This window comes from Cygnus olor, chromosome 15 (assembly GCF_009769625.2).
Source record: "Cygnus olor isolate bCygOlo1 chromosome 15, bCygOlo1.pri.v2, whole genome shotgun sequence".
Lineage (NCBI taxonomy): Eukaryota > Metazoa > Chordata > Aves > Anseriformes > Anatidae > Cygnus > Cygnus olor.
In genome coordinates this window covers 3,435,975-3,724,332 of record NC_049183.1, presented here as the reverse complement: position 1 = coordinate 3,724,332, position 288,358 = coordinate 3,435,975, and the positions used below count along the sequence as shown (strand labels likewise).

The following is a 288,358-nucleotide window of genomic DNA, read 5'->3' as shown; positions in this document are numbered from 1 at the left end:
GCTTTCATGCCTCTAATATTATAATTTTATCTTTTTGGACTACTGAATGATTATTACTTTGTTTGGCAGTATGCTAGACTTTTGCAAGTCTTTAACAAAATAACCTCCCTGAATACGAAGCACTGAGTGTTAAATTCAACTGGCCTAGAAATGTATGGCATCTGCTTCAGTTTTGATTTTTGGCTTGCAGGGTTTCCATCACTGCCCACATCAAATATTGCATTCTATCTTTCCATTTCATTTTTACTAATGCCAGTATCAAAATAATTACTATATATATATATATATATATATTTAATACTACAGGGGGAAATTTCAAAAGGATCTCTTTTTTTCTTTAAATCAGTTCTGCAGACCCAGTGCAAAGTAGTAGGCTTACTTAGATTCCTAGATACTTGAAATTGCCTGATGCATTATGCCATATATGCCATCTTCAATTGTTCTTGATCCAGCCATGGAATAAATCTTCTTCCCACCCCCCAAGAAGTGCACACCATCTGAAAAAGAAATTTTACAGATAACTGTAAAGATCTCTGTAGGAACTGCACAAAATCCCCATATGTCAATAAGAGAAAGCGTTTCTTCAAGATGATGGTTTCTAAAGTAGAAGAAAAAAAAAGCTATTTTGCTGTTTGAATTGACTGAGCGTGTTGGCAGGACACAATGACCTAGACTGAGCCTGGCCCTAGATGAAAATTAGACTTGACACAAAACAGCAGACCACATTAATAAAAGTGTTTATCAACATTATTTGTACAAGGGTGATGAACCAGCATGAATTTCCATAGGGTCTGAGATCTCTCTGATTTCTGATCTTTTTTTCTTTCCTGAGAAAAAAGCTTACTGGCAAATCTGCATACCTTTAAAAAAAAAAAAAAGGTGGAGGAAAGGCTCTTTATTGCTCTCTCTCATGCGATCAAACCTAATTTCCTTCTCAATTTGCTGAGCCACTATCTCCGGTAATTGCAATTGGAGTGTCAAAACTGTTGGCATCTTGAAATAATGGGATACTACCCAGTATCAATCTCATTTCACATTTCTGACAGAAAGCATGATTTTCCTTTGTCTGTCTCATTTGCAGTAACAAACTGCATGATTTCCATTTTCACTAATAATTTCGATACAGTTGGATGACCAACATTTCAGATCTATTCCTTCATTCTTATATTGACATAAATGTTCTTTTGTATCTGAAAAAGTATTTAAGGCCTCCACTCCAACACTTTAATTTTACTTGTAAAGCAGAAGAACAGAAAAGAGTTTATTTCTTTAACCTGGATCAATATACAAAATAATTGCTGAAAGCTAGTGGAGTCATCTTATGTTGGATAAAATGCTAATGAGAGTACAGTTGAAAAGAACAATTTATCTTATTTTCCTCGTAATACTTGTCTCTTGTAGCTGATGAATCCTACCATGACTCTAGATATCTCAGATTTTTATTCTTTGTGCTTAAAATGAAATGTCTTTTTCATCTTTTTACACAACTTTGGATATCCATTTTGGAGATATTTCCCTATTTTCCACACGCGAAATGTTTGGCCTCCTCTTCAAAAACATGCCACAATATTTGGCGTTTCCTATTTAAATCTCTATCTTTAAAAAAGGAAAGTTTTGAGTAGAAAACATTAGGTCATGTCAATCAATGTAACTTTCAGAAGGAATATTCTTTGAAGTAAGTTATGACTGATTTATCCAAGAAGAAAATTCCAGAGAAAGGCTTTGCCTTTAAATTTAACGCCACCTTTAGTTTTTCTCTGTAAAGCCAGGCCCCTTCCTCATGGCTGTGCTCCCTTCCAGGCCCCTGACTATCTTGAGGACCCTCCCATGGGCTTCAAGTTTATCAATATTTTGTACTGGGTTCCAAAAGTGAACTCAGTACTGCAAATGTGGGTTAAAAGGTGCCAAGTAAGGGGAAATATTTGCATTCCATGGTCTACGGCTTTCCTGACTATGTGATCTAGACTATTTTTGTCTGTCAGAGAACACTATCTCCTTTCATTTAGCGGAGACCTTTATCCTGTTTCCACACTTTGTCTTCAGAGTAATCTATATATTTCAAGTAGGTCAACGTTGCTATTCATCCCAATTTCACCAAAGGGAAAACAAACAAAGAAACAACCCCCCACAGAACAACAACAAAATCTCGTGCTTTCAGCCATGTGCATAACGCACACCTCAGTGTGAGGTGAGGCTATCTGGGCTGCAGGTATGAGCAGTAATTTATGCTGATAGACTCAGCCACCGTTTGAAGCTGTTTTTTTCCACAGATATCTGCGTGTTTGCCTCTGACTAATGACAGATAGTTTATAACCTAAAGAAGCAGATCACTGATACATGCAATTTTTAAAACGTGAGTGGAATTTCAGATTCCTTTTCACCCACTTTTTGTGCAAAGTATGGGGAATGTGGCATTAATTAAGAATACATTTCGCTATTTCCATTTGCATAAAATGCAATGAGATATTCATATTTGATGGCAATTTCTATTTTGACAGAGCAAGTTTCAGTGAGCATAACATTGTCTACAATTGGGAAAAAAAAAAAAAAAAGCTCGAATGACCTATGAGATCCTTTTGTTAAGAAGATGACTTTCTTCCAAATATAAATCTGTTCCTACTATACCATGTTATTCCACTCTACTACAGTAACTGTCACAATATTCTCTTAAAATTACCTTTTGGAAGATTTACAGACGACCATCCCCCAGCATCTTACTGAGACAAAATATGTGTGTGTGTGAATTAGAACCACCTAATCAGGTTGTAACTATGACTTAGATGACCCCTGCCTGCTCTTCTTACCGATGCCGTGGCTCCTGTAGCATGGTACACAGAAAAGGTTCAGAAAAACTCAGACCCAGATGCACTCTTTGAATATTCATGTAGTAGTTTATACACTGGAGTTCAATCTGATACACCTTGCAAGTGGAAAATGCTCAGCAATGTTTAGAGAAATTTAGAGAAGTCCCCACATTTGTAAATAAAGCAAGCGCAGACTACCCCACTAGTTTTGATTTGAAGGACTGCCTAAGTCCTTCCTGAGTAAAGTTTTGGCACGTTCTCTTCCCTCTCTGAGCAGAAAATACTGCTGAAGAGGAATAACTGTGCAGTATTTCCCATTACCACCAATAAATAATAAAAAAAGCACAAACAAAAAACAACCAATCAAAAAAAAAATAAAACCTTTCCCCAAATGCTGGGTGTCAGAGAATTTAATGAGACTTGCATACATCCAGTTTTCCTTTTTCTATCTTGCCAAAAAATTTCTACAGCCTACAATCCACTACCTCTAGTAAACACAGCTAGCATGCTATGAACATGGAACAGTACTGGTAGGGAGAAAAACTACACAATATTTAGGTATACTGAGCTGTTCCTGAAGAGCCACTGCACAAGTTCATGGTCTTTCTCAGTCCTTACTAAGGAAATAGAAGCTTTCCCATACTGCTTACAGTACAGGATAGGTTATGTCCAGCTTAGTAACAAATCAATACAGAGATAGGTAAAAACAAGCAACTGCAGCAACTGCTTTGTATATCAGTATCTATCTATCTATATATACAGAATCATAGAATAGAATCCCGAGTTGGAAGGGACCCATAAGGATCATCAAGTCCAACTCCTGGCACCGCACAGGTCTACCCAAAATTTTAGACCATGTCACAAAGTGCACAGTCCAATCGCTTCTTAAATTCAGACAGGCTTGGTGCAGTGACTACTTCACTGGGGAGCCTGTTCCAGTGTGCAGCCACACTCTCGGTGAAGAACCTCTTCCTGATGTCCAGCCTAAACTTCCCTGCCTCAGCTTAACACCGTTCCCATGGGTCCTATCACTGGTGATTACGGAGAATAGGTCACCTGCCTCTCCACTCCCCCTCGCGAGGAAGTTGTAGACTGCGATGAGGTCCCCCCTCAGCCTCCTCTTCTCCAGGCTGAACAGGCCCAGTGACCTCAGCCGCTCATCATATGTCTTCCCCTCTAGGCCCTTCATCATCTTCGTCGCCCTCTTCTGGACACTCTCCAACAGTTTAATGTCCTTTTTGTACTGTGGTGCCCAGAACTGCACACAGTGCTTAAGGTGAGGCCTCACCAGCGCATAATATCTATCTATAGATAAAGAGTAGTCTATATCAACATATGTCAATAGTATCCATAGATGGTTAAAGGGCAGTGACCACACAGAATCATGGAACAACGGAGGTTGGAAGGCACCTCTGAAGGTCATCAAGTCCAACACTGTGCTCAGAACAAGAATAGCTTGCTAAGTGCCATGTTCAGACTGGTTTTGAGTATCTTCAAGGATGGGGACACTATGCTCTCCCAGGGCTTTCCTTCTCGTGTTTGACCACTGTCCTGGGGAAAAATAATAAATACCCTAATATCTAATCACAATTGTCCTTAAGTGTAATATGTGACCACTGCAATAGAATGTGCCACTGGTCCTTTTGCTGCATGGCTCCAAGAAAAGTCAGGCTTCATCTACTCTGCAGCCTCCAATTAGGCAGTTGTAGGCAGCAGTAAGACCTCTCTTGCCCTTCTCTCCAGGCTGAACAAACCCAGCTTTCTCAGCCTCTCCTCATATGTCCTGCAGAATTAAGATTGCTATGGTGTTCCTTGGGTCAGAGACCTTGCATTAAAAAGCGTTCATGTACACAATCAACTGTAGTACACCTCTGATTTGGTTCTTCCTCCCCCTATACACGCAGAGATTTCGCTGCACATGTAGAGCAGCAGGATGAAATTACAGGAGAGACCTAGAACCAAACACTGAAGATGTACAAATCTTCCAAGTCTCATTGCTTCTGCAACATAGGGACCTCAGGGAAAATACTCTTTCTCTGTGCTCAGGTCTCCATCTGTAGAATTATGGTATCAGTATCTCCTCTCATAGATTTCAATTATGAAATTCACTGTCTTGAAATTATTTCTAGTCTGTGGTTTTACAATGCCTATTAGAACACAGTAACTAGAATAATAATTACTTAAGGCAAACAATGCAAAGAAGAGAATTAGACCCACACTGCCAGTGATTCTGTAAAGTTTTAACTAGACACTACAGTGTGCTGGTAACTGTTTTGATTGGATGGCATGCTTATGTTCCTTTTGATAAATCTTTGCTGTAAGAAACATTTTTTTTTCCCTACATATCCACTGCCATTTATGCATTTTTTATGGAATGTCTTTTCTCAAAAAGCACAGATTTATCTGCCATTCTATGTGGCAAATTTTTCTGTGTGCAAAATAAAACTGTGTAACTTTGAAATTCCCCTTGCAAGATAACTTGTATTCTTAACTTAACGGAATAAGACACAATTAGGAAAGCAAATCCCACAGCATAGCAACTTCTGTGTTGCTTCAAAACATCTAGATATTTAAAAAATACTTTTTGTGAGAATTTTTTATCTTCTATGGAACATTTTCAAGTGTATCTTTTCTGATGGCACCAGTTGCGTTTTGATGACCAATCTTGTAAATAAATTAAAAAAGCATCTTTTTAAAAATTACTCACCTTTTTAATTGGGGAAAGGGAGAACTCTACCCCCAAAAAATGAACATTTAAAATTCCAAAATAGATGTTCAACAACAGTATCAGGTAAGTGTGGTCATATTTATCTGCCATCATCCCAAATCAATAGTCTTGCAAAGACATCAGAGGACAACAGACCTACCTACTAAATCACGTGTGTTTTCAGTCCAAGGATGAGAGTATTTGGAGTTCTTCAGCCCCGCTGTAATGTGTGTGGCTCTTGACAGTTCACCTGATCTTTGCATTCCTTAGTTTCCTCACCTATAAAAGAAACACACAAAAAAATTTGCTCAGTTAAACTAGTACAATTAAACTAGTTAAACCAGAAAACAGTTAAACTACTACAGTTCAGCAGAACAATGCAAGAGCAACAGTTACACAAAAGCAACACGTAAACAATGTGCTTATGATTCTATTCATTTAGGTTTATCATTGAGGAAAGAAACGAGGGAAGAATTTATCTGAAAATATATACAGCTAGCTTTCAAAATGGTTATTAACTGTAAATTTAATAATTATCATAGCAGTTATACTACACAGAACTAGATCTCCATGTCTTAAAATGAAAATGATTATTTTTTGTCGTTGAGTGTCTTTTTTTTCATCTGAAGAATTTTTCCCCTCACTGTAGAGGAAGATGACTTATGAGGACTTACTACGTAAAGAGTGTTTCACAACAGAATTAATCTTAGGAGCATGAGAAATTCATCAATATATTCTCTTGCATCCTCAAACTCTAAGTGATGCCTGATTTGAGGGGAGAAAACAAACCTACAGAATTAGGGGAAAACATTCTACTGAGCTTCTGGAGTAACAACTGCTTAATGTCCAGCAGCGTGCCAAGTGCATCTGCTGCTGTTGTACTCAAACTTCATTGTCTGAGCACAACACCCTATGCTAGAAATACAATTTTAGTATGTCTATATAAAATAAAACCTATTTTAATTATGCATGCAAATGTGCAACTATTAAAAATGATGTATAACCCCAACTTTAGGGCTGAGTGGTAACTAACATGAAAATACATTTCAAAGAGCTCTGTGGATAACTGGCCAAAAAAGGATTATCTCACTGTTCATCAGCTGCAGGATAGAGAAGTCAATGGACTTAGAGCCAACGTGCTTAATGAGAGAGTTATGCCTTCACAGGGTCTTTGTCTTGAATCTCATTGAATGAATGGTGGGGATGCATTTTGTACTGTAACAGACTGAAATGTTCTCTTCTGCTTTCCCTTCTTTCTTGCATGACAGCACCATCTGTTTACAAATACATCACTGGAATGACAGTGCTCTGATGATGTACTAATATAATACATCATCAAAGTGCCATCAGTGATGATCTAATGATGTATTAGAATGCTGTTTATCAAAACCCTGTTGCTTTGATGATGTATAGGTGCAATACATCACAGAAATGTCTTGCACTGGTGGCACTGTACTGATAGAGACCTTGTGGGGAAAAATGGGTCCTGTTAAGATGCAGCAAGAGAATGAAATGCAGACAGGTTAAAAGAAAAAAATGAAAATGAAGGAAATAAACAGTCAAATGCTTAAATGAATTATATTAAGAGGAAGTTTCAAAGGTGAGGAGAAAAGGACACTGATTTCAGAAAACCAAGTTTCTAATGAAATTGGATTCATCATGGAGAGACAGAAATTTGATCACATTATGAGTGCAACAGAATGAAAAAGAACACCAAAAAAGACCTAGTTTGTACGTAATAACTGCTTCACAGATCTAAATTCCCTATTCTCTTTCATCCTTTCCTCTAATTTATTTCTGCAAGTAGGCTCTAAAAATAAACAAGTGGTTTAAGGCTATGAAGTAGAATAACAGTAATTTATCAAGAATGCCCCATACGATTCCCCAAAGCTAGTTTTGGGATACCTCATTTAAAAGACTGTACTTTTTTTTTTCCAGCTGGTCCTGTGCTTTTAACTGCTACACATTTCTTTGTTCACATGACCCGCAGGCATTACCCCAGACTTTTGCACTCAGCAAAAACAAGCTGAGATTACAAGTCTGTGATATATGTATATACTGGTTGGGATGGAGTTAATTTTCTTTATAGTGCTTTGTTTTTCATTTGTGACCAAAACAGTGCTGATAACACAGCAACCAATAAAACAAGAGTTGAAGATGGTATCATAAACTTTTGGTCAAAGCTAACTTGCCCTTCCCATCAGCTTATGTGTCATGGAATCTCTCTGTGGTCAGTTTGGGTCAGCTTTCCTGGCTGTGTCCCCTTCCATCCTCTTGTTCACACCTATCCTGCTCACTGGGGGACAGGCAGAGTGAGAAACAGAGAAAACCTTGGCACTGTTTAAGCACCATTCAGCAATGGCTAAAATACTGGTGTATTACTAACACTGCTTTGGTCACCATACTGGCTGCCATCCCAGACGGACCCAGTACATATATTTCCATAATAGCATTCAGCATGCATGAGATGCTGCAACACCAAACAGATGTATTAACACTATACAGAGAAATCTAAGAGTCAATAAAATAATCTTCCTAAAAGGCAACAGATTATCCCAACTTTATTTTGTTGGTTTAACTCTGAAGCAAACTGATCTTTGCCATTTCTAGAGCACTTTGACAGAAGTTTCATTTGAAGTCACAGGAAATAGGTTAAGGACATGGCAGTCTACCTGCAAAACTGGTGCAGTGTGAGCAAAGCAGAATTCTTAAAGAAAAATACAACAAAAATACTTCCATAATAATTTGGGACTTGGACTTACTGTGGTAAGTGCCCACCCAATGGAGTTGATAAACTAAATGATGAAACTAATATTTGGCATTGCATACGTGAATGGAACTGAGTAAACGTTGACACAGAAATTAGGCTTTTCACTAAAAAAGTGCATCTTAAGAAGACTACATAACCCTGTGACAAAGGCATTGACTAGTAATCAGCCTACAGCTCCCAGCTCTAGCACAAATTCCTGCTGTGACCTTAAGTTAAAGCTGTTTGATTTCTGTATGCTTCCCATGATCACCCTTTCCCTCCCACTCCTCTATGCATTCAGCACAGGGACTGCAGTAATAGGAGTTTATGTGTGTCTGAGCACAGGGAGGCCCAAACTTCCACAAGATTCCTGTGCTGAATATAAATAATCACAGAATAAATGATCATGGAATAACAGGTTTGGGATTTTATCAATCAATCTATATAACAAAATTTTTCCTTTTTTTTTTTTTTTTTCCCTTAAAAGAGTGAATGGATTCTGCTTGATTTTGAACAGGCTTCCTTAAAAAAAACAACCCAGAAAGAGCTCTTTAATGCTGCCTGAGAAAAAAGGAAGGCTGAAGCATGAAGAATCTAACAGCTGTTCCAGCTGAGAGTTCCCACACCTTTGCTCTTAAACAATAAGATTCCTTGATTTTTTATTTTTATTTTTTTTAATAAAGGATATTTTTCTTGCAGATAGGCAGAAGGCTACTGAGTTTGTTTTGCTGACACAAAGCAAGTGTCATAAATTTTCAAGAGCCATCATAGTAACAAGCTCATTTCATTTCTGTCGACCTCATTGCTATTCATTTCAGAGGCTCTTTACAGATTCACAAAGTGTTTTTCAAACAAGGCAAAAAAGGCTCCCTAAGTGACCTCCGGTGGAAAAATGACCAAGAAATGCCAACTCAGCAGCCCCTTTTGGTAAATCCGGACCACATGACCCCAATGACAAGGCTCGTTGGTACAGAAAACAAGCACACTACTTCTACAGAAGAGTCAGCTGCCATTCCTGCTCCAGTGCTGGGATGCTCCAAAGCTTAAGACCAACTCCAATGAGCAAACGGAATTATTTTGGTAAGTCTAGGCTTCCAACTGAATTATACTCATATTTGTGTACAAATATACAAACTATGTACACAAATCCCACAGAGCGTTATATTTTCAGTATGTTCCTAGAAAAAAAGCACATGGTAAAAATTAAAAAGCCAGTCTAAATTTTGAAAGTGATTAACTACTTTATTGGCTCTAGTTATTACTATTCCTGATCAAGAGGTCACCAGACTTGCAAGTCTTCAAGGGACACACTAAAGGTACACAACTGTCAGAAATAAGTTTGGTAAGCATGCTAACGCCCTTTTGTATTTTCAGAAAACAACCTTATTCCATATTAAAAGTCAAAGAAAATCTGCAACATATCTTGTCATTTTCTGTTCATAAACTGTCTTGCAAAAGAGCCTTTCCTGACTTTGTAACTCAAAATTACCTGTTCTTTCTTTCAGCATATTATTCTCTCTCCATAGACTGTTCAGTTACAAAGTGCAAGTAAATTACACAATCCCCTCTTCAATTTATTTGAGTAGAATATACTGCTTAGCATGTGCATATTTAAAGTTCCTTGCATGACAGCAAGGTGCATAGATCATTCAGTCAGGAAAAGGAAGAACAAAAATGTCATGTCTTACTATCCAACATACATTTTATGTCTGAGTACACAATGCTAACTTACTCACAGGTCATTCTGTATTGGTGAAGATTTATTGCTTCAGGCTCAAGTTTCCAACAGTGACTACTTTTAGGCACTTAAAAGAGCCTGATTTTCAGAGACAAAGTCAGTTCCCTTCCAGACCTTGGGACCTGATGATTTTGACATCAAAACCAAAACGTTGAATATGAAAGCTGAGGTCTTGCTGCTCACAGGCAATGAATACAAAGAGATCTTGAACTCTAGAAAGCTGAAAGGTAAGTATTCACACTCATATGTAGAAATTCAGCCACCAAAATACTTAACACGTTGAATCTAGTCTACTTCCAACAAACAGATGCGTCACTGACAGACTAACCCTTCATGATCAAGACACTAGGCAGACATATCTTCTATTAATGCAGATGATTAAATGGAAAATAGCAGGCAAACTTTGAAGCTCAGCTTCCTCATAAAGTTTGAAGTTTATTACATAGATACCATCTGAAATGTAAATTCTGCCATTGTACAGGTTGCAGTGTTGTACTTGCTAGCCCAGCTGCAATACTAGAAGTTAGTTGGACAGTCCAGTACTAGTGGAGTTTAATGGGAGAAAGAATTTTATTTATTCTTCCCTTTTCATTATGCCCATGAAAAAAAAAATTCCAAAGACGGACAGTACCATTTGTTTGTTTCACTTAAAAGTGGCAGTTGCAGATTTTGGGGCCATCACCATTCATACAAGTACTCTCACTTCTTTGACTGCTGACCCTAAAGAACTCTTTAAATGTCACGAAGGCTGGAGTTGTAGAGAACCGTCATGCCTTTACTGTAACAGCAGAAAAAGAGTAAGTACCTGGATGGAATGATTTATGTGTGATTGGTTGGAGGCCACTGAGCAGCTCCGAGCTAAAGTGGAATATAGAAAACTAAGCCAGGTGCAATAACAGCCTTGCTAGGACTCGCATGTTTCTCACAAAGATTTTCGCCTAGGGCCTCTACCAATATGAAGGGAATGACCACTTTTCATGGAAGAAGTAGGGGTTTCTTGGTTTAATTTCTTGGTGTTTGACAGAATGTTTGATTTGACAGATGTCTTGAACAGATTCCAGCAAGACACACAGATTTGAAGCTTGAAGGGTAGATACCAAAGATTTACAGCACCTTGCCTGGAGAAAACATTGGTTGCTCAAAGAAATGGCATACAGCTTTTTCCTGTCAGTGTCACCCACTGTAAGACCATCCAGTACATCATCTTTTAAGTGCTGAAACTGAATAGAGTATTGGCATAATGCTTGGTATTTGCATGAATATGAGAAAATTCTACATTCAAATGGCAGAGCAGTCCAGAGGTGAAGACCTTACAGTTTTAAAATGTTTTACTTCCATCAGAGGTGAAATAGATTGTCAATTATTCAGTGTAGACTTCAAGATGTTTTTGTAGCCTAGCCAGAAATTCTGAATATTGTGCAGCCTAAAGGCTTCAGTGGGTTGATGATGGTCAGAATTGCATGAAGTTTCCATCTTAGTGCTCCCTCTGAATATTCACAGCACGAGCAAGGCCTCAGACTTGGCTTGGAATCCAACCCATGAGACTATGCCCTTATGTCCTTAATAATTCAGCATTATAGCTATCGAATGTGCAACCAGCATACAGGAAGGGCCTAATAATGGCCTACTCCAAAGTGACAGCATGAGAACGAGCCCTGCAGGTGGATGACCAGTCCTTGAGTTCCTGCAACCAGGAAGCCAGCTAACCATGCTTCACATCAGGCAAAACCGAGTGTCAACATGGATTTTTGCAAGTGTGGCAACACACTGATTGCATCATTACGTGTAAAGATCTGCTTAATATTGTAAGATCCAACTCCTGACTGTTCTAGAGCAACCAGAATCCCTGGAAGAGTGAGAACCATTATGTGGTGATATAGAAGAGATTTCTGGAATACCAGGGGCTGCTATTACTTAACAAAATAATGAGATATCCAATGCTCCAATGGTCTGACATACCTGATCATTAAACCAGGTCATACTTTGTTAGAGTGCCAAACTTTTTGTTGTTGATTTCCGAGACCAGAATTTAAAGAAGGAATGAAGTTTTAGTTAAATGGAAGGAAAATGGCCCAGCTGAAGGCAACACTTGTAGAACAGATTTGCAAACAGATTTTTCTTTCAGAAAAATCCAGAGGCATACAACTTCACATACAACCAAATCAATGATTTACCACCTCATTTCATTGTTAATTTAATGGTTCTGTTCATTCATAAAATAGAAATACTACAAGGTGAAACATGAACTGAAATTTAAACACCTCATTAGAGTTACATATTATTTTGTCTCCTAAATATATTGCTTTGTCAATGACACATGGTGGTTTATGTGAGATCTCTACCAGACTGTTGCTTTACAGTTATTTGTTTGAGTTTGATTTTACTGTGCATTTCCCTGATCTACATGTACCTAATTTGGTTTACATGCAACTCACTCAATGATATTATAATGATTTCTAAGGTATTTGTTTTGATTTCACTTTACAAAAAAAGTCAAAATGAAATTAATCGTAACAAAAAGAGACCAAACTCAATCTATGGAGTTTTCTCCATAGAAAAACTTATTGAAGAGAGATGATCCAGAAAAGCACTTCAATTTTCACATTTAAGTTGTATTTGAAAAAACTTGATTGCTGAAAATATTTGATCAATACTTGTCATTTCTCATTTGTCATTTCTCAATAGTTGCAGGAATTCATTATAACACAGAACTGAAGACTACCAAGATAATTAAGTGGATGCATCTAATCCATAAATGTACTATAAGAAAAATGAATTCTGGGGTTTCTAACCCTTTGAAAATAGAAATGACATTACTAAAGCAAATCTGAATCTAATGAATGCAGAAAAACGGTTGACTTCTATCAAATTAGTCTTCACATTCAAACTACTTTTTCCTCAAAATTTCACAGCAACTTCCCATTTAACCGAAATGCCTGGCTGAATTGGAAAGATCACGCCAACCTGGAATTTACACAAGGGAGAAATTATGATGCAATGTGTCATTAAACCTTCATTAAATAATAAACAAACTTTCTAGTAACTCTGCTAACCAATAATCTGTTTTACATAGCTTTATATACCAGCAAAACAACCAGAGTAGGGGGCAGAAGAAGCTAGCGGACACAACAGAAAGTCAGAAAGGATCGGATCGCTACACCTCAGCAAAAGCTCCTCTTGCAGAAAAAGAAAATGGTGTAAATCAACACCAAGCGTTCAGGTGTTGCCCTTCTGTTTAACAAAGCAGTGTGGAGGAGTTCACTCAGACTTTAATGTAGCCCTATCAAATTACGCCCATTGCCTCTCTAGCCAATTATTTCTCCGATAATGGAAGCTTTTGTCATATCGTTTATTTTTCTGTTAAACCGAATTTGCAAAGACGGCAGAGGAGAAACTTGCCACCACATTAACACATTCTGTGAGAGAGTACAACTAAGTAAGGCAAGGCTTTTGCTACCAAGAGATGACAGATTAGATTTTAACAAGAATAATATTGGACAGTGACCACTGATCCCTGCCCTGCCCCCCCCCATACAAAATCCATTAAAAAAAAAAAAAAAACATGAAGTGGAACGGAAGACAGGAGGAGACTATTTTCCCAGGATTTGTATTGCTATGATTCAAGTACAAAACTAAGGCAAATGACTCAATTGAAATAGCTGCTTACAAGATCAAGGAAGTTTCAAGTCATATCAGAGAATACAGCAGAAAGTCCTCTGCTTTCAGGTGGCGCTCACAGAATTCTCCAAGACCTTCCCTCGGGTGGCAGTGGTATCTCAGACCACACAGAGGACTCCCTCTCCTACAGCAAGTTTATAAATGAGAGTCAGCATCGAGTACAGGTGCTGCATTCCTTTGTCATTGTTCTTTCCTTGTCCTCCACCTATATGCTTGCCCTGCCCTAATGGGAAACATTGAAGGACTTCAAGAATGGCAAGAGCTTGGACCCGCACCATCAGGGAAGAAAAAAAAAATCACAATAGGTATTATAACGCCTTTTAGAACACAGCCCCATGATCCCCATAAAGATAGTGAACAAGACAACACATAACTGAACAAGAATTATAAATATTAAAAAAATGTGTTGAATACATTTCCAATGCTCATTTTTTCTTCTTTTTCTTTAATAGAGATTTGTTAACTTTTTCTACAGCTTTTTCTAGGTCACCAGGAAGCTGGATTATCTGTACTTGAGACCTCAAAATATGTTTAGCTGGTTAGCATTGTGCAGTAGCAAGGTCATGTTAAATTTGATTCGTTAGCTACATTTATTCTACTGAAGAATAATATGAAAACTATATTTGCAACTATAATAAAAGCAGTAATAATGCTGACAAGTTCCTCCTGTTTCACTTTTCATAAATTGGAATTTGTGATAGCCGATCAGAATATGATTGCATTTTATTCTGAGACTTTTTCATAAAAGCAATACAATTAGCTGGTAAATCAATAAATAAGAGATGATGAAAATCTTTTTACTACAAAAAAATAATGTAAACCAGTATTACTGGCATATGCTATGGAACAATACGTTTTGGTACATAAAAAGCAACACAAATCTAAGGCTTCCAAGTGCACTACAAATTAATCCATATATTTATGCAGAATAAGTAATTTTCACTGAAAATATAGTTAGCAGAAACCAATACCCCTCTCTGACATAACAGTATATTACACCTGTAAATCAATGTACCTTCTATACTGTATAATCTAATAACATAAATGAGATTTTTATGCAGATTCACATATTTTACCCTTATGTTCTATTACAAACAACCGTTGATCCACCCAGAACAATGTGGGGCATACGTGTTTAAAATCTGCTTTGCAAAAAACAGAAATTCAGCCCTGCACACAGTGTACATACATCCTATTCAACACTAGTGTTCTACTGCAACCTTACTCATTATTTTGGGATTCAGATGTCCTTTGTGCCAGTCATCTGCTGAACTTCTTTGCTAATTGACTTTCCATACTGGTGGAAATGTTACAGCTAAAAAGATGCTATAGTTAAAGCCACTGCACAAGACATAAACAAAAGAAAACATGACTCATTTCTCACAAATAAAAAAATGAAGCCTAGAACAAATCTGAGACTTCTGATGCATCGATGAACTTAATTCTATAACAATAAAATAGATGCAAGAACTACAGAAGTACAAAAGTCAAACTTTCCTCTCAAAGGTTAAGGTCATTCATTAGCAGTGAATTTCTTCTCTATTCCTGCTTAATCTCCACCCACTTTAACACTTCAAAAGTATACAGTAAACTAATTAAATGTGCAGCGGTAGTGGACATGCTTGGCAATCTACAGTCATGTTAATTTAATAAAAGTTGCTCCCTGGAAAATTAACCTTTACAATTAATTTAAACAACTTGTAGGAGATAGTGGGATCTAATCTCAATTAGACGTATCTGATGACACTTCTGTATCATTTGGAACTAAATTTTAATGAGACATATTTACAGGGTGAAGGAGATTAGTGTTACCTTATCTGTGGCCCTAGATTTTAATGTCTACAAGCCTACTATGTCTGTATCTAACATTTCAGTTAGCTTGGCAGCTATCCATGCTGTAAGAGGCTTTCAAAGAAAGGTTTTCTTGCCTTTTACCCAACAAAAGGGGCTATAATGACAGTTCAGAGTGATCTTGCTGTGAGTTCAAGAGTCCTCTGTGATAGGCTTCAAGCTAGCTATCAAGCAACTAAGAATGTCTACCGGACTGAAATTCAGGTTAGAAGTCATACTTTTATATGCAGAGAACACACAGGTCCAAAACATACTGTTTTTTTTTTCTCTGTCAAAATGCCTTTATATTAACAACATATCTCAATATTTCTTGATGTTTGCCATACTTTCCTGTATTAAAATTTTAATTTAATGTTACAAAAGTATTAGCAGAATATTTACATTGCTTATTGATAAATATATAAATAATAAATAGATTCTTATTCAGTAATCGAGCCACCCAGAGCACGTGCTACTTCCTTAACACGTAGTCAAAGTACCTTCCACAGACAGTCACTCAGATATGCCATTTTCACATGTATAAATCCGGGCACGGAGAACTGCAGTGACCTGCCCGAGGTCTTGACCAGCCAATACTGGTTCCCCACTGACACCAGACAAGGTACTGAATCAGTACAAAACTAACCCGAATTTCAAGCACTCCGTGTTGCTGTTGTTCCAGGCAGGGTGCAGAGTGGCACCGAGGCCCAGCTGAGTGAGAGGCCAGGGGCCTGGCTAGCTCAGGAGCCCTTAGCGCGGTGCGTGCTGTTGGCCAAACAGAGCATTCTCCTGCCTTCACGTTTTCTAGTCAGAGCATCCTACCAAGGCCTGCACAGTCCAAGCCAGCAGCTGGAGCTAATGCAAACAGTTTAGTCAGTTCTGTCTGCATCTGATGGCATCCAAAGGGGCTGAACAGGTACTGCTACACCCGCCAGTTCAATCTCCCAGGTGAGATGACCGACTTGTTCACACCCAAACCTAATCATAGAATCAAAGAATATCCTGAGTTGGAAGGGACCCATAAGGATCATCGAGTCCAACTCCTGGCACTGCACAGGTCTGCCCAAAAGTTTAGACCATGTGACTAAGTGCACAGTCCAATCGCTTCTTAAATTCAGACAGGCTTGGTGCAGTGACTGCTTCACTGGGGAGCCTGTTCCAGTGTGCAACCACACTCTCGGTGAAGAACCTCTTCCTGATGTCCAGCCTAAACTTCCCTGCCTCAGCTTAACACCGTTCCCATGGGTCCTATCACTGGTGATTACGGAGAATAGGTCACCTGCCTCTCCATTCCCCCTCGCGAGGAAGTTGTAGACTGCGATGAGGTCCCCCCTCAGCCTCCTCTTCTCCAGGCTGAACAGGCCCAGTGACTTCAGCCACTCCTCATACGTCTTCCCCTCTAGGCCCTTCATCATCTTCGTCACCCTCCTCTGGACACTCTCCAACAGTTTAATGTCCTTTTTGTACTGTGGTGCCCAGAACTGCACACAGTGCTTGAGGTCAGGCTGCACTGGCGCAGAGTAGAGCCGGACAATCACTTCCCTCAACCCACTAGCAATGCCGTGCTTGATGCACCCCAGGATACGGTTGGCCCTCCTGGCTGCCAGGACACTGCTGGCTCATATTCAACTTGCTGTCAACCACAACCCCCAGATCCCTCTCTGCGGGGCTGCTCTCCAGAGTCTCCTCGCCCAGTCTGTACATATAGCCAGGGTTGCACCGTCCCAGGTGCAGGACCAGGCACTTGCTCTTGTTAAACTTCATGTGGTTGGTGATTACCCAGCTCTCCAATCTGTCCAGGTCTCTCTGCAAGGCCTTTCCACCCTCATCCGAGTCCACAACTCCTCCAAGTTTGGTGTCGTCGGCAAATTTGCTCAAAACACCTTCTAGTCCTACATCCAAATCATTTATAAAAACATTGAAGAGGACTGGCCCTAAAATGGAGCCTTGAGGGACCCCACTAGTGACCATCCGCCAGCCAGATGTGGCCCCATTTACCACAACCCTTTGAGCCCTGCCCGTCAGCCAATTGCTCACCCATCGCATGATGTTTTTGTTAAGTTGTATGTTGGACATTCTGTCCAGTAGGATCCTATGGGAAACCGTGTCAAAAGCTTTACTGAAGCCCAAAAAGATCACATCAGCTGGTTTCCCTTGATCGACTAGATCGGTGATCTTATCATAAAAGGAAATCAAATTTGTTAGGCAGGACCTACCCCTCATGAACCCATGTTGGCTGGGACCAATGACTGCATTGTCCCCCAGGTGCGCTTCAATAACTTCAAGGATCAAGGGGAGAGGTGCTGCACAGCAGTCTAAGCAAACCTCGAACCTCTGCTTCTGCATCTGCAAGGAGATGCTGTTGGTCACTAAGGGCAAGGGGCCCTTTGAGGGCTCCCTTTCATGCACCTTGGTTAGGTGTATGCAAATGCTGGTCAGAGACCAAAAAACGTAGAGTGATGGTATGAGCCCTGTCCTCTCCCCTGCAAAAATTTTCAACGTGAATATAGGACCTCTTCCTCTTGCACGTCTCGAATTATCCTTACTGTTTTCTGAACCAGTTCTCAGACTTCATCCTTTCATTCTTGATTTATGGCTTCAAAATTGCTAACCTAAGTAATGAAGCAGTGTAATAATAATAAATAAGTTATTCTTGCCAGAGCAAACATCTAAGCCTAATTATTGATATTAGCTTTTAGTGACATCAAAATGAAATTCTGATTTCTAGCTGCAATCTAGTGTGTTAGTGGTGAGGACAATTTATCATGGAAGAAGGAAAAATGGTACATGCTGTCACATCATGTATCATATAAGTATCAAAATTGCTATGGAAACTGTGCACTTTTTATAGAGTAGGCACATAAAATTCACATAATATGTCAGAGAATAAGTTACAACTGTCCTGAGGCTGTAATAAGATCTACACCCTTATTAGTGAAAAGATTTGACAGATTTTGTTTATAATGAATACTTGTAGCCAATGAGTTTGAGTCAAAGTCACCCTATTTTGACCCATCCACTTGCTTTTAGGTTTCTGTCCCCCTTAGATACAGGGAGAGTGGGGAGTAATATAATTTCCAATGGTTATTAGATTCCATTATAGTCACTTGTGATACGACAGGGAAATTGGCTGTATCCAGGCACTATATTCAAAATTATTGGGAGAAAATACCTTGTTAGCCTTGGATTTTTTCTCTTGTATTATACAAACCTATCCTTAGCGTTTATGTGCTTTATTTACAATTTGTTGGAAGACAGAACAGATTAAGACTTAGTATTCATTTGGTAAGAGTGCAAATTGAAAAATCTAGGTTTTAAAACGCCTTAAAGTATTTCCTGTGAATAGCCTAAACACTGCAGCCTTTGCCACCCTGATCTGTGTGTGACATGTTTGTCATTGATTGACAGCATCTCTGATGGGTTAGGCTGGAGAAAAATGAGCTTCTTTAGGAGAGCAGAAGATAGTACAATTAGGTTTTGCAGTCCAGTGATACAGTGACTGGTAAAAGAAAGCAAAGTGGAGAAAAAATGGTTGTACACACAACACCCTAGGGTGCAAGGGTACATTTATCACCTTGTTTTATATGACACAGTGGATGAATGTTGATGAAGATTGTCAGCATCAATGTCAGTGAAAGCAATTCCGCAAATAAAAGAGTTTGTATTAAAAGACTCTCCACCAGGAGGAAATTCACGGTTACTTTATAGATAAACAGCCTACAAAAGTGGAGCAGAGACAACTGTTGATTAAAGGTCATTTTTTTACTTAGTTCTAAATGTGGGCTCCTGTTGACAGAAGGCAGCATACCTGCAGTAAGCACACAGCAATCAGACTGAAACCTTTGAAAATAGAGGCATTAAAAAAGCCAGTGTAAAACGAGAATGCTATTAAGCAACAACCAACTATTATCTCAGAGGCATGCAGTGGGAAGAGTAGGATTGCACAATGTGTAAAAACATTACATATTACAATGTTTTCCATTTGTCCATTGCTGTTAAACCACATCATATCAACTAGCAAATGTCTGAGTCGATATATAGCATCTTCAGCTGAAACAGGAAACAACTAGAAAAGAAAATGTTAGAAATTGATACTAACCCCTACAAATAAGCCTTCATTGTGTCTCTTTAAATGACAAAAGAAAAAGTGACACTCTGAAATTAAAAATCAAGTACTGCAGAATTAGGATTTCAAACCTCTTCACCAGAAAAACAAAACAAACAACAACAACAACAACAACAACAGAAGTATAAAATCCAAGTTTTTGAAGATCACTAGCCATACAAGATCACTGGAGAATGAAGGTGGACCCATACAACCCCAACCACCCATTCCTCTAGCAATGTGCTCCATTATACAGACTTGAATTTTACCTGGACTGAACCAGAACTATACGGTAGTGTTTTCCCGGCTCCACACATCAAGCACCTTCACATTCCTCCGTATAATGCCATGAAACACTACGTCGTTACGCTTTCTTCATGAAAACCACAACCGACAGTCATCTCCCCTCTTCCTCCTTCTGACAGCCTCTAGGACACAAAGAGTTCTGCCTTTTGGCTGAAAGAACCTCCACAACATGACAGTGAAATGAAACATGAAAATGCTGTTCCTTCCAATGTTGTATTGTCATTATAAGGGCTGAATCTATCCTCCAAGCAGTCTCTCAGAGTGCTTCATGCCAGAACCAGCCTTTGCTGCAGTGCTGCAGTCGATCCCCCCACCTTTCAACAAAGGTATATCCAACACAATATTTGTAGGTGTTTCCTATGGGCTACTGCAAGAGTGAGGGAAACTGGGAGGTGATGTGTGTGATTTCATGTGTATCCACATCCCTTGTTTCCAGAATGTGGAGTTTTTCTAACATCTACATCTGCACACTTGAAGAAACAACCGCTCAAGAAGAACAACTTTGCATCAGTGAGGTTGGGTTGATTTGTTTTACCACACAAACTTTCAAATTTGGGTAAGGATATCACCTGTGTCAGTATAAAGGAAAAAAACAACAACATAGATTTCATTTTCAACAAACTCTTACTGGTAAATTCTGAAAACTTATACTATTTTCCACTAGCTAAGGAAAACAAACTTTTGAAAAAAATTGCTTCACTGAAATTTCATTTTAAGGATTTTAATTTTTATGAATGTCATACTTCCATTTGTCTGTACTCTCTATTAAGTGCACAGCATTCACTTTTCAACATATTTAAAGAAATTTAATGAGTTTAATAAACTTAAAGGGATGTTATGTCTGTTCACTCCGTAAAGATTTTTTATTTCAGGAAATAAACCATTTTGAATTGAGTAATATGACTTTTAGAGTTATGACTATCTCATTCAATTAGTTTCTGTAATTATTGTCATTCCACACAGTATATGCAGTACTAAAGGAGAAAATACATTTTCAGGAATTACAGTGTAGGTGTACAACTGTTATTGTTAATGAGCCATAAACTTTAGTCTCCTGCTCTGTTAATTCATGCCAGTATAATGTAAATTGGCAAAATAAGTTGACAGTTACAGTTGGACAAATAATGTTGTATTTCATTATTTTCTATGAGATTGTTATCTTCTAGCTCATTTTGTAGAATTTATTTTTCCTCTTTATTTTAGAACATCATCCTACTTAAAAAATAATGTTACAATTGACTCAAGTGAATTCTGAACAATACTGAATCCTCAATGCTCAGGTAAATGTTACCTGAAGTATAGACAAGGAATTTGTAGGACATTTTCACCTCTATTTAGTTTTACTTTATCTCAGTTACAAAGAGATACTAAAGAATAAATTGAACGCAATCCTAGATCTTTGCAACTCTTGGTCTTAGTCTTTCTTTATATTAGCAAGTAGCTCAGATCAGCAGGAGCAGATCTATGGAGTAAAACAGCTGATACTGAGGTTGCTGTGTGCCCTTCAGGGGAGAGTAGGGGATGGGAGCATAAGAAAAACCTTAAAACTAGCGTAGCCTAATCTTGTGGACTAGTGGAGAATACCTTCCAGTAAAGTTTCATCTGACCAGTTTCATCTGAAAGGTATCCAACTCACATGTTCCATCACTCCTCCAAACGAAAGCTAACCAAAGGTAGAATCAGATTTCCTTCATGACTACACCTCCATCTGAACTGAAACAGTGCAGTAGATGTGCTCTGTGTGGCCCAAGTCAAAATGCTTTGAGGCCAATGAATGAAATGAAAAGATTTTTGATCATACTCTTAAAGCATCTCAGAAAAATCAATAGGCTTTGGTGCCACAGGCTCCCCCCTCTCAAGTATGAGAGCCCCCATGCACAGAATGCAAGTACAGGAAAATGAACAAACAAACGAAAAACCACTGAATAAACAAAACAGATTTAGTAAGATTTGAGCGATTACATGTACAGGCACCCCAAAACCACAGGAAACTTCATAATTCTGATGAATGATTTTCATTCAGAGTTTTTGTTATCCAGTGCCTTGCAATTTGGGAATGTCCATCACTTCAGACATTAAAGTTAATTGCGTATTCCTCATACGCCCTCTTAGATGGGCAATATGCATGCCTGCCAGATTGTGGATTGGGAAAACCTTAAAAAGCAAGAGGCCAAAAAAGATTGCAAGTTTTATCTTTTGCATTATGCTTGTAAAGTAGGCAAAGAATATTAAACAATGTTCTTTATACAGCAAAAATTTGGAATTCTCTGGCATCTCCAGAAGCTGGCACTGAACAGCCAGACTGGATGTGCTGATAAACGTGCGTCTGCTGCATTGTGGATAGGTGCTGTTCTGTTATGCACACATCATGATAAAATATTCATTATCTAAAAAAAAAATGACAAGAATCACGCTGCTGTGATATCACTCAAAGGAAAAACTTTGATCAGTAGTTTCTTTGCTTGAAGTTCAGGAAATCCTTGTTGACATTTTAAAATTAGTAAAGAGCAACAGCTGTAATCCGTATTTGATATACAAAATCAAGTTACCTTTTCCACTTCTATATACACCTTTGTGTACAGCATATCCAGAGCTTAAATTCATTAGAAGACAATTTTTGCTGGATCTTTTAGCCTGTGAATATTACAACATCAAGAAACATCGTTAGTGCTGTAATCACCACATTCTGGCTACATTCAAGCTCCTCTGAAAAGCCCACTGCTTCTCACAGTCAGTTGGTTCCTCACCATAAATGATTTTTGCCTGTTTCTCCCTCCCGAGGCTGTGACAAAGCAGAATAAAAGCCATTCTTCTCCAACATACAAAACGCACTCTGCATCTAAAGAAATGTCATCACACTTCCTAGGAGCAATATTACAGAGCAGTGTAGAGCTGGCAAGCTACTTTTTTTTTTTTTTTACAAAAGTAATCAACTATTTTAGAATGACTCATCTTTTGTGTTTGTTATGTAGATCACATCCTGAAGTAGACTCAGGTTCTGAAAACAGATATTAAGCTAAATAATAATAATTTAAAAATTAAACAACAACAACAAAAAAAAAAAAAAAACAAACAGGATACTGAAAAGAAAATAAACCAACAAAATCGTCTGACACTTTTGAAAAGCTTACTCATAATGTGCATATTTCTGTATTTATATGAAAAGTTCACTTAACTGAATCCACTTGTTCACCTGGCTTTTACAAGTATCGTTACATGGGTCTCAAAAGCTACCAGATTAGTTGGGATAAGGCAAAGGTACTGCAATGTCAAACAATTTCAGAAGTTTTATGTGGCTACACTTTTTGTGTCTCTGCAGGGTTTAAGAATCTTAGAGTTTGAGCTTTGCTTAAATTGAATGATTGACAGAGTAAGATTAAATTTCTATGCTTTAAGAATTTATTATCTGGTGGAGGGAAAACACAGCAGGATATAAGCAATCCAGGAGGTTCCTGGGGTGTGTTAATGATAACTTCCTTCTCCAAGTGACAGAGGAGCCAAAAAGGAGAGGTGCTACTCTGGACCTTGTTCTCACCATTAAGGAGGGGCTGGTGGGCAATGTGAAGCTCAAGGGCAACCTGGGCTGCAGTGACCATGAAGTACAAGAGTACAAGAGATCCTTTAAGGCAGTGAGCAAGGGATCTCTTCAGGGATCTGCGTGGTAGAGTACCATGGGACAAAGGACCGCTTGGATGAGGAATTGGCTGGATGGTTGCACTCATAGGTGCAGTCAACAGCTCCATGTCCAGGTGGACACCAGTAACAAATGGTGTCCCTCAGGGGTTGGTACTGAGACCAGTACTGGTCAATATCTTTGTTAGGGACATGGACATTGGGATCGAGTGCTGCGTGGTGTGGTCAACACACTGGAGAAAAAGGATGCCATCCAGAGGGACCTAGATGGGCTTAAGAGGTGGGCCTCATGAAGTTCAACAAGGCTGCAAGGTCCTGCACATGGGTTGGGGCAATCCCAAGCGCAAATACAGGCTGAGCAGAGAGTGGATTGAGAGCAGCCCTGAGGAGAATGTCTTGAGGGTATTGGTGGATGAAAAGCTCCACATGAGCCTGCCATGTATACTTGCAGCCCAGTCAGTTGCCATTAAAAAGTTCAGTATCGTATCAGAGCTAGCATCAAAGAACACCAGAGATCACACCAAGAAAGACAGAAAACAGAAAAAGATTCAATAGATCATCATTGTGATGATTTTAATTATTTTAATATCTTAATATTTGCAGAGCTAGCATACACAGAAGTAATATTGCAAGCAGCACATGGTATTCGTTTTTTCCTTATGCATCATTCAAACTAACACAACGGAGCCTATCACAGAAGTCACAGCATTACTATTTTTTGCTTTTCCACTTGTTTCAACCCTAAAAAGCATGCAGTAAGCACCCAGCCAACAATTTCCAAACTAGTCCAGGTTACATTGCTCCATCCATACCATTGTTTTCCACTGAGATGCATTTACTGCCTCTCCTGGAATATAATCCAAGTATGTTCCATTAGAATTTCCACCACATCGGGCTACATTAAATTTTGCTTTCCTGGAAAGCAATTGCTATGCCATAAACTACACAGAAATTATCTCAACTTTCTCCTAACTTAAATAAAATGAAATCAAGAAGCAAACTGTTCAACATTTTCTGGATGCTTATGAACCCCATGCACTCTGTCTTGAAGTCCTTCCATTTACTGCAAGCTATCAGAGATAACAAACGACACATTTAGGGAATGACTGAACACTCCACAAATGTTAGGAATGGAGGAGCATGAAGCTTCTCAGCACAGCTGGCATTGCAATTGAGATGCATTGGAAAGCTTCTTGGTATTCGGCAACATTTGTACTTCCACAGGAGGACTGCATTCAGCAAATGCAGTTGAACCAAACATACATATGGAGCACAGGAGCAAAAGACTTTTGTTCAGGACTTTTACCCCTTAACTATGCATGACCCTAATACCATAGAGCAGGACTGGTCTCTCCTGCCCTGTGGTTAATCATGCTGCAGTAAGGTCCCACTGATACCGCAGAAAGACCAGTCGAAGACCTGTTGTCTGCCAGGCGGTCCCATTTCCCCTCCTCCCCACCAGTTCCACAAGGGCCATAAGGCAGATGAATTTTTTCCCAATGTACCAAGAGGTGCCAAGAAAAGTTTGTTCAACCTGTCAGAAGAGCAGCCAGTTGGGATCTTACTTAGAAACTCTTACACTCCCCTCCTCCATCCGTTTCTTTTCAGATATCTTCAAATTTTACAAAATACTGCTTGTGGCACTGGCAGGCATAACATCTGCCCCTGCTTTCCACACATCCCACTTAAGGTCCACTGCAGGCCAAAGCAGACAAAGTAGGACCCAGCAGGAAGAAAGTGGGAGGAAAAGGGTTTTGGGATCCTTACTTATGCCAGCCTTGTACGCCCAACATACCACACATGATGGAGGAGGGAAGAATGGCAGATGTTTTTCCGCACCACAGGCTGAAAGCGGCAGATGCAGAGGGGCTCTGCTGCACCCTGGGACCAAAGGCTTTTCTCCAAGCCTCTTCCCTGCTTTGCTTTCACACTCTACTCTAAAAAAAAATGTGAGCAGCAATGGGAAGCAAGCACTGGTAGCTTGTGAGAAAGCAGAAGAAACACGGACTTGACACACTGTACCTGTACCCCAGGCACACTGTCAGGGTAAAAATTCCCATTTCTCATTTGTCCATCCACTGAAAAACAATCCAGTAAATAGTGTAACTGCTTTTCAACACATGGCTGCTATTCTGAATGGGTTCAAATCTGAAGCTCTGAAATTTGTATTAAACAGTGCAAAAATTTGCATTATCCTCTCCAAAATGTCACAAATCTTCATACATAATCTTTTTTTTTTGATTTTTACTGAAGATGAGTCCACTCTGGCAGTAGGTAAACCGTTCTGAGGGCAGTGAATTAGTATAAATGAATGGATCACATTTTGTGTGCCTGAAATACTGAGCTCCAAATACAAGTCCAGTTCCATCTAACAAAGCTTGCATGACTTTTTTTTTCCATATGATCATCCCCTCATCTCCACCACTTTATGCTTTGTCTATTCATATCATATGAGTTCTCTTACAAGTTTTACACTAAATTTCTAGTGCTCCTTCATACAGAATGAGTACACTGTGTTAAATTCAAGTGCCTCAACAAACAGAAGCTTTTTTCAGCTAAAGCTGCATCAATGTGTAAATATAGCCACAAAGGAATTCTGTAGCACCGGGGAACCTAAACTAAATTAATTTTATTTTATATATTTTTTAAATTGGCCCCATTGAAGCATAAAGGAGACTGAAAATGCACTTGAGTCCTACTTCAGACATAGCTGGCTTTTGAGAGAGTTAAGAGTGAACCTAGGCACAATTTTAGAACAGAGACATGGTCTGGTTTAGGTTTTTGTGCATACCCAGGGAGTTCCAGGCAGCAGCATGCCAATACACAGAATTATCAGCACATCAAAGGCATTATATTTATCAAACCCTGCCACAGCACATTTACTAGCTGTATGATGGATGTTGTTGTAGCAAGCAAGGAACACTTTGATGTACATGGCCTTCTTTGATTAATGAGGGCTCTTGCTGAGAAGCTGCATATGGAGTAAATTACTCTTTTCAAAAATGGCTGATTTGCACTATTGTACTAATTATGTCACCAGCTCAGAGTCAGTTCCAGATTCAGTCACACAAAATAAAGAAATAAAAATTCCCAAATACAGTTCATGCTTTTGTCACACACACACATCAGCTCAAAATCCTAATTAAATTTAATTTATTTATTTATTTATTTTTTTACCTCCTACAAAGGGAGCACTGATAAATACTTTCCAACCAGGAAAATTTCTAAAATCCAGTCCCTAATTTCTCTGAAATGAATGCAAACTTATTGTTAACTCTGCTGCATTTTAAAGAACAATATAAGGACTCTGGAAGCATTTTAATTGATCAACAAAAAAAAGAAAAAGAATCAAAACCCCAAAAGGCAGAAGGAACCACAATGCACAAAGTCTGCCTCTTACAAGCATTTCCTAGATTAATTTTACCAGCTAGTGAAACCCCACAAAACTGAAGTTATTCCATTAGCCTCAATTCTCTGAGCACGTGGTGCCTTCAGCGATTTATCCACTTAGTTGTAACAAGAATAAAGTTTTTAGAGCATTAACGGTGTGTTACTTGTGAACAGTAAATATTTCATTGTGTTAAGGATGTTTGCAGACTCCAATTTGTTATTACAGATGGCAGAACCAGTACTTTGCTTAGGATCACACAGAGTACAGATCAAATGCTGATTTTTATCATTGGACATATCAGCGAGATGAAAAAGAGCAAAAACAGCGTGCCTGCGTGTGGGGTGACACTCCGCTGAGGAGGAAATGATTTCTTAAGTGCATTTTCTGCTAAGAAGTTCAGATTTAATCCAGCTTTGGTTTCATAATTCAGCATGTTTACACAACGCTCTTTTCTATAGTTGTGTGATAGCATATTAACTCGAAAAAAAAATAGAGAGAAAAAGCAGTAACCCACATTAACCCTGTCTTAGGCAATAAAATATCAACAGATAACATATCATGTCACACATCAAGCTGGAGTTTAGCCTTCTCAAATATGCATGTGAAACGTTCCGGTGATTGAATGTTTCATATTAATCGAGCAAAGATATTTACATCTGACACATATTTGGTTTCACCTTTCAACAGGACTAGTAGCTTTCTGTGGACAGCTCACAGATCTGATTTATAGTTGAGGGTAGCAAAGTGTTTAAATAGAAACAGATTCCTGTGCCAAGTCAAATGTTTAGGAAATGACAGATCACAAGTGTATTGTGCACATAATCTGCACATCTATCCTGGGAGAAGTCAACCAAATTCCCACTCTTCTCCAGAGATTTCCAGTGGATTGCTACAGGGAAGAGAAAGAAAATGGATTCTGTGAAAGCAGAACAGTAGCACTGCCTTCAGTGTTTTTTCCATGCAAGACTTTCATTGCAAGCAAGTTCTTCACATATATAAAAAGCTATTAAATTTCCTGAAAACATCATCCAGAATTCCTGCACCATCAATAAAGCATCCGACATTAGATGCTTCCAAATTGCTTAGGAGATAGCAAGTTGCAACTCACAAAGCTTCTCTGAAAAGGCATTTCTCGTGCCATAGAACAAGCTGGAAAGGTTTTTTTTTTTTTTTTTCCCCCCTCTTTTTTTCCCAAAGTCATGTTGGATTTTATAGTTATATCCACAAGGGGAAATTATGAGGGAAAGAAGTTGAGGAAGAAGGACATTCAGTTCTTTGACAGGTCTCCCTGGACATGTTTCTGAAAGGTTAGGAGCTCGCTCTGGGAAATTGGCACTCACAGTGAAATAGTGCTGTCACTGGACAGCCCATAAGGAGTTCCATATGAACTTACTCTAAATTTCTGTAAAATGTCACATATCAGCACCAAAATAATTCTAGACCTACTTCCAAACATATCAAGCAAGTGGAGACATGCAACATGTCACACAGGCTAGAACAGAACTGACAGAACAGTTCTGTCAGAGCACAGAAAACAAACACAAAACACAGAACCAACAACATTAAACATTAAAAACAATGACTACATATTTAGCAAGACTGTTCTTGACTGTGTTATTGGTGCAGTTATGCTATCTTCTTCCAGACCTCTTGAATCTGATATCAGAATGCATTATTTTTTTTTAAATGTAGTTACACTATTAGCAATTAACTAACACATATAGGACACATTTAATATTATCCACCAATGTAAAAGCAAAATACTAAATCTGAATAAACTGAAATTTTTCAAGCTTTTTTGGAAGCTGATGATCCCCTGAGGCTAGCTCAGTTTCTCCTCCGTGTGCCAGCACAGCTCCGGTGACTCCAGCTCTTTCTTACCTTTAGGTCAGGACAGAGCCTGCCAGTGCAGGTCCCCAGCACTGAGAACAGCTAGCTGAATGAAGGACAGACATATTATAATGTGGTTTTAGGTCTGCTTTAGAGAACAATTGGAATGTTTAGAGGTTACAGTGCAGAAACTGAGCTAGAAGTAACGCAGGTACTGCATTATCAACCTGCCACAATTACAAGAATTTTATTGCTGGTCAGTCATACAGAGAATTTCTGAACAGAGTTAATGTAAGCTAACTAACCAGCCATCAAACAAAACCAAAAACAGATTAAAAGGTTATATAAAAATCTTACTTAAATTTCAAATGAAGATGAGAATGATTCTCATTCACTGTTACTGATATCTTCATGTCCAGTTTTCTCTGAGTTTCTTCCAGCCAAGTTGACTGTGTCATGTGTCCTGGACTACAATTGTTTCCCCAAGAATTTTCCAGACAAAATGCTTTCATTCAGAATTCTGCCAAAGTCAAAGCTCAACATTTCATCTGGTTCTAGCTCCTGATCCTAAAACATCTGCCCATGAAAACTTTCCTATTATTTTACATAATGAAACTACATGGCACAAATCCTTTTGTTCTTTCCCAAGAATTTCTGCCATTAATTTCCTACATTAGGTACTGAACTAGTAAATCTGTTATCCAAAGCAAAACTGGAAATAATATAGAGGTATGTTCTCAGACTACAACGTTCTCCATAGAGAAATGTCTAAATTCCACCTTATTTTTTAATTAAAAACTTTTTAAAATAAGATAAATGGAACCATGAAGAACACAAGTTATGTTTGAAGACAGCTATCACTTGCGCTGAGCTCACAAAAACTAAGAAATATAAAATGCAATAGACAAAATGAAATGATTCAATGCTGACCTCACATCAGTTGTAAACTGCTAGATCTGCCTGTTCCTTCCAAAATCACTCATTTGGCTTCAGGGCATTTTAAATAATCCTTTGATGTTGGAATTGCTACTGTACAGCTGGAGAATAGCAAATGTTGAATTTAAAAAGCAGAAAATAAAAGCAAGTTAGGTAACTGCAAGACAGTAAGTCTAACAATGAAACAAGTTTTGAAGGGAGAAAAATTAAGGATAACAGTTTAGAGAATGCCCTCTAAAGATACTGGGACAAGAAAGTTGTAAATACTGAGGAAGAAGAAATTTAAACCCGAAGGCAGTTACAGCGGAAGGACAAGTAGGTATAAATTAACTGCAAGTTTAGGCCATAGATTAAAGAGGGTTTTCACCTATGAGAATTACAAGGCTCTAAAACAGTTTTAAAATTAAAACAACCCCCCCCCCCCAAAAAAAAACAAAACAAAACAAAACAAACAAAAAAACACACAACCACTAATAAAATCCATTAATTTCCTGTTGAGATGGTGTATAGTCAAGAAGAACAACTTCCGGTTTGCACAAGCTACGACTGCAGAGGAACAGACTCAAGAACTTGGGAGGCATCTTCTGGTCCCACCTGCCCGATTATCGTCTGTAGTTTAGCTCATAAACTTGATTCGTGGTTGTGGCTGCCTACCTTGGCAGCTCAGAAAAAAAATCCTGTTCTCATAAGAAGTGAAATTATTTTTGAGGACACAGTTATTTTGTAGTTGTCGTACATATTCATACAGGTTCTGCTGAGGAACAAGTCAGATGTTGACATTATGGTTAATAATACAATTTTTTGTGGTCGTAATCAGGATTTATGGGTAACTGGTCTGATGAAAAAATAAGGGGAAGATAGGTGGGAACTACTGGGAGGTGGGAAAATAACCATCCTACCCAATGGTCCTTTGACATACCAGACCTATCTCCAAGGTGGGAGTTGGAAGATGACAGCTACATCTTCAGAGAGGAAACATGAGAACGTGAGAAAAAACAAAGGTACCAGAATAAGTCCCAGTACTTGACCCTGAAAGGATTCTGAACAATACTTTTTTCCTTCTTTTCCACCTGGTTTTACCACAAAAAAAAAAAAAAGGAAATTGCCTGGCTTTGACCATGATGAATGAATAAGCAAGATCTCGAAACCCCGAGTAATTAACATCTTTTCCAAATATTCCCTTCTTCCATCACATTCTTCTGTCAGGAGAGTCTCAGCAGTGCCACACATCACCCACACAGCTTGATTTGCTATCGTGAGGAGGGTAAGGGGGTTCCTGCTGCAGCGCCCGAGACTTGGCCTAGCAAAGCCTGGGCTTCATTCCAGCACTGCAAGGAAGTTAATAAGGCCATTTACAGTTTACAAACTACTTCCACTTGCACTGACCATTGTAAGCCTCAAGCAAAGCTGTCATGAGGCTTTTGTAGGGGAAACCTTAAGGGCTTTGGTTAAGGCTTGCTGTCAGAAAGCTGCTTGAAATGAATTCAAATCACCAGGCTCCCTTACTGAAGGTCAAACGCAACATTTGCAGCTGGAATTGCTGACACAATAGCAACATGAGGGGAAACATAAAGACCCATTGGAGAGGAAGACACTGGCCGCTGTGTTAGTGCTTCACCCACAGCTGGGGAAGAGGGGGAGTAAGGCAGGCAGGCTGTGGATGGAGGTATGTAGAGATGCAAGCTGCCTGTCAGAGGGTGAAACTGTGAAACCTACCTTCAGTACAGCACTTAGGCCCAGTGTCTGAATGTACTCTAAAAGCCACAGGGAGGGCCTGCCCTTGCCAGTGCTGCTGGAGGAAGTGGGTCTGAACATCTCCTCCCTGCTTTTCCATGCTCAGCAGCAGACAAGTGGTCTCCTGGTGAAGGGAGAGCAGCCTGTCCAGCTAGCAGTGTGAAGTGCGGACCCGACAGCTCCCGGCAGGCCCCCGCTGGGCACCCCTGTAGCCACAAGCTAACTGCTCCCACTGTGCCTTGCACAGCAGCAGCAGTGAGATCTCCATGTTGCTCCCTTGCCCCACGAGCTCTCCTGCCCCACAGCAGACAGCTGTGGATGCCCTGTGGCTTCCTGACGAGCCAGGAGGCTGTTCTAGATGAAGTACCGTGCTTTATGACATGAATGCCTGTCTTCATCACTGAACCTGAGATTCCTTTATATCCTCCCTCCTGGCGTATCCCGCAACATGCTGCTGGCGCACTGTAGCAACTTCCAGAGGACTCCAGCTCACTTCCTATGTCATTCCTCAACTTCATTGTGCTCTTGGCAGAGGCAAGAGTGCTTCAGCACTTGGGAGAAGTTTGTAAAAGCAAACTTCAGCTGGCAGAGGTGATGTCAGGCCACGGGGAGCCAAGGTTACCCCAGTGCTGGCCGTGCCCTCTCTGATGGGGTGCAGCCCCATGGGCTCTGACCTGTGGTGGTCCCAGCAGGGACCATCAACAGCCCCAGACAAGGTGGAGAACTCATCCAGAATCCATCTGCAGAGCCCTGGCAGAAACAGCAGGCGGGCACGAGAGGAGCCGCAGTGCAGATCTGGCGGCAGTGCTGCCACCAGGTCCCCACACCATGGTTCAGGGCAGGCTGAGGCATTTCAGGGCCATTTGGAGCCATTAGTGCCCTCAGGCCAGGCAGCTCATAGCTCTGACAGCATTCAATTTCAGTATGATAGGTCATAAAAAATAATCTACCACAATCATTTACTGGAATGTATCATCTCACTTTGTTTCTTAAGTAATTCATCTTTTGGGCTCGGCTCTGGCCACAGGCCCTAATTCAGGAGTTTTCTCCCTTTTCCAACTCCAAGTAATACAGTTGTAAAGAAGAGCATGAGGAAAGATGTGGCCAGTTTTGTCTGCTCAGAAATTCAGCCCTGCTGAATACATTTTGGACACCTTCTAGAAGAGATATACTTTGAACGTTTGTCTGAATTTGTACTAAAATATAAGATTCTCATTCACAGTGACCCAAGCTTCAATTCTTACTGAAAACTAAATGTTTTGAAAGAAGAGCAGAAAATCCTAGTGCCTGTACATGCCTGGAGCATGCTGACTCAGCCAGCTGCTCACAGCTCCCCTCGGAGTGAACAAGAATAATAAGGTTGGCCACTGGGACCAGAATCAATCTATTAACCAATATGATCTGGAGACCTTGGGTCTTCTCTTATATTTTCTACAAATTGTATTGTGTCTTAGCGAAAGCAAAATCCTCATGGGATGACTATCTCAGGGCCACATCAGCATTTTCCATGTTTTATTGGTGCATAAGAAACTAAAAATATCAAAACAAAGCCAGACACCAGCTCAGAGGGGGAAAAAAAAGAAAAAGGAAAAGAAGGAAAACAATTGATCAGTCAAAAATAAGAAGAAACATTTTGATGGAAAATATTCTGGTAGTAGAAAAGACAGAATCTTGTTAGATCATATTAAAGAGAGGCAAGGAAATGTTGTATAGGCATTAATAGTTATATTGAAGATTCCATGTGCAGGAGAGAAGTTATAGGGTAACATTTGAAATATACACATGGAAGGATGAAAGCTAACAAAGACAGCTCATAACTTAGCTCCTAAGTACTGCACACTTCAGCTGGCAAACTTATGTACACGAGACAAGGTAAGTTGCTAGCTACTCCACAAGACAAAAAGCTTCTGTTCAGAATGCAAAATTTAAAGTGACTAGAAAGATGGGGAGAAGAGTTAATTTCAACAGGCCAAAAGTCAAATTTACAGATTTGAACTTGAAAAACCTATAGCAAAATCCCAGAAAAGTCTTACACGAATGATAACAGCTTCTTTATTTACAGTGAACAATGCCAGTTGATTGTGATCTCCAACATAAACAGTTAGGATACTCAGAATAATGGTAGGTGCCACAAAGAATGCACAGAGCAAACACTTCTGACAAAACACTATAGCCTTTTAATATAAGAAAACTGCTTAGAAACGCCCATGATAACCAACTAAATCTCTCATGCTTGTTCAGGAACCTCCCAGAACAACATCACTAAGAAAACAATACATTTGCCTGATGATGTGTCATCCCATCTGATGTGTTTTGGGAGCAGAATACTGAATGTTTGAGGCAATGCACATAATCCCCTTTAGGTGCTTTTCAAATGCATATCACTATCAGCAATATCGTGATACTAGTAGAACACTAAAAAGGTAAGATAAACACTTCATTCTTCCATAACTGTTTCAATTCCTTGTTATTGTACTGCATTTTATCTTTATTTCTTCAGTTAATATGACTACATTCATTCCCTTAAAACAATGATGTGAATATCTTCTCTGTGATAGAAAGGTAAGAAATAAGAATCAAAAACATGGAATTGACTCATGAATGGGTTGGATTAAGGAAACCAACAAAAAGAGTGTTAGGGGACTGGACCTCAAGTCCATGGAAGCCATGGCACATGGGAATCTTGAAGGACTACAGTTCAGCCAGATGGAAAGCCTACCCCATTGCCGAGACAGTACGCATGCATACAGCTTCAAAGAGATGTTCCAAATCTATTACAGCACTAACAAGAAGAGAATTAGTTATCACTATTCCTAGGAATAAAAAGGGTTGCTTCAATGCCACTAGAAGACAAACCCAGGACTTTGAAAAAAAGATAACTGTTTGAACTTGGCAGCCACTTCACTGGTCAGCAATCATTGGCTTTTCTTGCCGATATTCAGTGACCTCAAGATTATCCAAGAAAACATTTACTTTTGGCTTTTTTCTCTGCAGTTCCTGCCTAGTATCTTCATGCATAAAATCTAAGAACGAGCAAAGAACCTTTACTTTACTTGTAAGAATAGCCATAGGTTGCCTTGAAACAAGGGAGACTTCACGTCACACAGTACTTGTTTTCTTTTAATAGGAACCAGAGCCTAAATATCACATTTGTCTATGTTGCCCTTTTGCAAATAAACCCTGAAAGAATATGAGGAACAGATACTGTAGTAAAGGGCTCTACGATGCCTGCAGTAACACCAATCTATGCATCTTACTCAACTGTGCCATTTAGCAAAGGGCAGATAGAGGAATAGGCAAGAAAAAAAAAAAAAAGATGCTACATCTAAACCATTTCAAAACAAAGCTTTTTTTTCATATTTATTTCTTGCTGCTTGCTTTTTAGCAGCCTCGTAGCCATTACAGTCTCTGTAGCTTAGTTGTTCAACTCAATTTTTAAATCTCATTAATAATATACAAATCATGTTTAAGGAATATTTTATGAAATGAAGAGTAGACTTTATAATGGAGTGACTTCAGAAGACAGCCTAAAAGTTTATATATTTATTTATGAGCACACAAGGAGATGCTAATTTTTTCCTTAAGAAATCTGGAACTAAAAGCTGGTGTTTGTAGGACAGCATGATCATGTTTAGTAAGGCCTCTGAGTGCCTGTTGGCCATGAATTATTGTGGTTCTGAGAAATAACTGGAGTGTTTGGCTGTTTCTGCTGGACTTTAGCATGAAAAAATGGGTTGAACAAAATAATTCCAATGAAAAGTAGACCATTGAAAAAACCTTGACATAAGCCAGCAGAAGGCCCAGAAGGCCAACTGCATGCCGGGCTGCATCAACAGAGGGGTGGCTGGCAGGTCGAGGGAGGTGATTGTGCCCCTCTGCTCTGCCCTTGTGAGGCCTCACCCGGAGTGCTGCATCCAGGGCTGGGGCCCCCAGCACAAGAAGGATGTGGGGCTGTTGGAGCAGTCCCAGAGGAGGCCATGAAGTTGATAAGAGGGCTGGAGCACCTCTCCTATGAAGAAAGGGTGAGAGAGCTGGGGATGTTCAGCCTGGAGAAGGCTCCAGAGTGACCTCACTGCAGTTTTTAAATATGTAAAAGATGGAGAGTGACTTTTTGCTCAGGCAGATAATGACAAGACAAGGGGAAATAGTTTTAAACTAAAAGAGGGAAAATTTAGATTAGAGGCTAGGAGGAAATTCTTCACTCAGAGGGTGGTGAGGCACTGGATCAGGTTGCCCAGAGAGGTTGTGGATGCCCCATCCCTGGAGGTGTTCAAGGCCAGGTTGGACAAGGCCCTGGGCAACCTGACCTAGTGAGTGGCATCCCTGACCATGGCAGGGGTTTGGAACTGGATGAGCTTTAAGGTTCCTTCCAACCCAAGCTGTTCTATGATTTATCTATTAAAATCTGTAATCTTTTTCACCTCACAAGTGGTCTTCAGCTTGAAACAAATCTTCTTATCTTGCCAGGCCCACCCCTCTTCAGAGTTCTGACAAGCATGTGGTGGGTCCCACCAGGAAGCATTACAGGCCTGGCTGAAACCTCCTTTGCTGTAGAGAGCCCATTATCCTAGCAGTATCACTAATGAAGAAAATGAGACTACCAATAAATTAGAAAGGACTAGAAAGACCTATGAAGATTCAAACTAGATGATGTGAAGAGCAGCTCAGCTCGAGCACAGTGCTGAGCTGCGTCCCTGTGCATAAAAGATCTTAGCAAATGTTTTTTCTGTAATTTTAGGAGCACAGACTTATAATAAAGCAAAGCCCAAGGGTCAGACAAATTGTATTGTTTTGTTCTTCACATAATACCCAGAACCCAAATTTTATGATAAAGAAAATACTTTTAAAAGTTTCTGAGAAAATAAAACAGTAACTATTAAAATTATTTTAATACCATATATATATATATAATACTGGGTTTGGAATTGGAGTCTGATACCAGAAGCCTCATACCTCCCTGTAACGAGATTGTCTTAAGCAAATCCCAGCCATTAAAAGCCACATACTAAGCCCAACCACCAAGTCTGTCATTTGAGGTCACACTTCCCAGGGAGCTCTGTTTGGCTTTATCCAATCATATGAAACAGTTTGAATTTGGGATATCATTTTCCTCTCAGAATTTGCAGAACTCCAGTATCTTTGATTTGATTTATGCCAAACTGCCATTTTCAGGGGGAAAAATGCATTAATTGGCATGGGGTATCTGTCTGTTATCCCTCTCGGAGCTTCAGCTGATCTATGCTGCAGGATTTTAAAGATGCAGTCCCTCTCACTGCAGTGGCACAACTCCCATCTTTACACCTGGGTAAATCAGGTCAGCCAGCTCCTATAATCCAATTCTAATTAATCTGGCCTTTCTCATCTAATGCAGGAAACTAAAATGCCTGGACAACAGGCACCTCGTTTTTAGCTGTGTACCCCTTGTCTCTAAAAACACTGCAGACGGAAGGGAGGTCATCATGTCCCTTTTGCAGAGGCCGTTGCAAAGCAGCGTGTTCCTGGCCTTGGAAGTTAACGTGACTGTTGGGGGAAACAAACAGCCCAAGCATATGCTGTCCTGTAAAAAATCCATCCATGTCTCATCCCGTGAGACAGGCACTTTTTGAAAAGACATTTTTGCATTATTTTCTCTGACCGCAGATGGGTCAGTGTAGTGAAAATAAAATGATTACACTGTGTAATCATATGCTTTTTCCCAACTAAAACTTCTGTCATCTATTTTAGGAGGTCTCACATGTCTCCTAAGCTGTCACTTCCGATAAGCGTACAAGTGTTCTGAGGACATTGTACTACTGTATCTGCCTCCATCAGATCTGGCTCTGCCGTTCTTCTCCCTCCTCCTTTGCACAAGTTACCTTAGGTGCTATGAGAGTTCCCTTGCAGAATTTATTGTAGCAATCTTAATTAAATTAATATTCCTGCATGCAAGGCTACTGGGATCCGAGGCTGGTATGAGGTTCATCGACTTTCACTTAGAGGGTAAAGTTCCCAGTTTTCACTCTCACGAGGCAATATGAAAAATTTATGACAGAAGCAGGAGAACTCTTGCTAGAGGCAATGACATCCCTGTGCAATTAAAACACTTTCAAGTGTCTTTTTTACCTCCCTTCTCTTTCCACTCATCTTAGAAAACAATATACAGAGCAACTTTATTTTGCACTGTACATTTTTAACTTAGAGATCTGTAAGCAGTTGACAAATTATAATGTGATCATAAAAAAAATTTTACAGTTTGAAATGTAACATATTGTACAAGGTTATGGCCAGATGGTTAAGGAGCTTTTTTCTTTTCTTTTTCTTAAAAAAAAAAAAAAAAAGAAAAAAAAAGTGGTTCTAAAGCTTTCAAGCAGCAAAAGAAATTCCCTCCACAAAAGGGAACAAATGGAGACCCTGTCTTGCACTCTTAGGAGATCATAGCAGTTGTACTGAACCCCTTAATGGGCACAAGTCGGAAAGGGCAAGGCTTAGTATGAGGGCTCCTGAGCTTTATTTATGCTTTGTAGTTCTGGTGGGAGATGACTCCTGCCACAATCCTAAGAGCTAGGCTGCGGTATTTAACCACACCATGTAGCGTTACCCTGCTGTAATTTGTGCACAAGAAATACTCCTTTTAAAGAACCAAGCACCCAAAAGCAGCACAGAGACCCCATGTCTGTCTTGAATGCCCTGTGCTCTTGGACAAGCCACACAGATTTTTGGAGAGCTATGCTTCTGGCTCTGAGAAGCTCTGGGATGGGATGTCTTTGAAGAAGACATCTATTTTTTCGCATTCTACACAGTTGTGTAAGTGAGGGCTTCAGGACAGTTGGTTTCTTTGTAAAATAACACTCAACAATTGCTGTGGCTGCAAACTATGGGGAATAAAGAAACAATAAATACTTAATAACCAACTTAATGCAATGATCCTTTCTTACCTCAACAGAGTACGTAATTTTTTGCAAAGTGCATTGCAGAGCACTCTGCAGTAACCAGGGCTAACGAAGTAACGTGGAAACAACAGAGACCATTCTTTCAATGACTGTGTATAATTCCCCTTAACAGCATGTGCCCCGAGAGAAAAATTTACTATAATATCCCATGCTTAATTCTCAACACGCTAGTCTTTGTTATCTATGGATAGTTAACATTACTGCAATGCAGTAGTCTTTAAAATAAAGTATTATTTATTAGTCTTGAAATTGGTAAATATTAAAAAAAAAAAAAGCTGTAATTTCTTAAACTCACTCCAGAATTTAGATCTCAGTAGACTGAAGAATATAAATATTATAGATGCCCACCAGCAGATCTAAGCAGCTGAGCTATATCCTGTTAAATTGTCTTACTTTGATCATACGGGCAGTAATATAAATAGGCCTTGAAATATAGTTGCAGCATGTTGCACGTGGTGAAAGATTATGAGCTTAAATTAACTTTCATACTAAGGTAAGTCTATTGACTTGTTTTTGGAAAGCTTTAAATAAACCCTCCTCTATTCTCACATTCACTCTGCTCATCTCTGCCCTTCCACGATTCCTCTCCTCCTCACCCCGCACATGCCACAGGATATTAGTTTAAACAAATCCACAAAATGTAATGTTTGATATATTTATCTGATCATACATGGCAAGCATATATAACAGTATTTACATTGCTGGGTGTATAACTGTGCTAAACAATGCAAAGAATGCAAAAGTCCTATGCAATGTACAATTTCTAGAATTCTGTAAAGGTAAAATATCCTGTATGGGTAAAGAAGTGGGGGGAGAGACTGCATTTATGATCATCAGTGTTACAAGCAAGCTGAAATGAGAGTTCACTGAAGAAAGACAACTAGGATATTGCCTTTTACATGGTAGGTTTAATACTTTCGTGCATTCAAAAAATAACCTTGATACACTTTTAACCACACTGCCAACGGACCCCTAAGACAAAGACGCACAAAGACAAACAGACACACCAGTTCAAAGGCGAGTTTGAAGGAGAAGATAACTAATGAATAGAGAAACTCTTTAAAGAGTATAGATGGAGATGACAGCATAAAGGACCAAAAAGCAGGAACTCTTTTGCTACCTTCAAAACATTCCTGCTAACGCTTCATGTTTCTGTGTAGTGGGAGATGGTTTGCTTATCACAAATTCAGGAAGATTTTGTCAATTTCCAACCCTCCCCAGTAAGACAGAATTCATATAATGAACTCTGAATATTACATCATCTCTTCTCATGTAAAGATAACGGTAGGTTTGTAAAATGCATGCAACATACACAAGACCTCCTCTCATTCCCATGGCTTAAGGCAGTTGCCTTCAGCAGCTGGGTAAATTAAGCTCTATTCCACAAGCTCTGCGTTAACCTCAGTTTAACACACAGATACAAAGCAGGAATGCCTTGAATCATTTCAGTTGCTTTCAAAGTGAATGCATACTTGTGTCCCAAATTAGGAAAACCTGAGGTTAGAGCAACAGGCTGGTTAAAAACTCTGGATTCACGTGCTTATGTCAGGGAGGCCATGGCTATATGGCAAGTCATACAGTTTCACCTTGCTTCAAGGTTTCTATGTGAGAGGAATACAGTACTACCTTACATCATGACGGACTTGTGAGGATAACGGCTTTAAAGCACACAGGTACCTCAGACAGCACCGCAGTCAGGAACTATACCAAATAAAGAAAGATAATTTGGATGAAACCTGAGACACACACCTTCAATTTTTCTGACATTCTTTCCTCAGTCAGTGGACAGATTAACTTCAACAGTTGCTGCAGCCTAGTTAACAAAGGCAGGAATTTGGGGCACTGAGGGCAATTGATACTGCATTATATATTTCACCAATTTAGCCTCACTGAAAAAAATCTATATTCCCCATCTGCACAGTGTTTTGCTAACACAGCATAAGACAAATAGTAACCACCAGCTGTAATAAGTGAACCGAGGGATGAAGGAATTCATGAAGTTCAGGATAGTTTCCCAAAGGTCAGAAGCTCACATCACCAAAACAACACTGGGGGAGACCTGGGACTTCACTCTGAGAGCAAACACAAGCCTGAACAGAAAAATCTTATGCGAGACAGTGTATCGTAATTGGTGTCTTGGAGAAAAAAAACACACACAAAACAAACAAACCAAAAACCAAACCAAACCAACCAACCAAACAAACAAAAACCAAAAAACACAACACAACCAAAAAAAAAACCAACCAACACTTCTTAAGGCAGAAGAAATAGACAGGATGATGGAGGTCATAAAAGGCATCTTGCACTGTAACTGACCTTGAAACCTTCCTTTTCTCTCAGCCTGATTAAGGGAAAAATACTTAGTTAGATGCTCCCTTTGTCCTCCACATGGATAAGCACAAGAAAAAAAAGGAGGAGGGGAAGGGGAAGAAAAAAATCAATACAAGCTGTCTACAGTTTAGCCGGTATGTTACAGTGAATAGGTTTATGAAACCTCCAATAAGGAAGAGCACAATTGCTCCAACAATAGTAGAAGTTGCTGAATTTTAGTGTAGTGCTACTTTCTTAGGTGTCATACAACAAGAAGAAAATGCAGAAGGTGTTCTTACTGTCCAGGGACAGTACTTGTTTTAGACTGTAAGAATTACTAACATGGAATAAACTCATCTGGCGTAGTACAGTGGTTGTAACAGCAATCACTACTATATACTATACAAGAAAGCGTGAAAACTGCCATGCACACAGAGGAACAAGAATAAATATAGATAATAGGAAGCATCTCTTCCTACCTCCTCTGGCAAAATGATTTATGCTCTGAAAGAAGACTTAACATACCTTTAACCCTGCCTGGTTAAAGCGTATGGATTTAAAACTACAGAAAATTGTGGATGTGTACATTTTCATGATAAATAGCCCAGCCAGCTTAACGAGTACTGTTGAATTCCTGTCCTTGCTGGTATCTTGTAGCAATGAGTTCCATGAGAAAATTCCACGTTGTAAGAAAACACGGTCCAGCCCTTGATCTCTCCCGCTCACCCTTCTCTCCCTTACACAGACACATCCATATTCTTGTAGAAACTGATGCATGATCCTGTCTGACAAAAATGAGATGGATACCAAGATACGGAAATAGGGGAGTAGGGAAAATAAGCAGATGGTCTTGCTTTACTATGCAGGTGCTGTTCAGCAATTTTTCCCACCAGTGAAGCTGCTGTATTTTGCACAATGTTTTCCCAATTCACTAGACAATCAGGAACAGAACAACATGAATGCTCTGTTCTGCTACAATGTGCTGAGACAGCAGGTTATCGTTGGTGACTCTGAAGCTTGCTGACATCTGACATGAATTCCTGGCACGCTGACTTTTTAAAAATCGATGGGGACAGACCTCAGAGTAACAGAAATAGCTGTGAAGTTTAACACTGCTGAAACTGTTCAGGCTTGATTGGCCGGCGAACATGGAAGGTCAGAAAGAGGAGCACTAGATCCTCATCAGTAGGAACAGAAGCAGATTATTATAGCAAAAATCACTCTGAAGTTTCATAGCTTACTGTTCCTGTGAAACAGTCGAGATCAGGAGATGCATAATGTGCAGCAGACCTCTTCTTTATTAATACAACCTTAAGCTAAAGATGAAAAATGTATATTGGCATATAGAGGGCTCAATGGAGTGTTATAAAGCCATTGCTTGACCTCCATTTTTGATGATTTTAGAGCACTTCCTAAAAACTTTTGTTAAAGGAAACACTTTAGCCAGATTGGTGGCGCTAATTAGATTTCACTCTTCAAGTTGAAGTGGAGAGGGAGCTCCAGCATATAAGCACCTAAAAATTCAAGTTTTACTTTAAACATGAACGTAGCCTTACTACTAGGCTTCCTACAAGCCCTTGTCACAAAGAAATTAATGATACAAATATATTTTTTAACCTAGACAAAATTACACAGTAAAAAACCTGCAAAACATCTTACTAGCAAAAATGATTAAGCTCAACTTCTCATTCATCCTGATTTTTATATATGTTAAGAAGGTCTGTGTAGAGGGAAATGATGAGTCAATGGAAATTTAAAGGTAGGTCAACAAGCCTGTTTGAAAAGCTTTGAGAAAATACTGAAAAAATACATTATAACTTTCCTTTCAAAATACAAATGGGAATAAATTATAACAATATAAAGAAATATAAAACTTTTATGTAATTGTAAAAAGTACCTAAAAGCACGCTTGTTAAATGAACAATTATGTCTTCATAAACCAGTATCTCCTTAGTTTCTTCGATCCACATGATCTGAAAGCACTTTAAAAGCTTTAAAGCTATTCACTTGATACACATATATTGATAACTAAGGTTTTGTTGCCTGAAAGTAAATCAAAGTAGCTGAAAACCAGCATCTTAACTGTGAGAATGTTTAACATGATAAGACCCCACTGTTGATGAAGGCTTCTATGGTGGTACTAGATGCAGTGGTCTTAGTGCTGTGAATCTATATTGGTTTCACCTTATCACTGTATTCTTTTTTGAATATGCAAAAATATGCATTGCTGAAAATGCTTAGGCACTAGAGGCAAAGCAGGTAGTTGCCCAGCACAGCCTCAGCCTCTCCTTCTCACCTATCCTGCCCAGTGCTGTAAGATCCAGATGTGTGGATGGGTCCCCCGGCAGCATCCTTTCCAACAGCAACACAGCTGCAAGCCTTTCTGCTGGGGTACTCGGGAGCCCTACAGAGCTTTGTGTCCTGGCCCTATACTTTTCGTCTTCTCAAGGCAGACATAAACCAGATGAGGCACTGGACCCCTCTCAGCAGTCATTCACAGAAGAGCAAAAAGGTGGATAAAGCCTGGCGTAGAGAGCTTTTTGCTGGAATGTGAGGGGAGACCACATGACACTGCAAAGAGAGTGAGGACTGGCAGAGAAAATGCTACAGAGAAAGGCATCTAGGTGCGCTCACATATCTGTGTTGGAGGAAGGTTGCAAGGTCCAAGATGGAGACAGAGATTTAATGCTCTGGCAGACAGGGAGGACAGAAGAGAACAAAGCTACTCCTAGTCCCCAGCTACAGCTCACCGACTCTGCCTTCCCAAATCAACCAAGAACCACTGACCCCTTCTAGCCCACATCCGTCTTCTTTTCCTTTCTTCCAGTCCCTAGGGAGCACCGTGACCCAGGAGTGCTGCAAACAGGACGTGCTAACGGGACTGGCTTAGGCAGTTAGCGCAGGCATTTCAGGCAGGGCAGGGAGGAGTGCAAGGAGGATCCTCTCCCCCCTTTCCCACCTCCCTTTCTCTTCCTCTCCTCTCCTCGGGGAACTCTGCCTCGTTGCACCTAGAATTCATCATGGTGGGCACCCTTCGCAGCGGCCGGTCCGAGGCGACAACCCAAACAGAGGAGATGCTGCCTCTCTGGACTCATGTGGGCACTCAGGTGGATCCCCTGAGGGGGGAAGTGGCAGTCCAGGCAGGTGACTGCGGGGAGCTCCGGAATCTGGAGACCCACCTGGGTCCTGAGGGAAGAGAGGGCTGTCATGGGTGCAGATGTGCCCTGCTTAAGGAACTCCTCGAGCAGGTGGCTGAGCTGCAGCGAGAAATCGGTAGCATGAGGGGCTCCTGGGAGTCTCTGAGGGTGACAGATAGGAGGTGTCAACCTTCCCCTGCTGATGCCCAGCAGCCCCCTCCTAAGTCCCTGCAAGGGGTAGTAGCTGACCCAGCTGATCACATGCAGGACAGAGGGCTTGACCGCTCACAAGAGAAAAGGGGCTGGACCCTCATCACAGCTCGAAGCAGAAAGAGATGTTTGCCCCCTACATCCATGGTGCCCCTGGGTAATAGATTTGAGGCTCTCAGGCAGGAAAAGGAAGAGGTTGAGGGTCTGGACAGTACTCTGAACCTGGGAAGCAACCCTGAGAAGCGTGTCAAGATTGGGGGAAGTACTGAGAATAGGGATCGGGGCCGGACGGGGCACTGCATCACAACCAGTGCCACAAAAAAAGAATGGAGTGTCTTAGTGATAGCAGACTCCTTGCTGAGGGGCACTGAGGCTCCCATTTGTTGCCCAGATAATCTATCCAGAGAGGTGTGCTGTCTTCCTGGGGCACGTGTCAGAGACATTAGGAAGGCTCTGCCACAGCTCATTAAACCGGAGGACTACTATCCTCTTGTTGTCATTCAGGTTGGATCCCAGGAAGCTGCAACTAGAAAAATGAGGAATATTAAAAAGGACTTTGCATCCCTGGGAAGGTTGTTGAAGGGATTGGGGGTGCAGGTAGTGTTCTCCTCCGTCCTCCTGCTGAGTGACCGGGACCCAGAAAGAAGGAGGAGAATGGGACAGGTAAATGACTGGCTGAGGGAGTGGTGTTTGGACCAAGGATTTGGGTATTTCGATCCTGGGCAGTCCTTTGAGAAGCTGGGTATGTGGGCTGCTGACCGACTCCAACTCAGCAAGTGGGGCACAAGTGTGTTGGGGAGCAAGCTCTCTGGGCTGATTACCAGGGCTTTAAACTAGGTTTGACGGGGTAAGGGAGGGGAGCTAAAAGTGACAGAGAAGGGCTGGGGGAAGTTGTCACTGCTGTCACTGTTGAAGACAGTAGTGAAAAACCTCTGAGTTGTCCCATAGGATTGTCTGAAGACTCCTCAGAGAAGGTAATGATACCAATACCCCATCCGGAATCTTCTTGCATCCCTCCAGGGGTAACTGTGCCTGCTGCTTCCCTAAAGTGCCTGTATACCAATGCGCAGAGCATGCGAAATAAACAGGATGAGCTTGAGATCTGTGTTCGGTCGCAGCACCATGATCTCGTTGCAATCACAGAGACGTGGTGGGACAGCTTGCATGATTGGAACGCTGTCATGGAGGGCTATGTCCTTTTTAGGAAAGACAGGCTAGGGAAGCCAGGGGGTGGGCTTGCCCTTTATGTGAAGGAGCAATTAGAGTGTACCCAACTACACCTGGGGGAGGGTGAAGGACAAGTGGAGAGCTTGTGGGTGAGAATTAAGGGGTGGGCTGGTATGGGGAACACTGTTGTGGGGGTGTACTACAGGTCACCAGATCAGGAGGAGGAGGTCGATGAGGCCTTCTACAAGCAGCTGGTAGTAGCCTCACGATCACGGGTGCTGGTTCTCATGGGGGTCTTCAATTATCCAGACATCTGGTGGGTAAGCAACTCGGCCAGGCACGCACAGTCCGAATGGTTCCTACAATGCGTTGAAGACAATTTTCTGACGCAGGTGGTGGAGGAGCCGACGAGGCGGGGGGTGCTTCTGGACCTTGTCCTTACCAACAGGGATGGGCTTGTTAGGGATGTGAGGGTTGAGGGCAGCTTGGGATGGAGCAACCATGAGATGGTGGAGTTCAAGATGGAACTTGGTGGAAGAAGTAAGGCTAGTAGCAGGATTGCTACCCTGGACTTTCAAAGAGCGAACTTCAACCTCTTCCGGGAACTGCTTGGGAGTATCTCATGGGCTAGGTTGCTAGAAGGCAAGAGTGCTTGTGAGAGCTGGGCTGCATTTAAACAGCACTTCTTCCAAGCTCAGGATCGGTGCATCCCTAATTGTAGGAAATCAGGGAAGGGAGGCAGGAAACCTGCATGGATGAGCAAGGAGCTCATTGATAAGATCAAAAGGAAGAGGAAGGTCTATGAAATGTGAAAAAAGGGCCTATCCTCTTGGGAGGAGTATAGAAGTGTTGTCAGGGCCTGCAGGGACGCGACGAGGAAGGCTAAAGCCCACCTAGAGATGAGGCTTGCAAAAGAGATAAAAGATAGTAAGAAGGGTTTTTTTAAGTATGTAAACAGTAAAAGGAAGACTAGGGATAATGTGGGTCCCTTGCTGAACGAGGCGGGGTGTCCTGGTAACGGGAGACGCCGAGAAGGCGGAGATACTGAATGCTTTCTTTGCTTCAGTCTTTGCTTGAAGGACTCTCCCCCAGGACTCCTCAACGCTGGAGGGAGGAGAAAGGGGCTGTGAAATGGAGGGCTCCCCCCTGGTTGACGAGAGAGTGGTTTGGGAGCGTCTGGGTGGGCTCAGCACACACAAATCCATGGGTCCCGATGGGATGCATCCACGTGTGCTAAGGAAGTTGGCAGAGGTGATCGCCAAACCACTCTCTATCATCTTTGAAAGGTCCTGGAGAACAGGAGAGGTGCCTGAAGATTGGAGGATAGCCAATGTCACTCCGGTATTCAAGAAGGGCAAGAAGGAGGATCCGGGAAACTACAGGCCAGTCAGTCTCACCTCTGTCCCTGGAAAGGTGTTGGAACAGCTTGTTCTGGATGCCATCTCCAAGCAACTGGAAGAGAAGAATGTTATGAGGAGTAGTCAGGATGGATTCACCAAGGGGAAATCATGCTCGACCAACCTCGTTGCCTTCTATGATGGCATCACCAGCTGGGTAGATGGGGGGAGAGCAGTAGATGTCATCTACCTTGACTTTAGCAAGACTTTTGATACTGTCTCCCACGACATCCTGTTAGCAAAGCTGAGAAAGTGTGGGATAGAGGAGTGGACAGTAAGGTGCATTGAGAACTGGCTGACTGGCCGAGCTCAGAGGGTGGTGATCGGTGGCACAGAGTCCAGCTGGAGACCTGTGACTAGCGGTGTTCCCCAGGGGTCGGTGCTGGGTCTGGTCTTGTTCAACATCTTCATCGATGACCTTGATGAGGGAATAGTGTCTGCCCTCAGCAAGTACGCCGATGACACAAAGCTGGGAGGAGTGGCTGACACACCAGAAGGCTGTGCTGCTCTTCAGTGAGACCTGGACCGGCTGGAGAGATGGGCAGGAAGAAACCAAATGAGGTTTAATAAGAGCAAGTGTAGAGTCCTGCACCTGGGAAGGAACAAGCAGACGTACCAGTACAAGCTGGGGGATGACCTGCTGGAGAGGAGCTCTGAGGAGAAGGACCTGGGGGTCCTGGTGGTCGACAGGTTGACCATGAGCCAGCAGTGTGCCCTCATGGTCAAGAGGGCCAATGGGATCCTGGCGTGCATTAAAAGGAGCGTGGCCAGCAGGTGAGGTGAGGTGATCCTCCCCCTCTACTCTGCCCTGGTCAGGCCTCACCTGGAGTACTGTGTCCAGTTCTGGGCTCCCCGGTACAAAAAAGACAGGGATCTCCTGGAAAGAGTCCAGCGGAGGGCCACAAAGATGATAGAGGGCCTGGAGCATCTTCCCTATGAAGAACGGCTGAGGGACCTGGGTCTGTTCAGCCTGGAAAAAAGACGATTGAGAGGGGATCTCATCAATGTGTATAAATACCTGAGGTGTGGGAGACAGAGGGATTTGGCCAACCTCTTTTCAGTGGTTTGTGGGGACAGGACAAGGGGTAATGGCCACAAGATGGAGCACAGGAAGTTCCGCACCAACATGAGAAAGAACTTCTTCACAGTGAGGGTGACAGAGCACTGGAACAGGCTGCCCAGGGAGGTTGTGGAGTCTCCTTCTCTGGAGATGTTCAAGTCCCGTCTGGACACCTACCTGGGCAGCCTGCTCTAAGGAACCTGCTTTGGCAGAGGGGTTGGACCTGATGGTCTTTTGAGGTCCCTTCCAACCCCTTCAATTCTGTGATTCTGTGATAAAGCTTCTTCAGACTTTGCTTCTGGACCTCTCATTGACACAAGTCCTAGTTCCCTACTCAAAGTCCTGCAACATCTCTCACCCTTCAGTGAAGGTCCTAGTCGCAGTCCCATCTCCAAAATCTGCTCATCACCGTAGGATTCTGTGCTCCCAACCCAACAGCGAAGGCAAATCAGCTTATTTTTGTCTTCATCTGTGGGGCAACAAAATTCAATTTTGCCTACGTAGCTGAGATGATTTGACTTGCTTCTGCTGCTGACTGTTCTGAGTAAGGGATAGTCAATAAGGAGTTACGAATTGCTCTGCCATATTTCATAAAACACCTGTGTGCCAGTAGCATGGCCAGATACAAAATAATGTCTGTGTCCCACAAAGGTTTTCATATTTGCTGAGACAGATGAAAACTGATTGGCAGAAACCAGCACTACAGAAGAAGGATGAGAGCTTTTCCATCTATTTTTCAGCAAGATTTTCCTCTTACAGATTAAATAATGGCATCATGCTTTAGAATGCAAGTAGTGTAGTAGTCATATTAACAGGTTTTACTGAAACTATGTAAAAGGATGTTGTTAAGTACTTTATATGGTTTCTAAAGTAGGCATTTCACTCCGCCTTGACTGTATAATAACCTCTCAGCAGTTTGAAAATAACCTACCTTTCTGCACCACTTCCTTTTCACACTAGTTGGTAAACATGTTTCCTGCACAATCATGAACCACAAGCCAAGACAGTAAAGGACTTGCGAATCCAGTAGCAGCCAAAAGTTTTGTCAATAATACCAACCAATGTCACAAGTCACGAGCTCAAATTCCTTCAACTGCTGCCTCTGAATTTATACAAGCTCGGGGTTGTGCACTAACAATATCTATTTTTCTCCTCCACTCAGTTGTGTTTTTATTTTTTCTGAAAGGGAAAATTAAAAATAATTTTAAAAAATTGCATACGAAGCATAATGTTCCAAGTACGCAAGCCAAATCCTACATTGATTTCTGGTAGCATAGCATGGGTGGTTCCAACTCTAGCAGGATGGTGTGGGTTCAAAATTCAATGATCAGCTTTTCCTTGGGTACGAGTAGCCAAGAAGAGGGAAGAGCCTCCAGCAGGTGAGTGCTTAGCAGAGCTTTCTACCTGTTCTTTCATAAGAGCAGACCTTTTGCAAGATGACAGGAACTCATTTTGCTTCCCACGTAAGAAGGGGATTCTCTTTTTTTATAGACTCCCATCCACATATTTCACTGCTTCTTCCAACTCCTGAAGGGTTCTGTTTTTCAGAAGCTGAACTGTATGAGAACATACCGCTGCATTTTCTTAAAGTATATCAGAAAATAAGGCACCACATATGTCCCAGAGAGAGAAGCAGCATTCTGGAGGGAACTTACTGATGTCTTTGTAAAGTCAGGCACTTCATTATGCATGGTCAAAGAGACAAATGCGCTGCTCAGATGTTGAACATAATCTCTGTAAACTTGCCCTGTAACACTGTGAAAAGCAGCAATGAAATACCTGCACAATACATCTGCCAGGTGCATCAGAAGTGGCTTTTGACTCTCCTAGCAAATTCTCTTCTTCCACTCAATGTATTTTCTATGTAAATAACTAATTACTGGAGATTTGATGTGGTGAATATTCCTAGTAGGGAAGCACCTCATTTATTTATTCTTAGATAATTTACTTGATGAACATTATTTTCTTTGGTACTACTAAGCAAAAGCACGTCCAATGGAACCAACATAATCATACAAAACCAGATAATAATTTACAACATGGATGATAGGTCTCTGCGTGATTCCCAAACTAAACAAAAAGCAACTTTTCCCTTAAAAGAGAAAGCTTTAATTCTCAGGTTAGTCTGTCCTATTGAGGTTTGCACAAAGCAAATCCTACTGCAGTATACCTCTTAGTCATCTATGTTCTGGTCTTACTTCTGTACTCTCCCCAGAGCTGTGGGAGGAAAGCTTTCTGCAGATTCTAAAATTACAGGTTGCAAAAGGCTGAAGCTCTTCAATGGGTGCAGTATTAATTTTAAAAAGCTTTATTACTGAGTGGTCACCTGAAGACATCTGTGCATGAATGTCTTAATTCAGAATTTGTTTTAAGACTATCAGATGTTACACAGTTCGCAATACAATATATCAAGAATATGAAATCAACCCCAGACATAAGAAAAAAATTATAATGTTCCCAAGCAAATCTGACTGGTTAACCCCAACAATAATAACAAGACGTAGGCATTATCTTTCTTCCCCCCCCCCCCCCCCCCCCCCCCCCCCCCCCGCTTGACCAGCCAGTCTTCTCAAATAATAAATTCAATACATCCACTGCAACCTTTGTGGAATATGAACACATCCTGCAACACTAGGGTCCTTGCAAGACCTCATGATTCCTCCTTAGCTATTTTATATGGTTGAATTCCTAGGGCCAGACACTTCAAGTAATCAGAACGTTTCTTCCTGGCATGGCTATTTCTGGAAACTGGAACAATTCATTGCCTCTGAAAATATCAAGCTCCTCTCACAGATGATATACCTCCTACTAAAACAAAAAGAGAGATTTATGGTGGATATGTCATTGAAATATAGCAGAAAAGAAAGTGATCTACACATGATTGAAAAATAAAATCAATATTGGGAAGATAAAACCACACAGAGTAAGCAGCCTATTCTTATTCCTACTTTGGTAAGACAGTGGATGCCGTACTTAATCCAGGCTTACACAAATCCCAAGACACCAAGAAACTCTTTAAGATTTGAAATTCTAGAGAATCCACCAGATAGACTGCCTTAGTGAGAGAGAGAGAAAGGATGTGACTATAAATGTCAGAATTTGAGGCTTTACTTCAAATTGAAAGTTCAGAAGCACTTGAATTCATCTGTTTTTTCATTCACCTCTGCCTATGCTTCTAAGAAATAAATGAAAAGGACCTTATCAGTCCCCATGATTTCAACGGTGGTGAGTTGCTTTGAGTGGCAAATTCTGGATGCTTAGAGGCATAAACACTTTTACTGTCAGGTGATGATTTATAACACATGGGCAACGAATAAACCCAGTGAAAATCTGGATTGAGCAAGAACAGAACCACATGTAAGACGAAGACCTGTGTTCACTAAAAGCGTGAAACAGTGATGAGGTTTCCCAGCTGCAGATAATGAATTTGAAAGTAAAAAAACTGCAGCAGCAGTCACAAGTCTGGAGACACGTGCGTAATTTTGTCCCCATGTAGCCTCAGAGCCTTTGGATGCCATCCCAAAAGCGTACCTTACAAAGTACCCAGTATTCCCAGCTCTGCCAAAGGTGCCATTCTTGGAATCTTCAGATCCACTTCTAGAAGATTTCCTAAAAGAGGCACAGCCAAAGCAACTGATGCACAAGTTTCAGGGTAGGTACGACATAGAGTAGCTTCCCACGTACTACATGGATCACCAGGGAAAGCTAACATGCCTCAAACAGGACTTCATGAACATCCAGGATAGTGCTCGAGGCCTTCTCAGTCCCCAGAGCACTTTGCAATCCAGAGTGAAACAAGATGGCTTAAAGATGCATAGTAGTCTCTTCCACTAGGCTCTAAGTTCTTACAGCACATTCCAGAATTAGCCCTTTATTCTCACAATTCAGTGTTTAATTTATATCTCCCTCCAGACCAACAGCAGCTTCAGCCAGTCACGTCTGCAAGTTTCTAAGCAGATTGAGATGAACCTAGACCAGAAAGGCTTAAAATGAATAACTGAGTTCAGGGGAAATTGCTCTTTTAGTAGTTAAACCTGAAGGAGGTAAAATTAAATATCTATTCATGCGTATCTATCTATTATTTTAAAATTTCATTAGCGTGTTATATTGGACTAGATGATCTTAGAGGTCTTTTCTAACCTGAATGTTTTTATGATTGAAATATATGTTTTCCTTCATTTGGTTACTTAATAATCATTCCACTAGTACCTAAACAAGATAGGTTATGAGTGCATCTTTTTAATCCAAGTCCTTTCTGCAGAATATTCTGTAAAATACAGTGATGCAGCAGTTCAGGGCACAATAAGACCCTTTCTTTCGTTTCCACAAAGTGAAACCTTTGAATTTAACACAAATCCATATATTTATATTTAATAATTTTTAATTATTGCAGATAGCATTCTGAGAAATTGCAGAGTTCTGAGTAGCCATTTAACAATTACAAACGTATTTACTTTAATATATAAGAAAAATAAATTACCCAGAAAATGACCACAGAGATGGCTGTTACACAGCTCTTAATCTCAGCATCTAGCATGGAGCTGTTACAACACATGCACCACCTCGGCCAACACAGGTCCCACCACTCCGGCAGCACTGGAGGGGATCACGGCCCGAGACTCAGCTCCTGCACGCTGTTTTGGCAAGGCTCCCTGTAACATCAGGTGCTCTGCACGCCACTTCCCTGTCTCTCAAATAGGGACAATACAGTGGAGAAACCTGGGGAGCTCAGTTACCGTAGAAATGTGAGAAGAGAAACATCTTTGACACAGAAGACAACTTCTGACCTCTGAAGGCCAGGAACCTGCTGCCCACGAACAGTGAACATCGCTACGAGAAACTACTCTCTAAAAGAAAGTGAGAAAGGATTGTCCTTTAGTGGCCCCTTTGATTTTATCACCTGTCACAGGATCAAGTGGTCCTTTCAAAGCGTGAGAAGTGAAATATTATGGCCCCACAACAGTAGACAAGAAAAAAATACACTTTTTTTTTTTTTTTTTTGCAAGCTAAGCAGGAGACAAGGAGGAAAAAATACCACATTTGTAAAATGCTTATCAAAATTAATTCTGAGGACAGAGCTACTACAGGTGGAAAGTATTTGTCAGCTTTGTGACACTGACTCATTCTCTTTGAAGCTGGCTTTAGGTATTAAGAGCATCAAATGTCAACCTGCTATCTTTCCAGGACTCTAATTCTGCTAGTGACTCAGAAAAGAAAATATCCTGATAATGTAGTCACCAGTACTTTCTATTAAGAGTCCCAACTGGAAGGAACAAATACTGAGAATTAAAGCAATGATAATATTAGGTTTTGCTTTGTGCTTTTTCACTTATAAGCACTAGGATTTCCATGCGACTGTTCAAGGGTAAGAGCAATCTTTTCTTTTTCGGTCTGTCTAATGCATTATCTACCTACACAGAATTGTAATGCGAATTATGTGAAAATGTTACTAAAAGTGGGGTTGTACAATCAGCCTTCAGGATTTGTGAAAAGCAGTGACGTTCCTTTATAGAATCCTTTTTAAGACCACTCGCTTTTATTATTCTGTTGCAAAGAGAACCTGCTCGTGGCTCAGGACTCTGTGGTGCCAGGCACCCAGATCAAAAGGCAGTCACCGTTCTGCCACCCAAAAGACAAGCTGTGTGCACCTTGGGCTTGAACTGTTTGTGCTGCATCACCTATTTAAAATATTCAGAACTGCACGAACAGATAACAGAAGCCACAGATGAAGTGAGAAAAAGCAAGGGAGAAGGCCCAGACACAGACGAAGACTTTGTTCTGAGAACATGAAAGAAAGGTACATGACAGGTTTGGGACAAATCACTGTCTTGAAAGGGGCTCAGCTCCCAACTTTGCCAAGAAACCTTGAACAGTTTTCATCAACAAACAGGTTAGATACGCCCTGCCTCTTTTCCAGTTTTTCTACCTACTGAGAAGAACTCAAAAGACTTAAAACTGATTTTATCTTAAACCTGAGGACAAAAAAGGTAAAGAAATGTATGTATTTGTTGACTGTAATACATTTTTGTGAAGTGTTTCTCTCCCCAACCCTAACTTTTCCTGTCAGGGCCCCAGTGAGCTCAGCTGACTCCCTCCCTGCATCCCTTCCCCCATAGAAGAAAATCGTTTTTAAATCAAAAGCTCAAAATGTTACAGCCCTGCAAACAAGGTGCTTGTTTTAGGGTAACAACACCACAGAACAAATCACACCAGAACAAAACCACACTTCCTCAATCTCAAGAGCTGCCATACAAGTGTTGTCTTCTAAGAAGCTCTTTTGCATTTTCTATAATACACCAGCAATATGTATGCTGGGAAAAGAAAGACTGCAATCCAAGTTAAACTACTAGCATTCCACAAGTTTGTGATTTCAATCGCAGATTTTCAATTTTATTTTATTTTTTTTTCCTCCAGTCTTTGTGGGCAGTGGCTGGGTTATTCTGGAAGGCAGAAGTCTGGAGTATGCCTCTTCCAAGGGGCTGCTCTGCACAAATACAATGCCAGGAGACCTTATTTTATTAACATTTTGAAGATTTAAAGGCATATCACAAAACTATAGACTCACATTAGAAAGATACTTCTGTTTTTAGTTTAAAATTGAATGATTCACCTGATAAAATCTCTAAGCCTTTTACAGCACTGGAACCCAGCTCTCTTAATGAGAACCAGTAATCGTAGATTCAAAGACTGCCCAAATCAGTCAGCAGGAGATAATATGTAATATGTAACCACAGGAAAAGCATACTGGAAAACGAAAGACCACTGGCTTTCATAAATCATTTTTTGACAGGAAGGTTATTTATCATGGGAAATAAGCTTAATCAATAATAGAGTGAAACAACCTTAATAAAAAAGGGAATCAAGCTCTGTTCTGCAAGAGCATTACAATTAATGTGGGTAGGGGGAGCAAGAAGAGGCAGAAAGAATTGTTACAGAGAATTGTTATTATCCTGACAAATGGATTCCGTATTGTTTCTAAAAGTTCATTTACATCTAGCAACTTTGAATGAGAAAGTACCAAGAACTATACTTTGTTTTCTTAAAAAAATGAGAATTTTGAGGGAGGTGACCAATTAAAGAAGAATTTCTCATGAGATCAATACATTTTTATTTGATCTGAAGTAAATGACATAACAATCATGACTGTATCAAAAATCGGTTTCCTCAAAAGACATGGAGAGACCAAATTTTGTATTCATTTTATTGCTATGTATAAATCAAGTGTTAACTTTTCCAAAAGTCATAATTTTTATAATTTTTATCTCAGATTGATTAATTTTACAAATAGGAGAGGAAGGGAAAAGCATCCAAGAGAAACTTTGGGAACTCAATGAAAAGAAATGTTTTTGTCTTTCTTTATGATACAAATTGTTGTGCATTAATATTTATAGTTTGATACAGTAAACTTTCATTTATCTTTCCATCAATTTTAAAAAGTAAATGATAATTACATTAGATTTTGAAAACATTTACCAAATTCTGAAAAACATTGCACAACTGCATCTTCAGAAGCAAAAACCTACATCTACCTATTATGGGAGAACGTATCCAGATCATGTAACTTTATTCCCAATCCAGTTGGCCACAATATCAGCATGCAATATAAACATTAACAATTGCATTCCTTCAATCAAAAATTCTAAGACAAAACTCCTAGCTCAAGCAAAATTACAAAATGAAGAAATACCTACACTTAAAGACAGTTCACAAATGATTTTATTTAAATTGTACGTGGAGGACAGAGTGACAGTAATTCCAAAATGCATTCATAGAAAGAAAGAAAAAGTATGTAAAGGTAAGAATGATGAAAATGAGAATGCAAAAAGAATAATAATACTAATACTGACAGACTCAGATATTCTGTATTTTAGTTAAGAAGTCAAAAATTAATGAAACTCAATGTTTATCCTAAACCGTAAAGACAGTTCTCTGCAAGAAAAACACCTCAGAGTGTAAGACTGCTCATTCTGTTAGTAAAAATGTGAAAAATTGTTCATCTAAATCACAACTCCCCATATTTGCCCCTCTCTTTACTAGTTGTTAATCATTTTTCTCCCAAGGAACAACATTGCTGGATATCCCAAACAGAATATTTTATATATTGGTCTCAAGTTTTGCAATCCTCATAAAGGTTACTTTCTTCACATCTTCTCCACCAGCAGCTGAGCTTTTGAGGATTTTTGATAAGATGCTAAACAGCCTCAAAGCAAGAGTGAGGTGCCCTCACTCAGCAAGAGGGAAGGAGAATGGCTCGGACACTGTTGTGGGCTGCAGGAGAAGGCTGGGACTCCTTTCTGCCCTGCCACTTCCCACACTGCTCCATCCACCTGTCCCCAGCTGGCCTGAAAAATTCCTAGATCCTGATATTTCTCCTACCCAGCTGGGGGAGGATGCTGGCTGCTCCCCTGGGCACGTGAAGCATTTACCTGAGAGCATTATGTTGGCTAATGGGCCCTGTATTTGGAAAAATAACAACAACAAAAAAAAACACCACACCATAAACCAACCAACCCACCTACAGCCAAAAAAATAATAAATCTATTTATGGGATAGCTTTCAATTGATGTGATATCTATTGATTTAAAATCCAAAACACAGCACCGCTGTACAACCGTGGATGTGGTGTCTCCGTCGCATAGTAAGTGACTCACTCACAAATGGTTCCCTGACCACCGGGCTCCTGGAGGGGAGGCCAACCCCTCTGACAAAATGTCAGTGTCACCGTGCCCAGCCCAGGGTCCCACCACCACCGCCTGTCATCGTCACCAGTTGCAAACACTCGCAGCAGCCAGCCGTCGTCCATAGGAACAAGGGCACGTGGAGCCATGCCACGTGCTGCTAAAATTCCATACTATTAAACCAAACTATCACTGCTAATTCACACTGACTGGTGTTTTTTAAACCAGTGATGGTCAGAAATTAATGGCATTTAGCCATGTTAGAATTAGCATCTCTAGCTTAGACTTCTGAATTTCAGAAGACTGGTTTATGCCTCCAAGCCTCTCCTCCACAGCAGGTACTTTTTCCTGTTCTCAAAGCCTTTCTGATCTCCACTCAGCACTTGCACATATCAGACAAGAAGCAGCAGAGAGGTAAAATAATTTTTATGCAGGAGATCATCTGAAAGCCTCTTAAAGTGCTCCAAAACAATTTGTGAAGGGGAGCAAAAAGATGATTATGTCTTCCCTGTTACAAACTAAAATCAATAGCTATTATAGATCTTTGAGCAGTTGAATTGAGGGGTGTTGAACAGATTTTTTGATACTTTAATGTAAAATTATTAACTTATTTTATCTCAAGGTCAAAAAAAAAAGTGTTCTGGGGTAACTCTTTGTACAAGCCATACGATATACTAATTTCAACTTCTATTCTGTTTGATCCTGCAAGGACTAAACTGACAACATTCCTGCTGGTTTCAGAGAAGCAGGATTGGGACACCTAGTCTCTGGGAATTAGTTACTTTTCTCCATGCCCAATTTATATTAATACATTGTCTTGAAATCACACAAAGTGGCAAGAGAATAGTATAAATATTAGGCTTTCAATGTGTTGTATCTTAGGCCAAATTCTTCTTCAGGTTCCACTGGGAATAATTTCAACAACCTAATGTATAAAACAACCCCAGAACTTGGGCTGCTTGTATTTCTTCATCAACAAGCATTGCTACCTAGCTGTAGCTTCTCGCTTGGAATGAAATGCTCAGCACTTCATTCTTCATATTCTGTTTTACTGCACAACATCTATGATGTAAAGTTGGGCTACTGCTAATTTAATTACATGGTAGGATGGAGAACAGAACACATTATTCCAGTGTTATTGATAGTTGGTAGCAGCACCTACTGGTACCTTCATATATTCCCCCTGGAGAATGTACCACTTTAATCAGGCATGCTGCAGCAGTGCAAATGTGCTTTCCACTCTTTTACAGGATTGTATTTAGATATTTTCTATTTATCTCTTCTAGAAATGCATGGACTGTGCTACCTATTGTAAATGCGTGGGAGTCAGAAGTGGAGCCCATTTCTATATTAGTGGGTACTTTTTTGCAGAAGCCATACGTTTTTGCAGAAGCCACAGCTGCACAAGAAGAATCTTTAATCTACAGGGAAAGACGTGGCAATAAGGACTGACCACTTCTGTTACTGGCTTGCTTGCAATAAAACATTTATTCATAATACATGTTTAGTGCTGCAGGTGGCATTGTTACTGTTCAAAGAACCCTACTCAGCATATAATGTGTTCAGCACTTCATCTTCCTGAAAATGAATCTTGAAAACTCCTTGAATTATATATCTCCTCCTGCTTTTCAGTGGATCATAATTTTCTTCAGAAGATGAATTGCGGACAGCAGCACTGATGAGAATTAAACTAGCAAGGTTCATGTTAAGAACATAGTCTGTAAATCAAAAGCTGAGAGTAATGCCTGACATTCAAAATCATAGCCTGACCATATCATGAGATGCTAGGTGTGATGGAGCCTGGTAATGAAGTCACAAAGTTAGACACAGCCTGTCACAGACACCCGTGCGCAGCCGCAGCATAAAACCACACTCCTCCTAGGAGGAAGGGAACCGTCCTCAGGACCTGGGCAGAGGAGAAGGAGGCTCGGATAACTAATTCTAAATGGGAAAGTCTATCTGTATTAAAAAATAGAGAGCTAAGCTCTTCAAATGCTGATAAGCAATGCTGGTAACCACAAAGAGCTTTGTGAAGTTACCACAGAGGTGACATTCCCCAGCACAGCCATCAGAAAGCTACATGCACAACAGCAACTGAAAGAAAACACCTTAGCTTTAGAAAAGCATTCTTCTTAAAAAGAAAAGAAAAAAGAAAAAAAAGAGATTTTCCTAAAACATAATTAAACCCTCCTATTCTAAAGTCAACTTAGTCACATTTTGGAGCAATCCCATTGACCCCGTTACTCTGATACCATCCCCTAGCAATACCTGCTACATATATCAACCTATTGTACAAGAGATCTACTAATACCCATCCTGCTCCTGGTGAATAACCCTGTCAAAATAATTTCTATACTGATCCCATTAGCTATGTGAAACAGATATTCAGCTGTAGTGAGTGTTTATCACATCTGTAGAATAATGAAGACCCCCACGAGAGGTAGAAAAGAGGATTCACATCCTATACGTTTTATATTTCTGCCTTCAATTACACACGTATTCTTCTCCTTATGCCATAAACATTTTTACTTCTGTGTTGACAAATAATTTGCTGAAGAGAAACACAATTAGGGACAAGTACTTAGCATGATGTGCAGGGATGTAGCTGTGTGAGTATGTTAAAGTTAACAGGAGTCCTGCAGTGAAGTCTGTGCGTGCATGCACCCCTCATGTCTGTACAGTGTGTTAGGCTTTTAGGAGTGGCAGACTCAAAGAAAATGACGGGCTCTATTGCCATCTCAGTGCATCTTTCTGTATGGGATTTATGTGCAGAAACCCACATGTAGCGAGGCAGTACTGTTAGTTTATCAAGGTAACGACTTTAAACCATGAAAATGCTTAACATGAAAAAAACTACACCTATACGCAGGAAGCAATTTTCTTCTTTTCAAATGGAATCTTTGAATTTGAGCATGAATTTGGTGCTTGGGGAAAGGAATAGGCTCCCTGCTCCGAACACTACACTACCATTTATCTGCAGAACTGATACAGGACAATGGGAGCACCATGAATGTCCTCGCCACAGTTCACCAAAACATCTCAACCTTGGTCAGGATAATCAAATTTCGTGTCAACAAAATCCTCCTATCTTTTTTGGTGAAGCTTCCCAGTGCAACGGTGAATTCTACGGCATGTCAAATAAGGGCTAAATGAGATCCAACAACTTACACTGCTCTGATACACGCTTCCAAAGAAGGAAGAATTTAACAAACCAGAGCTTCAGTTGATATTAATCAGGACAGTTCTGCTGAAACTAACATAGCTTCATTGATTCATAGCCACTGAAGACTTGGATGCTGGTCTCACAAATAAGATAGAAATTTCCATTTGCTAATGTAAACATACATTAATGGTTTATCGCATAAATTCATTCAGCAAAATGCATGAATCAGTATTGCTTTTTTCCCATAATAGACTGCAATAACAGGTAGAAGTAAGGCGTGGGTTTTTTTTCCACTTGTATTTAAAAGTTGCTTTTCTGCAACGCCTCTAAATACATTACTCAACCAAGGACTGAACTTCTAAAAACCCAGTGACACATGCACTTCTGTCACACTGTAATCCTGCAAACGCACCGTTGCTTTTAAAACTCTTTTTCTTAAGGCCCCTCTCCTGATGCAAGACCAGAAATCGTACAACCACTCCTATGACTGTAGATGGCAAATTTAAAATACCCTTAATTGGAAGCTGAAAAAACTAAGCGTGCTGCACAATGGCTGAGACACAAGACTTATGGTTGTTTACTGTAACACTAAGACAGTCCCATTAAGAAGAATGATGGGAAACTGCATCCTGGCATTATTCTTAGCAAAAGACTTGACAAATATGTTTTGTAAATGAAGGAGCTACAACAGAGAAAACATATAATACGCTTTTCCCTTTTTTTCCCAGTGAAATGGTTGCATGTTTAATGCTTTATACATTATTCAAGGCTCCATTTTCCAGGTTTCATCAATACCCTAGTCCACAGCAGCTAGAAGCTTGTAACAACTGACAAATGTAGACAAAACATGCTGCTTAACCCAAGAACAGTGGGTCAGAGAACAAACAGGAAAATTTATTGTCTTCACTATATTACTGTTGGAATGGAGAAGTAAATGAATACCATACGTTATAGCTTATCACTTACAGTATGAGTGTATCATGAACAGCCCAGCATGTCCTACTTAAATAATCCTGATGGATAGCATGAAAGCAGCTTTTGTTCACTGCTGCGGTTTTGTCTTGTCTACATGTTGTTTATACTTACTTAGGGTGAGAGGAAGAGACAAAAGAAAAGCAAGAGTCATGCCAGGGGCTCACACAATCCCCTTCTTCTGCGTATCCATAATGAATCTAGACCGTGCCTACCATGGAAGTTATTGCAAAGAAATAAAAAAGTCTTCTGGGATAAAAAGTGGATTCCACAATATATTTTTAGATCAGATGTTATATTATTTCCCAGCTGTACTTGTAAGCAGATCTGCAGAGGACAGGAAAAAAAAAAAAGGGGTGGGGTGGGGGAGGAATAGCAACCAGAATTTTATTGCCTCTGTCTGCTTGAGAACTGTATGGAGATTAGCAATAATTTTTATATTCAGTACAGTACCTCTGAAGGTGACTCGGGAACTTGTGTTAACTGGAGTTCTAGCAGAGCATAAGCAAACCCCCACACCTACGGTGCTCTCTTGCTATTGCGTTCAGTATATTGTACAAGCGCACCATTACACCTATGCAAAGTATGCCAGCATGCACCTCTCAGTTGCAATGGTGTGACATTAACATCTTCAGCACCATTTCCCAGGTTTCTGGGATGAGATCAGATTGCCTGAGGATCTCATCCCACGCTGCCCTCACGCTATTTCAGCCTTCCTGCCACTGCTGTACAAATGGAAATTGGTAGGACAAGACACCACATTCTTAAAAATGAATTTCGGAGCCATTTTACATACACCCTGCCAGCGTACCTCAAAAACTGAAAGGCGATGTAGAAGCAAACCCCATGTAAAGGAAATAACTGAACAATATGAGGGTTTCTTTTAAATGATTAAGCTTTTTGCTATTGAATCAGAAAACAAGAAAACAACAACAACAACAAAAAAACAACAAAACAAACCAATCTACAATAAGAACAACAAAAATGTTCCCCTACATAATAAAACACAGTTGAGATTGGAGGTCACATTTATCATTTTGGTTAATTTAACTGTCACTAATATCGACTACAGGAATTGAATTGATCTGACATCTTTAAAAATTTTGTTTTGTTTTTTAATAGAAAGAAGATATTCCCACCCCAACGTGGATTACTTGTCTACTTGTCTACTCACAAAAGTGTAGCATTTTAATTAAGATTTTACAGCCACCACTTATTATTTAAATCTGACCTATATCTCAGTAAGGGAATCTAAACTAACAAGTGGATAGTGCCTTACACAAATCAAAGTGGTTTTAATGAAACAGCTCGATATTCCAGCTGTATTTACTCTAGCATGATTTTGTGATGTACGGCAAGCCTCCAAAGAAAACTATTTCAAAAAGGAACTCAGAATCAGAATGGAATCAAGACAACATAAGCTCAAAATGGGGCTCAGGTGTGTCCAGTTCTTAGGGGTCCAAATCCCATATTGGTCAAGATGACCATATTCAGCACAACTGCAAGAGGTTCATTCCCAAGTATCAGAAAGAGGTAAATCAGAAAGGAGGCCAAACATACACTTCTCTGCAGAGAACCCCGTCAACCCTTCAGCTAGAAGTCAGACATCTAAGATATCACAAAGGTCCATTATGGCAATGGTGATGCAAAAGCAGAAGAGCAGAACCTTGCATGTTATTTTACAAAGTATCACATGGCAGTGACTTTTTCACATGCATAAAATGAGTTCATTTGATATATACTACTCATTACTACTGTAGCATTGTAGAGCTTCCTTACTGATTAAAGAGCTTTTTTGTCCCATAGCTGCTTCTCAGCACTCATTTCCTTCCCAGTGTCCCATGGATCTGTAGCTCCTGAAGGCTGCTGGTTGCTTATGCCGATCACAGTAGTACTCAGAAGCCCTTGCGGGATGTAGTCAATTTGCCATAATTGCAGCAACTACATACACATTTTCCTTTCTAATACATGAACCAAATCAGCAAGGCCGACCAATACATACACATGATGAAACCCAGGCTATTGGGTGACCAACATGGAGAACTTGTACCAATGCTGTTTGAAAACATTCCCAAGCCGTTGTCTTCTACTTGTACTAGAGTATCAAACATCTGCTGCCCCAAATCAGAGAGGTGTTAAGAAATCTACCATTAAAACTAAACACTTCCAGCCCACAAGCCACCTGCTGATGTCAAAGAAGATTTAGAAAAATAAACATGAGAGAAAGAATATCTGTATGGGGCTTTGATGTGATCTGGAAAATCTTACTCCTGTTACAATGTACTTTTATTTTAAAGCCTAAAAATCTCTAGGTTTTGTTATCTACACACAGCTGAGAATTACTAAATAAAGCTCTCTAAAATATACTTGACAGAAGAAAAGAAGACTTATTCAGGGACAAAAATATAGCCAGCTCTGCCACAGCTGGGCTCTGCTGTGACACAGCAAAAGCTGGACAACATCACATAAAAATTCTTACACTACAATGGTTTGTTTCTCTTGAAAAACTCCTTCCATTCTTCTACAAACTGATAGCACAAAGCACCAAAACTGTCTCTTAATCTCAGGCCAATGATTCCACTACTCTGGCGGTGAACCTGCAGGAGAAGTCACTCAGCCCAAAAACGTATTTCCCAAGCAATGGCAGATCTGTCTGTGTATCCTAACTGTACTTGAGATACCTGCATTTGGTCCCTTAGGTTGCATTTGTTTGCCTTCATCTCACAGCATCCTTCACTATGGCACACATCATTAAGCTGACTATGAAAAAACCCTAACAAATTCACATTCCAGGAAGTCATCAGATGGAAACGCTGGGATATTACTGCTAATAAAGCGGTCGATGACATCCGTAGCAGAGCAGGTGGTGACTTTCCACAGGTCATGCTGCAGGGGCTGCCAGTTATCACGGCTGTTTTAGTAAGTTTGGGGACTTTGGTCTGTAAGCTTTGTCCCACTCTAGCACTCAAGCAGATCACACAGAAAGCTTAGCACAAATAAGGACCTCCAAGCACTAAGGCCTGAATTAACCCTGCCGAAATAACGAAGTGATAAGCCCTCCCACCCAGTCTGGACTACATGCCATACTACACGGCCACTTCCCATCTGTCTGCCAGCACTGTTGCTACAGGAGTTGGGCTCTGCGATGTTTGTAGCTCCCTTCAGCCAGAGGCAGATTTATTCTCCTATTTGGTGGAATTAGCATGCACTGGGCCCCCGACCTCCAAACACGAGCCGTGTGCCCTCCTGAGCAGGGCTGGTTTCAGCCGGTCAGCTCCTGGCCTGGTAGCTTGTACAAGGGCTTGTTTTGCCCCAAGCTGCAGAGAGGAAGCCAGGTGTGAAGCTCCTGGTGGCAGGATAAGGTCTTACAGCTCTACATGCATGTATTTGCATCATGTATTAAATAATGTTCATTTTCTTTCCCCATGATGTGCAGATGGTATGTCTCAGAGCACCTTATTTATTGGCAAGTTCCATCTAACACAACACTACAAATACCAAAACAGTAACTTCAGAACAAACACTCACCACTCTAACCAAAAGAACCGGGAAGCTTGACAGCAGCCCAAATACGTTCCTTTCCATCCTTTATGGCACTCTGATACTGTCTCTAGCTTCTACGATTTCATTTGCCTCCTGCTCTGAAACAGTTACTGAGAAACAACCTTGAACTCGACTTGTCACAGACCCCTAGGCAAATTATTCTTCTTCTTCAGCTTCCTTCACCCTACAGTACTTAAAATTTTGGTTTCTCATCTGCATTCATTCAGAACTTCAAAGTGCAAAACAAAACCCCAAAGAAATATGCAAGTATTTCAATATTTTTTCAAATATCTTCTTTGCAGAACATAATTAGAATAAGGGTAAAGGAGAGAAAATTCTTAGTGCCAAAAATGACAATGCTAAATGCAAAAATATATTAAAGCATACCACTTTGCTTTATACAATCATTTCTGGCCATTAACATCACTGCTAGCTGCAAAACACGATTAGTGTACAGAGTTGAACATATTTAACTACGGAAATCCTGAGGATCAGAAATATCTGCAACACACAACCCTGCACAATGAAAACACCAGGAGACTGAAGGCACAGTGTAGTTCTGCTTCCTCGCTGAAACTTCTTTCTAAAAGAAAGGTATCTGATAAGGGATGGAAGGCTGTCCTACACGTTTTTTGCGGTAGACGAGACATTCCTTTGTCCACTAGATATTCAAACCAGAGACAGCAAATCTTTTCACTGTATCACACACAACTGCACAGAAGGAAATCTCAAGTAATTTTCATTAAAAGTATCACTATCTGAATGACAGGGAAAAAAAAAAAAAAAGCTACAAAACCCCCACTCAATAGATACTTTCCAGCCAATGACAAAGCTATAGCCAGGCTCCTGCAGAACCACAACCTTTCATTTACTACCATTTAGGAAGGGCTCATATCAGACAATGGATATAGGAGGAAAAACACTCCTTGAAAAGAAACTGCTTATTGGCTGAAAAAAATAGCCATGGATTGAGGAAGTCGCTGCTATAGAAATATTTAATACAAGACTTATTTTGCATTAATTGCTATGTCAGCCTGCCGTTTTAAAGTAATTTTTTTTTTTACTAATTAATTTTCAATGAACTAAATTTGAGCAGATTCAGAAATGAGGAAAAAAAAAGGAAGAATAACCTGGAAGTTATGAGTCAGTATTTTTGCTTCACCTTTTTGCTGCATGTAAACGTGGCTTTAGTGTTGCCTATAAGCAGATGTGATTGTATCCCTATCATCATACAACTCTGCATGAGGAAAAAACAGAACCCTTGCAACAAAAACCCTTGCTACACAATGGTGTTTAGCCTACCTCATTCAAACTGAGTAAATTAAAGGTATGTTGTGAATAAAGGTAAAAGCATTGACTTTTGCTTCACAGAATACTCTACCATGTTAACAACTGGATCTGTGTTCATTTTTCCCTCCACATATAAATACGCATTAACAGAAGTGCCACATACTGGTTTAAAAAGCAACAATAATGTCCTCCCCCAGTTATTTTATAGGATCTGAAAGCCTGCCAGAATGCACGTTTTGCCTGTTTCATCTAACTCTCAAATACAAGAAATCTGTCAACTCTTTAATGTTTTACAGCCCCTAAAATATGCTCCTAATGACATTCAGCTTGTTTCCTCATCTATTTTTTTAAATTCTGAATCTTAATCTCTAAGTACCCATAACTATGTTGCATTGGGATGGCGTATGTGCTTAAGTTAAGCCCAGCACCTAAAACCTTGCCATACTTCTTTCCCAGAGTAGTAGATACTCTCACATATGATGACTAAATACAAGCCTTGTGACCTGCCTGTAGTCAAACTTCAAGTTAAAAAAAAAGAAAAAGAATGCAAAGTGATTTATTTTTCAGTAAAAGACATTCATTCTCCTGTGTCTTCAAATCAGATGAAATTGATAGAAATACAAAACTACAGCCTAAATTTACCGAGCTTAGCTACACTGTACACGCCTCTTCAGACAGCAGCAGTTGGATGGATGGGTGCAACACCAACATATTGCAGTTGCTGTCTTTTGTTTTCTCCATCACAAGCTTTTGGCTGCATGCTGTCTTTAGTCCTTACACAGAGCTCAAATGGCAGTCAATAGGAGATCGGTTCGGATCAATGGCATTGTGTGGCCATCTATAAGGAGAGGTCTGCATGTTGAAAAATAGTCATTATCCTTCTGGCCATGAAACTTGATTTGATATCTGAACTAATTTTTCTGGAACCTAATCATACCTTTTACAGAGCTCTAGATGACGTTTTGCAGCAGTTAAAATGAATTTACCTCACCTTGTTCTGTGGCCATTAGAGACAATACAGTGGTTTTGGCTGTACATACAGATGGTTGGCGTTAAAAGAGCAAATAGGTGAGGAACTTAAACCACCCGACCTTGCCTCACTTTTCTGGTCCTAAAGCAGCATTCCTCATTTCTGAATACCCAGGGTTGTGTGTGGGCACACACACAGGAATGGTTTAGCAAATACTAAAAGATGCCATTAAAAAAAAGAGGAAAGTTTATATTAGGTAATTTTATATAGAAAATGAACAGAGCTAGTTATGGGAGCTAGCACTGTATACATATGGAATATATAAGCTGTTTACCTTCATTAAAAAGAATGCTATGCCCAGCTTTGGTTAGTTTCCCTATTCTCTGAATGAAACATTCATTTTCTGAATTAATCTTGTTGGGAGAGAAGGGGGATTATTGGTCTGTGAGCTCCACTGAAGGGTATATGAAGGAACAATCTGATGAATATTTTATTAGAAAAAATAGTATATGAAAATAAAATTGAATCTGAAAAAAAATGAAAAAACAAAATCACAAGATAAACTCCTTATATCAAAAGTTAAAATTCTCCACTTGCTTTTGACGGCTGCTGTTTTTATTATTAAAGGTTTTGCTGAGAGTCTGCATTTGATGTTAACATATGAAAATACGTTGACTGGCACAGAAAAACAAACTCATAAATTTCAACTTTAAGTATCTGCTTTAATGTATTATTGTACTTTATTGGCAATATTCCACCAGCAAATGTCTTTTTATTATTGTATCCCCTCTTTGCAATAAAGAGGAATGCTGTTGACTGGCTTCCACTTTGGGAAATATGAAATCATTGTTTCTTGCTAGCTGTGGGCAAGAAATAGTTTTCAAGCCTTGCTGAAGTTACAAAAGTGTGCTCAGAAAAAAAAAAAATATATATATATAGCAAGAAATATGCTAGTACTTTTCATAAATTTTCGATACATGGATACAGCAAGATAATTTCCAAGCATAAACAGACCCAGCAGAGAAAATATATTATCTTAAATTCCACTGTGTGACAAAAGATGGGATGTTTAATACTGTAAAACAAGTACACTTCAGTCTAGTACGGCATGACACTCACAGCAGAAAGAGCAACTTCACTATTTTACATAAGGAGTCTCACATCTTTGGCTGTACCCCTAACCGAGGCAAATCTCCCATCAGCTTCAGAGAAATCTTTGCCTGACTACAGATGTACTGCTGAATTAATTCAAAGCTTTAAGGTGTTTGAGTAGCTGGAAAACAAGTAGAAAGGAGACTTGAGGCATTTATCCTAAACTCCACTAATAGGAAAAAGTTGTGAAACCTATAGTCTTTACGAGAGAAAAAAAACCCAAAGCCATAGCTATTACCCCAAATGCTTGTATCAGCTAATCCTACAGCACACAAGTAGAGCTCTACCATCAGACAAGGACAACGCTATGCCCTTCCTTTAATTTTGTGTCTTTTCTCCAGTTAATAAAGCACAACAAAACCTTGTCTTTCATCAAGTGAAACATAATTACACGAAAAAGCTCTTAAGAGATTTTTATTTTTATTTTTTTTTAAAGCTGGGTAATAACATCATTACCACAAATTAGTGCACTCCCTTTCACTGGGCAAACCCTACTGCCACACTTAGTTATACCTCAGTTCTCTGCACACTAACATACTCACACACTGCTTTGCCCAGTCTGCATATAGGCCCATGAACCTAGATATCTTCCATGCAAACTGAGTAACACATCAGCCTGCAGTCCACCAGTTAGCAAACCTATTGTTACAGTTATTCTGTAAACAGAGGGCTGACAAACTGATTTCAGAAGGTTTTGCTGAAAGTTATTTATGATCAGCTAGTAAGGTTCATTATAGAACGACTCGTATTAACATTAGGTAACACAGGTCTAAGTTAAACCTACAATCTTTTATGGGCAGTATTTGCATTGTTTTTAGGGCAGTCTTTCAGCATTTTTAATTTTTTCATATGTAGTGGTTGGTACGAATATTTTAACTACATCCAAGGATCCACTACAGACCCCAATGATTTATTGACATATAGAAAGTTGGTTGTAGGAGGAGGCAGTGTCCTGCTCTAAACAACAATTGATGGTTTCAGTCCAGTTCCCAGTGGACATGGGTCAATTGTGCTGTAAAAATCCTTGACACTAATTGGTGATCCTCCAGGTTAGCTTACTGGCAGAGACCTACAGGGAAATTTCTTTTGCTTTTCCTTCTGTTACACTTGTTCTGTGGACAGATAAAAAAGGCATTTTGGAACCTTGTGAATCTGACATGTTTCACAAGCACTAAGTGCAGTGAAATGTGATGGTTGGAGGCTACCTTGGGCACAGTGACCCTAAAATGATAGCTTTGGTGAATTAAGGAGGCAATTAGTAGAACTGCTACTGTGGATTCCCAGAGGGCAGGCTTTGGCCCACTTAGAGGCCTGGCTGGCAGAGTCCCTTGGGAGGTAGGTCAGAAAGGTGAAGGACTCCAGGATGGACCTTCTTCAAGAACAAAAAGGCGCAGGAGCAGGCTGTCCCAACGTGCCTACAGTTTTGGTGGGGGGGGGAGAAGACCTGTCCGGCTAACAGAGCTTTTTGCAGGGGCTTGGGAGGAAAAAGAGAGTTTATGAAGTCTGGAAGAAGGGGAAGGCAACTCAGCAGGGCTATAGATCTGCTGTCTAACTGGGCGCAGAGAAAATTAGAAGGGCCAAAACCCAATTGGATCTCAATTTGGCTTATGCAGTAAAAGACGATTAAAAATGCTTTTATAAATACATTGACAACTAAAGGAGGTTTAATCTGGGAAGATATGCTAAGTGCTCCACTCCATTTGTCCTTCTCCACACAGCGCAAGTAGAGTGTAAGTTCCCAACCCATGTTATGATCCTGAAAAAAACAACACAGTAACTTCCAGTCTATGAGTTCTCCCCTCTCCTCACTCCAGTATCTGAAACACAGAAGGTAAAAACAAACCCACACAATGTTTGTATGCAGCTCCTTTTCTTAGTGCTGAATTTTCTTACTGACTTACTGAGGAGTCTACCTTTGGTCTGTTAGTACTGTGCGTTATTCATTACCAAGAAATTCTAAGGCATTTGTTGTTTGCCTGGAAAAATGTTATTCTTCTATTTGCATTCAGTGCGAACATTAGTATTATTCCTCAGAACCATCAAAAATTGGATTAGTCTAGCCTGAAATAAAATATTAATTATACTATTACCATGCAAACAAAAAAATAATCTTGTGTGGTTTGGCTCCCCAAAACCTCACAGCCTAAATACATGAATATAAAGAACCGTAAGTAGTCAACTATTGATCAAAATCAGTTCTGAACTACAGCTTCAGGGGGAACACACAGTAATGCACACATTGGAAGTACCACAAGAAAATTTACATCTCCACCAAATATTAGCATAAAATTCTGAATCCACTTAAAAATGCACCACTGACTGTTTCTATTTGCAGCAGATACATTTAGCTTTTCAATTATGATCCTGGGTACTAGGATTCAAATGTAAAAGATAAATAATATGCGGTCAACTTGAAAGAGGTCTACATTCCACATTCCAGCACAGCTTCCAATACCGTCCTGAGTTACACCTACTGCCATGTCAAATGATGCTGCTGCATCACCTAGATGCAGATTTTATCTCCCACTGTATCTCTGAGAGGTTCATTAAAATGCAGATTTTGCAATATATCTTTGTGCAATGTTGTCTCTTCCAAGTCTTTCCAGGTATCTCTAAATCCGAGAGCCCAAAGAAATCTGTCTTTCCTAAGCAGTATCTGGCCCCCTTTCATTTTATCCTTTCAATGCACATGAAGTTGCCAAGTGCTAATATTGTACTTCACTCCCAATGAACTCTTGAGAAATTTAGGAACAGGTGAAATGACATGGCCAAACTCATAACAAGTTTTTGTATTTGTGGTTTAGGTTAGAGTTTTTTATTTGTAAATCTGGAAATTAAAAAATAAAATCAGATTTGCCGTGATTTCTGAAGCATTCTTCCTTTCTAAATGGAAGACAACATCAGCTAACAACATATGCCAAAGATGTCAAAATTCCTGTTTCCCAGTCTCTTCCAGTTACTCTCATTATTCCCATCAAACTTGAAAGTCATCATATCTCCTTATGTGACTTTAAATCTTGCTCTAGCTCTATGCACGCACTTCCTGTTCCTGTGCTTGCACCAGAATTTGTCTGCCATTGTCACCATTGTTGCAAGACCCAGTAACATGCTATGATTGTTTCACAGCTACAGACCCAATGCATTGAAAAGCAACCAAGACCAAGATTTGAAATCCAACACGAGATTCTGTTTACAGATGCAATGCCAACATGTCCATCTCAACCTCTCAGCATTCTTTAAGAAATTTTTGCAAATGAAATTCATAAGAAAACAATGTAGTTGTGCAAAGAATCTCACTTAAATTCTCTAGACTAAGACCAGATGTTAGGAATCATTTCTATGAAAATTTGGAAACAGAAGAAAAGACGTATCAATTTAAGATGTTATTTAGAATTAAATTAATTTTAGTTTCTTTATAAACTACTTTAATCTTATCATACAGTGCTTTTCAAAATTCTGTTTTCCCAGACTCAATCCTGATAACTTCAGGTCAATCATGTCATTCACTGTCATTCCTTTTCCCACTATTTCCAACACTCACTAGTCACCATAGTATTCAGGAACCATGAACACATCTGTTTTACTTGCTTCACTGAACAGATTGAAGGCAATCTTAGCACACAGCCATGACCTTAAGGCTGCCAGCCAAGTTCAATATGGCAAATGATCCAACACAGATGTGCACAGAAAGAACACTTCACCTAAGATACAGTAGAATACAGTTTATAGGGAGATAATAATGCTCCTCCTACCTGTTACTGATAAAGGTGGTGAAAGGTGCTGCCAGCCAACAGCAAGAATCCTTGAAATTCACTAACATGGAGAGCTGTATATCCTTTCTAGAAAGACCTGTGTCCTTTAGAAGTGGACATCCTGGATTCACTCTTCTAATAAAAGATGGCAAGTAAATAGTTAAGGTCCAGGCTCCCAAGCTATACAGCTTCCTTCCAGTGAGCGTCAGGAAAAAAAGAAGCTGCTTAACAAGCAGCAGCTAGACTTCTTCCAGAGGAGCTTGTACAGATATGCACATCACCAGTACGCAGGTTGTGTTCTTCTGAGCTCAGATCTTGCCTGGCAGTGCCTGCAGTGGTGTGTGCTGCAGTTCTCCATGCTTTGCATCAAGGCAATCAGTTTTTCTACTTTTTTCATTTCTTTTCAACTGTAAAGTTTCAGATGTGCCAGATATCAAGAAAGGTGGTGGAAGGTGATATATGATACATTCTTCACGTGACTCATGTAATTTTCTTCTCCCATTTACAAATATTCCATATCCATATTCCAGTGTAGGCACCTCAAAAGCAAGATTTAGTTCAATGCAAAGGTAGATACAAGAATCCTGGACAAACAGCAATAGAAGCATGACTTTGATGAATGCAGAGTCTGCTTAGGGGGCTCCAAATAGGTCTTGTGAACAAACATACAAGTAGTCTAAAAACAGCAGCCAGAATTCGCATCTCTGATGGACACGTATTTCAGGATGCCACTTATACTCTGCAGAGTATAGTCTAATAAGTGCGGGGAATCCATTCTGGCTACCTCATCATGCCTTTTATAGATCCATTTGGAAATGGAGTTCTGTTTAATAGTCAGATGGAATCCACTCCTTACAGCTGGGAAGTGCGGTCAGGCAAGCTTGTCTGGCTTCTGCTTTTATTGGCATTAACGAGGAAGTCCTCCAGGCAATGCTCTTCTGTTCACAAACGAAGCAAAATACTCTGTCCTTCTTGGCTAGAATTCAGTATTTTCTGTATGTGAGGGCTGAATGCACAATGGCCAGTGTATCTGGAAAAAAAACAAAACAAAACAAAAAAACTTTATATAAGTTTGCTCAAGTCTGTCAGTCAAAGACAGAGAGCTTCACCTTGAACTGAGATGGTTCACAGGACTAAGGATTAGATAAACCCATTTCCCTTTTATGCTCTTGTTCCAAAGGGGGAAGACAAGGTCCCATTATAACAAGGTCACATAAATAAGCAAAGCAACAAACAAAACTTCATTTGATTAGTAAAAAGTCACAGCTGCAGGTGGAAAGCTGTTCAAAAGACAAACTCTGTTTATCCCTTGGAAACTTTCCTTTCATTAAGATTATTTTAACAACAAGGATTGAGGCGGAGAAGCAAATATCTAAAAGCTGAAAAAAATATGAACTGCTTGCTTCCTGATCTGTCCCATTCTAGGGACAGACAGATAGACAGACAGACAAACAGATAAATGGCATTTTTAACGCAACTTTGAGTATAGTTAGATTCTGTGTGTGTCTTTATTTTCTCCAATATTTTTGTTCTTAACAGACGGATGGATGGGATGACTTTACTTGATTCATTGGCACTGCTAAAGCACTGACTTCTTTAACAGCGATCATAAATGGTTTCAAGATATGAAACAAGTGTTCCAGCATGGTCCATTGAGCAGAATGGAGAACAATGCCTTTCCCACTGTCACCACACAAGATATATTTAATGATTGCTACCGTACATTCTGATCAAAAGTCGGTTTAGTCATGTACTACATGGAATTCCATCTTGTTTATATACTCTGAAAAAGCTGCACAGACAATAGCAGTTGCCTTTCTGGATTCAGAACTTTGAACTGTTCAGAGAAGCATCTTTTACAGACTAAATCTTCCTAGCTCCTTTTAATTCCTTTTGTTATTACCATATATTTATACAAATACCTCAAAGTACAACACCTCAGTGTTAGAAAATGTTAATTATTGGCTGGAAAAGATCATTCAGTCTGGAACAATTTAAGTTTACTACAGCTATAAATATATTACACCAGCACTCCGCTTGCAGCTGTTCATGAAAGCCACAATACACAACTATCATTGTCAACATCTTGAAACATTTTTCGGCAAATAGCATTTAGAGCTTATAGAGAGGAATGAACTTTTATCAGAACATTTCAAAATTTTTATTTTTATTTGTTTGCAGATGAAAACTAGTATTTGGAAAATTCCTAGAAAACAGTTTTAATTAATTTTGATCCCACTCAAGTACTGTATTTGACTATGTGATAACATATTTTAAAGAAAACGATCAATTTAAACAATGTTAAACACATCATGATACCATATGAAATAAATGTTTATGTAAATTGAGAAGTTGATTTGTGAAGAAAATATGTTATGACATAATATTTTTATTGAGCAATTTATTAGATGTCTTCTCTTTCCTAATATCTCTATTGGGCTAATATAGCTGATCAAAGAAAAAAGTCAAATTTCAAACAGGAGTGAAGGTGACTTTAAATATAATGGGAAGAAATATACCTTAAGAAATATGATTCTAATTTCCCATTTGCAGGAAACAGAAGTTTCTCCGGTATTTAGCAGCTAAAGGTTTCTCCATGTTACACGTTTCTCTTCATTTATTTTTATTTTTATTTTTATACACAGTTTCCAGTGTATATACCTGTTTACTTAGAAGTTTTATAATAGAAGAGCTCCCATGGCATTACTTGTCTGTCTTGTAAAGAATATTAACTACTGGCAAAGTTTGAGAAGACAGCTTGAGATCATGTTATTTCAGCAAGAAATTCAATAGGTAATTGAAAACTGACCCCCAGGCAACCGAGTGGAGAGAGACACCCCAGTGACCACGAGTGACTGACCTACAGGCACTCCCTGGGCAGGCCATCCCCTGAAATCCTGTCCCCAAGGCTGGACGTGTATCGTCTGCTCGCTTCTCTTTCAGATTCGAAGCGCAACCACCAAGTGTGCTCCAAAGCCTCTCCCTTGGCAGTCTGCATGCCCCTGGCCTTCCTTGCAGGAAGAAGCCAGGACAATCAGAGTCACGTGCGGGTTAGCCACTAGCCAGCTCAGACTCCAGAGCCTGAATACAACCCTCATCAGCCTCACCACTGGCACACACAAGATGCCTTTGTACCTGTGTCGAGATATTAAAACTGGATGGACTTGCAAATTGCTCGCAAAAACAAGGAAAAACATAACACAACCACTTCTATGGAGGAGACAATGCACATTCTGACTCAGGCATCTTTCTCCAAGGCCTGTGTAAAACCATACATAATCTAAAGTGTTATTCTTTTGAAACATATAACAATCCAGTTTATAACCACTCCTCCACTCCTCTGAGCAGCCATTTTTGCACACAATTCCATGAATTTTAGAAAAACACGTCTCTACTCCGGGTAAAGTAGATCGCTTATTTCTGAATGACAGATTCTGTTCTCAGATTATGTACTGTACCCTTAATTGTGCAGTTTGGAAAAGGTAGTTGATATCCTCAGGACTTCTCTAACCTTTATGTTAGCACACTTCAGGATAGTAACACTGTAATCAATTAAAGCATGCTGATGGCACATGGGGAGCCCTAAATCTCCTATTGACAGCTCATCAGTTAAGTCAGCACTTTTTTTTGGGTAATTTTCCATTTAAATGATTCCTTGGTACAAAGCAATCTCAAAGACTCTTAAACTGTTTGCTCACTGTGCCATGATGCTGTAATGGACTTTACAAAATTTATGCATTTTTATTTATCTTTTATATATTTTTAGCTTTCTTGGTTTGGAGTTTTTGTGGACTTTACAAAGATAGGTAGATTTACCTCCAGACAACAAAAAGTATTTGACAAAAAATTAAGATGAGTAAAACTTCAATTTTTTAAAAATTCAGTTCTTATTTTTGTGCTATATTCTCAATGTCAGGGAACTAATAGAAAACACAACTCTGTTCTTTAAAAGAATTTCATTTCATGGGATCCAGCCTATAGTGGTAATTTATACACTGATATATTACATAAATTCAGCCACTAATCCATTTCAGCAACTAAATTCATTAAATTTAAGTTTTCTAAATTGCTAGATAATACCTGTGAAACTAGTTATATATTACTTTTTCTATTAATACCACATGAATTCCTCTTGATCAATAAGCTATAGCAAATGTCAAACACATTCATTAAAAAAAACAAACCAACTCAGCAAAATTTAAATGATCAAAACCACAAGCAAGGCACATTAAGAAAAACAGCTGTGAAAATTCTTTTCAAATGTATAACAATGTGTAGAGCACACACTTTCCACTATGAAGAAATCTCATCACTATGTGGCAGAAACACTTGGAAATAAGAAGTGTTGTTTTATTCGATATTTATTACAAAGTACAGTACAGAGAAGGAAACAAAAGGTGAAGCCTTTTGTTAGCTAAGACTCACTTTCCATGCAACTGCAGTGCTGTGACATTTGCAACAAAGCACAAGAACACAATAAATGTGATATACTGAGCAAGCTTTCTGACATACCTTTTCTATCCTTGGGCTCTAAACAAAGACTCCTCCCTCCCCCTCCACCATTATAAACACACTTGAAGTATTAAAATAGAGTAACTTTGGATAGACTTGAATGGTTGTGCAACAAGGAATTGCTCTTCTTTGGAACAGCTGTTTCAAAGTGAGGAATAGGAACTATCAATCTGGAGCATTTGCTGAGCCTTATGTAAAGGTCAGTTGGTTTCTGCTGTAAATGCAAACATTCTACATGGTGCCTCCATTTCATTTTCTCTATTGAAAATAACACTTTGGGCAGATGAAGAGATTTAACTGCGTAATTAAAGGAAGAAACTATTACTAACACAAGTGGTGGTGTAGTAAGATGCCTAACGAAGTCATTAAATATCTCAAAGAATCAAAACAGTTTTGTTAACTCAAAATGGTAGCTTCTTACTCAAAATTGCTCCTGCATGTTTGGCTTTTTGTGTAGAGAGACGTGCAGAGAGTAAGACCTTGAACATAGTATACCCCACAACTATGAATTAAAAAAAGGTTAGATTGTACTTTGCACACTGCAAAGGAAAGGAACTGATAGACTCTGACTGAAGAAGTCACTGAAGTTCAATAATAGAAGAAGTTCAGACTCAGACATATCCTCATTCTGTTTGGATATATGCAAATTGTTTAGTACACTTGGAGGTGCATGACAATATAGCAGATGAAGGACTCCATCAGGAGTTTCAATCTGCAGGTGGATTTGAAAGGGTAGAGGGAAAAAATAAGAATCTGAGTATTAACTGAAGAAATGTTATTCCAATATAGAACCCAAGAATTCATTTTAGGGTTACATAAGTGACATTATATATATCAGGGCAAGAAAGGCTGTGAGAACGTCAATGCTGGAATCTTTGAGCCATTCGAGTAAGGGCCTGGGGCATCCCACACAATGCTGAAATCTTTGAGCCATTCGAGTAAGGGTCTGGGGCATCCCACAGAAAGACGTGCTGCAGATAGTGCCCAACCAGCCTTGCAGCTCCATCAGCCCAGCACCAGTCAACAAAAGGAGGTGCAGCATTTCCCCAGACAGACAGAGAGCTTAAGAAATTGCAGGAGCACCAAAAAAAAACAACAAAAAAACCCCAACCAAACAAAAAAAAACAAAACACAAGAACCGCAAAGTCCAGGGATAACATTTAAGAAAGGTTATGGAGTTTTGATGGCTGCTCTCTGAAATATGCTGAAGGACAAATCCTGAAGAGGAGACATACTTGCCCCCTCTGCTGTGCACGTCCCACCCCAGTATATTTAGGAGCATGCTCTGTTCCAGGCTGACATAATCACAGGCCTGCTTGCAAGTTGGTATAACAAACAACAGAAGCACAAACAATAAGCATGCAGACCTTGCCAATATTTTTTGCTTCACCAGTGACGATTTTGTATTCTTCCTTTGAGCATCACACTGTTTCACTTCTACAGTCATCAAATCCCTTTCTGTTTTGTAGTGATTTCAGTAAAGGAGTTGTTCAAACAGTTAGGCAGGAGATTGGCAATTCAAACAATCCTTGTCTAAAGAACAACCATTTTCTTTTCCACTGTAGCATCTGCATGCATCTAAATCATAACATAGTATTTTAAGACTAAAGATATACCTTAAACCCAAATGGTAATTTCTTAGGAAATGGATTTCTTCTCTGAGGTCTGAGAATATAAGGGGCTCAGGAACCTGTACCCATCATGTTATAGATACCTGCTACTAATTTCAATTATTGCATCTCTCTGAATCAGTATTAAACAAAGCATCAACATCCTTAGAAATACATTTGCTTTTTCTTTGAAATTCCTGAACAACAACGTGCCAGATGGCATTCTTCTGAGGATCCATTCAGAAATAGGATGGTAACAATCAAACAGCAATGGCATGGACTTCTAGCTTTCTCTTCTTATTTGTACATTTCAGTATGACAGTTCATAAATACCGAAGTTTAAGGCACATTAGCCAAATTCACTACTAAGGAAGATGAAGAAAGTTTGGTAAGTGGTAGGGGAATAAATAAGTCAGTCACATTACAGATAAAAATGAAATGCATCAAATGCAGAGTCATTTCACATTTGGCAACACTATGAATTAATAACGTTCTAAAGCATTTCTAAAGCATTAATACCTTTCTAAAGTATTTTTTGTTTCTGGTGGTTTTACTTGGGTGGGCAGCCAAGCTCCACCACAGCCGCTCTCTCACTCCCCCTCCTCAAAGGGAAAGGGGAGAAAATACAATGCAAAGGGCTCAAGTTTTTGTCCTGATAAGGACAGGGAGATCGCTCAACAATTATCGTGACAGGCAAAACAGACTCAGCATAGGGAGAAAGTAAGATTTATTGCCTATTACTAACAAGCTAGAGAAGTGAGAAACAAAGGAAAGAAACCAAAAATACCTTCCCCCCATCTGCCCTCTTCCACCTCCTTCCCCTGAGTAACGCAGGGGAATGGGGAAATGGGGGTTGAGGTCAGTCCGTAGCACTTCATCTCTGCCGCTCCTTCTTGGTCACTCTCTTCCCCTGCTCCACGTGGGGTCCCTCCCATGGGATGCTGTCCTTCCTGAACTGATCCTGCATGGGCTTCCCACAGGCAGCAGCTCTTCAAGAACTGCTCCAGATATGGGTCCATACCACAGGGTCCATCCATCAGGAGCACACTGCTCCAAAATGGGTCCCCCATGGGCATCACCTCCTGCCAGGTCACCTGCTCCTGCGTGGGCTCCTCTACACAGGCTACAGGTCTGGCCTGGGACCTGCTCCTGTGGGGGTCCTCCACAGGCCGCAGCCTCCGTCAGGGCAGGTCCACCTGCTGCACCATGGTCTCCTCCACAGGCTGCAGCGTGAAACCCTGCTCCACCATGGTCCTCACCACAGGCCGCAGGGGACTTCTGCTCCGGCGCCTGGAGCACCTCTCCCCCTCCTTCTTCTCTGACCTTGGCGCCTGCAAGGCTGTTTCTCACTCCTCTCTCTCTCCCAGCTGCTGTTGTAGCAGCGTTTCTTTCCCCGTACTTAAATATGCTCTCACAGAGGCGCAAACATTGCTTACTGGCTCGGCTCTGGTCAGCAGCAGGGCCCTTATCTAGCATGGGGCAGCTTCTAGATTCTTCTCACAGAAGCCACCCCTACGGCCCCCTGCTACCAAAACCTTGCCATGTAAACCCGCTACACTTGGAGAATCCATGCTGTCTACTCCCAATGATTTCCTTGTCCTTCCTGCACCTGGAAATGGTTTTCAGGATGAGGGCTTCCAGCACCTTCCCAGGGAAGGAGGTGAGTGTGACTGGCCTGGGGTTCCCCAGGTCCTCCTTCATGCCTGGCTTGTGGATGGCAGTGATGTTTGCTTCCCTGCACTCTTGGGGCACTTCTCGCAGTTGCCAGGAACAAGCAACAATTCCTGAGAGTGGCCTTCAATGGCATCAGCCAGCTCCCTCCGCACTCATGGGGGAATCCCACCAGGGTTCCTGGACTTCTCTCTCTTGGTTTTCTCAAGGCTTGCCCGACCCCACGCATGGGGTTTCCGTGGCAAGGTTGAGGTAGCGGGCTGGGGGGATGCAGAGGTGGGCCCTGTGAGAAGAGACCGGGGGCTGCCTCTTCTCACGGCGAGCCCCCATCAGCTGCCTGGGCCTCCTACTGCAGACCCCTGAGCCCGAGGCCTCAGCTGTCGTGTGATGGGCTGGTGCAACAGCCCCGAGGCAGCCGGGCTCTCTCCGCTCCTCTCCCTGAGGGCAGCGTGCAGCAGAGATGCCCCCTGCGCAGTCTCCAGGACTGCATGGGGGTGCAGTGAGGGATGGGGAAGGAGGACTCAAACACCACTTCAAAGTTCACTGTTCTTTATTGGCAGCCGAGAGACGAATGCAGGCCGGCTGCACTATGCCGTCTCCACTTCCTCCACCTGCGGGACACCCATCTTGGCGGCTCCGGCGTCTGCTTGCTGTTGGGGTGCTGAGCCATAGGCAAGGAGCTGGGCCCAGCCTGAGGCTTTGTGTCATGCCAGGGCCTCCAGGAACGGCGTGAACCGTGATTCCTTGCACGCTTCCTCTTCCTCCCCAGCTGCACGCGTTCCTCCATTCTAGAACGTTTGGCAGGGGGTTGCCATGGGAGGTCCTTCCTTTCTACGCTGTGTTTCCTCTTCTTTGCATGACGCACCACTCCTCTCATCCTTCAGGCTTAGCAGGACAGCACCCAAAGGCTAGCAATCCCTGCCTGAAGCTTCCCGGCACCTGGGCTGCTCCAAGTCTCCTCGGTGCTCCAGGAGCGAGTGGTGGCCAGCTGCAGGGCTGTCCTTTTTATTGGGCCGGGGACAATGGGCACCAAGGGCAACAGTGACATCAGGAGGCCGCTGTGGTGGCAGCTCAGGCACCATCACAGTGACCTTCTGACATCACCAGCCTCTGGGTGCAGCCGCTCAGAGGCTCAGTTATCAGTGCACCCTACCATCTGCTCATCCAGTCCAGCCTTCAGCAGCTTCTCTTGGAGGAGCTAACAGGAGGCAGTGTTGCCAGTCTTCCTCGAGAGCAGGTAGACAACATCTACCCAGCTCTCCACTGGTGGCTAGAGACAGAAGTGCTGAGGGTAATAACCGGCCTCACAACTGCTGCCATCAGAGTGGCTCCTAAGACTGTTTATCAATATGGCAATAGGCTCTTTATACATAGAAATACACAGAAAACAAAGGGCCTGTTGTTTCATCATGAATGTTTCATGCGTTGGTCAAGCACCCCTTCCCCTCAGCGTGGTGGTTTTACTCAGGTGGGCGGCCGAGCTCCACCTCAGCTGCTCTCTCACTCCCCCTCTTCAAAGGGAAAGGGAGAGAAAATAAGATGCAAAGGGTTCAAGGGTTAAGGTAAGGACAGGGAGATTGCTCTTTCTCTCCCAGCTGCTGTTGAGCAGCAGTTCTTTTTTCCCTTTCTTAAATGTGCTCTCACAGATCGCTTACTGGCTTGGCTCTGGCCAGCAGCGGGGCCTTACCTAACATGGAGCAGCTTCTGGATTCTTCTTGGTGAAGCCACACCTAGGGCCTCCTGCTACCAAAACCTTGCCACGTAAACCCACTACAGATACCCATCCTCAGTTTGCATAGACCAGAAGCAGAAGCACTGAAGTATTAATGCAAACTACTTTACAGAAACACACCTTTAACTTGGAAAAAACAACAACAACAAAAACAAACAAACAAAAACCAAAACAAAACAAACAAACAAAAAAAAAAAAACAGAAGAAATGTCAGTTCTTTTGTGTGAGACTTCAGAAATCTTGTTTCCAAATTTCTGAAACCAAAGATTAGAACATGTCATAGAATCATAGAATATCCCGAGTTGGAAGGGACCCATAAGGATCATCCAGGGAATCATGTCCAGATCATGTCCAGGGAAGGGCAACAAATTTGGTGAAAGGACTCGAGGCAAGACTTCGGAGGACCTGCTTTGCTCAGCCCAGAGCAGAGCAGGCTGAGGGGAGGCCTCATGGCGGCCTGCAGCTCCCTCACGAGGGGAGCAGAGGGGCAGGCGCTGAGCTCTGCTCTCTGGGGACAGCGACAGGACAGGAGGGAACAGCATGGAGCTGGGACAGGGGAGGGTCAGGATGGGTGTTAGGGAAAGGTTCTTTACCTGAGAGGATGGCACAGCTCCCCAGGCCCTGAGCCTGCTGGTCAAGGAGTGTTTGCCCTTAGATAAATGGTTTAATTCTTAGGTTGCCCTGTGCGGAGTAAGGAGTTGGACTTGATCCTAGCAGATCCCTTCCAACTCAGGACATTCTATGATTCTATTAAAGTAAGAACAGTTTTCTAACTTTTTGAACAACAGCAGTACAAGTTACTACCACCAAAAATCAAGCCAACACAGTTTAAATTTTCTCAGGGTCAGACATCCTTACATATCAGTTCTCATCACACCTTCACTGCATGAATTTGGACAGATTTGCACTTAGATGCACAACCCTGCCAGAGTAATAACAGAAAACTTAGCTTTACCAGCTGCCTCCAGTAATCCAAAACAAATGAAATATTTGACTAACAAGAATTGATTTTATCATTGTTTCATCAGCAAATGAATGGGAAAACTGGAAGTATATTTCAAGAGGGTTTAGGCTCTTATTGCTACCCAGAAAAGGCTTTTATTTATATGTAAATAAATTTTATAGGGATGAACCTTGGAAGCTTCTTTCATTATACATTCCACAGCTAAGCTCTCCCTCTAAGACAACATTAACAGAAGCCAGCAATAGGTGGACTGTGCAAAGAAGCAGCACAGCCTATTTGTTGTGATATTTAGTGTTTGGCATAAAATACATGAGAAGTTATGCCAAGTTATTGTTTTTCCTTTTTAAAATTTTCTTCCATGTCTTTTCTGGCGTTCAACCCCTTGGTTTTGCTATGTATGTTTTATCCTGAACTTTCCTGTGTCTATGCAAAGATCAGGAATACCTTTACTAAATTTAAGGAATATTTTATAGATGTCAGTTTTGAGTTATCTGAACAACAGGTACAGCATATAATATAGAAAGGCTGCTATTCTCATCAGCAGTTATAGCGATCTTTAAATCCTAAACCACATGTATCAGTCCCTGGGTAAAAGCAGATATAGCGTGAAACATCCTGTGCATACAGATTTATGTTTCAAGTTAGGGTCCAGGGGAAAACAATGGTCCATCTGAAACTTATCTGCTGTGGCCTCTGGAAGCCAAGAAATCTCTTGATTATTTTTTTAAGCATCACAAACCATTTTTTTTAAATGATGTTAACAGGAACTGTTCAGGAAAAGTATATATTCAAAGATTTCCACTTTCATGGTGTAATGATTCAGCAGCCTCCAAACAAACTCCAAACTCAGGTGAGTTGAACAAGCTGCAATTTTTCTGAATAAAACGTTACTTCCGTACAATATACTTCCAACAGTGTGCCTTGTGTTTGTATCTTACATGGACATAAACAGTTGCAATTGAACCCCACATAAGTACAATGCAAAATTCTCCAGCATTAAACAAACAAAAAAAAAGGGAGGGGGGGAAGGCAAAGGATTGTTGTAATAAAAGTTACATTTGATCATTTTCTCAGAATATGTGAGAACATATCTGTTGCTGCAAAAATGCTGAGAGTTTCCTGCTTTCAGTGAGTGTGTTGTACTATGGCTAAAACAAGAGTCAAGGTACATCACCAAATATCTAGTAAAATTACAATTAAAACCGGTAATTTAAACTCTTCTGAGACAGTAAAATCTCAGACTGAAGACTCAAATAACAGTTTTGCTATACAATGAAGGCATTTTATCCCAAAATTCAGATACAATTTCCTTACATAAACAAACCTTACAGGCACCACCAAGACTTTGTAATCTCTTATCATTCTTCTTTGAAACCACAGAATTTATGGAAAAATTTAAGACCAGACACAGAATTCCTAATTACTGTAGACTATTTTACTGTATTCAAGAACACAAACAACACACTGTTGCCTAAAAAATGGGTTACACTTTCAAACTGCTCAAAGCTGGAGTCACAAGATTTGGCGCTGTATCCAGATTTTTTTCCGTTCAGTTTGCTTTACAATTTTTTCCCTGGTAGAGTGTTTTTTTTTTTTTTTTTTTTTTTTTTTTTTTTTTTTTGTGGTGTCACCTTGCTTTACAGCAATTTTACTGAATAAGAGATCGATTTCATAAAGATGAGGTAACCATAGCAAAGCATGAGGATATACTGACAGCCTCAAAAGGAAATAAGATATCTAATTCAAACTTTAAATGTAACTCCCAAATAAAAGCTTCCTCAGACTGGAAAGAACACATCCAGCAAAATTCTGGTCTGTAGCTTCCCGTCTGACTTCAGCCACAATCCATGACTGCTGAACAGTTCCGTCTTTTCAGAGATATGTTACAGAGATAAGAAAAACCCAGAGATGATAGAGTATCAATAAGCTGAACTAACTTTATTGCTTCTGATAGGAAACTCTCTCAGGGTTTAACAGAAGCTTAATAACTATGACCAATGCAATATTCATGGTGCAACACGACGCATATGACCGTATTGGAAGATTTCCCAGAGCACAACTCCTCCGTGAATTATCAGGGAAGTAATTAAGCAGTTAAACTTTGGTGCTTTTGATGAAACAGTCTCACAAGGATACTATGATGACCAGCAAATAGGAAGAAACATGTCCTGCTTCTCTTCCTACTTTCACTGTTGTATTTGTAGTGCTTTTAACTGCTTCTGATGTAGAAAAAGGTAAAAGCAATAATCATATTGACATTTACTGATTGTGGCTAGCTCACTGAGCACATCTAATGCATTCACTCTTGTCCATACTTTCATTAATGAGGAAGCTTTAATTCTGGACAGTATTAGTCACATCAGCCTTATTGTTACGCCTATCTGAACTTCTTAGTTAATGACTCTCTGCTATTACTATAGGTAACACAGTTAGTTTGAAAAACATCAATAGGTCCCAAAGATCCTATACAATCAGGATGTAAAGCCCGTGTATGCAGAGCTACCACATTAACATAGCTGCAGCAAAGATAATCAGTGCCAACATTAGTCCACAAACTTTATTTTAAATTTTTGAAATATTCCAAAAATGTTCCAAACATCCTTGCTACCCAGCTATCAACTGATACCTTTTCTAAGAGTGCTGAACATTACTTTAGGAGTTCGCCCAACTCCTGCTCTTAAGCAAGGTCTTGTCTTAATTGTCATGTAATATTTTCTACTTCTAAATATCTTATTTAGCTCTATGTCAAATCTCTCCACCAAAACACACAAACTATTACTAAGTTCTTTGATATCAGGAATTTATGTTTTACTTGAACATCATTACCTACAATTATTTACACAGCACTGTCTGACACAAACAAGATGTTTTCTGTGAAGCATACATTTTACCACATGGAAATCCATAAAAGCAATTTCTCAGGGAACAGTTTAAATATACTGTTCCCAAGGTAAAATTCTTTGCTATAACATAAATATGAATTTGTAAAAGCTTCTAAGTAATAATTTACTACCTTGCAAGGTTGGTTTGGTAAGCAGCTGTGCAGCAGCTGTAGCTGAAACACATTTAATTCCACACCTAAAAGGTGGCATTCTCAGTAAACTTTGTTCTTAACACTTATTCTCAAGACGAGCTTGCCAAATTTCTACTACACATTCATACACATATTAATGACACCTAGTTTTAGGACTTTCAGACCAATGCATAACCAAAATAACTTAGGTGATCTTACTTATTCAAACCATGGTTACCTGGAGCACAGCTTTTACTAAATCTTTGAAACCTCACCTTGCTCTACATAAATAGATGGAGTTTTAATGCTGCTTCTCAAGGTCATGCTTCGTGCCTGTGACCTAATGGACTTTGATGTCAATCAGTATAAAGGAGAAATTCCCCTCCAGGGCACGATCACTTCCTGCAATTAGAACCAAGATTTATTTGTACACTAGCAGAATTCTATGCGGGAGCCTGCTGGTAGGTCATGCTGCGGTTAGAAAGATCAACAAGATATTCTCCACCTCAGCAAACACTCTGCACAGGGCTGCAGCCGACCTGTTCCCTACACAAATTAGGGCACAAGAAGGGCGTAGGCATACTTCTGTCTCTGCAAACAATGGAGCAACCACAGAATTATTCAACTGCCAGATTGTCTGCGCTGGCCCATTTTCTTTGGGCAGGATCACACTTGCCTTTTAATCCCTCTTTCCATGGTTTCACACCCCAGCATCCACCCCCAAGTGGGTATTCTCCAAAGTTCTCCACTGAAAACCATCAGCCCTCAACAATGACAGATCTCAACAAGCTTTTATAACTGTTGTCTGTTTACTGATGACCCTGAAAGTCCCCATCAGCTTTCGATAACACTTTGGAAAGCAATAGGGAGGCAAGGAACATAAGAAAGTGAATGTTCAGAAGCAGGACAGCAAGTAGAGATCACAGTCATTTTCAAATGCTATGGAATTGAACTCACAACTGCTGAACTGAGGCTGCTTTGCTGGGGGAGGAAAAGGGAACACAACAAATCTCTGTGAGCGCCATGTCACGTGCTGGCACGCTGGGCAACCTACCCAAGTACACAGCTACCCAGCTCAGACAACAGCATCATCTGCTGCTTGACTTTTCTGCCCAGCCTCTTTCCTGAATTACGCCACTGGTCTCTTTGCAGTTCTCAGTAGTAGCTGTGTCCTGCTTTGCAATAACAAAGTCCATTTCACCATATTGAGTTTAGCAAAAGAAGAATAGGTATCTGTTGCAGATTATGGCAATAAATGAGAATAAAAGCTTGTTCCTTTTCTTTTTTTTTTTTTTTTTCCTAGTCCGTGGGAAGCTGAACTGATAGAATATGTTTGGTGGATTTCTCTGCAGAAATCATTACACGAGCAAATGACCCAGTTCTTTGAAAACTACAATCACCTTTGACGATGGAAACAGTAAATAACAAAGAATTCCCAGTCTTCTAATTAACATGAGAAATGTTTGCAGCTCTTTAGATATGCCAGTGCAATGTGACTAGCAAAATCAGGAGAGGAAGACTGAATAGCTGAATATTCTGACAGTTTAATAGGAATTTATTAGGAGAAAGTACTGCTGCATCATCCAGAGAATTAATCACAGACTGAAAACATAAAAGTGCCCAAGTTCCAAGTGTATTCTGAGAGTCAGTTCATTTCTTTCTTTTCTTTCGCCCTGAAAATAAGTGTAATGCTTATAGTATCTACTATAAACACAGGTTAACCTGTATATTTGTCTATCAACGTTAAAGCACTATGTTCATACAGAAAATAATACCACTTGTGTAGCCGATGGTTCCTTGTCATCTTCATCTGGTAAGTACTAGCACAACATTTTCATGTGAACACACACTGTTAGAGGAAGACTAAAGACAGGCCAATGTAAGTGACTAAAAAAAATTCTATATAATCTATTTAGTACCATAAGCACATCAAAATAGAGAAATTTTACCTTGAGTCTAAAACACTTTTTTTTTTAAGTTATAAGAAACCCTTTTCTAAGACAGATTCAGAGATAAAAATGTTCCATCTGTTTGATCACTGGAAACAGCAAATTTAACTAACACATCTCCATGTAGAAGGAACTACCACGTGGCAGGGTAACACGACTGAAAATGGCTTACAAAGTAGGGAGCCACCTACCACATCCCCAGCCTCTTCCCTACCATGCTTGTGCCTCCTGGTCAAAGACAAATTTCAGGCATATCCACATTTGAGCTGCAAAGGGCAACTCACTTCAGCTCCTGTGGAGCAGCTGGAGCTCTGCGGGGCAGCTGCCCTCAGCAGCAGCTCCTCTTCACTGTCGCAGCCCAAGCAGTCTCAGCCCTGCTGTCCGCTGCAGGGCTCCCAGCCCTGGAGGTAAGCGATGGCCACTGTAATGGCCCTGCCTTTGGGTGGTGAATCTGGCCTCCAAACCCAAACTAAGCACCAGAGATCAGGTCATGACTCAGTATGGATTAGGCTATGTCTTTCAAGCCCTACCCTTCCGCACACAGACAAAAAGGCCAAAAAACAACCAAAGCTGCTCTCTTCAGCACTAAAGATATGCCTTGATCCTGTATGTGTTTCTTCTCATCTGCCAGTTGTGGGTATTTTTTTTTTCCCCTTTTGGGTGGGGGGCAGTGGGTAGGAAGGGGAGACCTTCCCCTTTCATGAATTAAGCATAATAATCATTCCCACAGACTGAACTGAGAGTGAAACACAGCTCTCGTCTTTGAATAATATTAGGGATGCCCAAACAGGGTCATTTGAATCACTGGCCACGCAGTACAGAGAACATGTATTTGTCAGTGTTAGCAAGCAGTGTGTTCTGTTAATTTTGTTATGGAGCCAGAGCTGCAGGATACAAAATTCACAATATTGAGCCACTGGCACTGAAGTGATAAAAGATTTAAGGGCTAGAATGGTGGAAAGAGAGAATGCAAAGCTTTTAAACCTCATATAAAGGATAAAAGAAAACCATCTTTAACATTCTAGTTGGCTTTGCTTTATTACGCTGATTACAAAAGACAAGATTTTGACTTGAGATCTCTAGTGATATAAATAAATGCTGAGCTCTCAAAGTATTTCCAGGAAAAAGCTTCCATGAGAGAGAGAAATGGAATATCCTGAATTTGACTGTACTTTTGTAATTAGGTAAAAGTTAATTAAAACTCTTGTGTGAAGAGAGGTGGATTGAAAACTGGCTGGATGGCCACAGCCAGAAGGTGGTAGCACAAAGTCTGGCTGGAGGCCAGAAACCAGCGGTGTACCCAGGGATCAATCATAGAAACACAAGGTTGGAAAGGACCTACAAGATCGTCTAGTCCAACTGTCCTCCTATCACCAGTACTACCCACTAAGCTACTAAATCATATCTCAAATTGGCTTGAAGGTTGCACCCAGAGAGTGGTGGTCAATGGCTCTATGTCCAAGTGGAGGCTGGTGACAAGTGGTGTCCCTCAGGGGTCTGTCCTGGGACCTATGGTTCTATGATATCCCTTCAGTCAGTTGGCCTCAGCTGTCCCGCCTGTGCTCCCTCCCTGTTTCTTGTGCGCCTCCAGCCTCCTCACTAGAAGGGCAGTGCAACAAACAGAAGTCCTTGATGTCCTGTAAGCACTGTTCAGCAACAACTAAAACATTGATATGTTATCAACAGTGTTGTCATCACAAATCCAAAACATAGCAGCATAGAAGCTACTATGATGAAAATTAACTCTATCCCAGGAAAACCTCTGAAGTTCATCAGCCTAACAGAGGCATGGACATACAGGACAGAGTCCAACATAAGGCCACAAGGATGAGGAAGGGGCAGGAGCCCCTCTCCTGTGAGGAGAGGCTGCGAGAGCTGGGCCTGCCTGGCCTGGAGAAGAGGAGGCTCAGGGGGATCTTACCGATGTCTACAAATTGGAGATCTCCCAAAGCCACCTGGACATGGGCCGGAGCCCACTGCTCGGGGTGGCCCTGCTGGGGCAGGGGGAGCAGATGGGCCCAGGGGGGCTCTGGCCTCAGCCACGCTGTGATGCTATGAATAGACTGCTCCCTTGTTTTAGCAACCAATTTGCTATAAGGATTAAATGCCAAGATATCCTCCAATGAAGTTGTAAAAGATTTTTTTTTTTTTTTTTTAAAACGAGCATTCTTTGAATTAGATATCCCCCTCCACATTTTTTTTTTCAAACTTCATGAAGATTATAAACTTAATTTGCAAACAAATAGCAGTTATAGCTTTCTCTTTCACAGTGCAATTTACAGGATCACTGCTAGCACATCACTTACTTTGTATGTACAATTTATAATGCTATTACATCTTCATGTAGTATTTACTTTAAATTCTTTTGTCATATTTTGACACACACACACTCACATCCCATTAAAATAAACGGAGTTAGGAAGCTCAGCCACTGAAGTCAGAGCCATCAAGCTTCAGTGGGGGCATGATTTCACCCAGTGTGCTTGTTAAGTGAATTTCTGAACTTAGAAAATTTGAGTTAAATGCATATATAAGTATTTTGCTGAAGAGGAACCATTAAACAGGAAAGGAAAGAGGACACAGTACAGTAAACTTTCAAAATTATATAGTCTACTGAGGTTTCAAATCCTAATTATATGCATAAAAACATATGAAAGAAAAAGATAAAAAGTAAAGCTTTGTCCACCCTCAGATACACCTCAGAGGAAATATGTATCATATTCAACTAAATTCTTCAATGCAGATGAGAGAAACGGAGTGATTTACAGAAGAAAGGACCTCTGCACATCAGCACTGCTCCACAGTTCCCCAAAGTTCTCCACCCGAGAAGAGCTGATGAGCAATGCAAGCTGGAAGGGCCATCTCAAGCAGACAACCTGTGCGCTGACAGAAGAATGGGGCTGAAGGACAGAAATCCATCCAGACTGTCCTTGAACGCGAATGTGACAAAGCAACCCTAGAGGAGGTATTAAGGGAAACATTTTTTTGTCTGGATGTCCTGAGCCCCTTGCATTACTAAGAAAATACTACTTTGAGGAAGAACTACCGTATTTCTGGAAAGGAACCAGTATTTATCCAATTAGAATCATAGATCATAGAATATCCCGAGTTGGAAGGGACCCATAAGGATCATCAAGTCCAACTCCTGGCACCACACAGGTCTGCCCAAAAGTTTAGACCATGTGACTAAGTGCACAGTCCAATCGCTTCTTAAATTCAGACAGGCTTGGTGCAGTGACTACTTCACTGGGGAGCCTGTTCCAGTGTGCAACCACCCTCTCGGTGAAGAACCTCTTCCTGATGTCCAGCCTAAACTTCCCGTGCCTCAGCTTGACACCGTTCCCACGGGTCCTATCACTGGTGATAACGGAGAATAGGTCACCTGCCTCTCCACTCCCCCTCGCGAGGAAGTTGTAGACTGCGATGAGGTCCCCCCTCAGCCTCCTGTTCTCCAGGCTGAACAGGCCCAGTGACCTCAGCCACTCCTCATACGTCTTCCCCTCTAGGCCCTTCACCATCTTCGTTGCCCTCAGACGAACAGAGAGAGAACAGAAAAGAGCACCTATCTAGATGTCTCAATAAAATCAAAACCATTTGTTGCTGTGTCCTCCACCCACCAGGATTTCAGCTCAGAAGTCTTTTAGCAGTATGAACATAAGTAGATTTGCAGAGCACTTGAAACGTGAGTGCATCTGTACTGTGGGAAAACAGGTCATGGTTACGAGTACAGCTACCAACAGATCCTTGAATATATAATGGTATAAGATATTTAAGGATGAGTTTGCTAGTCCCTGTTAAGGTTTACATGCTTCTTATTGATGACTTACTACGTTTAAACCATTCACAATTGCATTTAAGAATGGAAGATTCAAAATAAGCTACATGTATCTTCCCTTAAAAACTTGCACATCAAACTTGGCTGTTACTTAACGAACAAGTTTTTAACTAGGTATGTTCCTGTTTCAAAATATAGAACATAATTTTTCCTGTTCAGAAAAGTAAGGTATTCTTACTCCAAGTTTGCCTTGCTAAATTTCCACACCAGGAGAACATTGCATAGCAATAAAAGGAAATGTTCAGATTGCTTAAAGGCTTTGAACTTAGTACACTTTCCTTCCTCTCTAGTTACAAATAAATACATACCAGGATAGCAGCTGCTAAAGGAGGCGCCAGGTACATAAATCAAACAGACAGAGCCTTGAGGGGAGAAGCCCTCAAATGATAAATAATTACCAATTCTACTGAGGTTGATTACTGTAGAAGTAATGGCTGATTAAAACAAGATCTGGATTAAGGCACAGACCTGAGAAGATTTAAAAAAAACAAAACAACAACAACAAAAAAAAACAGAAAGATTTAGCTGCAGTGCCGGAGCAGAGTCCCAGTGCAAGCCTTCCTGTGCTACCCTGGGAACCCTTTGCTAATAAGGCCTCATTTTAGCCACTTGCATGTTGGGTTGTTTAATATCCTGCAGAGCTCTGGAAAGTTCCAGTTTCCGGGTGTCTGTAATTTCATAGTTTTTATTTATTTATCCCACATTTATTGCTCTAGTACCCAAATATCCTCCACTAAAGCACTGAAAGGCCTAACATCTAACATATCTTGTGGTTCAGTCTCTTTTTGGAGTAAAAGAACTCTTTTAAGTTGCTTTTCTGCAGTTACCAGTTACTTTTTTTTTAGTTTTTTTCCCTCCCTCTTTTTATTCCCTTTTAAAGAAATAACTTCACAATAAATATTGATACAGTTAAAATTGTTTACTCTTCCTTGATTTAATGGGAACACATTTTCTAACAAGTTCTTTAGCATTTTAGACTTATGCCAGTGATAATTTATTGTAATTGCTCTGAGTTAAATCAGAGCACGTCTTTTCAAATGCAACATTTTTACATACTGTCAGAAGCTTAATATTTTAGTTTTAAAGGAATGAATCTGAAGCACCAGACTTCACTTGACTTTTCCAATACTGAACCAATAAAGTGAAATTATGACACTATGAAATTTTTAGTCAGACAGGGCTCTGAATAATCCAAATGTGTCTTAGGACACCAAATAGTTAGCTAAAAGGATGAATGGAATAGCTTATATTAAAAAGAAAGGCAGATACCAGAATCTAAAAATATGACTCCTAAACTTTGTTTACTAAACACACAACATGATTTTCAAAACCAATTAATACTAAAGCAATTAATCAGAAGTGTGATAGCACTTTTAACTTCAGACCACTTATTCAGACTCTTTAACCCAATCTTTAGGTATTATGATCTTGACCAAAATTCCAGGGAAACGTGGCATGGGGAGCTGATAAAGCTAGAAATAACAATTCACATAAGGATGTATACTTAGCCTAAATGAGCAGTAATGCAGATAGATAATCATGCATTCATTGAATCGTGAACTTTATGCCAAAGTTTGGAAAAACTCACACACTGATTCCTATGCAGGATACCATGATACCATAGTTGAAGCAGCAGGCCAGGATCACATCGTTTGAACTTGAAAAAGCAATTCAATACCTCCCAAGCCCACAGATAAATCTGAACTGTGCTTGATCACAAGAGTAATTAAAGCTCGGTAATATATTTCTGTCACAGAAAGGGGGAAAAATACCCCCAAGTAGGGAGTCATAGAAGGGCCTGGAATCTGCCAAGAGAAAAAGAACGGATTGCTAGAATGGGAGCCATGGCCAAGACTGATGCTCAAAATGTGTAGGCCTCAATTTTCTCTTATGAAAGGCAAGGTGATTCTGCAGAAGGAAAAGAAAAATCCATAAAGACAAAGCGTTATTTAATGACACTAGCTACTTCGCCATTCCAAAATTCTTGCCACATTTATTCATAGAGCTCCCCAGCCTTTAGTAGGTTTAGGACCAAGGTTATCAAGGAAGGCCACTAATCAGGCCTGGTGAAAATACTCCGCTCCCTTACTGGTGATGGAATAAATGCATTTGCTGAAACATCCTGGTTACATCTCACTACTAGTAAATCTATGCCTAATACCAATACAGGGAGATTACAAACATCCTAGCAGCCCTTTTGGCGTAAAGTTGTAAATGTAGATTTTTTTTTTTAACCAGTGTCTTTATAGATATTTGAGTACCCAACATAAAATATTCCAGTACAAAGGGGAGAGCTAATAAGAAGCTATAACACAGCACAGCAAGGGCAATGATCACACAAATGGGGAGAATTACAAAAGATATATAAATAAATTTGGTTTTTCACTCTGAAAGGTTACAGCACATACACGCACATAATCGGTAATTCTGCCATTTGCAGCACTGCCATTTGCTGATCTGTGCTACTAGTGCACTCCTTTTAGGAAAGATGAACTAAGTCATACCTATTACAAATAAAGCATGGACTGTGTGATGAAGAACAAGAGACTTGTCATACATTTTGACACTGTTTTCTTAATGCTGGAGTGGCAGAGTTTTAACTTCAAAGAAGTGGGTGCCAGTAAAGATACTTCCTGTGATGCTTTGCCTGGAGTCTCAGCAGAATGGAAAGCTTTATAATAACATGAGGGTTTTATGACAGATGCCTAGAGGAATATGCACACATGCACAGTCAAAGGAGAGTTAAAGCAAAGTAGCCTCATGGCACTGCCAAATTCCAATGGGTTTTAAAGTCCTATTATGTTAACAAGACAGATAGAAAAAAAATATCTACCGGAATTAGCCAACACATTTCTAAACTTAAAAAAAATAAATAAAAAAATATACATCTTTGTAAATCTCCATGGGAGTTGAAAAAAAAAAAGCCACAAACAAACAACCAAACAGCACTGATATCATGCATATTGGCAGTAATTTAGAGCTCTACAGTGCAGAAGCCCTAGTATAACACGCCTTGTGGAACGGACCTTCCAATCCCTGGGTTCATCATGCTCCCTTTTGCTAGAATTTGCAAAGGAAACATTATAGGATTCATGATGCTAACTCCAGTTTAGTATGGTACTATGAGAAATTTGCCTCCAGCTCCTCTGTATGTTTTTATCCCAAATGCCCCCAAACTGATTTGCATACAAGAACATGTTGAGACAAAACTACTTCTATACTTTACTGAACTGAACAGCTGCAATGGCACCATACAACAAAATGGTGGAACAGGGAAAAAAGCACAAGAAGCACCAAATTTTCAAGAGGAACAAAAGTCTGAATTCCTCCAGAGTCAGAGTTACACCCAAAACTAATTTGGTCCAAATCAGCATGTCAAAGTTCAATAGTAATTTCTTCTATATTTTCAGTCAAAAGGAAACAGAAGCAAGCACACTCCGTGAATGTGAAGTAAAACAAATGTATTAATTTACAGCACAACTAAACTGAGTCGCCGCATTATCCTGAAGGCAGCCTGCTGCCTCACAAAGAGTCGGAAGCAAATAAATCATATATGACTGTGATAAATGATCAGTGGAGGATGTGTCAGAGTGCAGGCCTGATCAGCCATCATACTGAAATGCATGAACTACCATGGGAGGTTTGGGAGCCTGCAAATATGAAAGACCCTTGTTAGTGTCAGAACTAGGCAAATGATTTGCCATGAATTAGTACAGAAGCAGAACTCAGTCCACTTAGCATTTCTGAATGTTCAAAAAGTGGGTAGTAGGGTTTTTTCTTTTTTTTTTTTTTTCCCCTTCCTGTCTCTAATATGCTAGCTAGCATTGTCCCATTCTTCCCCCAGCATTGTATATTCCAGTATTTTTTCCTATAGTTACTTATTAACAATATAACGAATGATTTAACTCAAGAAATAATTTACTTTATCCTCAAAGTCCTAGTGCTTCATGCCAGTGTTAACATAAATTCATTCTGAGAACACTTCCAACCCTAAATAAAACATCGCTAATATAGCCTATATGTCAGAAAGAGCTACTTAACTAAGGGAATGGATCCCACCCCTTTTACATTCCTCAATAATGTTTGTGTTGCATTTTGGATCTTTGTATATCCTTGACAGGTGCAGAGACATATGACTTGCAGTTCCATGCTTCAGGGCACATGGAGAAGAAAAGTTTTTTTTTTTTTCTTTCTTTTTTATTAAAGAGATTAACAAGAAAAACTGTCAAAACAAACAAAAAAAGCCATATCGTCAATATGAACACTGAAAAAAACACCAGGTGACATTTCACAAAATTCACAAAAACATCAATAACGAAAGTAGATTATAAACAGCATTTACCTCAGTAAATCACAGGACAGATTAGCACAGTGGCAGCTCTACCACACTTGGGCTGGGGCAGCACTCCCCACACTGAGGGCTACGTGCAATTGCAGTGCAGATCCTTTGCCAGTGCATACTGCAGATTCTAGTCCGCACTACCAGTTCAGTACTGAGTGGGACACTGCCATCATGTATCAGAGCATGCAGGAGTAACGTGATTCAGAAAGCCAGAGGGGGCTACGTTTCTGGTGAGGCTGGACTCCCAGTCCTCAGTCCTCAATATAAGATTCACCAAAGTTGCCAAACATACTAGGCAAAGACTAAGGCTGTGGGATCCTGATTGCTCAGGGGATAACTCCAGTAGCAGGCCTCAGCAGACATTTGCAGTCTCTCCTCAGCCCCATGCCTGCTATTGGTGTCCTGCGTATTCTCCTTGGAACTCTAACCCTAACTGCAAGCTGAGACTAACGGCACAGGATGGTATCTCTAAGGCTGAGGACTGCAAGGAGAATGTATGTAGAAACAGCCCTCATCCGACCTTGGCAAAGTCAGCCTCACCGTATCACATTTCTCCTTCTTTGAACCCTAAGCACAGGCCATGACAAATGCCAGTCCCAGAGATACAGGCCTACAGAGGTAACAACTGTAATGCCTCCCAAGGGGCTTATACTGCTCCTTTTCAGAAGCCTGACTCTGAGAATAGCATCGTGGGATGCTGTTATCTCCCAGGCTAAGACTGTACAGAGGACATGCAGGTGTAATCCATTCATGACTATCTGAAATATCTCCTCTCCTTTAGGCCTTTAAATAGGCCTAACTGTAGGCTGAGGCTAAAGCCCACAGGACACTCCAGTGCTCTTGGTGAAGAAACACACAGGCAGCACTTTTACTACTTGCATACAGCCACTTCTCAGACACACTGTTCCTCTGTAACTTGGCTTTCTCCTTCTTCATCACTGAATGTCACTCTAGGCTGAGACAAGAGCCATGGGCCTCCCCAGTCTCTGAACTTTATTGTTTCAAACACTGGCCTAATTTCACTCCTTGCTTTGCTGCAGCAACATCTTCTGTTCCCTGCTCTTGCTATGTATCTGAGATTTATTGTTCTCAGAAGCCTCACTCCGATCTCATCCCCAAGCACAGCCCGAGCCCCAGGCCAGCAACTCAACCTGTTTAATCAGTGCAGAGAGCACAGTTCCTCTAGCAGCTGTCAAATTACCTTGGCAGCCCTTCTAAGCCCCACCGTTACTGTGTGTTCTGAATCTGTATTTTTCAGTACCTTACTGCACTGGCTTCTGTTGTGCTTTTCGTCTGATGGGGATTTTGAAAGGGAGGTGCTAAATCCTTCCTCTTCTACGTGTTGTGATGTTGGGTGGGTTATTGACACATATACTATGGCTGCCTGCCTCTGGCATCCTTGCTGAGTGCAAGAGACAAGTAATTCAGGAAGACTTCATTGTTGCTACCCTCAATAAAATTCTCATGGCGGGACACCCCCACACCCCCTTGGTACCTTGAAGGAACCAACTCTTGTTCAGCATTTAAATGTGCCTGTAATATCTTACTTTAAGATAACAGTTGAATGATGTATTTTTATTTTTAGTGATGTGAAAATAAATACACGTGAAGTCTGTCAAATATCCACCTTCAATCAACCTTTTTCAGCCAGACAAAGAAGCACAAATAAATCCATTGATCTTTCAGGGTATCTTCTTGATTGGTAATGCTTTAGACTAAATTGTCTTTACAGTTTACCATAGAACCAGAGAATGGTTTGGGTTGGAAGAGACCTTAAAGACCATCCAGTTCCATCCCCTGCCATGGGCAAGGACAACTCCCACCAGCTGAGGCTACCCAAAGTCCCATCAAGACTGGGCTTGGACATTGCCAGGGATGGGGCAATCACAGCTCCTCTGGGCAGCCTGGGCCAGAGCCTCACCACCCTTAAAGTAAAGAATTTCTTCCTAATATCTAATCTGAATCTACCCTTTTTTAGTTTAAAGCCAGTACCCCTTGCCCTCTGTACCCCCATCAAAGAGTCCCTCCCCGGCTTTCCTGTAGGCCCCCTTTAGGCACTGGAAGGCCGCCAAGAGGCCTCCATGGGGCCTTCTCTTCTCCAGGCTGAGCAGCCCCAGCTCCCTCAGCCTCTCTTCACAGCAGAGGAGCTCCAGCCCCCTGACCATCCTCGTGGCCTCCTCTGGACCTGCTCCAACAGGTCCCTGCCTTTTGTGCTGGGCCCAGAGCTGAACGCAGGCTCCAGGTGGGGTCTCATGAGAGCGGAGCAGAGGGGCAGAATCCCCTCACTGCCCTGCTGGGCACGCTGCTGCTGGTGCAGCCCAGGGTACAGGTGGCATTCTGGCTGCCAACGCACATTGCTGGCTCATGTTGAACTTCTCATCAACCAACAACCCCAGGTCCTTCTCCTCAGGGCTAGTTTCAATCCATCTGACTTACTATGATACTACAGTTATCACACTTACTATTATCATTCTACTGTAAATTTCTCCCTTCACTTTGATATTATTGGCAAAATAAGAAAGTTAGGGCCATAAAATTAATTAAAATCTTAATTACAAAGATTCTTCCTTGCATTCTGCAATTAGAAAAAGCAGTAAGTTATCATAATTCCCTTTAAAAGAAAGACTTGGAGGAAGAGAGTAACCTAGCAAGTGATGGGAGAAGATAAAGGATTTGATTTTTATATTAGATATGTGGGCACAAAGAGCTGTATATCTTGTAGAATCAGCTAATGTGAATGCATTACCAAGTTGACAAGACATGGTACAGAACAAAGGTATGAATCTATTTGTCTTAGATGCCATCACTGATACTGAGCTTGGTTTATATTCCACATATCTCTGAAGTTTGAAATTATTTAGACCTAGGGTATTGAAATGTATGAAATTTATCAGAGAAAACAAGCCCAAACCTTTCCTTCTAAGTTAATATGAAGGAGTTTTTGTCCTTCTGGGAACAGAGCGGACAGTCAAAACCCATCAGAATATTTTTTCTAGTATTTCTCACCTGGGAAAAAAAATGGAAATGTTACAACAAATAGTTTTGCCATCTCTTGTGACCAAACTGAAAGTCTCATTACTCTTAGTGCTGGCTAAAGCTATCATTTTCAGATGCTAGCAATAACTTGAGACTCTCAGTTTTCATTATTAGAAAATAAAAAAGTTTCTAAGCTGTCATATCGAGTACAGAAACATGATAAAATGATCAATGGCTCAAAAAAAATCGTAAAAATCATTATTTAAAATAAAATTGTGACTTTGATGAAGGGTATTAATATTAAATAGATATTAAATATAACTTAGGAACACCGGACTGTATCCTCAAATGCTGTATCCAATACTCAACAAACAATAACAGTTAAGACTGCACAGTAAAAGCTAGCAGCAGCAATAATAAAATGTCACAGACTGAGTGGACATAGGAGCAAAGACATCACCATGGTATTAGGTTCCTGAAGTAGCAGGGGATTAGGTAGACACATTTTTCAGATGACATTAAATGGCTGACTACACCACGCACCCACATTGCCCCCCCTTTTCTGTAGAATTGAAAAACCTGCAACAGGTATGGCTACTCTATGCTAGGGTAAAATTTCTATACATCCCCCCCCAGGAATTAGTTTAAGCTTTAGCTCATCATCAATACAAAGCAGAAAAGTATTGTAATAGCACAGGGCACAAACAACACACATTATCATATATTTGATCCTAATTTGTCAGTGTTCAGTGTTTCTGAATTAAAGCAGGCAAAAATGTCAACTCAAAAACTGCATTATGTATCAAGAGAAAAATACTGGCTTATTCAAGTATGTACTGCAAGCCTCTAAAACTTAATGCAGTATAATGTGGTGTAGACTAACAGTATTTTCATCTCTTTTTAAATAACAGTGGTGACACCAATTTGCTGAGTGCCCAAGGATTTATGCCCCACACTCAATTTTCTCCTTCTAAAAGCATACCTTTTGTGTTATATAAGCCTTTCTATACACTTGCCAAGATGCTGGCAAGATGAAACATCATTGCACTTTCCTAAGATGATGGTTAAGTGAAATACTGCTTGTAAGTCGTGTTTTTCTGTTACAGCAAATTAACAAGGAGAAAAAAAAAAGAAAAATGAATGATAAAATTTGAAGCAATTTGCTCAGAATTAGCAAGATGTGGTCAAAATAGTTGTAATTTTGAACAGCATTCAGTACACAAAGACGGGTCTCTGTGACTGAAAGGAAGCGCTAAATTCATAGAACCAATAACCCCCTAACAATTCAACCAGCTCCAAACCTTTTCAGGTTCACAGGCCACTAACTAATATTCAGCTAAGAGGCTTTAGAAATGTAGATTAATGTTTTATGCTCTAGGGAAGAAACTCATCACCAACTGCGTTGAGAAACTCTTTTTTTCCCCTCTAGGGAATAGAATTACATAATCAGTTAAGTATATTATAGTTTCTCAGCTCTTTCTAAGCCCTTGGTAGAGGCAATAACTTTTATTGAGGTAGGTGAACGAGTGGTCTTTGCTACAATGCCCGTTATGCAGGAGTATGGTACAAAATAAATACATTAGCAGCATTCCATCCATGCTACTCTTATTCCATTTAATTTCATCCATTAAAAAGTAGCACCACTTTTCTATATGTGCTTCTTGACAATTGTCAAACAACCGTGAAAAGGACCATGCTTGCAATCACACGCCCCAGTGTTCCCCTGAACGACCAACAAACCCAAGAGCAAAAGTGTATTTTGGGATTCCTACCAGTGCCTTCCCTTTGTCATACAGAGATCGAAAACAGAAAAAGAATTAAGTTCCAAAGCTACACTCATTATTATTGCCATATCTTATGGGAGATACGGCTACTGCAACCAATTCGTGTTGCAACTTGAAATGAACATGCAGCCATGTGATGAGAGATATAATGAGATTTTTAACAGAGGGTTGCATCTGAGTGTTTGACAAAAAAAGATTCAGCTGGGGTACTATGAACTGTTATTTATTTCCATTTGAGTTTAGCAAAGGTTGTCCTATACAACTGTGAAACAATTTTACACTTTTTAAATGTATTAGCTTTGAACTGGAACAGTAAATAAACTATTTTATTTTTTTAAAATCTCAAAATGGATTAACAAGGCTGTGTAGAGAGTTTACCACCACAGAGAACAATTTTTGATAGCATACTAATGGGATTGCAAAAGGTTATTTTGCCGGAGAGAAGATTTTCAGATACTTTCTCTCTAATGAAGGTTTTGTTCCTCACTTATGAAGTGCTTTTTGCCTTTCCTTTTCACCTCATTTTTTGCCTCCTTTTAAACAAGTCAGGGAAAGGTGAATTGCCTTGGAGAACCATGTTGTCATTGGACTAAATTAAGCCTTAAAAGATCAAAGCTTTCAAAATCATGCTGAGATCAAACTGGGATCTTTGGAAGACTTAGAGGGAAGGAAAAACACTGATCTTTACGATTTGTCCACAAACATGTTGCTCTTCAGCTGCTGAAAATATGCAGGAGGAGTATAGTGTGTGAAAAAAACAATCTTCAGTGATAGCACAGTAGCTTTTAGAGAAATCGATCTTTCCTGAATATGGGTAAAATTCACCTCTGTCTGAGAGTCGCAGGTCTTGTTCTGGCCATGTATGCTATTCATTTAATTCTCTAATAGTTCAGTGGTTGTGCTATAAATTTTATCCCATGTGATCTCCTAAATCTACACCCCACCAGATTGCCATACATAGAGAAATGTTAAAATAAACAAAGAAAACTTCCACAGCAGTGGAGAAAACTATCATTAAGCCACATACATACCCGTTATCTTAAGCTACTCAAAAGCTCTAGTGATTAGAATAGACTTTTAATGGTCCATGGAGGCTAAAATTATTTTTCTGAAGTCTGTAACCGTCTAGCAATACCCGCAAACTGCCCTAGCAGTGGTGCATCTCCATGCCAGTTAAGACAGTCTCCTACCTTCCTAACTAATCAGAAAGGCCAGGTGCACTCTTAGTCAGGTTTTAATTCAATGACTTTAGCAAGGTCAAGCCATGCTAGTTTTAAAATGTACGAGCGTGTTTTACTACATGAAATATTTAGTTGTGCAAAAACAGAAGCTGCCTGGAAAGATGAAAGAAGGCTTATAAGGAATATTTATTATTACTATTATCATAGCTGAAAACTCATGGCCCAAAACTAAAGAGGGTTATATTCTTGGACAGACACAGGAGACCTTTTATGTCTCTTACTTCCAGCCTTTCTTATCAGAGCTTGCTCGTAGCATCTATTGCACAAAATTATGCTTATGCATTACAGCAAGTGCAGCAGCAATCTCACATGCCATTCTCTGTAGCAGCATTATCTGTGAATCTCCTTTAATGTGGTCCTGCTCATTGCAGATATAAGTTTTTAGGTCACCCAAGTCACAGAACTCAAAAACTAGGAGGTAAGGAATGGCTTCCACATGTTGCCCCATACACTGGAAAACATTTGGATGCTGAAGAATGTAGTACAGTTCTCCCTTTCTTAAAAACTTTTCGGGCTCCTGGAGACCCGCACTTGCCTTCAACTCTTTCACTATTACTCTTGCCACACTAGTGCCTGTATAGATCTCTCCAAGCAGAACCTTTCCAAACCAGCCGTTTCCAATATCCTGGATGTAGTTTAGACTCTGATGCGCAACTTGAGACTTTGATCCATCTGCATGAGATGGAAACTGGGAGGGAGTTGGTAATGCAATACTGGGAACTGAAAGAGTAAAAACCTTCTGCTGGAGACTGAACTGATGCAGTATCTTCTACTGGAGGTGTAAAATCTATTTCACCATCAAAGTTATCTTCAAATTCCTTGAAATCTATCTCAGGGTCATTGCAGCAGAAGACAGAGTTTGCAAGCAGCATTACCAGTACTACTAGAGTACATAGACACAGAATCACAAAAGATGAGGAAACTTCAGCTGCAGCTCCTTGTCCTGCCCCTGCTGGCGGAAACGAAGCCACCCTGTGAGCCGGAGGGCAGCCGGGAGGCCAGGCCCGAGGGGCTGCGGGCCAGCCCCGCCGCCCGGCCCTGCCGCCATCCCCTCCCCGCGCTGTCACTCGGCACCGAGCCCGGGGCTCTCGGCGGCTCTCAGCGGCCCCCCGCCTGGCGGCGCGGCCGCTCGCGGCATCGGCCCCGCTCCCCTCACGTAGCCCAGCCCCCGTACAAAAAAAGACTGGGGTCTCCTGGAAAGAGTCCAGCGGAGGGCCACAAAGATGATAGAGGGTCTGGAGCATCCCCGCTGTGAGGAAAGGCTGACAGACTGGGTCTGTTCAGCCTGGAGAAAATAAGACTGAGGGGGGATCTTATCAATGTTTATAAATCCTTTAAGTGCGGGAGACAGAGGGATTTGGCCAACCTCTTTTCAGTGGTTTGTGGGGACAGGACAAGTGGCAATGGCCACACAAAATGGAGCACGGGAGTTCTGCACCAACATGCAAAAGAACTTCTTCACGGTGAGGGTGATGGAGCACTGGCACAGGCTGCCCAGGGAGGTTGTGGAGTCACCTTCTCTGGATATACTCAAGACCCATCTGGACGCCTACATGGGCAACCTGCTGTAGAGAACCTGCTTTAGCAGGGGGGTTGGACCCGATGATCTCTGGGGGTCCCTTCCAATCCCTACAATTCTGATTCTGTGATCTATTGTATAAAACTGCTTCTTGACCTGATGGACACGGCCTTGTGCATCTGTCAACAGCCACACCGTAGGTCGTGCTGTTGAACTCCTAACTAAGCATCAGATGAAGTCCCACCAGGCCACCAGCCCTTCCATGTATCAAATTTCTGATAATAACACTGGGTACCAGATGCAAAGACAGCATCACTGCAAGACCCTTTCACAGTCCAGGTTATCCTGGACTATATTCAGAGATCTTATTAGGAAATACCCTCTTAGGAGGGTATTTCCCCCCCTGGAAGGGACAGGGCTCTCCCCCTGTGACAGTCCAGCCTTTGCCTGGCCACAGGCTGCTCTGACATGCCCTGCTGCTGGGGCCAGGCAGGCCGGGCCTGCCCGCTCGTGGCCGTACTTGAGGCCACCCTGAAGACAGCGGCCACCTTTGGCCTGTGAGAGCTGAGGAGAACCCTGAGCACAAGCAGCCTGCCCAGCCCCAGCAGAGCAGGCGGAGGGGTCCAGCCTTGGGGTGGAGCAGCCAGCACGGGCCCAGAGCTGCCAGGCCCTGAGGTGACTGAGTGTGCCAAGCGGCAGCCTGACTTCCTGCCCGTGACTGACAGGGCCAGAGCAAGGCAGGAGGCCCCTCCTCTTCCTCTGGGTGATATGTAAAATAGTGGCTCTGCTTGTGGGTGCTCAGGCTAGGCCTGCGCACCTGTTCGAGCTTAAATTGCGACACGGTTCTAAACCGTGCGCACACACCCCTCCCCAGCATGGAAAAAAATCCGCTTCTATCCTTTTAGTTTTAGTTTAATTTATTAATTTCAGTTCTGCTGAGGAAACTTTACTTCCAGAACGGCATCCTGCCTCATGAAGGTTTCCCAACAACAAGAATGCCCAGCTTGCCTCTGAAATCAGCTGCAAATGTCTGTCGTTCCCCCCCCCGCCATTTACAACAAGTGATCGGACAGCAATTCCATGCCAAGAGGATGGCTTTCACAAACAACTATGCATCTTGCTTTGCCTCATCTGTTTTTGCATTAAACAAATTATCCATCCACCTTTTTTCCTTCAATCTTTTTGACCTCTGTACCTTTTTGTACCACAAGACACATGAGGTGATAGGCAGGGGCATAAAAAAGGACAAGGCAACAATGAAGGTCATGTATTTCTTTCTTGTTTGCCCTCCCTCCTCCCCCCCCATCCCCCCCACCCCCCCGGGGCATTTTGGGTTTATATTCCCTTTTCACTAGTGTCAGAGGAGAGCACTGACACTGTGTTAGAAAGCTGGTCTGCCTGCACTAAGATGGGATTTCACCCAGAGAAATTTCTTCCATGCTTCACAGGCTAAGTAGAACTGTTCTGTCCATTTTAAGGCAGTAGCTCTGATGATTAAACCTTCCTTATAAAGCTCATTGCCTCCCAGCCAGGTGCCAAGGATTGTACCTGTCATGTTTTTTCTATTTGCAGACCAAGTAGAAAAATCCAAACAACCATAATAAAACAAAAACTAAAACAAAAAATGACCTAGCATTTATTCATACTCTGAATGGTGAGCAGCAATAGTTGCACTTCAGCAGCCCCTTGGTTGGAAACCTATGATGACACTGATCATAATCATTGCTCTTTAGACAACTTCATATATTTTTGCATATATTTTGAGAAAATTTGTAAGAAAACTGTTGCAAATGTAAAGCCATTGTAGAATCATAGAATCATTTAGGTTGGAAAAGACCTCCAAGATCATTAAGTCCAACCTAGCACTGCCAAGTCTACCACTAAAGTATGTCCCTAAGCAAGACATCTACACGTCTTTTGAATATCTCCAGGGATGGTGACTCAACCACTTCCCTGGGCAGAGGGTTCCAATGCTCCACAACCCTTTCAGATCTATATAAGGGGAAAGATTTGGCTTTTCAAATGACAAAGAGCCAAATTAATCTGATTTCAATATCGTAAAGAAGCATGAAAAGTATCAAGTCAAACTTAAATCTGTCTTCACTATATCCACAAGCCTTTAGCTTTCTTTTCCATCAAAACCATTATTCTTAGAATTTGTTTTCCAGTGTGAATATTTAAACAATAGCTGCATAGTCTACTCAGGGATTTTCCTTAAAGAAATTATGGTTGCAAACCTTCCTGAACTAAGTTAATTCTTTAGAATATTGAGAGAAAAGGAGTGCAAGGTGAAAGGCATTCATTAAAGTCCTCAACTTTTGATTATCTAGTACTCACAATCAATTTAAACTAGTTACAAATAATTATTTAGTCTTTAAGATAAAAAAAAAAAAATCAATCTGACAACTTGTATTGGGAAAAAAGAATATTATGTTCATCATATTAGTTCAGCAGTATTCTCAGTGGATGTAAATTACCATGAAATTCAATACATATACGGAATGATCACATTTTACAACACCGAATCGTATGTTCTAAAAGGAATTCAGAGTTCTAGCAATGTCAATAAAGAATTAAAATATATACTCTATTTTACAAAGCAATTCACTTATCTTTAAAATAGGACAGCAGTTACAAAATCATTATTTCACAAAACTGTGAGCTGTAATATTGACCAGATTTAATCATAATTTAATTCAGAATAATTATGTCACATTAAATTTGTTTCATTTCTTGAACATTTTCATGTCCCCTTAAGAAAAGCATCCTAATGCTCCAAAGGCTAAATGGAAATCCACATTTTTTGTAGCAGAATACTGGGGGGGGGGGGGAGGGGGTTGCGGAGTTGGGGCAGCTAGATCAGCTCAGTATTTCTGAGACTTCGATAGCTATGTTTTTTGCATCCAAAGGTATCAAAGATGTATTATGTTTTGTTACAATGAATTTTTGTGGACTCACAAATGAGTCCCTCCCCCAAAAAAAGATAAATCCAAGTATCATTCATGCATGAATACTACTGCAAATCAGGATGAGAAATTATTTGACATACAAAATACAATAGATGGAGTATATAAAAAAGAGTAAAAGGAAGGCTTAGTCTGGGATTTTCTCACAGTCCACCTGAACTATGGTGCATATAGCAAGACAAAAAGGAATAATAATAATAATATATATATATACATATATATATATATAACCTAGAAGCTGCTAGAAATTAGAAATCCTGGGCATGTTCTTATGTGTTCAGTTTCACATGAAAGCACTACTGTTAAAAGCAGAGAAAACAGCTTACACTCCCAAACGTTGATTTACAAAACCAGAAAAGTAAAAGAGAACATTGTCATCATTCTGATTTTCAAGGAAGAGTTGCTGTGCTTCAGACCACACACCTTATTCAGTGTTTCTATCAAAACTTGTGAAGTATCAAACAGATCCTGTTTTCCTTCCACCACTTTTTACATATTAGCATGATTTTTGCAACAAGACACGTAACAGTATTCTCAGTTGCAGAACTACCTCCAAACGTGGATAAATAGCATTTCTAGACATATCAAAATCACACACACAAAAAAACCCCACACACTGTATTTTACCCAAAGTTTGTGAATTTCCTGAGAAAGAATAGTGTTACTTAAAATGCACAGCACTTCAACAGCCCTTTGAGACAAATCAAACTGAGCCTTTAAACACATGCATAGCAAATTGTGTGGGCAGGAACATCTCCACCAATGTCATCAATTCTTCAGCAGCCTTAAAATTAAAAATGGGCTTAAAGCGTTTTCTAGATTAGGCCCTCTTTCCTTTCTTTTATTAAAATGGGACAGTGGCTATAAGCCAGCAGAAACTCTAGTGATAAAGTAGAAGACATAAAGTTGGTGAGAGATGCGATAAAATTCACTTCTATACAAGAGGGAATGACTTCCATAACTCATTCCGGGTTCTACTTCTTGTAAATAGCATAGAACTGTTAAAAAAAAGCATACTCTGTATCATTTCTAGATGCACACACTACATTGATTGCTTACTTGCTTACTAGTTTTAATTTGACAAAGCATGGAGCATTCTGAACATTCTTCCCTTTTGTTTAATTATTGAAAAATATAGGAAAAAAACAACAATAAATTAGTTTCAGAAGTGAGACAGATCTACTGAAGGGGCAAAATTCACATTGCAATTTTTCTGCTGTTCAGTGGGCTGAATGGGTGATCTACCTTTCTTTCAGCTTGCCTTTGCTGAAGGCAAGAAGAGTGACAGCATGGTATAGAACTAGCTGAAGTGCACAGCAGCCAGATTCCTCAGACTTTTGTAAAAAGCCCAACAGGATGAATTTTGTTAAGATCTTACACTATCAATTACCTTTACATAGCTCTTGCAACATCGACTACTGAGATATATAATCTGGAGAAAGTTCTACTGGCCAAATACACATTCTCCATTTTACTGTATCGTGTAGCTGTCAAAGAGGTATCTGTCCAAATCTTGGAACACATTGCTGTGAACAGACTTTTATGGGATGCACAAAATCCCAAGGCCACTGTGACTTTGTGTTACTTGGGGGTCATTACTTATTTGTCATCCCCTTGTACTAGGTACCATTAAATCAGAGAAAAAAGACTCCCACCTTCATGGATCAAGTCTTCAGTGGCAATAAAGGCACAGAAGACAACTTGAACAAATGTATTTTTGCTACAAAATGAATTTGGAACCTTATTCACATTAGAAAGTAAAGTGGGGTGCTCTTAAAATAAAGCTTTACAATATATATAAATAAAAATGAGGTGTATATAGGTATATTGTAGTTATAGATATCTGTTAAACCAGAAGAGAGAATCACTCAAAATTATTTTAAGCTATCTTGAATCCTCATAATTTGAATCCTCTGCATGCATATTTTCAATTTACACTTTAGATAGCTCTTACACAGGAAACCATATTTGAACAACAGAGAGAGACAGAAATTATTATCTAGAACTCTGGGACTGACATCTATCATCTTTTACACATCTGCACTGCAGTGCAGTTTCATGAAGCTGTTCGGGTTAGGCCCCGTTCAACTTCACCAGGACTTTATCAAAACAGCCTTAGACTGGATTTAGAACACGACTGGATTTACAACAAATTGGGTATAGATTTGTTGCCAGTTTAATTTCAATACAGGACTGTAGATGTAAAGTACCTCAATTTGTTGTTGGTGGGTTTTTTTGACCTTTAAGATGAGCAGGCCCAACCTTTACGTGGCAGGCCACTCTTTCATTTAGTAGAATGCTGGTAGATCTGTTGAGTTTAACATATGCTTCTCTCATCCTGCTTGGGAATACAAATAAATGCATGTTCCAGAAGGGTATTTAGTACCAGAACTACTATGCTTCAGAATAAGCAGAAATTAACAGGCTTGATTCAGAAGAGTGCTAACACTTGGCTGTCTCCTGGAATCATTTGTGGTTTCAAATGGTTGTACCATAGCTGCCGCTGAGCTTTGTTCATCATGGTCTGCAGTTATGAAAGGAGATGACGGAACTGTCTATTGCCTTGACAAAGATAAAAGGGAAAAAAAAAAGAAAAAAGTGAATGGTCAAGTTTGATGTATAAATGCAAAGGAAGGTTTTGTTAACTAGAAATGCAAATCCCAATGAGAAATAAGATCCTGCAGTAAAGTTTTCCTAGCAGAAAACTGAGATATTCTGAAGATGTGCTATATTATGACAAGTAAATACTTCTCTTTCCAATTAGGAATCTTAGTACATGGCATTCTGGACCATTTAGCCCTCTCTATATCACTTGCTATATAACTTTCCCTCTGAGGTTTTGCTGCCTGAGTGTCAGGGATTCAAGGCTCAGCTCTAATGCAGTCAAGCTACACAACATTGGCTCAGATTTCTAATAAAGTTGTGAGAAAGGGATTCATGGAAGTTTGTAGAAAGGTAAAATTACAAGCAGAGTTAGGACTGGGGAGACCAGGGATCATTAGTAGCTCAAGGATTTGGAAGTAATAATACCAGTATGAAAAGGTACAAACTCCTGAAGGAGGAAAACCAGGAAAACCAAGAAAACGGTTGGGTAATCAGGTCACGTTGTCAGCGTTACCATTTTGATGGACCTGGAGACAGAATGCAACTCAGTCATGCTGAAGGTTCATCCCAGGAGGCTCAGCCTTCCTCTCGCAATGGATGCCTCCTGTGAGGGCATGTACTCCTAGGGCACCACATCAGGGCCAGCGAGCGTGCTGGAATTTTGCTTGTTAAGTCCTAGCTGTCTTCTGCGTGTGATAGCCACTAAGTTATTACTTTAAACATATTAGTTGTATGTATTATGCTCGTAGTCTCTTCTTGTTCCTAGCTAACGATGCCCAAACAAAGTGACCCAGAAGAGGGACGGTAACAGCCACTGATTCCAGCTACCGTCTGTTGAGAAATAGTAAAGTAGAAATTCACTTTACAGAGAGAGAGCAAAACTGTTCTTTGATAGCTGAATTTTACCTTGAAATAGATGGACCTAATCCATGCTCTCTACCAATGAGCAGCACTTTACCAGATAGCTGAAGTCGTTGCCTCATTGAGTGGCTGTACCTATATCTCTGCAGTAATGTAAAAAGATCAAAGATAATGTAAAATTTATGGGAGGAGAAAGTAGAGGATTCTGCTGTATGTACCTTGCAGTACTAACAGTAGTGGGGGAGCAATTTCTGCACCAACCTCTAGTGTAGGACAGCCTCTTAGGCAATGACACCACAGAGACAAACCTAAACCTTTTTCTGCTCCAGACCAAAACACAACCAGAGAGGAGACAACAGCATTAGCTACCATCCGTCATGTGCCTAGCCAATAACAAAAAAGGGAAGAGAAGCTCCTTCATGGATGCACAACAAATCCCCAAAAGCACCATAACGAAAATAAAACATGCTATTTTCTATTACTAGAAAATTCAAGTATAATTGCATGTTCAAAATCACATTAGTTTTAGTGTGAGCCTCTGAATATGAAAGTGTCCTCTGATCACCTTCAGGGTACGCATACATGTATATATATATAAAAATATACATGCTACCAGAATTTCATTGTGGGAATAAAAACAATGGTCAATGCATGTTGAATTTGTTTTCCTTTTGGTTGGCTATCAGGTAGTGATAATATTATTGTAACCTATATGACACTTCCTAAAAACTGTGTTAATTAACAGCATTTTAGGACAAGATGGAATGGCCTCAAGTTATGTCAGGGAAGGTTCAGATTGGGAATTAGGAAAAAAATTCTTCTCAGGAAGAGTGGTTAGGCCTTGGAAAGGGTTGCCCAGGGAGGTGGTGGTGTCACCGTCCCTGGGGGTGTTTAAGGAAAGGTTGGATGTGGTACTTGGGGACATGGTTTAGTGGGTGACATTGGCAGTAGGGCGATGGTTGGACCAGATGATCTTGAGGGTCTTTTCCAACCTTAATGATTCTATGATTCAATCACAGTTATCTGTATTTATATGATACTTCATTAATAAAACAATCTTCAGAACGCACAGTATATGTTCACCTGTGGTGAAATGGTATCTTCCCCCCTGTATCCCATTAATTTATTTGTCTGCCATCCCGGGATTCTCCTCACTGCTGTCTTCCAGGGAGTGGAGCTGAGGTGACCTGCTGGTTCTCTACAGCAGGGAAGTATCTTCAGAACTGGTCCTCGCAACCCAGGCTTGGCTCTCTAGCAGCACAGAGAAGAGCCAGAATGAGTAACTACTTTATTAATGCTTCTTGCAGTTATGACTTGACCTGTTTCTTATAAGTATAGCTTTGTCAGTTATGGAAGAGGACTGGCCTAAATAATTAGATAAAAGACTGCCAAGTAATGATAATGCGTAATGATTTTTCTGTTTAAATTATAGGGACAGTGAATAAGGGAAAAATTGTGGCTTCTCTTTAAATCCCAGCAGGCAATGAATGAAGCCCTCAACTTATATCTACAGGATACGAAGGAAGTCAGAAATTGCTTTTATGCCAATAAATATCTGAATTGCCTTGTAGTTCTAGTGAGTTATTATTGTTTTTTGGTCAGATCTTATCTGTACTTAAAGCAGTCTGAATCTGAGTCAATTTACATACTCCCTATATATCCAAGATACGCATAATCTCATGAAAAACATAAGAGTGACAGCCCTCAATCTTCTGGCATTCTCATTTATTCCACAACTATTCTATTCTCCACAAGCATGATGTGTAATCTAAATTTTAATAAAATTGTAGAGGTTCATTTAGCAGACTCTGAAGGGTTCTTATTTGGAGTTTTCTGTTTGTTTTTAATAGAAATTCATTAAGATAAGTAATAATTAAGGAGAAGATGAGTTTTGTTTTTTAAACAATAAATATACTGAAAGTTTAAGCTGTGACAAACACTTGGATGTTTTTTCAGGCTCAAAGGATACTCCAAAATTTTAAGTACCTCAATAAAATGAGATTGTTAGCCTTACTCAAACAAATAACATCACTAGCATGTAAATCCACCCTTTGTATTACTGTCCTATCATAATGCTACCATCCAAATATGGAGTTAAGTCCTGAAAATTCTTAAATCCTGATATAGCAGGTGTTTTCAGGCCAATGGGTCTGCAAAAAGGAGACCATAATCAGTGCCAAACATGACTTGACTTACATGTGTAAAATAGCTTTCAGAGACTTAACAAGGTGTCGTCATAGACCTTAAGAGCCAAGTGCTGGGAATGCACAAAATGCCACCCTAACCATGTCATGACTGTTACCTACTTCGGAAAGGTACCTAACAATCATCCATAGTGAAGGCAGAAGCTAATGCCAATGACTTCTGAGGGCCTGCCGATATCTTCTGCTGATACGTGATTACACACTGTCACCTTTCCTTTTGGGAGTGCAGTGCCTTCCGTTCCTTTCAGGAATTGAGTCAGATAGGCAACAAATCATCTGGATGATCAGAAGATACCTGAAACAAGTCCCAGGACACCAGTTATCAATAACCTGAGGCTATCAGAGCCTCATTAACACATTAATGACAAATTAGGAGCAGCAGACTGAAAGTCATCTGGCTGTCTGCCTATTGATTGCTAGAGTGGACTTAGCTGATCTGGCTGCCAGGGTGAATTTTTCATCTCTCCTCACAGCATCTTTACACAAACCTCACAAAGCTGCATCCTGAGATGAAGAGCGAGTGTGATGGTCTCTGTCAGGCACAAAAGTATCTCCTTCTAAACCCTCCAAACAAGATTAAAGTTCAACTGCAGAATACAGACCCACCAAGCCTCCAAGTCTTGAGATATCGAAATGAAAATTTATATACAGCAATGTGCTTTTCACTACTGGAATCATTTGGTTCCTCAGCTTGTCCTGTCTCCCCCTTTTTAGAGAGCTCTAAAGTTTGTTTGGATGGGCAAACCCTGTGGAGCAGACAAGTCTCCAGGTGAGCTCAAGGCTAAACAAGCATCTCTGTAACCGTGACAAAATACCCTAAGGTCCGAAGGCTGATACTAGCAGATACTTCATTATGGAAGAGCGTGTATCGCCTGCAGCAAGTGTAACAGAAGTGTTTTCTCGTCACCATCCCAACACACCTATTTGTCTATAACATGCCTTCTGATTGCTATCATGTCTTCTTAGCGACACAAAGTAACAGCTTATCCTTTCCAAATAATTTTGCCACATGGCTGACTACACCTTGGCATGCTGAGAACTTCAGGGTGCCAACGCCTGCGATGGACAAATGTTCTCATACTCCTGTGCTCTTACCTAACTTCTTATTGCCCAAAAGACAATTTGTAAAGCATGGCAAAAAACTCTGGTGGAGCTTTTCAACTCCCATGCTGGTAGGTTTTTTTCCCCTCTTTTTATGATTAATAATTAAATGTATCTAATAACATGACAAAATCCAAAATATGTGGTAGACTGGATAATTAGCAGAATCACACAAGAGCTCTGCAGCATGAGAACCCTGTACACATTTTGGTAACAAACTAAGAGTTTTCTATCTGAAAGACTGATGCAATTTTCAGCCAAAATCCACATAAAACATCAAGTGGTGCTTACAAAATTAAGATTGGAGTTTAAGATTTTATTTTAAGAGCCTGGAAACCTGGCAAATGTTTGTGCAGCATACTTTAATAAAGAAAACATACTTCAATAAGAAAAACTACTACTTCCATGTTTGCCTTTTTGCTGATAATTCAGAATACTCAAAAACTAACAACCAACTTTGGACCATACGGTAGATTCACAGATAATTCAATGAGAAGTGCTGTTAATCCAAAAAGAAAGCTTGACAGTTCTGTAGATCTGGCATTCATTATTAGTTTATTAATATTCAATTAATCTCATACAAGGAAATGATTAGTGCAGGAGCAAATGTCTAGAGCAGTGCAGACAATTCAATTTCAGCAACGTTTGAGCTGGTTTTTGTTGTTGTTGTTTGCTTTTTTCAGAAAACCAGAAAAATTGTAATTTATGACAGACCTTGCATGGTTTATATATGCCAGTACCTTAGCAGAAGAAAAAGATACTAACTAAACTCAGAGAATCTGAGATAAATTTTAGCATTCACTAGCATGTGACAATGTGTGTACCCTTATCACATCAGATATCTATGCAATTTTGACAGCTATTCTAGGACTGACTTTTTGACTTTTTCAAAGACTAACTCAGTCCTCGCTTTTCTGATTATCAGCATTATAACCTAAATGAAATGCAAAAACTGAAATACCAAACAAAAAGAATAGTTTATGACTTCAAACTACCCCACAAACATAAAATGTCATGCTAGATTTCTTGATTATTTATTTGGATTTGCATCCAAGTTTAATAGGTCCAGGCCTTCCTTTTAAGCCTTAGAGAAGTACCCTACAATGAGATACTTAGCTGCCTAAGCGAAGCTCCACACAACTTTCTGGGACTGGCAAATCACTAACAGTAACATCACAAGTGTTCCAGAAGCATGCACAAAGCCTAATGCCTAACCTACACAACAGGCTGAATGTTTACTACAATGTTTTATTACAAAGGCTTATATTGCATTACAAGGAAGGAAAAAGATTAAAAACAAAAATACCATAGACTATTAATTAAAAAAAAAAAAAAGAAAAACAGCAGCAACAACAAAAAAAGTAGTTCAAATTGGCAACAAATTAATGCTGTGCCTGAAACTATCAACACAAGAAGTCAGATTGGCATCTGTTACAGCAGCAGGGGTTGGACAAAAACACGGAAAAAAATAGGAGTATATGACTGAGAAGAAAAAGCTTCTCTCTAAAGGACTGCCTCTCCAATTTATCGTGAAAGATACAAGGGGAAAGGAGAGCCTTTTAGGAGGAATTTCCCAAGCTATCTTGGAAATTACACATTCATAGATTTCAAGGCAGGCAGAGGCCTCCATGCCCATAACTGCCTGTGCAGCAAGCCAAAATACACTCCACATTCACACATCCCAGTACTTTTGGCATTCCTGGAAATCCTTTTCCAGATTTCTGATGCTTTTCTTTGCCCTGCTCTAATCTCTCTATAGGAAGTCAATTCTTCTCTTCCCTTGCCCTTCCGTGCCAGGAAAGCCTTGTGAAGTTCAAGGCATACATAAGCTCTCTTTAACACTAGATCACTAGTGTGTTATGTTGATCTTTTACAGAATTACAGAATCATCTAGGTTGGAAGAGACCTCCAAGATCACCCAGTCCAACCTCTGACCTTACACTAACAAGTCCTCCACTAAACCATATCACTAAGCTCTACATCTAGATGTCTCTTAAAGACCTCCAGGGATGGTGACTCAACCACTTCCCTGGGCAGCCCATTCCAATGCCTAACAACCCTTTCAGTAAAGAAGTTCTTCACAATATCCAACCTAAAACTCCCCTGGCGCAACTTTAGCCCATTCCCCTTCGTCCTGTCACCAGGCACGTGGGAGAATAGACCAACCCCCACCTCGCTACAGCCTCCTTTAAGGTACCTATAGAGAGCGATAAGGTCGCCCCTGAGCCTCCTCTTCTCCAGGCTGAACAAGCCCAGCTCCCTCAGCCGCTCCTCGCAAGACTTGTTCTCCAGACCCCTCACCAGCTTCGTCGCCCTTCTCTGGGCTCTCTCGAGCACCTCAACGTCCTTCTTGTAGCGAGGGGCCCAAAACTGAACACAGTACTCGAGGTGCGGCCTCACCAGAGCCGAGTACAGGGGGACAATCACTTCCCTAGACCTGCTGGCCACACTGCTTCGTATGCAAGCCAGGATGCTGTTGGCCTTCTTGGCCACCTGAGCACACTGCTGGCTCATATTCAGCTGACTATCAACCAATACTCCCAGGTCCTTCTCTGCCAGGCAGCTTTCCAACCACTCATCTCCCAGCCTGTAGCTCTGCTTGGGGTTGTTACGCCCCAGGTGCAGGACCCGGCACTTGGCCTTGTTGAACCTCATACAGTTGGCCTCAGCCCATTGGTCCAGCCTATCCAGATCCTCCTGCAGAGCCTTCCTACCCTCAAGCAGATCGACACACGCACCTAACTTGGTGTCGTCTGCAAACTTACTGAGGGTGCACGCGATCCCCTCATCCAGATCATTGATAAAGATATTAAAGAGGACTGGCCCCAGTACTGAGCCCCCGGGGGACTCCACTAGTGACCAGCCTCCACCTGGATTTGACTCCATTCACCACGACTCTTTGGGCCTGGCTATCCAGCCAGTTTCTAACCCAACGAAACGTACGCCAGTCCAAGCCACGAGCAGCCAGTTTCTGGAGGAGAATGCTGTGGGAAACGGTGTCAAAAGCCTTACTGAAATCAAGGTAGACCACATCCACAGCCTTTCCCTCATCCTCTAAGCGTGTCACTTGGTCATAGAAGGAGATCAGGTTTGTCAAGCAGGACCTGCCTTTCATAAACCCATGCTGACTGGGCCTGATCGCCTGGTTGCCCTGCAAGTGCCACATGATGACACTCAAGATAATCTGCTCCATGAGCTTCCCTGGCACTGAGGTCAAACTAACAGGCCTATAGTTTCCCGGGTCTACCTTCCGGCCCTTCTTGTAGATAGGCATCACATTTGCTAGCCGCCAGTTGACTGGGACCTCCCCTGATAGCCAGGACTGCTGATAAATGATGGAAAGCCTTTTATCAATGCTATTACTGCATCACCAAAATCAAACCCATAGATAGAACTTACATCAGTGACATTTATAATTTCTTGAAAAGCTCATCACATGAGTCTGACATGATCTATTTCTCAGAAAGCTGCACCAACCTGCATTGCTACCTTCAATTCCACATTTAACAGTTGTCCCACAATTCATACTGTTATCAGCTATGCAGCCAGTGTTACAGAGAACAGTTTGTTTCTTCACAGACCATAATCTGGCAGTAAAGTCCTCCTGATATCAAAAAAAGAAAAAAAAAGAAGCTGCCCCTTTTGAATCAGGAATAGTATAGCCTGTAGGACCACAGAGATGATCGTACCCCTGTACTCTGCTCTGGTGAGGCCACACCTCGAGTACTATGTGCCCCTTACTACAAGAAAGAAAACAAGGCCATGCAGTGTGTTCAGAGAAGGGCCTGGAACACAAGTCCTGTGAGGAGCAGCTGAGGGAACTGGGGGTGTTTGGTCTGGAGCAGAGGAGGCTCAGGGGAGACCTCATTGCTCTCTGCAACTACCTGAAAGGAAGGTATGGGGAGCTGGGGTTCAGCCTCATCTTACAGATAACTAGCGATAGGATTAGAGGGAGTGGCCTCAAGTTGCACCAGGGGAGGTTCAGGTTGGAAATGAGGAGACATTTCTTCTCAGAAAGAGTAGTCAGGCATTGGGACAGGTTGCCCAGGGAGATGGGGGAGTCACCGTCCCTGGGGCTGTTTAAGGAAAGGTTGGAGGTGGTGCTTCGGGAGATGGTTTAGTGGGTGATATTGGTGGTAGGGGAATGGTTGGACCAGATGATCTTGAAAGTTTTTTCCAAGCTTAGTGATTCTATGATTCTGGTAAAGCCCAGGAAAGACCAGTTCCAATGCAGTGATGTTCATTGCAGCTGAGCGAAGGGACACAGTGACATGCCCAGTGGCAAACCCAGGGCTTGATCTGAAACACCCCAGAGCAAGAAGCAGGCAACAGTCAGGGAGGCCGCTTCACTTGCGCTGTGTTCTTCGAGCATTCAGCCAGGCAAAGTTTCCAGAAAGAACTGCATGAAAAACAGTGGCCTCTGAATTAATTGCCTCATATGAGATCTTGAACAGCATCTCATAAGTCCTTAAACCAGCAATTTATTTTGCTATGCTGATCATAGGTGGTTCCCAGATAAATTTTGATATAGATTTTGATGTAATTCAGTCCACTGAAATGCTAGCTTTCTCCTTTCAAAAACATGATTAAAACTGTCTGAAGCTGCCTCTGGCTTCTGCAGCAATTTTCTAACATGCAGATGCAAACTTTCCAAGAAACATAGCATGTTGACCTGTTCTCTATTATTTTGTCAATGGGCATGGCTCGATTCCCTACAAAATCCTCTCATAGCCAACTAGTCTGCCTTTTCATGCAGCAATAAAACGAGAAAGTTCATAAAGCTGGACATGCAAGAAGCTTTCTGTAAGTTTTGCAATCTATGTTACAATTCAGAATTCCTAGTAGGCTGTGGCTGTTTTTTGTGGTTATGTTTTTTTCTTTTTTTTTCCCCAGATACTGTACTCTAAGATACAACACTAAATTACACTGATTCATTATTCCTATTAAAACAAACAATAACCTCAAATTGCTTAGCAAACCAAACAATTGCAAACAGTAAATTTAAACAGTAAAACAGGGAGCACGTTGGGTAAATGTTATTTCCCCGAACAAGGAAAGCTTTCGGCAAAGTGCTTAACTCGAATACAACAAAAGGCAATTTAATTTAGTAATACAGCTGGATGAAAAATGGAGACCTCAGGTTTAATAAGAAGGGGAAAAAAGACAAGCATATATCATCCAAAAGGATAATTATGAGAAACTATTTTGTATGATCCAGCTAAATCAAAGCTTTTAATGCTTTCTTACTCCTGTCAAAGGATGGAGATTTAGTACTTTAAAAATGGGGATTTTGCAGACTCCACTGCCAAGAAAAAATGATTTGTCTCTTGATAAATTACTATTGGGCTTTCTACTTGAAAAAAAATACACTTACATTGAAATAAATGCCAAGGAATGGCTAGAGAATTTATATTATTCACTTGTATCTGCCACCGGATTGGTTGAAAAGCGACAGTGCTATTAAAAATGTCTTCTTGCTTCTAGATATAATGGCACAAAGGGGCCATGTGAGCCTTTCGTGAATGGGAAGGATATGTATACAAAAATAAGAGTAAGCAAATCTTTATTCCCTTCTACCCTCCTGACATGGGGGGGGGGCGGGGGGGTGTTAGGAGGAGAGAGAGAATTTTGTATTTAGAAGCTGCCAATTCCATGCAAATTGTGAGCACTGGGAGAGAAAACGTCCATTCATTTTTCCTAAGGATTTTCTATTGTTCTTAAATAAATCCTAGAAAAGTTTTCCGTTCTCTGAAGGAGAGGAAAAACATACAAATATATCTCTCACATCTATAGTCATGTTAGCTTGAGAGCTGAGTTGCAGTAAGAGCAATTTTTACCCTAAAGGAACCCCTCTCAGGGTCTGTTCTATGCTTTTTCGCTAGCTCACTCTGCTTTCTTTTATCCCAGACCTTGCGGGTCATCAAGGGGCGGAAAAACTAGACAGCCACAGACTGGGAACAGCAAGTGACACTTGCTGGGGAGTCGTCCTCTCTAGTAGCAACTTGAGCAGGGCTTGTGGGGGGACCATTGAGACGTCACTGCCCACAGCCAGCTCCTTTCAGGCCTGCAGGCAGTGATGCCCAGAAGCCCCTCGGGTAGCCACGGAGAAGTCTGTGTGTGCTGCAACTGGCTGGAGACATGGAGGTTGCAGCAGGCTGCAGCCCGGCACCCCGTGTTTGAGTTGCTGCTGACAAGCTGCTCCCCATGGGTGCTGAAAGCCACCCCGGCTCTCATCTGTCAAGTGTCAGTCTCTTTAAATCTAAGGTACTGGTTGGCAAGAGGTTGGCCTCCTGTCCACAGCCAAAGTGAGAGCAGAATTTACGGAATACATGCAGACGGCAAGCAAACAAACAGAAAAGGCCATTAATGAAGCTGGACACCAGCATGCAGGGTTAATAGATCCACGCAGGCTTGCAGGAGTGGGATATGAAGATTACATAGTGCTTAACCTCTACCTGAATTAGAGCTTACTTTAAGCGTGCTTATCATTAGAGCCTGAGAGGATACCTGAAATTTCCTCACCCATTTCTGTTGCTGAGGTCATCTTGATACATAGTTTTTTCATTCTGTTCCATCTGAAAGACTTCCTCTTTCTGATTAATTGTAACATCAACTTTCTACCAACCTACAAGGGATTTCTTGCTTTTTTTAAATCACTGATTGCTATAGACATTTATCTATCTACTGAGAATAGCATCAGCTACAAATTTTCATAGAAGTCCAGAAAATGTTTCTTTGGGCCCTGAACAATTTAGTGCCTGCTCATGAAATCTGTATCAGCGAGACAGTTCCAAATGCACAACAATCCAAAAGCAAGAATAAGAGCTTTTTTTTTTTATAGATGCACAAAGTTATATTTCATTACAATCATCCAACATATGACATTCAGAGCATAGAACTAGTCTATAAAACCTTTGCAAGAGCAACAAACTTCTTTATCCTCTATGCACAGGAACCTGCCATCATGGGACCTGATGCATGAGGTGAACATTTGGAAACTGCCACAGTATCAGGACAATATCAAGAAATAAAGTCTACCATTAAAACATTAAATTTCACTTGAAAAAGGAATTCAATATTTAGAAACCATGATTACAGATAAGGTGAAGTTAGAGGTATTTCTGCAGTAATTTCAAAACCACCTGGCTTACAGAGTTGTAAAGTGCCTCCCATTAACACCAGGTGGGCAATGCCACCAAACCTGACCTACAGATCCCTAGGCATAATTTTACATAGTTGTGCGTGATTATGCCAGGTACTAAGTACTAGAAATTTCATATTTATTCTTCTTTCCATCAAAACGCAAAGATGATTTCACTGCAAAGTCACTATTTGCTCCAGTGGCTGTCTCACTTTTAAATGTAGGAAATTATATTTAATTTTACTGCAGCCCAGAAAATGCAACATTTGCATGAACCTAGTGAGCTGCAAACAGCAGCCAAGCCTGTCTTGGTCAAAGCCCTCCAGCCACCCCCAGTAGATCCCGATCTATTCTTTTATTCATATGGATAATGCTAAAAACAAACAGACAAAAACATTGAAAAAAATATCACAATTTCAATCTCTATCTTGCGACAAGGGCTTCTCATAGAATTCATAATTATATCATTTCTGGCCATTTAACTTAAATCAGTAATCCCATGGCCATTCTGAAACAGGCATTTTGCAAATATGCTACAGAAGCTACTTGAGGCAGTAATTTATTTTTCAAATAACATCTTTAAGTTATCCTTTAACGTGTAGGCTTAAGTGGATTGTTTATTTATGAAAAATCAATCCAGTAGGAAGTTTACTTCCCAAAATAAGTTTTGTTAGAAAAACAAATTTCTTCCTAGAAAATTCAGTTCTAATCACTAATTAGCATGCAAATACTAATATTACATGGAGAAACAAAGAATAAGTAGGGATTAGAGCAGAATAATCCTAACAGAGTTTCTTCTAATATATTGTTTTCATGTTACATATCTTTGAAGAATTAAAAAATGAAGTTTTGTTTCTCTGTGTTCACTCACGGTAGATATTTCTTCAAACTACTTCCAAAGAAAGCTCTATCACTACTACAGCCAACGGTTCCTTTCAAGATAGCAGTTATCGTTTTGGTAGAAAGCACTTTACCAGGACACATCATAATGGAAATCAATTTTTGGAAGTTGATGAGGAATAAATAAATTCTTGTTTAGTTGCTAGGATAATTAACTTCTAGAAACATTCTAAGATGAGGTAGACTCTCAATCCCTCAGTGTCTTTAAACAACTGAAAATAAAAGAGCAGGGAATGTGGCCTTACTAAAAATATGAGAAACGGTCCTTCAGTCTGTGCTCCTGCAGGTCAGCACGGCGCATCCACAGACCCTCCTGACTGCAGCCACAAGCCTACTACCAGTTCCTTGCCCCGCCCCCCCCGCCCCTTCTCTAACTGAGCAGTGGTGAAATTAGTATTACAACAGTCCTCTGCCATTACAACAGCTCTGTATCAGCTACCAACTGAGCTTGAGCTACCAACTACCAGCTACCAACTGAATGGACACCCTGTCAGGTCAGCCTTGGTCATGCAGAAGACAGAGAGCAGGCCAGCCTCCTTTAGGCACGGGCTGAGCCTCAGTGAGGCTGTTCCCACCAGGTCATGGAGGCCTGATGCTACCCGTGATCAAAGAGCTCCCTTGCACGAGATCCCTGACATTGCAACTTCGTAATTGCTTTGAGTGTATGTACAGAGCTCACAGCACCTCTGAGGCAGCTTTCGATCTCTGCATCATTAAAACAAATCAGCTGATGATTGCACACTCGATTTAGTGATCTCTGCTGGAATTTATGAGGCTGCAGGACATTTTCAGTTCAAAGGCATTTAATCTTCAAATCTCTTCCCCTTTGATCTTGAAGTGCTATGTCTGCAGACAGTCAAGACAAAGGATAAATCCACAAAATCAAAATGGTTTTCTAAAGCTATCTTTGTCAAAGGAGTTCAGAACAGAGGACACCGGTAGAGTTTCTCTTACATTCTAAGATCAATTCTGTGGGCCAAATCCACAGCCAACATAAATCTGCGCAACTTCATTTCCGATAAAGATGACAGGGTTTTATACAGTGTGTGGGACTGGTCTTACCTGTTTGCTGTTCCATGATTTTGTGAGACTTGAATGTCTGCAAAGGCTCTTAATGAAAAATAGACTTTAACAAATAAAATGCACCTCCTCATAAATCTTTCTTTAAAAAATGCTAATAATCTAGCCTTATACACTTGCAAACAAAGTAATCAATTAAACCAGGCTAGAGAGATAATTTTACATGAAACAGCAAGCTCAAGAAAAGGTAGAAGACAATACATTCACAGGGCTACTATTTACTTTATTTTTTTTTAAAAATGACAGCCCTGTAAATTTTTCTGGACTGTTTATACAACATGCAAAAAAGGCAGTCTATGCATGAAGTAGCCATTGTGAATTTCCTCATTTCTCTACCCATTAGCTGAAAGTATACAGCCAATTCTCAGCCTTGTATTTTAGGTCATAAATCTGCTCCCTCTGTTCCTTGGGCAAATTAAAAGCTATATATCTTTTGTCAAAGTCTTTCTGACACAGAGCTCCTACCTTCACAGCCTAAGGCTAGCTGTGTGTCTAGGAAAATTATATACAATAGGCAGTGACAGCCATGGAGTCTAGCATTTAAGTACTAGTCAACATATTTTTATACATGTAAAAATCATTCTACCTCATAACTTGAGCACAGTTTATACATATTTAAAAGGATTACAGGAGTATGAAATAAGAAAACACTTTGGAAACGATAGGAAGGTGGTCCAAATTTGACATCCTAGCAATCTTTAAAACTGTGCTGCATTAAGCTTATGCATTAACTTTTGCATTACACTAATACAGACTATGCTATCAGAACCACAACCTATTTTCTTGTGCATTAACAGTTGCCATGCTTCAGATGAATATGTGGGTACCACTTTTGATTTCAGCTGAATGTGCAAACTGTATATGTGCTTTAATTAAATGCATACAAAATTACGTTGTTTGTGAATGCCAGCTTTGTCATGTATCACAGCAATGGCTTGTCTACTTATATTGGAGTTTTATGGCCTTGAAATGAGGCATTGCAAAATGGCAGTATTTAAGATGCCCCACATGAATTGCTGCATTGTGGAAGATTTCCTAAGCAATGCGCTCCTGAACTTCTTTTAAAAGCTTCAAGAAGCTTGCAAAGTCATTTTAATTCTTAAAACTTACAGAAATATTTCTAAAAAATTGATGTTTTACTCTATTTGCTCAGAAACTATGCCAGGCTGCCCAAGGCTGTAGCTTTTAACAGTATATGCTTCTCTTTCCCCTTATGCTCAAGTAACCCTTGTTTCATACTGCTATCTGATGCACCCTTTGCCCTCCTCAGACCTCTTTGGTTTATAGCTGCCATTTTCACTGTGTCATATCTCTTACACTGTGATTAGAGGTGTTCATCTTTTTCCTTTCCAAAGTGATATTGTTGTCATGTAATTTACTTTCTCAGTTATTCTGACAGGAAAAGCTGGAAGGCCTGTCTTGGTTACACTTAACACATGCCCATGATCTCAATAGAGCTTGTATATTTGATCTGCAATTTCCATTTACTGTCCATCTTGAAATAAATACACAGTGGTGCTACTATCTGAAAATACTTCTTGTTCCTATTTTTGAACACATGGCTTATATTCCTTAGGAAAGTGGTTTACTTTCCGTCATCTCTCACCCTGTCTCAGCAGCTTTAGGATCCTTTTATGGGCCATTCAATTTATCAATGCTGATAATGGCAGTCAAATCTGGGGATGTGTCATCTCCCTTAAAGCAGCGCTACAATGAGGAATGCCATATCTCATGTAAAATAAGAGTTATTTATGGAATACAATTTGACAGAAAACATCATTAGAACTGTTCGCAGATAGTCCTGTAGTGGGACATGGTCACAAAACAGGAACGCAAATTCAGGCGGTAAAATCCAGGACTTGCCTGTCTTAAACTGCTTACAGTTTCTTATTGTGCATTTCACACCAATTCAATTTCAAATCCCCAAGTCTGATTTAATTAGAAAGGCAGCACAATCCGGGAAAGCAACCAGGCATCTAGAACAGCTACACTGTGTAGTTGAAGTAGATGATGTTTATTGGGCTCCCAGAACATATAAAATGCTAAGTATCGCTAGCACTTCTAAACTGAAGGCAGCTTCCCCAATGAATTAAATAGCACACTTAATAATGTAAGTCTCAAATAAATGAGGCTTCAGTGGGCCCAATCCACAGCTGGCACAGCTGTACCAAAGTCATTACCACACCTGCAGGGATGTGCACTCCTGCAAACACTCACACCAGCAAAACAGTTCTTAAGCACATGTATACATACAGCATGAGTGTGCAAGTCTGCAGCCTCCAAAATACCCATATTGCCAAGAATTCATAGCAAAACCCATCATTTGTTTCTGAACACCTCTGCATATGCAGATGGAAAACTTAATTTAGTTTATCAAAAATGTAATTTTATATTGTTGCCTCTTATGCTATACAGGTAGAATTTTATGTATTTCTTGTGGAGGCAGCATTTTGCAACACATACATTTCTGTTTGCATTGCTTACATTGCTAATAAGCCTTCACTACCTGTTACCATACCAGCAACTTTGCTCATCTGACGCAGTCTTCAGTAAACTTACTGATCTTAGTAGGTGCATTTAAGTAATAAAGTATTGCTTCATGTGACAAGGACTATCAAATTATGATCCCAAGCACACAGAAATTATTCTCTTTTTAACTTCCTTGAAATGAAAACCACCACAATACTTGCATATCTGCTTGCATGGTTATTTTAAATTACGTACACACAGTATCTTAATAGAAGAAATTATTTGCTCCCTAGCTGACACATTTCACAGAAACAGATTTTAAAACTGTTTTCAACTAACAAAATTGACAATCTTACTCCTGCCTTCCATGTGGGCACACTCCTTAAAAGCACAACCAGAAGGGGGAGTACAAATTTGATTTACTCTAATCCACTGTTTACAGAATTTGCAATCAAGTTTTTTTAATCACACAATGGAAATAAATACTTTTTCCAATTTCCTTTTAAACTTCTGCTAGAGGTCACCAAAATGAAGATAGGAAGCTAGAGCAAAGGCACAGAAAACATGTATGCATTTTAACTGCATTAAAAAAAAAAAGTGCTTCTGAATAGCATTCCAATTTGTAAACTGTCCATATTTTTTTTCTAAAATAACTTGCTGCCCACATTCACAAAGAGAAGACTTGTGTGTCTGCAGTATAAATTTACTAACTTTAAAATTTCCAAAGTAGAAAGACTGTCAGATGCAGTAGTAAAAGAAAACACAAGTGTAGTAGCTAGCTGTGGAACTACTTCAGCTTGAGACTACTGGAAAAGGAGTAAACAAAGTTTAGAAGAAACACAAGACAAGTCTCTTGTACACTGAGGTGAAGAGGCTGTGGATACTTGCAGTTATAAAACTTCTCTTTCACTGTGGTTTGGTGGTCCAAAACTGTACTGGACTTCCACTATGGTAGATACAAAACAAATGTGGTAATAGTCGTTTCTGAACTACCATAGTCTAGAACTGAAATTTGGAAACTGTAGCTTAAAGTATTAGCATAGCCATCAACAACTCCTCTGAATTGGGCATCCAATATTTTATGATTCCTGTGCAAGTGGGATGTTCTTCTTTCTCTTGCAAGAATGGAAAGTCTCCTGTGTGAGTTTGTGCTCTTAAGTGTTTTGCCTTTGTCACTTGTGTTCTCCTTTTTTTTTTTTTTTTTCCTACCTAAAAGCAATTTTTTTCCCCCCATAAACCTTGAAAATACAGTGTCTGTATCCTCCCTGGAATGGTGAAGAACCTGAAAGCATGGAGGATAAGGAATACGGCCAAACACTCAGGTCATTTACTTGGCAGCAGGGTTTTCAAGAATGCAACACTTTTTCGTAAAGAAAAACAACAACCTGTGCACTTTCCTTGAATTTAGAGAGAACTGTCAAAAATAGATCTCAAATATTTAGATATGGCAAAACAGCAGTGGTGTCTCTTGGGATTAACATCATTTTATAGCTCCTGCTGAGATCTGTCTAAACATTCTCTTCTATGAATTTAGAACTAACAAAATAGAGTCTCTTTCCCATGATGCACTACCCTGAATTGCTCCCATGACACAGAAGTATTTGTGCCCCAGAGACTTTGGAGCATCATGAGACTTACAGTCTGACCAGGGAGCCTGCTCCATACAGCAGAATATCAGCAGGAAGCAAATAAACAGGGACATAAAACAGTTTTGACATGCTAGAAACTATCTTTTGGAAATGTATTCAGAAATGAGATATTCCACACTGGTTGGTATTTCTGATTAAGATCTCCAGAAGGGGTCATGATTTTAGCCAGTGCTACTACTGACATCCTCTTCCGTGCTATTTTACAGACAAGCAGCACCAACAGGATTCATTTCTCAGAAGCTGGAGCACACAAGTGCAGTGCTACAGCCAGTAAGCACATCAAATTAATTTATTAGGTGGATTGAACACCAAAGAGACAGTCATTTTCTCAGAGAAGCTAGAAATGGGAGTAAAGAGATAGTACAACCTCAATCCTGGAGATGAATGAAACAAGGAATACGGGAAAAAAAAGTTATTTTCACCCACAGTAGCACAGGAAACTTTTGCAGAGCAAAAGTTAAGTATGGACTTCACCCATCACCACCTCACAACTAACCACGACTACTATCTTTTTTTTTTTTTTATTATTGAGTAGAAACAGTTTCCCTGAATATCATGCTATTATCAGTTAGGAAAAGGCTAATTATGATAAGAAAAAAAATAAAAAAAGATCATAGTCTCCAAGCCCTGCTTTCCTTCCATATTTTAACTTGAATGGAATGAGCTTAAACAAAGCAGGAAAATCAAACCTTCCCATAATCAACAAATGAAGAACTGGCAAATTATACTTCATTAAGTACTCCAAAATTAATAGAGTACAATTAAAAGGAAAGGCAGAAATTGTCTTAAGCTCTGCAGCAGATTCTTAAGATACGTTCTTGTCTTCCTTGCAGCTGAAAATGAAATACAATATTTCTGATAAATTAAGGTGATAACATTATTAATGAAGTCAATCACCACTACCAATGGAATTCTCTGTCAATACTTACAGATCCTACTAAGTGAACTCAGAAGAGGCATCTTCACATTTTTCTCAGAACTAAGCCTGGTCAAAATTTTTTCAACATTAATTTTGCTATGGAAATATACCAACTTTAATTTCTAACTTTACATATACAATTAACTGTAGTTTGAGATTTATCTTCAAAAAAATCAAATAATTAGATTTAACTGAAGCAATCTTGGGAGACAGATTGCTGGCCACCCAGCTGCCCTCTCCTCAGCAGGACAGAGAGAAGAAATAAAATGAAAGAGCTTGTAAGTCAAGTTAGTTTAATGGGAAAATAAAAAAGAAAAAAAAAGCCACGTATTAGGAAGAAATGTTTCACTCAGAGGGCAGTGAGGCCTTGACTCAGGCTGCCCAGAGGATCTGTGGGTGCCCCATCCCTGGCAGTGCCCAAGGCCAGGCTGGATGGGGTTTTAGAAGCCTGGGCTGGGGAACATGTCCCTGCCCATGCCAGGGGGTTGGAACTGAATAGTCTTTAAGGTCCCTTCCAACCCAAACCATTCCATGATTCTACAGTTCTATGCGGAAACAAAACAAATAATGGGAAGTGGAAAATAAATCTTTTGACAGGCCACTCCAGCCACTTCCAAGGAAGCTAGGCCTCAGGATGCATGCTGGTTGCTTCTGAAGACAAACACCTTAATAACAAATGCCCCCTCCTCCTCTTTCCTTCTCTGAGCTTCTGTGGCTGAGTGGGACACCACATGTGGCGTACGCCTTCGCTTGGTTTGGGCCAAGTGCCTCAGCCACATGAGCCTGGCCTCTGCCTGGGCCCTGGCCTCCTTCCTGTGGCGGCGGGCATGGGCGAGCAGACAGGCGGCCCCGGCACTGTGCAACCACAGAATCAAAGAATCGTCTAGGTTTGAAGAGACCTCCAAGATCACCCAGTCCAACCTCTGACCTTACACTAACAAGTCCTCCACTAAACCATATCACTAAGCTCTACATCTAGATGTCTCTTAAAGACCTCCAGGGATGGTGACTCAACCACTTCCCTGGGCAGCCCATTCCAATGCCTAACAACCCTTTCAGTAAAGAAGTTCTTCACAATATCCAACCTAAAACTCCCCTGGCGCAACTTTAGCCCATTCCCCTTCGTCCTGTCACCAGGCACGTGGGAGAATAGACCAACCCCCACCTCGCTACAGCCTCCTTTAAGGTACCTATAGAGAGCGATAAGGTCGCCCCTGAGCCTCCTCTTCTCCAGGCTGAACAAGCCCAGCTCCCTCAGCCGCTCCTCGCAAGACTTGTTCTCCAGACCCCTCACCAGCTTCGTCGCCCTTCTCTGGGCTCTCTCGAGCACCTCAACGTCCTTCTTGTAGCGAGGGGCCCAAAACTGAACACAGTACTCGAGGTGCGGCCTCACCAGAGCCGAGTACAGGGGGACAATCACTTCCCTAGACCTGCTGGCCACACTGCTTCGTATGCAAGCCAGGATGCTGTTGGCCTTCTTGGCCACCTGAGCACACTGCTGGCTCATATTCAGCCGACTATCAACCAATACTCCCAGGTCCTTCTCTGCCAGGCAGCTTTCCAACCACTCATCTCCCAGCCTGTAGCTCTGCTTGGGGTTGTTACGCCCCAGGTGCAGGACCCGGCACTTGGCCTTGTTGAACCTCATACAGTTGGCCTCAGCCCATTGGTCCAGCCTATCCAGATCCTCCTGCAGAGCCTTCCTACCCTCAAGCAGATCGACACACGCACCTAACTTGGTGTCGTCTGCAAACTTACTGAGGGTGCACTCGATCCCCTCATCCAGATCATCGATAAAGATATTAAAGAGGACTGGCCCCAGTACTGAGCCCCGGGGGACTCCACTAGTGACCAGCCTCCAACTGGATTTGGCTCCATTCACCACAACTCTTTGGGCCCGGCTATCCAACCAGTTTTTAACTCAACAAAGCGTATGCCAGTCCAAGCCACGAGCAGCCAGTTTTTTGAGGAGAATGTTGTGGGAAATGGTGTCAAAAGCCTTACTGAAGTCAAGGTAGATCACATCCACAGCCTTCCCCTCATCCACTAAGCGTGTCACTTTGTCATAGAAGGAGATCAGGTTTGTCAAGCAGGACCTGCCCTTCATAAACCCATGCTGACTGGGCCTGATCGCCCGCTTGCCCTGCAAGTGCCACGTGATGACACTCAAGATAATCTGCTCCATGAGCTTCCCTGGCATTGAGGTCAAACTAACAGGCCTATAGTTCCCCGGGTCTACCCTCTGACCCTTCTTGTAGATGGGTGTCACATTTGCTAGCCGCCAGTCAACTGGGATCTCCCCTGATATCCAGGACTGCCGATAAATGATGGAAAGTGGCTTGGCCAGCTCCTCCGCCAGTTCTCTCAGTACCCTCGGGTGGATCCCATCCGGCCCCATCGACTTGCGTATATCCAAGTGCTGTAGCAGGTCGCCAAACATTTCCTCATGGATAGTGAGGGCCACATCCTGTTCCCCATCCCCTTCCACCAACTCAGGGTACCAGGTATCCAGAGAACAACTGGTTTTGTCGCTAAAGACTGAGGCAAAGAAGGCATTAAGCACCTCAATTTTTTCCTCATCCCTCGTAACTAAGTTTCCCCCCACATCCAGTAAAGGATGGAGATTCTCCTTAGTCCTCCTTTTGGTGTTGATGTATTTGTAAAAACATTTTTTGTTATCTTTAACGACAGTAGCCAGATTCAGCTCCAGATGAGCTTTGGCCCTTCTAATTTTGTCCCTGCACAGCCTCGCAACAGTCTTATAATCCTCCTGAGTGGCCCGCCCTCTTTTCCAAAGATTGTAAACCCTCCTTTTTCTCCTAAGCTCGAACCACAACTCTCTGTTCAGCCAGGCCGGTCTTCTTCCGCGCCGGCTCGTCTTTGGGCACGTGGGGACAGACCGCTCCTGAGCCATTAAGTTTTCCTTCTTGAAGAGTGCCCAGCCTTCCTGGACTCCTCTGCCCTTCAGAACCACCTCCCAAGGGACTCTGCCAACCAGTGTCCTAAACAGCTCAAAGTCAGCCCTCCGGAAGTCCAAGACAGCGGTTTTACTGGTCCCCTTCCTGGCTTCGCCAAGAATAGAGAACTGAATCATTTCGTGGTCACTCTGCCCAAGACAGCTCTCGACCACCACATCTCCCACCAGTCCGTCACTGTTTGTGAACAGAAGGTCTAGCGGGGCACCTCCCCTGGTAGGCTCTCTAACCAGCTGCGTCAGGAAGCTATCTTCCACGCTCTCCAGAAACCTCCTAGACTGCTTTCTCTGGGCTGTGTTGTGCTTCTAGGGTATGTCTGGGAAGTTGAAGTCCCCCACAAGAACAAGAGCTGACGATTTTGCAAATTCTGCCAGCTGCCTGTAGAACTCCTCATCCATCTCATCCTGGTTTGGCGGTCTATAACAGACCCCACCAGGATGCTTGCCTTGTTGGCCTTCCCACTGATCCTAACCCACAGAGACTCAACCTTATCATTCCCAGCCTCAAGTTCCTCAACATCAAAATACTCTCTAATACAGAGAGCCACACCACCACCCCTTCTGTGCTGCCTGTCCCTTCTGAAGAGCCTATAGCCAGACATTGCAGCAATAGCCAGACATTGCAGCAATATTGCAGCCAGATATTGCAGCAACCACTCCAATATCAGCCCTGCGCTGGCCCCAGCAAAGCACCACGTTGGCCACTGTGGGGCAAGTCAGCTTCAGGCCAGCTGGACCCAGTACACTTCCACAGACTGAGACCACTCAGTTTTCATCAGGGACACTCTGGGTCTCTAAGGCTCCTGCTGTAAAAGCAGAGCTCTCCAGGACATCCTGGTGGTAGCGTTGCACACAGCTTACTCATGTATGTAACAGACAGACAAACGTAGGTGTGAATAAACTGCAACTAAAGGTAAACAGAAAAATTTTGTCCTTATAACAAAGCACTACATACTCAAACATACTCACAAACATCACGCAAGCTCCTCGTTGCCTGCTTACAATTACACTCGCATGGGAAAAAGCTGTCTCCAGAGTAAAACTAGACTAAAAGTAACAATCCCTTTTGTAACAGGGCAGGAATTCCCTATTTTCTGGCAACAATTTACATGAAGACCCTGATAAGATACAGTACCTTCAATATTTTTGTTCATATTTAAGAGCTATCAAAATGCTTCAGCCCATGAGTAGCTCCTTGTTTGGATAAAAATCTGCTAGCCACTGACTAGAGCAGTCAGAATCTATCATATAGCTGATTTAAAATGAAGAGCTTTGTTAAAAGAACATTGATGTTCACTTCTCTGTGCCTAAAGATGAACTTGGATTGAAATACCAAATACTTATAATTAATCAGCAAGGAAAAAATAGATTCAGGTTCCATACTGTTTGTGATAGTAACGCAGTGCACTTCCAGATGAACTCAGAGGCATGATCTGTGACTCCTGTTACTTGTATTTATACTTAATACAATAACACATACTGGATTATAAAATTGTTTCTTCTGTAAAATCTACACATAAATACTTCATAATGAAAGAAACAATGCACAAGGAAGGAAGGAAGCTAAATGTGTGCGCCTCCTCTTGTTTCCAGACTGAGGAGCTCAGACCCATTCTAATAACAAATAGTTTAAGTTTCTATCTTGCAGAGCCCAGAAAAGAACACCAGAGAAGGCAATTAGTTTAGGGAGCAATTATCTTCCCTGAATGTCTTTACAGGAGGGAACTGTGAGACAAGACTTGGAAAAAATCAGACTTTGATAAAGGTCAGTGACATATAACCTATTTTGGCAATTACTTGTCAAATATATGAATGGTTTAAAATACATTTAAGCAACTCAGCAAATGTAGTGACAGGACTGTTTTAAACAACTGGCTCACTTGTTCTTCAAAGGTAGCTGTGAACTCAGCACTGCTAATACTGAGATAAAGTTCGGGGAGGGAGGACAAAGAAAGAAGCAACATGCCCTCCCCCTGAGTTTAAGAGGTTAATGTCATAGATTTGATCTGTAATCTATATGCTATTGGAGTGGCTGTTTGCACAGCAACTGAAAGCTCCACTCCCGATTCCTCTCTAGCCTTAATGCAGATACAATGCATCAGCGACCTAGCTGTACATGAAGAGGACCGGTTCCCTGGGAGCACCACGGCAGCTGGAATGCTTTCCAGTGGAATTCTGTAGCACATCGAACTGCTCGCAATCAAGCATCCTTATTTTGTTCTGTGTTGAATTACAGTATTTCTCCCTGGAGAATCTCCCTTCTAGCTCCCCATGTAAAGATATGTGCTGTTTGGGGTCAGATTTGAAATGTTTGACCCACCTGCTGTTCAAAAGCTACACAGGCTACATTCCCCCTACCAGTTCTGCTGTTGTATGATTTTATCTGTGCCAGTGGTGGAAGCTGATTGAACATCAGGAGGGAGAGAGAACATTCTATAAAACTGCAGGCGGAAAAGGTTTGCCAATTATTTTTCTTCTTGTGACTTTTAGGATGCACAGATTCCTTTTGGCAGTTCCCCTTGTTTTGTGCCCATAAAATAAGTTTAATGGCTGAATTTTCTTTAGGATAATCAGAGGCAGTATAATTTATGCATCCGAATAGCATTGTAGCCAGATGTAATTTTGCTTGAAGTTTCAGCATTACAGTTAGTAATGACTCTGCTGGCTGTGTTTTGTAGAATTTGCAATTTATTTAACAGTTGACTGAGCACTGACCCCATATAATATCACCATAATCAAAGTGTGGTAAAAATTAAAATGAAAGAGAAATCTGTGCCTTCTGGGAAACACACAGACTTTAAGTGGACAGGGTATAGAAACTATCTCTGAAGATGACAGGTAAGTAACATGGTCTTTAAAGTTTATAGCACAGACAGGCTATCCAATCAAACATTTATCTGAATTAAGGTCTGAAACACTTTCTCAGTAATAGCTATGACTTGAGGCATTTGTTTTGACAGTCTTTGCTGCCATTCAACTCCAGTCCCTTTCCCTGATTTGCAAGAGTTGATTATTCTCTGAAAAGACAAGAGAAATATCAGAGGGTATTCAGCACTTCCAAAGAGCAGAGGGACCTTAGGGGGAGACAAGTTAAATTTAAATTACCATCTATTTCTGCCGTGGCTTCAGGACGAGTAGCAGAGCGATGCTGACTAGAACCCCGCATCATGACGAGGCATGCCGTGACACCGCGGTGAAGACACGCTGTGGCGCTTCCAGAGAGCAGCTCCCTCCCCGCAACACCACACTGCTGACCTCTGCCAGGCTGCCGTGGCCTTCCCTGGCTCTCGAGCACTCAGCAGAGCTGTTCCCTGTTCCTCCCATCTCTGCTCAAGTCCTGTTTGCCTCTCCTGCTGCCCCTCATGCCAGATCCACAAGTCTGGTGCTTTATTTTGGTCCTGTTTGATCTGCAGTTAATCCACCTTTTTAGCCCACCTACTAGGTGATGTTTAATAAATTGTATTCTTCATTAACATTTCTGTCCCAAGCATTACAGATGATTAATGGTGATAGAGAAATACAGTGTCATCAGCATAAAACAATGATTTATGGTGATAAAGAAAACAGCATCATCAGCATAAAAATTACGAAGTTATTTGAAGAACTAAAGTTAACGGAGAAGGAACAGATCCATAATTTCCTGCAAATTCAGTTCACCTCTGTTGCATTCACGTATGTCCCTGGTTTGTCCAGTTGAAGTACCCGTGTGCCTGGGATTTAGAGATGTCTGTGTCCCCAACAGGTATGACAAAACCTATTTGAGACGCTGCACTGCAACAACAGCATTACACACTAAGAATGTTTTTCCTCTTGAACTCCTTTACACTGTTAGTGAATCCTAACTGTATTCTTAAGCCAATTTAGATCAGAGGCTATTATTACGTACAACTTGCAGCAGACTACGCTGCCATTTATGTGCCTTGTGGGATACAAAGAGCCCTGAAAGATTTCCTTTCAAAGCACTCAAAAGGCTGAAATGATTTCTCAGCTGGCTGCCATTTAAACTACCAATCCAATTGGAGCAAGAGTGTTTCTAACTAAGTTACAAAACAGCAAGACAATTTAAGATAGTGTCCTAAGACAGCAACTCAGCATTTTAAAAATGTAAAAAAATCTGTGAAAATGTTTTGCATCATGGCACACGGTCAGAGAGCGCTTGACGCAGCGTGGAACACGCAATCGAGTTTTTAAAGCTGTAAGATCTATGCAACTTCCCAAAGCTTTTCAGATCAGTGAAATTTTTTTCCCAAAGCAAAAAAAAATAATCTTAAAACGATGACAAGGACAAAATGAACTGAAAAAATCCAATTAATACAATAGTCCATTAAAAATGGGACATCTGACTCTCTTAGGATTCTCTGAAACAGCAATGGGCTACAAAGCATGATAGCTGTTTTATCTCTAGGCCACAAAGGAAAACTAAACAACACCAGTTTCACAGAAAAACCTCCATAAGTCTGTTTTCTTCTCTAAGCAAAAGTCACTCATTCATCACAACAACAATAAAAAGTTCATGAAGGCTTATCATATAGAGCTAGGTGTTGGCATTAAGGCCGCTTCTTCTCTCTCAATAAAGAATTGTAAAGACTAAGTTGTTCAGTGATTTGCAGGAGGATTTCAGCCATTCATAATATTTTTCTTGGTTTGCAGAGGAATAATGTCTAGGGGGTTTAAATAGTTTCATCCAAGACCTCACTTTAAGCAATTAAAATAAGGGATAAAAGATATTAGATAAATATTACTATGCTAAGGTAATGTCATGTGTTCATTCTGAAATGACAACAGCAATAACTGGGTAAAGATCATGTGGAGGTCTAGCAGGTCAGTAACTGAGAATTGCCTTTTTTGAGAGGGCAAAATTCAGGAAGAGGCTCAAACCCAAAGGCAGAGAGCTAAGTGATCCGATTTTCAGCTGTTGTAACTTCATGCTAGTGGCAAAGTACAGGAATCACTGGAACTGCAACAGCATAAACCAGCCGTGGATCTGGCTGCTTGATTCTACAGCTTCTCTCTACAGAGAATTTGTACTTGGAGCTTCACTTTTAGGAATAATAATGACATCTTTTATTTCTCAACTGCACTAAAATAAATTATTGTCTATACTACTCCTAAGAAAATATCACCATGCCACTCAAATCGCTTTGGGAGGACTAAGTACCACCTGACCTATGCTTTAGATTCTGTAGGTGTTTAGATTTAGATTCTGTAGGCTTTAGATTCTGTGAGTGTTTGTTCCCCCCCCCCCCCCCCCCCATTTTTATTTACTTTGGGGGTGGGGGAAGTAAACGTAATCTACTCTTATTTTCATTCTATACAAATATTCACTGCAGTTATGGGATTGGGTATTCCAGTAGTCAAAGCAGAGTACTTACCTACTTCATGGCATCGTTCCTAATTATTTGCTGTTCCTTCTCATTAATTTTCAAACTTGAGTATCTTGATTTTAATACTACTAAAAGAGTCATTTAGAGAAATAATGGGGAAGAATGGTCCCAGTGCCAATTCGCACTGTCCTCATCCATAAATCTCTCTCCAACTTTAAACACTTTCATTTACAGCTACAATATTTTTGACCTTTATGTTGTTTCTAAGCCTTTTTCAACCATCAGCAGTAGACTGACTAGCATGAGATTTTCTTCTTGCATATTCCAAGTGTCTAGATACAATCGCCACTTTAAGGAGAAGGATAAATCTGAAACAAATTCTCCCCCTCTTACACAGTAAAAACATAATTATTTCTTGAGAATTAACAGCGCACATTTAAAGCTACAGACTAAAGGTGCAGTACATTACTCTTATGCAAAAGAGTGCAAAAGGGAGGACAAAGAAAAAGGGATCCTTTTTTTCCCCTCTCTGCTCAGGTACTAACCTATAGACTTCTAAAAAAGGGAGAAGGACTCAAATTCCAAGCAAAGAATGGAAGACTACCGAGGAGCAAACATATCAATTCCATACATGCAGATGCATGTTTCTCTGTAATGTCAGCAAACAGTTTTTAAATCCAAAACTCTCCTAGGTTTTTATGTATATAGTCTGATGTTTCACACACATACCAAGTATGTGATTTGCTAGACACACACTTCAAAACTGTCTTTTCGAGTGAAGCAGAAGCCAGGGTCTTCCTACCAGGATGAAGAAATGCTCCCTGGGTGTACTAGGTGAGTTTAAGATATCCATCAACCATGTAAGGGGAGGAGTGGGATTTTCTATATTTTTTTTTATATTTTCTATATATATCTATAGTATTTTCTAATCTATAGTATTTTCTATAAACTTGGATTTAAATACTTGAAACAACTTACTTTGACTACGTTCATACCAATGCGTTTAAACCGGAGTATTAATGAGAACAGAGGATTTAAAATGAGTAATGGAAAATGTGCGCACACAAAAATCATTAATTCACTCCAAGTGTACATGAATACTTAGCATACACAGGCTCAGGGAAAAGCAAGACATCAGATTGCTTTTGCATACAACAAATGAACCGAGTTTACAGACTAAAACTGATTCAGGGTGATCACTTTGTGAATTGCTTTAAACAACAAATTAAACTCCATTCTCTGCCCCACTGTTTTATGGTTTGTCTAGGGTGATCCAGTGTTTTAAAACTATTTTTTTTCAAGTTAAATACATTCTGACTTGAAAATACTGCTTTTATAGGTGAAGTGGAAAGGAAAAAGACTAGAAGCTTAATCTACTTATTTCTTATTCAGCTGGGAAAGGTAGAATTGTTTTTCTCTGCCTACCGCACTTGCTGACAGTTTTATTTTCAATTCTGAAAGCAGTCTGTGTAACAGCAATTCAGTTCTTGCTCCTCAGACTACGCAGAGATCTATTCAGGCTTAGATAAAGGCCCAAAAGATACTCCTGACTACCCCAGGTCTATGGAGTGTCTGAAAAGGAGCTACAGCATATCTTTTCAGAATTTAGGTCTTGTTATTTTAGTCTCACATGAAAGCGCACAAAGCTAAACAAGGAGTAACTGAGGAAAGTGATCTGAACTTACACAGAGATAAAGAATGGCTCCTTTAGAGCTTGGCTGGAGTTCTGGATGAATGACCATCTTAACTTTTGCCTTATTCCAACGATTCTTACAACAAGATATGGGTAATCAAAGTTCTGATTTTTCCAAGTAAAAGTGGAAGCTATATTGATGTGTGGGACCTATGTTTAAATAAAGCAGAGGTGTATGCAAAGTGCTGTTACTTTTGCACTATAAGACAACGGCAACATAGTACCAACACAGTCAACTTGCTCTTTAAAATAAGACATTTATTAACTTACTCCTTTTCAAAATCTTTGTTAATGAATGGCTTGGTTTTGTTGCTTCTGGCTTATTTTAGCTCTTAAAAAACAACTTTAAGTATTAGCTACATTAAGAGATGGGAGTACTGTCACATCAAATAGAAAGCTTTTCACCTTAAATTTGGGTTTAGATACCATAATGCATAGATACTGTAAACAATAAAAAACATAATTCAAACATGCTTTTTATAAGAAATACAGCATCTCAATCACTTGTGTTCTAACCCAGAATTTTTCCTTCACGAGGTACTTCTTGTTGATGTTGTTGTGTAGATGACCTGGCTATTCCCATTTCTAATCTCTGTGTGAATGCAAGGCAATATCACGTGAGTCAGCAGCAAGCTGGCAAGTACAGCAGTCTGTCATGATCACAACTGATCACCCCAATATCAATCATTCTTTGAATGTGAAAAAAACATTAGCTTGTTTTACTATTAAATTCCCTCCTTATTGCCTAAAAATGGCTTTACATGAGACCCTGATTGCTGTTTAGGTTAGTAGGCATGTCCCATTTCACAAAAAAAGAGAAGTCTGCATTATGATTACTTACATTTACAACAGCTGAACAGCAGAAGAGACCAGGCTTCTAGGAGCATTCAGTCATTGTTAATGTTCATTCATGCTTAATAAAAGTTCAGTTCATTCTTGTACACCACTCAGGTTCTCTTTTTACAAAATATTAGAATGGTCATGTTTCCATCTTTTAAATTATCTACCGCTGTGCAAGAAGCTAATAAAATCCCTACTCTTCATTTACATACCTCTACAATAGTGCTCAAAAGGAGAAGAGCCCTGTCTCCCCAGGATACCTGGTCAAGCACTTTTAATAGGAATAGAAGAAAATACTCTGCTATGGCAGAGGCTGGGATTAAAAATGCCTCTTAATAACTTCCTCTTGAAGAAATTGAAGTGAGCCAGGTATAGGTTCCACTGCATCTTTTTCAGGAAATAGCAACTCAGACAAAATTTGAAGTCCTGTACTACAGGACTTTGATACTACAAATCAGCAAATTTGCGTTATGTACCTTATTCACAGTCCAAAAATTACAGGAGGGAGTGAAAAGTGTGAAAGCTCTGGCAAGAAATTTCTGAGCAAGTCAGTTCTACATCTGCCTCCACACTGTGCAGCTATGTTGTGCAGAACCACTATAGGTGGGATCCTATTCAATTATGGAGAGAGTTTGCTTCCCTTTGCCTCAGGTTATGCTTATGCCACAGCATAAAGTGGCCTGGGAATGCATTTGAGCACTAGCCTGCAATAGTCCACTCTACCCAACCGTTAGTTCTCTCATTTTGGACAGCCCTGGACTGCTTTCTCCAGCCATCACCTCTGCAGCCAAAACCCACCTGTCCCAGCTCAGGCATCCTCAGGTGTTTTGGCTGGGCCCAGGTAACACTGATGTAGGTGCAAAGATGCCAGCAAGGCAGCCCAGACACAGAAAGCAGTATAACCTCACAGCTCAGTGCTGCCTTGGGTATGTTTCAGCTTGGGACACCTTAAGCTGGGGGTTCTGCGTGATCTGCAGTCAGTTCTGGCACATGCCTTTCTCTGCTTGATCCCCCTCCCATGGCATGCTCTTTAACAATAGCACTGATAGGGTTTGGATTAGCAGTGCCGTTTGCTTTCTACAGAGACCTCCGTACCTTCAGCTAATACAACTGAGAGTCGTCTCAGCTTGATTTGTAGGGAATCTCAGTACAAAACAGTCAAACCACCAAGCAAACAGGAGAAAAGAAACAGTTTAGCTCTAGCGGTTTTTGCATTTCTAATAGCTGGTAAATTGAAATGTAAAACAATCCTCTGGTTGGCATTCCGCAAGTTAAATTTTACAAGAATATGCATTCAGAAAGGGGTATTTTTGAGCTTAACTGCTGACTGTGAAACCTTCCAAGATGCCAAAGACTAACCAGACTGCAGGAAGGCCACATAACCTTTGTTTCCAGCGAACAGTACTGTGGGCACAGTACAAGTCTCTGAACATGAGCCAAGAAGAGTGATGCCTGCAGGCAGAGTGACAGGAAATCCCAACAGCGTTAGGTATTTGATTTTGAAAACTAGATCATTAAAAATGCAGGTGGTTAGAAGGATTTAAGTACAAAAAGAGAGCAAGACGTGAAATGGAACACAAAGCCAGAGCAATGAAAGATACAGGAAAGAAGCAAGGAAAAGCAGATGCAGAAGTTCAGTCACACAAAAAGAGAAACAAGGACAGAAGAAGGATTTCAGTAAAGAATATAAAAAAAACTGTTTATTTTAGTCTGAAGCTAATGGAAGTAAGAAGTCCTAAAGGCATTGGAATAGTTTAATTTTCATAGCTGGTCTGGTTGACGTTTTCTTTTGAACACCAGATTAAATAACACAACTCAGCTAACAGCATCTTTGCTATAAATGCTACGGGGCTAAAGACCAGATAAGCAGCAGCATTTAAAGCCTTTTTCCCTATGCAAATAAGTGCTGGTAAATAGTATCAACACATACATGTTTTGAGCAAGATGAAAATACAAAATTTGTTGACTGCTCAAGTCTGTTTTTCAACTTCAAAATCCTTATGCCAACACCTGACATGCATCAGCCTGAGGTTTACGTATGAGATGATAATTACAAAGTTGTCTTAAAAGAAAGAAATAGAAGACAGTAAATATATTTAACTAAGTATGTGTATTTAACTAAGCCTATTATTTTTACTATTGTATCACTTGGATTTCTCAGCAGTCCAGATCCCTTAACATGAAACATGAACAGATTAACACGAGTGCTGTGATACTAGATACTTTTTCACCTGAAGCTCCCATTCTCAAAGGCAACAGATTCATGAAAATATCAGCTCCTATGCTGAGGACAGACTATGGGCCTCAAAGTTATTAAATAAAAATGGAAAGCATTTGTGAGAAAAATCTCACTAGTTCAAGGACCATCAAATCTTCACGAGTTAGCAACAAATATTCAAAATGCCATTTTTATGTTACAACATAAAACTTCAGTATTTTGAACTTTTGAGGTGTGTAGCAAATATCATAAAAATGCAGAGTGAGCAGTATTTTTTGACTTGAAAAATAAATTCTAGAGAAATAAGGCAACACCAGAGAAGGAGGCAACATGGGAGATGCAGCGATTTTGGGAATGTCAAGCAAAGTGTCACAGCAGTGCTGAAAATCACACCTTTGGGTACACCAGTGCTGTACATGTGCAGGCTGGGCTCAGAACCAGCACGTGCATGCCCCATACAGACCTGGACACTTGTGAAACCCTGAAGAATTTGGTGGATCTTCCCTTGGAAAGATAGCTCTACAAAGAGCCAGTTCCAGGGAAAAGGACCTAAATTTTATTACCAATTTTGAATGCAGATAAGTTTTATATTGTAATTTAACTGCTGTAATGTCTGATATATCTGACTTAAAGGACAGAATTGTAATAAAGTTAGAAGCGTACAAAATTGCAGGAAGGACAATTTAAAGAGAAGCTCTCAACATTAACATCCAGGTTTTGAGTATTCAAAAGTGAGCTATGAAACATCAGAAAAATACATGTAACTTGAGGCCTTTGGTAAATGTCAACCAGGGAAAATATGACTTAGATTATTAGAGATACTCAAAGAATATAATCCACAGTAGATCACTTCAGCTCTGGCTAATTACTAAAGGCACTAGTGTATTACACTGCTGTAACTGTATCTAATTTAGTTTGCTCTGCAGTTCATCTATTATGTATTTTTTTTTTTTTAAATGTATTACTGTACTGGCTGTTGTAGGATAGAATCTGCTCCAAAAGTGCTTCTCAACCCTTCTGCTTTCTACTAAGCAAGTCCAGAAACTGTAATTGAGGTGTTCTCACTTTTAAGCTGACTACTGATTAACAAAAACAAAGGAAAACAAACAAAACAACAAAAAACACACTCCTCCCCCAGTAGGGATAAAAGCTTGCATTTAAAAACCAAGACCATCCTTCAGACATTTTCTATAATAAGAGCCAAGCAACTGGAATTGTTAATAAGAAACCAAGGTCAGATGCAAATTTGAAATTCAGAAAAGCAAGGCTATTTATATATTATTAACATGGTTTGATCATGGGATATTTCATTTTAAAGAAGTATTTATGGTTTATTCCCATGAGATTCTGTTGTTGTTGAAGTTTTACATGATACAAGACAAGCATATTCATATGTTATTGGGAGGGGTTAGAAGTAGCTCATCTGTAAAGGTCCCTTCCAACCCAAACTATTCTATGATTCAGAGGAAAAAAAATATTAAAAATCTGAATCTCATTCAGGGTTACTCCAAGAATCCAAAATTACTAAGTTACAGATCATTGAGGAAGTATCCTGAGAGTTTTGGTTTTTATTTGTCTTTTTCTTCTTCTCTTCCATGGGCACCTTTTATTGACTACTGCTAAATTGCTAAACCTTTGATCTGGCCTAATATTATTGCTCAGGCATCCCACTAGCCCCTGATTCATTGGTAAATGTTCTCAACGCAACAGAGGACTATTTGCATGATTTGTATCTTTCCACAGAGTAAGCATAAGGTAGATATAGCTACATACATCTCACAAACCTATGCAGCAATTAAAGATACCTCAAGCACTTCATAAGTAGAAGCAAAACACTTGTTAACAGGAACAAATATTTTAAGTTCTGTGGTACGAAATGTCAGTTCAGGAAAATCCATACTATATATCAAAGAATATTTACTATTCACATCTGACTTTCCAGTAGTTAATAATAATGAAAAACAATTTTTTAAGTGGCCGTAACAAATTTATTTTACATGGTGCATGCCATTCTTGTCACATTTATGGCTTGGAAATACAGCAATGTAACAGATATTAAAACTGGCATAGTCTCACATTTTAAATAGTTGTAGCCTGCTTGTATTTTTTGTTTAACATATTTCTCAAAAGTCATTCACAACTAATTGGTATGAGTTTTAATTGAGCTTTGTCTAAGTATTAGAAGGAAAACTGAAAAAAAAAAAGTTTGCAGCATTTTGCAGTGAATCAAAAACTGCAGTACCTTTGAAGATATGAGAAACTTGTTTCTGTATGAATTTAAAATGACTGAAAGGCATGGGAACCTGTTAGAATACTCAATATTAAGACAAATGTTATCTCTAAGTGAAATAGGTCCCATTTTCTTCTGTTTGTATAGTGCACAGAGAGTCCAATTATCTCAAGCATAGGTGAATGAGATAATAAAGTATCTTAAACCCTTCCTTGCAATAAAAAAATTAAGTCCAGACTGTACTGGAGTCACACTGGGCAGGTATCCTTGAAGAAAGCAGTCACTGATGTCACTTTTGGAAAATTGCCTAAAATGTAAGCTACCTGCAGATGTATGTTCGTTTTTTTTGGCCCTCCACTACTTTCAGCATTCAACTGCTAAAAGAGAACATTTCCTAAATTTGCCAATTTCTGTAGTACCTGATAATATAGTGAATTCTAAAAGTGTTAGTGTGTAAGAAAATATGGACAGAAGAAAGTGCATTCAGCCTAAGAGAAACAGCACAAAATTTTGAGATGGGCGAGTGCTGGACCTCTACCCTGTCTACACCTTGAAATATGGCTGTCTACAGATGAATGTTACATAGATGGGACAGCTTGCTAGCCAGCAGCACCCTCATCACACCAGTTGCAAACATGTCGACACTTAACACTTTTTAAAAAAGCTATGAGTTGAGGGCATCAGTCAGAGCCCCTTATCTAGACGAACCCTGAACAGAACCTTCCTTCTAAAGCCAGCTCTGCTTTCTGGTTTTGATTTCACAAGAAGAACTGCTGAGGCATGTTTCCAAGGGGACAACACATATCTACTTACAGGATCTGGTCTAAGAAGTCATGATCACTCCTTGACTCTGCACACAGATGTGCATGTTGTCTATTGTCTATGACTGAGTTCAGATAGCAGTTTCAGGAACATGATGGTGAAATCGTCAGATACATCTGAGCAAAGTTTAACTTATACAGCAAAGGCTTTAACAGATTCCCCAAGCTGATTGCAAGCTGTAAGAATTTAGGCAGCTGATGATCATGCTATTGGGTTTTCCCTGCTTTTTAACCTTTATCAGCTAAAGGAGGGCAAGTTGTAATACATCTACTCATCCTTCAATTGCTCCTTTATCAAAGACAGCATAGACTGCCTTTATACTGCAGCAAATACATCAACTTTTCTTGTGCCTCAGAGACTCTTAACACAATGAAAAGATATAAAACTGAAAAACCAACTGCATCATACAGAGCAATCCAATGGGGTACTTAGTGGGTGTTATCACCTCCTTGCTCTTAAGAGCTCACTTTCATGTCTCTTTTCCTCCTTTTAAGCCCAAACCTTCACAACAGAGAAGGTAAGGGACCAAGTAACATAAAGAAAATTATTTTGTAACGTTATTCTAGACATAACAGCACTGCTAGAAAGTTGAACACAAGCACTCCTACCTGTGGCTGGGAACTGACCCCAACACCACCTGGGAGCGACCTCTCTTCCTGCCCCAGCAGAGCTGTGTCCTGCAGTTGCACCCACGTGGCTGCAATCAGCAAACCGGGGGCAGGCCTCAAACAGGCCTTGTTTATGTCCCCCATTCAGCCTAAAGTCCCCACAAGGATAATTAGCCTGCAAATAACCTCATCATCTGAAGTCTGGAAAAGAGCTGTATGGTTGCATTTGTACCCCTCTGCAATTAATTCTACAGGTGCTTATCTTCATTACTACTCTCCTACTACATTACACAAAAATGACGAGGACCTAATCACACTTTGGGGTTTGTTTTTCCATTTACCTCAACAGGGTTTCCATGGGTGAAGCAAATCTGCTAGTAACAACTGGTGGTATTGACTGCTGTATATTAAACCAAGCAGAATCATTTGTCCTCTAGGTTCTCCCTTCAACACAGTAGGCAAAGTTCTGTTTTCTAAGGATAAAACAGTTCTGATGATGAAATAAAGGCTTTTTCTTAAGACAAGATGCAGAAAAAAAAACACTGACAGCTGACGGCTATTTTACAAAAATAGAAAAAGTTCAAACCCAGGTAGGTGTTTTATCGGCCCTTTTGCCTATGATCACAGTTCAGATAGCATGATAGCATACGTTAGGGAAAGGAGTTTATTGGAACAATTTCTGCTAAAATATTAAAAGGCCTATCCATCACCATGTAACAAAAAATCCACAACATTCAGAGAACAGAAACTACCTTGCAAATGTATTGAAACAAAAACAAGAAAAAAGAACCTTTCGAGGGCATATTGGCAAGGGAAGTAAAAAGCTTAATAAAGTGAGACTAACATAATTTGTCAGGAATGTTGTACAGTACAACATCAGCAATGCTTGGCGACTGAGGATTCATTAAGGTGATGGTGAAATATTTGGTGGTGGGAGGTTTGACATGTTTTTCATTTTCCAGCAAGATGTTATACTTCACACAGCTAGTAAGGCTACCAGCAGGTCTAAACATAGCTTATATTTAAAGTGTACATTCTTCTGATTTGAACCCTTATAGTGAATAGAAATGACTTTGCTATCTTTGTTCCAACATATTTTTTCTGTTTCTAATTACACGTGCCAAAGTGTTTATCTTATCTATTTTTCTACCATATCACAGTTGCAGTCTGCTCCCACTGGTCTTAGATAAAATGGAACATTTGCACTCCTATAATAATTACAATCTCAAAAAGAGATTTTAGATTAACTTTCTGAATTAGAAACCTTGAAACATTTTCGTTTAGAAAACAATGTTTTTGACATGTTTTTGCATGTTTTAATGTCCTATTCCATTTAGTTATTTTACTTTTGAAACTTATGTAAAACATCCTTTTAAAATGCGAAATGCTAACACTTGCTTTCATCAGCATTCCTTCGTAACTACCACAACCCTGCTAAATAGTTTTAGCGAGAAGATAACTGTATTTTTGTGTGAATGACTTAGTTATCATTATTATTTGCCCAGTTATAGTTGTAGGTGGTAGCAGATTTCAGTTCATGCAAATCTGTATGAAGCAAAGTTGCTTAAGAAGCAATGGGCATATGAGTCGGTGTGCATCCTTCCAAAGGTCATCTTCTAAAATACCAAGTACCACCTGTCCCGTGTTGAAGACTATACAAATTTTACAAATTTTTGCTTACAGAAGGCAGGTACTTTCCCACATGTCTCTCATTTCCTTTAGCTGCAACACAGCTGTAGATTTACTTCTGTGTTATAGTGGAATAAGGAAAACTCAGTTGGAAAGCATTAAGCTTCTGAAAATGCCTGCAATTACAGGTCACAATTAGAAACCTACTGAATGCAGGTTGCCCTGGATCCTGCTGTACCTGAATTTGGAGCAGTTTTTGACTGATGTCATCTCACATTAATATCAGTGCTACTTAACCCTGAAAGAGTGCCAGAGTTAGAAATGGAGCTGACACAACTAGGTTTTAATGGTCTCCAGCAACAATGTTTACTGCTTTGAGGTAAAAGGTGAAGTAAATATGTTGTCCTTCCATATACCATTTTAGCAGATCTAGGTAAAAAAACCTTTTGACACATGCCCCTAACAAAGAAATAGAATAAAAGTGTAATCTGCTGGCGATATTTTACCACACACTCCTACTTGCAAAGGATATTTCTGTTTTTCTTTTCTTTTCTTTTCTTTTCTTTTCTTTTCTTTTCTTTTTTCTTTTCTTTTCTTTTCTTTTCTTTTCTTTTCTTTTCTTTTCTTTTCTTTTCTTTTCTTTTCTTTTGTTTTCTTTTCTTTTCTTTTCTTTTGTTTTCTTTTCTTTTCTGATTCTTGTGCTTGAATAAACGATTCTCTCACTGCAGAGATCTTTTTTATTTTTTATCAGAACTGTAAAACTGGAAAAGCCAGTGGCATTTACTTGGCAGTGTATCCCTCGTTCATGAGCCCGAATGCAGCTACAAGGCTTGTAACAAAAAATACACAAATACCTCCAATCTCCATCTCCCCCATGCCTAAAAATGTTGCAGCCAGTGACAGGTAAGCAACTATTCAAATGAAATAAACTGGCAGAGCAGGTGAACAGCAAGAATGCAAATAGGATTGTCGTGTGCTGAATTAAATATATTGGAAAGAAAAGAATTGAGAAGAAAAGTGAGCAAAGCAAGCCAAAACTCAGATGCTCAGCAGTGCAGGGCAGTTCAGAGGCTCTCAGCCCTTGTTTCTAAGCAAAGCTCCTGCAAGGCCTCACATACCATTTGCATGTTCCTCCCGCAAGAGTGAGTGGGCTGGTGCTATCATAAGGAGCAAGTCCAAGAAAAGAAAGATAGAACAGCTTTGAAGTAAAAACTCCCTAGTATGAAAAGCTTCTCTCTAAGGAGTTGTTTTTTTTTTTTTTTTTCCTTTCAGGTATTAGAAAGACAGGTAACAGAGAAACAAGGGAGGTGGAAAAAGAGGGAAGCCTGAAATCAAATTCACTCTGAAGAAACTGTGCAGTCACAAATAACTCGACATTTCATAATATGACTCCCTCCCCACTTACTTTTACATTGCAAAATTGAAGATAGTCAAGCTGGTGAGCTGGGAAAAACTTTTAAGTGCAAAATGAAGAAAGCTTGTTCAACATGACTTGCCTGGTATCACCCAAACTCTAGACATTCCTATTTTTAGCTGCAAAATAATTTGTATATCAGTCATCTCTTTCCTCTTCAAGAGAGTTTTCTAATTACAGTTACATGCCAGGAGACAATATTTGAATTTAGTTTAATTTATAAATTACCATGAAGCAGGTTTGTCCCTGGTGAATTTAAAACATTATCTAAAATTTCATGTTTTATCCACAGCTGTCAAGTGAGCAATTTCCCTGCCTTGAAATATATATAATGCAAAGTGCTAACCTTGAAGAGAAAAGAAAAAAATTAATCAAATCTCTCTATTCAGGAAGAAAAAAAATCTGGTAATAGTCCCTTCCATCCCAGAAAATGATGATAAATTACTGATCCAAAATGTGTCTAAGTATTGAGCATATAAAGGTGGTAACACTGATTTAACTATTCTAGAATCTGGATAACACTGTGCATGGCATCACACAATATACAGAGAAACACAGCCTCCCTCTCCAAAAGCTTAGTTTCCTTGCAGACAATACCAGCCAAGGGTGAGCGAAGAGGAACTTTATTATCTCGAATTTGCAGAAGCACCCCGAGCACAGAGCATATGAGCTGACTGCACTCTTGAAGCCTTTGCCAAAAGATGAACCTGTGTGTCTTAATCCCAGTTTAACATTTTACCCATAAATCACTCCTCTCTCATCCTGTTGACTCCTGCCTGCAAATCCAGGCTGCCTGAGCACATGTGCAAAACCTTTATTTCTCCTCCTCTCCATATCCTTGTAACAATTTCCAGTTTTTCTTTGTTATTATTTTTTTCTTTAACCAAATTTTTGAAACCTTTTCAGGACAACAGACAAGGAGAAGGGCCCCTGTACCTTTGATATTCACATACTTATTGCCATTATGAGGGCAGGTTGGTAATGGCCTGGCAAGGACTGGTAACTGCTTTGCATCAGATTTCCCCTGGCTGCTCTGACTGCAATCTGTACAACAACCGCTTGGAGAATGCATGGCTGAGTCCTTGCTCTCTGCTGTTACTTTTGTTAATCCTACTGACAACAATTTATGTCAGAAGAGACAGACCTGCAAAAAATCCCAGAAGTAATCAATACAAAAATTACAGTAGAACCACTTAAGGACTCTGACTTTAACTTTATGTGCAGTGCTGTTATGTCAATAGAAGAGGTGACATAAATAATTTAGCTGCTGACCATAAATGAGACAAACTGTATTATCACCACAGAAGACATGACATGGTTTAATGAAACCTTGAAAAATAAATTAATATTTCCTTTTGGGGGCACAAGAAATATTTACCCCCAGTGCAAATTAACTTTTCAGTAAAAAGTAAAATTCCTTATTCATTAAGAAAAAATATAATATTAATTTTAAATATTTTGATGTAGAATAATGATACAAATAATCATAATCTTGTGATTATGCAATTTTACCTGCAAATTTTTACAATCTACTAGATCTTTACCAACAAATTTATCACACATCTTTTATCCTAAGAGATATGGAGGTGCAGCGCTGACAAAACCTGACACAGGAAATCAATGGCAGAACTGACTAAATATTAAAATCCTCTGATTCCTATTGCAAACATTACTCCACATTACCAACATTATCAACTGCAAGAACAATTATCAACAACAACCAACATTATCAGCTCCAATCAATATATATGTACTTTTATTACCAAGTTTTAGCCATAAAGTAACTCCATTTCAACTCTATAAACCTAAAATGAATAACCTTCTCTCTGATTTTAACTTGGTAAGATACTTTCTATTTCTTGGAGGTAGATGGCAGATCCTTGTCTTTGATGTTAAGAATTTCCCCGTGCCCGTCCTCACCTTACTCCTTCTTTTTTAGGTCTGAATATAGCGTTTTATAATGCTTGCGCATTATCTCAAATCACAAAAATTTACTGCTGGCTGTAGAATCTGACACAGAACCAAAGACACTAACAGGACTTTTCTAAGATTTTTCAGAGCTCTTCAAACAATGGTAAAGTAATTAGGAGCAAAATGTAGCAGTAGATACCAATGTACTCTCAAGATCATGATATACATATCTCAAAACTATGAAACAGGCATGTCATTCAAAAAAAGCAAAATGTCTTCATTGAGGAGAATAATTTCCTCACCTTTTCGTATTATCTTCTTCATCACTTTAACAAATATGTTTAGCTCCCTGAGTGCCTAGAAAAAATCTGTAAAATTACATACTTAAGTAGGAAATCCCCCCAAGCAACAATCAGCTACAAACCTAAAGGCCTTTCCACCACGGAGTGGATTTTTTTTTTTATTATTTCACATACTCCAGAGCTTTGGGGACCACTCATTTCACAGGTTATCTCATAACTCCTGTTTTCTTTACATGAAATATGCACTAGCATTTTGTACTCCCTGCTGCAGCATATCTGAGATAAGTACTGATAGCCATTCAAAGATCACAAAATCATGGAATCATAGAATACCCTGAGTTGGAAGGGACCCATAAGGATCATCGAGTCCAACTCTTGGCTCCACACAGGGTAACCTAAGAATTAAACCATTTATCTAAGAGCGCTGTTCAAATGCTTTTTGAACGCCATCAGGCTTGGGGCCATGACCATACGGCCTCGGGAGCCCATTTCAGTGCCTGACCACCCTCTGGGTGCAGAACCTTTCCCTAACACCCAGCCTGACCCTCCCCTGTCCCAGCTCCATGCCGTTCCCTCGGGTCCTGTCACTGTCCCCAGAGAGCAGAGCTCAGCGCCTGCCCCTCCGCTCCCCTCGTGAGGGAGCTGCAGGCCGCCATGAGGCCTCCCCTTGGCCTGCTCTGCTCTGGGCTGAACAAACCAAGGGACCTCAGCTGCTCCTCATGTGCTTGGCTCTCCAGACCCTACAATGTCTTCATAGCCCTCCTTTGGATGCACTCTGATAGTTTTATGTGCTTATATTTTGGTGTCCAAACTTGCACGAATTGCTCAAGGTGAGGCTGCATCGGGCAGAGCAGAGCAGGGCAATCCCTTCCGTTGACCAGCTGGCAGTGCCATGCCTGAGGCACCCCAGAACACAGCTGGCCTTTTTGTCTGCCACGGCATACCGTGACTCATGTTCAACTTGTCATCAGCTAGAACCCAGAAAGATACAAAGCCTTTCAAGTTTCTGAGACAATGGAGTCTGATTTGCTCAAGATAAAAAGAGAAACAAAACTAGGTCCTGCTGTATCTTTCCTTGTATGACCTGCACTTTGTGGGAGGTTTGTGGTAAGGTGACAATTCTCAATTCTGTAGCTGCTTCGGTTTAGCTGTGCTAATTGTAATATGCATGAAGCAAGAGATAATATACAGGCTTTCTATTGGGATAAAGACATGATTCTGGACTCTCATGCAATCCATCTGATGTTCACTGCTCTTTTTTTCTTTTTTTTTTTTTTTTTTTTTTTCATAAAACACTCAAAGATGAGGATATTGGATTTGATGGAGTGGAACTGTTGAAAAATGTAGTACTTCGTGTTTCTTTTGTGCTATGCTCACACACAGTGCTTTAGAGGGCTAGACTAGCACTTGATGCACTTCAAAGACCAGAAAAACTCTTTGCTAGAAACTCTCCATATTGGAGATGGCTTGGTTGAGCATTATGGCAAAGGAATGAACTATGGCTGTTCACAAGTTTTTTAAGTACTGTGGTACTAAAACATAACCATTGCATACAAACTCATTGCATGACAGATCAACTACAAGTATTCTGCTCAACCAATGCCTATTCACATTTCAGATGAGTGGAAACACTCATATATTCCATGTTCGGTCTGACTGGCCTCAAAAATCCATTACTGATACCGGTGGAATCTCACTTCAGGGACAAGCAGCATTCCTACAAATACATGCTTTCTCAGTGTACAAGATGGCTATTACTATCTACAGTCGATTAAGAAAAAATAATGGGGGAAAGGGGAAGTAAATCAAATATTATAAATTTAATCAGCTCAAAAAGCTATTGAATGGACCCTGTGACAATTGAGAAAAACGAGACTTTGTTCTTGGCACAAAAGACAGACAAAACAGCTCATCATAAATCTTGGCACCTATTGCTACTGATGATACTTTTATTTCATGATGACTCACCATTTCTGAGTGCAGGGAACAGTGCTGGCAGGTTTCTCTCTGTAGCTCGCCCTCGTATCTCTGCCACTTAACTGCAAGGGCTTCTTGAATCAGAGATGGTTTTGCCCAGTCAGTGCACTATGCTTTGGTTGCCTTTACTTTTACGTTTGGACTATGCCCCAAGCACCTTGTTGCCTCACTTTCTGTGCATGTTGCTTGGTTAAAACAAAAACAGTAACTCTTCTTCTACAGTTTCACATAACAGATGAATCACTACTACACGGAACTTGCATGAGCAGTCCTCACTGCAGTAAAATGGAAGAGGGCAATGCTGCGTTGCATAGCCAATCATCCAGACTATTCCTTCCTGACTTGAAGAGATTTTGAAAGTGTCTTATTTCACCCCCTATTTTATCAGTTGTTTAAAACAAATTTAAAAACCACCTCCAAATCCATCTTAGCAACGAATGCTGCTGTCTTGAGAAAAGCCATGAAAGATTTGGGGTTTATTTTTGCCTTCACTCTAAAGGTAAAAGCAATAAATTGATAATAACAAAAAAGAAAAAACAAACAACAACAACAAAAACAGGGAGAGAGATGAATGTAATGCTTCGTATAGACATCAGTGGCAGGAGGAAGATTTAAAAAAGTGGCCTGCTTGCTCCTTGGTATTCTATCATTAATCCACTGTCTTTTATATATATATATATATATATATAAATTAGTATTTTGATTAAATAAAAATTCCTAGTGCACAGTCTTAACACTGCTGACTTTAGATGTGAGTGCTGATGCTTCAATATGTTAGGCCCATAAATGCAAATTGAAGCAATCACACAAACATGGGAGCAGAGTGAAAATAGAGCTGAAAGGTTTTTTATCCAAACAAACTCAGTCACTTGGTTAAAGTTCTTGAGTAATTTGCCCTTTGTGATGTTTATAGGAAATCTACTGATATACAGCATATAAATTCTCTTTTCTTTTGGGTACCATCTCTCTCTGTACTTGCAATACAGTGGAAATATATCCAAGCTCCCTGTAGCCTTGCAGGCTGTACTAAAGCTAACTTCATTTTGGGAGCAATATAGCCAGATTAGCACTGTGCTACACCCAAGCTATTTTGCTTTCTTCACAGCAGCCTGCTACTAAATGTGCTGGGAAGAAGTTTCACTAGCGTTCTGGCACATTTTCCACAATAGTCAAAGAAGCTAGCACTTCAAACTTTGAGTGAGAAGCAGAACGCACCTTGTGTATGTCAGTGCACATATAATACACAAGCTACCGTTCTGTATATCTATGACTACATTCATTTTTCCCATGAACCACAGATAATTCAAGCTGAAAGAGCACTCCTACTGATGTCCATCCACTTGCCTTTGATAAAGCCACATGGCCTAAGTAACTGCTCTTGTAATTTTTGTCCTAAGAATCTTGGATCAGATTCACTTTCCACAAACTCTAAGCAATTCCTATTGATTAGTACAGCTTGCCATTCAAAACCACTCAGCTCATAGAAGAAAATGCAATAAATTCTTCCAAAAAATCATTCAGTACAAGGTGGTCTTAATTCTAAGTATATCCTGCAGAAGTAGGTGTTCACATGTGATTATATAAACACACCACACAATGCAAGAAGATCCTAAATCACTTCAGGTCTGGAGATGAAGCTGCCACTTTATTTTTCTCCTTAAAGCAAGCACATCAAGAAACACCACAGACTTGTAATATCTCTGGACAGGTTTTTCAAGACCACAAACAATGGACTTAGAATAAGGTAACTTACAATACAGAGAGCTCAGATTTACTGGGGGAAATAGATTAAAAGAAATTGCATCAAAGCTACCAAGTGTCAAGGATATCCCTGTAGGGCCAGTCCTTTTCTTGAGTCTTGCTTTCATTGTGGTGACTTCCAGCAGTCTCTTGAGTTAAAACAAACACTACAAAATTCTTTCCAACACTTAGGGAAATCTTATTTCCATCTTTGAGCACCAGGTACTTGTGCACAAGGCTGCAGGAGCCCTGCTAGCTCTGGTTCCCCATTCCACCCAGCCGGGACATCCACCCTGCTGACAGGACAGCCAAACAGGCCCCAGCACTCTGGGAAAATTCCATTTCTTCCTCCTTCTGCAGCCACTAACTGCAACCAGCTTGAGACTAGCATCCTCTCCCAACCACACATTTTTTAAACAAAAATTCCAATTTTAACTGTAAGATTATCTGAGTGCCTGCAAAGGAGAAAAGAACTATGTTTCCTGTGATGACTTTGATGCTTCCAAAGTGTGCTGAGGACAGAACCATGAAGTGCAGGCGTAGAATTTAGGAAATAAATGGTGAAAAGCTTTTTGGAATCTGAGAAAAGACTTAATTCTCAACAAGCCTGGATGAAAATATCTCTTTTTCTGCATGGCTATCAAGTTGCAACAAGAACAAAGCAGGGTGTTTTTTTTTTGCCATGTACAGAACATAAAGCCTATCTTTTCTCAAAAGAAAGTAGGGACCATTTACTGATATTCAACTTTTGTATGTACAAAAAAACCTAGAGAATATACACCAATGACTTAAAGGATTTTCAGAAACAAGCTTTCAGAACTAGTAATGCTTTTTTTTTTTTTTTTTGGGGGGGGGAGTGCGGTCATTTATTTTTTTGCTAAACTGTCAACAGACTGAGGAAATCTAAAAGATTCAAGGATTGTTTTATTTATTTATTATTTTTAAATGTGAGCTGGAGAACTATAGGTTACTTACCATTCTGCTCAGTGGTATAGAAAGCATTTAAATGTTTCATCTGGGATATTACAAGCAATGAAAAAAAGTCACTTAGCACATTTGCGTAGGAGGTGTTGTTGCAAATCTATTGCCTTCGTAGTCTGTTTGTTTAAGCAATTTTGGGCCAGTTATAGAGGCAATGACAAGGCTTTATACCTTGTCTTTTAACTTGATTTCCACTGTATGATGTAAAGAAGACACACGAAAAAATTGATTGAATGAATGACTTCAAGATGCTGTTGTTAATATGTAGAAACCAGAGTCTGGTTACTTTACAGACTTTGGTCAGAGAAAGAGCTTGGTCCCCTCATTGGGGAGGTTTAGGCTGGACATCGGGAAGAGGTTCTTCACTGAGAGGGTGGGCGCACACTGGAACAGGCTCCCCAGGGAAGTAGTCACTGCACCAAGCCTGTCTGAATTTAAGAAGCAATTGGACTGTGCATTTAGTCACATGGTCTAAAATTTTGGGTAGACCTGTGCAGTGCCAGGAGTTGGACTTGATGATCCTTATGGGTCCCTTCCAACTCGGGATATTCTATGATTCTATGATTCTATGATTCATCATTTCATATTTCTGTAAAGCAGTAAAACGATATCATAATTTTTTACTGGAAAAGTTTCTTGTTGCCACAAATCTTTGTGGAACAGTAAACAGAAAGGAAGTTACTATTACAGAGAGATCTGAATCACTTGCAACCTGAAAAATGCATTTTAATACAGCCAAATGCAACATAATACATCTGGGAACAGAGTAAATCTACACAATCTACAAACAAATCTGCAAACTAAATCTAAAAGCTGAAAAAGCTTGTCTTGGAAAACAGCAACAAAGAAGATTTAAAGGTCACTATAGAGAAAGTTTTGCAATTTTTCTGACAAATAGTTTCTTTGCTGGAAAATACACTTACCAAAGTCTAGTTTAGGGGAGGACAAAATTTGTTAAGTAATCCAGGCTGAATTTAAAATATCATTCAAAGGTAAAAATTCTGATTTTAGGTCTGCCTAATATTAATTTCCCGTAGTTTAATCATAAAATCTATGAATGTCATATATATTGCAATGTACATTTAACAACATGTATGCTAAACTGAATATACTTTACTGTTAGCAGCTGGCATATCCTGTGCTATCATGGAGTTGGGTTCTGAAGTACACTACACTTTCTTCCACAACAAGACTAAGAAAGTCTGCTTTCTGAGTTGCATTAGAAATGGGAGGAGCAGTCCTGCTAGAACTTCTGTTACTTTGAAAGCAATTTTGTGGGAATTCACTTTTTTTATTTTTTTTTGTAATCCAGTGGCCTTAAATGGTCTGTTCATTCACATCTGCGTTCTCTCATATCATCCTTACATTGCCCCACAGAATTAATTGAGTGCAAGATTCACTGTCACACTCACTGCCCTTTGAAAAGAGGCACAGTTTCCTACCCACTTCACAGCTCCAGCAACAGTCAGGAATTATTAGTGTTTGATGATCTTTTGTTTCAAGACTTCAATCTCTTGTACTTTGAAATTGAAATTCCTTAGCCTGCAAGGGCCTCAGACTCTGACAGCTGACTTCTTGAACTTTCCTAAGCTGCAACAGCAAAGAAAGTAAATCTATCAGTTCTTCCCCTTACAGTAATAGCATTTGTTAAAAATAAAAATGAAAAAATAAATAAAGCAGTGCTGGCAATGTCTACTGAAACTACTGTCCTCACTTTTTTTTTTTTTTTTTTAATTTTATTTCTCCATTAGTTGAATTAAATCTGATCTATTTACACATTTTTAAATAGATCTGTTGAAGCACTGGTGTATCTTGGATTCAGCAATGTGACATGTCAGAAATACAACCAAAAGTCTTTAGCAGCTGCATTCTCATGGTCCTATCAATTGTTGTTTTTTTTTTTTTTGTTTTTTTTTTTTTTTTTTTTTTTTTCCTCAGAGGAAGAAATAGCTGGCATTGCTCTGCTTTCTTTTCCTTCCACATTCTCTACACAGCCCAACCTGTCCTAAGCCACTCCACAGACAGGAAAGCAGATAATGAAATAAGCTGGTAAGAAAAATTAAATATTCTTGATGCAATTAAGAATTGTACTACCAGATACAATTTCCTTCTAGTCTGAGAATTCATCTACTCCTTTCCATTGGTGTCACAGAACAAAACCCAGGTATTTACAGACACCAAACACCTTATTAACAGTGTCAGACTTCTCAACTCCTGACACGCCTTGGTCCTTCCTGAACCACAAATCTAGATGAAGCTCTTTAGGAATTGTAAGTGTAGAAGATTAAAGACAGTAGTATTTACATAGGTCTTAATGACACACAGTGGTATATTTCTGTGGTCACATACTGTCTGATCAGCAGTACCTCGCTTTTCCCCCTTAGATTGAATTGCCTCATTATATTCTGATATGAATATCATATCAGAAAAGATGGCATCCTTGTATGGCAGGAATGATCAAACCCCCCTTCGTACAGCAACATATCACAGTAATAAAGAAATTACATTTTTTCAGCTAGAGGAAGCAGTAACTCAAAAAACATACCCAAAATAACATAAGCCATGAGATTCTATTGTGATTTTCTTTCCCTAAAGGCATCACCAGTAGTTTAACTCTTAAAGCACTGACAACAAAGATAAAACTCCTATGAAATTCTAATTCAACTATTATTGATCCCTTTTGAGATTATTACTTTACTTGAAACACAGATGCATATATCTACAAGGCTAATGGTAGGAGTCGCTTAAGAAGGATTCAGGCATTCAGAGGATTTAGGATCTGATGGATGAAGAGGAAGGATTTATTGTACACAGAAGCAGTTATTGTATCTTCAGACCAGTGAGTTTGAGAATAGAAGCCCAACTTGGAATCCAAAGAAAAAGCTGTGTAAGTGCAAAGAATCAAGGCAGAATAAACAAGAAAAATAGAAGGTCTTACATAAACCACAGATTTTCATTTTTAGTCCAGTCTCAGCCATCAGGTACCATTCACAGCATCTCTGAAAAGTGTTGTTTTTTGGAATAGAGAAAGGAAAGGTGCAAGCCTTTACCTAAGTTTAAACCCTTATGAGCCTTCTTACAGCCCGGAGAATATTAAGACCTGAGACACTGGCAGAGAATTGCAGTGCTCTATTTTGGGAACAAGGATGATATCATGATTGCTTTCAACTTGAATAAGACGTCAGGCCGCAGAAGTTTCAGGTATACAATTTGTGAAAAACGGATAGTTTTCTCTTTCAAAAGAGAACGCCGTTGCTTTTGGTTGGTCCCACCACTGAGGCACGTAACACTGGTCCTTAGTGCTACAGGTCTCTAGTGAAGCCCAAGAGCCAGGGTGTGCAGAAGGGGGAGCAGAACATTTAGAGTTCAGTGCTGAGGAGTGTTCGTCAAAGCTAAAAGCAAACCATTTTGCTCTTGCATGTTTATGTTGCTGCCCCAAGCCTTCACACTGTTCTGCGTCTGGCTGGGATGGAGTTAACTTTCCCAGCAGCAGCCCACACAGTGCGGTGCTCTGCACTTGTAGGTAGAGCAGCACCGGTATCACACCAGTGTTGTGTCTGCTGCTGAGCAATGCTGGCACTGCATCAGGACTCCCTCCAAGCCCCCAAGAGCCAGCAGGCTGGGGGTGGGCAAGTGATGGGGAGGGGACATCACCAGGCAGCTGACCTAAACCGACCAAAGGGATATTCCATGCCATATGATGTCACGCTCAGCAATAAAAAGTGGGAAAGGGGAAGGAGTGTGTGTGTGGGGCTCTCGTGGTGGAAGCATCTGTCCTCCCGAACAACTGTTATGTGTCCTGCTTCACAGGACGTGGCCGAACATCGCTCATTGATGGGAAGTAGAGAATAACTGCTTTTTTTTTTTTTTTTTTCTCTCTCCCTCTGTGCTTCCGTGCGGCCTTTGCTTTTTTTTTTTTTCTTTTTTTTTTTTTTTTTCCCTCTGCCTTTTCCCTTTAATTAAATCATCCTTATCTCAAACTTTGAGCTCTTTGTGTGGTATTTTCTGAGCGACCGTGGTGGAACTCGGCTGCCCACCTGAGTAAAACCACCACACCTTCTGACATCACCAGCCTCTGGGTGCAGCCGCTCAGAGGCTCAGTTATCAGTGCACCCTGTCTGCTCATCCAGTCCAGACTTCAGCAGCTTCTCTTGGAGGAGCTAACAGGAGGCAGTGTTGCACATCTTCCTTGAGAGCAGGTAGACATCTACCCAGCTCTCCCTGGTGGTTGGAAAGAGAAGTGCTGAGGGTACTAACGGGCCTCACAACTGCTGCCATCGGAGTGGCTCCCAAGACTGTTTATCAATATGCTGATAGGCACTTTATACATAGAAAGACACAGAAAACAGATGGCCTGTTATTTCATCACAAATGTTTCACACATTGGTCAAGCACCCCTTCCCCTTGGGGAATGCATGCTGTCTACTCCCAGTGATTTCCTTGTCCTTCCTGCACCTGGAAATGGTTTCCAGGATGAGGGCTTCCAGCACCTTCCCAGGGAAGGAGGTTAGTGTGACCGGCCTGGGGTTCCCCAGGTCCTCCTTCATGCCTGGCTTGTGGATGGCAGTGATGTTTGCTTCCCTGCACTCTTGGGGCACTTCTTGCAGTTGCCAGAAACAAGCAACGGATTCCTGAGAGTGGCCTTGCAATGGCATCAGCCAGCTCCCTCCGTGCTCATGTGGGAATCCCATCAGGGTTCCTGGACTTCTCTCTCTTGGTTTTCTCAAGGCTTGCCCAACCCCATGCATGGGGTTTCCGTGGCAAGGTTGAGGTAGCGGGCTGGGGGGATGCAGAGGTGGGCCCTGTGAGAAGAGACCGGGGGCTGCCTCTTCTCACGGCGAGCCCCCATCAGCTGCCTGGGCCTCCTACTGCAGACCTCTGAGCCCGAGGCCTCAGCTGTCGTGTGATGGGCTGGTGCAACAGCCCTGAGGCAGCCGGGCTCTCTCCACTCCTCTCCCTGAGGGCGGCGTGCAGCAGAGATGCCCCCTGCGCAGTCTCCAGGACTGCATGGGGGTGCAGTGAGGGATGGGGAAGGAGGACTCAAACACCACTTCAAAGTTCACTGTTCTTTATTGGCAGCCGGGAGACGAACACAGGCCGGCTGCGCTACGCCGTCTCCACTTCCTCCACCTGCGGGACACCCATCTTGGCGGCTCCGGCATCTGCTTGCTGTTGGGGTGCTGAGCCATGGGCAAGGAGCTGGGCCCAGCCTGAGGCTTTGTGTCACGCCACGGCCTCCAGGAACGGCGTGAGCGGTGATTCCTTGCACGCTTCCCAGGCCTGGCATCGTAGTGAGGCCTTTCCAGCCTTTCTGGAGGTGGCCCCACCTGCCTTGGCTGGATCTCACCTTCTGGAGAGTCCACGTCCATGGACAGGTCATCGTCCTCTGCAGGTGGCACCTGCACAGGCTGCACCCACTGTTTCAGCCAGTCCCTGTTCACGGCCTGGCCGTTGCCCTTCAAGGGTCGTCTGCAGACTTTGATTTGTCTGGCTGCTGTGCCTTGGCTGTCTCAGGGACTGGGTGTTGTCTTCCGCAGGCGTCCCCTTGACAGCTTGCACCCATTTAGTTGGTGGGCCCCTGTGCCTTCTGTGGAAGTTGTCTTCCAGAGCCGGTACCCTGCTGGTCTGCCCCCATCCTTTGCGTGGGTACCTGCTTGTGGGCCGCGTGTTGTCTTGCGCAGGAGGCACCTTGATGTTCCTCACCCACTTGTTGGGTTGGCCTCCACGCCTTGGCTGGAGTTTGTCCCTCCTGGGGCAAACCTGATTGTTTTGTTCCCATTTGTTCAGTTTTCTGATGATGGCACGCTCAGCAGTAAAAAGTGGAAAAGGGGAAGGGGGGGAGGGGCTCTCCTGTGTGGGAGTGTGGGGCTCTCCTTATGAGAACGTCTGTCCTCCCAAAAAACTGCTATGCATATTGAGGCCCTGCTTCCCAGGACGTGACCGAACATCGCTCGTTGATGGGAAGTAGAGAGTAATTCTTTTCTTCCCCTCTGTGCGGCCTTTGCTTTTTATTTTTGTTTGTTTGTTTGTTTTGTTTTATTCTTCTCTTTTCCTTTTCCCTTTAATTAAATTATCCTTAACTCAACACACGAGTTGTTTTTTACCTTTCCTGCATACTTTCTTCTTCCCCTTTTCTTCTAAGGAGGGGGAGTGAGAGAGCAGTTGTGGTAGAGCTCAGCTGCCCACCTGAGTAAAACCACCACCCACACAATACTATTTCCATTCATGCAACTGCTTGGGGTAAGTCATCTTTGCGTGTAGGCTCCAATTCACTTGTGACGCTTCCACAATGTGTTTCCTACAACAGAAGGCTGGGTAGTTTTCAGTTTGAGTCAACAAACTGGGTGAAGTTACAATGACATGCATAGGATCTGTTCCTCTGTCACTTACTGTTCTCCTGTTCAGTAAATTCAAGGAGAATAATGCTGTTAACAGACAGCAACAAATAAGAATATAGACACGTCTGCTGGACTGGACTCAAGGCCCATCTATTTCAGTAGGATGGCTCTTACAGCCCTCAGCACTAAATACTTCAGGAGAAGGGGCAAAATGTGCATTAGGCAGATAGCAGATAATCCTCCCTCAGAGTGGATCTCTTCTAAATTCACAGTAAAACTGGAGAAAAATCCTTGAACAGTGGAGTTTAGAAATGGCATGGTCAAATGAAACTTTTCAAGAACCTTACAGGTAGAAAATAAATCAAAATAATTTACAGAACAAAAAATATTGTGATTAAGCCTATTTAATGAGATTGTTTGGTGGTGGGTGGAGGGAAGGGGGAAAAACAATTCCTTACTACCTGGTCCATGAGACCTACTGTGGAATTCTTTGTGGCTCTGAGAGGAGGGTTACGAGAATTTATTTCCTTTATGTTTATATAGAAGATATATGTATGTGCTGCATTGTTGTGTTAAGTCTAAACATATCAGTGCTGGTTGAATCATTGAAATCATATTCTAACCCACTACCCCATGAATTGTTGCATGCCAATCACAGAAGTACAACTGGCCAACTCACTCATAAGCAGAAAGATTTTTTTTTCCTCTCACAGAGTTGCAATCAAAATCCAGCAAGACAGCTAATTGTAACCTAATCTTGTCAATTCTATGTGCAAAAACAATTTTAGGTATGATTGTCAAAATGTGCAGTGGGAATAACAACAGGGTATTTCTGGCACCCTATGGATTTAAAAACAGATTCAGTGGCATTTAAATAAAGTAGCAGGGCTACCTTTGCTAAATCAAATAATATTGGACTAATAAGGACATCTGGAAACAGTTGGTATCAAACAACATTTGATTTGTGTTTCCTTCATAACTGCAATGTGTGGCTGAAACAGGTGCACTGTTCTTGGTAGTGTAGACGCCAAGTGCTAGACACTTGCAGGGAAGTTGGGAAGAGACAGTTATGGATAAAATTGCCAAATGTATTTGAGCATAAATAACAACACTGATTCAAGGCCATCACATTAATTAATATAAAGAGAGTTTTACCCTTATTAGCATAGTAAGGATCACATTTAGACCTTATGAATATCTATTAGAAATACAGGGAAAAAAAAAAAAAAAAGAAAAGAAAAGCATTGCATGAGCTTCCAAAAAAGAAGGGAAAGGAGTGGAAATGAGGCTCTATGTCATTGTACCCCTTTTGGATAAAATCAGGAATTAACCTCTCCATTTCAATCTAGTGCCAAGCCTTACTTGGTAACTACAGGAAGCTTAGATAGTGCAAAGCAAGGACTTGTGAGATTCAAGGCCACGATGTTTAGTCAGGCATTATGCCTTATTAAAATTCACATTTTTCTTAGCATTTTACTGGAATTTTAAAGCCAGTAACTAGGACTGCTATGTATGAACTTAAGCTACCTTTAATACAATAAAAAATCCTGCCTCAGTGTGCCGTAAAGCTAACAAAACAAATCTGACCACTCCTATAAGCAAATAGCTCACATAACCATCTTAAGTACAAGCAGCTTGGTTTCAATTAATAAAAGTGCCAGCATTACCAAACAATTAGAAGGGAGCCAAGTATGCACAGAGAAGGGAAATGAAGCTCCCCATGAAACTTCTCCTCTCACATCCGCTAGCAGAACTGGGCCAGATAGTTCTGTTCACTGCTATTATTATTCTTCTAACCTCATGAATTCCTAAGAGGCTGAGGTGGGAGAATTTATCAGTTGAATGCTTGCCTACGTTATGAAACTTTGCATGTTCTTATGTTGATTCTTTCCAAATCTTTTATGAAAAACTTAGAAAAAACAACAACAACAACAAAAAGCAACAGTTCTTTGGGAGAAGTGGAAGAATCAAAAAACAACACAATTTCAAATGTAAGGTTTTGAGTTTTCCTTTCAAAAGGAAAATTTGCCCACTTCTATGCAAAAATCCTCACTTTATGATTTGAACTCATTTCTCTCAGCATTTTGCACAGACAGGATAGCCCTCCTCTTCAGAAGAATTGACAACAGCGACAAGCTTGATGAGTGTCAGACATGCAAAGGAAAAATGAGTTTCTCAGAATCACACCAAGCAGACGTGGTATTCAAAGCCTAGGATAAACATGACCATCTTCTCAGCCACTGCTCTAATCACTGGACCACGCTTCCACTCCCAACTCAACAACAGACAGATCACATTACTGTGACTCTCCTTCTTGTGTCTCAGTTCAAACACTTTTGAAGACCTTGTTACACACATTACACCATTGCTATTTATTTCTAGTCCTTACATCTAGAAGACTGGTAATTTGAGTTGGCTGGAATCTGCTGTCTGGAATTTAATTGCTGAGCTGCCTACAGCAACTTCAACTATAAGATCACTTTAGTAGTACTTGCATACCCAATTATTATAGGAGCAAAATGGTTATGCTACTTTGATCAATCATAGCTACACTACTGATGTTCACAAAGATTTGTATTGCTGTTATATAGCTATTTCCCACCTCAAAGCCAATTATTTTAGTAGGCAGATTTTAACTGGTTTAGATGCATTGATATTAGGGTTTTGTAAGCAGTGCTATAACCCCCTGAGTAAGCACATCTTATACACAATGGATGTAGCAAATATGGCTATTCTACATCTAGAGGCTGGTAGACTATGTTATAGTACTATGACATCAAGATTAAAGCGAAGTTTTCTTTTCTGAGTCAGAAATTCATCAATTCTACAAGCCAAAAATATACTTCTACACAATATGTACAAATGAGTGAGAAAAAATTATATCAACAAAAGCAGGAACCATTCTTACACTCACAGTATTGGCTGTGCTCAGATCTCTCAGTGAACACCATGGACTTGATATAAACATGGAACAACAGTTACTCTAGCTACATCTTTGTCTATTCTCTACCAAACGAGAATCAATACAGAAATAGCTGGGGTAGCAGTATGAACCTTGGCATTTTTCCAAACCCTCCATGGATTCAATGTAGTTCCTTTAGGTGTTAATTCTGTTCTCCTTGTCTGTTATTTAAGTATGTATGTGGTTTAGGGCATAGCATGCTCTAAGGCACAGTCCATATCACGAAGCCGGATAACGTGTGCCATCCAAACAGGTAGTAAAAGTAGTGATAGTTCCCTTCTCACTCTGGCCAATGAAAATAAGAATTTAACTGCTGAACAGCAACGTTAACCCTTTCAACTTTATAACTTGTATTAGAATGCAACTGTCATGTTTTCTCTTTCTTTCCCCTTCCTTTTCCTATTTTTCTTGTTCTGTTCTTACTCTGTAATTTTCTCTTCTTTCAAAAACACAGCTAGAGATAGAAGTCTATAGAAGACCACATAGGCAGTTATACCTACCAGTACAAATCTTTTATTAGTGTAATAAACAGAAACTATGCACATTAGAGAGGTTAGTCCCCTTCCCAAATAATCATAGACTGCATTTCACAGCTGTACAATCCCTACACCAGTTGGACCCTTACATATCTACTTGTTACCACATACTTAAAGAGAGTCCTACTCTTATGTAGGGGTAAACCTGATAACTGAATAAGCAGCTCTGCTGCAGAGCAAGTTAGCATTTAAAGGACTTGTCTATGTATAACTAAGCCAATCTGCTAAGCAAAAGGCTTTGTCTCTTCTACTAGTGGCACTGACATAAGACAAAAGTTAACCTCACAAAATGATGTTAGTAGAAGAAACTGTCATAACAGGAATGTAAAATATATGCTGACTCTGCCAACCTTACTTCATAACTGTGGCAAAACCACAAGTGGTCTCTACAGAAATTGGCTTTAGCCTCACTAGTGACTAGCAGCTGGCTTCCACATGATGATTTGAGACCAGGAATCAGTTAATATTGAGAGGCCATCAGCCTGCTCAAAGATAGAGAAGAAACAGGCTGGACAGAACAGGATAGCTCCTTCAGGAAACCCAAGATCAAGCAAAAGGTCCAGAAAGGACCTTTTACTACCTGTATTACCTCAAACATGCAGGCTGAGGTACAAATGGGAAAACGTAAAAAGGGCCTTCAGGGGAACGGTATCAGAAAAGAGCAGATATGTGTTGGGGAGCAGCAGGAACAGGACTGCTCCTCGTACATGAGCTCGCAGTTGGGGCACCTGTGCAACAGCGACACAGCAGAGCCAGTGACAGACAGTTTAGCGCACAGCAATGTGGCAAGTGAGCAAGCCAGGTGTCATTTTTTTTCAGGAACCCCCCAAAACCACTCAGGAGATGGGGCTGGAAACAGGCACCCCACCACATAGCTCCAATCAGGGCCTGAGCTTGACTGGGGCTGGTGGGCCACGGGTGGGAAGGCAGTGGCGTAGTGCTGCTCAGAGCTATCCACACCAAAACTCGGGGTCCTGGCCCCGCTGTTTTGATTTGCATTGAATTTTTTTCTGAGAGAGAAATTCATCTCGTAGGATGAGTACTATCGCTAAAAAAGGCTTTAGGCATTCTGTTTGGTTCACTGGTTTACCCCAGCCAGAGTTTTAAAACTAAACGCATTTCTTTCAATCCAGAACTGCTTTGGCAGAATCTGAACAAATTGCAAGGTTAAACATTGCACTATTAAACCATGACTCAAAAGACATGGGTTTTAGTCCAGAGATCAGTTAATCATAACCAGAAAAGCCAGACAGGTAATAAGTGTATTGCTCATCTATTACAGAAGAGGTGATTAACTGAGGGCCTCTCCATATGGAATAGAAATGCCATGAAACTGATATTAACAGACGTCAACTGGGCTAATAATAGAACTGCATTATATGCAATGCTAGGAAAGGGATCTGAGAAGAAATGGGTAGACTTTAAAAACAACGAAATCTAATTTCAAGTAATTTAATATACTTTGTTGGTCCTCCATTGAATTATTGAATTTTATAATATGAGGTTTATCCCTTTTCCTGACAAGATAAAAAAAAAAGGCACACGTTAATAGCCTGAAATCTCACAACTTTCATTGCCTCGAAGTACCAGTCTGATCCTTGACAACATCTATTAGTGTTTATAAGCCTCTATCTTTTTCTATACAGAAAGAATCAGATCTCCATGTACGCGATGAGACTTGTCTAGCAGCAGATCTACGCTCCCAAGATCAGTTAATTCTGTCAGTGGCGAGTAGCACTTCAGAGCATATGGAGAACTACTCTGCATGTCCTTTTTACAGGTTCTCTCCTGGCATCAATAGCAGGCCTGTGCAAAGGGTACAAAGGCAAATCCGTGGGCAAAAAGAGAAGTCATGATGTGCAAAACACAAATAGCTCAAGTGCTACTTCAAAGACAATTCGTGTACCTTCAGTTTTGACTTTATATTGTTCAGAGTTGTTAAGCAGACTGCAGTGCACGTTGAGTCTCATGTCAAAAATTCAACAGCTATTTAAAATGAGTTTTTAAAAAGTGGGAAAAAAATGAAAAAAAACGCAACAATTGCTTTCCTGTTAGGAGAGCAGATAAACAATTCTAGACTTAATTCTTTCAATAGATTACTTTTTCCCATATGCCCAGCCTTGTCAGATTCATAACCCTCTCTTTGTTGGATATAAGATAACATCTGCTTACATTGCCAAATTCCAACACAGTGTCGTGAGGCTGGAGCTCCTCTCCTGCAGTCTTCAAAGACTGATTAACATCAAGAGCAGGTGTAACTCCTACAGGCTTCACTTGATATCCCTTTCTCCTATAACACTCTTTCCACCATCTCTCCAGATATTTGTAATAAAAGGCTCCAATATCAACACATACAAGGTGACTGATTTTTAGATCAAATATACTTCCAGTTCTCAGCTTCACTCAGTTATTTTATTTTTGCCTTCATGTTTTCACATTCTGCTTGAAAGTGTGTTATGCACTTTGATGATACTGTGGGGTCTAGACCACTGAAATAAAATGGCAAGCAAAGACAAGCATTTTCCTCATCCAAACGATTGCAGTTGCGGGGATCCTGCCAGTGGCCACTTAGTGTAACTTTTACCGTATCCGGGCCCTGACACCAGAACATAGTAGTCAAGCCTTTGCAGAAATGCAACAATTCCTAACCAGGCATCAAACATGCAGTCTTTATTGTCAAGACATGTCAGTGAAGGAATTTAAGAGACTTAACAGTTTTCAGATAATGCTAAATATACCTGTAATGCACCAAATTCACCTTTGGAAAGAGAAACAGTACAACTGTGCAGCCTAAAGACACACACTGGTTCAAACCTCACTGCCAGCAAACATAGTACTGTTTAAGTAAAATTTAACAAAAAATATATGCCTCAAGCTAAACAGAGGAACCTGTTATCATGCTAAATAAAAGGAATGTTAGGAGTTAAAGTGAGGTAGATTTTTTTTTTTTTTGAAACATTGTAAGACAAAGAAATACAAGAACAGTATCAAACAAATTGTAAGAAAAGAGGAAGAAATCAAGGTACAGTAACAAACAAACTATTTTCCAATGGAGAAACAAGCAAACCAAAAAAACGAAAGGACAAAGTTTTCGGTGAAGTGCTTCTTGATGAAATTTAAGGGAGCAGTATTTCATTTGTGCTTTGTAAATTAATGTACTTCAATCAAGAGATTTGACTTCATTACATTTTTTTCCCTAAAAATGAGCAGCCTGCAAAAACGTGGAGTGTTTGTCTAGTTAAGGGGGAAAATGAGGAGTCAGAGAAAAACAACAATAAAATGAGTCAATTCAAGCATGAAAAGTTAGATAAGACAAATGTTGATATTATAGACTGGCAAAAAAAGAATTAACTTGAGATCATATAAGCTCTTTGCCACCTCATGTATGATTCTAGTCCCTTAGTCCATACAACGGTGCCTGTAGCTTTGATTGTGCATGCAGGGTTCATTAACATTAACTCTTTACACTATAAACTCATACTAACTTCAACAAGACATCCATCCCTACAGATGTAATATTCTGGCAATAAAGATTGCCAAAAGAGTCCTGGAATTCTGATGACTTTAATAACTTATGTATTAAGTTTAGGAGTGGTATATTTCTTTGCAGGATTTGGACCCAATATTAAAATCTCTTCAGGAAATAGACAGTTTCTTCCTGTGTTTTTATACCAGACTGCCGGTCTTTATTGCAGTTTTTATGAGGTGCTATAATTCAAAATTCAACTTCCCTAGATCACTACATTTTATTTCTTCATGCTCTTTTGCATTTCACTTCACGTGACCTGCACAATCTACAACTAATATGAAAGACGCTGTTTGCCAAAATAAAGGAAAACAAACAAATATCCTTCTCTGCAGTAGCCCTCTTTTCTACGTGCAAAGCCATTGATCCAATGATATTTTTTCACATCCACCCCTCCAGATTTATTCTTGAAAAAAAAGATAACCAGACAGAAGAGTTATCACCTTGTCTCCTTGTGGAAATGCATTGCCACCAGAGCCACAATTCATACAGTGAATATCAAGGCCAGCAGTGGATATCTATGAAAGTAAGAGGTAGGAACATTGCATCTGATGATGAAACAACAACAACAAACCACCACAACAAAATCCTATTATGTGTTTCTTGCTGAGATGTGTTTTTCTCTATTAATATTGTTCCAAAAGCAATTGGAGTCCATGTTGTTCACACCTGCATAATGAAACAAATCAGAGAAAAGCCAAATTCTTCTACTGCTGTTATTCATCCATAACTTGCATGATTCTTTGGTCCTTATAGGTCAACACATTTCAGCAATCAGCAGTGTGCTATTGTTGAACATTTGTTTCAAATGGAAACAGCTAAAACAAAATTAATAGAAAAAGGTGTTGTGTCTTTGATGTAGTTCCATACATTTGTTATGCTGCAAGGACTAAGGCTGCTAGACCTAGCTGATGTCAATGGATTGGTTAAATCTTTTTTTTTAGGTAGAAGGAACAATCAAATCCCTGTACACATGGCCACAAATGCTTTAGAGATGCCACATTTATTGAGCTATGCTGTTGCGTAAAAATTCAGGTATGTTCTAGAACTGTTTCAAAAGCTCCTTTAAAATTCTAGCTTGGGTTGTCAAAAAATGAGCTAGCTCACCTGGTCAGAGGACAGCTGGCTTACAATTTTCAAGAAAACCATTGTTCCAAAGAAAAAAATCACATGCGAGTCAATTAAAAAATACAGATATTTGTGGCAAATTCAAATTCTTTTCACATAGATATGTATATAAAAGGGTACAATTTAATTCGTAAAACAAACAAACAATATGTTAAAATGAAGGTATTTTCTTTTTGAAGTTAGTTTTAAAAAATCTCTGAGGCTCGACACCACTCCAGACTTCTCTCTTTCACCCCTGTTACTGCTGAAGGTGCCACTCAGTCCGTTCCATGACGCAATGGGTGGCAGCACAAAGCACGAGGTGCCTGTGGTAAGGGCGCAGTGGTTTCCTTCAGAGGCTTCTTTCTCCCCTGTTACCCCACAGGCCTGCCTGTGCTGCAGGGGAATCCCTACTCTGGCACCCGGAGCCCCTCCCGCTCTACTCCTGCCCTGCCCCGGCTGCTGCAGGGCTGTTCCTTGTCCTTTCCCCTCCCTGCCAGGCCCCACTCTGCCCAGGATGAAACCTGTGTCCCTTCAGTAGCATCAGCAGCACCGAGGGGCTCTGCTGTGCCCTGTGGCGGGGCCTGGAGCTGGCTGGGACCCCCTGCACAGGCCCCACTGCGGGCACCACAACACAGGCACACAGTATACCTGTAACTAGTTTTATCCTGGAAGGCTGTTTGATTTCCAAATGGTTCTTAAATGCATTGATATTGTAACTACATCATGGCAGACCTAAGACTGTCAAAGAATACAACCAAAACATTGGTCAGCTTGTTTCTGTCATAACACACGTTTTTTCAGCGCAGAGGAATTCAACGCTTTGGAACCTCTTTTGAAAGGCAGAAGAACTTCTGTCACACATCATTATGAGGTGTAAAACAAACAAACAAACAACACAAAATCAACAACCACACCACCACACACACACAAAAACAAAAAACACTAAAAATAAAACAAAAACCCCAGCAAGCTTTGTAGGCTTTCCTGGAGGAAAAAAATAATAATTCACACAAGTGGCATAATTGTATATACTATGGAACCACAGCAAATAACTACTTTACCATGTTCATCCATTCCAAAAGGAGAAAATGGAAGTCACTCAAGCTAATCCTTTTTAGACTTGCACAGACCGCCTCCTGTTACAGTGGCTCTGGATATGTACTGCCAGCTGAGAGCCCTGCTAAACTACCTCCCTGAAAGCTGGCTTTAATTTTTTAATTTAATTTTTTTAATTTTTTAACACATGGAGCCTGTGCACACTATTACAAATGAAAAATGCCCTCCCTGCACATGACTGCCACGCTCACTGTGCTGCATTCAGCTTTCAGACGGCTGAAAATACTTTCTTTCTGATGTGAGAACCACTTGTGGTTTCTTGGAAGGGAACACCATAGGGGTATGTAAAATAATGGATGGTTTGGTTAAAGTTGATTAGGCTTCCCTATTTGTCCTGAAAAATAATCCTAGATATATGGGGAAACTCCTTCTACACCAGAATTACATTTAATAAAATCATGGGATGTTTGAAGGCACAAGTTCTGAAGAGTATTTCCTTTCCCATAATTAGTTTCACTGATGTTAAGGGTGCTACCAAGGCTGTACACAAGAAAGTCTAAAAGTTATACAGCTTTCTGTGCCAAATCTTAAGAAGCAGTCAACAAAACATGGAAATTAGGTAACTAAAAAGCATAAGAAAGTCTTTCAAAGGTTACTAGTACTGTTTTTGTTATACAATGATATACAGAGGCATTTGAGGTACTTAAATATTTAAATCTCTCTTACTGTATTTGATTATTGTAACAAACCCATAGAAATACTCACTCTCCCCAAAGACCCCACAATGTTTTCCTGTGGCTTCAAAATGTCCTTAGGAGAAGTCTAGAAACAGAACTATTGTTCAGGAAAATAACCTTTCCAAAAGAAGTTAAGAACAGAAGTGATCCTAATTTGTAAGTGTTTAGATCTTGAAACATGAATGGTTGGTTATAGCAAACAGTCCTGTGCTTTCTCAGTAATTATAAGCCATGTCTAATAAAAATTTCTCTACACACAGGAAGAAAAAAGACAGAAAAACAGTCAAAAAAATGTTATGTACCCAAAGGAAAAACAAGAAAAAAAGTAATTGAATCCCAGATGGTTGAGAAACAATATGATTGTATTGCAGATCATTTGCAACACTAATAAAAACGGTTCATTTAGGCAATAGCTATGTCAAAAGTAAAGCTTATTGAAAGAGTTAAGATGACCAAAGAACGTTGTTTTTCTACTTTTGGTCTTCACAGCTGCCCATTTGAAACTCCACCTGAAAAACGTTCACTTGCAGTTGTTCACAGTTAACACATCATCAAAATCCTAACCAGCAGATCAAGACATCACTTAAAACTTTAAACTTTAAGCACCAGGGAAGGCAACTGCAGCATTAGAAACATGCAGAAGATAAACCTCCGTACCTTAAGAGACTTTTTCTTTTTTTGGAAGTCCCTCGAGAGGTTGTTTAATACAGGCTTCAGTGCATTTATCACTTTGACGAGGATTTCACTTTTAATTTTCTAACTCTAGAGATGCAGCTTTTTTTAAAAGCTATGGATGTTCTTGCTTAGCTATCTGCCCTGCTACATATTTCATATAAAAATTTTGACTTTGCTACAGCTTCAAACCCTTTAAAAATCCAGTGAGACTCAAGTGCTAATTCATACTACATGATCTGAAAGAACAACAGGTTCACAGATGGTGAGGTAGATCCATCAGAACCTGGATTTTTATGATCTCTACTAACTGATTTCTACTAACTGTTTTTCTCATTTGCAGAAAGAACAAGCCAGTCTCTGTGTGTGTATGCACACCAAATAAAGGCTATGCTATGAGCTAAAACAGCCATGGCCATCACCAAGGGCTTCCTACCTAGGAGAAATTTCCATCTTTCCTTTCTACTCCTCATTTTTTCCCCATGGCAGCAGTAAGGAATAAACCAGCACTTCAGCTGCTGCCTAGTGCAAGGAATGTCTCTCTGTAGGTGGAGCAATCACATTACAAGCCAGAGCTTCCAGTGGTTACATTAACATATTTTACTTGGCAAGTGGGCTGGCTCAGGATCACACAATTAGTTTCCATGGATCACAAAAGTGATTAATGCCAATTAAGTACGAGTCTGAATTCAGATGATATCATCTTGAATTAGGAGGATAATAGAAGTTAATCACTGAATCATCATATAATTTAGACTGGAGGGGATCCTCAGGAGCCCATACAGTCCAATCTCCTGTTTCACCCTTGGATCAAATTCCTCAGCTTTTCTCCAGATAAATTTTGAGCTGCTCTGAGGATGAAGATTTATTCTTTAAGTTTACTGCAAACCTTAGTGAAGTACAAAATTGTGTATAAACAAAAGAGAAATTTTGATTAAAACTTACAGTATAGAATGTCTTTTCTATGTCGTAACATTGGCTAGGAGACCTGGATCTATTCCATACTGTGCTTTACGTGTCTATATTGATGTTAAGTGATTTATTGTATGTTTTGAAGTTTCTCAGCTTTGATGTCTACTGTTCTGAAATCGTATACAAAAAGTGAAAGGGAAAATTTCACTGTCTTGAGCTTCCAAAGCTGTGTATATCTGCAATAATCCTATACTGACAGATGTTCTCTATTTAGCCTTTACAAAAATTCAAGTTTTACTACTATCACATGCATCATAGGGATCTATTTTTCTTTTACAACTAACCATCAGTCAGGTAAAACCAATAGGAGTTAGTTCTTATTATGATCTCTTTCTGTGGTGATCTTTCTTTGCAAAATGATTTTGCAGGCAAAGAAACACAAATCATCTGCCATGCACACAAGCCTGTTTACCAGAAAATGGAAGAATGTTCTGTTGAAGCTGCATAGAAACGATCCCATTATATGTGAACCATTTAGAGCACAGTGGCTTACTAACAATTAGAGCTTTATGTGTTTCATTCACAGCTTATATAAAAATTCTCAATAGACTCTATTTGCCCTCTCCTTCTCCCATAGAAAAGTTTGAAAAGATATCAATAAAGATCCTTTATGACGTTTAATTTATTCTCTTGAAATTACCTGCAATTCCTTAGTAAAAGAGACATTTTTAAATGAATTCTCTCTCTGCCAGCTACAACCTCTCTCATCACGTGCTGGCTCTGCAAGAGCATCAGCATGACACCTTCTCCTAGATAGGAGGAAAGGCAATTTATTTTTTCCTGTGGCAGTTAGATTTTGTTTTTAAAATCACAAGTCAGCCTCGTGAACTGTATTCAGAATTTGGGTAGAAGTGCTTTGGTTTAAAGTCCCGTGAAAAATATCTTTGAACCACAGAAGTGTGGAAGCAGGGAGATATTGGTGATCTCTCTACCAAAAAGCAGCTAATTACCTGATCATCTTGAACTCTCTGAAGTCAATTACTGTAATTACTGCAAGCTACTGTGTTGTCATATTTCATTTTGGAACAAAATGGTAGCATGAGAGGAAACTGCCAAGTATGGTGTTCTAGACTTTGTTCATTTTATAGAAATTTGTTTAAAATGAAAGCTTCTGTCAACCCCAATAAAGTGTTCCTGAACTCAGGAGGCATAGTCACATGTTACAATACTCCCTGCTAATGTAAACCACTGTAAAATGTAATAAAATTAGGTAGAAGGAGAAGGCTCAACATCAGCATTTAAAACACAGCCCCCTTAGCGTAGAGAATATGCAAGAAGTGTCAGCACTGTCTAGGAAGCAGTCTGAAAACCCATTTCACTTTCCTCCCAAATCCCATTGCACCAGGCAGAACAGCTATTCACAGCATGATCCTGCATGTTCTGTTTTCATGTGATTGTGCTGGATGCCCTACGTAAACCACAAGATTCAGCAGTCATGTTAGGTAACAGATGATCCGCCCCCCCCAAAATGCATCTGGATAAAAACTTTTCTATCTTCAAGAGATTTTCAGGAGTTTGCTTGGCTTAAACCATAACTTGAATAACAAAAACATTATAATACAAGGTTAACTTTAACTTCATCTTGATGGAACTATTTATCTGCCACACAAAGATAGGTATATTCTCAGTGGACTGCTTTTTTTAAGGGCATACACACAAGCTATTTTCTCACTACAGTGAGATGTCTAAATAAATCTCTTACTGGCAAGTAATAGGAAATATTTCAGCTCCAGATGACTACACACAACTATTTCCCAACCTTCAAGAAAACCAGTGAATATCTAAAAGCATTAGCACTTCTAAAAGAACAAAATAGAGACAGATTTACAAAACACCGTGATAAAAACCTCTGCTTTAGCTCTCAGTTCCAACTTCATGAAATGTAAAATCTTCTAATACTTGTTACTGCACAAACTGTGCTACATCGTATTGTGATTCTGCATTTTCCTTCATCAAAACAGGATGCAGATGGTGATATAGGCAGTAATTTTCCCATGCTTTAAGGTGACATAAATATTTAAGCTTCTCTTCTGTAACTCCCTATATCAGGAAAGGCTGAGCAGATTCTCTGAGGACTAATACTGAAAACAGATACTGAGCTGTGAGCCATGCTGAGGGATGTGCAAGTTGTGTTTTGGCTTTAATACAGCTGTGGTCACTACAAATCTGCTGGGTCTATACACATGGGGCCTACCAAAAATTCTTTGAAAAACTGTTATAAAAATCATCCTTTATGCTCCATCATGACTTCTAAGGACCAGCCCTCATTCTAATACAACATAAAATCCTAGCTTTTGAGGAAAATCAGGGTAACTGTGCTTCTGGTTGGCACACTCTCTGCTGGGACAGAGCCCTGCTTTCGAAGTGATTCACCTTTGGCATGTCAGGCACCCATGGCAGGAGTCAATGCAAAGGCAGAAGAGGGCTTAAACACTTCTGCTGTCACAGTTCACTTCCTAGCCCCTTTCCTCATGAGGCCAGCGTGCAGCAGATGTGTCAGACAGGAAAGATAAGGCAGTAATAATAGCAGGGCTTAGCTAACAGATGGCCTTCTCCAAGACTAATGAAGAACATTATTTTGTAAGGAATAATAGAGAAAAATACCTCAAAATTGTTAGGGGATTTTTTCTGTTGGATTCCAGCAATTCAGGATTTCATGTTTAAGGTCTAAAAATTATTATTAAACATTAAAGCAAACAAACAACAACAACAAAATGGAACCATTGCAAATTAACACTGTCTGTAATCTCAAACGAGGTTTTATGGAACATTACATCCTTCCTTTGATTAGTTGCAAATAGTCAACTCTCCATACATAAAAGGCTTAAACTGAGAACTTCTGTCACAAAAGCTTTCACTGCAGCACTGCTTTCCTTGGTAGGCAGTATTACTAGTTTTTCTAAGAAAAGTCAGGAACTACTGGCTGAGGAGGCAGGCAGTGGAAGGGCTAATTTTTTTCCCCCTTTTTCATATCCGTTTGTTTTGAGATTAACTTTCAGTCAACAGTGAAAAGTTTATTGACAGATGAAGGACAATGCTACACTTTTCTACTGTTATGGATGATAAAATAAGTTCTCATTCCAAAATGTTAAATGTATCCCATGTTCTCACAATGCCTATTTAATAGTTTTGGGACTGTGTGTGTGTTTCCCTTAGAGGAGAAAAGCAGAATGCACTTCACCATTTTTTTCTCCTCCTGGATCTAATTATTCTCTAATTTAAATGCAAAGGCCAATCCAGGTTGTTCCTGAAACACTGTGGGACTCTATTAGGATCTTTTACATTAAGACTTTTTATGATAACGATTATATGATAAAGAGCATCTGGAGTCTAACACAGTATTAACACTATTTCTTAAAGGTGCAACCCATTTTTCCCCCAATTTAACATTCAACTTCTCCGTGCTTACACAGTTCAACTTAAGGGAAGAGAATATTTTCTTCCAAGTACTCCACGTTAGTTATTACAGAGACCATCAGAAAAACCTGGTGCAGGGAAAGTACAACTAGTTTTGCATTTATGAGAAATGAAGTTGTGCATCTTCGGGATTGATTTAGTTAAGTCTCCATACAGTTGCATTATCTTCTACACAGAAATGATCTGTGTTTTCTTTATGCCATTTGAAAAATAACAGCATTAATGATTTGAAAACAGCCCCAAACAAACAGAATACCCTCTGCCACACATGCTGCAACACAGGATTAGAGTGCTACATTACCCCTGCTTCATAAAACCTCCATGCTAAAAAAAGGAAAGGATCAGGAATAAGAGAATGCTTTAAGATTATTTTTTTTTCTGATGGTTAGATTATACAACTTTAATCAACTTATTATATTACCACACTCCTGTGGCTGCACTATGTCTGTAGGGAAAGTAGCACGCTAAGCAACAACAAAGCCACCTTGGATTTCTGTGTAAGCTAAACTATTTGTTCTGAGGTTTCATATCTGGTCTTGCTTTACCAATCGGCTGATAACCTTCACACCTATACAGTGCCTATTATATATCCATAAAATTATCACAAACAGAAAGTTAACATTACTTACAGACTGCATACGGAGTCCATATAGTAATGTGAAGTATTTTTCTGCTTTACTGTAACTAAGATGAGCTTAGTAGCCCACACGCTACATTATGAGAAGAAAGACACTTTCCAAGCTGAGATATAGTTTCAATCTATAATTAATGCACACATAAATGCCTCATTATTTCTGCACAGACTAGCAGAAGGGACATTTTAACTGCACATTTTTAACCAAATAAGACCTATTAGTCAGCAAGTTGAAACACAGTATCAAGAAACTTCTGTCCTCAGTGTTCTTGAACTAGAAAAGCTTATCAAAGCCTCTCCTAACAAAGAAACCAATGAGTCTTTATAACCATTAAAAACATAAAATGTTAATTAGCCTAGGGTGCATTTTCTAATTCTCTTAGCATTGGACTAGCTAATTCACATGGTCTCAGTTTCATGTTCCATGTTTTCACCTGTTCTTTTCCGTGAATAAAACCAGTAATATCCATTTTGAGTATTTTTCTAATGCTACTTTGTGAGGCAGCTCACACACTTACTAGGGAATTACGCATAACTGAGGATGAGCAAGACAAGTGATCCATTAGGAATGATTAGAAAGGAGAGTTAGTACATGAGACTGTGAACCATAAAAGATTATTAAAAATGTAAAATTCAGTACTAAAGACTTGATATAATTTGACTGAAATCAGCAGAATAAATTTAATCAATTTGTAGGTCTAAACTATTTACTCAGTTTAGAGTATTTCCATAATAAGGTAATGATAATAGTAATAAAAAAAAAGTGTCTTGACAATATGTGACCATCATTTGGATACGCTGTCCTTGTTATTCTCTGGAGAAATTAATATAGCCTCAAGACAAACAAGAGTGCTCTAATTTAATTATAAGTATTTTGTGCTTTGCAAAGGCAAAGAAGGTAGTTATATATAAGTATATAAAGCCAATATCCAAAGCTTCATTGCTACTTAAAAAACAAGGACGGAATGGTCCTCTGAAAAAAAGCAAAAAAAAAAAAAAAAAACTTTTTTTTTTTTTAATACTTTTCCAATTCTTCATGCCACTAGATTTCAAAATGAAGATAAGAGTCTTTCAGGAACTAGTTTTAACATATAACTAAATTGAAGTCTCAGGGTTAGAAGCAGACCAAGGGCCAACATTATTAGTTTAATTTTCAGTTATATCGCTTTCTTGATAGGATTTCATGACATTCTGGAAACTTGTTTTCTCAGATCTGCTTTAAATGTGCCTGGTTTGTTCATTAGGATATATACATAAACCAAATTGTTGACTTTTTTTTTTTTTTTTTTAAGGAAGAAACTAGAAAGAGTAATTGTTCCATGATTTATACCATACTATTAGATAGGTGGTCAGAATAGAGGAAAGTAAACCAGCCCATTGTTCTCAATATGTCCACTATAATTCACTGTGTAATCAAGGAGTTACTAATCCATTGCCGCCTATAATTATAGGCACTCTCCTTCCCTGTATTGTCCAATAACTGGTTGAAAATATTTGGCAAGATTCCTACTCCTAAGTAATGCCGGGAGGTCAGTCTGGGCTAATGAAACGTCTGAAATAGGCAAAAACAAACCGGTTAATAAACCCAAGAGTTTTTAGTCTTGGGTTTTGTGTTTTAGTTTTCACATATACGGGAGTATGTGCCATGAAACAACAGACACCTTATGTGTATGTGTGATTTCAGCTCAATTATGTGAGTGGATTAAAAACGAAGAAGTAAATATGTCAGGTATGTCATTCAGGATTCAACTTCATAGTGCAAAGCGTCTAAAAGTTTTTATCATATTATTATATTCTCAGGCAGAAAGACTCAGATAATTTTCCATATTCTTCTACTTGAAATGCTCATTATTTTGAACTGTGTCTTATTCAACACTTTGCCTATTGCTGCATACAATAAACTGAAAGGTCTTCTAATTTGAGAACCAATTGTCAATGCTTTTGAGCAATTTTAAGGAGTTGTTTTTGTGTCTTCATTTAGTCCTGCCTGTTGAGAGAAGAACCACAAAAACTGGAGAACCTTTTCTCAATGCTACAAGAAGCCAAGTAAATTATTGTACATTACCCATCACTGAAAAATACAGTAATAAGTAAAGCCTCTAGCAAGTGACTCTCAGAGTCTAGTACATCCTTCAGAGAATCAAGGAAATCTGCATTACAATATGACGCATGATTGACTTGGGACTGCCAGTCAAAATGATGACATTATCTGCCAATCAAGGTAAGAGGCATTTAAAACAGAAATAATCTTCCAATCACATGGCAGGCCCATTAGGAGTGAGGCTTGTGATATGCTTAATCTTTGCAGTGCCCTATACAAGGCAATCTCTAAGTTTTGTCAGTTCTGACAGTTTTGCAACTGCATATGGCATATGTACAGACTTTTAGGTCATGAAGAGGCCATCTTCAAGATATATGCTTTGTGTCCAGCTACAGTGAGGGGCTAAATCTCAGTTCATGTTTAATAAGTGATTATTACTGCATAGAAGTTAGAGCCAAAAGGATTTCATTTCTTCCAAGTCACCAGGTGATTTCACAGCAGACCACAATGAAATTAAAAGGCAATATATCTTTAGTTTTCCTGACTCCATATCCCTTCATGGCTCACAGCAACTTAGGAAAATGGGAATAAACTCTGGGACAAGAGTCTTAGTTATTAGGACCAAAAAGGATCATTAGACCATCTATTCTGACTTTTCATAAGCCAGGACAAATACTTGTTCCCGATTAGTCATGCACTGGAGTTTAATAACTTTTGTTTGATTGATTCTGTGCTACAGTAATTACAAAATCATAGATTCAGCTGACTTAATAGGCAGAACAAACTATATACCTATAAAATTTGGTAGTGACCTGTTGGAGTTAGTCAGCTAAACTATCCAACGATTTCACGTCTTGATAATTTTCCAGGGCATCCCAGCTCTTCAGTTCACAAGTGAACAAGCCAAGCACATTTTTCATGGACTGATCATTACTTCCACAACAGCTTCTCCCTCCTCCTATGAGTGATTGTGACACAATGACAGTGACATTACATATCTCCTGTCTTCCAAACAGACATCTTTTTGAAAAGCAGAAGGAGCTGAATGAGGAAGTAGCAAGTCATACATGCGTGAAGAACACTTCAGGAGTCAACTGAGTTAAAGGGGGAAAAATGAGAAGGATTTGGATGCAGAACCAAATGCAGAGAAAAATATACTGGGAAGATTTATTTAAAGACACAAGGCAAAATATCCAGCAGTCTGAGAGAGAAATCTTACAGCCATTCAAAGCTCTCAGGAGAAACTAGATGTTTCAGAAACCAGAATTCTGTTAGGACTATGAAATAAATGTTACTACTAGAAAGCTGAACAACTTTTAACATGTGGCTAAAAGTGCCAGTGGGATGAAACATCTTCGGTTAGTGGAGATACAAACTTATATTTTCATTTCTTACTACCTGTGCTTACAACAGTATATGCAAATGCTTAATGATTCCTTTAAAAATAAACTAGTTTAGCCTACCTGCATAGCCCTTTTAAACAAACGATGGCTTCTACTTATAAAGATACTTATAAATCCTTCAATTTGGTAAAGATTTAGCTGGTGAAGGCCACTTCATTACTTAGATCCATTCTTATTGCCTTATAATAGTATTGCCTTATAATATAAAGTCAGCCATGTCATTGTTTGGACTACTCTTAAAGTGCAAGACAATTCTTATGTATTGAAAAAAAAATATATAAATTTCTTTGTATGTTGCTTATTCAATTTAAAAATAAATGTAAATCAGGTTAGAATAACTTAATGTCTCCTTTATTTTTTGGTTTGGTGGTTATTTTCATGGTTAAGAGTAATTTCAGATTAGCATGCAAGAGTTGGCTATTATGCAGTCTGTGCACTACAACAGTTGGGGCACAACTTTTTTTTTAGTCTGGTCAGCCAAAGTCCAACAAACAAGAGAGAGCTGCACGTTTTGTAGTCTTATGCAATGAAAGTATGAGGTTGTATAATTTAGCCTTTCAATTCCAGTGTTAGAAAAAAAAAACAAGAAGTAGCAATCATATAAAGAAAATCCTTAAATAAAGCTAGAAAATAAAGTTTCCTACATTCTTTGCTCAGGGCTTTAGACATGATTTATGGAGAAAGGTATGACTGGTAAGAGCTAAGTATCAGACAACCCAAGTCCCTTCATTTAACATGTCTGGAAAAAAAAACAAAACACAACAACAACAAAAAAACCTCCATGATCTTCCTTCCTTCAGTGAAACTAACAGTTGGTTCATCCAATGGCATGGCAGCTATTTGCCTGTCCTTCACGGAAAGAGTTGCTGACAAGTTCTCCCAGAGCTGCACAGCTGCTTCTCAACTGTCTCTAATCAGGACACTAGAGTGCCACTGGGGACTAATGAAAAAAGCATATGGTCAAAGACCTGTTATTACAGCTACAGAGCTTTCCTGCAGAAATCTGACACCCAAGAAATCCAAAGTTCACTCCAGGTACTGAAAAAAGAACTGTAACAGAAGAACTTATCCGGTGCAAAGTAGATGGGTAATACCAAAGCAACGCGGAATAGAAAATTAAAGACAGCAGATGACTTTCCTGGAAGGCCTAGTGAAGAGCAAAAAATCTGTGAAAAAGATGTGTAAGAATTCCCACCAGAAAGGGAAAAAGTTCCTTGACAAAGGAAACAGAAGAGTCACCAAAACTGCTTAAACCAATTTCTCAGGGTTGACAGACCATATCTGGGAAACAAAGACTTATGTGCATCTTAGATAATCTGCATTATAAAAACAAAGAAAAATAGAGCTGGATGGGATGTTGTGTTATGCTGCAAACATACCACTATTCCCTAACATATTTTTTGCTTTAAGGACTTCTACTGATCACAGAATCATAGAATATCCCGAGTTGGAAGGGACCCATAAGGATCATCAAGTCCAACTCCTGGCACCACACAGGTCTGCCCAAAAGTTTAGACCATGTGACTAAGTGCACAGTCCAATCGCTTCTTAAATTCAGACAGGCTTGGTGCAGTGACTACTTCACTGGGGAGCCTGTTCCAGTGTGCGACCACCCTCTCGGTGAAGAACCTCTTCCTCATGTCCAGCCTAAACTTCCCTGCCTCAGCTTAACACCGTTCCACAGGTCCTGTCACTGGTGATAATGGAGAATAGGTCACCTGCCTCTCCACTCCCCCTCGCGAGGAAGTTGTAGACTGCGATGAGGTCCCCCCTCAGCCTCCTCTTCTCCAGGCTGAACAGGCCCAGTGACCTCAGCCACTCCTCATACGTCTTCCCCTCTAGGCCCTTCACCATCTTCATCGCCCTCCTCTGGACACTCTCCAACAGTTTAATGTCCTTTTTGACTGTGGTGCCCAGAACTGCACACAGTGCTTGAGGTGAGGCTGCACTGGCGCAGAGCAGAGCGGGACAATCACTTCCCTCGACCAACTAGCGATGCCATGCTTGATGCACCCCAGGATACGGTTGGCCCTCCTGGCTGCCAGGGCACACTGCTGGCTCATATTCAACTTGCTGTCAACCACAACCCCCAGATCCCTCTCTGCGGGGCTGCTCTCCAGAGTCTCCTCGCCCAGTCTGTACATATAGCCAGGGTTGCACCGTCCCAGGTGCAGGACCAGGCACTTGCTCTTGTTAAACCTCATGTGGTTGGTGATCACCCAGCTCTCCAATCTGTCCAGGTCTCTCTGCAAGGCCTTTCCACCCTCATCCGAGTCCACAACTCCTCCAAGTTTGGTGTCGTCGGCAAATTTGCTCAAAACACCTTCTAGTCCTACATCCAAATCATTTATAAAAACATTGAAGAGGACTGGCCCTAAAATGGAGCCTTGAGGGACCCCACTAGTGACCATCCGCCAGCCAGATGTGGCCCCATTTACCACAACCCTTTGAGCCCTGCCCGTCAGCCAATTGCTCACCCATCGCATGATGTTTTTGTTTAGCTGTATGATGGACATTCTGTCCAGTAGGATCCTATGGGAAACTGTGTCAAAAGCTTTACTGAAGTCCAAAAAGATCACATCAGCTGGTTTCCCTTGACCGACTAGATGGGTGATCTTATCATAAAAAGAAATCAAATTTGTTAGGCAGGACCTACCCCTCATGAACCCATGTTGGCTGGGACCAATGACTGCATTGTCCCCAAGGTGCGCTTCAGTAACTTCAAGGATCATCCTCTCCATAATTTTACCAGGTACTGACGTGAGACTGACAGGCCTGTAATTGCTAGGGTCTTCTTTCTTACCCTCCTTGAAAATTGGCACTACATTTGCCAGCTTCCAGTCTACCAGGACCTCTCCAGATTCCCTAGATCGTTGAAAAATAATTGAGAGAGGTCCCGCGATGACGTCAGCCAGCTCTTTAAGCACCCTGGGATGAATCCCATCCGGACCCATGGACTTGTATGGGTCCAGGTGGAGCAGCAATTCCCGCACACATTCAGGGTTGGATGGGAGTTTGTCATTCCCACTGTCCACCATCCCTCCAGCTCAGGGTACCCTGGGTCCCGAAGCCCATCATTAGTGTTGAAGGCAGAGGCAAAGAAGGCATTAAACATCTCTGCTTTGCCTATGTCACTGTCTGTGAGGAGGCCCTCCCCATCTAGTAGCGGATCTATGTTTTCTTTGGTTCTCCTTTTTCTGTTCACATATCTAAAAAAAACATATTTTATTGTCTCCCACAGACATGGCCAGCTTCAACTCTAGTTGGGCTTTGGCCACATGAATTTTCTCCCTACAAACACAAACAGCATCCCTGTATTCCTTCCTCGTTGCCTGACCCTCCTTCCAGCAGCCGTACACTTTCTTTTTTCGCCTTAGCTCCAGTAGAAGATCCCTGGTCAGCCAGGCCGGCCTTCTGCCCCGCTTGCCTGACTTCCGATATTTTGGAATCGCCTGATCTTGAGCTTTTAGGAGGCAGTGCTTAAAGATGGACCAGCACTGATGGACACCAACGCCTTCAAAAGCAGTTTCCCAGGGGACCTTGCTGACTAATTCCCTGAGCAGCCTGAAGTCTGCTTTCCCCACATCCAGGGCTGAAGTTTTGGTGGCAGTTTTCCTTCTGTCACCATAAATTCTGAACTCAACCACTTCATGGTCACTATGACCGAGACGGCCGCCAATTGCCACGTCTCCCACAAGACCCTCTCTGTTCTCCAGCAACAGATCTAGGAGGGCGCCTTTCCTAGTTGGCTCTCTTAGCACCTGCACCAAGAAGTTATCATCTAGGTGCTTTATGAACCTCCTGGACTTGCTTGTGTCAGCTGTGTGGTGATCCCAGTTGACGTCTGGCAAGTTGAAATCCCCCATTAGGACAAGGGGAGTTGATCTCGAGGCATCTCTTAGTTCTGCAAAGAATAATTCATCAGCGTTGTCATCCTGGCCAGGTGGTCTGTAATAGACTCCCACGACGACATCCTCTTTGTTTGTTCCTTAATCCTTACCCAGAGGCTCTCAACTTTGCCATCGCCAACTTGAAGTTCCACACAGTCCAGCCCATGCTTCACATACATAGCCACCCCTCCTACCCTGCCTGTCCCTCTTGAAGAGCCTGTAACCATCTATTGCAACACACCAGCCACAGGACTCATCCCACCAGGTTTCGCTTATGCCAATGATGTCATAGCTGCGGGACTGGGCCAAGACTTCTAGCTCATCCATTTTATTCCTCATACTGCGTGCATTTGTGTAGAAGCACTTCAAATGCGCCTCCCTACATGCAGCACCTTGTGTAGCCGACCAAAGGGCCTCACTAGCACACAGTCCCTCTGATTCTAGCACATCACCCCTTAGCCCATCACTGGCGTGCCTGGTTTTATCCCCTTCCCCCTTTGACTCTAGTTTAAAGCCCTATCTATCAGCCCTGCCACCTCTGGAGCAAAAATCCTCACCCCTCTCTGAGAGAGGCGCATCCCATCTGGTGCCAGCAGGCCCGGTGTCGCGTAAACCTTCCCGTGATCGAAAAACCCGAAATTCTGCCAGTTGCACCAGTCCCGAAGCCACGTGTTAATGTGATGAGTCTGTTTGTCAGCATCGACCCCCCCTATCGGAAGGACAGAGGCGAACATAACCTGAGCCCCTGATCCTTTAAGTAGTCGTCCCAAAGCCCTGAAGTCCCTTTTGATCGCTCTCGGACTTCTCGTTGCTACTTCGTCATTACCAGACTGAAAGACCAGTAGCAGGTAGTAGTCGGTGGGCCGTACCAGGCGCTTGACTTTCTTAGCGAAGTCTCTAACCTGAGCGCCAGGTAGGCAACAGACTTCCCTATGGGTTGGGTCCGGTCTGCATATTGGGCCCTCTGTCCCTTTCAAAAGGGAGTCCCCCATGACAATAACCCTTCCTTTTTTTTTGACAGTTGATGTAGCAACGCGGGGGATAGGTTGCCTTGCCTTGGGCATCCTCTCCAACTGGGACAGGCTTTCGTCTACTTCGTTGTTCTGACTGTCGTGTTCTAGACCCTCATACCTGTTATATAAGAGTAGATGGGAAGGTGAGGTGGGCAGGGACAGGGCTCGCCTACCACCCCAAACAGGAACCTGCCTCCACTCCCCGCCTTGGCCTAGGTCTCCTCCTACTACCTGGCAGGATGAGGGAACTTTTGTCTTCTGCATAGCAGGAGACATTTGTGCTATGGCAGGCTCATGAGTCTGTCTCAGAGAGGGAAGAGTACACCTCCACCAGTCAATTTCCCTCTCTGACTCCCTGATGCTCCTGAGCCTGCCCACCTCCTCCTGAAGCTCCGCTACCTGGCTGAGCAGCTCTTCAATCTTGGCACACCTCCCACAGGCATACCCCTCGCTGCTACTGTCGGATACTGACAGAAGACTTGGGCACACCCTGCAGCCCAAGACCTGGATGGCTGCGTGTTTCCCCGAGCCCTCCGTCTGAGTGGCCACATTGGTGACTGCGGCTGGAGAGGCCGCAAGAGATGCGGAGGCCATGGTTTTCTGCCTGGTTGATACCATGGCAAGGTTCCTCGCAGGCAGGTTACAAGTACTGAAGGGAAAGACCGCTGCAGAAGAGCGGTGAGGAGCCGTCCCTGCTCACCCTGCCTGCGCGCAAACTGCCGCGCCCCGCCCTTCTGACGTGCCCCGCCCTTCTGACGCACCCCGCCCTGTTTGCCGCGCTCCTGGTCACTTGCACGCCTTAGGGGCTGGTTTTGAACGTCAGGGTAGAGGGACGTTGCTGGCTCCACCTATGCCTCGTCAGCCTCCCTCGTGAGGGCTGCTGGGTCCTGGCGGCTTCCTCGGCTGCTTCGAGTGGCCTCGATGCCGAAAAACAAGCCCTGCCTGTCTCAATCCCCCGCTCTGCTGCAGAACATGTCTGCCCCGGAGCTGATCGCCTCGGCAAGTGGCAATGATGCCGATACTGATGGAGAGTCCCTGACTAGTAACCTATTGCACTGCTTCATTATCCTAAACATCAGGGGGCTTTCCGTAGCAGCTGGACTCAAGCTTTAAAAAATTTACTTCTTGCCATTCAAGTAGAAAACAGACTATTCTGTTCTTTGCAGCAGCTTGCTACATATTTGAATATTGTCCTGACATCCTCTTCAGTCTTAACAGTTAGAAATAAAAAAATAAAATAAAAAAATATAAAAAAGTCTTTGCTTTTTCAAACAGATTATATATACACACACAACTTAGCATTCTGCTGCAGCATATATGGCCTAATGACTAAATAAATAATAGAGAGATTTGCCCAGCATACCTGGTGATTCTGGAGTGATATGCTGCCCTCATACCCTTTGGGCTGTGTTGTTTTACTGTGGAATTGAGAATGTAGCTCATAGTTATACACAGTAAGGGCTACAGACTGTTGTAGAGTAGGCAAGTGCAGCAGTAAGCTTGGTGCCTCTCTCCCTGCCCAGCACTGCAGTGCTTGGCACAAAAGTAGGGAACACTGGACAACCATGACTTCACCACTACCACTGTTTAAGTGGGTCTGTAATCGAGGCCTTTGCAAGTGACCCACATTCAGAATGCTGTAACAAGCATGAGCACGATGAGCTCTGAAGTGTTTGGGGATGCTACAGCTCAAATGGCAAAACAGAAGGATCAGCATTTCATCTGTGATAGTCACAGGATTCTGCACATGACTTGTACCTGAAGAAATCCCTCTCCCTCCTTGCACGTTTATATAAGTGACATTGACCATTGAAGGAAACAAGCTGTGAAGGTTCAACACCTATTATCCCATACAATGGGGATACTGTAAACAGGAATGGTTCTCACAGAACAAGATGCTAACCAAGATAGCCACCAGGTGCCAGGGCTACCTGGAGACCTCTGTGATACCATCCTGTGCTCTGCTATTAGTTCTCCTTTGCATCTTGATGCCAAGGTATCTCTGTCCCCTCCTTTTGCCTGAACACAGAGCAAAACTGAAAGGTCTGTTCTGTTCACCCATAGTCAGGGCTAAAAGCAAGCCACATTCCTCCTTCCTCTTCTCTGCCTGGTCCCACAGGGCTGTAGCCATCTCCACGAACATGAGGGAATGGTGCTAGGGTACGTAACAGGAGAGTGGAAGCTGTGATTCCTGAAAGGTGGCTGTACTGAGGGAGCACCAAAATCATGAAGATTCAAATGCTTTATCCACTGTTACCTAACATTACTTTATGTTGCTTCTGCTTTAACAGCAAGAATTCTTCAAACCACACCTTGTTTAGAATTTTCCCAGAGCTTATGGCATTGCTGAAAATTTCTCTGAACAAGTGCCAGTACTACTGGATCATTCATTCTTCTGATTTGACAAGTATTCAGCAAAAACGTTTTATTAAAAACAAAACTTGTTTTTATTTTTTTATTGTATTTTGCATCTAAAAATGTAATTAAAATAGCATTTGTTTTTTACTTCTCAAGTTTATCTGCTCTTTTGCTTAAGATTTTATTTCGCTTTCATTTTCTGTGGAGATGGGCTTTAAAACATAGTCTGAGCTAAAATTTAATATGCACAATAAAATTTAGTATGTAGCTGAACAAAAAGTCACCGCACCAAAAATGGTCCAGTCCAGTAGTTTTTCTAAATGATGTAGGAGAAAAATAATGGGACAGAGTAGCAGAAGCCTGACCCTATTCCCATAAGACTGTAAGATTTATCACCTACATAAGCAGAATGCTACAGAAAAGAGATCTATTGACCACAGCAATAACTCATAGCCCAGTAAAGCTAGCTGAGATGCTAGTCTGGTATTTGCTGATAGTACCTTTATTATGTGGTACTCAGAATCTTTTTAAATAGGCTTGCTCAACAAGCTACTGTTTTTAATATTACGCACCACCTATTCTTTTTTTTTAGACTGGCTACTTATTTTCTTTACTGTTATTTGGGGGGCAGGGTTGGGGAGAGCTGCAGGGAAGGATTTATAGTAGTTGGGATTTACAGTTTGAATCAAAAACGGTGTTGCCTCAGTGCTTGTGGATTTGGGGAGAGGGGGAGCTATAGCCACATGCTATGCTGGTATAACAGAAATATTACTCAAGCAGAAATATGTTTGCATAATACTTTCTAAAAAAAATTGAAAACTGCTTTTACTTGAAATGCATGGACTGAATTTTCTCAGTTTTTGTTACATGTGGAGAGATGCTCAACTGGCAGACTGTTTTGCAGAGCATTTCTTCAAGGGCTTGATAGCTAGGGTACAAGGTCCTTAAGAATTCTCCCAGTACTAGAAGATGGACACAGTGGGCATTGTCCTTTTCCCGTGAACTTGTGTCAGGTCCCTGTGTGCAACCCTTCCTCCAGGGGTGCTCAAGGCCAGTGCTGACAGGGTACCCCTGAGTGTTGTGAGAAAAGCCGTGAGAAGAGCCAAGCATGGGCTTGGCCCCATTTGCTTGGCAGCTGCATTTAACTCAGGCCATCAGCCCGTGGTCTTTGCCTGAGCTACACTGCAGCCATGCCTGTGTCTGGATTCCCAACCCGTGGGCTTGACTTCCTACCTTGAGCTCAGATCCATCTCTAGACAATTTTTTTTTCCAGTAACCTTTAACTAAAATATACCTTTTTTAGCCCATCAAGAGACCCCAAAATATTTACAATGGACTGAGGAAGTAGCCTCAGTGTTTTCCCCTTCCCCACTTTCACAGCCTCTGTGTCATATATGCTTCATGTCCTTTCAGGATTTAAAAGAAAAATGTAATGTTTTTTGGAAGTCCTAAGCAATCACAATTTGTAGTAAAACATCTGTTTATGATTCTCTGAAGTTATTTACAATATTTGTTAAAGTGATTAACACCAACATCAAATAATACAGAATCCTAACCAACAGAGCAGAAGCCTTACCCAAAAGGGTTCTTGGAGCCAGCTGCATGAAAACATGCTAAAAACAAACCATATCACAGAAGTACAAATAAAGTAAAAGAAAACGTCAACAGTTCCATTCAATCATGGTTCAGTTGTTCACCTCTGAGTCCACAGAAAAACCCACTGGAGGGTACGATTTTTTTATTTTTATTTTTTGAATAGAAAGAATTTTATCTTGTTACTAAAGGGTATCTCCAGTGGCCAGACGGCAACTGGTCCTTCTCCATATCTCATTAAGGAGACGAGGAGCTTTTCTCTGATGCTGTCTTCAGCACGGAGACTATGTTACCTTGTTGCAGGGGAGCACTTACAGCTTTAAGGGATTCACAAAATATGGACACTACTATTGAGAAAAGAATATGACTGGTTTCTACACACTTTTTTTTTTTTTTTTTTTTTTTTTTTACTATTGCTTAGACGAACTACACCACCGTGTGTTTTTTAACACTAGCAATTCTTACATGCCACCTTAAAGTCTGGTAAAACTTATGCCTGAAAATCTAAGTCAATGCAGCAAAATTTGTCCATGGAAATCCTTTTCAAAACACATTGAAGGCACAGGCTGAATACAGATTTATGTATACATAACCAGCCTCTAACATTTTTCCCTCTATACTTGCTCTTATAAGCCCAGCATGTTTTACTAGCTATCATTTAATTGTAAAGGGGCCGAAAAAAAATAAAATGATTTTGTTTTTCCATGTGAAGCTATATTTTCACAGCTAAGACAAACACAAAAAAATGTATAAAGTGTGAAATGTTTCTCTCTGACTATCAAAGGGAGACTACTTTCTAAATTGAGAAAAACAAAAACAAAAAACATTCGCATCTCTACTGCAGTCCAGATTCACACATTTTAAATTCCTCTCAAATGTTGTCTACAGTTACCTTTACCAAACAACAATAATCCTCATTAGGAAGCAAAGCCTAGCTTGTATTCTCTGAACCCGTAAAGATTCACTTGACAACACAACCCATGCATGGGTGAAGATCAATGCTCAGTAAAGGCTGATGTGCAGCTGAGTAATGGCTGAGTTCTGCTTTGGCCTGTAATGGTTGAGACCAACATTTCTTTCGGCGCAGAAGTTCATATTTCTGACACAAAAAAAACAGCAACCAAATCCTTGTTTGTGAAAATATAATTGCCTTAGGTAAAATCAAGTTACGTAATTAGAACTAGAAAGAAAAATTCTACCACACATGGTACATCTGTTGCCATGTGCATAAATTCTCTGTGACTTGCCAAAGTAATTTATCCACCCAGAACACACATCCAAGCTGGCCAATATCTAGTACTGAGCAGAAAGCAAATTTAAAGAAAGGCACATCATTTATCATTACAGACAGCTCAGCAATATTGTGAACAGGGAGCACAATTGCAGAGCAGGGGGAAGAGGGAGTGGGAGAATGAAGATTGGAAATGCTTGCTGAGCTCAGAGCCTGCTCTAACAGCAGCCTGACATTGGGATCTCAAGGGCTACTTCCTCTGAGAAAAGAGAGGAGTACAGAAAGCCATGTCTTAACCATTCAACCCTGTCCCAATACATATTGTGATTCAATGAATTGCTATTTTGTGATGGAAAAACTTGCTGCCAGAATTTTTTTGACCACCCTTGCATAACTTGAAGTAGAATTTAACATGAAGAATAAACAAACTCACTGCTCTACGGCAGCCTTATACTGAGGCTGAAACCTTCCAGAATTAACTTTACAAAAAGCCTATTTTCATCTGCTACACGTAAAATTCTACTCCTCCCTCTCTGCACTTAGGGGAGTTCTTGGCAAGGGTTTCAATGCAGTTATTCAGCACAAAAGACTGCTGAATTTTTTAACAGACTGCTCTGCTCTGTAGGCTACGAAATGCTAGGACAAAGCAAGGCAACATCATTAGTGGAAATTTCACTATTTGATGTCCCCCATTTTTATCCACAGATCAAGTTTAGATAAGAAAACGTACTGACATATGAGTACCAACCTCATCCTACAGATTCTCATCTTTCATTAAAATTAAGGAGGATTTTAGCTCCAAGCGTCACAGAAGAAGCTCTAAATCCATGCGCAGGCTGTAAACAGCGTCTTCGTGAGGTTTCAGGCTCTCCAGAGCTTATACACGAAATAATGTTCTGTTGCTCATGATGATGCATCAGTGGTGGTGCCCAGTGAGATACTTGGAGGCAAGGAGAATGTAACACAGCTCCAGGTAGAAGAGATGATAGCAGCTGCAGGGAGTAAATTTTACTGGAGGCAGATTTTAAACAAGTAGTTTGGGAGATGTCTATATCTTCAGCAGCTAGTTCAACTGAACTGCCTCCAGCACAGTCTTGGATGAAAGCACAATTGCAAGCTGCTGAACATAAGCTCCAATTAGTCTGTTTCTACTGCACATTACAGGTCTTACTTGAGTTTCTAAGTGAGCAGAGGCCCTTCTGCTGCTTCTCTCATTTTGGAGATGCCATGGCTACCCTTACTTCAGTAATATACCTTCTTTCTAAAATGAGACACTTTTACCTTTCCAGGCTGAGGAAATGAGAAGAAAATCTGCAATCATTTTAGCTGTGTACACAGTCAGTGATACAGCAAAGCATTTCCCTTTTCCTCCTGCACATATATGAAAGTGTGTTCTTAATTTCTGGAAGGTCCCTGATCTTCCTGTTCCAGTTTCTGAATCTCTCGTTTTTCTGCCACAGAGCTAAGCTCAAAAAAAGTCGTCTGGCTGCAAAAGAAAAACTAGGTTATTAAAATACGTTTTCTTTTCAGTCATGCTGGAAAAATTAAACATCTATACAGTAAATATTTTAGCTATCATGAGCTTTTGAAAGTTTGTTGGACCACTCTCAGGAATACAGAGCAAATGAAGGAACAGGGAAGAATTGTGGTGAGGAAAGAAATAATTATAATCCGTAGATATTCCAGCAGAGGTAGAATGAAGGACAGAGTTCTAACCAAATGTTTCAATAATAGGTAAAGCAAAAGGTAAAACAAAAAATAATAAAAAAAACTCCTTGTTGCTTATGAACCAAGAATCATATCTATCATTGCTAAAAATGAACATAAATAGACATTCATTCCCCATCTCAGTTTACCTGACATGCCAAAAATGCCAAATAGCCAACGTGGCATTAGCAAAAAAAAATACCAGAAGTGACTCTGCCTTCCACCAACACTTGCATCAAGCAGAGGAATAACTTACAACAAGCCCTTCTGATAGCATGCACCTTGATACTGAGAATTATCCATCTAAGTGAGTCGATAAAGATTAGAAGTTGGATGAGGAAAAAGAGTTAATAATGAATTGCAAAATATTTGGTATATTCATTTAGCAACTCATTTACGAGCTAATTGTGATTTTCCTGGAAGGTGCACATTGTTCATAAATATTTGCTATCTAAATGAGATGACAAAAGTTCAAACTGTAAGTCGTTTGTGAATTGTTACCTCTGAAAACAGACTGCTATTTTCCTCTCCAATACACAATATGTGACACATGTCATACGGTGACTGATCAGTGATGAGAAAACAGAGCAATTTGATAGAGAAAAGACCAATCAATGACAATTAATAAGGGAAAACAAAGGAAGCAACATGATTTTTGCTACCAATGATCATTTGCAATTAAATTTGCAACACATGCCAAGCGGTATATAACTCATTAAATATATTGTTTAAACTGGCTGAAATATTAAGCAGCACATTTTTTAATTCTTGTTTTCAAACTGCCTGAGCAATTTCAACATATTTTTTTTTTTTTTTTGTCTTTGGAAGCATGCGAGATGGAATTATAGTCTTTTGCTCATTTTTGTGAGTGGCTAGTAAACATTATATGTTTAGCAGTAGCGATCACTGAAACATAAGACCCACTTCTATCTCTATGAAAATACAACTGTAGGTATTCACTTTCCTCTTCCTTCCTTAGATGCCATCATCCTGCATCAAGTAGAATAGAACACTACTGGATACCTCTGATGAAACAGCCAAATTAATCCTAACCAGTTTTCTGTCTGTAGCTGGGGAAATTCCATGTTTAAGATAGGAAAGATTATTTGTACTGAAAATGTTTTACCCTTATTGAACAATAAGGGCATTTTATGGGTACTCATTTGGGTGGCAAGATCTACTCATTTGGGTAGTTGGGCCAGATAATCAGATTTTTAAAAAAACAAACAGTTCTTTTCATTGATGAGGCACCCACAGCTCCTCTGGGCAGCCAGAGCTGGGGCCTCACTACCCTCATCATGAAGAATTTCTTCCTTATATCTAATCTAAATGTGCCCTCTTTTAGTTTAAAGTCAGTACCCCTTGTCCTATCACTCTACCCCCTGACAGAGTCCCTCCCCAGCTTTCCTGTAGCCCCCTTTAGGAAGGCTGCTCTAAGGCCTCTGCGGAGCCTTTTCTTTTCCAGGCTGAACAGCCCAGCTCCCTCAGCCTCTCTTCACAGGCATGCAGAAAGTCTATTTTGCTTTTCTGTGGCTTTCACAGACAGTCAAAGATCAGCCTGGGTTTGCCTGAAATAGGACTTAAGTTTTCACACCACTGTCAATTTGTTAAAGAACACATTGAAAAGCTTGAACTGAAATAACGCCTGAAACTCAATAATTTGACACTATGTCTGGTCTGTGTTTTAAATAGTGTTCATAGTTCTACTTTGGACTCTTTCAGCCATATTTGCTATGTGACAAGTAACTAAATGACATGTTTTTAAAACATGAAGCATTGGCCATTTTCTTTTTCTAGTGCTGTCCTGTTAAACTACTTGAAACCAGTACAGATCGTGTTTGAAATTCCTATCACTGACTGTACTTCAGTTATCCAACATGTAATCCATATTCACGTAATACTTACATATGATTATAATGCTTATAGGGATAAGCTGGAAAACTGACAAAGGACCATAATTTTAGTGAAAGTGGTGGGGAGGGGGGCATGTAGCAAATACATTCACAATGTTTTCATTTCCCCTTTCTGATGTTCTCCTGACTCACCATCTGAGGTTCTTCTAAAATTATTTGGGCTCCTCACATCAGTCATAACATAAAGGAAAACAGTAACATTTTTAATTATTTTCTGTTTGATAGTAGGAAAAACATTTGTGAAAGGTGGACAGGTATGATGGGATAAGTTTGGCTGGTCACCTAGTGTCCACCAAGATGCTCTCTCTCTCACCCTCCTAAGCAAGAAAAGGGAGAAAAATAAGGGAGAAAATAAGATGAAAAGCCCCTGAGTCACATTAAGCACAGGGAGATCACTTACAATTACCACCATGGGCAAAAGCCACAGTAAAACAGTCAGAAACAAGTTTTGGCCAGTGGCACGTCTGTTTTGGTGCCAGCTGGAACTTGCTCAGTCTGACGTGGAGCAGCTTCTGGTCTCTTCTCACAGAAGCCACCCCTGCAGCTCCTCCACTACTAAAAGCTTGCCACATAAAACCAACACAAGATGCAAAGCATATGTGTATTATTATTATTTTTTATAGCTGATGTAGCAAGTAGAAGGTAGAAAACCTGCCAACTGGCTGAATGGTACTTGATCTAAAAAAATAAACGATGGTTCTTTCATGGTATATCGCATGCAACAAATCCTTATTGTCATCGTTTGCTTCTCCTTAGCACCACAACTTAGTTCCCAAATTGCTTCTGCTGATTCAGTTGTTTCTATGGATATGTTTCAAAATAGGTCTAAGTGATCCAGCTGTGGTATCTAAAAGCATACAACCCCCCCAACACATACACAGACACCTCCTCAAGTAAAAGGATCATTTCACAAAGTGAGTTAGTGTGTGGCCACATTAAACAACTATTCAAATGGTTGAATCTGCGCATTGTGATCACATCCGCTGTTAGGGTGGGTTTGAAAGACTCATATCCTAAGCCTGATTTACTGTTAAAGGAATCACACTATGGAACTGCAGGCTAAATCCATGTTAGCACTCATTATGGGCAGGTCTCTTCCAGAAACATCTGCTTCAGAATGCCATCCCCACCATCCCCTATTAAAGTTAACTCATTTATTATGTGCAAATCACAACAGGACTTGGCCTTTTGTTCCTTGTCAACAGTGCAACTTACATTGTACTATCCAAAAAGCCACTAGGAGCAAGTATCCTTTCCGTGTTATTAAAAGAGAACTAGTGCCAATCAACCTAGGACAGTGCAGAGGCTGAGCCCTACCTCAGAAAATTCTCAGATGCTGACACTCTTATAACAAAATTAATTACTACTCCATATCGTCTGATTGACAGAAACCCTAGGCCCTTTGACAATGGCATGTCAAAATACAATGGAACTTGGATGTAGAAGGCATACTGAAACTAGCATAATTCTGTAAGTATCCTCAAGCACCAACTGCAAAAAAAAAAAGCCTCTTCTTTTTGGGGGTGGAGTCACATTTTTATTTTCATTAAAGAACAGGTCATTCAATTCCATGTAAAATATATATGTACTAGTGAAACAAGTCATTAATCTATTCTAATGTAAAATACACAGATCTAATGTAATGAATATTTGAAATGAAGAGAGACTGAAGTTAAATTATTCCTACATAATCTACAGATGTTGTAGGCAGTCTGAAGCATATGTGTTTAGTTTAGTCATTTTATGAAATGCATAGCCATATATCAGCTTATCTGGGAAGTTAATTTTTTAGTCCTAGTGTATTTGAACACACTTTTTTCATTGGATAATCCTAAATGCAGATGCAGATATTTCTTTGTTCTTTATAAGCTAGAGAGAAATACAAGAAGCTATTCTGCAGGGGAGACTCAGACCCTTAACAAGAACAGCTTCTGCAAAATAATGTAGTCTAAAAGCTAGGCACTGAAAGAGGGACAGTAGGTTTAACATATTTTCAGAACAGATTCCTTCTATAAATTAGGATTGCTGCAGTTATCTGATCCAAACTTTTGGCAGATTTTTAGCAGACCAGATGTCCACAATAAAATGTTATTCAATGTATCTGTGAACAGTTTCTAATATGTAATTAACTCAGTTTCTGCAACCATCTCATGGTCAAGTGCCAAAGTGAGTGGTGTTCATTTCAATATAGTAGAAGGGGTTATAAGGATTCTTCATTCTGTGATAAATGTACTATTTAAAATCTTTCTTTATTCATTTTATAATAGTGCATAAAGAATATATTTGTCTCTAGTAAGTAGGCTGAAAACATAATAAAGTTACAATAAACTTGGGAATAAAATCAAGAATGCCTTCAGCTTTGAAAAGATGGAAGAGAAGAAAAAAAAGCAAGTTATCCAAAGGATGCTAAGCAATTGTTTTCCATATAAATTGTGTCAGATGATTTCACGTGGTTGCTGGATTTCCATGCGCACTGGTAATTTACATTGCTTGATTTTAATTTTGCTTTCTACGATCCCCTGACAGCTACAATAATACAGGCCAGTAGACCAATGCAGCCAACTGGTTTGTTACTTGTCTTAAGATATGAGAAAGCATCTTATATTGCATATACCCCAGATAAAACACTCCTCAGCATTAGAAAAGCTAGTTAGACCATAAACGATTCCCTCCACAGCCTCCAAAATATCAACAACCAGCCAATCTTTCCCAAAGTACAGGATCTAGAGCAAGAAGCAACAAGGCAGCTTTGATACTCAAGTAGAGAATAACGATTTACAGGTCCAACACTCTTCTAGAGATGGGTATTTATGGTTTTGGTTCTGAAAATCTCAGATGCAGTTACTGATGATAATGTTTGCCAGTGGCTTCTGCAATAGTAACATTCATGCAATAATACATCCCTACCAGGAAACAGTCCCAGCTCCCAAATCACTGCTTAATAAACCAAATATTTTCTTTGCTTTTTCATGTTAGATATTGTCTCTTTTTCTTAAATAATCAACAAGTTTCACCCAGCTGATGGGTCTTTTCAGTTTACTGTAATTTAATTCTTAAATAAGCACCTTGCTGACATCCTAAATTGTCTCCAGATTATTTTATTAATCTTACAAGAACATTAACCTAATCAGTTATGTATGGTATTTACTACTGTAAATCAGTAGTATGTTCTAACTTGTGAGAAAGCCCTTTCTCTCTGACTCCAAAGGAAATATAATTGACCCTGACACAGTTACGTGCTCCAGAGGGGAGAGAGTCTGTCACGTTAAATCATTTCTTGATCAAATCCAAAATGGCAAGTTAATTGTTTAATTAAGGGAACATGGCCCTTAGAAACTTCTGTGTTCTACATAATTTTATAATGGGACTACATAAATAAAATAAATAAGATATGATTGAATGGGGAGCAATTTCATAAGCAAAATCAGTGCTAAATATATGTGATATTGACCAAAAGCTATCAATGGCTAATCTCCAGTGGCAGAGCCCAACAAAACAAGCTGAGTTTGAGGTAAGCACTTCGGAATTCATATGAAAACCAATTGACACATTAGAACACAGTTGTACCTTGTTATGGTTCTCCCATCTTTAAGACAAAGAATAGACCACAAAAACAAAATTCTCTCTTACTTCTTGAAGTAATTCTGAAAAATGGGATTAGTGAAAAGCAAAGAAATTTCTAGGAAATTGTGTTACTGACACTGCAACCTTTAGTGTGCCTTTCACGGCTTAGTGGATTTTTGCCACCAAAATCCACATCTAGAGGTCACTTTTCACACTGAATAAAAGTTAATTTTTATAGAACAAAACTATCTGTCTGGAACTCAGAACTAGGTACTTAAACATGCACTGATTTATTTATCCATGGATGGGCCCCCACATGATACATCCCATTATTTATAAAGCAATGTGAAACACACTAATTCTTTTTGATATGTTATTCATTGAGTGCAGTGTACCTACACATCTCATTAGTAGAATTTCTTACAGCGTTATATGTTCTGAACAGTTTCCAAAAGTCTCTCTCCCAAAACTCTGCCACATTTTTTTCTTTCTTTACCTTAAACTATTATGATATTATCCAAACTCTAAACAAAATAATGTTCATCATTAATTTTGGAACCATCACAGATTAGAATTTTAACTTCAATATAGCAAAAATATTTATAGCATTCTGCCAGCATTATGCATTTCAGATTTCTAATGATACTAAGCATTTTGTAGCAAAAGTCAATGGGTTAAAGCCTTCCAGTGGTATTTCAACTTAGATTTGTCCAGTGCCTGTTTAAGGCCAGACTTACGTATTCATTGTCTATGAAATTTAGGTCAATTGATGTGTATTAAGCTGCATGAAGTCCTTAAGACTCCTAATTTTTAAAAGTTATCTGAGAAAGCCCATACAGCATATTAACAAATTAGGGAAGACAACAAGTCAGCCACAGACTTTTTTTTTTCCTCTGGGATACTAGTTTTTTGTTTTGTTTTAAACATATGTAAGCCATCTTTGCATCCAATATCATTATGATACCTAGGTGGTGTGTTTTTTATTTTATTTATCTTTTCCCATGGTTTCTGGAAGTTTCAGGTCACAGTGTCGTCAACTCAAACATACCTGGGGAAGAGGACAGATTTCTTTTTTTCTTGTGTGAGGACCATAGTTATTTTAGAAAAAGAAAAGGAGTCGCATGCAGGAGCTAATTATAAGCCCCAGAGAATAAGAGGAAGGCAGCTCTCAGTTCAGGAATAGCATCATGAGAACACAGAGCACTTATATTAGAATCTGGACTGCAATACTCACTCAAAAGACTTAAAGTTGTATACCAGGCCCCCTAAACAGGCCCCCTAATTTGTTTCAAATTGATGAGAATTCTAAAACAATATTTTTTTTTTCACTCTGACTTTTCCTTTCTTTTGGTAAAAAGCAATGTATGCTTTCCAGCTTCTCCCCATCTTGATCATGTGTGAGAAATTTGCTATTCTTTTGAAATAGTAACTTGGTTCCATGAAGAGAGAATTTGAAAAATACATGAAATATATCAAAATTCATGACAAAATAAAATGAACAAAAAATAAACAAATAAAATGTCCCTAACGTACAGTGGGCCAGATTAGGTAAGAAAATGTGGCAAGATTGCAGAGTGTACTATTGTACCAATACCAGCTCACACAGGATCAGAGGGAAAATAAATAATCCTGCCTGGATTAATCAGTGTTTAATCAAAATCTGACTTCTTCCCCTCATCAATTAAGAGATTTGCAGAAGAGAATAAAAGGTAATAAGGCTAAAAGTGATGAGTGAAAAAGAGGGTCACTTCAACAGAGACACATTTTTGTAAGTTGTCTTCTCTCTAGAATGAACAGAGAAGTGTAAAGAATCTACTTTCTCCAACCACACAGAGGAGCCGTGCTAAATCTCTGATTAGACACAGATTTTCTTTAAACTTTTATAGGAATGAGAAGGTCTCCACTAATGAGAGTTTAAGGGAATTTCTTAAATCTAAAGTGAAGGATATCAGGAGTTGAACATAACCTGAGGGTTTTCCTGTACATGTTCACTAATATTACAAAGAGCTTTCAGAAAATCCTCTGAAGATCCTGTTTCCTGCAGGAAGAAAAAGAATCAGGGCAGATAAGAGTTTGGGGAGCTGAAAAGGAAAAAAAAAAATAATGTTGCTATAAAGTTACCGTTACAGTCTGTTGTTAAAAAACTGGGAGTCTCCCAAATGCCATAAAATAATTCCTGTATCTAGGAAGCAATCTGAAAAGAAAAAAAGGAGATCAAAAAGTTCTCCCCTCACCTTTTCACAAAACCAGTTGTTCTAGCATACAAAAGCAGCACAACCTGAACAATACTGTAACTGGGAAAATAACTGAGCTCATTAATGGCACTTGTGGAAACATAGCGCTAAACCTTCCACAAACAGAAGCTGAACCCAGGACTTTCCCAATTACACCTGAGGAAGTACAAGAGGACATTTTACCCTTCCAGGGATGCCAGTCAGCATGCTGCCCTGCTGCAGTGATGAGTAACAGTCCCCATTCACATCCAGACACATACGAGCCATTTGACATCATTCTCTAGCATATTTAAATGGATAGCTTCCACATGACCGTGCTTTTTTTTGAGAGAGAGACATAACTAAACACTACAGACTTGCACTGTGCTCTCCCTCTTCACAATGAGCAGGGGCAGACAGTTGCTCCTCCTGTAATTCCCCTGGTATAGCGATAATTGTAGCTTCTCCCCTGGGATTTGTCAGGATGTGAAAAAGTTTTTAAGCTGCACCTACTCCATGGCCTAGTGTCTGTTTAAAAAAAAAAAAAAGCCCCAAAACAAAAAGCTCCAACAACTATGCCAAATCCACCTGCCTTTATTATGTTCAATGGAAGCACTGTTGTTTTCAACAACATTGGAGAGGGAGATTTAACCTCTGTGTAAATGGAGAGCAGTTGAGTGCAATAAAAGCTTGTGTCAGGTAAGAGAGGCTGATCAATGCTGACAGGGGTAGGAATGGAGAAATCAGAATACTTGCTCCTGAGCATGAAGTGTCAGACTCATGGAGACCTTTATAAAGCTCTTCTCTGTCTCTGTTTTGTTACAGAAAGCTCCTTTAATGCTGGAAGATCTGCAAGGGATGGGAGCTGCCCTTCCAAATCTTGAAGAAGGAAGTAGCTTGCCCTTCCAAAACAAGGTGAGTGGAATAGAAAGTCCAGCTGTGACAAGTTGCCATAGTGAAGGGAACAAAAAGAGCAGCACTGAAGTTTTCCTTGGAAGACCGGGCATTTCACACAGTAGTCCTTCAGCTCATGGGGCCCATGGAAAGCTACAGGGCCCAGCCTATGGCAAGCCCCAGTATGACCTGTATGAGGTCTGTGAGGCACCTGTGATAGGTGGGAGCAGCCCTGGGGCGGTCCACAGGAGAACAAGTCACAGACAGAGAAAACAGATGCAAGAAATCCTCACAGAGATGGTAAACTGGAATAAAGAGAAAATGACAGACAGGTGAAGAGCTATCAAAACCAGGGCTTGTGAAAGACTTAAAAAGATGCTGTGACCAGTAAGTCCTGATTACATCATATATTGTCCCAAAAAAAACATGTTTAAGTTCAGTGCAGGATGTTTAGACTCAAAAGAAAGAAGGTTACAACTGGAATGGAAAAAAAAAAAGATGGGAAATTGTGTGGAGTTGGGGTGGGAAGGAGGTAGGAAATTGAAAAAGTTTGGATGCTAGAGAAAGTAAAGAAATTAATACACACATTTTTAAACACTGTCTGAGAGAAATCCTGGGACAAGATTAAGAAGGATGTGCCTTTAGAAATTATAGTGAAGAGGTCACAAAGAGAAACTGCTGGAGCATCCTGGATGTATAACAGAAACCTACAGCACATTGTAGCAGTAGAGCAAGTGGTGGATCTGCAACTGAAGTTATCTCAAGAGTGTTCTCTGAAGCTAGGGCCTATACTTGCACTTTTCATTCATTTAGCCTCAGCTGACTGTATGTTGCTGCTATCTAATTTTAAATCACACCACACTTGTCTTAGACATCTCTCTAAATGCAAGTGGCACAGAACCATCTTTCAACCTCATCACGCATTCATTTCTTCAACAACCAATGTTTATTTTCATACACATTTGAGGGTAAAAATTCAAAAGAGATTTTTATCATTTCACATGCATAAGAGAAAAATGAAACCAAATTTGTAAGTGTGATACTTTCACCTGAAACATGGAAATATTTCCTCCTAATATCCCACTCTGTCTTCCTTCCAGTCTGTTATTCACGGCTTCCATTACAAAAGCCCAGAAGCAGCTTGCTAAGCATGAGTCTGCCTGTATTTGTTGGCAGTGGCATCACCATAGGCTACAGAACCAATCTCCTTGCTGTTATTCCCATGGAGGGGCACACAAAAATTTTGTACATTGGACTGTACAAGATTTCCAGTTTGAATCATCTCTCATATATTCAGCGTTTAGTGGAGTACTATATTATTTTATGCAGAAAATAAAATCTGAAAGTGGGAGAATAGGGACTATTGAACTGGTGACCTGTATGCATCAATCTGAGGTTCAAAAGGTTAGGAAGCTTTCACACGTCAGTGATTTACCTGAGTTTAATATTTGATAATAATCCTGTCTGCAGTGTTTCCCTTTTGTACGTATTTTACACTCTAGTTTCTCTTTAGTTCAAAGCTCAAACTCATTTCTGAAGTGAAACAGAGAAACGTGGCTCTTTAGAACCAAACAGAAACTCAGTACTAGAGCTCCTTAGCATCTGCTGTACAGTTATAGTGGTTCTGAATATTTTTTCATGTTTTTGGTTTCTTCTTAAAAAGAATTCACTTTTCTTGTCACAAAATATAGGAATAAAATTTTGTTCAGTATTCTAATAGCAGCACAAGTGTCCTAGATAAAAACATAAAATACATGGAATAATAGTAGTAGCTAGGGGGATTGCATTTATGGACTATTTGTTATTACGTTATCTGAATTGCAGGAAGCAACTGAAGTGAATATTTGTACTTGTGCAATGTTATTTGCTTTGTATATAGCAGCTCTCGTAATGCCAGCATTTGTGCAGTCTCTGTATTTTACATGGCTTCCCAAGAGGAGAAGCAGTAGTGAAACCAATAAAGCTGGCAATAAACCGGTATTAATAATGTATGCGGAGCCATAGATGTCTATTTATATGACACAGTATTAAAGTGTAAATGCATTGCCTTTTTTTCTTTAAGATGAGCACAAATGACCAGAACAATGTTCTTAGTTTTTTTTTCCAGTGAGAATGACATCCTGATAGTGCTACATGCTAAGGAACTTTCAAAACAATACAAACACACACGCACGATGCTGATATTCATAAAACTAAATTCCACCCAACAACATTTTTAAAAACAACATGAGAATTTATTTCTTCATTTTATTATTGTTCATCTAGTGATGATGTTTGCTCTGAGCAGCAAACAGCAAGATTGACACACCCTCATTTGAAACTGCAGCACAGATACAAAGCCATGCATGGACGTCGGCAAAAGATCATTTGAGTTCCTCAGTAACAAAAATTAGCACATGCTATTTTTTAGGCTCCTGTTCACACAACCTGATCACCTGTTAGAGTGCTTTTAGGTCACTAGAGTGGATTAGTGCAATACATTATATTCATAGTTTATCTATCAAGACAGTATGTGACTTGCAAGTAAATGAGAAGGAGGGAGTGTTGCCATTATCAGGGGACGTGGAATTTCACTTCAGGATTTAAAATTTCATCTTCCTGAGAGCATCTTTGGCATGCCTATTTGGTTAACATCTGAAATATTATTACTAACAGAGGTAATAAGTATTTTGATTGCAAAGAGTAGTTATCATTGTTACCATTTATTATTTAAACCAAGGAGATCCCAAATCTATGAGAAAGCTTCTGAATTTTTGGACTCAAAGACACATACACACAAAAGAAAAGAACAAGCAAAACTTTCTTCTTTTCCTCTCTATTGACAAGACTATGAAGCAGTCACCTCATTTTCTGAAGTTTTGGTGTATTTCAAGAGACCAATATTTCTGTTTGAAATTTATATCCTACTGTGATATTAGGCAGTTGATCACTCTTTACCATTTTTATGCAGATGACAATTAGGGACCCAGATCAGCAGTGTAAAAATCAAATTAAACTAATTTTATGACTATAGTTACCCACATGCTTGGAATTCCCAACGTTGTTCTGACACTACTCCGTGTTCTCTCAGCTTGGAGTAGATAGGCTCCAAACTGATCTTGTCCATGTCCTCAGAGTGCAGCACTAAAAACTAATTTTTCATTATGACTAATATAAAGTAGTATTTTGCCAGTTATTCCACACTGTATTCTAAATGTGCACTGGGGAATGGTAAGATAGAAAAAAAAAAAAGGTTCTACCATTTTGATTCATGCCCTAGCATACATCTACTTTCTCAAGAAAATATAAACCAGTTCCAGTGACATTCTGAATCAAAGACCTCTGCTGGCTCTGACCAAAAAGAAGGGTGTGTTTTGCTGTACTGAGAGCTGTTTAGTGCTTGGGATGGGCTTTGAACTGCACCAAAACAAAGACTGAAAACAAAAGCTTTGCACTATAATTGGTTTGTGGCTTTATACTCTCCCGTAGTCATCTTGTCTTCTATCATCTCTCCTGTTTCCTATCACAGAATCAATTCTCAACCTCAAGTCTTCTCTTGTCATTTTATATTGCAGATTAAGACAAGCAACGTGTACTCATCTCTAAAAGAAAATCTTATGCCTGTTTTGACTTATATAAGTAATGGCCACATCTGTATATAGGAGTAGCTCAGTGTTATGTGAACAGTTTTTCTTTTGTGCTAGATGTAATAGCTTTCTAAGTAAGGACATCAGATGTGATATATAGTCAGCTAATTTCACTGGTGAAATAAATTTGATGAATAACATGTTTTCTTTCCACAGACCTTAGGAGTGTTTGTTTATTCCACCAACTCTATGCAAAAGTTAGAATTGCTCTATTCATACTATCCTCCAAATTTTAGCATGTAATGGACATCCCCCTTCCATCCTTGCTGTGAAGCAGAAGAAATGACAACTCTCCCTACACCCTCTCCATGATTTTGCTATGCAGTATAAATTTGAGAGTTTAGAGGGGAGAAGCTTTACCTGCTGCTGTCAAACAGGAGAACTGGGGAGCGTGCAGGTACAAAGAAAATACAGGAATTCAAAGTGACTGTGATTTAAAACATATTCTTCTTCCAAAAAGAAAGATCTGGCTTGTTCTTTGGGAATGACAGAGTGTGAGTTTCTTATTTTTTGCAGAAAGAACTACACACATCAAGGGAGAGCAATACCCACTTGAGAATTCTTGTATAGATATATCTTTGAAGAAGGAGCTTCCGGCATACATTCTAAAATTACCAGGGGATGGACAGGTAGTCTTTCACAGGAAGAGGAAAAAGGAGTTATAAGCAGAAAAAAAACATGTAGTTTGGAGAACAAAAAAAAAAAAAAAAAATCAAGACAAGAACACCACCACCACAAACCAAAGAACAACAAGACAATAGAGCCTGTCCACATTTTTAAAAAGCTTCAATCTACTCAATTCTTATTGGCAAGATTGCTGAAAATGTTTGTACCTCCCTGCAGAAAGATGAACCCCTGAAGAATTAGATGTTCATGTTGGATAGAGACAAGTTTTCAGCCTCTCTAGGGCTTAGCACTCTGACACGCAAAGTAAGGCTGGATAGTTTCTCAGTCCTACAACCACAAGAATACTTCAATTTATCAAAACACTTATGTCTAGAAAAAGCAAGTAAAACATAGTGGATTTCAGCAATATCAGGACTAAAGCATGTGCTAATAGTTATAACTGAATCAGGATCCAACTTCAGACTTAAAATGCTTTGCTATTTCTCCCACCCTGAGTGACATGATATAATTTGAACCTTATGACTTTCACTAATATAGAAGAGAATAAATAACTGTGAAAAGGTGATGTCTACATAAGAAATGCATTAGAAATTTGAAATAAAGCTCTAAATAAATATAAAAGAAGCTTCAACAGAAAAATAAAATCTACGCTGTTTGACCTATAGGATAAACAATCAAGCAAGACCCTGAGGCTTCTCCCAGCTCTTGCTGTGTCTTTTTGAACAAATCACGTCATTTCTCTTGGCTTTTACTTCCCCCCTAAACTTTGTTGGTCTTGTTTAGTTGGCCTGTAAAGATCTTCAGGTCAGGGCTTGTTTCTTAATATACCAAGCACAATCTCTATTGGCTCTTCTGGGCAGCCTGGTACAAATTCATGAATACCTGCAGTATTGTTGAAAACTAACAAATAATAAATAGATGTATCTTTACTTCTTAGGAGCATAATGCCTATATGGGTTCAGACCAAAGCCCAGTGTAGAGTTCAAGTGATCTGTCCCACTGCCAAAAGCAATTGTCCAGGAGATGGCATAAGCATAGGGCATGTATGCAGTACTATTTCTGTAAGTGCTCTCTTCCCAACCCAGCTTTGTGGCTCATTGACTTTTCAAGCCAGCAGCAGTGATACCAGTGTCTTTGTTTAGATGTTATACTGCCAGCTAAAGATTCCAGGTAAGGAGGGCCTCCTGCAGGAATTTACGTCACTAGAATCATAGAATCATAAGGGTTGGAAAAGACCTCCAAGATCATCTGGTCCAACCATCACCCTACTGCCAATGTCACCCACTAAACCATGTCCCTAAGCACCATGTCCAACCTTTCCTTAACGCTCCCAAGGACACTGACTCCACCCCTTCCCTGGGCAACCCGTTCCAATGCCTGACTGCTCTTTCTGAGAAGAAATGTCTCCTAATTTCAAACCTAAATCTCCCCTGGCACAACTTGAGGCCATTCCCTCTAGTCTAGCTGATTATCTGTGAGAAGAGGCTGACCCCCAGCTCCCCACACCTCCCTTTCAGGTAGTTGCAGAGAGCAATAAGGTCTCCCCTGAGCCTTCTCTCCTCCAGACTAAACAAGCCTAGTTCCCTCAGCCACTCCTCACAGGACTTGTGTTCCAGGCCCTTCACCAGCTTCATAGCCCTTCTCTGGACATGCTCCAGGGCCTTGATGTCCTTCTTGTACTGAGGGGCCCAAAACTGAACACAATACTCAAGGTACAGCCTCACCAGAGCAGAATATAAGGGGATGATCACCTCCCTGGTCCTGCTGGCTACACTATGCCTGATACAAGCTAGTGCAAGAGACGAGTTAACTAATGAACACTTAATATTTTACAGTGCTGCAGACAACTGCAGTTTATTTACTGAGGAAATCATACAATGACTAATAAATATACACACTGAATGCTTTTACCTATGGGGAGAAATATTTTTCCAGGATCTGGGAGTGGTATGGAATTGCTACCAGAACTCTTAAACCCATGAGAGGATATTATATATTGCTTTTCTATTAGGAGCTCCGTTGTCAGTGCTGGTGACTTCCTGGTAAACCAGACTTGTATGTAAACTGCTTTCCTGTTACTTTATGTCCTCCCTATAATCCTTTCATTCCAAATAAATAGGATTTTTCTTTATGGAAGGTGGTTAACCTTTTGCTGAACTAAAAATCAGACATGCAGTTAATTACCAGAATCTGCAATCTAAACATTTTATATAGAGAAAATTGAAGCACAAAGAAATGAGTTTGGCCAAAACAGAAAATCTAATCAGACTTTGGCAGAGTTCAAAACAACATTAAATCTCTTACTGTAATTGCAAAACGTATTCCAGCAAAAACTGATCATCAAACAGCAAAAGGAAATAGAAAAGGTATTAAGAAGTATATATACAGTACAGCGCTTGGGATGCTGTATTTTAAGACATCATCAAGCCATTAACACACCTCACAAAAAAAAAAAAATTGGCAGTCTATTAAGTCAAAGGTATGGCAGATATAGAAAAAAACAACTCTTAGTCGCTTTGGAAAGGGGGACATGAACTTGTCTGAGAAATGTGCACAGTATGTATTATATGAATAATAAAAGTGCTGCTATCAGAGTGCATTGCTAAACACTGTGCATGAAGGAACTCCTGTCCTCCCAAACATCAGAAGGATGATCAGAAACATTCTCCTCTGCACTTCCATCATTTCTTTTGGGTATTGACTACCTCATCAAGACCAATAAAATGATGACCAGACTCCATGCCAGTTGTGTTTATATGAGCATGTTTTGGCATCAAGCGGATTGTACCCCAAAAGATCAGGCAGATGCCTGGTTAATCATTCTCAATGTACAAGAGCAAACATTTATGTGCATATCCAACCTAGGCACTCAATTTGGTTAAGCCTCTGCCAGCACACAGAACTGATTTGGATATAGATCATCCAGACATCATAATGCTGTTTCTTCACTTGGAGACACTGCACTATTACCAAGAAAACACTGAAATTCTCTCAGATATTGTCACAAACGTAGCGTGACCCACTTGCCACTGTGTCCAGACAGCCTGCTTGCAAGCTGAGAATGTATGCAGAAATGGTACTCTAAAGGCCCATAGAAAACTTCAAAGTTTACTGGGGAAAGACCTTCGACATTTAAAATGTTCATAACTTACATCAGCATTACCTGTTTTTACTGGGCTTTGGTTCTGCAAACTATTCAGGGTGAAATACATACTCTTTTAGGAGACTCGCCAGTGCTTTAGCCCTGTTTCCCTTGCAAAAAATGAATCCCCAAAATATATTCAGAATTGTACTGCCAGGCACAGTGATTCTTAACTTACATTACCACTGCTCAGACTCCTCCCTTGCTTGAATTATCCAGCAGCGTCTTTCTCCATTCATGGCATCAGCACCAGTGAAGCCTCCTCAGTCTCACACCTACGGGGAGAAGAGATATGAAGTAGTTAGCCAAACTCCCAAGACTGGAGGAACATACTCTCCAGAGTCCATATCTTTACAGGAGCTGTTCACTGAAACCAATTTAAAATTCTCTTTAATTGATTCAGCATTGTGCCCTTTACAGAGCAGTGAGCTAGGAACAATGCCAGCTGTTGATTAACTGTCAGTTCAACCTGCTCTCCCCATTCACCCATGCAAGGGTACCCACCTGCAACTAACAGCCCCATACAGAAAAAGAAAGGAAAAAAAGCCCTTCTGAAGCTATGAAAATGTATGAGAGAAAATCTGTCTCTCTGAAGAATGTCCATGTCAGACAGTACTCACTAGATCTGCCAACAGAAACAATTTTGTACCAGGCTACTGGGACAGCTGTGAACAAATTGGTGACTGACTATAGTAAAGTTGTGGACTTTTTGGCACTCCTAGAACAAATAGTAAATAGTACTTTGTGACTCTGGAAGCAGCTTTTTTCTTGGAATCACGTTAGCATGTGGGATTTTACAGATAAATAAATGCAGACAACAGTTTAATTGCCTTTACACTATCAATTTCCAGAGAGGTTAAGGTAAGTACGAGTGCCATTGCAGTCAAAAGACACTGAGAAGTGGCCCATAAAACATCTAAGATACTTGGATCAAAAATCTCTATTCTTAGTTGTGTCTTGTTTTTTAAATGAAGTTTGTTTTTAACACACTTTTGGAGATATTAAGTTAATTCTCTTGAAAAACAAATACATCCCATTAAAAACAAACAAACAAAAAACCACACATCTGTTTCTCTTCAGATAGGCCAAACAAAAGGTTTGAGAGCCTATCTACCCCACAGCCGTAGCTCAGAGGTCACTCTTTTTTTCCAGTCGTGCCATGGAAGCCCTCTAGATGTTGAAGAAGATCCTTCCCCCATTTCATCCTCTCAAAGATTTCCCCAATACAGAATATGACACAGGACCCACAGGAAACATACGCCTTTCTGAAGTGGCAGCTGGAGCCAGGCAGCTCATATTCATTCAAGTGGTGACCAACATCACCAGATCCTTTTCCTCTGCACAGCACTCAAGCCACTCTCCCCCAGGCGTGTAGTGCTGCAGAGGGTTGTTGTGGCCAAAGCGCAGGACCCAACACTTAGCCATGTTGAACCTCATCCCATTGGCCTCTGCACATTGACCCATCCTGTCCAGGTCCCTCTGCAGGGCCTTCCTGCCCTCCTGCAGATGGACACTTCCCCCCAACTTGGTGTCATCTGCAAACTTACTGAGGGTGCACTCAATTCCCTCATCCAAATCATCAAAGATATTAAAGAGGATGGGCCCCAACACTGACCCCTGGGAAACACCACTGGTGACCAGTCACCAGCTGGAGTTCACTCCATTCACCACCACTCTCTGGGCCTGGCCCTCCAGCCAGTTTTTAACCCAGCAAAGAGGGTACCTATCCAAGCCATGGGCTGCCAGCTTCTCCAGGAGAATTCTATGGGAGACCATGTCAAAGGCCTTGTTAAAGTCTAAGTAGACTACATCAACAGCCTTTCCCTCATATACCAGGTGGGTTACCGGGTTGTAGAAGGAGATGAGGTTGGTCAGGCAGGACTTGGCTTTCATGAACCCGTGCTGACTGGGCCTGATCCCCTGGTTGTCCCGCATATGCTGTGTGATTACATTCAAGACGACCTGTTCCACCACCTTTCCTGGCACCAAGGTCAGGCTGACAGGCCTGTAGTTCCCTGGTTCCTCCTTATGACCCTTCCTATAGATGGCATCACATTAGCAAGTCTCCAGTCATCCGGGACCTCTCTAGATGACCATGACCACTGATAGCTGACAGAAAGCAGCCCCAGCAATCACATCTGCCAACTCCCTCAGCACGCTTGGGTGGATCCCATCTGGCCCCATGGACTTGTGACAGTCCATGTGGAGCAGCAGGTCTCTAATTGTCTCCACTTGAACTGTGGGGGGTTTATTCTACTCCCTGTCCCAGACTTCCAGGTTGGGAGGCTGAGTACCCCACGGATAAGCGGTCTGGCTAGCAAAGGCAGCATTATTTATTTATTTCACAGAACATCACAAAAACACAATAATCCTACTGCCCCAGTCACTCAGACTTTGAAATTTACATCTATAGGATCTATTATATGAATGTGGACCATAAACAAACAAACAACAACATCAAAAAGAGAACATTAAATACTAAGCACCGACATTCCTCTAAGATGTATCAAGGTAGAAAAACTATGAAGGTTATTATAGTTGAGAGCCTCATGCAGTTCTGAGCTTTCCTAGTGAAATTCAAACCTGCAATAAATATACCTCTTTCTTTACAAGGTGTCAAATTTTCTTGCACTATTTTTAAGACATTTGTAGTATGAACAACAACAACAAAGGAATAAGAGTATATAAATAGATATATTCTATTCACAGCATACTAGAAATCCTCATTGCTTAATGATACTATTGGCAGATGTAAGCCATGAAATACTGCTTAGCTATTTCTTTCCCAAGTTTTATAATAATTCAGCTCAATTAGTATTCTTGCAGTTTAGTCCTGCTGTAAACTTAAAAAACAAAAACAACCAAACTAGAAAAAAAAAAAAAACAACAGAAAATCAAGTTGGTGACTTGATTCAAGAAAAAAAAAAAGATAGAAGAGAGACACAGAGACGCACACAAGAAGAAACAAACCAAAAAACAGAATTTGGCATTTATCTATTTATATTAGAAATGGTCCATCTAGATTTCACTAGTGGTGGGTTGGGCACTTGGTTTTGCAAAGGCTTGGTCCAAATACGGGCAGTATCTGTCCCTCTGTTGTGGACCAGATGCTGTCAGCAATTTGTGAGGGCAGCAGAACTGAAGCAATGTCCTCCCTTTGGTACCAACTTACCAGAGTCCCGTTATATTAATAATATGATTGCTAATGGCACGCTGGGCATTCAGCCACTTTTCTTTGCAGACACAGCTGATGACTGATCATTGGAAGGAGGGATGTAACCTCCTGTGCCATGTTCCCTCTTGTGAATTGTCTTGGTGACCATTGCAAAACTTACTTCTACAGCCTGATCCTGGGACAGGTCTGAAAATCATCTCTTAACAAGCAGTGATGGAAGATTTCATGACAAACTCTTCCCATCCTTCTGAGAAGGATGGCTCCAAAATATTATATCATGTCATGTCACAGCACTGAGAGCCTTCAGACTCTGTGGATTCTTAATATTTACTAAGTGCAGACAAGTGGAGAAGACTGACTATCCCAAAATATTTCTTTACAGACCAATAACTGGTCAGGCTGGCAACAACCTATGATTGTCACCATCTGACAGCTGTTTGATGGCTTGCAGAAAGTAACGTGGCCTGTTCTCAGTGTGCAATAGGCCAGGTGTCCACATGGTTAACAATCTCCGTGGCCCAGCTGTTACTAAGAGAAGCCACATATGTCCACAGACCAGGTGGGGAGTGAAGAGCACGCAACCAGCCAGAGGACAGTGTGTGGAATCACTCCAGCTGTGCATGGTGGGAGCAGGACAAATCCATCTCCAGGGCTTCCCCTCCTGACCTCCGCATTGCTGCACAAGCCATTTAAAAGTGAAAAAAGACAATACTCTTCTTTAAAATGTTATAATACAAGATTTGAATCTTGCCGTGGGGTTGAATAAAGGCTGTGAAATCTTCACCTTCATGAGTCTTGTGCTATCTAGTGCAATTTAGCATATTCTTCTCTCCATTGAGCTATCAATGACATCTTATGCAACTATCCTATAAAATAGGATAGCAGAATCTGCAGTTTGAACATAAAGCAAATACATCGTTTTCTTTAGAACAGCTTAATCATTTTTCTCCGTCTAGTTCTACGGGCTTTTCTGATTTTGCTCCCCTCAGCAAGTTTGCAGTGGAGGGGGGGAACTAAACTGCATGACCTTACAGAATTAGCTACTGCACAATTCCAAATGTAAACTCTGTTCTCTCTGCAGAGCGATCAAAGACACTTTCTTTTTCATCAAAACTGAACATGTTAACTAAACCACCATGACAAATTCTGTACTATTGCAGTCAAATCTAAATGGTTGTTCAGTGATGCACAACCACCTCTTGATATCTTCTTTAAATTCTAGCCTGCTTGTCTCTCTAACCACAACCAGTTACAATTATATTTTTCATTCCTTCCAATCTCCCTTCCAACCACCTGTGGTCAAAGCCTGTTTCTCATCCAGTCTGTTCATACTCGGTACCTGCCGATGTGGAGATGACCTGAAGTACATGGATAACACAACCCATCTGCTACCTGATTCTCCTACTGAACAAGCTCTAGGAGGGGTTTTAAGAGCTTAGGTATGTAGGCAGTTGGGAGCTGCCTTTGGAAGCATATAGAAATAAAACATAAGTGAGAATCATTTTATGGTCTAATTTTAGGCATGGCTGGCCTAGATTTTCTGACTCAGCACTTCAGTTGGCTTTAGCTTAGTTAGAATACCTCAGCACTTCTCAGCCAGGAACAAATTTACTAATGTAACAGAAACAAGTCCATAATTTAGCCCAGCAGTGCTCTTTGACAGAACTCTGACATTGGATTAACCAAATTGAACTGATGTAGAGAAAAGGCAGAAAAATGGCAAGGTGACTCTAGCACAGCATCTGTCCACCCTGTGGATTAAGTGAGCCACTCTGGGCAAAATGAGAACTACCTTTAATTACCTTTAACCCAGACAGGAAGTCATTTTTTGAAGTGCCCTTCTGATTCCAGCTGTAACCTATTCAGATCCTTCCAGTGTTTCAAGTGCCCAAGAAATGATGTTTGGTAGTGTTTTACTAAATGTTCAACCTCTTTCTTTTCTTATGGCTATATATATATATATTTATTATCAATATCTATACACACTGTTTTCCCAGCAATTTACATATGTAATTTGACATTTCCCAGTTTACAGAGAAACTTGAACAAAAAAAGGACTATGACAATATTAGGTGATGCTGGATAGTATTACTCAGCTTTGCAATTATCTTTTATCTCTATCTACCTGCACAGCCATACTTTCATTCAAAAACAATTAAATGATTAAAAAAACAGTCACTCCCACTCCTGCCTACAGATAACGTGGGCCAACAGATCACTCAGACTTTACTTATTCTCCACAGAGATGCTAACAGCAGTACTAACTTCCCTAGGGTACTCATCTCAGAGTAGGAGAATCACCGCTACATGAAGCAGCGACACTCTGAGATGCTCTTCCACCTCAAGTTCAGTTTCCTCAAGAGCTGAAGTCACAACACATTGTAGATATAGCTCCTGCCTAACTATTATATTCATTTCTCCTGCGTACACTCACACTAAAACCAAGAGCTATGTTTTCTCATTGTGACTGCTCAAGGCATGGAAATGGCTGTCCAATCCCTTTTTCTTTTTATGCAGTCCTGGGACACTGTTCTTATAAGAACTTTTGTTCTCTTCTATAGCACAATGGAAGGAAAACAAAACAAAAAAGGACAAACAGGTGAGCTCTGATCACTCGTTGACTACCATGTCTCAGGGCAGAACCGCATTCAACCCCCTCAGCACAATTTAGGTTTCCAAATATTTCATTATTTGATTGCCATTACAATTGTTCTCCCTGAAGGATAAGAAGCAAAGAAAGAAATCCTGAAAAACAAAAATGAAACCATGCCCTCCCCAACCACATGAAAACAAATACAGCTTCAACAATCCATCTTTTGATACAGTTCTATTCAGTAGTAAGATGAAGTTAAACAGAAGTATTTGGCCAAGGCTGTGACACATGTCAACTGCAAGCAGTAGTATGCTGGCATAACCTAATTTATAGCTTTTCCAGAGCATTTTCATCTCTGATCATGCTTCTCTCACAATATTTGAATATATTAAAAAAAAAAAAAGAGCCCTCTAACACATATTCCCTAATGCACATTTGCAAGCAAAGCATCTATGTTTGTCTCAAATCCAGCATGACTCACATTACAGAGCAAAAAGAGTAAGATGATTAAAACAGACTGACCTCACCCAGCTTGTTTTACACATCAATAAATAAACCTCAACACAGCAGAAATAGAGATGTGGTTTTTCATTTAGAGTTAATTCAAACACTGGCTCTTCTTCAGACCTTCCACACTATGTAAAATAGATCTGGGTGAATAATTCATTATGAATTATTCATTCAATAATTTAATTTCTTCTGCTCACTAATTAACTATCTTGACTTTTTGAATTTTTCATTATCTGAAAATTATTTACTCAACAGTTTCTATGAATAACTCCTTGCCTCTAGATTGTTCACAAGCAGATTACTTCAGAAATCAAAATTGTAAATTCAAGCTGTGCTGAATAGTTTTAATTAGACACACAAGTCACATGTATTTCTCTGTTTCCTTATTGGATATATTAAAACAACAACAACAAAACACATCTTCTGCAAACAAACTTATTCCAAGACTGAAATGTATTTGCCATGAAAACTCTTGGAAATATTAAATATTAATTTATATTTTGTTATATATTTTTTATTTTTTTATTTTTTTTATAGCGTAGAATGAATTTGTCCTTCTTTGGGGAAAAATGTAAACTAAACATGTTAGATTTGAAAGGTAAAACACAACTTGTTTGTCTATTCTTTAACTGCTTCCGCTTCCCCCAGACACCTCAGTGCTGTTCGAGGCTCAAACTACACCAGAGCTCCGTACCCCCAAATCTAGATAAGGGAATAACAACAATGCCACCATTAGGCATAAAGTCAAGAGTGTGTCTGAGGGCACGGAGTGTCCTCTTCAGCATCCATCAAGGGGAAGGTCATCTGGCCAGGTGTAGCAGGCCACAGGGAGCCTCTTGTAAAGGCCATGCTTTCTAATCACAAACTAGCAGTCCAGAGAGAGAGGAAATGTAGATATTTACACAGATAAACAAAAAGACCAGGTAGAGCAAGTTCTGTCTTTGATTTGCATATCATACCTCCACACTGGGTTCGTTTTTCCTTACAGCGGGCACCCAGGCAGGTCACTCAGCTGTCAGTGCCTCAATTCGCCAGCTACAGGCACAGGGACAAGAAACATGGTGGTTACCTCACTTGGTTGATGTGACGGTAACAGCACCAAAGGGAACGATAGAATCGGAGGCAGCTACAACAAGCACCCGAATATAACCAATAGCAATGGACCTGTATATACCTATCTACTTAGACAAGGTATATATAAAGACTTCCAGCTTTCTAATAACTGAGTCTAAGAATGATAATAACAAAAACTAAAATCCAAAATCCCCAAACCCTACCTTAGACCTATTTTTTCTTCTCCTACAGCTGTTTATTACTTGTAAGTGGGAAATGTTCACTTCCATTCCCTCTAGGGTGAGAGGAAGGGGAGAATTAAGATGACAAATAATAGTCTATCAGTGTGTAGAATATTTCAAGGAGAAACATAAGCTACTAATAACAACCTACTGTTTCTCAGGAGAGAAAGCAACAGTCCATCTCATACGGGATGAGAAGAGCAAAAATCAGGTGTGATTGCTTTAATCATTATTTGCTAGAGCCTGAAGGAACTGAGCTACTGCCATCAGTTAAAGTTAGTTGGCATTTCTCTTGCCAATTTACAGCCAAGAGTTATATCTGCTTCCTACCCACCTGAGATGGAGGAATTGTGCTATGGACATCTCGTGAAATGTGAACACAGACTTAACTAAGCTCACGTTATATTTTTTAAATTGAATTGATGGTAACTGAGTATATATTTTCATAAGAAATATGCCAGCTCTGGATGTATTTGCCTACAAGAACAAATCGTTAACTCACCTCTGTGCAGGTGATATTTATTTGGATTTAGATCCCAAAGTGCCCATTTGACCTTGTCCTTCAAGTGTCCGCAGTGGACAGCTGTGTGGCTACATGAAACAGAAGGCTATATGAGGGCTTTGCAAACCAAAACTCTGAAGATACATTACAAATTTAAACATTTTTCAGACAGTGCATGTTACATAGATAAAACGTGACTTTTGTTAAAATCATTCTTACATCTATCTTTCATCTAAAATAATGTTTTCAACCAATTTATTTAATTAGTATCCTACAGTATTTTCATTCACATAAACATTTCTATAATACCACATGGACCCATATGGATTAAAACCCTGGTAGACTTGCTTAAATATTTAGAGCTGAATTTGAATTCTGCTCACAAAAACCAATCTTAACTCATTTCCTGACTACTGGAATTCCATTACTAAGTCTCTAGCATAAATGTTACAGCAAACAGATGAAACTCTTGGTGACAATACATGTAATGAAGAGACCCCATTCTTTACAGAGAAGGCTAATTAATCATTAGGTGAGTGCTAGTAAATTTCTGAATCACCAAGTTTCTGACAGACACGCTGTTAAGCCAACAAAATGCCCACAGATGTTACTTGCCCATCAGAGGGGAACGTATTCTCTTGAGGACTCCGAGCATCTTGTCACAGTTTATTTATTTATTTTTGAATGAAATGAAAAATTAGCAAACCCATGTAATGATTAATGTATATGTGCAAGTAAATAATAATAGCATGAAGTCTATTAATAATTAAAACTAGTGCTGGATTTTAAGATACGGAAGTAGAAATGTAAATTGTTTTCCAGTGGCTCTGAAATGCTACAGTTAATAGATCTACTGCACTGCCTCCCTAATAGCATAACCATAACTTAATTCAGAGAAAACAAACCCAAATTCACAGCAGGACTCTCTTCTACTTTACTTTCTCCCTATGCCTTTTGGTACTTTACTAGGGCAGTCCTCCACACAAACTTCCATCACTATGTTCAGTAACATGCACCGTTCTCTGCCACACGATATAAAATCTAAAGCCTTGGGACAGCTGTGCATCTGCTGAAAAACACCCAACCTGCTCTGTGCATGGTGGGAACTGGAGGACACGTCACACCATGGTTCCTCAGAGCAGGGTTCACCACTGCCCATGGACAGCCAGGGTTTGCTGCCCAGGTCCAAATAATCCACAAACTCAAAGATAAAATTAGATCAAACTAAACAGCCTTTGCAGTACATCAGAAACTTTGATCCTGCCTGAGAAGGTTACATGTTACGATGATGTACTTAGTACTCAATAACAGCTTAGATCTGCAATTTAGTTTAAATTCTCATTTTCCTTCACAGATTTTATAAGGATGGTCTCAGAAAAACAATAATGAGCATTTTTAAAGTATTTCCTTAATTGCATGGATGTTTTTCAGGTGCAGAATTCTAGGCCTCTGCAGAAGAGCCAAGCCTAAAACCTCCCTCCCTTAATTAAATGTTTTTATCTCAACAATCTTCAAACCTTTTTTTTTTTTTTTTTCTCCCTGCCATTATAAAATAATTAGGTGCTGGAATATATGGAAACTACTGTTTTTTTATTACTCCTCCTACCATCCACAGAGATTAACTACATTACAGTTCATTAGCTGAGCTCATTAAGACCATGGTACAGGTAGGAAATAGGTAATTGGCTAGGTACAATTATTACATTAATTTAATTATCTATTTTGTGCTTTTATCAAAAAGGTGACCTCTGTGGATATTGGAATAGGTTTCCCTCCCTTGCTGCTTGCTGGGTTGCAGGCAGCCATGATCTGTGATCGTCTGAGAGAATGAAAAGCCACATTAGAATTGCTTTTGGTGTGGTTCGGCTTGAGGGGAAGAGGCAGCTGTATCCAGATATAGCAGACTTACAGAATTTTGGTTTTTATATGACTGTTCCTCCTCACTTATTTGAATGCCACTGATGTTTTATTGTTGTGTGCCAGGCAAAACACAAGCCTGGATCTGGGGCCTGCAGGAGCATACTGCCTCAGCTGAGCCTGGTGCTCGAGACAGGCCAAATCCCTGAAGTTATGATGACCATAAAGCCAGAGTAGTAGCGTTAAAAAGCATGGAAGAATTCAGAAAATATACACAAATCTGTGTAAATGTCACCAAGCTAGTTGCTGCCAACACTGGAGGCCCGGGTTGCCCCTCCTGCTCCACTCTGGGATGGAGACTCTAGCAGAGAAGGCAGCACAGACCCCCATGGCCTGGCACAGCGGCCATGCCACCAGGCCTTTTGCTCCTGGCATCACTGATGAATGCCTGCACAGGGCTCAGCACAGGCTGCCTCAAAAGACTGCTAGAGAGCTTTATTTTAGTATTACTTTAATGGGACAACTACAATGATTTGGTTCCGTGAATATCACAAAAATGAATACCACTGATGGGAAGCAGCTCTAGGGATGCTTTCAATTAAAACAGCAGTTGGTGGAGGTGTCAAGGCACAGTCCAATTCCTAAATAACTGAATGTGACAACTCCCACTGACCAAGCTGGAGCTGAACAAAGCCCAAAATAGAAAAGGAGGAGCCAAGCACTGGGTGAGTTCAAAACAGCATTAAGAGGTTTACTTGTCACCTTCATAGGAAAATGTTTTTGTGTGGTCTACAGAACAGTTTCTCTTTTCCAAAGAATTTTATCTAAACACAGTGCAGTGAGTTACATTGTGTTTATATAAAAATGAGAGCTAGATTTTAAATGAAAAAAATATTTATTTCAATTTCATCTTTGTCTCGATTTTGAAGCTTTCTTTTCAAAAATGAAATATCTGTAACTGTTCTGAAGCTTAACATTTTAGCTGGCATTACAGGCACTCACCCTAAATCTCACACTGCTAAAATACAAGTTATGTACTCCCTTCAATATTACGTAACTTCCCAGAGTTGGTAAACAGCACAAATAATACCTGTCTGTGCCATCACATAGGGATGTAGCTGGGATTATAAATTACCTCTAGACAAGTAAGAGGCACAAAACACAAGCTTGTCAAGTCAACTGGAGCAAAATGGTATTGTGCTGGAACAAACTGGAGAACTAATAAGTAATACAGATGAAACCATGGACAGCTGAAGCAGATCCATAGTTTATCTTCCAGAGTCAGTTAATATCAATGTCAGTGGAATTTGCACAAGCAACAAACCCTCAGCCTCAGCTCTGTGATGGCTGACATTTCCCTTCTTTAAAATTGGCAGCGTGAGCTATGGAACCTAAATTTAACCTCTGGAGAATATGCCACATGACATCTGTGTGCTTTACATGTTCAGCTTAAGATTTTGAAAGCTAATTTATCCAGGCACCACCTCAATAAGTGACTCACCTAGCAACTACTGAACTTCTGTCACTTGTTGGCTTCTGTTGGCAGAGCCTCTTTCTCTTGGGGGCTCATTCTTTAATAATGACCATCCTAGACCCCTGAGGCTGACACTAATGAGCATTTGAAAATGCCAAAAATCTAATGGTGTTCACTGATTTTTGAAGAAACAACACCTATTAGAAGTGGCTGTTATACCAATAGATTTTTTTGCAACAAATTATGCTGAGCTGTTTTATTAGATTCATATTGAATTCTCACATCCACAATACAACCATTTAAACTGACACTTGAAATACTGAAAGCCAAATTAAACATTTCTTAGAAAGTGCTACTTAGAAAATACGCTAAACAGAAAATATTAACTCAAGGCTTATTCACTGGAAGGCTGATTAAGGTACACTAGCATTTCTCATACTTGTTAAACGTCCAGGTAGTCTGCCTATGGTGCGTCATTAGCATTGCTACAAATTTAACTGGACATGTCAGTCCAAACATAATGAATCTTTGACTTACACTCTTGTGTTATTGATCATTCAGTTAAATGTCTCTTTTGACATTACTATCACTCAAGCCACAAGCAAAGTATAAATATAATTAATACTTTCATGTTTATTTTTCCATGTACACTTTATCTTTCCCAAATATTAGGGCAAAGCTGCTCATAAAACCTGCAGATGAATCAACAGCATTGCTATTGCTGTTTTTTTAATTTGAAAATTAATACATCTTTCCACACAACTTGCCTGTAAGTATTAAAATCAGTTTGAAGTGCAATGCCTGCTTTCTCTCTCACTCATCCTGATACAAAACTAGAAATAACTTCAAGTTACTTCAAATTTAAGTGGCCATACCTGAAAACAACATGATCATCTCTAAACTGGCATAGTTGAAAATAATAGGGAAAAGTACAGTAAAAACAAACAAAAACAAAAAGTAAAGTCCAGTGGCATCTCCTTCCCCTCCACAAGTTCCCCTGAATTCAGCTGTAAGGAAAAGAGAAGTGGCTTTTCCTCCAGAAATTACCCAGAATCTGTCCTCACACTGACAGAAAACAGCAATGCTCTTAACCCACAAAAGAGGCTCTGCAATTTTTGCCCTACGTCCATCTCCATAGAGTTTCTGGTACCTATGCAGATAATTGTCCAAGCATATTTTTACTGAACATCCCCCTCAACGAAAGTAGTTTTCTTTCTTTCCACCTGTATGCTCCTTGTTCCATGTATGTCATCAAGCTAATACAGAATAACTCCATAACTGCAAAATTAATAGTATTAAGAAAATGAACTCACAACGCACTCATCTGTTAGTCAAAGGGCCTGACTTCATGGAGACTCTCCTAGCCATCCTTCACTCTAAGCACTCCATCTCTCTCTATCCTTCCCATTGCTTTTTCTTAGACTTCAACGCAGTATGGGTATGACAGTGAGACAACAACACAAGACTGCAAGGTATTTACATGAGTTTGAAGAGGAGACTATAAGAACCAAATAAAAACAGGTATTTCCACCACTTCATAGATATTCTTAACATTTTCCCCTAAAGAATAAACAGTATTGTGCCCAAGCATATTTGCAACAAATCATATGTTCTGCAAACATCACAAGGCCAGGAGGAGATGAGTTTGAGAGATTATCCTGATTCTTTACTTACACGCCCCATTTGTGGAAACACTCAGCTATATCCTCCCTTTATATTAGAGCAAAATTAATTAAATAGGCTATCATTTAGAATAAAAGGGGAGAAATAACAGATAACATAAAGCCACACTTAATGAGGAAATGTTACTTGAGAATAAACACACGGATAAAAAAGGGAGTAATTTAACAGGTTTAAAACTGTGCCTTTTCGTATATCAACAGTTATTTCAATAAACTGGTGTGAGTGTTTGTGGGGAATCCAGCTCTCCTGAAGGCTAGGTAAGAGCTTAAATTACTCCAATTTATGGTTATTGAATAGCAAACTGCTAAAGGAAACTATATCAGGTAATATAGCTTAGATAAACATTGATAGCATCTTGTAACCAACCTGGGAGGAATTCTTGCCATAACTTAAACATTCAGGTAACTTTACACTGAAACTTTTCACATGCATTATCAATCTGTTATATAAATGCCTTCTGGGTCAGAATCCTAGGTTGCCCTTTCTGTAAAATAGGAGCTATTTTTTTTTACTATATGTTGGCAAAGAATGTATATATACATATATATCCTTATTCCTCTCTGTAGATTGTAGACACCAGATAAAGCATAAAAATCTACATACCCAAATTAGTTTGTTCTGTTTGCACACACCCAAACACACATGCTCATGTCCTACCTGCTATTCCAGTGAGTGAATGATGATGTGGTACTGGAAACTAGCAGAAAAAAATAATTCAGATCAAATAAAAAGTATAGCTAGACAGAACAGCCTTCATTCCAAATTATTAGCTCCAGAAAACATTTCCATCTAACCCACCAGAATAGCTATTAGAAAAGAAGCGCTGTTTACAGTTTCTAGACTTTAGTGTGCAATTGCTGGCAGATCCTAAAGACAGAGCATGCTAAATGTCCCAGGGTTTCAAGGCAACCATTATTTCATTCTGTATTTTGTTGCTGAGAGTTGTTTTTCTACTTATTTCCTCTTTCATTTATTCAACAAAAATAAACACAAAGCAGAGTCTGAATTGCACACGATTAAAATGAATCTCTTCAAATTCTGCAGACCCCAAACCCTCCTGGTACCACTTTATTTTTAAGGGATGCCCAACAATGACTTACTGTGAGATGAATGCATTTATATCACATACTAGTTGTAGCAAAACTAATCTATAAATGTTTAATAAATATTCTGTAATGCTTTTGGTGAGCATGCTATAAATAAGTAACAATAGATTTGCAATGAAATATTTATATGCATTTTGGTTATTGTTATGCTCTAAGTGTTCAAGGAGCCATTACTAACAAAGTAAATGGAGTTATCAAGGTTATAGATATCTTCTGTAAGCCATTTATAATGAAATGTGCAACACAAAGTAAATGCATTTGTAGAGGTTGTTGACAAAGTGTAAGTGTCTAGCAAACCATTCATACTAAACTCCATGCAGATACAAATGATACGTAGACAGTTGATAAGTCAGCTATAGTGAGACTTTTCTCTGCTGGAAATATATTTTAAGATCTTTGTGTGTATGCCTGTGTCCTAACTGTAGCATACTTACAAATATGCTGTTACATCTTGAGAAATCTCTCACAAGACATACTATTAAGACTGCACCTTAGCTATCACATCCCAGAGAACTTGAAGGCTCAAGAGCATGGATAAGGTCAAGAGAGTGACAGGGGTCAATAAGCAGCTTAAGGTTTCTTCCCCACAGCAGGATGCTAAATACCTGCTGCTTTGAGGCATGGCTGTGGATGATACGTAGCAAAGCCATCACTTACTAACAGGTCTTAGGAGCACTGGCCTAATATTTTTTAGCTAATGATATCTCATTTATAGTGACAGCAGGTTATGCAGCCACTTAATACCATCAGGGAAATACCCAGACAATACTCAATAACATGGCAAATATAATTTTTCCATTAATGGAAAATTCCATTATTAAATTTCTTAATGCTAAACTACACATATTCATCCTGGTATCAAAAATGGCCCTTATAACTGGTTCTGACCTGGGCATGATTAATTTGTCCTCTTGACCTTTGCAAACTCAGAGTATACCTGGTACCACTTTATTTAAAACAGTATCCATGATTCATAGGGATATCAATAATGTATTTGTGTCACACACTGTTATCGTACTCTTATACTTCAGTAGTCTTGTTTGCAGTGGGGAGCATGTCTGGTTGCTGTCTGCTCACACAGCTGTTGCAAGGGCTGCTGCTTCCTACTCCAGCCAGCCTCAGCACTTCCACAGCAAGTGGAAGGTCGGTGCAAAGCTCCCCGACCTCGCCAGCAACCAGATATTCACAGCTCTTACTGCCACACGAAGACTCAAATGCTCTGGACAGCAGCATTGTTTTCAGGATAGAAAACTATAGTGCTTTGCTTCACTTAGTGAAAAGAACACTATGAATAGTTGTAAAGGTTTAAAACCTGTTTTAAATAATACCTTTGAAGGTGGAAGGGCTTAATTTCCTCTTACACAGCCACTCACCCAGGGCTAAACAATAGGGGATTTGGCTTGAAAAACTGCAGCAATATCATACCGACAAGTTGAATGCAGGAAAAAGTAATGCTCATTTCTGTATTTCAGTTAATCTTCCAAAATATAGGACTATCGTAGTCTACTGGAACACATATATAGCCAAAACAGAACTCAAAAATAAACAAGGACTTTCTTTCAGTCCCTCACAAAGATTATAAAGTGGGCGCCATGGAAGAGAAGAGGACATCAACGTGAGACAGATTAGACAAACTGTATGCTTAAAATATGGGATTATAACAACATTATACATCTAAGGAAATGCACATATTTTTTAATTCACTGTAACTTTCACTGTCATTAGGAGCTACTGTATAACAACTGTAATGCAAATTCAATGGCTATACTATTTTGTATGTATTTCTACAGTGCTGACTCACTCCGGGGTCAGCATCCGGTTTGCTGATTTCATGTGTACGCCAGGAGTGTCAGGTGCATATGAGAAGTGCCAGATTTTGCTCTTTATTTATCCCTTTTCATACTGCAAAACAAGTAAGACCTGAAACATGGAAGTAGCCTTCAGTCTGCCTTTAGCTACTTGCAAAGGTAAATTCTTATCTTTTATCCATATCCTTAGTTTTACAGTAACGCTAAAACATTAGAGGGAAATACATTCTAATAATGATACATTAAGGAACAGTAAATTACAGAGGAAATACTACTGGAGTCCTTAGAACAGCCATATTAATGCTAAATGACTCATTATTAATAAAGCATAATAAATATAAAACGAATTATCAATAATTAGGCTATGATTTTATATTCTTAAACACTAGAGATTGTACGTTATTTCAAGTAAATTTAATAGATGTTGAAAGAGTCAGCCACTCTCCTGTGCAGAACTTCATGTCAAGTGAAGCACTCTGTTGAAAGAACAGGTAGCTAAGCACACGAGTCCTGCCATGCGTACCTTACAGCGCATTAGTTCATTGGCTAACAGGGCAATATTGTTTTCATGGGGATTATGACATTAGGCTGAACACAAGCATAGATTCCAGAAGAGAGAAGTAGCAGTAATATATTGCATAACACCTTTTCTTTTGTGATCAAAAAGCAGAGTACTTAAATGAGAACCATTACTGTGAGGCATGTCCCTGTGCTCCTGTACTTAACATCCACATGAGTGCAAGCAGCAGCTTTTTCTTTGGAGTTCGTCATCCCATGCTTTCAGATTTTAGACTTGTATAGCAAAGAAGGAGAATGTGGCCTTTTTCCAACAAAACTTAAATCTGATTTGGTCTCATCAAAAGTATTTTCTCATATTTATTTTCCTTTTCTTTTCTCATTTCTTAAGCTCTAATGAAAGATCTCAGACGCAGCTTCTAAAAAACTGCTATTGGTGATGCTCCTTCACCACAAATATGAAGTGAAAAGACATAATAATTAGGTAGTACATGAAACAAAAAAGAAGATAGGGTTTTGCTACTTCTTAGCAGCTGAGGAATAGTGGTGTAAAGGAATCAAACACTTCAGTGAATAAGCATGAAAAAGGAGGCTTAATCTTATAATGATTATATTTCACGTGGCAGAATCTCACTGGAATATCTGAGGGACTTGGGCTGGTTAGATTTAAAATAGATAAGCAAACAAAATTCCTGTGATGGAACTAGGGGAGAGACTTAAAAGAAAATCTCTTTTTAGTTTTCTGTCCTCTCATTATAAAGTAGAGTCCTTTGTACAAAGATGAATTTGCACAACCCATCATTAATAAAAGCTTTGGAAACCTAACACTTCATAATTTTACATTGTCACAGATTTAAACAACAACAAAACCCCTTGTACACAGAGACTGACAAACTGCAATCTCAGGAGCCACCACGTCTACGCAAATGCTGTCAATACAGTTCTGAATAGCTCAGTCATTGCCAGAGACTCATACTGAAAACTGAAGTAGTTCTTACCAAGCTATTGCAGGCTGGAGGTTATTTTTCGTTTCGATAACACTGGTTAAATATATAGCTATCTTGCTGAAATATCATTTGTCTTTCACATTCTTTGAGGAAGCACACAATTCAGGGTTTTGCTTGCCAGTGTTACGGAGAGCAAAATTTCCCTGCTGCGGCCGGCTTCCTGCTGGCTGTTCTCTTCCTGTCCCAGCAGAGTCCCCTTCTGAGCCCCAGCACGGCTCTCTCTGACCAGATTCATCTCACCAACTCCACAAAAGACTTACACATGCTTTTTGCACTGTTCATGGTGATGGATACCCCTGAGAAGGAGAACAGGAGCAGGACAGCCCTGCAGGTCATAGTGACCTCAGTCCAACTCAGCTCCTTGCATGAAGCAGACAGAAGCATCTGCAACCCAACTTAGTTCTAACAACTGCTTTTTGACAGAGCTCTCTGTGTACATCTCAAGGAGAGAGATCAGTCTCACAGATGCAGCTGAGCTACATACTCTGCTCCTACCTGTCTTTCGTGGAAAGAATAACCTCAGATGGGAACATAAACTGTAATCTGCAACCAGATGGAAATAAGACTGCTGCAGTGTTGCAGAACAAAAAAGAAACAATGAGAAATATTTAGAAAGAGGAACATGGATATTTAATCACTTAATGAAAGTTTGTATTTTCACGTGACTATCTCATTGTCACAATTATGCTCCAAATACTATCAAGAAGGTCTATACTTAGGGGAAACCAAGAAGTTCACTGTAAAGTGGACTAGCCTGTCAGACTGAGATTTCTCTTTCACAACCTCTTGGAATTCCAGTGCGATGCAGTACAATGGATGGAAAAGATTGATATTGCTGTTTTCTTGTGTTACTGATCACGTCTTCACTGTGAAATCACTCTTCCTTTCCTCTTGTTGGAAATTATGCAGTCAGAACTTATGCTCAGTTGCATTCAGTGCAATTGAAAAGGTACTTCCAATTTCTGAGGCTGTATATTCAATTAATGTAACATGTGAAAACATTTTCAAAATGCAAGTCGCTTAGAAAAAGACATTACAATGAAAGGAGGAATTTAAAATACACTTAAAATGCATTTTCTTTGGAAAGTATTTGATTCAAATTGTTAGAAGACAAAAACACATAAATGTCTTTTATGCCTTCCTTCTTAATCTTCAGCAAGCATTCCAGGACCATAAACTGGCATCGATGGAAGCTGCATCTCAGGAATGAACAGAACATATAGCCTTTAATGGAAGAAATTTTTGCACTTAAAAGAGAAAGAGGGAGGGAGCAGTTCTATGCTCTGCAGTCATTCAGCATAAAATTACTTATTATTCATAACTATCCTTAAATGCTTTATTGAAGCATAATGAAAAAAAGTACCTGTCCGTACTTAAAAAACACAATTTTATCTATCTGTCCTACATTTGGGTTTGGGCTTCAACATCTATTAAATGAATCCATTATTTCCCCTTTTTGACATTGCTAGGTCAGTGCACCAGCCTTCCTTGGCAGCGACATGGCCAATGGCGCACATGCACACAAGAGTCACACAATTTCAACTACACTGTTTGCAAAACAAAGGCAAATATGGGGGTGCAAAGCAGTGCCAAAAGGAAGTCCGAGGTGCAGCAGAACTTGCTCATGGTATTCAGTGCCCTGGCACCCATGGATTGCATTTTTTTCCTTCCTTAAGACTTGCGGGTAGCAATGGGCCCCCTTGAGCCTCAAACTTCATGCATACCTCCAATAAATTTCTTATTTCACATGGAAATCCTTTGTTTTATTCCTCTCTCTTGTGCTCAGGATGTAGATATTTATTTATGGTGTTTTGGGGAGGAGGGGAATGGAGACCATTGACTACAGCAGCCTGTCTCAGACGCTGTGCTTCTACAAATCCTGATGCATCTGCAAGCCTGTAGTACTGTATTAGTACTGTAATACAAGCCTGTATTAGCACTATCTGTGGCTACTCCCAGGTGAGCAATCAGCCTGTTTTTCTGCACACAAAAAAGGGAGCTTTTGAGGAGCAGGCAAATCTTCTCCTGAATTTGGCTGGCTAATAACAAAACAGAGGAAATATCTGCCAGTGCCTGGATCAAGACCAGCAAGCATTCAGATCAATTTCATCAAAATACTAAGCAGAAAGCTTTCAAGCACTTATTTACAATTTGAAAATAATTTTTTTTCTTTTTTTCTAGAACGTGAAGAAATGCATTAGTGAATAAAAACCAGTGGTTTCAATTAGCAAACTATTTCATCTGGTAACAATTGCAGGTATTCTGATACCAGAAACTGTCCTCTCCTTTACTGAAGTGAGGTTCATGCAAGTCCTCTCAGACAGAAAAAGCAAGTGAGGTGACTTCTCCTTCCTTTCCACTGCTCCAGTGCTGAAATTTCACCAAGGCCTCAGCAGCATCCCAAAACCATTGAAATTTTTCATTCCCTGTTGCCGTTGCACATCCTCAAAGGTCCACACACACACACACTGGAAGGGGCACACACTCCCAGCCATCCCTCTGATTTCTTCACATCTCTGCCTGCATGATGCTCTCTAAGCTATGTGACCTTACTTGGAGGTTAAAGGTGTAAAGCAATGGCTAGTGCATTAATACCCCCCCCTTTTTTTTTTTCCTCCAGCTGCTGCAGATCAAGGTACTAGGCAGGATGTTTGCCACAAAAATTTTGGATCCAGAGCAGCCTTGCTAGAGTTTCACCAGCCAGGCAGAAAGGGCAGAACATCTGTCTGCTTCCCAGGGAGCATGGGAACAAAAACTATTCCTTACCCACACCAACACGTGCCTTTCCAATTCCAGGGTCTTGCACAAGTCAGATATTGGACCAGAGAGGGAAATTAAAGCCTTGTGAGTCTCAGTGGAGAGTGCCTGACCACTGTGCTATCTTTCCCAAAGGACAAGCTCCGTCTCAGCTGGTGAGGTGGTTAAGTCAGTGCCAACATCACCTGCCAACCCACCATTGGCCAGGAGAAGTGGCCATGCAGTGGCTCTGTAGCCTCCACCATCGGTGGCCCTAACCTCCACAACCCCCCAGCTTTACCCAGGCGTCCCAGCCCTGTCCCTGTCCTTGCTCCCAGAGCAGCCTCCATCAGAGGGAAGCCTCAGAACAGGAGAATGGTGACCTCGTATCTGCCCCAGAAGAGAAGTCAGCGTGCTCAGCACATCCAAAAGGCCTTTTCCTATTGTTTAACATGAATGCAGGGTGTACGGCTGAATAACATTGTTCTCTAAATGAATGGGCTTTTCATTCTGTTAGCATAGTCTCCCTGTTGGTTGGGAGTTATTCTTTCGGCAGTTATTCTGGTGGAATGTAATCATTTAACTGTGATTTATGGCACGGCTGTATGCAGCTGGCTTAGTGCAAGGTGAACGCACAGTAGTACTTTAATAGTTCTTTTCCATTAGCAGGTATGTTTTTCAGTTGGCTTCACTGTGATTGGAAGAGTTGATAAATGTAACATATAAAACACTGTTGGTAAATGTCTTCAGGCTAAGAGTAAGCTTACTGCTTGCCTCTCAAAAGGTAAGATAAGTGTGCGCCTCTAGAAAATAACCCTTCCAAGTGATAGCTGTGACTAAAAATTCAACAGGGAGGAAGAAAGAGCGTTTACAGTGGTGAGCTTAGAAGGGCCATCTCTATTCAGAAGCAGATCTAGGGAGAAAACAAACAAACAAACAAAAACCCCTAACTCTCCTTTCTTGCATTACTGTTCTTGCTTGTAGGCTACCTTGCTGAATATTGACACTGATGCTAAATTGCATTAATAATTGCTAAGTTATATTAAATTGTATATCAGTCAAATTAGCAAAGCCTACAATACTTGAAGCATTTAGGTTCTTAAAAATCACTGGCATCTGCTCCTATTAAAAGTGACAGATGATTTGCAAATCCAAACTTTTGGTGAAAAATGTTAGCTAACAAGGTGGAATTAAAACTTACATCTTGTTCTAACATAATGAAAATAATTTAAAAAGTGTGATAAAACCCTTTGATCAACCCTCATCCCATATTGCACAGCACTTTATTATGCAAATTAAACATTGTAAACTTAGAACCAGCAAAAATTCCAATAGAAATATATTCTAATTTAAAAATTGAGAAAACATAAAAATATGTCATTCGATCTCTGACTGTGCCCTTTGTCATTACTGAGTTACAGAGCAGAACTGGGGGCATATGCAGCACTGAGATAATTCATGTCTTGGATGTCTGAAGGATTAGAGTTTGCTCCTGTTTCATTCTTGTACCAGCCATCACATTATTCCCCCAATGATTGTGGTGTATAGTTTAATTAGTCTCCCTGCGATAATCAAGCAGTGCCCTGTCACCAGAAATGTTCAAACCCTGCAAAACATGCATCAAAGTCTCTGCACTCTGGCTTGCTGGGTTTTGTTTTGGTGCTTTTACTTCTGTCTTGTTATTTTTCCAGTGGTAGAGGTATCACTGGAACAGTCATTTAAAGTTCTGCCTGACAGAATGAAGTCTGGCAGCCTTGCACAGCTCTGAGCACTTAAAATTTCTGTTCAAAGTCCTTTGGGTTCCCCAGGAGTCCTTCCTTTGGCCTCTGCAGCCACTCTGCAAAGGCCTCAGCCAAAGACAAAAGCACATCAGCAGTACTGAGTTTTAGGGCTTCTTTTCCTCCTGTGTCTCTTTGCTTTGGGAAGACAATTCAAATGTTCCTGCTTGCGGGAGAGTAAACCTGCAGTTCTGGCACAGGACTAGGACAGCTAACAAGTACTGAAAAAAAGAAACTTATTTAAATTCACAATATCCGTCTTGCAGAGAAAACTATCACTGTGCAGGGACATAGATGAGGTGCTACAAGGGCTATCTCTCAAATCCCAGCTGCTGCTTAGAAATACTGTATACAATGCTCCCTACCAAATCTATAGCAAGTCATTGACCAAACTACTTGTCTGCTTCTCCCCTCACACCCAAATTAGAGTATCTAACTTAATGAAAAATGATTTTTTTTTTTCCTTTTTGTCGCTTAGGAGGGCCTGAACATAAAGCTCTTATCACCAAACCACAGCTGTAGGAGGAATCCTTTAATCACAGCCTTCCTCCTTGAAGAAGAATATAGATTTATGACCGGACTTTGGTTACTGAGCGAGAAAGAAATATTGCCAGCAGCCACCATACTGCTTCCCATAGGGGTAAACAGCTTTAATCTGCTTTAGCTGTCATTTTGAAGTCGAGAGATATTAGACTACAATGTAATTATGTAGTTGTGGGCAGAAGCACAGTTTTTTTCTTTAAACTAAAGTGGCAGAGGTAAATTCCTAGAATGTGCCTAAACACAAAAATCCTCCTCCCTCGGTCTTATTGCCATCGTGGCTACAACAGTCCCATCCCTTTTATGCCGCTTTGATTGCTCCACTCCTCTGCTAATGCACTTTCATGTGGACCCCAGCTTTCCACCCTGGTGGAACAAGCTCACGTCTCTCTTCCTCCCACCCCCCAGCTCCATATACACACACACAGAAAGAGCGTTTCCTTGGGTAGCGCAGAAAGCTGCTGCAAATGAGCTACGGGGTGTGATTTGTGTTAAGGGCACAACAGTGACACATTCACTGTGAGCTTCCCAGGGCAGGGACCCACCCCCACTAGTACAAGCCTTAAATTACGGAGTTATTTTTCATCTGACCTAATATCTTATTTCATAAACAAAGTGAAATTTCTTCAACAGGAAACAATAGAAAGACCAAGTCCATACCATGATACCTCAATTGCCAGCCAATATGGTACCCATTTCTCAGACCTGTACTTGAGATTTTTTTTTTTTTTACAGTCAGTTTCTACAAATATTCTCGGAAGATGCCTATATTGGATCCCCTTCCATAAAGCATAGCCAGAAGTGCTCAAGTCTGTATTAATTTAGGGTATCATCTAAGCAGATGTTTAGTCTTACTGGAATCTATACATTTATAAAACTTCAATAATCTTACAGATATATTTCCTTACCTTATTTATTTCTTTATTAAGTACAGATAATAAAATTACATGGACTATAATCATTAAGATGTTTGCCTCGGTCTGAGTTTTCAGGGAAGAAAATACTAAATCAAGTTTTCCCCCTTATATGACACAATACCGCTGTCTTTGCATGAGTTGAGGCAACAAAGTACAGATGAATTGCAGTCTTCCTGGATTTATATTGTCCTACATTGCATATTTCATTTTAAAATTCATAGATTGAGGGATCTATTTGCTATCAGCTACACACTATTGCCTTTTCAAAGAGCTACTGTAACTATTATGCAAGACATTGCAGCCTCTCTGGAATTTCATACCAACCATCTCCTTCTGATAGTCTGAGTTTGTCCATCCCTCAGACTCTATCAGAAAATGATCAAAAAGTCTGAGTCTGTTGTGTGCTGAGTGCACAGTTCAACCTGTTTCAGGAGGTGCAAAGACAAGTTGTCATGAATTAAAACTGCCATGACCTAGAGAAAACACATTTGTTCATTCATTAGAAAAAAGAAAAAGATGTAAACTCCCCCCCCCCCCCCGAAGAATGAAAGGGAGAGTGATGTGCTACAGTACTGGGAACAGTAATTATCGATTCTGTCTGAAAAAGGAATAAACAGTCTATAAAGCTTTTTGTGACATCATTTTGCCTCTGTATTCTAGCCAGGCATTGATCTCCATGGAATTCAAAGAGTTAAACAAGCAAATTATTCCTGCTAAGAGCAAGACTTCTCCTAGCAAGCACTTATGATCTTGGTGCTGGGTCAACCAGTATTGGGCTGTACTTCTAACTTCAAATCTGAGGAATGCACATCTGTGCTAAATTAAAAAAAAGAAAAATACAATTGCTTATACACATCAGGATCCCCAACTACTGTCTTACACCTCCCTCAGTTCTTTATTCAAATGAAGACAAAAAAGATAGGCAATTTTAGTGTCACTTCGGAGCTTTAAAAAATGAAGTTGCAGAGCAAAGAGGACTGAGGAAAACTCTAGCAGTCTCAAAATGAAACAACAAAGTTTCAAAGATTGAGCAGGTATTTTGACTAAAGACAAGTATTTGCAATTAATATTTTTTATGATAAAATGTAATATTTAAATGAGAACAGCAACTGGGTTTGTATGAAATGTTCAAGAGAGTCAAATTTCTCCATGCTCTTCTCTATCAGTAGTCAATCCAGACATTAAAATGAACAGTTAGGTATAATCCTGTACAAAACAGCACCATGCTCATGAAATACTAAAAAGCACAGAAGCAATCTTACACTTCTATTGAAATAGACTGGGATGTTCATTCAAAGCTGGCATCTTCTAGTGGGAGGAATCCAGATAAAGATATCCATCAAGAATATCTTTATAGAATTAATATCATAGGTGGAGTCACTCTGACGCTCTATGATTAATAAAACTGCTTGGAGAGTGGTTCTTTTAATGACAGATGGATATATTGTATGACCCTAGTTCTTCGTAAATGCTATCTTATTGTCAAAATGCTGAGAGAGAAATTTGATATGATTAATGTTCTTTCTTCCTCCTTTTTCCTCACACTGATCAAACAGTAGAAAGCTAATCCAGTTGCCTACAGTGAAGCAATTAACAATAAAAGGAATAAAAAAGAGACGGGTGATTTCTGCAAAATTCAGTCTTTGTACCTTGAGGAAAACCTTTCATTTTACTCATTTTGCACTACAAATAATTAGGGGATATGAATCAGAGGGCTGGAAGTGACCTCAAGAGATCAGCTAAATATGTTTCTCTGCTTGCAGGCAGCAAAATCATACATGAGGTTTCCCAGCAGATGGGTGTCTATCTGAGGTTATTAAAGACCTGCAGACAAGGTCTCTGCAGCCTCTCTAGCCAGTCCACTCCAACATTTCTTGATCAAAGAAAAGCTTTTACTAATATCTAACCTAAAGTTTAATTTCTTTAGTTAGAATTTCCTCTCATCTCAATTGCCATCAACCTGGAGAACTGTGCAGTTTCACATAATTTTAAGCTTATCCACGATGATGTTTTTGTCAAAAGGTATGGCCCCAGCAAATCTGACTGCGCATCCCTGTTGTGTCTGCACATCCCATTGATGGCTCCAATGATTTGGCCTCTGCAGGCTGAGCTGTTGATCCAGCTGAAAATGGAAAAATGGGGGAAAAAAAGGGTACTTTTGAAGCAGACCAATGGCTGCAAGGCAGTAGTTGGTCAGGTCCATCAGTGGGTGGAAACAGCTCCTGACGTTGCAGCTGCCAAGAGAAACATTTCAAGAGCACCAGCCGGAGTTCCTTTCCCACTGAATTTCCACCTATCCAGCCATTTCCTATGCTGTGTTTAGGCAACTGATTATTCCCATGTAACCTACTATATTGCTCTTGTCTCTGTTAAATATCATCCTGCAATAACAGAGCTACATATCTATAACAGTACCATATACATAATCATCAGACTTGCTCTCCTGCTGTCCAGCATACAGTTTTTTCCTAGCTCAGTAACATCTGAGTTTCATAAGCCACAATCCTCCAGATCATGATTAAAAAAATTAAATAGCATTAGTATTAGACAGACAAAATGGTAGGTCAGTTAGTGAATCTGTAATTGAGGACACCTGATACACTTTTTTAATAAAAATGAACAGAATGCTTCTGATGCATTGCTCAATCATAATTAGGCCTCAATCTTACCTTGCCAGCTGAAAATATCAGAACAACTGGAGAACAACTAGCACAAACAGTGGTCATGTGTGATAATGCTCACAAGTTCTCTAGAGAATTAACTCTATTATTTGCTAGCCAGGATGCATCTTCAGAGAGAAGCAAAAGAACAGCAACTGCTCTATTTAATTTATTGTAGGCACACAATTAGAGGCCAAGACTTCTGAAGAAAAGAGAAAGGCTGCCTTTCAGGAGGAATAAAAATAACAAATATTTGACAGAAATGTCCTGCGGTTACTTAAGGTCAAAAGAATTCAGACAGCTTTCAGCCAGTTCATGAATGACTGTTTACATTCAGTAGTAAACTCTAAGCTCTAACAAGCCCTGTAATTCTTTGACTTGAAATGTTATTGAGGCTACGAGCTACAGTAGACCTAAGGAAGTTTGTCATGTTAACACTAGCAAGGCCTTCCAGAGTTTGTATGAGGAAGATGGAAGTACCAGAGAAAGCTTTGGAAGACATCACACAAGCTTAGAAAAAAATTATATACATATATATATATATATATATATTATATATATAAGAAGTTTTCATTGTAACTACCTGGGGTTCTCTTCAGAGAGAGAAATTTGTTGAAAACAAAATGGTTCACAGATAGGATTTTTTTTTGCCTTTTCTCATTGTAAGAAGCTTCCTAACACAGAATTGATGAGGTAGATGAGGGAAGTAGAGAAAGGCCCTGTGCAAGCTTGCCTTTTAGGGCCTTATCCAAGCAATATTAGGATATGTAGATTTCCAGCTTTCCATCCAAATGTCCTAACTACTGGGGTTGGTAGTTACATCGTTCCTCCCTTCCCCCCACAACCAATATCTACTCTCTCTTCACCTGCTTCATAAACCAAAATTATTGTTATATAAGCCTTGAGAAATGGAACACTAAATTAGATAGACTACTGGCTAATCTGTTAAAATGATTCTTGTATTCCTCATGGACACCAATTCTTGGAAAGTCACACTCATGAAGCTAAAATTCACTCCCTGTGGAGAGAACCAATATAAGGCTTTTGTGCCACTTCTAAGCCCTACAGTTGCTGTGCTGCATAGGTATGTATTTAACCCATTCATATTTTTGTGAGCAGGAGCTTCAGGATTCTGCTCAGTCATTAAATAGAAATTGAAGCAGGTTAACAGAAGAAAGAAAGAAAAATAACATGCTTGTTATACTTACAAGGTGGTCTGGTAGGTTTTTTTAAACTATGCTTTCTCCTAACACGAGTTTTAAAAATGAAGTTTAGGTCCATCATTTGGCATTCTAAGGGGTACAGTAATAGCCCTCACCATTTCCTCATGTTCCTTCCTCTACCTCAGAGACTGCAAAGCAAATACCTTTGTTTCATGAACATGGCAAAATTGTTAAAATACAGCAGTTTCATTTAAGCATGAGAAAAAAATATTTAAGATTAGAGCATTATGTGTTAATATAACACTAAACAATTAAAATAACTTGCAACCAAATTTCATTGCTAGTTAATAGCATCTAAAATAATACTGATAACAAACGACAGAATGCCTTCCCAGAAGACTAATTCTGATTCATAAAATTGTTTCAAAGTGTGGCTTGAATAATGATATAATACGCTGGGAATAATACATCCCATATGTTGATGATTTTATGCACGCACTACATTGGAGTTTTCTTTAATGTTATACAGAAATTCAAGAAAGTAAACTTCATCATATAAAACTGGTAAAGAGATTTAAACAATATCTAAAATCTCCATTTTTTTCTTGTAATTCTAAGAATACAAAAGGAAAAACCAAAACTGACCCCATAATCCACAATTTTTTCATGTTTACAACATTTTTCAGTAGTTTCCAGTCCAAACATATCCAAAAACTGTCTCATTCTAGCGATCACAGTACTGCAAGGAGTCCTTTTAACCCTTATCAGCGAAAGTAAGGAACAATCAAAGAAACTGCTCACGGTATCAACAAGACAAGGAAGCAGTCAACAAGAACTCAGGTAGCCGCTAATTAGCCAGATTTTTCCCATAGCTCTGAGAGCTTTCAGAAGTAAGCATTCAGTTCATTTACATGTGTTAGAAGGTGAACACTTATTGATGACTCTTGAGAGCAGTGGGAGGTTGGCAAAACTGAAGCACTGAACTGCTCTTTTTATTACTTGTGAAACTTTCCAATCCCAAGAAGTCTCTGGAGTAAAGCAGGTACCTTCCTCCAATTTTTTTTTTTTTTTTTTGGTGCTGCTCTTGGTTCATTCCCCGTTAAACTCTTTCTAAGAAGCAGGTAGAACTTATAACTCCTTTGCTGATCTGTCATGAAGATCATGCCACGGCCAGTAAATGCTCCCTGGTTGCCCTTCCTACCACACCAGTTCTCACTTGACACCTTACACAGGACCACTTGCAGTCACCTCGCCTGAATTTGCGGGCGTTAGGGTCATTGATAAAACAAGCCATAGCCACAGTACAGATTCCCTTGGTTCGCAACAGGAGAGAATGCTACATGTGAAAGAAAGTGCTGTCATTTCAAATGTCACCCAGTATGTCACCAAATGTCACCTTCCTAGTTTTTTTTCTGTAATGACAGTTTAAAGCTATATGTGATGTTTGCTGAACCCACTGGTAGATCATCTATTATGTTCCACTTCAAGATCAGATGCCGGACCTTGCTGACATCTGGCAAGTGATTGCCCTGTGGTTACAACAATACAAAATGAAAGAAACCTGAACGCCTCCCTACCACACATGTGCACGTGCACCCACACACACAGCAAGTCTTTACCTTTCAAAAGGGATTTCCAAATGTCTTCTAATCTATCCTTGCACTTAAAAGATCACATCAGCACCTTCACCTTTCTCTCCCCGCTGCAATCGATTTGTCGGTTGCTTGTGATCTTGGGGGTCACTTATTTGAAAAGGTGGGCTTTTCTCTAAAACAGAGATTACTCATACTACCTTTTCTAAAATAAAAGTCCAAATAGACCTGTCAAACATATAGGAGTTAGGACATCTGGACTTCAAATTCTATCTTCGTTAGACCAAGTAGATGCTTGTAAAGACACATTTTTATGGAAATAAGTCATGTATGACCGTTAGAAGAACCGGTATGGGAAAGCTTGCTCCACATTGCCACTATATTTCCTCAGTTGTATTTACATAAAGTTCGATGTTTTTGAAGTGCATTGCTTTCCAGTTTACACTGGTCCATTTGAATGTCAGATAGTATCATTATAGACAGTATCAATAACACCTATACCATGATAAAGAAAAAAAGCATCTTGTGCACATTTTCACAGGGATTCTGGCAGAGCCAGACACTAGATAAATCTCTCAAAGCCAAGTATCACACCCATCATCACCTACTTCTACAAGTTTACATTGATGCCTGTGCTTGCCTCGTCTTATTCCTAGCAATTTGTGTCTCACCTTATCTCATCCCCCTATGCAAACCTCAAACCAGTGAAGGGGCATTTTCAATACATTCATTACTTTTTATCAGCATTGCTTTTAAATACCTGCAAAAGAAGTGGGAGATTTATTGATGACACTCTCTGGGCTTATTTCCTGATTAACCCACGTTATCAGGGTCCCCCCCCCCCCCCCCCCACCCCCCCCCCCCCCCCCCCCCCCCCCCCCCCCCCCCCCCCACCCCCCCCCCCCCCCCCCCCCCCCCCCCCCCCCCCCCCCCCCCCCCCCCCCCCCCCCCCCCCCCCCCCCCCCCCCCCCCCCCCCTTATTCTTAAAATTCTTAACACTTCAAAGCTGCCTCTGTTACATTTATTGTCCTGACAAGCGTAAGGCTCTCTCTCTCTCTGCTCTGCTTTTGACACTAAACTCAATGATCAGTTGATCAGTCTAGCCTATCTGTCTGACTGTTGACATTGAGCCCCTTCAAGCTTCTGTTTTCCTGTTCTATTTTCGTATCATTCAGCAACTTGCGTTTTCCTCTGAGGTCACCCTTAAAGGTTCTTGTGTCATGTTTTTCATTTCTGCCTTGTCAGGAAAATCTTGCCACTGCATCTATCAAAGTAATCATCAGGCCTTGATGTAAGAGTATGGTTCCTCTCACATTTTTCATTACCAGATAATTTATTAATATCCTCCTGAGCAAGACTAGATTTATCTTGATAAAAACGCTATCAGTGGCGACACAGTATACAGCACTGAAAGCATTCAGCTATTTTGGCAACTGCTCAGAGAAGGTGTCCTTTAACCTCTCCCACCCCTTAATTCCTCCGCAAGCTAAGGGAAGATTTTGGGTCCTGCAGCTCTGGTGGCTTTTTCCATTGTGCCACTTCAGTAAAGCTGACCTGGGGCAGCCTCCCAAGACCAGACCCTGCAGCGCATCTGGCTTTTCCTTCACGATGCTCTCTGTTGCTGGCATGGAATACATACACGTTAACTTAAATAAAACAATGCAATGATACGCACAGAAGCAAAATCCTTAGTTAGACGTGCCACCCAGTATGAAGAACCTAGAGGCAGTCATTTTACATTTCAGGTTGAACAGTCCCCACAGAGCTTGATATTTTCTACTCAGAGGGATATCTTATTTTCTTCTAGCAACTGAACCCTGCCTATACACCCACCCCCATCTCAACACATTCTTCCTGTAACAGCTATTTCTCTTTCACATTATCTTTGCTGGAAAAAAACATCGTAAGGCTACTCAGCTCCCCACTCTATTATATCCTGAAATTAAAGCACAGGAGGCCCTCCACAAAGGCGGCTGGCTAATGACTCTCCTGGTGGACATTAGGTGAGAGATGCATTTGTGACATGAGTGGCAGCTGTGCAGACACCAGTTTATGTGATTCAGCACAGCTATTTCATTAATTGCGTTTCATGGTTCATTTCCTCAGATTACACTCAAAATAAATAAAAATAGGAACACAAAGCTGCTGTGTTCTCCGAACCATCCACCAAACAAAAAGGAGGAAAAAAAATGCCCTTTTTAATTGGCTTCCTACATACTTTTCTGTCTTAGGTGCTTTTTTAACCACAAAATCAAAAATAAAATAAATTGCAGTTATATTCTGCTGTCTAATTATCTCCTCAGTTTTCCACAGAGACTTAGTGACTTACAGAGAACCCTGCTATGAGGAAACACATTTAATGAAAGTGAAAATTTTGTAGAGGCTTACCTACAAGCATCACATATCTCCATCTGCTGATTTACATGCTTGTATTTTGTTAAATTTAACACAGAGAAACTGTGTGGGTAGTCTCAGGAAGTCAACAGCTTAGACATCGGTTTAAAACCTGACCTCACCTCTCACATATCCCGATAACTATATGCATGTGGAAAAGTAATTACAAGAAGCAAGGAAAGATGCAAATGCAGAAAGTCAAAAATTGCTTTGACTCAATCAGCAACGTAGGTGAACATTCAAGAAGGATATCCGGCTGATGCTTGAACAAGTGACTTCAGCACCACAAAACCTTAAAGAGCAGTCAATACAGTCATGAACTTTTAAATATTACTTTTTTGTCCCCAAAACTATTGTTTGGTATACAGTGGTTTCATATCAAAAGCTGCAATTTTCAGAATATCTTCTGTAAGGAGCTTTTACTAACACTAAAATTATCATGAAGTCCTAGCCCAATTCCAGTGCTATGTTGCTGAAACCTTTGTCACTCAAAGCCAAAAGTCAGACTGAATCAGATGCGGCAATCTTCTAAAGATCGGAGTCTCTATAGATTTTTCAAAAGCCTTTCCTTAGGAAGCTTTTCAGGTCTGCAGAGGAAGAGATGCACCCAGGAATAGCCTTCAGCCTTGCTGTATAGCAATCATGTGGGAATGGAGGTTCAAAACTTCATTCGAAGTTAGTAGAGCACGTTCTGGCTGAAAGCTTTATAAAGCAGAGCACATCTCTTCACGAGAAAACAAAGAACATCCCCTCAGTTCTCATTTGACAGGGAAAATATTGCTTCTTTTTGTTTGTTTTTACAAAAGATGCAAATATTGAAAGCTCGATGTTTTCAAAAAACTGGGACTGAACATTTAGAAAATATGGGTCAGGAAGTCCAGGCAATTGCTGAGTTATAATCATCTATCTACTATAAATATCTGCAGTGTGAAAAGAGCTCTCTCCCCTCTGCATTCACTGCTGCTGCTGCTAAGCACTAGGCTTTTTTGTGGTTTCATTTTAGTAATCAGGATCCCTCGTACTTCCCAGACAGATGGCCATTCACACTTCAGTGCTCATTTAAACACATACGTCAATGACGACAGAACATTTCAGCTGAGAACAGGCCAATGTAATCTTCCAAATTCAAGGCTATCTGTCATTTTTTTTGGTTATATAAAACCACAGTCAAAAGTAGGGCTGTTCTTATTTGGAAAGCTAGAAAGAAAATGGAAAATTCCACTGGCTTGCTGTCTCCATGAAACTCAGGCAAGGCTATTTAAAATGATTTGAGAAGCTCTGAATGTCTAGCCTCTTCTGATCCATTGGCAGTTGCTCTTGGGGCCTGCTAAGAAATGGGGAAGCTAATATCAGATTAGAGAATGAATGTTGGGCCTTGCAGGCTGCTCTGAGCCCCCACAACAGCATTAATTCTGTATATCCTCTTCAAATCCATCCCATGTTTAAAATGTAATGGTCCTTCATTTGTCTCTTAAGGTATTAGATAAGTACATGCCAGCACCTTGCAGCTGCACTCTGCAATATACAAAAGACAAATTGGAAATGGAGGGCAAGTATCTTCTTGACTCTGACGCTGATCCCCTGTGTTTGCTCTGAGTGGACGCAGTACTTATGTGGATAAATAGACAAAATTATTTTCCACTGCTGTCAAGTCAGCATCCGAGACAAGAAGGAAAGCATTTAAATTTAATAACATTCTCTTCAGCTTCAGGGTGGACTATGTGTAAGAAATGAAAATCTGTAATATGAAAAAAAAAATCTATTCATGACATTTCTGGTTCCTGCCATTTCTGTTCTTCCTGCAGGAAGAACATGTATTATGCCAAGGGTGTCTGCTTAACTGACTTTATCAGCAAGTGATTTTATTTTATTTTATTTTTAGTTCAAATAAACTTTACAGGCAATCTTTTGGGAACTTTGCCAAACCTAAACCAACCTATGAGCTATTTAAAGTTCAATTAATTAGCAATTAGCAGGATAGAATTAACACGGGAGCATTTAAGAGAGTGTATATGCAATCAGCCAATTATTATCAACACAGCAACAGGAGGTGTGCCACAGTATGGGTTTCAAGCATATTCACCTAAGTGTGTAAAGATAATGAACATAGCAGTGGCTAAATATTTCAGCTTGCCATCCATGTGAAGCTACAACAAGTCTGCTTCTGCAATTTGCACCTAAGCTACAAACCAGAAAGCTAAAGAGGTGCAACTGGGAGTACAAAAATTTCCCTAAACTTACAATGCTGTTTAACAGCTGAGTATCAAAACTGTATTTTGCAGGTGCATTGCCAGAAACTGAGACCCTTATTGTGCTGTACATTTGTCATTCGTGTCTGCAAAGCGAGATTTCCCACCAATAAACAAAGCACAGCAATGGATCAGCAGTCTGGTCAGATTTGATAAATCAGTTTGACCCTGGATGATCCTGTCATTCTGAAAGTAAAAGCTGTGAAAAGCGCAGAGTTCATGGAACACATTACGTGCCAGTTAACTGAAATTATGCTGCAATGGTCAGAACAACCATTGCCAGCCTGCTGTGGAAGCCTAACACTGGTGGTACTGGAAACTTCACTACTGCATTGCTAGAATGCAGTCATGATCCTCAGGTAAGCACCACTTAGATCACTAAGATGAAAGAGTTATCAAAGCAGTCAGTATTTTCAGCTATTCCTGAGACAAAAATTCAAAAACCATGGTTAGGCTGAATAAAAAGCTTTAAGATAGCAGCAGAAGTATAACTACTTCTAAAGGTGTAAAACACACTGGTGAGAAGCTGGATTTAACCTTAGCTGTGTGCTTAGTACTGGAAAAGACCCCTTAAATAAACTTGCCTTGTCAAACACATTGTGAAATAAAAGAAGCTGACCCAGAAGGATTCTTGAAGGCACAACAGAGGAGTGGCTTTACAGATCAACAGCGTTAATAAAGTAGAAGAGCTGACCCAGGATGGGATTAGCTGGAGGAGCAGGCAGTCTGTTGTGAGCACCTGATTGAGCTGGAACAAGACAGAAGATGAGAATAAAATACCTTGTGGCTTCTAACAGAACCCACCGCTAAACTTTCTGGGGAACAAGATAAATCTGAAGTAAGAGAATAATTAACTTCTCTTCTGAAAAGTAATCGGTAATTCAATCTGACTTCAGGGGAAAAAATGTGGTTTTCTTGGGGAGGAGGCTGAAGTTAGTCGAAAGAATCTCTGTGCCCCACCTTTTTGCTTCTTTTGATTTAAGCTCTCTCTTGAGCCTGGGGGAAATCTGAAGTTAAATGCAAGGAAGAGGGCAGGGCAATCAAGATCCATGTTCTTTTTACAACACATTATCTTCTGTGGTTTGAGCATGTGAGAGACTGACGTATCTGGTTTGACACTCCTGTACAGGAGTGTCAGCAAAGCAGAAATCACTTCTGGATGAACAATGTTCATTTAAATATTGATTTTTATAGAAAGCCCTGATTTAAAAGTAGTTTCATCAGAATTATAAAGAAATGTCATTTCTCTTCTTGAAAGTAACTGAGGATTTGCTCCATCTCCTGTAAGATACTAAATTATGCTTATGTAGTCTCTGGCAAAATTGGTTAATAGTCTCCATAGACTTGGGTGTAATATACATCAGATACTGCAGATCTCCTTTGAGAAGATCAAACTTTTACCACTCAGTAGAAGAAAGTAATTAGATAAAGATTTACTGAATGCATTATTTTAATTTCTGGGGTTTGGATTCTTTTCCTGTTTACTTTTTTTTTTTTTAAACATACATGCAATTTGGTACTCCCATATGGTTTAGGAAGGTAATGAAAACTTTGAATTTCATTTTTGTAAGCTGCAAAGTTCTCAACTGTAAACAAATATTTTGAAATCTAGATGCAACAAAGAACCAAAATTACATAAGGGAGCATTACTGCAGCACTTTGATGTGCAGATGAGTTTCTTCCAGTGTTCCTATATTAACAGATTAGTAGAGTAGTAAGGGTAGTCCAAAGCCTGGTGGCCTCAACTGAATTTTCCAGAGGTACCTTTCAGCCAAAGAGAGATACCTATCTTCAGTAACCTTAGTCTAAAGGTTATGGTTCATGATGTTACTCTACACGCAGTTACTCAATTCACTACATGTCATCTTGCATAGTCTCCTACCAGTTAAGACTTTTTTTCTTTCAAATATAAGGTTTTCTTATACTTCTTGACTGCATAGTTACTAATACCTGTTAATTAGGCATATATTCATACTTCAGTCTCTATCAATAATGAAAGATCAGAAAAATTCTGTTTGTTACTCATCCGTCTGTTTCAGTTATTACATCACCTCAGCTGCACAGCTGAAGTAGGTGTTTTTCAAGCCTAAATCACAAATAAGCCATTTCAAGCCTTGACTTGAGCAGGTCTGTTTTAGCTTAGAGTAGTCAGTAGCTTAAATGCTACTGCAGCAGGAAGAATTTGCTTGTCTATCTAATCATTAGCAGAACAGTTCTGTTCAGTAATATTAATGACTGTATAAATAACAAAATAACTTACAGTTTTGCATAGACATAATTCTTTTTAATAACTGACCTTCTTTTAATAAGCAAACTTATTGAAATTCCTTTTTAATTATTAAATATTGTAGCTATAATAAGAAAGAGAATATTGGTTGTGATATTTAACCACAGGCGACTAAACAGAAAATTTGCCTTTCAATACGTGAGTTGTCAAGCATTCTGTGAACATATGTTCATATAAGATGATGGTAGCTACATTGTCTGAACTGCTTTAGAAATATCAATCTTTGGATATCACCAATGCAGCTTATTCTTCTACCTTAACTTATGTGCATAATAGCTTGTACAGGATATCCAGCTGTAAATCTAACTCTTCATACAAGAGTTACTCCATCAGGATTACTAATTTCACTTATATTGTGTTGAGTGCCGAGGAGACTCATTGATCCATATAAGAACAACACTAACACCAAAAATTGCCACAAAGTCCTGCTGCCAAGGACTGAAACTAAAATCTTCAGATTGCACGTTCTTCAAGTTTTCTCATGGTTAACTGTAGAAATTAATGTTTTTAAGAACATTTCTAAGCAAATGGACCCTGACCCTTCTCTCCTCCCCGCCCCATTTTCTTTCCACATACACATCACACCCCAGAATCTGAATGGCAACTCAGTTATATGAACGTGAAGTTAACAGATGAACACAGTAACAGCAGAAGATGTGAAATCACTGGCCGTGACTCACTCTGTGAAGACATACCTATTTCTCTCTAAAGAAAGACATTTGCATGACATTCAAAAGAATATCTGTAACCAATAGGCAGAACAAGACTTCAAGGGCTAGTTAATCTTTTGGAAACAAAATGTTTATGCAACAAGGTTGTCTGTACACAAGCTAACATAGCTGTGAGAAATTTGTAAGCACCAGATCTTCAGGTACGGCAGAGACCATTTACAAACAACTAATGCCAGCTTTCCGCATAAAGGGAGCAGGAAGAAGGGACTAGTTTTAATAAGATAGAGATTGGTTAAGTAAAATAACCCACAAACTTCCAAGACACTTTTGTCTAATTGGTAGGTATCTATATTCAACTTGGAAAGAAGAAAAGAGGAAAATCCAAGTTTTTTCTTTCTTATTTTCTAAAATTAATTACACTTACCATCACTGGAGTACTCAAATAATATCTTTTGCCACCTTATACCCTAAAAAATAGTTTGGAATGATGTGAAACCTTGTTTATGAAGGAGAGCAGTCTCCTGAAAAGCTACAATGCCAACTACAGCCATCTTACATCTTTAAAGTAGATCATTATTTGATTATCAGACACACATGCCAAGTCATAAATTAACGTTAAAGTCAGTGATGGGACCCAAACCTTGATCTAGTGGCTTCCCAGGTGAGTGCTCTGCACTTGAGGTAATAGAGTAATTAGACAGCTTTTCCCTCTAAAGGATAATTGCTAATACGTGTTGGCTGTTGGAGAGGAAGCCCTCCTGAGGAACAGATATGGGTTTTCCTTTTTCATTAAAAAAGAACCTTAACTTTTTCAGTGGTAACCTTCAGCATATTAAAATGTTTACTGCCTGAGTCAGATAGAAGTGTCCCTCTGAGTAACAGACAATTAAGCATAGCAGACAAGTGGGAAAGTAGCACAATGGTTCTCAGAAAAACAACAGTGGCCTTTAAATAACAGCTGCCCTATTAACCATTCTGTGTAGCTGTAGCACACGGTACTGAGAGCCAGTGTACAACTATTAGGAGTATTGACAAAAGTAACAAATTCATGTGATCCACAAGAAGCTCATAAACAGTCTAGACCTAACCTATCATTATAATTTTCCAGAGAAGATACCTCTCTTGGATGTGTCACGTTGCATATGTACAATCTCTCTGCGTACAGAGTGCATGGGTCCAGTTTCTTCACTTTTCCTGAACTCTGTCCTTGCCCTCATTCATAAATCTGCTTATATATATGTATACATGCATTTATTAAATAGATCAGATTAATAAACATCACTTGATCTAAATCTAATCTTAGCAAATTAAGATTACCCTGACAAAACCAAAAATATCACAGATACAGAATCTTAAAATATAGATACCCAGAAATTCTGATAGATGAAAGAGAATTTTACAACTGGTGAATATAAAATCGAGTAAGATGTCTGAAGCTCAGTTTGAAACGTGCAGTTTTCCTACTGACATGAATTGAACCAGCTTTAGAGTCTAAATCATTTATGACTGATCCTGCCTTGCCTTACCTCGCCTGTGATCATTAGCATTTTGAGGATTGAATATCCAGTAGGTATGACATGCTGCTAGTGTATTTAGTCCTCAGCCTATAAATACCAACATTCAATTTCCTTTTAGGTATCTTTAACTTCCTGGAAGATGTTTTTACTTTCAGAAGTAAGATCTATCTCAGTATATTGCAGATAGGCACATTACATGGCTGGAGAGATTCCATGGGTTTCATCAGTCTGTTAACTTTGTCTGTTAACTTTGAATGAGAGTGACAGGAATCCCTTCAGCTGGATTTCAGTTGGATTTTACATGAGACAGATTTGACCAGCAGAGGATCTTTTCCTTAATTTCATATTTTTGCATTCTTTCAAGAGTTTTCTCTAACATTTGTTTCTTTCTACATCTTTCCAGGCTAAACCGGCCTTCCTGGAACTCAGCAGCTCCTGTCTGTCACTGAGAGTTAAGGCCACTTCCAGAAAATTTGAACTATTATCATGGCAGCAATTAGTGCTGCAGGTACAAGCGGCATGTCAGCAGTAGTAGATGGAGCCATTTACAGATTGCATTAAAAAGAGAGAAGGTATGATTACTGACCCCTTGAAATACAGTGAAAACCCTTTATAGCTTTTTTGGTTATGAATCCCAGACTGCACAGCAATTTTCATACTACAGAATGAAGTACCCTTTTGTTTTCAGTCCACACTTCTCCCTTACACTACTTTACAGTCAGCATCAACAGTATGTTGGTAACTCTCTTATGGAATAGATATAAGTCAAGGTTCTGACCATAAGTGCTTATTGAAGATTACCCTGTGCTTTTGGCACATTTGGAAACATTTAGTTGCATGTTCTATCTAAACTTCAGTTTGAATAACTATGTGTACTAGCTACTCTGCTTGGAATTACTCTTTCAAACACTCTGGTAGTTTTCTTCATTGCTTTTCAAAAATAAATACTCGCACATATATAAACCTGGCTTTTCATTCCCACAACAAAAGACATGATTTACTTTTTCTATTTATGTACTTCCTCCATGGACATTCTACCACATATCCTCAACAATAATCCTTTGATATTCATGCGGCTACTGGGAGAGTAAGTATCTTGCAGTACTAGCGTGAGGTAAGGCCATGCCCTTGCACTCTATTACATATGGGAATGGCAGAGAGAAACACTATGGACCACATCCTCAAAATTATTTATGTACCTGTCTTCATAGACCTTAAGTACATTCATTGATTTCAGAACGGTGTATCCATAATGAAACAGAAAACTGACACAGTTTCTGGAATCCCAGATTAGCGGTATTTCCTATTCCCAAATGCAGCAGGTTTGTATTTGCCAAATTTAACAAGTCCTGTGCTGGAGCTCAGAGCCCCACAGGCTCTGTATTTGCACAGGAAGGTAGTGCATGTGCAAGCAAGCAAACTGCAGCATAGGGAGGGGATTTAGAGTTTTACAGATTAAGAAGTGTAGAGAGGAAAATTTCCATTGCAAACATAAAGAAAAGGTAAGAGACCAGCAGCGAGAACCCTTGCTACACTACCTTATTGCAAATGCATCTCAAGAATCACAATTAATGGAGGCCTTCTGTCTGCATATTCAATAAGCTCTTTTGCTGAGACTGCCACACACGAATAACAGTGAAAGCTACTTGTGGTACTGGCCACGGGAGGGCTGACAACTGTCCTCCAAGAACTTGACCAAAAGCACTATGACCCTCAAAACTTAATTTTACAGATAGGAGATTCTGGGTCCAGTTAAGTGCCTTTGGAAATAAATTGGCTTAAAATGAAGTTCAGCTTTAGGGCTAGATTGGTTGCAGTTGCTAAATCTGCAGTTGGAAAGGCTGTCTCTCTGGGATGTGAGATGCCTTGGTAAGCAACTGTTTACTTAAAAATGCTGTGTGAGTGTTTTGGAGTAGGAGAAATATTTAACAAATTTACCATTTTGTCTGTTGACAGGTTACAATCCTGTAATTTATTCATCCCTGCATTATCTGCCAAACTCTTTCCAATTTATAGTCTATTAATTGGACACCAACAGTGTGCCTTATGAGCATTGGATATTCATCCTGTTGTTTCTGATTCTCCTCTGTGTGTGAATTGTTCTTGGCATCTGACTTCCACTGTGACAACTCAGGCTTCTGAGTTCTGCATTAACCTTCTCATGAACATCCTCTAATGTCACTTAAAACTTACTGTTGCGGCACCATTACTTGTTCGAATGTTCACTGAAGTCAACCCAACCAATATAAATCCAATATGTTACCAAATATAAATGTGGTTAAAACCCATGTGTATTAATATTTTTATTGCTGTTGTTGTTATTTGAATATGATGGATAATATTTCGATATGTCATATTACTGACATTGAAGTGTTGATAATATTTTGGTTAGGCAAGCATTGTTTTCAAGGATTTGCAGTTACTACCTTCTGTGCTACAACTGATGTGCACATGCTAGTTTTATTACAATTCATTTATGAATCTGGATGTGAAAAAAACTATCAGTTAACATTAAAAATGACAATAAACTACTGGCATATTTCTTCTTAAACCTGAATTCTCTGTTTATAATATTGCTAGAATTAAATTTTCCTAGTGCCTGGAATCTGAGAGGGAAGTTTAAAATAGCACAATTTACTTGGGTTTGCCATAATTTGCTTCAGCCATCTGCATAATCTGACTGCGGTATTAAGCATCACATTTGGCACGGACATTTTAAACTACCTGGCACAGAAAAAAGGTGTTTCTTTCTAGTTTTATTTCAGAATCATTGAAAGTAGTATTTTAATCTATTTCTTCATATCTATTTAGCTGAACTTTGTATTTATTAAAGGATCAAACTGTGTTATGATGCTGGAATAACAGCTTCCTTTTAAATTTATCTGTTTCTAAAAAATCTCAAAGATATGCTGATAGAGAAGCTATGATCCATGTGACATAATGACCATTCAGTAGTCAAAGAGGCAATTACTGAGTTGATGTTAGTGAGGAGTTCAGGGTGTCAGCATGACAAGATGAAACAGAATAGAGTCTGTATGAAGCCAGGGGTTCTGTATGCGCTTTGTGCTCATTCCATTAATCTGAAATCACAGGCTCAACAGATCCATAAATGAGACCCGACGCCCTTTAGGTTTTGTTGGTGTTGTTATTGAATAGTGAGCTCTTATGTGTGGATGGCAAGGTGTTTTATTTTTTAAAATTTTTATCCGAGTGCTTAATGCAGTAGAAATAAGCCTTTGGTGTACCTCACTCACATCCAGTTTTGTTGGCTTTCAAATGGAAAAACAACAAAAACAAAAACCCAGACCAGTATTTTCTACTCACTGTGGCTTTCTGAATATCATTATTCCTCTAGGGTTATTCTGGTTTTACATGATTTTGCATTTGTCTATGTTTTCTTAGATGCCTTTAAATGTTATTGTAAGTCCCTTCACCCATTTCCAGCCTAGCAAATCAGCTTTCTCCTTGTTTTACCCTGACAAACCTATTTAAAGACACTCTACTCCCCTCATCTTACTTTCTAAGTCATCAAACAAGACCCTAAGGATCACTAAGGATACAAGGAAATTTTTCATACAAGGAGCCTAATGCCCTGATCACATTTGGGGTTGAGTAATTGCATTTCATGCATAGTGCATGAACACATGCAAGAATCTCCTCTTTGCACTGTCAGCTAGACACGGCACTATGGATCAGGCTGCTATTTTTCAGATTGCTAGGAATGTTTTATGGAGAGAAATACATATCTGCCAGCAAAGCATTTTCCAAATGAAGATGGAGCATAAAACCACCCTGCAAGTAACACAAACTGGTAATGGTGACATTTTGCAGTATAACTACATTCACTAGCACAATAAGAGGTAAAGAGCAAAGTTTTCATGTGCTTGCAATGTCAGAGAAAGTTGACAGCATAAGCGCATGGCTTGTGCTGAAAAAAAAAAAAAAAATACAAGAGAGGCCACATCAGTGTCAGGAAGGATTTCTTCCTGACAAATAGAATGTCTCTTGGCTTCCTCATTCCGCAGCCCTCCCAGCCGGGTCCCGCAATGGCAGATGAGAGCATGCCCTTTGCTTGTCAGTCCCACCAGTACAGCTGCAAGCAAACATCCAGATCACAAACAGAAGTTGTATTTACAATCTGTGCTGCTCTTTTCTCCTCTTTTGCAAGCATTTGTCTCATCTCTTCAAGGAAAGAACACTGAGTTCTAACAGAAGCAGCATATGTGAGCCTCTATCAACTTATTCTTGCTCTTTCCCCAGGAAAGAGCAAATAATACCATCACTGATTCATCAAAATATGAGTAAAAATGTATGTTGTGGTTTTGTTTTTGTTTTGTTTTAATGCTGCTGAAAGGGAAAGGGAATAAGGGATATTGCTACATTGAATGCTTTACTTTATACTTCAAATGCTTTTAACCACTTATCCTTTTTTCCTGCACCTATAAAGAAGGGTTAGAAATATTTTTAGAGGTGATTGTTTGCCATGGAAGTAAGCGGGTCAAAGTCTCTATGTTTGAAATTCTGTATCTCTTCTCATTATTTAACTCTGTACAGTGGCATACCATGACTTTCTAGACTCAGTTCATAAAAATAAATATAATAGTTCCCATAGAGAAAAAAAATCATTTTTTTCCCATATTTAGAAAAAGAATTTAATTTCTTAGGAGGGACAGAACACAGTATTCATGTGCTTGTGATATCAAATTTTAACATGTTGCAGCACTTAGAGGCAGAAAAGATATACAAATTTAAACCAACATTTGGAAAACAAACACGTAAATTTGGCTCTCAGAGGATAGCAGGTCTAGTTTCGTAGACTGAGGACTGGAAGTGTTGGCTGTCAGAGGTCTAGGTTCACTTCAGAAACTAAAAAGAAGTCTTTAACCATTCACACAAACCCCAACATCAGCTGACAGCTGAATAGGGATAAGATTTTCTTGTGTGTTTCTTGCCTTGTCCTCCCACCTTTGATTTATCTGAGCATTTTTATTTAAGGGAAAATTTCAAGACTCTGGTCTGATTACAGAAAATGTATAAAAACCCTAGATCAGAACATTGATGATATCCAATATAGATTATTTTTTCCCTAGTTAACTTCTCAAAGTTTTATAGCTGTCCTTGTTTATTTAGACTTTCCTCATATGGGTATTTTCTGTTGAGTTCTCTGTTGATTTTCCAGTGATTCCTAATGTTCTACTTATTGTTTTGGCATCAAATTGGCACTAACTTCATGTCCTAGGAGAACAATTTATATCAACTTTAAGATGTTTTTCGTGAGTGGAAATATTTAATTTGGAGCCCTTAATGACATAAATAAAGTTAGAATTACTTTCTTCTCCATAAAGATTACTTTGAATTAATTGCCCAGTAACTCAGAATTAAGTGGTCCTCCTATAACTTTTCCAGGTCTGCTATCGATTAAGTTCCCCTGCATAAATTTACATCAACCAGACTTGTCAGAGAAACTCTCTCTAAATACACAGCACAAAGTTTAGCACAAAGCCCTGTGAGACCTCATTAATAACCTCCTTCCAGCATGAAACTTTAGCATTTATGCCTATCCTTTATTTCTACTTTTTTTAACCAGTTATTAGAAGAAACTTGACAGTCTTTAAAGCACCTCTGCTGACAAAGTTTTTGTAAATTCAGATTTGTTACATTGCTCAAACGAGCCTTATCGTGTTTGCTGCTGACATCTATGGACATACTTAGGCATCGGGTGCATGTACAACAGGTCCGGTGTTGCTGTTGTGAAGAGCATGTACTACACCAGAAATTCACACAATCTCCCACACATTTGCCTGATTTGGAATCATGGGGAAAAATATTGAGCTCTCAAAAAAGGTAGGTGTATATATATATATATAATCATAATCCTTTCATCAGAGCAGCTAGTCTATACCCATGAAACAGCCTAATTCAGGGAAAGCAGAGGATATGTAGTCTTGTACTCTTACCAAAGGCCGCTTCAACATAAAGTGGTTATACAGATGTGTTTTTGAGTTTATAACAGTTTTTCCACTGTCAGGCACTACAATAGGACTGTGAACCTAAATATTTATTGTTATTTCTTGGGTCCCAGGAAGCTGGTAGCACTGTGGTACTGGTGACAGAGGGTGCCAAGTGTAATGTTGCTGCAGCCAGGACTTGCTCACTCTTTTAGTCTGTTGGTGGGCCTTCATCAAGCTGCTGAGACCCAGCAAGGTGGACCTGAGTTTCCTCTAGCAAAAGGAACAGGCCAGTATTTGGTACAGTGACACCATATGTTCTTGAGCTATGTTTTTTCCTCAGATACTATATTTTCAGTACCTCCCTGATCACTTTTTACCAAGCTTGATGTTTGGGTAAAGGAAAGACGATTTGCTACATCCTGTCAAAGGAAAGACAGAGTTCATCTGTGTCGGCAGTAGCTGGCTTGCCAGTTGATGCCTGCGAAGTCCCAGATTAGCCAAAGCACATGTTGCTTTTCACACCAGTGGCTGACTGCAATGCTGCAGAGGAGCAGGGACTGAGTCAGGGTGCTGTCAGAGCACAGAGGAGAGGCAGAGACTTGGCAGGGGGAACACTGAGGATGTGAGCAGGTCCCTGAGGGAGCTGCGGGGAAGGTGTTGGAGGGAACTGGAAGATGAGCTTGTAATACAAGAATGCACACATAAAATGGGTCTGAAGTAGAGGCACGCAGGGTACTTAAGATGCAAAAAAGTGTAGGAAACCAGAGTTCATCTTCTGCTGTTCTCAGAAAAACTAATTTCTCTTCCATTAAGGTCTCCTTATTAACAGTCATCTTAGACACAAGACATTTCAAAGAACTAATGATTTCTTCATCTAAGGCAGATGAATCTTTTTACACAGCTAATTGTTAATTCCTAGAACTCTGGTGTAATTCCAGATTCTGAATTAATCTCCATCGGGCAAAACTATTCACTTTCAGGATGTAACGATCATATCACCCCTTGAACTCACTCATTAAGTTCACCCTGTCTTATTCAAGAAGGATGCTGAAATCTTGACTGACACTTGTTACTTCTTTGTTGAACTACTTTAATGTACTTGATTTGTTTTGGCTTCCTAAATTCTTTATGAACTGTTTTGCAGTGATCTAGAATTCAGCATGTTCTACTCCTTGAACTCACTGCCTCTGTAACTTCTCTGAATCTGTGTTTCATGTCAGACTATACATAAAATCCAATGTTAGCCAGTCAGTGCAAAGCCAATTACGTCACTGAAAATATTTCTCACCCCACTTGTCTCGTGGTCACCACCTGAGCCACTAGTTAGATCAGCACCTTACTGGTGGAAGGCTGGAAAGCACAGAAAGCTGGTCAATTCAAATCATTCAATGATATATTTTTTTCCCTCTTCATGAATTCACAATGGTAAGTCTTGCAAATCCTTTTGCATTGCACTATAGATTACTTTTTCAGCAGAAAATATTACTGTAATAACCATAAAGGAAAGTGCTCCATACTTAAATTTCTTCATATCATTCATTATGTATATAATTGCAAATAATAGTACATACAGGAAAAAAAAGACTTAAGAAAAAAATACATTATTTCTCTAAGAGTAAAATCTACTCATCTTCCCAGATTTTCTGCATTACTTTATGATACAGAACAGCAGACTCAGGATTTGCTAGACCACAGGAGAATGCTAACTGCTAATTCATGTAATCAATAATGAAAACACCATCTTGAGATATTTTAAGGAAAAGCCAAATGCTTCACTGTTGCATTTAAAGGATTGGACAGATAGCTGGACCCACACACCACCAGTGACTTTTAGCAAAATTAATAGAATTCTAGCCAGATCCATAGACATATCTACTTTTAATTTTAGGACCAGGCTTTGTTGCTGAACTACACAGTGTGAATTCCTGTGGGTCATAGGAAGGTGATTTTCTCCTACATTCTTCCTCCTGCAAAACAGAGAAATGATAAAAGAGAATGCTGCCTTCTCTCCGCCTCCCACCACGTGGTTCTACCCAAAAATCCAGTCCTGCCCAAGCCCTCCTGGGCTCCAGAGCCAAGACACAAAGCTGAAGAGCTTCTGCACTCATGCTTGTAGTGTGGGGGGTTGTTGTGAAAACTTTACGTGCTGTTGTAAAAAGGCAGAAGTGTACCATTGGATGGATAAAGAATCCATTTCAAACTATACTCTTTGTTTTTTGAATCTAAATGTGACATAGTCTCAACAGAAGGCAATTTGATAGCCTTGCGTTTGTACAGGTGGCTTATAAAACATGCATGTCTCTCCTCCAGCTAGTGACTATTAAGGAGAGCAGGTGATACACAAACACATGATCAATCCTACTGCCTGAAAATGTGGAACAATTAAGATATTTTATTGCATGCACTTCTTTGTAACTTTGTAACCATATTGGAATTAAATCTACAAAAAAAATTTGACTGAAGAAAGGTAGGCTCTTCTTCAATGATACCCTTAAGTGATCTGAAAAATGAACTAAAGTTTTCTTTAACTAACAATAACCAATTCCAATATTTCAATTTTCACTGAAAGGGTAGTGCAGCAGTCAGTAATCTTCATGTAAGTAAATATAAAAATATTACCACTTCATACGTAGGAACACACAGGAGAAAAAGACAAGCATGACATGGATTTCATTCTCTGGTTATTCAAAATACCTCTTATCTTTCAGTCTGCTTAGTACAGGTACATTACAGAAAAGGTTGAAGCACTGAGGATAAGAAGGAGAATGGGAATAGGCTGTTTGATCTATAACTTTCATATTGATTTCAGTTGCTGTGTTAGAAAGGAGAACCATCCTCCTCCTCCTCCCCCCCCCCCCCCCCCCCCCCCCAATAGTTTTATTTACTGGTTACTGCTTTCATTTACTAGTTACAGTCCAGAAAAGATTTTTGTTGTTGTTGTTAAAGTACTTCAGAAAAATCATAGAAAAATGTCTTTGGCAACCTTTAAACAACTGCCTGACTTTTCTGCCTTTTTCCACTCTTGCTATGGAATATCTATTTCTCCCTAATATGATATATGAATATATTTCCAGTAAACAGCTCCTTCATTTTGACAAAGACTTGAAGACAGGGACAGAAAAGTGATGGCAAAATCTATACCATAATAGATGAGTAAACAGCGTTGACTTTCTAAGTAGATTCTACCCTCACAAACACTGTGGCATTATATATCTAGTCACGTTTTTCTAGCTCGTGTTCCCTTAAAGCATCTCAGAGTATTCATGGCTAAAAGGGCCTACCTACCGTGAAATCAAATACAGACCAAACCAAAGTCTGATGTCTACAGAAAGCAAGGCCCTGCCATCTTACCCATGCAGTGTGAGAATTTCAAAACCCACATTTACTCAAATATTTCTTACTCTTTGTAATTAGCAGACCACATGATCTCACTCTTGGTAACAATTAAGACTATGAAATGTAATTTTCCAACATGAAAACCATATGATACCACAAAACCAACAACCTGTTAAGCTTGTGTGCCTTCACCCTTTGTTGAGTGAAGCTTGACAAAAAGAGCTACAGCACACTTTGAACTCTGATGGACCTGAAACTATACTATCCTTTAAACCAAGGAATTTTCAAAGAGAGAGGAATGAGAAAGAACAGGTTATTAGGTATTAAAAGACAGGTCCATCAACATAGTCAATGCCATACCGAAGCCCCCAGAAGAAATACCATAATTGGGAGGATAAATATCACAAAAAAAAAAAAAAAAAGATTTTTAAACAATAAAGGCCACTGCAGCATACTAAAATACTAAAATTCCTTGGGTGGGAAGGAAATGTGTAGATACTGCTCCTGAAAGAATTTTTATGGGTCTAAACAGAAACTCCCTGTGCTTTCCGGATGGAAATAGCATAGCCTGAGGGACACAGCTGTTGCTCAGTCTAGTCAGAAAACCTCTTCTTTTTAGCTTTATAAGTCAATCTAGTAGGTTTTCCCACTTTCACACAATGTTTTGACCTTAAATAGGGAATTTGTCGATTGGGTGAGGGATGGTGGGTGAATGATTTGCCAAACATCTTGTGTAGCAAAAGAGAAGACCCATCTACTTTCTGATTACGCTCCATGACACTGAATGGGCTTCTATATAAACAAATGGTGAACCAAGGAAAGAGAACTCACAGATGAACAGACACCTCAAGTTGTAAGAACTGAGCAGAGAACATGCCTTTGTTCTGCAATTACTTTAGCAACCCACAGCAGTTCATCTTGAACTCACATTCTCATTTGTAATGACTGCAAATCAAGAGTCACACAAAAACAAGACTACTCTGCAGTAGCTCAAACCAAATCTTTTACACTGTCTTAAATTTTTAAAACAAAACAAACAAAAAAACCATACCACCCTGTTTTTTATGAATAGCTTGGCTGTTTAATATAAATAAAATTGTTTTGCAATGATAATAGACAAACTTCACCAATTCAGGAAAGTAGTTATAAGCTACTTTTTTTTTTTCTTTTTTTTCTTTTTCAATTAAGTTTGGTTGCATATTTGCACAAGACCAATTATCTTTTAATGTTTCATGTAAAATTCAAGAAGAAAATGTGTGTGGGAGGGGGATTAAAGTAATATCAAGCAAGAGCCATAAAGGCATACTGACAGCATACTCAAATCGAAGAATGGGTGACACAATTGAACAGCAGATTCATAACTGGTGTTCAGAGCAATAATAAATGAATGAACAAGCTATAGTTCATATTTTCATTGTAAGGACAAGATCTGGGGCTCCAAAAGGGAAAATTGAGGTTGGGGGATGTTGGCATTAAAGATAACATTGCCCTTGTTTTTGAGCAGTAAAGGGATTGTTGAAAATGTGTATTTTACTCTCAGTGCAGAATTATGCTAACTCAGGATTGTGCTTTAAGACCCAAGTTCTGTGGATATTAGCAGAGTCAGATATACAGAAAACACTGTGAAGGATTTAAAAGTATGAAAAGCATAAGGATTATATAGACTTGAACTGTGAATGAGGTTGAAATGCATTCAAGAAAGCAATAAAGACTAGAGAACCAGAAACACCTTGCTCACTTATGATAAAATATCAAGTTAATACCAAAGAAAAGCTTCAAATAGACTTGTCCGGTTCTTTAGAAAGTCACTAATAAAATAATGCTGATATTCTTTGTATAAATACTTTCACAAATAAAGAGTCTCTTTTAGAAAGAAGATTGGACTTGGTAAGTAAGCAGCTTAAGCAGTAAAGAAAAGCATATTAAAATTATTTCTTAACTTGCAGAAATGTTGAACGATGGTCCATGGCCACGTTCTGTAATGACAACTTACCATACACTGTTCTCAGAGCAATGTAGCTTCCCACGTTTTCCATATGAGATACATACCAAAATGTTAATTTTATCCAAAATGGTAAAAGTAATCAACACAAGTGCAACAACTATTTACTTCTTTAGCCTTTCAGTCTTACTAATTTTCTTGAGTAGTAGAGAGTTCACTAACTACTCTCTTCAGTAGCATTCTTTTTACTATTTTTAGTTAAAAAAGGTACCTCAGACTAAGTGGACTATATTAATATAATTTGACTAATCAGAATAAGTGATGAAATGCATGGAATGCTTTCACCTTAATTAGCTCACAATTCATGTCAAACTCACTTGTCAAAGTCAGACTCACTGTTTTTTGGAAGGAAGAAACAATATAGACAATATAGACTTTAAAAGTGCCTTGTTTTGTTTATGGTGGATCTTGCTAGAATTATAAGACTCAAGTGAACTATGCAAGAAATAAAAACACATTCCAGCATAAGAAGCATTATAGACACTAAGGCAAAACTCGGCATTTCTCCATCTGTTACCAATTCAAAATGTGATCCTCATCAATTTTGAATGTGAGACTAATTTTGGTATATCAGCCATTCTTTTACTGTTGGGTGACGATTTTTTTTTTCCCCTTTTCAGCTAAGGAACTTAGAAATGCAAAATTGAAGACTCCTAGTCTAAGTAGGTTACACAAAGCAGTAATAATCAATTATAGAAATTTCTTAATAAACAAAGCATCCAAGTAGAGCCAGGAATCTTTCTTACCTCTCTCAAAGCTCAGGGCTTTAGAGTTACATAGGAAAACATGCTTGTTAAGTGCAGGGAGACTCTCACAGATGGTACCTCCAAAAAAGCTCTAGATAGTGCATCAGCCTCCCAGCACCACCACCTCATCGGCTGTGCCTCCACATTTACAAAGCCTCATTAGCAACTCATTAGGAACACTACAGATGTGACACACGCAAACCTGCTCTGGGAGAGGGAATTAAAGAATCTGTACCAGAGAACGACATCAGAAACCTGAAAACAATTTAAATGATTGTTCAGAGACTATCCTGATCATTATATAAAACAAAAATAAATCACCATTTTTAGCAAATGTTGAGTGAAGAAAAAGTTACACCTTTTAGAGATGGAGAGGTTAAAACAACAGCTGTCTGGGTCAATTCCCAATTTATACTTGGATTTGCAGTAATAACAGAAGGAAGTTACAGCTTTTACTTAGTGCCTTCAGGAATTACTGACTTTATTTGAAGTCTATCAATAGCTTCTTATAGTAATGAAGAGGATCTTTCTTTCCTGCTGTTAGTATCAACAGCTCCTAAGTAATTCTTACAGTTTCTTCTTTGTTTGAAGCTTTGTTATTTATTATGTCAGAACAAATGCCAATTATCCATTAATTATACCTAAAAAAAAAATCCTGTGGTCAGAATGCACTCAGTCCTCAGCAAAATTCATGGCAAAATTCTGCCTTAATTCTGTGGAAGCAGCAGAAGCTCAACATTATTCACAGTCCCATTATTCACAGTCCAGGGATCAGAGTGCCTTTTAAGGACAGAATACCTAGAAACATACAGTTAAAAAGATGTTGGGACCTACACTTATTCAAGGAAGTTCCTCGAGTCCATCTGTGATACTTCTGCCTAAGAACATGTGATATGTTTGGTAAGTTTCTGATGGGAAGAAGGGTAGAAATAAAGGTAAATGTAAATGTCTGTCATACCTTTGATATAACTATGAGTAGTGGTCTTTGAACGCAGGGGAAGAAGGGTTGATTTCCTAATGCACAGATCTTAACATCTGAGGACTTGGTTATACCTTGTTACATATTATGCTTTTTTTTTTTTTTTTTTTCCACCAACATCAGTTTTATAGACAATACAACTACTGACTTCAATGAGGTTTATCATAGCATATGTAGGAAGAGAAGTGTTTAAAAAAAAAATTGCCTCTTGGTACATCAAAAGTCAAAGTAATTGCAGATTCCATGTTCTCTTCTCCTTCTGCTGTTCCCTGCTATTCTTACTTTCTTGAGTTATTTGAGCAGGATATATTTTATCAGAATTTTGTCTATAAAACATTTAACCTGATAAAGCATGCAAGTAGAAAATAAGCACTGACAGGTGAAGAAAGTTCTGAAGTTGTTCATGAAGTTACCAATGCTATGAGAACTATATAGCCACAATTCACAGGCCGCACACTTTGCCTTCGCTTCCTGGAAGGGCAAGCAGTTGCCCTGCACTGTGAAGTCAGGTAAAGGGAAACATGTTAAATCTTACAGAAATATTCATATAGAGAAATTGAAACGGTTGCTGGTTAAAATGGACCCAGGAGAGCATGTCATAAACTCTCTCAGATTCTGGGTAGTCTGAACATCAAAAATATATGCTCTCCTCTTATTGCATCTCCTTTTCTACTACTTTTGATTGACTATATCTCTGTATCCTTTACCTTTCAGAGACTGTATGCTAGTTAATACAAAAGTTACTGTATGTTAAGAAAGGTGGTTTGTCTAAGATAACCTACTTGGCAGTGATCTGCTTTTGGACAAGAGCTCCCAGGGACCTAACAGATAAACCAGAAAAATTAATACAGATAACTTTGTCTGAACCTACAAAAGAGGTGACATTGTCTCTTCCTTTCTGCCAGTAATTTTAAAGTAGGCTCTGTCATTTCTAAAAATACTTGTGTCGTTTGTACTTGACTTCTCTTATCTAGGTGACATTCTAGGCCAAAAGGTATTTGAACCACCACTTAAGAGAATGGTCTTGGAGACTCATTCTTTTTCCCCTAGGAAATACTCAGGAACTTAATTACTGGTTCATATGCTTGTCAAATGGACCTCAGCTCGTAATCTTGAGTTTCCCTGGAGCAAACCAATACCAGAATTATTCCTGACTCACAGAAGAATAAAACAACTACAGGAATAGTATCTACACACAATTATAAGAGAAAGAAGAGAAAAATACTCTCTAGATTCTGCACGTTTTCACTTTCCCATTAGCATTATCCAGTGTAACAATTTTACATCAAGTATGTATGTTTCTATCATGCCAAGTTTCCAGCAACAGAATGCATATTGTCACTGTAGATCAGCTATGTATACATAAGCCCATGTGCAGTAAGTCTGACACATCCAGACGAGCCACTTCCCATTCATGTCCCAGCCATTTAAGTCACCATCCACACCTATACTCAATGGAAATACTGGGGTGCCTGATGTGACTGTGCAATTTGTGCCCTCACTTGTTTTTAGACGGGGGCTATGTCCATCTCCAAGTCAGCAGACACAAAACATACCATCAGGACAGCTTCAGTTTAGAATTTCTTATACCATGGAAAGCCATACAGAAGTAAAACCCAGCCAATGAACGAATCCTGTTAAGACATAAATCTATACTTAGAAAATTAAGATCCAGAGCCAAGCCTGAAATAAGTCAATAAGACAGTCAATAAGAGCTGCAACAAGGTTGGTAATACAAAAACTCATCCCTAATAGAAGCCATATATGAGTAGCTGTACTAAATAATTGTGCTAAAATCCCATAAGTTCTAATACTCATTTGCTAGGGGTTAAAAAGAAGCTGCAAACAGCTGGGGAGAACATAATCTCCATGTCTCCAAGAATAATGTGTAATCCAACCTCTCACTGAGTAGGAGAAAGTAACATTTTTGTGTGGGTAAGCTATATCCTAATTATCCCATTTAAGCTTTCTTACACTGTCTTCCAGGTACCTCATCCCAGCCTCATCTGACAATGGGATACCGGTGTAACTCAGTATGGCAACTTTCATTTACCTATGGTAATTCTGAGGAATTTTATGAGGGTGGATGTAATTTCATGTTGGTTGTAAATTACACAGTGGACTTATGAGAATAAAAACCTTTGATTATGGAAATTAAAATGCAAAGTTCCTAAGTCTTCTATGAAAAGAGTTATAGGATGCAAAATATCCATTTCTTCAGTTTTTTTAAAAGCTGTTGTCAAAAAACGTAAGAAAAATGCAAATTTTTATTAACCACATACTTTACTTTTTTTTTTCCTTAAATTTAATGAAGCTTTCTAGTTATCAAGGTAATTTAGTCTCAAATCTCCACTTTCCAGTCCAGTTTTCATTATTTCACATGATTCTTTTACCCTTATTACAGAAGCTGGCTTTATTCCCAACTCATAAAGTGACGTGAATGTGCAAGGAGATATTTTCTAGCATTGATTTTTCTTCATTCATAATGTTAATGGCATGACTATTCCTATATTTACTTTATGTACTTTCTTAGCTTTTATTATTTTCATAATCCAACAGTAACACACTTTTTTTTCTAATCTAGACCACATATCTTTCTTTTTTTTTTCTTTCTTCTAAAGATACTGTATTTCATTTTTTTTTCTTTTATTTTCCCTCTACTCAGACAACAGGAGATATGTCTGATGAATTTGTTGGCTGGGTGGGCTTTTTTTTTTTTTTTAAATCTGTTTTTTAAGTAATGTCAAACAAGAATACCAAGCAACAAACATTTAAAATCAATTCTTGTTCTGTAATCCTTTCAACAACTGTAATCCAGCTGACCAAAATTCCTCTCTGAAAAGATTTCACAAGCTCTTCACCTGGACCATCTTCTGTATAGAGTACTATCAGCCTCATGTAAATATAGTCTGGGGGATGTTATACCCACACTTGTTAATGGAATTTAAGAAATAAATAATGTTTTTCAAGAGAGACATTGGGAGCCTATGTATTATAGGATGAATTATTTTCATTCCCAGTATACAGTTTGCCTCTTTAATAAGACTGTACATAGAAACTACTAAATATTCTCACCTTCCATTTATAAAATCTCATCCTTCTTCCTTCAAAGCATTTTTTTTTTAAATCTACATTTTTTTTCTATTTCTTTAGGATTTTTTTTTTACATATTACTTTTTTTTTGTTAGATAGCCATTAAAATATAGGAAAACTTATCCTGTTTTCATCTAGGAACTAAAAATTACAGTGTAAGGAACTAAAAATTACAGTATAATTCACAAAATAAAACCTCAAATCCTCTATCAAGCCACTCTGATTCTGACTTAAAATCACACTGGTTTCTCTCTTCCTTGCGTGGAGATGGCACGGTCGTTTCTTTGTTCAGTCATGCTATATGTTCATTGGCCACTAGACATATGGTGTGGTATTAGCTCAAACAGATCTCCGACAGAGAAAAGTTCTATCATACAATGCCTGTTTCAGATCACTAACATCCATAGCTAGTCTTTTGCTGTACAGCTCCTTTACTATGTGCTTTCCTAACAGGAGATTAAATAACCATAAACAAGTCTTTCAAAAAATTGAGGCCTTTATTCGGTAAAACCAAGCATCTTGGCTTTGAACTGCTAACCCCTTCTTCAAAAGGATAGAATTTTTAATTCCTCTAAACCCTATCTCAGCTTCCTTTACAAAAGACCCTTTTCTACTTTAGAAAAAAAAAAAAAGACGACAAAATATCATCTCCGTTAAATTACTTTTTCAATAGTAGATGATTTATAGTTGATTAGGTAATTAAATCAAATACAAGTGGCTGAAAGTAAATCTATTTTTATCATCCCTGTAAATTAAAAGTTCCGCATCATAAAAAATCATGACCATCTTGAAAATGACTAGTGAAGTGCTTTTTATAGGCAAGCAGGATTTATTGTCAATTAACGTATTGAACTGTATAGTCAGCATAACCCTGTGCTCAAGACTTTTTAAATTATTGGCTTCCACTATCAAGCTGCTCCATATCACAGTAATGAAATGTATCTAGCTATTCACATATTGAACAATTCCTGAGGTTGGGTTTATATCTCACTATAACAACATTTCATTTTATTATCTCCAATCCTCTGTAATGAATACAAATACATTCTTTTTTTCCATCATGGGTTTATCAATTTTCATTGATTTGCCTGTAATGAATGTAGCCAGGACGGGGGAGAAATTTTTTTAAAGAGATCATATCAACTAAAATGTCTGTAAATTCAAAATTTTTTCACTCACAGTGGCATCAATTGAAAGAAAATAAATAATTAGAAAGCCAATTAAAAGGAAATATGAATTTAAGCCTTATACTTAAATAATAACTGTATAGAGGAATTTGTGAACCTCTATTTTTACCTGACATTTGCTTTTGCAATTTTCTTTCCATACACTTAAAAAATAAATAAATTCTCATTATAGTTTTGCATTTCATATAGTTTAATTTGTTGTAATGCACCACATATTTCTTTGTCAATAAAGATCAACTTGACTAATGAAAATGTAGTTTAGAGTGCAGAGTGTGATTAGCTTTACACAAAGTATGTCTGTAAGTAACTCATGCCAGCATCTCCCCCAGCCAGTACTCACTGAGTACTTTCACTATTGAAGTGCTTGCTGAATAGGGCAGACCTTAGCACAACTTATGTACTTTCTACAATTTGGATACTGTTTTTTTTTTTTCTTACTTCTGAAACCTAAATAAAGCCACATTAGTAGAAAACAAATATAGACATGTTGAAATGCACATCCCAACTGTGTTAGAAACTTTCATATTGAAAAACAAACTTCTAAATGAAAACACAAAGTGTTCTCAGTTGTGACATTTTATTGTACTATAACCATTGCATCTGCTTGTGTTTGGCAATTATATCATTATATGACAACATAATTTGATATAAAATGAAGTGATGCAATAACATCCTGGCTTTTATTCAGGCACAGCAAAAAAAGCCATGGAACACAATCTCCAGTCTATCCAGGAAAACAATACAGACTGCAGAATCTGACATATTGTATTTATGCGGTGCAACAGAATGGGACAAAATTGGCTGCATAAAGAGAAAGATCTGTTAAGAAGACAACATTTATCCTACTCACATATACATACACACACACACGTATTTATACACACAATTCTTCTAATAGGTAGAGGACTTTGAAATAGATGAGGGAATCAAGTGCACCCTCAGTAAATTTGCAGGTGATTCTAAATTAAGCAGGGCTGTTGATCTGCTTGAGGGTAGGAAGGTTTTGCAGATCCAGACAGGCTGGCTCAATGGGCTGAGGCCAGTCACATCATATTCAAGAAGAGTAAGTGCCAGGTGCTGCACTTGGGTCACAACCACCCCACGTAGTGGGTACAGGCTGGGGGAAGAGCAGCTGGACAGCTGCCCGGCAGAAAGGGACCTGGGGGTGCTGGTAGACAGCTGGCTGAACGTGAGCCAGCGGTGTGCCCAGGTGGCCAAGAAGAGCAATGGCATCCTGGCCTGCGTCAGAAATAGTGTGGCCAGCAGGACCAGAGGAGTGGCTGTCCGCTTGTATGCAGCACTGGTGAGATGGCACCTTGAATACAGGGTTGAGTTGTAGGCCCCGCACTACAAGAAGGTTAGTGACTTGCTCGAGCATGTGTAGAGAAGATCAAGGAAGCTGGTGAAGGGACTGGAAAACAAGACTTATGGGGAACAGCTGAGGGATCTGCGGTTGTGTAGTCTGGACAAAAGGAGGCTGAGGGGAGACCTCCTTGCTTTCTACAATTACCTGAAAAAAGGTTGCAGTGAGGAGTATCTGTCTCTATTCTCAGGTGACAAGTGACAGTACATGAGGAAATGGACTCAAGTCGCATCAAGGAAGGTTTAGATTGGATATCAGAAAGAATTTTGTTTATGGAGAGGGTGGTCAAGCATCAGAACAGGCTGTCCGAAGAGGTGGAGGAGTCCCCATACCTGGAGGTATTGAAGAGATGCATGGATGTGGCACTAAGGGACATGGCTTAGTGATGGAACTGGGTAGATCAGGTGGGTAGTTAGACTTGGTGATCTTGAAGATCTTTTCCAACCTAGATTATTCTAAGGGACTATATTACTTCCAGAATCAAACTGATGCTTTAAGTCACCTTCTCTAGAATAAGAGATGGATAAGATGTAGTGGAAATAAAAAATGCAGTTAGTGTACTTTATATGTAAGAACAAGTGTTAATAAATTTCTCCTTCCATGTTAAAAGGAAGTTCAGAAACTGTCAGGCTGATTCTGTGTAAACCTACTGAATTTCTTTTCTCCAGGGATATTCTTAAATCCAGTTCTCCAGATAACCCTACTGAAACCCAATGAGAGTCTGGCATCTAACTTCACCATTCTGCTTTGAAAGTTTGTTGTGGTTTAGCCCGGCTGGCAGTCAAACACCACACAGCCGTTCGCTCACCCTCCCCCCTCCCTCTCCGGGATGGGGGAGAGAAACGGGAAAGCGAAGTCTGTGAGTTGAGATAAAGACAGTTTATTTAGACAGGGAAAAGAATAACAATAATAATAATAATAATAATAGTATTAATAGTAATAATGTGTACGAAATAAGTGATGCACAATGCAACTGCTCACCACCCGTTGACCGATGCCCAGCCTATCCCCGAGCAGCCGGCCCCCCCCTCCACCCCGGCTAGCCACCCCTATATATTGTTCAGCATGACGTCAGATGGTATGGAATACCCCTTTGGCCAGTTTGGGTCAGCTGTCCTGGGTCTGTCCCCTCCCAGCTCCTGCTGCATCCCTAGCCTGCTCGCTAGCAGGACAGAGAGAGGCTGAAAAGTCCTTGGCTTGGTGTAAGCACTGCTCTACAACAATTAAAACATCAGCATGTTATCAGCGCTCTTCTCATTCTAATCCAAAACATAGCACCCTGCCAGCTACTAGGAGGAAAATTAACTCTGTCCTAACTGAAACCAGGACAAAGTTCCAGCTTACAGCATTACAAGTGTGCTTTGAATCAGTTACTTCAGAGTAAAAACATCCTCATCCTCTACCATTTTAAGAGCTTCAGAAAGCTTCCAGCATTGCTGTTCTCAGTAATGAAACAAGGCATTTAATTTCATAGCTGAGAATGTTGTTGTTACATGTAATATTGTAAGTCACAAGTGTTGCATTTACTACTCAAATAATCACCATGGTCAAAAGCTTGATAACATGATATACAGAGAGGTAAATGCTGCATATTGAACTCAGTGGAGCTATTTGCATGTTGTGCCAGGTGGAAGAGACATTTTTGCAGTCTTCAGTGGCAAAAAAAAACCTTACAGAATCAAAGACCCTTACAGACAGATGACTAACTTTGCTCATCCTGTTATTAGCAGTTATTAATTCTACTTTGATCTAAAATATTTTATTGGGAGAAAAAGTAGGTAGAATTATTTAAGGCATTACAGAGATTATAAGCAATAATTTCAATAAAGCTCTGCTGCAGAATCAGCATTTTTCTTTTAAGGAAACTTTAAAACATTATTTTGAAGCTAAAACGTATTCAACGTTGGATGAAAATAAAACTAAAAATTAAAGTATTATTTTCTCTTATAAAGTGTTTGTATTATGACAAAACAATCACTATTACCTTCTAAAGTGTCAAAGTTGAACCTGAAATGTGCTGAATTTTGTTCTCCTTTGTGTTTCAGAGAACATTCAGGGCTTTATAGTGAAAAAAGAATTCTCCAAACAATCTTAGTTTATCACCAATATATTCAAAATAAATAATATTAATCCTATATCATAATATTTGCTCCCCAAACTAAATCTCCCTAGTACCTATGGTGTTCAGGATTTCTGTTCAGATACTCTCCTTGAAATTCTTCATTCCCTCTTTCGGAGCCAATCGTTAGTTGAAGAGGGGCTTTGACCTAGAGGATCCTGATTCAAACCCCAAATCTGACAAACAGGAAGAAGTAAAGGGAGGAAAATAATGGCTTGCTTTTAAGCGAATGGGCTATGTTTCTATCACACTTTTTCAATTTGGCAAAGAGGAGCAACTTCACCTGCTTCAAGTTTATTTGTTGTGAAACTACTTATTAACAAAGGCATTTCTTTTCCGTTCGCTATACTCCCATATACTATTTTGTTTCCATTCCTTTTCCCACTCTCATTCTGAAAGAGTGGAGGGGTTGAGATCTTATTTGCCCAGTGTCTCATTAAGACCCCAGACAGACAAAAGAAGGCTGTGCAAATTCACCCTGACACAAAGAACTTGACGATGAGAATGGCTTCGTGTAGTACTCTAACAACATGGATCATTTGATGGGTTTGCTGCAGAGGTTATAGCTCCTATTACATATTCACAAGCCTAAAAACCCACCACTGTCTTTGAAACCCTAATAAGTCTCCTCAAGTGTTTTGACATTGTTTGAGACAGACAACTAAACAATAATGTGCCAGAAGTTGTTTGAAAGAAGCACGCAGATAAAATAAAACCTGTTGCATGATGGGTCAAGTGAGCCCACCCTGCAGACATCGTCTTCCATGCCTAGCACAGCCTCTCCACCTTCAAACACTTTACAAGACAACTTAGTAAAAGAACTTCTTCAATCTCTTCATTTAAAAATCGATAACCTTCAAGCTTCCACAGCCTCCTTTGAGACTAAGGTAAATAAAATTGAGGGAAGGCTGGAGGGATTTGAAAAGCAATGGAGTCAATTGAAACTCAAACAACAAAGACAGGAATTCTGTAATAAAAATCACAACAGAGAGAAAACTGTGTTTAAACATCATACAGCTTCTGAAAGAAGATTAGAGTCTTTAGAAAAAATCAACAGCACTGCCATAGTACTTACTGTTCTGAGCATCTCCATGGGAAGTGCCAACACAACTGGAAATTCATGGAAAAATCTTAAGTACAGGTAATGAAGAAAAATTCATTATCTGGTGATAGAGTAGCAAGGGCAGTACATCTGTATGAATGTTGAAGGCTCAAAACATTGCACAAGAAGAATATAATAATCATAATATATAGAACGTGATTGAAACCAGGGTTTGAGCAATGGCCAAAGAATTAGAATAAAAATGGAGATCAGACATCTTACCACTCCATAAACCTTTGGCAAAGACTTTAGAAGGAAGAAAAAAATATTAAATGACCACACTTCAATCTTCTTTCCCACCAGATTGAGATTAGCGCTCAAGAGAAAAAATGCAACACTGCTGGGAAGCAGAAGCAGAACATTCTTTCACGTAGAAGTGAAAGACAGGCAGCAGGAGGATGTTAGATGGCTAAACATATTAAAAAACCTCTCTAATCTCTTTGTTTTATAACTTTTCCAAGGGAGATGTATATGAGTGTGATAGTTCTTAGGGGGAAAAAGAAAAAAGCTATTTGTCCTCTCATCCAGTGTGGAGTATTGGTGGTTTCACTCACATGGTGGTGTAAAGGAATAAATTCACCTAAAATAATGTGAAGGTTAATTTGCATCATTCATTATACAGCTGGTAAGTTCTTACTGGCAAACTAATTTAATTCCTAAACTGCACTTTCAGAAGACCTATTTTTATATTTCCCTTATGGCTGCATTCAAAGATTGTTGTTTGGGCTAAGAGCTTTTCCTAATACGTATTGCTATTGCTAATGTGGAAGTTAGTACCTCCACATTACTTATCATCCTCAATCATTATACAGTTACAATACAATAAACAAATAAATGACAAATTCCTGTGATAAGAGATTGCCTGTTACTACTAAGAAACAGAAAGGAAAAGAAAAGAAAAAGGAAATGAGGAACATTATAATCCAGACTCTCAGTTTCAAGGATCACCTTAGGACACCTTCACTTTCATTTGCTGTCATTGGTTCAAGTAAAACCTACATCTTTGATACCCTGGAGTGAAAATGTCCTTGCATCTCTGAGCTAGAAATATTTGTTTCTGCTGAATTGAGAAAAGCCAGAATATTGCACCCAAAGTGAATGTATGAAGTATGCATGATAGTGACAGTGCTGACAAAGAAGATTGACTGGAACAATGCGTGTCCAGGAGAAGACGTGCTATAAGATGAAAATTAGCTAACAGGAAATCAGGGAGACAAACTGATATGAAATATAATAGATTTATCTCAAATCATCTGATCAGGTGTCAGGGTTCTGAGGGCAACAAGAGACCTCGCTGCCCGTGACGGTCTCACCAGAACCTCCAGCCGCAAGCTACCCATGGGCCCAGGGGAGCAGACAAGATCAGGCCTTGCCTGAGCTTTGGTATAGAAGGCTTACAACAAGAGAACTAACTCACAAAAAAATGTGCTATAAACTAAACCTCTGTGACAATTTTCTTCACTTTCTACCAGAGTGATATGGTTTGTACGGCTGCAGAATTTATATGACCTAAACATAAAGTAGAAACAGAATCACAGAATCACAGAATCGTCTAGGTTGGAAGAGACCTCCAAGATCATCTAGTCCAACCTCTGCCCTAACACTAACAAGTCCTCCACTAAACCATATCACTAAGGGCTACATCTAAACGTCTTTTAAAGACCTCCAGGGATGGCGACTCAACCACCTCCCTGGGCAGCCCATTCCAATGCCTAACAACCCTTTCGGTAAAGAAGTTCTTCCTAATATCCAACCTAAACCTCCCCTGGCGCAACTTTAGCCCATTCCCCCTCGTCCTGTCACCAGGCACGTGGGAGAATAGACCAACCCCCACCTCTCTACAGCCTCCTTTAAGGTACCTATAGAGAGCGATGAGGTCTCCCCTGAGCCTCCTCTTCTCCAGGCTAAACAACCCCAGCTCCCTCAGCTGCTCCTTGTAAGACTTGTTCTCCAGACCCCTCACCAGCTTCGTTGCCCTTCTCTGGACTCTCTCGAGCACCTCCATGTCCTTCTTGTAGCGAGGGACCCAAAACTGAACACAGTACTCAAGGTGCGGCCTCACCAGAGCCGAGTACAGGGGGACAATCACCTCCTTAGACCTGCTGGCCACACTGCTTTGTATGCAAGCCAGGATGCTGTTGGCCTTCTTGGCCACCTGAGCACACTGCTGGCTCATATTCAGCTGACTATCAACCAGTACTCCCAGGTCCTTCTCCGTCAGGCAGCTTTCCAGCCACTCATCTCCCAGCCTGTAGCACTGCTTGGGGTTGTTGCGCCCCAGGTGCAGGACCCGGCACTTGGCCTTGTTGAACTTCATGCAGTTGACCTCAGCCCATCGGTCCAGCCTATCCAGATCTTCCTGCAGAGCCTTCTTTCCCTCGAGCAGATCGACACACGCACCTAACTTGGTGTCATCTGCAAACTTACTGAGGGTGCACTCGATCCCCTCATCCAGATCATCGATAAAGATACTAAAGAGGACCGGCCCCAGCACTGAGCCCTGGGGGACTCCACTAGTAACCGGCCTCCAACTGGATTTGGCTCCATTCACCACAACTCTTTGGGCCCGGCCATCCAGCCAGTTTTTAACCCAACAAAGCGTACGCCAGTCCAAGCCACGAGCAGCCAGTTTTTTGAGGAGAATGTTGTGGGAAACGGTGTCAAAAGCCTTACTGAAGTCAAGGTAGACCACATCCACAGCCTTCCCCTCATCCACCAAGCGCGTCACTTGGTCATAGAAGGAGATCAGGTTCGTCAAGCAGGACCTACCTTTCATAAACCCATGCTGACTGGGCCTGATCGCCTGGTTGCCCTGCAAGTGCCGCATGATGACACTCAAGATAATCTTCTCCATGAGCTTCCCTGGCACCGAGGTCAAACTAACAGGCCTATAGTTCCCCGGGTCTACCCTCCGGCCCTTCTTGTAGATGGGCGTCACGTTTGCTAGCCGCCAGTCAACTGGAACCTCCCTTGATAGCCAGGACTGCCGATAAATAATGGAAAGCGGCTTGGCCAGCTCCTCCGCCAGTTCTCTCAGTACCCTCGGGTGGATCCCATCCGGCCCCATCGACTTGCGCACATCCAAGTGTCGTAGCAGGTCGCCAACCATTTCTTCATGGATAGCGAGGGCCACATCCTGTTCCCCATCCCCTTCCACCAGCTCAGGGTACCCGGTATCCAGAGAACAACTGGTCTTGCCAGTAAAGACTGAGGCAAAGAAAGCATTGAGCACCTCAATTTTTTCCTCATCTTTTGTAACTAAGTTTCCCCCCGCATCCAGTAAAGGATGGAGATTCTCCTTAGTCCTCCTTTTTGCGTTGATGTATTTGTAAAAACGTTTTTTGTTATCTTTAACGGCAGTAGCCAGATTGAGCTCCAGATGAGTTTTGGCCCTTCTAATTTTGTCCCTGCACAGCCTCGCAACATCCTTATAGTCCTCCTGAGTAGCCCGCCCTCTTTTCCAAAGATTATAAACCCTCCTTTTTCTCCTAAGCTCGAGCCACAACTCTCTGCTCAGCCAGGCCGGTCTAGTTCCGCGTTGGCTCGTCTTTGGGCACGTGGGGACAGACCGCTCCTGAGCCGTTAAGATTTCCTTGTTGAGGAGCGCCCAGCCTTCCTGGACTCCTTTGCCCTTCAGAACCTCCTCCCAAGGGACTCTGCCAACCAGTGACCTGAACAGTTTAAAGTCAGCCCTCCGGAAGTCCAAGACAGCGGTTTTACTGGTCCCCTTCCTGACTTCGCCAAGAATAGAGAACTGAATCATTTCGTGGTCACTCTGCCCAAGACAGCTCCCAACCACCACATCTCCCACCAGACCGTCACTGTTTGTGAACAGAAGGTCTAGCGGGGCACCTCCCCTGGTAGGCTCTCTAACCAGCTGCGTCAGGAAGCTATCTTCCACGCTCTCCAGAAACCTCTTAGACTGCTTTCTCCGGGCTGTGTTGTGCTTCCAGGATATGTCTGGGAAGTTGAAGTCCCCCACGAGAACAAGCGCTGATGATTTCGCGGCTTCTGCCAGCTGCCTGTAGAACTCCTCATCTGTCTCCTCATCCTGGTTCGGCGGTCTATAACAGACCCCCACCAGGATGCTTGCCTTGTTGGCCTTCCCTCTGATCCCAACCCACAGGGACTCAACCTTATCATTCCCAGCCTCAAGTTCCTCAACATCTAAACACTCTCTAATATAGAGTGCCACACCACCACCCCTTCTGTGCTGCCTGTCCCTTCTGAAGAGCCTATAGCCAGACATTGCAGCACTCCAGTCATGAGAGTGGTCCCACCATGTTTCCGTGATGGCAACCAAGTCATAGCCTTCCCGCTGCACGATGGCTTCCAGCTCGTCCTGTTTGTTGCCCATGCTGCGTGTATTAGTGTAGATGCACTTCAGTTGGGCCATTGCCATCTTCCCCGGCTCTGCCATTGTTCACCCTGGCACAGCTCCAACAGGCCTTCTTTCAGCCCCATCCCCCTTCTTTCCTAGTTTAAAGCCCTCTCAATGAGCCCTGCCAGCTCCTGGGCTAGGATCCGTTTTCCCCTTAGAGATAGGGACCCGTCTGCGGCCATCAGGCCGGGTGCCGAGTAAAGCGCCCCATGGTCAAAAAACCCCAAATTTCTGTGTTGGCACCAGCCTCTGAGCCACGTGTTAATCAGGTGGGCTTTCCGTGTCCTCTCGGCACCCCTCCCTGCTACTGCAGGGATAGATGAAAACACCACCTGTATTCCCGCTCCAGCCACTAACCGTCCCAGTCCCCTAAAGTCCCGTTTGATAGCCTTCAGGCTTCTCTCATCAATATCGTCACTGCCAGCCTGGACTATCAAAAGAGGGTAGTAGTCAGAGGGGCGGACCAGGTTGGGAAGCTTTCTGGCAACATCCCTGACCCTGGCCCCAGGAAGGCAGCAGACTTCCCTACGGGTAGGGTCAGGCTGACAAATAGGGCCCTCCATTCCCCTGAGAAGGGAGTCGCCTACTACGATCGCCCTTCTGTCTTTCTTGGTGGAGGCAGTCTTGAGGCGTGGAGTCGGCCTCCTCGCCCTAGGCATCCTCCTGGGTAGACTTTCTACCTCGTCCTCACCCACCGGTCTCTCAAGCTCCAGGGCCTCAAATCTGTTGCGTAAGGGGACCTGGGAAGGTGGGGCCGGTGGGGGGGGCGTTGCCTGAAAGGTCGAGCAGGGACCTGTCTCCATCCCTCCTCAACTCCTAGGTCGCCACCCTCTGCCCGACAGTGACAGGGCAGGGGGTCCATCCCCATTTGGGGTGTCTCACCCCGGTACCTCTCCTTCAGGCCCTGCAGGGAGTCACTCCACCAGTCTATCTCCCCCTCACACTCCCTGATAGCCCTCAACCTCTCCACCTCCTCTTTGAGTTCTGCCACCAGGCGGACCAGGTCATCCACCTGCTCGCACCTCACACACACGGCGCCTCTGCCTCCCTCAGATGGCAGCAACAGGCTCAGGCAGTCCCTGCACCCAGAGAATTGAACTGCCGCATTGTTGAGCAGGCGGCCAGTCTGGGTGGCCACAGACTTTCTAGTGAGAGTGCTCTGCCTAGTGAAGACCATCGCAATCCCGTTAGCAGTCGACAGCCGTTGAAGATGTTGTTCTTATGGGCGGGGGGAAACTCTGCCCTCTCCGCCCTTCCTGCTCGCCCTGCGTGCGCGAACTGCCGCGCCCACCCTTCTGACGTGCCATGCCCTGTTTGCCCGCCCTGGTCGCCGCGCTCCTGGTCGCTCGCGCTCCCTAGGGGCTGCTTTTGAACGGCCGGGGAGGGGGCGCTGCTGGCTCCGGCTACGCCTCGTCAGCCTCCCTCTCGGGGGCTGCCGGGTCCTGGCGGCTCCCTCGAGCGGCCTCAATGTCGGAAAAAAAGCCCTGCCTGTCCCGATCCCCCGCTCCGCTGCAGAACGCGTCTGCCCCGGAGCCGATCGCCTCGGCAAGTGGAAACAGATGCAACTGAAAACATTTTGAAGGATAGGAATTAAGACAGCCTGTTTCCATCCCAGAAATGTAAATAGTAGCATCTTTTCCAAGTAAAAATTAAAAAACCTCAAAGTAAAACTTTCCCTACATTTAAAAAATATTCTTAATTGTCTGCACTGAATCTGGGAGTGTATGGTTCTACCAACATTCTTGCTCCAAAGCTTTGGCGTCGAATAGAAAGTTTCCAGGAATAGAACTTAAATATTGTTAATGATTTTATTGTCTAGCAAATGATTTTACTGTCTAGCACAGGCTCCTGTTTTGAGTTAGCTTGCTTTCAGTTTCTTGACTTATGCATATATGAAGGCTTCTGTGGCTGGTTGGTTTTTGTGGTTCTTTGTTGCAATGTTTCGTTAACCTTCCTTTATGTATTTTTAATGAATACTACAAATAAGAAATGTGTAAACTCATCATGAGAAGAGGCTATAATGTCTTCCTGTGCTTTTGATTCACTGCCTCATTTGCAAGATTGCTGCTTATTCACAAATTAATTATGCAATGGCATCTTTAGCTAATAAAGTCTAAACAAAAAACATTTAATCCAATTCATAGTTTTCTCTCAATCAAACCAAGTCTGTCAAACATAATTACATTACACATGCAAAGCAGGAATGAGCCAAGCATGTGCCACACCTGCTTAGCACGTCTTCAGGCAGACGATATACAGTAGAAGAGCAGTTGGTAGCACAGATGGCAAAGAAAAGAAGACTTGTGAAAAATTTAGTTGTGGATCATGGTTTGGTGCCTTCTACTGATGGAAAGGGTCAGATAGTGATCTCAGTTTATGTCAAACCCATCTTTCTGGTAACTGTAGACTTGACAACTCTAATTTTGGAGACACAAACCCCACCATAGCACTTGCTAAAGGAAAAGGTCTGCAGCTCACAGGGATGCACTGCTGGTTTCCAACCACAGCCATGCACTCTGGGAACATGTGTTTTCATTTTTGATTATGCTAGCATTTATGATCCTGGAGACCATGCTGTATTTTAGGGTGAATCTAAACGACACATCTGCCCAGCAGCACCATTGTATATCTATATAATGAAGCCTGTTTGGCTTCTATAATAAGGATAGCGATTTTATATATTTCAGTACATCTGGTTCACAAAATCAGTAAGGAGCCAGGCATTTCACTTAAGATCACAAAAAGAAAAGATAAGCCGAGCAGTCCTGGGTAGCTTTTCAATTGTGTGGATATGCTTAAATGTTAAGGTTAAATCATATGTCTGTTTTAACATATATTGGCAATTATATCAAAAGGTTGAGTTTCTGAAAATTGCTTTATCTAAAGATTTCATGTTATCTCCTGCAAAGCCTTTTTTCTTATTACTAAAAAATCCTAACCATTTCATTTACAAAGTTAGCATCTTGCAGGATCTGAGACACCCAAACCCAATCATGTCTCATTCCTGGTTTCCTAAAAGATCTAATATCTAGTCTTCAGCTTCCTTTGTACACAGAAAAAACAAATAAAAAAAAGCAAACTAACCAAGCAAAATAAAAACAAAGACCCAAAACAAACCTGAAAAAAACTAAACCCAATATGTTCTTATTCAAAAGACTTTTTATCTCACATCTCAGTTACTGTTAGCTCCTGCTGTGTATATTCTGTATTTTTATTGTACCCAAGTTACACAAGCACAGTGTAAAACTATCACTACATTTAGCTGCTTTGACCACATCAACGGGCTCTGTTCAGCACAGAAAGCACAAATGTCCCTATCTTTAAGGTTGTTCATAACTTTCTTGGCCCTGCCAAGCTTTAGGCAAACATTTTCACCACCCAGGTCCCAATCGATGGAGACTACTAAAGGAGATCTTGGGTTAAAGCTACAGAGGATACATCTGTGATAGAACTGTAAGGATAAGAGGGCAAGTGGGTTTCACAACCTTTACTAATTTCTACAAAAATTTTTCTCCCATTTGTTTTGCTTGTAGTGGTTCCATCCAAGATACCAAATAGTGTAAGATTTAACATGCATTTACACCAAATTCTGTGACAGACAGAAGGATAGGAACCCAGTGGTGTGTGCTGCAGCGTCACGTTGTGCTGACTGGGGAGGGCTGAGAGGGAGCATGGCAGGGAGCTGCCTCTCCACCCCTGAATCCTCAAATTCAGAGAAAAATACGAAGAGTGAGCTTCCTTCACTCTTCCTCAAGTGAGCTAAATGAACAAGGTTAATTTGGAGCGCTCCTCTTAACTTCAAAACACATCTGTCTGTGCAACACTGGCTCCAGATTTTAGTAACTATAACATAATTTAATAGGAAAATGTGCTTATTAAGAAATTTTTCTAATACATGTCTTAAGATTTGGTTTAAGGTCACTGTTGGCATCTCTACATCAAAGCAGAATATGGCTCAAAAATTTACATAATTTTAGGTATTGTACAGAAGAAAGAATGGACCTGTCCTGACTGCTGTGTTTCAAGTATGAAATCCGTTAGAGGAGCTCATTCTCCACTGAAACTTTCCTCATGCTTTCAACTTGTTTTTCACTTACATGACCAAAATGCTAACAAAATATTCATACAGTATTTCCCACAGGTGTAGGTACACTAAATGGAGACTGCAGAATCAAGGATTGGGAAAACAGTACTGAAAACAGTACATGTTCAAACAACTTTTGCAGTAGTAATTCCCTAGAATGCTAAATTTTTGAATCTATTAGTGCACTTCCAAATTCAAAAATATTCTAGTGCAGAATATTTTGTCTGCTTTTCTCCAAGGATGCTTGACCAGAGGGCTGTTAGCAAGAGGTGGAAAACCGTCAGTGGAACTAAAAAGATCACAGTAAATAAATAAAAAATCACTCACAAACCATTTTCAGGGATTGAGTGCAAAAAATTATTCAGATGAAAATACACTGGGATTTAACTTAAACAAAGTTTAAAGCAATTCACAAAGTTTAAATTACTGAGTGAACAACAACTATCTTGGGAGAATCCTTATGGCAGCACAAATCAGAAATAAATCAGCAGAAAGGAGTAAGTATGTTTTTCTGAGAAGAGAAATCTCAGTGTCATCATTAGTATTAAAAATAAAAATAAATTAATCTTACAATCCTATTCAGAAAGCATATCTCTTCCAGAGACTCAGCTCCTCTCAAAGATACCAAGATGAACCAGTGAGCAAAGCTATAAAACCAGAATCCCAAACGAATAAATAAAAAGGCCATCTTCTGTTTCAGAAATCAGCAGTCCCATAACACATTGCTCTATAAATTTCTTCCCCACAGACTGGAAAGAGAATGTTCTTGACTAACAGATCTTTCTTGCTGAAATATCACCTGGGAGGTATAGTACTCACTGGCAGGCTTGCACCATCTGCTTACTGAGACTCTAGTAAAGTAGGCAGCGTGTTTCATGTTTGTATAGCACAGATTTAAAGGAAATTGTGTCTGTTTTTACTTTGTCACAGAGGGACATTTATATAAAGCCCAAGTTTACACCACATTATTGTCTTAACTGTGCACTATTCCAAATGAAGCTTAGCAAACATTTTCCAAACACTTCCCCCCCCCCCCCCCCCAGTAGTCATATTTCAGTCTTTACCAGATAAGAGCCAGTGAAGAATCAATAAGTAAATTTTAACGCTTTTCATGGTTGGTCACTGATTACACTGAGAGGTGTTTGAAGGGTTGCCACAGGGCTGCAGTTTAGAGACTAATTCCCCCCACTTCCCCCCATTTCCAAGTACCATGGTCCTGAATTTTTTCGACATTTCTACTCGGTACAATGGAGCAGAGCAAAGAGAGCACCAAAATACAACCATTTAGAACAAGAAGCAGCATGAATATGGAGCTTTACATCAAGCAAGGACTTAATAGTTTTCCCAAGAGAAGATGATTAACATGGGGTGCAATGGTGCTATGCTGAAGCTATATTGCTGTAAGAATCTAAAGGATATTGGTGCATCTTGCTGCAGTGAACCAGTGTAGTGCTAACGAACCTGAAAGCACCATGGGTAGCATTTCACAGCACTGTACTGTCAGCAGATGTAGCCATTGCAGTCAGCTATGCTGTGCTTTTGTTGAGGATGCAGCAGAGTCAAATTAATTAAAAAAAAATAAACACAATTTACCTGCTCTTCAGCCAGCACTATTCATAACTACACTGGAAAGACATGAGATTATTACCACCTATGGACAGAAGGTAGGAAATTCTCAAGTTTTAAAGTGAATAAAAGACCTTTACTATCTCTACCTTTGGATTTCACAGAGGATTTGTTTTTTTCCCCAATCAGATATAGATATTGTTTATTACTAAGTGGTGTGATCATTCATCTTTTATTATTTTCACTTAAAAATATGAAGTACTAAAGTAATAGACAATTATTCATTCTCCTACCTTTAATACCACAATTTAAATAAAAATGCTTAAGATAGAATGTATGAGATGTAGCATATCCAAATTTGTCATATCTTCTCTTCTTGTGGCAACTGCCACAACACTTTTGTTTCACTTGAAAGGTAGATTCTGTAAAATTTTGAACTTTCATCAAAAAGAGTTAAGTCACAAAGAACAAGAAAATATTCACATATGCTTAAAAATAATAATAATAAAAAAACCACTAAAAACATACAGCAAGCAAAATATCTCCATGCTTGTTTTTTCACTGATCTTTGTACCTATATAATGTTTTTTTTGAGTGTTTGAATGTCTGAAACTGGCTATGAAGTCATCCTTTACTGCACAAACTAATGTTGCAAATATTTATGTATAATTTAATCTAAGTATACAGTCCCAGTGGTGATGTTTACATGCACAACTGTAATCATATATATAAATATCTGTCAGACAAGTATCTCTTCAATTTCAGAACTGATTTTTAATAATTAATATTTTTATTTGGAAATAAGATTGTTGGAAAATGACTCCTTAAAAATTGTTCTACTTTATAGCCAAGAAAATGGTCCAGATTAGATAGATAGATAGATAAATAAATAAAGATGGAACAGATTGCAGCGAAACATGGAACTGGCTATCCGGAGCATTTTGGTTCTCTTAATATTTAACATTATTGTAGCGAAAGGGATTTTTGTCAACTTTTCAGGTCAAAATACAGCCAAAAGCAACTTCCATCAGAGCAACGTAACAATGTAACCTAAACCTCCAAGTAAAGCATGAAATGGGTTTTTGCCTGGTTCCACCAAGGACTAATGTCAGTGAGCTCACTGTTGTTCATGTCCTAGTCATCTTTTAACCTCAAGCAGACTAGGCTCTTTCATGCATTATTGAAAGACAGCTCTTTCCCCTGCATAATCTGGCAGCTCTGTAACAATGAAAAGAAAAACTTGCATGTGTCTACTTCCTGCTGATGCTCCATGGATTGAAAATGTCTAATTGTATAGGTATAGAATTTTAATAAATATTGATTTTATCCCTGTCATGAAGAAGACTCTGAATCTTGTCAAACCAGAGTGAACACAGGTTAATGTAGGTTTTTATACTAATCCTTTTGTCTCTTTACTAAGGCTATTTACTCTTTGACTAGCAGAAAAGTATCAGGTGATGCAAATGCATTCCTAAGATTTGTCAATTATGAATGCATAATATCACTCACGGTTTGATATGGAATAAAGACCTCAACACATACCTTGACATATTTATGTTAGACAGCAAAAAGTTAAACTAGTAGACACTTCTGAAGACGCAGGCCATGCCAGCAGAGAGGAAAATGAAAAGCACTTTGCCATTCCTAAAGCTGCACAAAGGTTTTTTTTTGAAACAGCTCTGTCAGTTAGGATTTGTGTGCTACATTCCTAAGATACAAAGGCAGGCCTGCAAAATTGCTCAATAACCTTGTATGCAAAAGGAACACAGTGACAGCTGAAAAAGATGTTTGTGCTCAGGATTAAGGCCAGTGTTTATCTGGGCAAAGGTATCTACAAGAAAGACTAGAGTAATGATACCATACTCTACAAACCACTACAAAAACAAGATCAAAAGAACTGCATAAATATGCCTATATAACTTCCATCACAGCAATGAGAATGTAGAGACAAATACAACTTGCTGCTAAACTTGGCATCTGTTGACTAAGGAAGTAAGTTAGAGGCTGTACAGACAGATACTACCCTAAAGCCATTGGAAGACCATGCCTCTGAAATCATTTGCAGTGACATACAGAAGTTCATCCAGCCAACAAAGTAGCATCTTTCAGGTTTGGCAGCCCACCAAAAGCAAAACTGAAAGCTATTATCATCTTATCTATGATCTTTTCAGCTTGGTCTATGAAAGATCTACTTGGGAAGCTGATCTGGCACAGGAAAGGATTCTTGGGTCTTAGAAAAACCTCACTTATTAAAGATTTTGGTGGTGCTTTGAGTATAAGAAATTAAGGAAGAAGGTAATGGCAGCTGGGCTAAATTGATGGACTAGCAACCAGAAAACAGAAGTATTAGTTTACCATCAGATGCAGTGGAAGTCAAAGCCCTTTTCTTTTTGACCAATAAATAGTCCAAGTTATAGATTGTTGCTCAGGATTTTCTGGAGAAATAGAAAAGTAATAAAGGGAAATTAGCATACACTTTGAAATGTAAACTATTTCCAAGAGTGACAAGAAAGTATAAGCTGGTTAAAAAAAAAAAAAAGGTACCCATATACAATTTAGTTATACTGAAATTAATTTTTTTTAATCATTTCAAGTATTAAGTGTTAACTTAATTCCTATTTTCAAAGTTTTGTATGTCTTATTCTCAACTTTTTCCATCTGTAATTCTGAATTAGTTTTAAAGGGAAGGTAAAAATCAAAATTCCCATGAAAGTAAAATGGAGCTGCAAGATTATGATTTCTTTCCTTTTTAATTCCAGAGTTCTGTTAAGCAATTTTTCATCATAAGACAGATCTGATGGCTTTACAGTTATGCAATCAGTTTTTATTGAATACTAAAGGTAAAAATAAAAAAAAAAGACTTTTATGCAGTTGTGCTAAGAGGTATCAGTAATCACCCATTTTTTATTTTTCTTTTAAAGTAATCAGCCAAAAATACTTTTTAGCCAAGAACTATGCACAGAGAAGAAATGTTTTTTTTCTGCTGAAGTTACAAGACAAAGATGCAAAAGGCCTAGGTTGTACAAGAAGTCATAAAGGACTGGTTGTTAATGACTATGAGGGTGAGCACACAGTGATAAAATGTAATGTAAAACCCTGTGTATTCTCAAAAACAAACCAAAGGAAGTAGGGGTCTACAGAGAGTGGTATAATTACAAACAGGAGGCAGCAGATGGCTATGAGTGGGCCTTGAATCCCACAGATGTGAGTCAAAATGGTGATTGTACAGCCTGCCTCAAGTCCCTACCACAAAGAGATACAATGCCCACCAAAGATGAGTCTGTTAAACACCCTCTTTTGTACAAAAAATAAAAAATAAAAAATTAAATGTTTGGTGTGAAGCTGTCTTAGTGCTTTGAGTTTTCTGACTCAGATGAATGCCAAAGGCCTTCTGCGTCTGTGTCATATCCTTATGTCAGCAAATGACTGGCAATTTCTGCATAGCCTGACAAACGTTTGAAAAAGCACAGTGTGAAAATGCATTTCAAATGTCTCCTCCAAATTTTTATTACCAGACCTGAAAATAAAACAGCTCCAATGGCACCAACTACAGAAAAATAAAACAAACCAAAGTTACCACTCGCCCAGACTGATGATGATCGCAGCTCCTCTCCCTCATCACAGCTCTGCAGCTGTTTGTTGTCAGAGTGGAAAGTACAAGCCCTGGCATTTCTCCTCTCTGCCATACTCTGGATGGCTGCTCAGCACATCGAGGTAATTGACTCATCTTGGCTCAGTCATAACTTCAATCAGCTGGACCATCTCATTTTCCCCACAGCCAAGGAATCCTGCTGTTCGTAATATCAGGGCAGCAGCCAACCTGTTTTCAGAGGGAACCTTATTGCAGAACATCCTTCCGTATCCCTGGGAATTAGCTGGAAGTTTAAATGTTTCTTTTGAAAGAGAATACTTTCTCCAAGAAGGGAAAAAAGGTCTTTTTTTTTTTTTTTTTTTCCCTGTCTTTCTGGAAAATCTGCAAACAAAAAAGCCAAATCCCAAAACAAGAACACTGGGAGCAAGTAAAAGGTAAAAACATTCTGTGTTTGACTTGAGCCTCACACTCAGTGAATTCACAATCAAAATATTTCTGGTCTGGACTTTTACACCCACTGCAGGTTACTTTCATCTCACTGCAGAGTTGCAAACCAGAAATGTCTGGTTTAGATGTTTGCAGATTTCAGGGTATCTGAATTGACAATACCCATGTCAATATAAGTGACAGTTTTTGTCTTGCCTCTCTGGAAAAGTAACACCACTCCTTTTTCTTTGTCAAAAAGCTTCTTCACCACTGAGGAAGAGCACTAAAAGATTTCTTCCAAGTTAGAGAACAATGTAAGTTGAAGAAAAAGTTTTCCTTTGATGCTTCAGACCTCATTCTACCACTTGTAAAGGCTTTCCTATGCCATTACAGATGTGAATCGGTCCATGAAGTCCACTTGTAATGCCACTGCTGTGATGGTTACTATTAACAGGAGACATAAGAATGGTTCCAGTACGTGTTGGTAGTATCAGCAGAACTTCCTCTAACTCTCCAGCTAACCCAGAAGTTTCAATGAAGGTGATGATAAAAGGTTTTCCAAAGCAATTCCTGCCCTTTCCATGGCATTTCTTCTGTGGTTTTGGCATCAGTAATAAAGGCAAGGCAGAGCAGAAGGGAGTTTTGGTTCAGCCAGCTCCTGCCAAGGGCTGAGCTTCCAGGAGAAAGCAAAGTTCTTTTCTGCATGCAGAGCAAAGGCCTCTGCTCTGTGCTTTTCACTTCTCTGGCAGGAACTGGCGCCCATGAGGTATTTCTTTCCTGAGCAGACTGGGTATGTCCTTTCCCTTCCCACAGCTCCTTGGGCAAGCATCTGTTATGCATCAGCATATCTTAGCTTCAACACCCAAGGTTCCCTGTCATGCACTGACTAAATGCTGCAGAGGCAGGTCATCACACCCAAGCATCACCTTGCCTGCCCAGGAGAGTCTTCCAGCCCCACACACCTGGCCCTAGTCTGGCATGCTGAGAGCAGAGCCTGCTGAACTGACATCTTGTCACGACACGCACTGCCAAAACATTTCAGTCAAGCTCCAGTATTTTCTATTACACTGGCATAAATAATTACAACTCGGAGAAGAAAAGCAGCTTTTTAGCTGGTGCATTAAAGAAAGGAAAATAATATTTTCCTCCAGAGCATTAAGCTTGGAGAAGATTATCTGCCCCCTCTACTGCTGGCTTTTATTTTTTTGAGAACGGAGAAAAAGGAGAAACTGCTGATGCTTTAGCAGACTGTGGTGCTCCTCACAATTGCCCACACAAGCTCTGGCCCTCCAGAACTGCTTCCATTGCCCACTCCCTTCTGATTTGCTTCTGGTATTTTAAACTAATCTGAACAAAGTTTCATGGATGTAGCTGCTGGTGGTGGTACTGTTCCTGACCCTTTTCACCTTCCCTTTTCTCACTCGTTTTCAGCTTGCAAAAATCCCTATCCTTTACGCTCATCCCTCTGCAAAAGTATTACTTTCTAACTGAGTCCACCTGAAATCGGGGCAAGGAGATACATGAATTCAGACTTTCTCTATTCTTGAAAAATGTCTTTTTTCTCTCCACTTCCCTGACTCTGCAATAACTCATCTGCTGCTTTTTTTTTTTTCTTCCAGTCTTCCTCTCTCATACAAATCCCATAAGATGAAGACAGCCCCCATAAAAATAGACATCTCACTAGCAAAATTTAGCTTCTGAAAATATTTTGTGGTGTGCTAAATTTATCCTTTGGTTTGAAGGACCTCATTTCTTATCGCGACACATAAGTCGAAATTGTAAGTCACCTATGCAACATGATATGAATGTACAGCTTTACCAGCAAAGATTTCTCCAGTTATGGGAATAAAGTTCTGGAACCAGGCATGCAAAATGGCCAGTAAGAGATACCGAAAGCTTGCAACAGGATTATCATTGATACCAAGTAGTAGCGTTGTTCTGCAACACACGGCATTTCCCTCCGAGGCACCTCACACTTTATCACAGAAAATGCTCACTAAATGATGATTGCTTTCACTTCAGCGCTTCTAGGAAATCTAACTGGGGGAAAAATAAATTACTGGAACACTTCTAATGGATTTTTTTTGATGGAAAAACACTCCAAATGTAAAAATCAAAATATTTTGCAGGAATGTGTTGATTTTGACTATTTTTTTTTTTTTTTTAAATAGGAACTGGGCAGATTTTCAGAAGAAACCTATCTGATGTACTGTCAGCCTCACTGTCTGTTAAGTCCAACAGCTGTCTACCTGGTGGCCTTCCAGGGTACAGCTCCTGCGTATCCCAAACCCTGTATGTAGGGATCAAACAACACTGTACTCCTTATCCATAAGGCAAGAAAAAGCACTGTTCCATATTTGGACATATAAGACACCGAGACATTTCTTGCCCTCCTCCAGGCAGCTCCTTATGTAGCTGTGCTGAGAAGCATACAGGTTACACAGCAAGGGACTGCAGCATGAAGTTAAGCTGCAAAAGGGATGTGAACACAAATTACCATTAACAGCCAGTAGCAATTACCTATGTATTACAGCTTGCATATATACATGAAAATTTGTACTCAAAATATATACCAATATGCATGCATATAAGTTTGGGGAACACATTTCATCCTCTCTCACATAACAGGAGGTATTTTTGGTGCTGTTTTCTGAAAACTAAGCAAAGGGTGTAAAGTAAAGAAGCTACAGAAGTTGGCATTATTTCCACTTAATCAGTAAGAAATCATTACAGCTTTGCTATGAAAATGAAACAACTCTAGTCATACAAGATACATCATGACACAGAAAAATTAGAAAACACTCTGAGCTCTGCACAGCAAGATTTGTAAGCCTGCCAGCAGAATCACAAACTCGCACAGCTCTAATTTGTCTAGGAAAAAAGGGGTGTTTAATTGCTGTGCATAATAAACATGCAGACGTCAGAAAGCAGCCATGGATAACATGCACAAGTAGATTCCAGCTGTATCGCTAAGGAAATATAAAAGTGATTTATTTTATATCTTGATGCTAAGTCCAATAAATCACATTAAAATAAAATGACCAAATTTCCCTAAGTGCTCAGCACTCAGCAGCTCTTGCTGGCCTCACTACTGAGCTCTCTTGGAAATGCATTCATTTCATTTAGGTATCTGCAGGGTATGGTGCCATGCAGCTTTACCTGAGCTGTGATGGGCTCAGCAAGCAATAGCTTTTTAGCACATTCAATTAGCCCATACAAAGCTGGGCACTAATGTAGTCCTCATGCTCCTAGCACCTGAACTAGTTTATTGAGAGCTAACTGGTCAGTCTTATCTCTGCTCCATGTGCAAATCCTCCAAGCACCAGATGATTGCTTTCGAAAGCCTGTCCAGTTTGCGTTGCTTAATTACAGCCTCTGGGGGCTAGCCCTTGTATAAATATCTAGTCAGAAATTCATCTTTGTTCTGCTTCTAGCTACAGCCAGTAAAGATCACCAGATGCCTGATGTGTACATGAATTGGATTATTATAACATTATGTTTATATCTCGGAGTTTATTTCTTTTCACCAAAGAGCGAGTTGAGAGAATACAATGGAGCCAATGTACCAGGAAGGATATGAACTATGAAGTACCATAAATTTTGGTATGGGAAGGTCACTAATTAATCTGCAACTAGCCTAAAATCAATATTCATATTCTCTTCTCAAGATATTTTTTTTTATTGCTGGTTGGAGAGGAAAAGACATGTTCATGAAAACAAGGGAGGCAAGGAAGAATTTTTCTTTAGCTGGGGTGCTCTCCAAGTCACAATTTAGCCCACTGCAACTGTCTGCCTCAGTGAACTCTTTAGGGTATCTTGTATGCAAAGCAAGTTACTATCTACTTTGCAAGCAATTTGGTTTTAATTTTTTTTTCTAATCATTTAACCTTACTTGCCTGAAGTTGTCTAAGACTTTATTGACTTTAATTCAGAACTTACAAATCTTGTCAAAGTGTTGATATTTTGTCCTTGACAAAGACAAATTTTAATTTAATAATCAGTTCTTTTTTACCTTGCGTTCTCTGCTATATCAGCTTTAAGACAAAAACAAAAAGTGTTCATTTCCATACTGAGATTACAAATCACTATCAATGCCTTGAGCAGTAGATGACAAACCACTGTTACAGAGTTTTCTTTGAAGCTTTAGACACCTCTGGATTTATCATTTGTCACAGAAATCTGCACATTCTCACTATCTGCAAATACCCTTTCTTTACTTCAGAGGATTTCTTACAGTAAAGTCAACACAAAAATTCTGTCTGCAATTCCCCTTAAAAGTAATAGGGCAATCAATAAAGTTGAATTTCATGTGATTTTTTTTTTTATACTTCTTTAACGAATAGGATTTATGTGAGAATTGGACTAGTGTTTACCTGATTCAGGAAGGAAATTGCTGACTTGCAAGGTCTCTTGAAAAAAATATTTATAAATTAGGCAAGAACTATGTGCTTGAAATTAACAGCAGAGATAAGAATCTGGCTTGCTTTCTTGGTCAGGTATACAAGGCCCATCCTCACACTCTGTTGTTGGTATAAATGTGAGTAACACATTTAAGATCTTCCAAGTCCTTCAGAATTTACATCATTCTAAACAAGAACAACACCAGAAAATCATGGTAGATCATGGTAGACTGTTCACTTTTTCATTTTCATGTTGGAGGGTCCTCAGTTTGAATAAAAATTGTGCTCAACATTGAGGGCATTTCTCTCCATGTTCACAGTGCTGGTAAAAATATTTACCTGAATATGAAGAAGATATTGCCACAACAAACAGAAATAATAAATAAATTCATCCTTTGTTCTAGTGGAAGGTGCACAGTTGGAGAAAGGAGAGACTTGGGACTCAGGATTATTTAGTGCAGGGAACTGTTCAGCCATCTGTCCATGAACAGATAGCATCCTCTCCCATTAGTGCTGAAATAATCTCTTTGCAACATCTTGCTAGATCAAGGTTGGTAATGAAAAACTGACTGAAAGAATGGGATATAAAAGTCATGTTGAAGAAAGATATTAAAAGAAAACCTTAATAGAGAAGACAGAGGAGAGAATATTATGATGCTAAGAATACAAAGACAGATACAAACAGTGCCTCCCAGAACTCTGGCATACTCAGAGAGGGAAAACATATTCATATTAACTGTACAGCTGGAAAATTCTCTTTGAACACCACAGAAAAAGTACAGCAACTCAAACCAGTTGGCCAATAGGTAAAAGATTCAACAAACTTTAAATGAAAACATATTTAAGTATTTTGAAAAGTTATCAAAGTGTACATAATAACAGCTAGTAAGAAAAGCTGAGTAAAGCATTTGCCAGAATCACTCATTAAAAAAAAAAAAAAAAAAACAACTTTCATTAGTAGTTGTCACATCAGAAAGCACAGTAAGAAAAGGCATAAGTTTTGAACTACTTCAAAGCATACTGTGTCCAGTTCTGGGCTCCCCGGTACAAAAAAAGACAGGGATCTCCTGGAAAGAGTCCAGCGGAGGGCCACAAAGATGATAGAGGGCCTGGAGCATCTCCCCTATGAGGAGAGGCTGAGGGACCTGGGTCTGTTCAGCCTGGAGAAAAGACGACTGAGAAGAGATCTCATCAATGTGTATAAATGCCTGAGGTGTGGGAGACAGAGGGATTTGGCCAACCTCTTTTCAGTGGTTTTTGGGGACAGGACAAGGGGTAATGGCCATAAGATGGAGCACAGGAAGTTCTGCACCAACATTAGAAAGAACTTCTTCACGGTGAGGGTGATGGAGCACTGGAACAGGCTGCCCAGGGGGGTTGTGGAGTCTCCTTCTATGGAGATATTCAAGGCCCGTCTGGACGCCTATCTGGGCAGCTTGCTCTAAGGAACCTGCTTTGGCAGAGGGGTTGGACTCGATGATCTTTCGAGGTCCCTTCCAACCCCTTCAACTCTGTGATTCTGTGAAAAAAGTATATATATAACTCTATGCTTAAAGGTGTTAAGCTGCCTCAAGAAATAAGAAATATAAAGAATACACATTTTTTTTTTTTTTAAATGAGATCTTTTTGAAACTTGGAACTTAAAATTTCTCTGGGAATTGAAAGGTAATTGAAGCATTAGGGTGAGAAGATTCAGGCGTTCAAAGCATGAAGCCTGTGTTCATAACCTATGATTCAACTACAACGTTCTATCTTCCTGCCACTATTTATATGGCAAATAAATCAGTGTTATGGGATTTACATAACTGATCTGTATATAAGCAGCAAGTTAAAATAAAATCTTGCACTTCCTTTGTCAGAAATGGGAAAACATACACTTCCATTTTGCATCTTAGTGACCAAACAGATTTAAAGCTTGCATCTCAGAGTATGTATGAATCACATCAGGTTGTGTGGTCAAATACATAAAGGCCTAGAAGTCTCCTAATGACTTTACAAGTCATCTTAAAGCCATTCAATTTAGGTAACCTTTTCAGAATAATGCATTCTAAAGCTGCTGTTCAGCACAAATCTGGCAATTTTACTGTACAGCACATCCACATCTTTGAGAAATGATTGAGGAAAGATTAAACCACTTCACAATAGGATAAACTATTGCTTCAACTTGCAGTTTTAAGTGAAGCACTATCAAGATCATCTTGAAGAACCCTGCTTTAATATTTAGATTCTCTAGCACCCAGAATGCTGTTTTAGGTTTATCAGATTTGCCATAAGAGAGAGAAGGAAGATTTACTAAGTCAATATTGCTTGCTAAACTACATTTCTCAGGCTGACTTACAAGCACATTATGCTTTATAAATTAAACTGGACTGTCAAGATAAATGCATAGGCAATACATTGCCATTTGTAAGTAAATGCCTCTTTATGTTTAAACAGGTTCTTATAGACCAAGAGGCCGAATCTCTTTTTTCCTAACAACTTTATAAATCTATAAGCCAAAGGAATAAAATGAAAAGGAAATGGGCCATAGGCCTATGTGAAGGATTGATGACTCAGACAGTACTAAGTGTACCAGAAATTATTATTTTTCTTGTCTTTGGTTGGCTTTCTTCTAATCATCATGGGGGGATGGGAGTGGAGATGAGAGAGGAAGGGAATAAAGAAACAGCAATTTTAACTTTTTAATCCTTGTTCTAGGAAGACTGCTTTAGTTGCCTGCATGTCATGAGACAGTACTAACTCAGCAAATTACTTGTTCTGCTGGATATGCTGTACTTACTGTGATTCACCCTGCCACTTACAGTAAAGTGACACCCTATTGTAGTTGCAGAATGACTACTGATTAATATTGCAGAAACAGTCACCAGTTATCACTACTAAGAAGGGAACATCAGTTTGTAAACTACATAGTAATAATCTCCTACCCTGGTCCCAAAAGTCTGTGATCCATCTCTACCTATTTAGTGAAATGCTTCTACATCAAGACATTGCTATGAATCAGAAGCCCATAAACATGCAGCAGGAATGCATCAGAAACAAAGATACCTCAAATCCTGCAGCCCTTTGTGAGGCTGGACTGTATCAGTTCCACTGCAGGCTGGTCTTTGCCTGGATTATAGAAATTTTTAATTTCTTTCTTAATTTACCAAATTAATGTCTGAAATAGTTATTTCTGTCATTCTGTCATTTGTTTTAACGTGCTGTAGCTATTTCAATGGGCAAGCAAAAATAAGCATCTTTGCAGCTGTAAAACCCATGAAAGGCAGTGCAAAGTGAAGCCAGACAAGCATATGTGATTTCAAAATCCATTTTCAAAGATGGTAGACTGCTATAGAGCTAATGATTCCTTCTCTGGCATTTAGCACCATTCAGGAACATATCCCCACAGCTTGTTTACAGTCTCTGTGGAAGATACAAAAAGATATACGTAAGCATTTATAATGACACACTGTTTTATGCTTTGCAAGTCGATACAGATTCACAGTTTGCAGTGCATAACTCATTAGCTGTAGGCTGGTACAGCACATCCTACATTATGAAGAACTAACAATACAAGCTATGGAAGCTGTGAAAAGAAACATTATCTCGTATACAAGTCTGTCTTCCCAGCTCTGGAGCCCTCGAATAAGACGCTGTCACAGAAACAGAGCAAAACTTCCTTGGTTGCAATTGCTCAAAGGGCAGCTCTTCAGAAATCCTATAGGGTAAGTTATTTAAATAATACATCAAAACTAAATCTGTAAAGCCTTAAATCCTAATCAAAAGATTTTGCTTACAAGGAACCCCCCACACAACAGATGCACCCTGGGCAAACTGTAAACTTTTAATATTGAAGTAGCCAGATGAAGTGAAGGTTTACGCCTGCCAAATGAACTGCCTGTTGTATGGCTGCCAAGGACAGATGGGAATTTCAAGATACAACTATGGCTTAATAACTGCATTGGGTTTAC

At 40.0% G+C, this 288,358-nt stretch overlaps 1 long non-coding RNA gene across 3 annotated transcripts; it reads right to left on the bottom strand.

Moving 5' to 3' along the window:
* Positions 1-70,221: 70,221 nt before the first annotated feature.
* Positions 70,222-243,073, bottom strand: LOC121078581. Of its 3 annotated transcripts, none has more exons than XR_005824647.1 (4): positions 242,989-243,073; positions 219,798-219,837; positions 206,230-206,326; positions 70,222-72,201 (listed from the first exon to the last, which is right to left on the bottom strand). It is a non-coding gene; the product is annotated as an uncharacterized LOC121078581 (long non-coding RNA). The 3 variants fall into 3 exon arrangements; XR_005824648.1 differs by lacking the exon at positions 70,222-72,201 and adding an exon at positions 192,286-192,302; XR_005824646.1 differs by lacking the exon at positions 70,222-72,201 and adding an exon at positions 198,611-198,961.
* Between the last annotated feature and the right edge of the window lie 45,285 nt (positions 243,074-288,358).